Here is a 288,358-nt window from a genome sequence, read left to right as displayed (position 1 = left end):
TTTTCTTTGGAAAAATGAGTGTGAGATAAACCTTATCGTATATACAGAACTTTTTCAGATTTTCTCTTTCATCACACAATTGTTGACTTTTTTCTGTACAGCTGTAGATGTTGGATGAGATCCTTCCTTATTTTCAGTGGAAGTTCGATCAGCGCGGATACCAGCATTACAGAAGCGTTCTCCAATATAATAAACGAAACACCTTCTCTTACAGTATTTTCCCTAAATCCAGCCTACCCCTGTGTACCCATCTGAGTACAGGGTATGCTGGCAAAAAAACCCTGCGCAATGCCGCGCGTGACTTAAAATAAAGAAATAACTTACAGAATAGTTCAAGTCAAACAATGCGCGACGTTTGCTCGAAGAATTTAACATGGATACGCTCTGGAAACTTCCCACCATTTCCCTATATATATTCTATGTACAGCTTTCGCTGTGGGCGTGGCTTTGGCTTCACCGGCAGTACGCGAGGTCCGGTCCGAGTTTTGCATGTTTTTGCCCTGACCCTTTTCTCCGAATTTCTCTCCCTCTCTCTCTCGGACAGTCAGCAGCAAAAGTTTAGCACTTAATTTTTTCTTTTATTTTTTTTTTGTCATTTTCTTTTGTGGCTGGGACTTAGAGAGGAGGGTCGATCTTTGGGTCTCTTTGTTAGGTATTATTATTTTTATTTATGGTCAAACGCATTTCGACTGCATTCTGACTTATTTACGTACCTTCTGCGTCCTGTCGTCCTGTCGTCCTGTCGCTCTGTCGCTCTATCGCCGAGTCCTGGCCGAAAGTGACTGTGAAATCAGCTTGGGTTGGATTCGAGTTGCCAGTGAGATCTGTAATGGAAAAAGGAGGTAATCCGTTAATGATTTGGTTTATTTTTTGTTTTCTTGGAAGGGGACTTAGAGAAGAATATAAAGGTATGCTTTTATTCTTAATATTATGTTAATTTCTAAAAATGAGAAATTTTGACGCTGGTGCTTAGAGTTTTCCAGCCAATATACAAATATATAGAGCACATGACATGTTTGAAATGGAAGACTTCCCCCATTCAAACGTTTCCTTTTGTCAGGTTTACGATCCCGATATTAGTCAATAAATTCGTTAAATAATAGCCATTGGTGCAGTGGGATCTGGAATACATTTTATACCGCAAATATGTACATAATAAATGAATCATGTTTTGATACTGTGCACAGTGTGGCTCCTAACTGTTAATACGAATTAGTGTGTACTCGTGCAGGGCTCTAGTACATATGTATGTATGCTTCGCGCGAGAGCGGCCGTTCTTTCGCCTCTCTATCCACCTTCCTCGTTCTTGCCGTTCCCTCGCGCTCAATTTGTCGTTCGTTCTCGGCTTGGCTGCAGCTTAAACTTCTCAAGCGCTCTCCTTCTTTCGCTCTTTTTTGTACTCTCACTTTTGTCTCACTTTCTTGGCCATCAGAATCCTACAGTCCCACACATACAACATCCATGTAACATATGTACATATGTTACTTAGAGGATAGTGTATTGATATTATTAAATCGTTGTGGTCTGGTGAGCCTAACTTCACGGCTTGATCTCGGCTGATTTCTGCTACTGCTGCTGAAATTTACCTCTGGCTGCTGCGATTCTCTTTTTCCGACTTCTTTTGTTGTTGCTCTTCTTCTGTGCTGTGCTCTACTTTTGCCGCTGCAGCTTAGCTGCTGTTGATCTGCTATTTATGTCGCTCTGCTGTTACTGCTGTTTTTCATCTCTTTGTGTGCTGTTGATCTGCTGTTACTGTTACTGTTCTGCTCGTGCTCTGCTGTTATATGCTCGTTGTCTGCTGATGATTTGCTGTTATTGCTGTTAATGCTGTTTCTCCTCTGTTCGACTGCTGTTGATCTGCTGTTACTGCTCTTGCTCTGCTGTTCCTCCTCTGTTGATCTGCTGTTACTCTTCTGTTACTCTGCTGTTACTCTGCTGTTACTCTGCTGATACTCCGTTGCTGATCTTCTGTTTCTCTTCTGTTTGTCTGTTGTTGCTCTGCTGTTACTGCTACTGCTCAGCTCTTGCTCTGCTCTTTCTCTACTGTTGATCTGCTCTTGCTCTGCTGTTTGTCTGTTTATACCCGATACTCAAAATGAGTATTGGGGTATATTAGATTTGTGGTGAAAGTAGATGTGTGTAACGTCCAAAAGGAATCGTTTCCGACCCCATAAATTATATATATTCTTGATCAGCATCAATAGCCGAGTCGATTGAGCCATGTCTGTCTGTCCGTCTGTCCGTCCGTCCGTCTGTCCGTCTGTCCGTCCGTCCGTCTGTCCGTCTGTCCGTCTGTCCGTCCCCTTCAGCGCCTAATGCTCAAAGACTATAAGAGCCAGAGCAACGATGTTTTGGATCCAGACTTCTGTGATACGTCACTGCTCCAAAAATATTTCAAGACTTTGCCCCGCCCACTTTCGCCCCCACAAAGGGCGAAAATCTGTGGCATCCACAATTTCGACGATACGAGAAAACTAAAAACGCAGAATCGTAGAAGATGACTATATCTTACAGAGTGCAAAATCTGAACCAGATCGTATAATTATTATAGCCAGAATCACGAAAACAATTTCACTCTTTCTCGCTCTGTCTCACTCTAACACACAGGTTTCATGGTCGGTTTTGCCAATTGCAAAATATGAGTTCAAGGATCTCAGAACCCATAAGAGCTAGAGCAACCAAATTTGGTATCCACACTCCTGTGATATCGGACCTTGACCGTTTCGTGTCCAAATTTCTCCACACCCCCTTCCGCCCCCGCAAAGGACGAAAATCTGAGGCAACCACAAATCTCAGAGACTATTAAGGCTAGAGTAACCAAATTTGGTACACACACTCCTTTAAGATGTCACTATAAAACGTATATCTCAAAATTTCGTCCCACCCCCTTCCGCCCCCCAAAGGACGAAAATCTGTTGCATCCACAATATTGCAAATTTGAGAAAACTAAAAACGCAGAATCATAGATAATGACCATATCTATCAGATTGGTGAATCTGGATCAGATCAGATCATTTTTATAGCCAAAAGGAACAAATCAATTTGCAGTGGCTACGCAGCGCCCGACGTCACGCTCAGACTGATTTTCTGTCTCTCTCGCACGCACTCTTTGCCGTGTCGTTTAATATTAGCGGCGTCTGCCGGAGGAGAGCCATACTGACTTAGTATCGGGTATAACCGTAGAGTTGCGGTGTCCGCAGCAACTCACAACGTTCCCCCTCGTTATACCCGATACTCAAAATGAGTATTGGGGTATATTAGATTTGTGGTAAAAGTGGATGTGTGTAACGTCCAGAAGGAATCGTTTCCGACCCTATAAAGTATATATATTCTTGATCAGCATCAATAGCCGAGTCGATTGAGCCCTGTCTGTCTGTCCGTCCGTCCGTCTGTCCGTCTGTCCGTCTGTCCGTCCCCTTCAGCGCCTAATGCTCAAAGACTATAAGAGCTAGAGCAACGATGTTTTGGATCCAGACTTCTGTGATATGTCACTGCTCCAAAAATATTTCAAAACTTTGCCCCGCCCACTTCCGCCCCCACAAAGGGCGAAAATCTGTGGCATCCACAATATCGACGATACGAGAAAACTAAAAACGCAGAATCGTAGAAGATGACTATATCTTCTAGAGTGCAAAATCTGAACCAGATCGAATAATTATTACAGCCAGAATCACGAAAACAATTTCACTCTTTCTCGCTCTGTCTCACTCTAACACACAGGTTTCATGGTCGGTTTTGCCAATTGCAAAATATGAGTTCAAGGATCTCAGAACCTATAAAAGCCAGAGCAACCAAATTTGGTATCCACACTCCTGTGATATCGGACCTTGACCGTTTCCTGTCCAAATTTCGCCACACCCCCTTCCGCCCCCGCAAAGGACGAAAATCTGAGGCAACCACAAATCTCAGAGACTATTAAGGCTAGAGTAACCAAATTTGGTACACACACTCCTTTAAGATGTCACTATAAAACGTATATCTCAGAATTTCGCCCCACCCCCTTTCGCCCCCGCAAAGGATGCAAATCTGGGGATATTCACAAATCTCAGAGACTATTAAGGCTAGAGTAACCAAATTTAGTATCCGCACTCCTGTTAGATCTCACTATAAAACGTATATCTCAAAATTTCGCCCCACCCCCATCCGCCCCCACAAAGGACGAAAATCTGTTGCATCCACAATATTGCAGATTTGAGAAAACTAAAAACGCAGAATCATAGATAATGACCATATCTATTAGATTGGTGAATCTGGATCAGATCAGATCATTTTTATAGCCAAAAGGAACAAATCAATTTGCAGTGGCTACGCAGCGCCCGACGTCACGCTCAGACTGATTTTCTGTCTCTCTCGCACGCACTCTTTGTCGTGTCGTTAAATATTAGCGGCGTCTGCCGGAGGAGAGCCATACTGACTTAGTATCGGGTATAACCGTAGAGTTGCGGTGTCCGCAGCAACTCACAACGTTCCCCCTTGTTTTAATCTGCTGTTAATCTGCTGTTTCTGATGTTGCTCTCCTGTTACTGCTGCTTCTCTTCTGTCTGCCTGCTGTTAATCTGCTGTTACTGCTGTTCGGCATGCAGGAATCCCTCGGTCTACATATAACAACAAACTGTGCCTATTATTTAAACCCGCTCGACTTTTTGCTTAAATCAAACCTCAACAACTAGTGAACTAGCTCATTAGAATTCCACCTTTCATCAACTGAATTCAACCATCCATACTAATAAACATGTTCTACCAATATTCCAAAGTAGTTCCATCGTTGAAACCGTCGCATTGACTTTATACAATTTAAACAATAAATGTTTGCACATTTCTAGACATGTCGAACTAGCAATTATAAATATTTGCCATCATTCATTTCAATAGCCTCAATATTTGCACAAAATTCAATAACTTCAATCTCGCTTTGAATGATATTTTCTCATTTTAATTCATACCTGGACATTTTTCAATATTTCTCAAATATTCCCTTGCCATTTGCACTAATTAATTTACTTATTTTATTTGATTCCAGCTTTGACTGCTCCTTCAATCGTAAATTCGACAACAAATTGCTTAGATAGCTGGATAAATTTGTGGGAAATTTAATTTAAACAAATTTCTGGTTGATACGAGTATAACTTTTGGCTGTGCTGCTGCTATGCTGTTGCATATTTGCATAATATTAATTTGCATAATTATGTTGGCCATAAAGAAATCCTCTGGCCAACAACAATTATGAAAAGCCGCACAAACACAGCACAAATGCATTTACCACACCACATAGCACAGAGCTCACACACACACACACACACACACACACGCTGTCATAACTAACACAAACTTATTTATCCCCAGGGTCCGATTTATATTACTTCCCCGTTAGCCGCCATGAAGGCGTCCGTCGTCCGGCGTCCGACGTCCACCCTGGCCCCCTCCATGCCCTCCATGCATTCTGGAGGAGTACTCCAAGGTCTGCCACTGCCACTGGCACTGCCACTGGCTCTCGTTCTCGTACTCGTTCTAGTTCTGTAAATTTATCAGTGTCAAATATATAATAGCGCGCCCGTTTTCGCTTTTAATAATTTCCCCTGCCGAGGCGAGCATTTGGAGCGGAAATTGCCGAGCAGCTTCGAATGGGTTCTGGGTCTGGATTCTGGGGACTTGAAACAATGGACAGGCTCTCTCTTCAGCTGCACGCGCTGCAGGACAGTGCCTCCGCTATCCTCCATATACCTCCATGTCGAGTGCTCCATCTAAATTATTTCAATTGCAAAAGGTCCAGCGGGGAGACACGCTTTTTTGTTGGTTTCTACATCAAAGGCGTCATTAATTTAATTGAATTTTATTTTTGCAGTTGAGCCTTGGTTTCCTTTCCTTTCGGTATCCTTGCGATTGGACTGGATTGAATTTGTTTGTTTTACATGCACAATTTGCAGGCGGCTCTCTGGCTCTCCGTCCCTCCGCCTCTCCCTCTCTCTGTGTCGTCGCTCTTTGACATTTGGTGAAACAAATTAAATTACCTTTTGCTGGAAAAAAATTATTATTCGCTAATGGAAAAACGAATTGAATTGGATTGGCCGACGTTAATGCCATGTTGAGGGCATTAATTGAACGCTTGACAAAGTGAAGAGATGTTTTTCCGGCGGGCAACTAAAATAGTTTTCCATCCATTAAGATTTCATAACGTGGTCCTGGCAGCGGCAAAAACTTTCGACATAAATTCGGGAGCCTGGCACTCATAAATATTACCCACTTACATCGATAAGGACGGCCGAGGATGGCAGCATAAAATATGCAGCAGGAGCCGAAACTTTTTTGTTTTTCCTCTCCTCTCCACTCTTTTTTTTGTTTTTTTTTTTTTTTTGGTAAGCTATTGACTAAATATTTTGGCAAATTCATAAATTTAAGCACATCGTTGTAGCATAAATATTTAAAAAATGCCGAAAAATATATATAATAACGAAAAATGCTGAAGAGGAAAATTGAGTTGAAAAGTTCTCGTGCCGCATCCTCTATTTGGGGCACGGGGCACGGGGCATGAACTTTATTGGCTTGATTTTTTGAACATCATAAAAGTGAGCCAAAAAGGAAGAGCGGGACATCTGCTTTCTTATTCATGGGGATTGCTCATCAAAGCCTACTTAATGCCCAATATTGGCCATGGCTTAAACAGTTTTGACCATTTCATGAGGCCGGCCTCGAAAACTTTGTCAGGGCAAAAACTTTTAGCCCACTGGCCTGCCTTCTACGTTCTTGGATTTTTATTTTTTTCCTCCTTCGGGGGGGATATTTATAAGGCTGCCACGTGGATATTGATATTGAATAGCGGTGGGCTCTGTGGAAATTCTGGCATTAATATGCGGCGTTGAACCCGCCATCGACTGGGAAAGGTGAGACAATTAGGCAGGGGGAGGAGGCCCTAAATGGGCCATGTCCTGTCTGAGGTGTTGTTTGGCTCCATTATCAGACACACACACACACACCGCCAAAGGAGGAGGAGGAGCATTAGGCTTTAATAAGCCAATAAGTTTGCTCTCCGGTACGCCAGGCAGTGCTCAGGATATCCTCATCCTCCCATCCCGAAGCCAGTGAGTGCATTAATATTTATGTTTTTATAACAGTCGGTGGATCCAGTCGAGTGGTTTTCCTTGGCAGTCTGGCCTGTCTGTCCATGCGTGCGTTATAAATAAAATTAAATGTATCTCTTAAGTTGAATATCCTCTGCTCCCAATCCTCTACTCGTTCGGTGTCGATAATTCGACTTGGTTTTTGGATAATGAGATACTCCTTGAGTGGAGGAGGAGGAGGAGGAGGAGCAGCTTAATGATGCAGTCGTTAGCCCAAGGGTTGCTCCTGGGGATGGCTGGATGAGAAGTAATGTCTTATGACCGTAGCTGTAATTAGGTTCTGGGCATAACTAAGCATAATGCGGGATGCTATCACTTACGTGAGAGACGCGTTATCGCCAGACGACTTTAAAGGGGAATAACCAGAAAAATAAACCCAGGAATGAACACAAGAAATCCCCAGAAAGGGGCTTTACCCAACGCTCTTTTGCTTACCATTCAAATTCCTGCGGTTTAATCCACTCGAAATTCTTACAAGTTTCGTTCCTAAGACTAAAAACTAAATTTGAAGTTTATGTACTTCGACTTTGCTAACTAGCTAAAATAGTTCCCCATGCACACTCTACACACCACAATCTCTACTCCACCCACACTCCTGCCACTTCCAGCCAAGATTATGGCCCTTCTAAGTATGCAACACTTTTGGCGCAAGTTTCCTTCTGCTCTTCTGCTCCTTCTATGATATTCTGGCACCTTATCTATACGAGTGTGTGTGTGTGTGTGTGTGTGTGCTGGGAGCCAACAGCTTTATCAAACATTTTTGTGTTACAGGCACGCGACTGAAATAAAAATAATGATCAACTGAAGCATAGTGTACTCTCGTACGAGAGGGGAAACACCGGGGGCAAGATATTCGGGAATATCCGTGGGAGAACAACAGAGAGAGACAGAGAGAGAGAGAGAGAGAGAGCTATAATAACAAGAGCAACCTCAACAGTTCAAAGAATTAACTCACATGCCTGGCATAATAAACATAACGTCTTTTGCCTTGGCTTTTCCATTTTCTCTTTTGTTTTTTTGCCCCTCTTTTCCCCCATTTCCCCACCATTTGGTGGTGTATTTTTGTTTTTTTTTTGTGTGTTTTCGTCTCTGCTGGCACTGCTGCTGCTTTATGTTTACTTATCCGCCTCTGTAGGCGGCTTTTGTTGCCTTTACTGTTGGCTGTTCTTCTTGGCTGCCTTTCTGCCTTTCATTTGGGGGGGGGCCTGGTTAACACGCCGCGAGCCATGAGCCCTGGGAGCCCCGAGAGCAAACGAGAACAGGCCGGGCAAACATGCTGGAAAATGGCATAAGCTTGTAGCCTTTCGGCCTTGGTAGGTGGCTGCCTCGCATTGCTATCCAAGAGCAATGCACAAACAACATAATTAGTGGAGAGCACCGGCACGGGCACGGGCACGGGGAGGGGAGCAGAATGAGATTTTCTTCAAAGACTTCTGCTAATTGAAGCTGCGAGTCGAACAGCAATTAAATTAATTTATTCCGAATTACTTTCTTCAAGCCGTGTGTGTGTGTGTGTGTGTGTGTGTGTGCTTGTATCCCATCCCGTATCTCGAAAATTATGACTTAATGCATCTGAAGACGTTCGGTGCTCCCAATGCTGCCGCCAGAGCTGGAAAATTAATTTCCCAAGTGCATTATTTAGCGCACGGGGATGAGGCAGGGCGCAGCATTTCCCAGCTGCTGCCACTGCTGCTCCTTCTGCCCCACAGCGCATAAATCGGCGTAATGGCAAATTGTAGCCCAAAAAAAAAAACGAGAAGAAAAAAACAGAAAAACAGAAAAAAGTCGACTATAATGCGAGTTTGATGAAAAATGAAAGCCCGCCCAGAAATGTTGAGCGTTCTACTTTTATGGTTAACGAAAATCAAATCGGGGAAAGCTTTGTGGAGGAGGAGGGGGTAACAAAGCAGGTGGAGGAGGGGGTAATCTTGGGAAAGGGAAAATTAAATTGAAGAATTTAAGGGCACATTACAGACTTTGATTGGGAAAGGAGGATCTTCCCTTCGATTCATTCCCAGCAAAAGTCGGAGCCCCCGCCCTATCATCCATCATATATCGTATATCGTATATAGTATAGTATTTCCCCCCAGCATGCAGTGGAAAAAAGAGTAACTTTAATGCTCATTTAGCTGCAGGCTTTAAAAAAGGTTCTCGAAGTCCCTGACAGCCGCCGGATTGCCCCTCATCTGTCCCGTCTGTCTGTCTATCTGTCGCATTGTTGGCCTTTTTTCCGGCCTCTTTGTATCCGTCTGAATGTGGCAGCCATTATGGCGCACAGAGAGGAGACTCGAGAGTCTAGATGGAGACAGCGACAGCGACAGAGACAGAGACAGAGATACATGCTCCACTTACTCTCGACTCTTGGCAGGCTCATAAAATTTTATGATTTCGATCAACTCGAGTGCGGAAATTATTAAGAGTCGAATCTGTTTCAACATCCTGGCACTCCACTGTCTCTGGTAGGCTCTCTCCTCTCCTCTCCTATATCTGTGGCTATAAATATGAGTGTGTGTGTGTGTGTGTGTGCATGTGGTATACATAATTTCATATGGCAGCTGCCAGAAGGCAAAGTGCAGCCCACAGACAGGGACAACGGGGAGACAGGGAGACAGGGACTCGGGATCTGCGCGTAAAGTGCGCGGCATATAAACTTCATTGCCGCCAAAAGTCCCTCCCACACGTGGAGCGGGGAGCGGGGAGTGGGGAGCGGGGAGCGTGGAGCATGGAGCGTGGAGAGTGCCTGCCATTTTAATTTATATTGTAGCCATGTTAAAGTTCAGCAATAATAAAAGAACACACACAGAAAAAAAAGGTGAAAACCTTGCATGTGTTTTCCTTCAGTTTTCCCACTGTTTCCATCCGCTTTACCCCCCGCCAGCGATTTTCCTGTAAAGTGCGTTTTTATCTGTTTGGCAGCTGGGAAAATGGCAAGTGGGGGAAAACGGGAAACGGGAGTCCAGGTGAAACTTTTTGCCAATTTCTTGGAGATCCTGGCCACATTTTACGGGGTTGGGGGCCGCCTTCGGTATGCCACGTATGTATATATTTTGTACATCTCTTGGAGTTGTTGTTGCTGCTCAAATCAGACAAAACAAATTAGATGCCTCGGCGGTGTGCCTGCTTGACTGGATTTTCACACTGGAAAAATTACTAATAATAAATTGTCAAGCGCGTGAGGCCGAGCGATGCCTGCTCAGGCAGAAAACCAAACAGCTTTCCCACCCTCGTTCCACCACCTTTTATTCAGTATTTTTAACCCTTGTCCCTGTCGGAGAGAGCAACCCCTTTGCAACATTTAGTGGAAATGACCGCAAAAGTTATTTTTAAAATCATTTTCCAGCCAGCAAACACACACACGCTCACGCACACGCACACACGCACGCAGGGAGAAAGTTTTTGGGTGAAAGATAAGCGAAGGAGCAGCTGTAAAAAGCACATAAACATGCGTGTCGGGGCAACGTTGGGGGTTGGATGGGGGGGGGGGGGGGGGGGGGTCCATTCTGGTCTTCTGGGGTTAGGATCGGGTCAGTGGAAACCACAACCATGCCTCCCTCTTCTTCTGCCCCACATTTTGTGTACTTTTCACTTTTACTGAAGCTCTTGTTTCCTTTTTTTTGGGGTACTTTGAAGCTACTTAAGCCGTTTTGAATTTTTTATGAGCCCCTTCCTCTCTGGTCATAATGTTTTTCGTGTATATTGATATAAATGTTCATATACGCTCAGGTGTAAGCGTGCAAACGGTGGACGGGATGTCATGAAGGGGCAGAAAGGATGAAAGGATGTGTGCGGATAAAGCTGGAGACAGTGGGTGACCTCTGCCATCAGGGGATAAGTTTTCAACTCGAAAGGTTCATCAAGGGTTCATCATATTTAAACGACAAAACAATATTTACAATATTCAAACAATATTTATGTGAAAACCCACTTAAATTTTTCAAATGGGCTTTTCTTCTATACTAGATGTATTTTTTGTGGTAATATTTTTAAAAATTAATTTCTAGGAAGATTAAAAGGTTTACACCTTTGAAAATCATTTAAAAACTGTCCCAAATATTATACAATTTCTCTAACACTTTCCCCCATCCCAAAGCCCAACTTTGAGAGATCTAAAGACTCGTCTACTCCTTCGATGATGATTGCTTCAGTTGGGACTATCTTCTGTTCGATTTGGTAAAAGTTTTGCATGCCTTTCATGTTTGATAAATTGAATTGTTTATCGCCGGAGCTGAAAGCTTTTATGCCCCCCCTCACCTGTCAGTCAGTCAGGTGCCTGATATTCCATATATCAAGCCGTACTCGTATGGCTTCATTCTGTATTCATAATGTTTGGTTTACATCTTATGAGTGGAATGGAATGGAATGCATTATTGATTGACTTTGTCGCCAAGAGCACGCACTCGTTGATGCTCCCCAGGGCTCTATGATTTCCATAGTTTTTTCCTGAAATTTCCATACATTTTCTTTGCCAGACATACATCAATGGCTGTTTACACGGTATCCCAGTGTCCTTCCTCTGTAGAAATCTGTGTGTGTTTCTCTATTTTCTTCTGGTTTTTCCAACATTTCATAAATATTTTAATATTTTTGCTATTTATTTTGGACATGTCCTCGTTTCATTTGGCGTTCGTTTTGACTTATGCATTGTTTCGCACATTTGGCGCGTCGATTTATTTACAGCGTCCATAAATTTGCAGGATGTAGGATGCGGGATGGGATGGGTCTTGTGGCAGGACCCTGTCACGTGTTGCATCACCCACACAGAACCGCACAGCAGAGCAGAGCACAGCAGTTGGCATATTATTCATTTTTATTATATTTTGTCGCCTTAACGACCATAAATTGCATTAAAAATGTTGTCATTGAATATGCTTTCGCACCGTACACTCAACCCGTAATGGTCGAGGTGAGGTTCTAGCCACGGCCACTGCCACTGCCACTGCCACTGCCATTGCCGTGTAATTTATAGCCCAAAAGAAATTTAAATGCAAAAAAACATACGAGTACACAGAAGATTGCAAAAACCCATCAGAGAACATCAGCGATGACAGCGAAATATGTTCCGAAATTCATCCGTGAAATATTTAAAATTCATTCTCCCCATTGGGGTTTCGAGTGTCGCGGCATCTTAGGTTTCGATTTTTTATGGCCTGGCGAATGCTAATGGTCGGCCGGAATTGAATAAGGGACACGGCTAAGGATAAGGGAGTTAAGTCAAGGCAATCCCCACATGTCCTTTGAAATGCGTATGCGCCAGACATCACAAATATTTTGCGAATGTTTTTTAAGCTGAAATGCCAAAAAGTTGTTGGCCAACAGCCAGAATGAGGGATGAAGACGCTTGGCGTCTGCTTAGAGGCACCAACAAAAAAATGTGTAACTTAACCCGCATCAGGAATTTGTCACGATTTGTAGTCATCGTCATCGTCCCCCCCCCCCTACCCCTCTCCCACTCCCTCTCTCTATCTCCTGTCCTGTCTCTTTGCCCGCCGCCACCCCATTTGTTTGCCATGAAAAATGACCAAATCCAACGATGCGTATACGTAATGCGCTACGCTTTTTCGCAGGGCGTGGGGGGGGGAAGGCTCTCTCTTCCTTGTGACAATTGTGTGGTTAGATTTTTTCGTGGCCCCCCCTTCATCACTTGACGCTTTCAGCGTCTGAGTCTCTTTCACACATCGTTTGTCACATTGTTCCCGAGGATTTCTTCTTCCTCACTGAGATCTTTGATGCCGCTGCTGCTGCCAGAGTTGCCATCGCCGATGTTGCTATTATTGTTGCCTCTGGCAATGCCATTACTATTTGCTATTGTCACTGTTTTGTTTGTTGTTTGATATTTGTTGTAATTTTTCATCTCCCGTAGCTGCTGCTTTTTGCACATTAGTGCGGGGCGTGTCGTGTGTAATCAATTCTCGAGGAATACAACAGACAGACAGCCAGAGGGACACCTTTCTGTTCGAGGCAGCAGGTGTGCAGAGAGTAAAGAGTTTTGATTGCTAGATTTTTCGGGGCGGGCACTCTTCGGGGTGACTCTTAAAGCTTTTAAAGTTCTCCATTGTGCCGCGGAAAACTTGTCGAAAAACTCATTTATGCACGACTGTGCTCGACAATTTTCTGCTTGGGGAAATTAAAATTTTACAAATTTAATTACAAGCCAAAAACTTTATTCCTGCATTTGTAAGGCGGAAAACGCGCGAATCAGTTTGCATATATTTAACGGCGCACAGTGCGTATGATTGACATTAAAACATTAATTATGCAAAACGCAGTGGAACTTTTGTTGTTGTTGTTGAAGTGTATTTGTTGTTAGGCAGTCTATTCAGAGGCTCTACTCTGCACTCTTTGTTTTTGCAACTTCCTTTCCGCTTTCTACGCAAACTTTAAGCCTTGGCCCACATGTCGTGTGCGCAATGTCAGCAATGCCTGGCAGCGGAGCGGCTCTGGCAACGAAAGTCAAGTTTTTAATTGTTTTCGCGAATTGATTTAAAGCAGCTTGTTGCCCCAGCAACAACTTGTTCAACTCCAGAGCTCCCCCTGAACTTCATTAATATGTCAGTTGTATCCACCCTCCGCCCGTCCCAACCCATCCCTTTGGCAATCCCTTATCCATTGCCTGCTAAATGGCCTCGTCCTGCAATCAACAAGAACTGGCGGAGAGCAGAGCTGGCAGATACGCGACAGCAGCTGATGAAAAGCATGATTGACAAGCAGCCCAGCGCCAGAGACGGAGACGGAAACCTCCAGCCCTCAGGGAGACAGACCGGCAGGGCATTAAGGCACAAACTCTTTGCCGGCTCACTTGGGCATATTTTATTTATGAGCCAAAGAACAAGGACTAAGGGACTAAGGACCTGGCTGAAGGACCAAGCTGATTGCGGCCGCCCTGCTCCTGCGAGTTTCAATTAAATGCACAGATTTTTCAGCCGCTTTCCTGCCAATGCCCGCCCTTGCCGCTCCGCCGCCCTTCCACTCTGTAGCCGTTTTTAATTATATTTTCGGAAAAACCTTGTCTGTCTACCGGGGCCGAGGGCGTAGGCTTCTGTTACATTGGGCGTGGCATTTAATTGTCGACACAAGAGCGAAATAATTTTCATATCAGCTTTCAGTTGTTTGTTTCGCTCTTTGCCCAATCGAGCGGGCGAGTGAGCGCCGCCTCTAGGGCACGGCTGGGCCAGGCTCCAGAATAAGTTTCTTATAAACGAGGGGACAGTAGGACAGTAGTTCTGCCTACCGCTTAATTAGAGGCCAAAGAGAACCGAAATTGATGTGCCCTCGGGCTGGATTTGGTAATGGTTTCTCAGGTGCTCGTTAATGAATACTAAATCTCAGCATTTGAGCTGATTTTCGTATAGCCTTAAGTATAGTTAAGCCCTACTTTTGTGGTCCAGTACTTGCGCTGAGGGAGTATTTATTCTGTAGAAGACCAAGGGGGTAAAGGTCCCAGGCCAGCAGGGGCTGTCGCCGCTGCCATTGAGCTCCTGTGGAGGTGTCCAACAGCCCCTGTGGAAGGGAGACTCTTATAAGTCTGAAAGTTCCATCGGAGCTCGAAGAATATCGGTTCTCGGTTCCGGACTCGACTTTGAATCGGTTTGTTCCGCTTTGATTCCCTTTCCAGAACTAATGAAACTATTCTGTGCACTGCAATTCCTACTACACTTCCTGTTTGAAACCCGAAGGAAACAGTCCACTAATCCGCAACGTGAATGAAGTTAATTTCCATGGTAGGCCTTATCTTGGCCTTGTCTGGGGCTGCTTTGGGCCTAAGACATAGTAAGTTTAACGAGAGAAAGCGTGCCTCGCAGTGTACTACTGATGTATCTTTTCTAGAAATCTGTGGTCAAGAGCCGGCCCACAGCGGCCGTTGCCGTGCCTTAATAGAATCTTATACCTATTATTCCGATACGAACGAGTGTGCATTGTTCGATTACGGCGGATGCGAGGGGAACGAGAATCGTTTCATGAGGAAAGCGGAATGCGAGTCAAAATGCAGAGAATAATTCATTGTTTTTTATTCTTAGTTCATCAAAAGTTGTACGAATAAATGGATATTCAATTGATAAATGGTACAGGCTGTTCTCGGTTCCAGATTCGGTTCAGAACTAATGTAATTATGTTTATTCCTCAGAGATCTACTTCAGACAAGTCGCTCCACATCACCTGAAACACAAAGTCCACTAATCCGCAACGAGTATGAAGTTAATTTCCATCGTAGGCCTTATCTTTGCCTTGTCTGGGGTTGCTATTGGGCTCAAGAATCGTGAGTGAAATGAAATGAACGCAATGAAATATTGATGTATCTGCTTTTGCTGTCCTTTGCAGGGATCTGTGGTCAAAAATCGGCCCACTTCGGTTACTGCAGTGGCTATACGAAAGGATTTACCTACTATCCCGAGACGAACGAGTGCAAAATGTTCGTTTACGGCCGATGTGCTGGGAACAAAAATCGTTTCAAGGATAAAGCGGTCTGCGAGGCAAAGTGCAAGGAATAATAAATATTATGAGTTGTACGAATAAGTGGATATTCAATGGAAAAATGGTACAGGCTGCTGCAGGTGTTAGGCTCTCTTGGTCATGGTTTCTCGGTTCTGGACACGGTCTGATTACCTTTCCAGAGCTAATCAAACCGCAACAGAGTTCTTACTCAGCAAAGGTCTACTTGTTCTTGGGGGACTGGGATCTAGAGAGTGCTCTTTGGGAGTGGTGCAGAGGCAAACCAGTACGGTAATTTCTTGGGTCAAAGCCAGGATGTATCTTTGATGCATATCATAAATTATAGTCCCACAAAAAGTGCAGCAACAGAGTCGAAAGCTCTGATCCTCTGGTCACATTGGTGACTCTATTGCCTCGACTCTCGCTCCGCCCAAGCTCTTTAGAGCTTTTAGAATCTAGTCAGCTTCTCTAGTGAGACTCCGAGTGCTAAACTACCCCATGAACATGACTGGGTTTTCCATCATTTAACCGACATCAATTTCCATCCGACGGCTGTGCTTTTACAAATCTCTTACAATCCCTCAATTAGCTCAATTAAGTTGACAAATTCTCAGCCCCTCACACACTCGCTGGCTCTCGCCCTACCCCCCACCAGCCCCCCTCAGTAAGGGGGCTGTGGATGACAGCTGACCTCAATGTCGTGGAGCAGCAAAAAGTTACTTTTTGGCCTTTTATAGTGGACCCTTTGGCAACGGGCAGGGGCCGCTGGCACTTTTCGATTGGCCGAAAAATGGAAATTGTGTAAGCATTTTGGAGAGCATGAAATATTCATAGGCTGCAAATTAAAATTTCATAAGGTAAATGAAACAAGGGAAAGACATTTAACGTTCTCCATTCAAATTTTAATAAACTCAATTATGCAACAATTCTGTCGCTCCCCTGCCCCTGCCCCTGGCCACGCCCCTGACCAAGGCTTGACAACATTTTGCGGGAAATATATGCACAAAGAGAGAGAGGGGGAAAGTGGAAATCAATTTCTCTTTTCCATGCACTTTGCTGATTTCAATTAAAAAAGCGGACAACTGAAGTTGTTTTCCCTGATCCTGTCCGGCTCCTGTCCTGCTCCTGTCCCGCCTCGGCATCCTGCCAGCCCGCAGTCCAATCAAAGTGTCAAAAAAGTTAATGCCGTCGGCCCTGGCCCCAACCCCTTTGTATGGATCTCGACTCGATGGCCACTTAAGCTGCCACATGAAATATAAAATGAAACAAAAATCAACCGAGCGAGGAATGAGGAATGACTGCGACTGCGACTGCAGCTCCAACTGTCATCAGGCCACTAGATGTCTACTTGTTACAGGTACCCTTCAAACGAGAAAGGGTCCAGCGACTTGCGGAAGATCTTTGCCTTCAAGAGGAGCCTCCTTCTGGCCTACAGAGCTCTGTAGAACTCTTCGAGTTATTCAAGCAGATTCGCCCTGTTTTATAGATTCCCTACTTTGATATATTCCCCAACCTATCTTCTATAGAAGAGATCTCCAGGACTCCCCATCGCAGGCCTTCCTTCTTTGAGCGGCAGCCATTTTGTGATAAATTTTACAAAATTTCCGAGAGTTGTTTCCTGTTTTGCACCACTTCAGTGATTATATGAGTGCTGTGTTGTGACCACCATCCGATTGTCACACACTCCAGCCCCAGCTCCAGCCCCAGCTCCTGCCCCAGCTCCGGCTCTCGACTCGATTCAGACTTTCCAACTTTTGTTTTCGATTTCAACGTGCCAGCCCAGCGCCACGCCCACTCTACGCCTAGCTTTTCCCCTTATTTTGCATAAATTGTTAGATGTCGTCGTCGTCGTCCTTGGCAGCCAGGAATCAAAAAATGAAACAAAAGATGTCGGCCTGACGGGGGAAGGAGGAAGGAAAACCACGTCTCTGTTATTGCTGGAAAAATTTTTATTTATCTTATAATTATGTAAATGAGTGTGGCAGAAAGAGAGGGAGAGATGTGTGTGTGTGTGTGTGTGTTGACAAGCAAAAGTTCTGCTTTCCCACAAAATGTTGTTTTGCATATTTTCACGATGGGTCTCGGGCTTGTGTCAAAAGGGGCGCACACCGAGACACGCCCAGTCTCTGAGTTTGAGGAAATTTTTTTGCTTATGTTTTCGGGAATTTTTCTTCGAACAAAGAGTCAAAGATCGCCGAAGAATCTACAAATCAATCAGGGGAGGACTTTGCCTCTTTTCCAAGAAAACCGAAGAAAAGGCAAAAAGAACAGAGACCATGATTCAATCAGGGATGGCCCCTCAAAGCTCACCCCCCTCTCAGCTACGCCTCTGCTATACGTTTGGGGCTTCTGTTTTGTTGACCCCAAAAGAGAAAAAAAAACCAGAATTCTTTCTGGCTTTTCCGTTGATTTCCTTCAATTAACCGAATTTCAATTACTCCGCCAACAATCCGGAATTGTGGCTCGGTCTCATGCATATGCATTAGCAGATTAATTAGGACGGAAAAAGATGCCTGCTTCCGTCGAATCTGATTAGCCGGCAGGCCGGTCAAGGCTTTTGTCATTCCTCTCTCATTAACGACGAGTCCAGGGCCAGGAGGAAAGTCATTCAAATGGAATTTCAAATGCAAATGCGACAACAACAACAAACAAGAGGCAAAAACCAAAGAAAAACCTATCGAGAAAACAGATACACAGATGCAGAGATACAGAGATACGAAAAATGACAAAGTCATTGGGGAAATCCAGTTTCCATCCCACTTCCAGGATATTTGTTCAATATGTGCAAAAAGTTTGAAATCTCTGTCCTCCCTCCTACGTCCTCTGTTTTTCTGTTTCCCTGTCTAATATTTTGTGAGGTTGAGCTTCCCATTTGCTTGCAATTTTCCTTTTCTTCGACCGATTTTCCCCACTGCGAAAGCTCCTTTTCTACCTCCGCATTTTCTCGGTTTGATTTTTCTTTAAATTAGGAACCAACTCAATCCCCCTCCCCCTCCCTCTCACACACAAAAACTTGTGACATGTCGTGTTTATGGGATTTTGTTACTTTTTTTTTTCGCTTTCTCGGTCCAGTTTCCAGGTTCTTACTCTTTTGGGTCCTCCCCTGCTCGGCTTTCAATTTATTTTGTATTTCCTTGTGAAATAAGATATTTATTTGCTGCTTAGTTTCCTTTCGGGCTTCCTGGCTTTCAGCCTTTCGGTTCGGTTCGGTTCTCTTTTCTGCATTAAAGTCAATTGTTGGTCCGTTGGAGAGCTTAGGCCTAGGCTTCCATTTTTTTTCTTATAAGGGTACTTCCAGTTAGGCAGAGAAGCCCAAGAGGGAAATACTACTTTTTGGGAATTAAAAGGGGAAAAACTGACATGATAAGAGCCCTGCATATGGCTTTTGTTATCAGCAAAAGAAGACTCACAAAAGTAGGTAGATCTTTGGAATACTATAGGGCTTAAGGGGCTGGAGAAAGTAGGTTCTTAAGACGACTGTAGAACTTCCTTCTCTAAGAAATTAAACGATTGATTGCTTAAAGATATAATCATTTAATTTTGAGTCTTGAAGCGACCTGCCGGCCACCGTTCATCCATTGGCAGCCATTCCGTCAAGGCCTTAATTTAAAATTCCCTTTTTTTCGAAGCACAAAAATTGTAAATTAAATCCAATTTTTATTCAGCCAAAAAAGTGCTCCCCCCCTCTCCAACCATTCATGGCATATTTCTTTCATATTTCAGTTGCAGTTTCATTGCTTTTTCATTCAGCGCCAGGCCCTGGCAGGACTCTTGTTACAAATGCAATAATTTCTCGGCTACAATCCGCGTGGCTCCAAATAATTATCGCTTAATGATGTGAAATGGCAATACAGCGACGAGGACTCTACATAAATTGTGATGCATTTTTTTTTGGCACTGCCACTGGGGCTGGCACTGGTTTGGCACTGACTCGTCTGAAATCTCAGTTCAACGAACCCCCCCCCCCCCCCCTCCAGAAACCGAGACCGAAACCGAATTGCATATGGCAATGTTTTAATGTACACCTACTTGTATTTATGGCACTGCCTCTGGCCAAAATGGAATCAAATTGAAATGGTTTTGCACATAAATTAAATTGCTCAAGTCGGGGGAAAGATGATTCCATCAGGGGGGGGGGACCAAAGCAGAGCAGAGCAGAGCAGACAATTGTTTGGCTATAATTGAAATGTGATTTATATGGCATTTATTTAAAGTGCAGTGGACAGTGGGCAGTGGGCGTGGCCGTGGGGCAGTGCGGTTGCAAGAAAAAACCCAATTAGAGCCCTAATTAATTTATTTGCCCAACAAGCCATGTTTGCCCGCAAACTCATTAACTTGTCACATGTAATCAGTGCCGTCCAGTGGCTGCTGCAGTCGCATTCCCCCCCCAAAAAAAACGGAAGGGAGGGAGGGAGCTAGGAGTCCTAAAAACTGCAAAAACTGAAAAACTAAAATTGAAACTAACTGACCAGCAATGCAGCCAGTCGGGAGTGTGGCAGGACATGGAGGGAGCTGGCAGTCGCAGGACAGAGGCCACGGAGGACATGGAACATCGACATGGACATGGACATGGGGACCCTGAGCAAACTTTGCAACGTTGCTGGCTCTCTCAACTTTTAAGTGAGTGACTTATTTTTTGTGCTCCCCTCTGCCCGGCACGCAGTGGGTGACGATGAGTGGGCGGCGGCAGGGAGGGGAGTCCTTAGAGATGCGAAACTTTTAAATCGATGCTCGGGCAAAGTGGCTTCGTCATCGACAACACAAACACCAGGCCTCAAACTCGATTGAGGCCCCCCCATCTCCCACTTTTGAGCAGAAAATTGGAGCAAATTCCTCTTCATTTGGCATTATAATTAAAAATCTGCAAGTTTTCAGTGACGTCGCATAAGTAGTGCCACTGTTAGTGGCAGTGGCAGTGCCTGTGGCCCTAATGCCTCTCTGATGGCAACTGACACGTGTAAGCGGTGGTTCAGAGGCGCAGAGAAGCTCACAGAGAAAAGATTGCCCTGTCATCGACATCGAGAGTTCATCATCATCAGCATCAGGCGCTGCAGCAGGTGGGCAGGTGGCATGTGGCATGGGGCAGGTGGGAGTAGCCGCATCATCGGTGCCCAGCGTCGTATGACCACAAAATTTAACCCCGTCCATGGATAATTTTGTCAAAATGCAACGATTCGATATTGAAAGCGTGCCCGTAGAGGGGGTGGGAGGGCGGCACAGTCGTGTGGCAAGTGCCTGTCTGCCTCTGTGTGCGTTCGTTTGTTTGTGTGCGCTGCATATTGATGGCGTGATTTGCATTTGAATATGCGGCCAGCATGGCGTCGTCCTGTCCTGCATCCTCTCTTTGGTGTCCTCCCTCCGCCTGTCCCTGCCACTGGAGGCATGTCCGTGGTGGTAGTCTTCTTCTGCTTATTGTTGTTGCTGTTGTTGTGGCTGTTGTGCATATTGCGCTTCGCAATTTTCACACGTTGATAAACTTGTTTCAATGCTGAACAGTCCCACCCGCCCACACCCGCTACACCGAAAGAAAGCCCACAAAAATCCACGAGGATTGTGCGATAGCTCCTGGAAATTCCCCCTGAAAATTGCCCATTTTCTTGGAGTGTAACACAAGCAGCAACAAATGTGGCAGCCGCTGTTGTTGTTGCACCTGCTTGCCTCGCTTATTGCTGTCTGTCCGCCACATCATTGGCATACTGCATCCAGCCTCGTCCTTTCGTTGCACGAAATTTGTTTTTTAAGCAAATGCGTTTAATTGCCAGAGAAAAAGTCCTGGCTGGTCGACAGGTAAGTCCTTTGTTGTTCCCATCGAAGTATTGTTGCATAATTTTGGTCCCTTGCTCGTTGGCACCGTGGCAGCTCTGGTTCCGTGTCCGACATCCTGGCTATGGAGCCTCGTCCTCGTCCTGGTCCTGCTTCTGCTGCGCCTAATTGCATTGCTTTGTTGTTGTTTCTGTGCATTATTGGCGCCGCATGCTTATTGCCTTTCCTCTCTCCCCCTCTCCCTCTCCTTCTGTGATGGCGAATTTTTCCATTGGTGGCAAGCGCGGAAGTTGCAGCATTGATTGGTAATTGCCAAAATTGGAAAACGCCGATCGAAACAGCCCGATTATTGCACAAACATCGTTAATGCGTCTAATTGTTGATATTGGAGGCCAAGAGAACGGCAAATACGAGTCCGTTTGTGTCAGCGCTGTTGGTTTTTGGCTCATTATTCAGAACGACAAAATGGGTGGCATTGGGGGAAACTGCATACGACTTAACCAACATTTTCGTATGTTAGAGGTTATTGTTTTTGCTATCAAAAGGCAGCACGAAATACTCTTAATAATGCTTGTCTTTGCAGGTGTGCTTTGAGTCCTGTGTGCCTCTTGGAAAGCCATCATCTCGATCACTATAGTGGTGGCACTTACTCCCAAGAGGGAGGGGGCGAAGAGCCCCTTCTAATGGCGCCTACTGCCTGCATACCTCATGTGTTAATAGATAGATCTATGTATAGGATTCTGAAGGTCGCACCGCTCAAAGCTCTAGGCGTCCTTTCTCTCTAGTGGCCTCCTTCGAGGCCATGAGGTGTTCATGGGGAGACCTGTGGCGGTTTGTTGTCCTCCTTCAAAAGGACTCTATTTTGTTCGTTTGAACCACCGACAAAAGCTTCCTTCTTCATTGAAAATATTCTTTCTTCCACAACAAATTCAGCAAAACAAACCGAAGGACCTCCCTCCCCACCCAATTATGCTGGCAAATCCCTTACTCTTTCCATTGATTGAAAATTTCCTGCCGCTTGGATGTCTTTATTTTTGAGCTAAAGTTTTCCTTTCATTTCAGCTAACGACTTGGCCATTAAGTCATTACGATTCATCAGCTCCCAATCAGAGTTCACAAAAGACTAGCGTACCCGTGCCCAAGCCCACTGCAGACCGGGAGGACCCCTGCTGAGTGCACCATTGTCTGATGGGGACAATTCATCAGGTCGTTTTGGGCCATTTCGGGGTAGCCACCCCGCCGTGCCTTTCTGCGCGGGCCCGCAGGTGTGGTGCTCAATAAACAGCATAATGGCTATCGGTGACCGCAGGGTACGTGGCGCTGGCGGTGGCGCGGGCGAGGGTCAAAGGTCGCCAGGGCGGCCAGCTGGGTGCCATAACTCATGACTCAAGAAATTACGCAGCCGAGGCAATAAAAAAAAGTTTGCTTTTTCGACTGGCAAAAGATGGGCCAAGAACCTCCATTATCATTGGGCATATTAAAACTTTTGATGTTGCTCAAATTATTTCTGGAAATTGATGCCCAAGGATTAACTTTACCCAGAGACACGCCACGGCAGGGCACGACAGGACAGGACAGCGTACAGAAAAAGTTAAAGAAATATATAATAAAGGACATATCCATCCCCGGTCCTGGCCCCCAGCCCGAGGAGCGGCCACATCAAACAACTGTGGAGCACACCGCTGGGACCAGCAGTCCTGGTGGGAGTCCTCCTCCGCAACACCTCTACAACTACGTGCGGCTTCTGCTGCGGCTGATGATGATGATGATGAGCGATGATGATGAATTCCTTTGCCTTCCCGCCACTCGCTGCTCTGCGGTTTGTGTGGTTTTCGGCGATAAATTTACTGCCCAGGAAAACGCTTTTTGCGTTCACTTTCATGTTACCATTTTACGTACTCGCATAGTTCCCGAGTCCCCAGACTACGGCCCGACTGGGGGGTGGCGGAAGACACGCCACTACTCATCAGCTCCAAGCAATTCGCGTAACTTTTTCCCCCGAAAGAAAAGCAAAAAGAAAAAAGGCAACAGAAACGAGAAACGAGAAAGCTGTAAAGAGAAGTTGCCCGGCAAAGGCAGAGGCACAGGCAGAGCCAAAGGCCGAGAGTCATTCACATTACAAAGAAGTTTTCATTTCCCAACGCCGCCGCAGGACATTATTTCTTCAACGTGCCACACCCCCCCCCTGGATACCCTGCCCTCCTCACGCGTCCTCCTACTCTATTTAGGAGAACTCATGGCCTGTCAGGCCTTTGCCATGAATATGTCTCCATCTTTGCTCTGCGTTTTTCTATGCTCCTTTTTTTTTTGCTTTGTGTGGACTTTTCTTTTGCTCGTTTTGTTGCCGTTTCTGTTCCCTTTTAAATGCTTTTTGTTGCAGTTGTCACAAAACTTTGCGATAAACTTGTGATAGAACTTATGACAGGTGTCTGTAGTATCTCTCTGCGGACCCCTGCCATCGCTTTTCTGGAAGCTCTCTTTCTGGAATATGCAATTATTCATTTCAGAGCAACTAATGATGCAATTATATAGGGGCCAATGCAGGGGGTGGGCTGGGGGGAGGAAGTGCTGCCAACTTCTGATCTTCCCAGAAGGAATGCCCAGATAATAGAGCTCATTTGGCTGTCCAGCAAAGGTGCAAATTAAAAGGGTGTCAGAGATGAAGTTTAGTCTGAGAAAAAGCTGAATAATTTAATCTTTGGGATCCCCACACCTCTCTCCCTTCTGCTGCTCTCCCTCATGCCAAATGGCTCTTTCTTTTACGATTATCCCACGACAATTATCAAATCCCTTTGATATCCCTGCGCATATGTTTTCGCATTCGCCTTTTATGGCATTGCTCGGCTCTTAATCTTTTTGCCAGGGCTATCATACTCGTATTCATTCATTTATTCGTTTGTTCATTCGTTCTGGCCGCTTGGCTGCTGGGGCCATTTTTTTATTGCACTTTTTCCTCTCTCATGGCTGCGATTCTTCTTTGGGCTTGTGTGCTCCCTTCCGATCTGTTTTTATGGCGCCCTGCCACGCCCCGCACTTGAGTTGGGGCCCCCGCCCTGGAGTCGGCTCCCTTCGTTACGAGGTGCTAAATCAAGTTAACGTTTAAGTGGCCGTTTAGTGCCTATGCCGGGCTCTCCACTCCACCATTATCAGTGCCTGTATCTGTATCTGTATCTGTATCTGTATCTGTAGCCTTGTTTGATCCTCCGCCTGTTCTCCGCTGCATCCCCCCATCCTTCAGTCCCGTCCCTTCGTCCCTTTATTATTATTTCTGCCTTTTGTCATAAAGAGTTTTTCTTTTAGCGTTTCGCCTTTCGGTGCTTTTTATTGACTGTAAAGTTTATATTTTATTTATTTTATTTTTTTTAATATTTTCTTTATGCCCCTCCCCCCCATCCACCCATCCATCCTTTGGCGTTCTATTACCACCCACTGCTTGTAATTGTTTTTTAAACAAAGTTTATAACTTTTTTCTCTTTCTTTCAGCCTCGTCATCGTCATTGTTGTTGTTGTTGTTGTTGTTGCTGTTTTCTTTTCTTTTTGAGCTTTTCCTTGGTTTGTTTTTCCGTTTTGTGTGCATTTTAATTTGCTTGTCTGCCTTTTAATGGCAGTTGTTATGCAATTTTTGCCGCTAGAACAGACTCCAAAAGGCAAAAGTGCAATTCCTTTTCCCCCCTTTGCCACCCCCTCTACCCGTTTTGTAATATTTCTTGCTACTTTTATTGCGAGCAAAATGGCAAATAACTAATTAAAAATATGTTTCTTGCATGAATGATGGGGGGATAGGGATGGGGGATGCTACTGTCATTAAAGTTCGACCGTACAAAAGGGGGAGGCAGGAATCCTTATAAAGAATATTCCAATAGGCCTATTCTTCCACTAGACCTAAAGATTCGTGCCTCCCCCTAATTATAAACAATATTCCAATAGGTCTCTTTTTCCAGGTCTTTTCCTCATCCAAAATTGGCATCAATTCATTCCAGATTCCCGCACTTTCTGCAGCCTTCCATTGTATTATTTCCCCCTCACACATTCGATGGTTTCCGCCCCCCTCAAGGTCATCTTTTTGGGGACTTTTACAGCTGAAAATCAGGGCAAGTAGATGCCGCAACGACCACGTCCTTCAGGGCTTCAGTCCTTCAGCCATTTGTAATTTTCAATTTCAATTCCAGTGCCTCTCTCGCGTACTTGTATGTACATTTCAATTGCATTTACGTAATCAACGAACACGCACCCCATCTGTGCCGGGGCAGGGGGGAAGTCCCGCTTTTCCAGGCATTCCATTATTGATGCTCTGCCTCGCTCCACGCCCCCTCGCTCCCTTGCTCCCTCGCTCCTTGTCGTCGTCGTTGCTGTGCCACTTGCTTGGGCTTGTGGCTGTTGCTACTGTGTGTTTTTTTTTGTTTGTTTGCCGAGTTGAATGAACATATTTCGCCTTGACATACATTGCATTGTTAGCAAACAAGAGTGTCAGAACAGATGGGGGCCATGCCCAACCCAGGCCCCCCGCCCACTTGAATGTGCAGCCACAGAGATTCCGCCTGCTTCTTCGGTGGGCTTCAGGGGCTCGACATGTGCCCCATGTGGCTGTCCATGGGTGTGCGCGCCTAGTTTTTGTTCAAACAACACGAAGCTTGTACAAGAAAACCAACAGCGGCTACATCACCAGCAACGACAGCAACAATAATGACATTCTGACTGACTGACAGACAGACAGACAGACAAGAGTAACAAGAACACAAGCCCATAAGACAGTTGGACAGAAGCTGTAAGAGATAGAGGGGGGGCTTGAGGAGAAACTTTATTGCCAACAATAGCAACATCAAACAGCAGGAGAAAAGGCGGCCATCTGACCATGATCGAAGCAATAGATACTCTAGAAGATCAATCGTAGATGTGGAGATGGTTCATGAGAGAGAGGGAAGCCATTTTGAACTGAATAGAAGAGAACTGTACCTTATAATGACTTGAATGTGCTGCAGTCTCTGCCTGTAGCCTGCCTGGAGATACCCCTTTTATTAGGGCATTGAAACTTCGATTTCAACATCTAGAACAAGGTTTACTCGTACCAAGCCTTGTTCGCCAACTTTCTGCATTGCTTGTTTGCTTAGGCTTCTGTTCCTTCTGCTCCTTCTGCTCCTTCTGCTCCTTGTGGTCCTTCTGGTCCTTCTGCTGCTCCTGCTGCAGATGCACCGACAACAGACAGCCGACACTGAAGTCTGGTCAACAAATACTTAACATTACAATCCTCAGTATTTACTCGAACTTGTTGCAATTTGTTGTTACTGCAATTAAGATGCCAGGCGAAAATAGTGGAACAAGACAGACAGCCACAGTGATTGTGTGAATCAAGTGGATTGGGGCCTTGGATTGTTATATATTAATCTAAGGATTTCTCCTATCGGAGAGGGAGGAAGTAGCGATTCCTGGGGCTTAACATTGTGGAGAAAAATGCAGAATCTCGCGGTCTATATGGCCATGTCGATCAAAGGAACGCTCGGAAGAGCTACATATATAGACTCAGCGGGGTCTAGTGCTTTGGAGATGATAGAGGCATCACGGGACATGCCTCTAGACTGTCAATCCCTTACAAAATCTTCAGCAGAAGTTGCCGGGACTTCCCCACTTCTTCTGTCATTGCCCAGCCCAGACTTCGGCTTCTTTCCTTAGGGACATTTCAGACCCTTCCAAAATCAAGCCAGGGATCCTGCCCTGACACACCAGGGCTTAGGCAATGAAGTCCCAGGAAGCTGTGGGAAGGATCGTTCCTCTGCCCAAACTATTAATCGACTTCAAAGACGTTTCCACTGGTAGTGGAATCCAAATCAAAATTGAAATTCTTGAGTTGATTTCCCCTTCAATCTACTCGTATTTACACACACAGCCAATGCATCATTAACTGCTTGCAAATTGGCTAGAAATAAAATCTCAAATAAATTTGTTAAGTCTCCCAAAGCAGCCATGGGACTGGGGAAGAGTTTTGCTGCCTAAAAAACACAGACACATCGTATTCGTATTCGTAGGATATATAAAGGATATTGGTGTTACGGTCAATTGCAGAAACCAATCAACTTTGAAGGTTCTTTATGGGCAAAGGGCTTATGCCTGAATGGAGATGCAGTCCACACACACACACACAGAGAGAGAGAGAGAGAGAGAGAGTCTATGTGGTGCCACAGAGAAAGAGAGAGAGAGAGAGAGCGGTTGACTGACAGCTGCACTCATTGAGGCAATTTGCTTAAGTTACAAATTGAAATATTTGCATTTTATCTTAGAAATGCAAATTCCCCCGCACCCCGCACCCCGGCACCCTGCACCGCCCCCACGTACGGGCGGCTGTACGGGTATCTGTGCAAACAATGCCAAACAAATTGGCTATTCAAATCCGCAGACGCCGCACCGAGTCTCCACACGAGTTGGAGGCTCTCTAAGATGTGCCCCGACAGGAGGCACAAGGCGGCAGGGGGGGGCGGCTGGCGGGCGGGCGGGCGTTGCACAGCGGCTGGTTGGGGTTACAATTTATGCGTTTGGCCCCCGGGAACGTTGAATGCATTTTGCAATTTTCATGGCCTGCCTCCTTTTTTCTCCTTTGAGTAGGGTATTCTTCCTTTGATCAGAAGTTGGCGATGCACAAAGGGGAAGAAATTTAGATCGTCAGAGCAGCGTAATCTTGTTAGGAATCCAGTATATGTTGGGATCCACAGAAAGTTTCCCAAAGGACGAGCCTTTTCTTGGTGCCATAGAGTATTCCCTGGTTCGTTCTCAGTTTTTGCTGTGGGTTTTTTGCTGTCTCGGCTGCAACTCACTTGGCAGGTCCTTCTGCAAGTTCCTCCTGCCGCTGCTGCAACAAAAAAGCCATTAAGATTACTTTCTACGGCCAGATTTGGGGGTGGGGACGAGCCCGACGAGCCTCATGCAAACGACAGACGGAAGAGCAGCGTCAGAGGCGGGTCCGAAGCCCTGCTGATGAGATTTTGCCACCCCCAAACGCACCACCCACCTACGCATCGTGCACTCCTAGGAGCCGTGGCAGGATGATGCGGCAAGGATGATAGTGGTGGGGTGGTGGGATATGGGATATACAAAAGGCTTGGGGAAAGCCCAGGCTCCAATAAATGCCAAGCGTTCGCCCATAAAGTAAACGATTGATGAGGTTAGGAATCTGAACAGCACTTCAACACAATGCCACGCCCACTCTACGCCACACCACACACTGGCTTGGAGCACACTTTGTTGCTTCATTTAACTGCAATCGTTGCAAATTTTTTACCAGCAAATTGTTCTTACGAGCTAACTGCACGGAAGGAAGGGATACAGCCTCCGAGGAGGCTGTGGACGAGCACAGCTTAGGGGAATGCATAGCTGATGTAATTAGGTCGGGTTTTAGGATCGTATCTAATGGATTGCTGGAACATATTACAGTCGGATCAGTCGGTATAGCTGGAATGAATGGTCGATTGGCTCTTTGAACACCTGGCTTTCGATCAGTCTTTCGTGATGCATCCTTTCGTGATTGCTGGTCGCCTTTCCACTGGTTTATCCACTGGCTTTAAGCAAAACTAAGGGCAATACAGCCCTGAAATTTCCGTTCACCTTAAAACCAAAAAATGTCAACATAATTCAAGCCGAAAATTCAAAGATGTCTTCACTTATTTTCGTCTATTTGGCCATTTCGCTGGGCTCGGCGTTGGCAGCCGAGTTCAATCCCTTTCTCGATTTGGAATGTGTGGATTGCAAGGAGGCCTGTGGTGTACGCTCGACCGGAAGCAGCTGCCTCTCCCTGGATCGCCAAAGAGCCCTCAGGACTTTTTCTCCGGCAAACTTGACGCGCATGACCTTGGACCATTATCATCATCTGCAAAAGTGCATACCCAAGGACGAGGTCATAAGAGGTGCTATGTCGGGTAGGCTGATTGTTGGGCTAGCAAAGTAATCTTTCGCTTTTCAGAGGAGAAGCCCGATTTCTGCTGTGCCTGGTCGCCGCAGCTGGGCTGCCAATTGATCAAGCGGATCAGTGGCACCCAGAGAACCTGTGATTCCTGCAAGGCCCTGACCCAGGACTCGCCCGAGATCGAGCTTTGTCCCTGCAAGGCAGCCCACGTAAAACTGTGCAGTGCTCTCCTCCTCCTCTTGCTCATGATGGGTATTATCTACCCCTACATTTAGGCATCCACACCTGATTGTTCAACAAAGCAGTCCACACACATTTCTCGCTCGAATTGGTGTCAATAAATCTGTCAAAAGTCATGGAGATTTCCTTTATTTTCATCGTATCTGCTTTACTGATGGGCACATCGGCCTACAATCCGTACGATAATATGATATGTCTGGACTGCGGGGACCTGTGTCCGGTTCGCAGACGAGGAACCAGTTGCCGCACGGCTCCGAAAAACATTGCCGCATGGAAAAGCAGGGAAAGAGGTCTAGCACGGATAAATACCACGCATCTGGTGTGCGTGCCAGACGATCTCAGGCTCGTGGGTAAGTCAGGGCAGTCCACACATTGATCCTCATTGATCTTCCCCTCGCACGGCAGAAGTGGATCCCGCCTTCTGTTGCATTTGGGCCCCGGAATTCGGCTGCCGCCTGGTGCGATCCATCTTGGACGATCACATCCAGTGTAGAAGGTGCTACAATCCGAAAAGGAAACGACGGGGATATACCCTATGCCCCTGTAAAGGATATCAGGGAAAGGCCTGCAATGGACTATTGGCTTTTGTCATTATCCTTCCACAGATGGCGCGACTTTTAAGCTGAATAAAAGGGAAGGTGTGCTCCTGCCTTTGCCCTTTTGTGGGTCTCATTTCTATCAAAATAAGGATACAGATTGAGGGAGGTTTTTGTAAACCACAACGTAGGGCCTCTCTAATGTCTGCTTGCCGATTGATTCCCGGGCAAATAAATTTCCATATCTGAAATTGTCACTTTTGCCTTTCGGTGTTTTCTGGTAATTTCCACAAAATTTCCTTTAATGGCTTTCTTTTTTTTTTTGCAATGGCAAGGCAAGGCATTTTCAATTCAAAAGCAAATTGTCTTTTATTTCAAGCTCATTAGCTTTTAATGCAATTTTATGCGGCCCAATGCCTCTGAATTTCGTCGCCACGTGCCACACACACAATGGCTAGAAAGGGAATCGCTGGCTCTCTGTGGAGCAGGGCAGGGCAGGGCAGGGCAGGTGGAGCGAGAGAGAGAGAGAGAGAGACATCCGCACATCGTTTGCATTACATTTATATCATTTCATATATGGAGATTCCGAGAAACAGAATGTGTGTCTCTCTGTCTCTGTCTCTCTGTCTCCCTGTCTCTGTCACCATATGTTTTGTGGATTTACAAAATTGACTTTTGTCGTCATGAATTAATTTTTCTTCTGTGTGTGTGTGTGTTTCTGTGGCAGGCTCCACTCCCCCCACAAACTGTTTCTGTATCTGTATCTTGTGGCAATGTTCTTTTTGGCATTTCTGCGCCTTGGCCTGGAAGAAGCTTTAACATTTTATGTAAATTTTGTAAAATATTTATGGAAATGTAGCAGATTGTGACTGGCGAGGCGACTGCGTCAAAATGGCAGACAAGTAAATACATTTACATAAGCACACACTCACATGACTTCTCTCTCTAAATTTCTCTGGTTGCGTGTCTCTCTCTCTCTCTCTATCTCTGATATCAGGAGAGCAGACCAGAAGACATCAGCATAAATTTTAAATAACTGCTACACCGAAAAGGGAATATTAAATGTTGTTTTGGGTGATAGACAGCCAGTCCGTGTACTAAATGCCTTGCTTTTCCCAAATATATTTTATTCCAACAAAATCTTTGGGCTCCTCCTCAGCTCCAGTCCCTACCTTTGGGCTCCTTCCGTGAACATGCGACAGATGAAAGGTTAAACCAATTTAAGCATCAGGAGAGAGCCTGGACCTGGCAACAAGAGTTCACTTCACTTGGGCGACCCCACCCGACCCACAGACCGACCCACCGACCGACCTTTTGTTGCTGTCGATGACGTTTGCATTTTCCTTTCAAGAGCTTGCCACGTTGGTTTTTCTCGGCGCTTTTCCAGGTCTAGTCCCGGGCTAGAGCTCAAGTATATATAAATGAATATTTTGCACATTTGAATATAGAGAAGCAAGGACTCGGAGTCCGTAGTCGGAGTCCGTAGTCCGGAGTCTGGCTATCATTTCATTTTACGCTGATGTTGCACTTTTCCTTTTGTGTCCCACAGGGGCAGGGGAGAAACATGTGGCAATATGTAAATGTATTTGCCAAGTGGCAAGGCGACATTTTTATTGAGCTTATCTTGGCTTTCACATTGTCGAAGAGCTCTCTCTCTGTCTGAAAAGCATTTCAGATTCCTCACAAAAAGAGATCGTAAGACAAAGCAGAGATCTCATCGGAAAGTAGTGACACCATTCATGGGTTATTTTTCAAGATTTAAAGGAAAGTTCAAAGGTCTCCCAGAAGGCCATCGAGTGCTGCCACCTTTTGTAAGATTTTTCCTGCCTTTTTTTTGTTTTTGTTTCAGTGCATTTTGAAGCCCGCTGTAGCAGTCGCTCTCCTTTTGCATTGTCCTCCATTATTCTCCGCTTAATTCTATGTATTATTCCGACTGTCTTTCCCTCTCTCTGTCGCGCTGCAGAGTGCTGCCTGACTTCGGGACAACTTCCATTGTCGTGGCTGCATTTAGAATGCATTTTAATTTAGCATCAAACAACTTTGCCATTTCACTGCCTTTCAGAGCTTCATGTCGATTTGCATAGTTGTATTCCTCGTGAACTCCCAAGAGAGCGCACACACACACACACACACACACACACACAGACACACAGCATTCGCATAGATAGGGACACTTTGTTCCATGTTAATATTTCTCACATCTAATAAACTTTTCTCTCGCTCTAGCCCGTTCGTTGTGCCCTCTGCACCTTCCCCCCTCCCCAACCCCTCGTTTATATAATACGCTTAATCAAATGTTTATCTTCACACAGAAGTGGATGGGGGATTGGGGGGGGAGGATCTTGTGATTTTTTCTCATTTATTTTCCTGCGCATAGATTATGTAAATTTTTACTACTTTCACTTCGACATTTTCATTATGTTGGAGCCATAGACAACGGGGCCATCGCCTGTCACTGCTGCCAGCCCCCCACTCCTCCTCTCCTGCTCCTGGCTTGCCTTGAGAGCTGGTGAAAAATTGCGCGCTCATTTTGAAGGAAGAAAAGCAACACGGGAAAAAATGTGCTCAGTGGAACGTATTTAAAATACTTGCACATAATTTATTTTCGCGCGAATACAAATCATTTCATTTTCGTGCAAGTCACGGATGGCGCAAAAGTGTAGCATATCTTACGGCGCCCGAGCCCATTAAAGACAGCTCCCAAGGAGCACCCAGGCAGCCAGGCAGCCAGAAGCAGAGCCTCTGATGATGGTTATATTACATTAACTGCAGGCAGCACCAGCAGCACCACCAGTTCCAACAAATAGTGGCTTCGTGAGCCAAAAGTAAAATGAAAATAAAATGTAGCCTAAAAAAAGGGGCTACAACCTCACACACACACACACACAGGCGCACACAGACCCACAGACTTGAGCGCAATGAATACGTAAAGAGCAGAGAGCGAGAGAAACGGAGGCCTTCGAATGCTCGACCAAGGGAGTGGATTGGAACTTGTACTCTTTTGACATTTTGTTTGATGATAGGTCCCTAAAAACGTGTCATATATTGTACTCGAAGTCGTTTCTCCTTCTCCAAGCCACTCTCCACCGCCCAGTCTGATATTCCCCAGAGCTACCCTCGCTGGAGAGCGTTGAGCGAGTGGCAGGGAATAGGAAACTCCACAGACAGCTGGCAAAACACTTTGTGACGCCTGTAATGGTGTCTGTTTTGGGGCGAGTACACACTCCTCCTGTGTAGGGGCGGGTGGGGGTGGGCCCTGCTCATTAGGATAGTGCAACTCTGCCGGCGAGAGAGTGCAGCAAAAGTTACTCAAATGTCCGGGGCTCACTAAGCGTATGCGTAATTAAATTTCACGTGCGAGGAGCGTAGGAAAAGAAGGCACACAAGGTGTCACAAATGAAACCAGGTTGTCTGCCACATGTAAATACATTCCACGAGCGGGTGTGTGAGGAGCGGGCTATTTGCATTCCATTTAATCCAATCTTAAAGAGCCAGACAGCCGCAGGCCTGTGCAAAAAGTTAAGTGATTGGAAAATCCCATCTCTGGGAGTGTCATGGGTCAGGGTTCACACACCCACACTGTGATATCTGGGCCACAGCTGGTGTGTGTGTGTGTGTGTGTGTGTGTTGGGGGCGCAAACACAAATCAAAGTCACAGGCAATGCCAGTGTTATAATACCCTTATCTGTTATCTTATCAGCCAAAGGACTATCTCTGGCCTGTCCTGTTCTGTCCTGCCCTGCCCTGTCCTGTCCGTTGTTGAGGCTGAACAAGCATCAACAAATGTCTGGCTGTCAGACATCGCCTGTGACACTAATTGCTTGACCTTTTTTCTCTTTTGTTGAGGCACCAGCAGCCGTCCATTGTTGAACTTTGTAGCGCGGCCAGAATTTGCATGCGAACCGCTGACCCGGCGACCAGGCCAGGCACAGCCGTTGACATGGATAAACCACTTCAAGTCAAGTGCACACACAGGGCCAAGTCGTCGTCGTAGCCGCAGCCGCAGCCTCAGCCGCAGCGGCAGTCAGTAACCAGCCAATCAACCGGCTGTCCCCCGATCCCCTATACCCTAGCCTCCTCCTCCTCCTTAAACCTCAGGAAAATCCATTAGAAATTTTCAACAACAAAAAAATATATACTTTTAAGCAGAAAAAGTTCAAGAAGTCATGGGGTAGTCATGGTTGATATAAAGTTGAAATAAATGTTGTTTTTGTTGTTTTAACCGCGTTGACAGTCCTGGCTGAAGAAAAGTTTCTGCGGCAAAAGGCTAACAAGGATTTGCTTTAGGGTTTGAGGGAAAACCAATATTTGAAATAGGAATTAAACAGTTTTCTGCTTTAAGGCGGGGGTGGGGTAGGGTTAAAGTCAGTCCCCTGTTCGTCCACCTGCCACACAGCAGATCTACCCACAACTGTCATTCTAATAAGCCAAGTCCTGTCTACTACACAACCGCCTGCTGCCCGGTCCCTGCTCCTTCGGTGGCAGCTGCTGGCGACAATATGCATGGCACTTATTGCCACTTCAGTTGGCATGCGAACCAGGCTAATAGCCTGGGCCAGGCCATGCCCCCGTATCGCAACACCTCCAGGCTCCAGGCGGCACACCTGCAGCGCTTCAAAAATTTTATTTACTCAAGCTCCAAGCTCCAAGCTCCTTCTCCTCCTCCTGGAAGGAGCATCAACAGGAGCTTCGGTGTCGTACTGGTGACACTTTTTGGTTTTTTATGCTGCACATAGAGCACGGATAGCACTCTAGCCACGTCTCCTGCCGCCTTTCTCTCTGCTGCCACAAGAAATCTCAACTTGCGAGGGCACAAAAAAACAGTGGAAAGAGTTAAGGGGGGTGGAGGGGGACGGGGGAGGGGGAGAAGCCGTTACTTGGCTGCTGCCGCGTGTCCAAAAATCTCTGCAAACAGATACAGTTGCAGTGGCACTTGCACCGTGTTGCACCGTTGCAAGCTGTTTCATTGCCTCCAACTGCAGACTGCATATTAAATCTATGTGGCACGTTGCACGTTGCACGGTGCAGTATGCAGAGTATCATAACCCCTGGAATCTGCTTAAAATTTATGCACTTGTGGGATTTTTATATTGCACTTGCACTAGTCGCTCTCCCTCTCTCTCTCTCTCTCTCCCTGTCTCTTTCTCAGCATTTTCTGTGCTTTTCATTTTGTTTTATATTCAGTTTTTGTTGGTCGCATAAAAATAATGTGGCACCTTGATATATGAATATGTTTGCTCCACTTTTATAAGATTTATTTAAGCCAGGGCCCAAAAAGGTGTGTAAAAAAAAGGAAGAAGAGTGGGTTTTGGGGAGCCAAAGATTTAATGGTTTTATTTAGGATTAAGGAGGCAAGAATATGGATTAAAAATTACACTTTAGTTGAAGGGATTTCCAACGATATAGACATAATTTTGTTGCATTTGTTAAGCACCAGTAGGTGTAGATTTTATCTAAGGAAAAGACACTTCCAGGAGTCTATATTTCACAGCTTCTTCCTTTAATAATTCCTCATGAAAACATTCCCTTCTTTTGTCTTTGCCCAGAGAAAATCCATAACTCAGCGCCGTCGCTGTCCAGAAGCCTCTTTAATAACTTGTGGCCTCTGTGAGGCGATTGCTTGACCCACATGGCACCATAAACAATGAAATGTATTAAAAATACATACATATACACACCCCGACACCCATACATATGTGCAACATATGCGGCACACAAGAGCAAAGGAAAGCAATGTTGCACAAGGAGAAATTCTGTTGAAAATTTAAAGAAATTTTTGCACATTTCCCGTTTGTTTCATTGTTGTTGCACTTGCAGCTTGACACAGTTTTCCCGGTCACACCCATTTATTTACAATGTCAACGAGGGGCGGCCAAATGAAACAGATGAAGAGACTCTGAAAGAGAAAGAGGCTCGCATGAGCCTCCCAGCCATGAAATTTGCATGCAATTTTAACACAGAAAACAGAGAAAGAAAGAGAGGGCGGGAGGGAGTGGGAGAGAGTTGGAGAGAGCGGGAGTTGGGGCCTTAATGAGAGAAGCCTCAGCCAAGGGGTGATTGGGCTCTGGGCCTGTTGACCTTGTCAGGGAACCTTGAACTGCGCCCATTCCCTTTCCCCAAATCAATTCCAGAGCACGCCTCTTTGGTGTCGCTTCTAACCGAGTCATTTCTGTGGCTAATTAGACCGCATTTCTGCGGAGGCAATGCGAATGCCACTGGATGACAGTCGAATCTATTGGCTGGCCATTGAAATGGAGAGCGTCTGAATGGAAATTGTATTAATTTCCACTTTTCTCAAGTCTTAAGTTTCTCTCAAAGTCTTTTCTTTGCTTTTCTTTTTTTTTAGTTTTTTTTGGGGGAGTTTTAAGTTTTATTTGATTTTAATTTCCGTTTTGTGGCTTGCCCCCGCAATTGGTGGGGTCTTCGATTTGCTTTTCATTTTCTTTGGTTTTCCTTTACGTATGTTGGCCTTTTAGTATTTTCGAAAAACCGCAGAGCGTGTGTGTGTGTGAAAATTGAAATGTCACCAGTTCAGAGTCGAGTCGGGGACTGGGTTTCCCTCTGGATAACCTTCTACCAACGTGCTGCCTCCGACTCCGGCTCTGGCTTTGGCGTGTTTCGCTTTTCTGCTTGTCTGCCGTTGACAGTCATTGACAGCGCTGAACGGGCCGCACTACGCAGGGGCTAAAAGGGGAGGCGGAGCGGAGTGGGGAGAGCGTTGCATGGTAGCAATGTTGCATGCCAGTCTGCACTTAATGCTGACTCAACGCAATATAAGTTCTTATTTGCACAGGCGGCCTGGCCCCAGTCTCCCCAGCTGTCGGAGGTTGCGTTTTCTTTGAACATTTTGATACCCTACATGGGCCATAGCAGACTTTTGGCCAAAAACCGAAACTCAAGAAGATCTTTTAAAGGCAAAACGTTGTACATTTATACAGGATTTGCTGTCCATTAATTTAATGCTCTCCACCATTTAAAAGCCTCAAGTAGGGTCCTCCGAATTCGTTGTGGCCGAACCACATATTTAGGATTTTTGTTAAGCAAGCCACTTGCATTAGTCTACCCCTCCAGCCTCCAGCCTCCGGCCCTGCCCCCTGGCGTCCGCTGACTTTCACATTTTCTACTGCTTTTTGGCACAAATCCTTTTATTCTTTTTCTTTGAGAGTTTAAAAGCGTTTTCGTTAGGATTTAGTTGCATGACTTTTTGCTTTTAGCATTTCGACCGACAAACGTCAAAGCCATCCCCCCACCCCCCCACCCTACTGGCCCCTCCTAACTATCCCTGGAAGGGGGGTGGATTTCGTTTGGCAGCTCCTCAATCCTCCCATGGACCAGACACGTACCCCTGTGGCTGGACGTGCACGGCATTTCCAAATACAAATACAAATACTCAACATGGCCGCATTTTTTAACAGCCTCCCCTGCCACCACCCCTCTTTCCGACCACCCCACCCCCAAAATGTAGTTTCTATAAATTGTGTTTTAGTTTCTTGTTTTTTTTTTGTGCCTCGCTGCAGTTCTGCTGTTTTGAAATATTTTGGATTTGTAACAATTTGTTTTGTAGCCCGAAATGGAAACTATTTAGATATTTTGTTTGCCCAATATCTCGGCCAAAGCAAATCCAAATGAAATGTTTGATCTCTTGTTGAAACAATGGAAAGTATTTTGGAAGAGAATATTATAGAATTTCCAGCAAAAAAACCACTAAAGAAATATCTCATCTTTGCTTAAATTTTGCTCTATAAAAACTGTGGCTTTGGGGAAAAGTCATAAGTTTTTGCCTTCACCGCCAGAGTTCGGCTTAGTTCCCAAGACATGTTGACACACTTGCCGCCAAAACCAAAGTAACCTCCACTGGCAGGACCTCCAAGGGCGGAGGACTATCTCCCAACCCATTTGGTGGCCTTTGTTTGCGGTGAAAGTTTTTCTGCTGCAGCTTTTCTGTTAATTCGGTCAATATTTGCCGAAACGAAAACTCGGCGAAAAAAAGAATCTCCTATTTAACCCTTTAATGGTCGTTGGGTTAAAGTTTTCTTTTGGCCCTCACTGTGAAAATAAACTTATTGACTGTTTTGTCAGCGCCAAAGGGGAGCAACAGTTGCAGTCGCCTCCACCTGGACATTGTCCGGTGCATTATTCATGGTGGACGTAGATTTGGTTACGCGTAAAACCCCCCATTCGGAAAATCCCACAAGCCCCACTCTGGACGGACGACTATCTCCATTACTAGAGTTTTTTCTCCCTCGCAGCCGCAGCCGCAATGGCTTCGAGTCTTTATGGAAATAACTGGTGAAAATAAAACAACAAGGCAACAGCCGGGCTAGAGAGGCCGAAACGGTTGATACTCTTAGAGTTCTAGCGGGGATATGGAGCCCAGAGGATATGGATTCAACTGAACAGATCATAAAAGCTATGGAAAATCGCATGAAACTATAGCTGAGGGAGCGTTTACTCTCAAAAACTTGCTTTTCAAAGGTTTAGGGAAGGATCTTTGCAAAGATAAAGCACCTTCCCTCCAGACCCCAATCAAAGACCCCCTCAAAGTCCTCTAACCCTCCGCTAGGGTATGAAAACATACAAAAAAAATACCAGAATACGCAAGAAAAAAGAATCCCCCATCCATTTGGAATGAAACTCTCCCAGGTCCCGGTTCCCAGGCCTTGGTTTCCCCTCCCCCCTCCCCCCCGCAGCTGCCATGTGGCTACCCCTTGAGCGTTAATTGCGATTCGAGTTGTTTATCCAACTTACCTCCTGTTTAGTTTAGCCTCACGCTCTAGTTCCAGTCTCCCCCTCTCGGATTCCTTACGGGTTAAGCCTGAAAGCAACAACAAGAGAAAGTTTTTTGTTGGTTTTTTTTTTGGCGTTAGTTAAATTTGTTGAAAATTATTTGCCTTTCCTGTTGTTGATGATGGTGGTGGTGCAGAGGGATAGGGATTGGGTCTGGGGTGCCGGTCTCTGGTTGGGGAATATTCTTGGAGGAGCCTTAAGTTAATTAGTTGAATTTGTGTTCAAGAGTTTTTTCTGTGTGCTGTGTGTGCTCCGAGCTGTTGGGGAATTTTTCCTAGTTTAATTTAGTGGATGCAAAAGTTCTGTCTGAAGCAGGGGAAAGTGCGAGTACGAGAGGGATTTCGGTTAAACGAGTTAGGAACTTTAAGAAAGAGAGAGAGAATTGCCTTTTGGCTAATAATGGAATTTTCACAGGAATTTGATTCAAGATATTCCGTTGGCAATTTGTTTAGTTTGTGCATATATTTTTTTCACAACCAATTTTTTTGGCTGGTGGGGCGATGGAAAATTTACATAAATCAACTGTGAAGCCAGTTCTGGCTATCTTTTCCGAACTCCGGCTCTCGGTACTCCCTTTACCCTCTTTTTGTTGGCCAATTTTCAATGTTGGCTTCTGGTTTTGGCCTGGCCAGGCCACAACAAACAACACTGACCATAAATAATCAAATCTTATACACAATCTGCAAACAGATTTTGCGTTTCTAATAAATTTCACTTTGCAAGCAACACACACAAAAAATAAAAGAAAAACAACAACAAAAACGAGAAGAAAGACTCCTAAAAAGGCACCAAAAATGCTGGGGGGAGTGCCCGTGCCCGAAAGGCAAACACTTTTTGTGCGTTCCACCAGACAGCCGCAAAAAAAAAAAAATATGTATTAAATTTATATTTATGCGATGGTAGTACAGAAAATATATAGGAGATGTCCTGCATATACTATATGCATATTAAGTACACTGAGCAAAACCACTATTCGATTTAGATATTTCCTATTAGATGCCACCCCGTTTTCGCCCAGTGTACCGCCTTATATATGTACTATTTATCTTTAGTCTGCTTCGAGCTCATATTGGATTGGAAATCTTGATGGTGCAGAAAACTATAGCACGAGAGCGACAACAAATTATGGTTCACTGGGTTTTCTAAACGCTTTTCCACCACTCTCCTCGCTCTCTCTCGCTCTCTCTCTGTCCACCATTTTTGTTCTTTCGGTTCAGTGTGTCCTGTGCCGTCAAGGACGAGTCGAGGCAAGGCAAAGGCCCCCTTTGGCTTCATATTTATTTGGTGTGAAAATGTGGTTAGAAGTCAATAACATAATAAAAACGTTGACGTTGAAGGTCGCCTGAAGAATGGGCCTGAGATAGACACATGCGAGCGACCACAGGACAAAAGATAGAGATACAAACGGGGGGGAGGGGGTCTGACGGGAGGGGGTGTGGGATATAAATTTATGAAAATTGTCTGTGCCTGGAGGCTCTGGTGGGGCTTTTTTCGAAATTGTTATTGAGAAACCGAGACTGAGACCGAGATTATGGTTCAAGGGGGGGAGGTGGGGTGTTTTCCCTCTGGTGGCGAACAATGCGCGTACAAAAACTTTCATTGCATAACAATAGGCGCACTGGCGAACCGCAAGCAGCATTTAAATGTAAATACCTGCAGCCCACAGGCTGAAAACTGAAAACTGAAAACTTTTCTGCGCTTTTTGGCCATGTAATGAAAGTCCAGGCATTCCATGCCATTCCCGGCCTGGTCTCCGGTTTCTGCTGCTTTCTCCTTTCTCCCTTCTGGCATGTGGCTCGTGGTCGTTGGCACGTGAAAGAAAAAGTGCAGGTGGCTCTGGTCTCCCAGTCCCATCTCTCTCTCTCCACAGAACAGAATAAATAAACTTCAACTTTTTGCTGGCCACAATTTCTTTTTTCTTTTTTTTTACTGCGTTCCCTTTTGGCAGAGGAGAAAAATATCTAAAATTGCGGCATTGCGAGAGCGTAAAACAACAATAACGAATCGCACACAGAAATGGGCCAAAGAGAAAGAAAGAGAAATTGAAATAAAAGCCGGGAGAAAAATCTTCGCTTTTTATTCGTTATTCGTTATTTTATATTTGTTTTTATTTTTTATGTACATATATATATATATATATTTGTATTATTTCCAGAAGGCAAGTGGGTGGAAAAATGTTGTTAAGCTTTAAACTGCTGGCGGTCTCAAGATGTGAGAGTAATTGAGAACAAATAAATACAAGTGGGCGGGGCGGGGGCAAATGGGGGTAGGGGGAACAGAGACAGAGTGTCGGTGGAAGATAAAAGAAAGCCGAAGCAGACGAATTCCCAACGAAATGTGTGAAAATGAGGCATGAAATAAAGGAATTAATGAAAGAGAAAACAAAAAACAAGAGAAAAATATATAAAATAAATCAATAAAAAAAATAAAGAAGAAATATTTAAATAAAGACAGGCAAAAAGATTAAAGACAACGAGGGAGAAAATACAGTCCCCTGGAAGAAGGCCTTTAAACCGGTAGTAATAGCAGGTCTCTGGGACCACTGGCAAGGTTTTCATAGACAGGAATAGGTACCGAATAGGTACACAGGCCACGCCTCGAAGGAGGCCCCTTAAGATAAAGGACACCTAGAGCTTTGAGCGGTTCGCCCATAAAAATCATATGCATGGGTCGCGTCGAGCTCAAATCTATTAAGACTTGGGGTATTCTTTCAGCAGGTGTCACTAAAGATACTGCTTGAAAGGCTTTAAAAATAAAACAGTTCGAAATTATGCAGCATCAACAACGATATTTGGTCCTTCAAGACGGTTTCATCATTGATCTGGAGAATAGAAGCTAGCAGGCATTCTTGAATGGAGTAGGATTATTGGGAAAAGACATTTAAGAGTAATTTTAATTGGACGTTGACATGCCATGAATGCATCTTTCAAGAGTCGATACAATTACTGCACCATCAAGTGGCAGTTTGCATCAAGTTTGCAGGTAGAATCCACGAGGAGAAGAGAAGATTCAATCTTCAGCCAGACGTTAGGGTCTGCTTCCACTGGTTATCCTTCAATGCCATTCGGGATGGTATTCTTAAGCTTCTGATTGCCAATCATATGTAAACGTAGCCTGATATAGCTCTCAATCGAGAAGGAGGTTGATGTTCTTTTAGATCTATAGCAATATTTGATATTCAAACATCTTGAAAGATGTATTACTGACTTTAAGTGAGATTTCCTGGTAAAAGATACGACAGTGTCACAGTACTAACGTCTTATTGCTTTTCTTAGTTGCTTTTCCATCGGCCCACATTTGCATGTTCCAAGACTTGCCTTTGGGTTTATCCACTTTGGCTCTGCTTAACACACTCCACTCTACTCCTCGTTTGATGTGCCACTTTCGAGTGATAAGGTTTCACAATTTGCTTCCCATTTGCACGCACACACAAATAGATACAGATACAGAGACAGATACAAGGATGGGCCTGCTGCTCAATTTCATTTTTACGCTCACCAATTTCTGTTCTGTTCTGTTCGTGTTTTCCTTTTTTTTTGTTTGCTGCTTTTCATTTGTGTTTTTCCTGTACATTTGGTGGAAAACATTTGCCAGTTGTTTTTTCGCATTGCTCTTTTGTGTGTGTGTGTATGTGTGTTTTTTTTTATATACTTTCTCTTCGTGTTTATAGTTTGTCTCTCCGCCTCTCCGCCTCTTGTATCTGATGTTTATGCCATCTCTTTCGGAGGATGATGATGCTGACATAAATCTTTGATATATTGCCATGCAGCTGCTGGACTAATAAATCCTGGGCCTCTGTTGTGTGTCCTCTGTCGCCTGTCACTTGGTTTCACTCATTCATTCAGCCCCGAAATCCTTTCGCTTTTTTTAAAGCTCAAAAATCAAATCAAATTCGTGGGCGGCCCCCGTTTTACAAAAGTCATTATAGAACAAGTGTTGGCCGCTCTCCCAGCGGACACTTGAGCATAATTAATGTCCTGCCACGCCCCCCCGCGCCAAACAGGATGTGGCGACCGGAACAGATCGGAACCCCCCCCCCCCCCCCCCCCCCCCCCCAACAACAACCACTCAAATGAGACTCGACGCAATTGTCGCTCCCAAATTAATTTGTATAATTTTACAGTCGCAATTGGATGGCGCTTTGGGAGGGGAGGGAGGAGTCGACACAGCGGTGGCCAGCGAGACTTATTCCCAGGAGGCAGGCGCGAAACCCTGCGGCATTCAAATGAAGTTTCGTTGGCGCCGAAAAGTAGGCAATTATTTTTTAGGCCAACAAATGGACGAGCGAAACAGTGGAAGATGGAAGGTTAAAGAATAAGAAAACCGAAAGGAAGAAAAAAGAAATGTGAAGCGGAAAAACCATGGAAATGAGTTTAAGGTACGGTTGCTAGCCAGGCCAGTGGAGATACACTCGGCGAAAGGCCATTTCAGTAGAAGAAAATATTACCAATATTATAATTGTATTACAATTTTCCCAGTGTAAGAAGATAAACCAAGGAAAAGCGTGGCCTCCAAAGAAGTTTCGCCCCCAACCGCCACCTAATTAGTGGCCTCCATGCCGTCCTCCTACCTTCAGTCCTTCAGCATCCTCTCGCTTGGCCACTTTCAACCTGATTAATATTTAATGGGAAATCCCATGCCGCACCACTCTATCTATCGATTCTGCTATCAATTGCAATCAAGATGTAAATGCAACTACTTTCCAGATGGGGCAGGGGGGCTTCGCATCGATGCTGCAACACTTGATTGACTTTCACAGCACATTTATTTTGAAACCTTCAGGCAGCCGTTGGCCGCAAAGCCAACTTTTCAACGACTTGGCTCAACTTTAAACTGCAGCCAATGGCTACAGAAAGTAATTCGTGGCTTACACAGAGGGGGACACAGAGGGAGAGCTGGTCACAAGAAGATGCAAGAAGTTTTTCCCCTGCAAAAAAAAAGGTACAACTTTCCAAAGACGCGAAGAAAACTCAGAGGCAACCCTGGAGCGGTGGCCTCAAGTTATTTAGTGCCTGCCTGGAAAAGGAGTGCACGGCGACCGTATCTATTGAAAAGCAAGTGTTTCCACCTTCAGAGAGTTTCCGCTCTCCACCGCATGCCAATAAAATGTAATTTCCTGTGATTCCTCTTTTGTGTGGCGAGCGCGGAACTTGCAATTGCAAATTGATAAATACATTTAACAAGGCGCTGCGGCAAATAGTAGATACATCTTCTATATCCCCGTACGATAGGAGAGTGTGCACGTTTCACCCTCATGATTTGGTATGCTTCAGCGATTTGTTTCGCCTTGTGTGGGTGCGGGTTTCCACGCTTTTCCTTGCTTTTCCTTGGCCCGGGCCTGACCCAATTTACGGCACTTTCGATCGCGACACATGTGGCACACACAATACTCCCTTATAGGCAGGTTCCTTTTCCCTGGCCTCCCCTCCCTCACTCCCTCAATTTTTATTGCTGCGGCTTTTGGGGTCGGGCGCCTGGCAGTTGTTTTCCAAGTTTTGCATAGCGTAGTTTTCGGATTTTCCAGCTCGGATTTTCCACTCTCCCCATCTCTTATTCACTCGCTTCTTTGTGGAACTTTTGGGTAGAACATAAATCACCAGAGCATAGTTTTTATTTCAAGTTGTTTTTTGTAGAGGGAAAACCCAACTAATTGTGTGTGCCTGTGTGTGTGTCAGGAGAGTGCCAGTGTGTGTGTGTGTGTGTGTGTGTGTGTGTGCGTGTGGATAATTTGTTGCTCTCACTTCGGTCTGGCTTTAAATTTATTGTTGCTGTCTTGCAGCAAGTGTCAAATGCAGACGACTTCAACAATCGCATGATAAACGAGCAAATGTTGCCACCTTCCGCCACCCACCGCCACCCACCGCCACCCACCTCCCCTCTTCGCCGCACTTGCAGCGCAGCTGCAATTCTTCCTGCCACATCCTCTCCGACTTTTGTTGCACTTTCCCACTAATTATGTCTGCTCATTATTAACCCCGATGTCGAGCCAACAAGGAAACACATTTGACATCAGACAGCAGACAGAGACAGCCAGAAAGCGAGAGAGAGGGAGAGAAAGGAGAGAAAAAATAACCAGCAAAAGGTGAAAATAAATTTCACTCACTTAAGCAAATTTGACAGACAGGTTTTTCCATTAGCAAACATGCTTTTGTCATTTGCGCAAATTAATGCATGACAGATGGCAGGGGCGTTGGTCGGGGGTTAAGTAAGGTCCACGAGGGGTTAACAGTGTGGGAGAGAGAGGGAGATAAAGCACATGCTGCTTATTTTGGCATTCACTTGGCCAGCTCTCAAAGAAGGTCAACACTGTGTGGGCCCTCTGTGGCTTTTCCTTGATATAATTTATTATCTAGAGAAGAGCGAAAGAAGTCGCTGGCCTTCACTCACTTGCATAATTTGTGGCTGAAAGTTATAGGGAAAAGGTAATCTGGGGCTGGCTTAAGCCCTAAGACCTGAAGCCCAAGAACAGGGCAGAAGCAACTACTTAAAGGTTCTATTAAAACGTAATTTTAATCCAAATAATAAAAATCCCCAAGAGTTTACTGTCAATATTATTCTGAAGGCATTGAACCTTTAAAAACAGTCTTTCGCATGGCCATAAGATGGGTTCTATTATATGGTTCTAGGAGGCAACCCCAGGGCCACTCGCTTCCTTCAACGACGACCCAAAACTGGTATCTACTTTGAGGGACAATTCCGATACGATCAACCATTAGATGTACTCCTTGACACCTAACTCTCAGTGTCCTTGCTCACTCTAGAGGAGTGTCCTCAGGGGTAGAAGCCGGACCCAGCCCAGGATCAACTGACGAATGCTTTTGTACTTCCAGCAGAGGGAGCTCAAAATGCTATGATTATTATTTAACAATCACGAAAGTATGAACAAAAATCACGGAATAAACGAAACATTTTGCGGTGCTACTGCTTCAGGGTCTGGTCCACAATGGAGTCCATCAGGGGGCCGCTCAGCTCGGTGCGGAGCGCGACATTCTGGCACCAGCTGCCCTGGTACTTGTTGTGGATGGCCTTCAGCTTGGCCTGCGGTGCATCGCGCACCAGTCTGGCGATCTGTCGAGTGATGGGCCTCAAGTGCGTGGCCGTGTAGCGAGAGTAGTGGGCCAGCGTTGGGGACCAGTGCTGGTCGTCGAGGCCAGTGCCGGCCCGGGGGTTGCCGTTGAGCAGGTGCAGCGACAGAAAGAGCGAGGCTGCAGCAATCTCCGAGGGCTTATAGCTGGCCAAACCGTAGTCCATCGCAGTCAGTTCCACAAAATACTTGGCCATGGTCTGCTGTTCGATCGCTGTTCCAGCGGCCTTTGAGTAGCGCCGCAGGAAGTGAATTGGCAGCGGACGCGAAAGATTGCAATCGATGGTCTTGAAGATCTGCAGCTCCATCAGACGGATGTCACGGGCCGAGTAGGTGTCTTCGGTGAAGTAGACCAAGTCTTTGATGGCGGGCGACAGCTCCTCCTCGTACTTGGCGGCAATCAAGAAGGCCGTCACGCCCACCAGCTGCAGATTGCTGCGCTTCGTATTCTCGACCGCCTGCAGATAGCGATCGATGATGGCCACGGCCAGCTGGAAGGTCTCCTCAACCATATTGAACTCCTGGTGCACCTCGTTGATCCAGTCGATTAGCACGGCTCGCATCTTGTGGGTGATGTCCTTCTGCCCGGCCAGGTGATCCTTGTGAATGGGCAGCTCGATCTCCAGCTGGTACAGATGGTCGTAGATATCGTTGACGTACTCCGAGACCAGCTCGAGGTTCTCCTTGTCGTTGGCATCGATGTCTGCGATGGCAACCCCTGGCTCTGGACCGATGGCTGCCTCCTTGTTGGCCTGCAGTTCAACCAGAACCGCACGCTTTGTGGCTGCCTCACTTGAAGGCACTTTCAACTTCTTCACCTGCAACTGGTCAGTATTCTCCGAGTCGTTCTTCTCCGCAAGCCTTTTCAATTTTGAGCCGACCATTTTGATTGGAGATTTTAGACACACACGTAGCGACGCTTCAACTTGATTTGATAATATAATTATATTCGTTAAATCAGTAGATAGATTTTAAAATCAAAGGTGACTAAGTTTTTGATTTGTTTTCTTTCCAAAGGCAAGCTCTAAGGCTTCTAAATGTTTTTATATTTATTCTTTGCAGATGTCAAAACAATAAACTTTTAAAGGAGTAGATTTTGCTTTGTTTCTGGCATCCTCACTCTCTCCCAGGTTAACAGGAAGCCTGCTATCCATCGTTTGGCCCATCGACGCTGCGGACTCCTCTCGTGGAGTGTTGGAAAACGTTATGCGCATTAAAGTTACGCCAAGAGGTAAACAGTCACAGCCATGGATGTTGTAGAGACGGTTCTGCGGCTACGAATATTTGTACAGCAAACAACTTGTCCTTCGTCTACTCTCTGCCTCCCGTATATCCCGTCTGCGACTTTGATTTCGGTCTCTCTGGCCACATTAGACATGCAATTATCAATGAAGCATAAACCATAATTGAAAGATCAAACGCACAGGCAACGTCTGCCACACTCAGCCACGAGGCTGATGTATCTCTGTGTGTGTGTGTGTGGGTGCCTGTCTGTGTGTGGCCACATTTGTCGCAACTTTCGCTGGCTGGCTGGCAATAATGATAAAAGTGGCAGCGCAAAAAAAAAACACAAACGAAGGCGTAAGCGAAAAATGTTCGAAGCGTAAATAAATTACAACAATAATGACGCCAAACATGATAACAACAAATGGTAAATGGCAGCCAGGGGGGGTGGGTTTTGGTTCAGCAGGGAGGATGTATGGAGGCTGCAGGCGACAGGCGATTGTTATTGATCATCGCAATATTTTGCGCATTAGGCAGCCAAACATATGCAGCATTCCATGGCGGAGGAAAGAGATGATACACTGCCCAACAAACAGGAGGGGTTTTCCCTCCGCTCTGCGAAGGAAATGTATAGCTTTCTCTCAGTGCAGGCTAAGGGCTGGCCATAGACGGCGAGGACTTGTGCCAGATCGTTACGACTTCAGGACTTACATATATGTCATGGCTTTTTATCCATTTGGCTTGTTTACGCAAAATGGAGGCAGCGCACAGCAGACGAGCCAAAGGATAACATTGTCCTACTGCCACACAGAAAGTCCTGTTGTGTCGTGTCGTAAGGGGGCGGTGGCGGGGGCGGGGGCCATACAAAGTCCTGAAAGTCCTAAGCCATTAAAGCATATTAGTTTTCCCCGCTGCCATATTGTGTGTGTGTGTGTGTGTGTGTGTGTGTATCTCTGTATCTGTGTGTGTGTCTCCTACGTATTTATTTTGGGGGCATTTTCGTTTACGCCCGACTGCACAATAAAAGTTTTTAAAAAGGGATTTGACATTGTTGTTCCCAGATATTGTTTCTGTCGTTTGTTGTTGTTGTTCTTCTCTCGTAGTTGACGCCATTTTGGATTTGCATTGCTCTTTGGTGTTTTCGCCTCTCTCTTCTCTGCTCTTCCTTTGTTGCTTTGCTGGCTGATTGCCCAGCAGTTGCTTGGCTTTTTTCCGTTTTTACGACACAAAACCGTTTTGCATGCAACAGTTTTGTTCACGCTAAGCGGCTCACAGCGCGTATACGCAATATTCGGTAGACGGCTTTTTGTACTAAATCAGTTTAAATGGCATGCAAAAGCGAAGCAAGGGGATTGCGGATTGTTGGAGCAGAATTTTAGAGCAGCAAAAGTGTGAAAATGGAAGGAACTACTCAAACGGATAGGAATTTAATTTTTTATGAATTTTTTAGGCCTGCTTTTCGTTTCATTTAAGCTCTAGTACCTCCAACTCTTTCTGCTATGGGTAGATTTATTCTCCAACCCTTCATTATACACCTACCCCTTCCCCCTCCATCAACCCCCTTCACACACATCCTTCTCCCCCCCCTTGACACACACGGGACATTGCCCCCCAGCTAAATAAGCAATCGGTTCGTGCCCCCCAAATATTTCTGAGCCATTGAATCTTAATTAACTAATTAAAATTTGCTTATTTGGCAGGGCTTTTATCCTTTCATCACCCAATTTTAATAAGCAATTAGGGCAGCATCCCACAATTTGACAAAGAAAACACGCAAGAAACAACAAAACAACAAAAGTGCAAAGAGTGTAAAAGGAGAAAACGCCAACGTCGAAAGGAATGCAATTTATTTTGGTAATAAAAATGCATTTTTATTACAAAATCATAGCCAGGAAATCTAGCGCACGAAGCCAGGGGGATTTATGTGGCATTCATTATGCTGCTGCAGGTGGAGGCTCCAGCTTCCGCTCCTCCTCCCCCTCCTCCTCCCCCTCCTCCTCCCCCTCCTCCTCCTCCTCCTGCTCCTCCTCCCCCTCCTCCTCCTCCTGCTCTGCCTTTTTCACAATGCAGATACATATCTTTATACACTGCAAAAGAAAAGGCAAAAGAGTTGCTTCTTCATCCATTTTTCCATTTATCCCAATTTCCCCAATTATTTTGTACAGAAAATTTTCATCAAACCATTGGATGTTTTCTCACTCTTTTTTCCCAGTGTACATCGGGAGGCGCCTTGTTTTGCCAGCCAAAAAATTTGTATTAAGCTATTTGCATTTGGTTTTTACTCGTTTTTCCCCACATTCCCATTGGTTTGTGTGTGTATCTGTATCTGTGTGTGTGTTTGCTCCACAGTATCTGTATCTGTGGCTGTGGCTGTGGCTGCTGGTGCACCTGCAACAACGCATCGCAGCGTGGGCCACCGAAAATTTATGTATAAAATATAGAGCGCCAATAAATGCGATAAACTGACCCGCGGGCGGCTTTACCTTTGCCCTCCTCCTCTTTTTTTCCCCACGTTTTTATCCATGGGCTATAGGCATCCATCTGCAGTTGTTGTTCTTCTTCTTTTTTTTGGGGCCGGTCTGCTGTTTGCATTTAATCCCCATGACCCATAATAATTTGTGCAAATTTATTTGCCAGTGCTTAGTGATGGAACAGTGGAAGGGAGGGGGGGATAGAGGGGGGGCTTCCATCTGGCGTCTGCCAGATATCGTGTAAATAAAACAAATTGCCATAAATAACCCTGCTGGCTGCCATAAATCTCGGTTAAATGGACATTTTTGCATCTTCAAATCGTTGTCGAGTGCCCGGCAAGAGACACACGACACAGGATACAGGATACAGGCCACTGGACACTCGACAGCAAAAGAAAAAGAAAAAAAACAAAGCCAGAAATACGGGTATACTCTCTGCTGGTACTTGAAACAAATCAGCAGAATGATAAAATGCCTCTAGACAGCCCAGGGACATGAATGGGGTGGACTGGCCTCCAGTCTCCAGCCAAGGTCGTATCTTTCAGATACAAAGATACAAAGAGCTGTTTGCATCAGATTTGGGCTAAAGTTTTTCCTCAAGAAGAAGTTCCTTTTTCTGGGGGAAAGTATAGTTTTTTTTTTTTCAAAAGTTGAGTATCTTTAAGGTGTATTTCAACTACCATCTCTAGAGCTCTAATGGGTGTTGCAACGACTTACTTAAGCTTACTTCTACTTGCATTTACGAGCAGTTCTTTCCCCTATCGTACACCCATGTAATCTCCCTAATCTCAAGCGTTTATATTTCGCCATTTAAGCCCCGACTCAGTTCCTGCCATAACATATCGATACGCACATTGAATGCACTTAACAATCAAATTCGAATTCCGAATCATATTTTAAACAAATCGGATTTGGTTAACGTTCTAAACCCCATCACCCCTCACCCCGCCCGCAAGCCGGCTTCCATTGCCGTAACGTTATACGAATTCAATTTGAAAATAATAAAAATATCTATTCAACTCAGTCGCAGTGGCAGTCGAAGACCCTATATTGCTTCTTGCCACACCACCGCCCCCCACCCGAAACACGAAGCCTGTTGACTATGATTCCTGATTATGATTATGACTTCAGCCAACAAGGACCTCACGGAGGGGGTTGGCGGCAGGGGCTGGGGTACGAGACAGCAGCACCTCGTACTGGTTGTGTTTTGATGTCATTACCAGACATTGAACCGCATTAAACTATGCATAAATACACATTGCGACGACGACGACGTTGTCGACACATATGGCCCGGCCCCTTTCCGCAAAAGGAACTCTGTGGCTGCTCCTCGACGACGCTGGGCAAATGCAATTTGATGCAGACATTACGACTACATGACGATTTTATCATCGAGTGTAGTGCACAGACATAAACATATATCTACATATGGCTTACGGAATACGGATACGCGGTACGCCGGCACTCCCCGGCCACTCCACGGGACTCGACTCCTACTCAGCTTTCAGTTCTCTGGCGCATATAGTATAACATTATTGCATACGCAAATACACACGCACTGCTGCACACACACACGCAGGCAGACACACACACACACACAGATACATATGCATCCGTAGATAGTAGAAAGAATCTTGCACTCGCCGCGCTTCGATGATGCTCTTAAATATTTGCATAAAAAACTACGGAATATGGTAAATGGTCTAGAAGTTTTTGTGCCCCGCCCACTCCCCCCTCCTCCCTCGTAAGGCTCCTCCTTGGTACACTCGTACTTCTGCTGCCATTAACCGCAACAGCAGCAGCGATAATAATAACATACACGCTCCATAATCAACACATACTTAACGTCCTGCCGCCGCCAACGATTCTGGCCAGGATTCACTCGTTTTCGCACTCGCACTTTGGGCAACATCTCCCACAGAGATTTTGAGTGCAGTTTTGCCGCTGAGTGCAGTTTTTGGCTAAGGACCAAATGCAAAAAGATAGTTACAGCGAGCACAAGAATCTCTAGAGATGGCTCTTTGGGGAAATGAGACATAAGGACATAAAGAGAGGGGAGCCAGAATGATGTTTCTTCTACTAGAATTTAGATTTCTTGTTTAAAAATGTTCGAATATTGCAGGAGAAAAAGTACTCGTCGTCTCATGAAGTGCGTAAAATTAACATTGAAACCAGAGAGAACGAAAATCAAAGCAATTCTGTTTCCTTAGGAAAATAAATCAAATACCTAAATTTTACTCCCATCGAATCGCATTTTGTATGTTTTATACTTTGAAATAATCTTTAGAAAACATTCAGATCACTCCTTCTCGAAATAATCACTCGAAGAATTACAATCGACTGCTGATCAGATCCCATTGATCGCCCTTTCGACCTGTGGGCCTTTAAGGATTGTTTCCACCCTTGGACCGATAGTAAGCCGATCTCAAGATATACACTCTAGCTATTTTTACTGAAGATTCCACTGACCTACCGAGGTTCATTGTGTATTGGTTTTATTTAGTAAAAATATGCGTTTTATGTACAGTTTTTGATGCCTAAACATGGTTTTGATCACCTTTATTTATAGATATATCCCTCATTTCCACTCTATATATAAGTTCCTCATAGCCCACGATTAGTGTTCATTTGTGAACCACTACCACTTTCTATAGACTCTCCATTGACTAAGAAATTTAATAACACACTCATCGAATAGTATTTGTAATATTTGTGCCACTAAAACAATTGAAATTCAAACTGACAATTGAGTGCCAGAATTTGATTTGTTTTCGAGTGGGAGGGCGAGTGCGAGTGCGAGAGCGAAAGAGCACTTCATTTCAGCAATCAACGCATGCAAATTGGAGGAGAAGCATATTTCATTTCAATAAAGAATAAACAATTTGCAGCAGCCATCATCTACTATAGTAATACAAATACGAGCCATCAATAACGAGAAGCGACTTGACCCGTGCTGCTGCTGCTGCTGCTGGGGACACGACCGAGTGGTCTGAGCAGGGAGCAGGGATCCCGGACCACTCGAGGAGCCAAGGCTAAAACAATTGATTATTGTGTGTCATAAGCACACAATTTCCACTCGGGATAGAATAATACGAGGAGCAGCAGGAGCAGGAGGAGGAGGAGTGGGAGGAGGAGGATGCGGAGGTCTATTCAAGTAGAAATGAGAAGAAAATGTACCATCAAAATGCTGGCCCAAGCCGAAACCCAACTGTCAATTGCATTCGCCTTCTGTCTGCGCGACGCACAAAAGCAAATTTAAATGTTAATCAAATGCCGCAACAGAAAAATCCAACAAAAGTACTGATGGTACTGGTGGAAAAAAAAACCCAGAACCCAGAAAAAGATGAATGGAAATAAAAGAATTGAAGGAAAATTTCGCATGCATGCACATGAAAATGAGTTTGATATGGGATGTGGCATTGGGCAGATGAGGACCTCGATCGGGTTCGGGTTGGGGTTCGGGATCGGGATGGGTTTCGGGGGGGGGCGGTCGTTCACAAATGTAATTGACAGTTCAAGTGACAAGGGGGCGGGGCGGTGCGGTGCGGCTGCGGCGGCGGCGGCAAGGTAAAGGCTAAAGGAAATTCACAATAAAAAATTGAAAGCCCGAGTGGAGAGAATAAACATTTCGCGGCTCACCTTTCAAAATGCAAAATGCTCGCTGCAAACAATTTTTAATTAAAAAATAAAAGAGAGAAAAGCGTGAAAGGTGTGGCAAAAATGGCATCAATTTTTGTTGTTGTTGCTTGTTCGATTGTTGTGTTGCATTTAAAATTAATGTCAGTTTTCAGCAATTTTTCAATAAGTTTTTTTCGTGCTGCTGCCGCCATCTATTCCGCCGGATAGCCACAACCGCCATATGTTTCAGCTTCGTTGAACCTTTGAACACACACAGTATTTGAAGAGTGGTTTTTGTGCGGTTAAATCGTCGTAATAAGAGGCAAAGCGAGTAGCAGCAGCCTTGTGGTGGCTTTGATGGAGGTTGATGGAGGGTGTGGCTGATGGTCAAAGTCCGTAATTGAGAGTAGATCGAAACCCATAGCCCCCAGAGCACTAGAAGGCAGCAAAAGATCTACCTTCTGAGATGGAAGAGGAGTCTCCGAGTCTTCCATTGGGACATATTTAAGAGCTAGACATTCATCCGGATCTTAGGAAGAGTTCACGGAGCACTCTGGTGAGTAAATCACCTTCCATCTGAGATGAAAGAGGAGTCTCCGAGTCTTCCATTGGACCTTAGGAATAGTTTACGGCACACAAAGGTAAGTTTACTCCCTTGCAATGGCAGCCTGGAGTGCCTGGCTCGATTCAGTGCTTCCTTGATGGCGATTGACTATTTGATAGTTCTCAAAGTCATCAAAGGAGTTCCCCCCACAGCTGGTGCCAGACTTTGAGACATCTTTGACGATTGTTTTAGCACAAAGTAATCCTTCAAGTACGCCTTTTTTCATGCCCTGCCACTGGCCTGTTCGAGTCCCACCTAAATCATTGTTAGCTCCATCATTATTTACAGTTTAATTGCAACAATTTCCTGATTTGATGGCCAGCCAAACTCCATCTCATGCGAGGTCATAAAAGCATTCGTGCCGCAGTGGCAGCAACAATGATGGTGCCCCTGCATCCAGAGGGAGAGAGAGAGAGAGAGAGGAGTGGCAATATGATGCCACAGTTTTTATGTGAGCACCGAAAAACAATCCACGGAACATGCAGGATGTGCTCTCCGGCCTCGCGCTTGCCACTTGCCACATGCCCCAGTGGCTAAGGCAGGGAGGACCATCATCATCGCTCAGACCAGTTGCCCGCCAGTCAAATCAATTGGCTGCAAATAAAAAAGCCAACAAACACATAAAGAGACCCGCCACACACATCCACATGGTCATGCACGTTTCCCGCTCCGCCGGAAGAGCGGGAAAGGACTCTACAAATACAAATAAATCGCAGCATTTCCGCAACGGTCATGCTCTCCCGCTTTTATGATTATTATATAAATTTTCCCTTGAAATGTCATAAAAAGCCAAAGCAAATAAAAAGCATCCATCGAGAGATGTGTGGTACACCTCCGGCCCCCTCTGCTGCTCCTTCCCCCTCTAGCAGCTTTGGCTCGGGGTTTTCCGTGTACTCTTCCACAGAGAGAGGGTGTATCCAAGAGGTATCTAATCTGTGAGGAGAGTAATCCTGATGTCGCCAGATCCTCTAGGGTATCTGAGGCTTCGTTTCGGCCACTATTCCGCCGTACATGTTATGTTTTTTCCCCTCCTGTTGATGATGGGAAAATGAAAATGCGCACGTCATTCGCTTTTCGTCAGCGAGGCGGAGTGAAGCACTCCCCCCAAAGAGGGGGAGTAGGTGAAGGGCCAGTGTTAGACACATGTCTCTCTCCCTATCTCTCTCCCTCTCTCTCTGGCCAATATTCAAATGCGGTTGGTTTGTCCGCCTCCTGGCCTCCTGGCCTCCTGGGCAGTGGGCCAACTTATTAAGTTGTTAAAACATGATTTGTGGCCTCTGCAGCCCGCAAAGGGGCGGCCCTGGGGCGGGGTGAAAACTGAAAATCCAAGTGTTGCTGCCCGTGTGCTTAGTAGATTTTTCTTCCAGCAGCTTATGAATTATGAAAGTTTTTCCTTTTTTTTTTTTTTGGTAGAGGGGGGATGTGTGTGTTGGCCACGCGTGTTGGCCATAAACGGCCCGCTTTATGGGCCGCAGAGCCAGGCAAATTGAAAGTGAAAAGTTAAGTTGCGTTGAATGGGGCCTGGGAGTGGGCCAGAAGAGCCCGCCTGAGAGCTGAGAGCGGTCCAGTGCTAAGCCTCATTGGGGCTGCGTTATGAGGCATGAAAACCAGGCCAAAATGCACGCACAGCCACAGGCCGAGAGCGAGTGGAAAGTGGAGTGAAAGTGGCACTGAAAGCCAGCCAATTATCCACTTTTGAAAGTCTACGCTAAATAAATCACTAAAGAAAATATGTGCTTTTCATATTAAATGCATAATCTTTTGTCGCCTGAAAATTGCTGCATGGAAAAACTAGCAGATTGATGAAAGGAAAATGTATAAAAATTTAAAAAAAAGAGAATTATTCTAAGTGGAAATTTATTGAAAAATGAGAAAAAACGGGGTGATAAAATTCTGGTTTAATATTAAAACATAAATCTGGGAATTGCAGCAAAGGAAAATGATAGAAAATAATAAAAAAAGGAGTCGCGGCACAAGGGACTCAACACTAGGATACCAATGATACCAGTGTTGATTAATAGTGTTGGATAGCCAGGTGTTTAAAGAGTCAAGCGACAGGATTGCATTCAAGCTTTAATGATTGTTGATGCGACTTCTATGAAGTCTTCGCCTACGGCTCGAAGGACCAAAAGTCTCTATAGTTCTGCCTTGACAGTGTCCTCGCATTGTGACTGTACTCCATGTACTCTATTTAAGTACACGGTAGCTTTTATTCCTAGAAAATCTCAACTCCTTTTTGTGTGTTTCCTTTGCGACACTCACAATACTAGGACTCTTTCGCTAGCACAGCTTGATTGGGCAATTTGTAAATTACTTTTAAATTTTTTACGCTCTCCGCTTCAGTCCGAGAAAGTCCTTCACTTTGTGGGGCACTTCCAATTCATTAGAGAGCCGCATGGCACCGAGAGAGCTTGGGGAAAATGTTAATGATTTCCGTAAACATGGCCAAACAAATAACGAGGCGACGGAAAGAGCGTTGATTTTTGTTTTTTATGGCTCACTTAAAACGAAACGGAAATAGTGAAGGAGTGGGGGTGTGGGGCTGTGAGTGTGGGAAGAAAGGCCACGAATGGCAGCAAAGTAAAAGGAGAGCCGGACCCGGACCCGGACCAGAACCAGAACCAGGACCAGGCGGACAGCCAGTTTTTAACGTGTTAATGCCAAGGCGGCGGCTAACAAGTAGACAAACAAAGCGGCAAAAAAAGGAGAAAGTAACACAGAAAAAGTGTCGGAAAATTGTATAGCAGGGGGTGTTACAGGGAAAGCAAGAAAGATGGAGGGAGAGAGAGTGAGAGTGGGAGATGACTCCGATGAAAAATGAAACGAAATGAAATCAACGCCAGTATTATTTGTCGTGTCTCTCTCTCCTAAGAGACAATCTCTCTCCTTGGACTTCCCTTTTTTTCTCTCCCTCAGAAAATTGCTTCTTGCTTTTTGCCTGCGGCATCTGCATCTGTATCTGTATCAGTGAGCATCTGTGTGTGTGTGTGTGTGTGTCTTTCCACAAATGAAATTTAATTGCAAAAATAATAAAAACAAAGATAGAACAATAACAACCAGAAGAACAACTTCATTTGCATTTGGGGGAACACGGAACACGAAAAAGTAAAATAAATATAAATATAAATGGGAATGGGGAGCAGTTTCTTTTCCCCGGTTTGCGGGATGCTCATAATGCGGCAGTGATTGGAATGTTCTTAGGGAGTGCGGGGGGAGGGTGGCTCTGATCAAAGAGAAAGGTCCTACCAATGAAACATATTTTTGAAGGATGGAAACATAGTGTGGAGGGCGGATCGAGAGTAGGAACATGGGTATGAGTCGAAAATCACCGCCGAAAGAAGAAAAGCAGGTGGTGTCTATATAAATATATATGTGTCCTGTACTCCCATCTGGTATTCCGGCTGAAACGGAGGTGAGAACGTAACTAGCATTGTGTGGATTCTCGCTTACAAGCTAAAGCCCTCCGAGAGCCGTGTGGATCGTGTGGATCGTGATAACAGCGCGAGGACGCTCTCAGAGCACTGTTAGAGCCCGCAGTAACAGGCTGTTAACTGAGAGTGTTAGCCGATAGCCATAACAGGCTGTTAACCTGGGGTGTTAACAGCGCTGTTCCAGCTGTTCCCCGGAACACTTAGGAAGAGGTCTTTGATGGTTTTTTTGGCGTTTATTGATTAATGAAAGGCTCAAGGAATGGTTTCTTACTCTTGGCATTGAGGTCTTCCCCGAAAACTACTTTAGACAAATAATTTTATTGTAATTGGAATGTGTTGTTAACATCGAAATAGCGTAGTAATAGTAATCCCCTCAAAGCATTGGCATGCTGTTAAAAAACTCATCATTTTGGGATGCCTTGAACCTCCAGAAGTTTGATCGGATAGGGATCTTGGGCACTTATGTCGTTGAATATCTCCCTATCTCCTATCTCCCTCCCTCCTCCTTGAACCAATCACTAAACGGTTTCATACGTTAGAGAAAAGCTTTGTTAAGACAAGTTTTGATTATAATTCAATCAAATTATAAATCTTTCGAATCCTCTGGTATTTTTCCGACATTTTGTAGTATCAATTGAGTAGACCTTTGTAAATTCTCCCTAACTGAAAGTCAAAGTGTGCTTGAAAATTCTCTATATTCAGGTGTTTTCCTACTTTTTCCAGCTCCAAAAACTTAAATCCGACGCAGTTGAAACTCTAACAGACTCCCTGAAAACCCCCAAAAACATGCACCTCAAATCGATGCCGTGCACATCCTTTATTGGCCATATCCTCAAACACCTAAGCCCCTCCACCCACCACCCCTCGCTTTTCATCGATCTGACCCACATCAAAATCCAATTCAATTAGAGTACTGATTAAATTTTAATTGGAAGGCCATTTAACATGGAAACCCAATGCACAAATATTGGAAAAATGCCCGATGGCATTTTTGGCATGTTCAGATTGTGGGCGTGGCGGGTGTCGGGGGGTGGGGTGGCGCAGCCAACACTCAACACTGAACACCGAACAACGAACACCCACGAACATTACGCATACGCCCGGTTAGCCAGCGAGTAATTTGGCTAAAGGCCAAAAAGTGCCCAAAACCGGCAAACGTAAAACATATTTTGAAAACAGTTTGGTAATAGCGGCCGTCGGTGGGGGGTGGGCTTGTGGGTGGCTCCGACTCTGGCCAGGTTCCTAACAAACGCAAACAATTTTCAAATTAGTAGATCGACCGCTCGAGCAGTCCCTGCCCCTGCCCCTGCCCCCCCGCCGCCGCCCGCGAACCGCAAAAATGCAATGCGTTTATAGACATTTATGGAATTTTTGTGCAAACAAATAGAGAGCGAAAAAGAGCGAGCGAGAGAGAGAGTGTGAGAGTGTGGAAAGCAGAATTGTGGAAAATTGCCAAGGAAAAAGTTTTCTAGTTTTTTTTGGTATATTTTTTTTTCGCTGAGTGAAAATAAAATGCTGGTTATAAAATTTGATGTCGATTGAAACGTTCGAAACGAAAAGCATATTTCCTTTATGGCTTTATTTTATTTACCTACTCTGTTGGATTCGGTTGCTCCTTCCTGGGGCCTGGATACTAGGTCCTAGGTCCTAGATCCTTGGATTTGCTGCACTTCCGCATTGCGCTCCAAGGGCATTATTCATTGTCTCTTGGAGGTCCTGCCTCGCTCGCGCTCTCTCTCTCTCCCTCTCTCACTCGCTCTTTGGGGGCCACTTGAGAGTGCAAGAGCAGATAATAATTCTTACATGTCGCTGGGAACTGCAATTCTTGGTTCTTGTCCTGCTGCACATCCTGCTCCACCCCCCATCCCCTTCCTCGTCCTGCCAGCCAGTCCTGGTCTTTTTGTGTGTGTGTATTTCTTGTGCTTTTGTCTTTTGTACTTGGCCGTCTTTTGTCTTTCACTTATGCATGTGCGTTGCCGTCTTCCGCTTTTCCACGATGTTTTCTCTGTCTCTGTCTCGGTCTGTCGGTGGGTGGGTGTTTTGGGTGGGATTTTATGACGCGTCAACCGAGCCTGTCCCAGCCATATGAGTCCCCAAGGCATTTGGCAAGCAGGACATCGGTGTGGGGCGTGGGGCGGGGGGCGGCGGGTTGGAAAGTTGCGCCAAGTTGGAGCACAGTCAAAGCTCAAGATGAAGCTGAAACAGCAACTGAAACTGAATCTGAATCCGAGGCTCCTCCAGACTTCAGGCTCCAGACTCGAGAGCTCGTTCTACGCTCTTCTAATACTTTGATAATCCCTGGCTCCAGTCGAACACAGAGTCACAGACGTGGAGGGGGGGTGGGGGGGGTGGCTGCCACAATAACTTTTGATATGGCACACCCAAAGACCCCCCTCTGCCATGGAGACAGCCATTCAACTTTGTTACTCGAGCTTTATCGTATGCTCGCTTGTGTGGGGGTCTCTCTGTGTCTCCATGTCCCCCTGTTTGTGTGTGTGTGTATAGCAAATTATATAAGCATGATAATATTGTATAACACATATTCTACTACGCACTAGCACCACCTCCCTTTGGTGTATTCGCCCTACACTTTGTCTAGTTTCAATTTCAATTTGATTTCTTGGCACTCGTGCCATCATTTTGATTTGCTTATTTGTCCAACTCTGACTCTGACTCCGACTCCGGCCTTTGGTTCTGCCTCCACCCCACCCCTGAAGGGGCAATCTCTTTGGGAAAGTTTTCAAATTGATCACAAAATGTTGGCTCTGTGTCTCTCGTTATCTGGCCACCGGGGATCGGATTGGAGCAATTGCTTGCTGTGCTCTAAGCATTGTTCTTGTTGGTTGCGCTTTAAATTTATGGGCATTTGGGTGCTTAAAGGTGGTCTGATGGCTGGTAGTCGACGGGGGAGCATACCCTGGAAACTGGGCAAGGGCTTCCCCTAAGGAGGATTACTCCTTATAGCTTCCCATTTTCCAGCTTGAAATAAAGAAAAGTCTTCTCTGCTAGTTGCCACCTCTGCCTGGCAGACCCCTCTCCCACACAGGGCATCCCTTCATTCCTGTTGCTGCTGCTGCTGTTGCAATTCAACCGCGCTGCGGCAGAGTGGGTGGAAAAACCGCAACAGGCGCTGCCAACCGCAAACGCTTTTTGTGCCTGGCCAACACTTTCAGCCTGCCACAGCAGCAGCAGCAGGACGTGCCACCAAAGGGAAAGGGAAAGAGAGACGGAAAAACGAGGCAGAAAAACGAGTCAGAAAGGAGGCGGCACAGCATAGGGCCAAAAGCCCAGCAGCAGTGGCACATAATTACAAATTGATAACAATTTCCACGTTAATCAGTTATGCCAGATATATATCTGTGTGTGTGTGTGTGTGCAGGACACGCAGGACTCCACACATGACCCCACAGCAGGCACTGTCCCGCTGTCCGGAAATGCACAATTTGTGCTTTATTTGTTAGAATCAATGGGCCCTAGATGAGCAAAATATATATATAAATGCAAATTCGTTGGAGATAAAATGTCTAAATGGCGACTGGCGGGGGACAAGGGGGGCCTGCAGAGAATGAACTGCGAAAGGGCGGATCAAATATTCATGGACTTGCCGGATTAAAATGAAATATTGGACAGAAAAGACCGAGTTTTTCGGTGGGGAGTATCCTGATAAAGAAACTACCAAAAACCCTCCTTAAGGGATAAAAACTATACATTTTCTACATTCAAATCGAATCTCCAATAGGAGCTACATTTTCTCCGCTGTATATGGGCACATTATTGGTATTTCTAGAATTTTATAGAATATATTTCCCTCGAAAATATATCTGCAAAGCCCTGCGATCCACTAAATCCTTTGTATTACATCTTACCCCCCGAAAACTAAGCTTTTACCGAGGTATCCCCAAGGAAAACAACTAAATCCTTGACCTACCAAAGCATATGAGCAGATCAAGAGCATCTAGGAGGGATATATATCACCCCAAAGAGTACAAATCGTATCTATAAACCCTGTCACACCTCCGTCCAAATCGCAAAGGTGTTATATCTACAATTTGGAAGCGTTTAAACAGCGATTAAATTTACAATATTTTTGAATCCAATTCAAACACACACACACACGTGCGTGTGCTCTATAGAGAGAGCGTTAGGTAGCCTCATTAGACAGGGCCCATAAATTTAATTGATAATACCGTTGACAGGCGTGCGGAGTGGTCGATATGATTAGTTCTGGACCCGTGGCCAGTAGACGGACCAAAGCCAAAGCCGAGCATCAATATTTGTTCATTTGCGGAGCTGCATATATTTATGCTTCCATTGAAAATGTTTGCCCATTAAACATTTGCCTTTGGACTTATAAATATTTTATCGCACTGCAGTTGGTAAATTTATGTTTAATGCGCTTGACTCATCCCCCTCCGCCCCCAACCCCCTTCAAGGGAGGGGTGGGCATATGCATATGAATGCCCCACTAGAAGCCCACTCAAATTATGCACAACGCAAGGAGAGAGCTGCTGCTCCTCCTCGTCCACCCAGAGGGAGATGTCGGTGGCTGTTGTATAACTTTACATGGACAATTATTTACAAGAGCGCAGTTAGAGAAACCAAACGGAAATACTTGCAAGGCCTACCTTTCAGCGGTATACCCTATGAGAAAGGAGTTGCCCTGCCAGAGTGCTCCAAATCATCATAGCCCCTCTTCGAAGGTAGCTTCCATCTCGGCGCCTAAGTGACACTAACAACTCGGGGTGGGTGAAGGAGCCCATGCCATGCCACAGAATCCCGGCTCCCTGCCTCAAGTTGGTGTTATGTTTTGGCTGCTGCCACTGCCTCTGCCTCAACTCCTGCTGAAGAGCAACTCAATCTAAATGCGGTACAATGACATCTAAAGTGTTTTTGGGCTAGCTTTTTTCCATGATGCCAACTTGTCAAGCCAGAAACCCCTCCCCCCCCCCCTCTTTCGCCCCCTCCTCAGTGTCTCTCCTTCTGACACTAGTTTTGCTTTCTTAGAAATGTGTCACGTAATTTCAATGTGGATGCTGGGATGCTGGGATGTCGGATGGGGGTAGAGTGTGTGTGTGTGTCCTAGACGATTGTATATGGCTGGCATTTAACTTAAATGTATGTGGAACATTTTGGCATTACGCAGAGGGCACTCCCCGTGTGTCTCTACCACTGGCACTTCCTCTCTTTCTCTTCTTCAGGCACTGGCTCTACCTCTGCGTCTCCTCCACTGGCTCTCACTCTGTGTCTCCTCCACTGGCTCTTCCTCTGTGTCTCCTCACATCAGAACACAACCCAGCACAAAATGTGTGTCAGTTGACATTCAAAGATCGTTAACACTCTCCACAAGGTGCTGAACGGAACACAGAACTAGGAGATGCTTGGCTATAGCCCCCAAGGATAACTTGTAACCCTTTGGCTTCCCCGCTCTGGGCACTGCTTAATGATTATTCTCTGCATGAAATAACTCAACAACAATCCCCATGTAAATGTTAAATACGACCCGCGCTGATTAAACCAATCGACCGCATTTGAGTCGAGCAGCAACGCGTGTGGCCAACAAATCAGCACTTTACGTTAATTACGATTTTTTACGCTGATATGGCATTTAAAATGTTTTACTTCTTGTATGAACGAGGGAGGTACGGCAGGGATTAATGAAATGCACGTCCGTTCGTTGTGCGGCGAGTAAAACTTTTGTTGCCACCGAACCACAGAGAGGACTGCATTCAGAGACGAACTTTCCTCTAAACGGATATCCCCCTTTGGCTATAAAAAAATGTCGTTCCAATTTGCTGTTTCATATGCAAATTAGTACAGTCAAAAAATAGAGTCCTTAGTGGTCCCTGGCATTAGTTTTTGCTTAACTAAAAAGCTCCCCTAAGCAGGGGGGCAACAACAGCTCCAGCATTAATTCCTGAAGGAAATAGAACTTTAGTCAAACCAAAAAAGCGATTGAAATACATGCGTGGCCCTTGTTAAAAGGTTAATCCTTGGCTTTTGGGTGGAAGTTTTCAATACAATTTGTTCCAACAAAAGATACACTTGAAAACGAAGATAGATACACCGATTAATGTATGTTCTATGGATACATTAATCTATAAAGATACTTTTCCAGCCTTAAGGACTCTTTTCTCTATAGATAATAGTCATCATATATTCGAAAGGGTATCCCAAGTTTCGTTCGCGTTTTCTTTCATTTCTTTGTTGGTTTTCGCACAGTTTACTTTTGCTATTTGTTACATTTCCAGTTTACATCAAAACTGCTGTTTAGGCCTGGCCTTCCCCTTCCCCTACCCCTACCCCCACCCCTACCCCTCTGTGTTCGTGTGTTTTCTCTTGGTTCCGCCTCTGGGCCGCCCACTCATCATTACATTTCATTAAGCCTGGCCGTACAGCTCCAGTCACAGTCGAGACTCACTCTCGGGCCTAGGCTGTGTCTCTATCTCCATCTGTATCTGTATCTGTGTCTCTATCTGTATCTGTGAGTGTGTCTGTGTCTAGTGGTGTTTCTGTTTCTGTTCCTGGTGCTTCTTTTGTGTTTATTAAACGCTTTTCGGGGCGCGTGTTCATTCAATTTGTTTCTCCTCGTTGCCGAATGTTATGTCTACAAACACAAAAGCAACAACTGTCGGCGAGTGGGGTTTTTTCGACTCAGAGAAAGAGAGAGAGAGAGAGAGCGAGAGAGTGTGCTTGGGAAAATCGTTTTTAATTGTTCTGTTTAAATAACAGATGGAGATGGAGAATGGAGAATGGAGCCAGGAGCTTGCCTCTCGTGGGCGTATACTTAATATGACGCATACGCCGCGTGTCCTGGGTGCTTTTGATGTCGTGTGACCGCGCCAGATGAAAGCCAAACTAGTTCGTCGTCAGCTCTTTTCAGAAATACTAAAAGGTGCGGCTCACTCAAATGAATATGAGAGGCGGGAATTCAATTGGAAATTGCTTTTAAATTTCACAGGACATATATTTATGGCATCCTTAATTGTATGGGTCTATACTTTTCAAACAAATAATGGTATTCCCTTTGCAATGGAATAGAAATTTCTTGGAAAGGATTTCCCGTTTTGACTTTGAGTTTAAAATATTTTTTAAAAACTAAATCTTTTTCTTGAAAATTCTGAAATATTTATTTGCAGACAATCGCCTCGAATCGCCTCCAATCTTTTGACCTTTTCTTGAGGCGAAGGCCAAGTTTTTCAGGCGTTTTATGAATTCCGTTGGCATAGGAAAAATTTATTGAAAATGCCTGCTGGCAGGACACGTAGCAAACGAAAACTGCCTGCAAACGCATTTTCTTCTGCCATTTTTGGTACGTGAGCTTACTGGGAAAAAAACTGTGTAATTAAAAAGAGAGAGAGAGCCAAAAGGGGGGTGCGGGGGGATCCTCGTGTGGATAAATTTAGACAGCTTCTGCCATTTGATATGATAAATCTACTTAATCCAATAAACAAACAGCGGGGGAGCGTTCCAAGGGCGATGCTGAGGCGATGCGTGCGTGCGCGCAGAGACCGAGGAAAAGTGCCAAGTTTTAATTGTGAAAGTTTAGCCAGGGAAAAGCTAGGATAGCAGTAGGATGTGCCCCTCCCCCCTACCAAGGCCCCGCCACACACATATAGAGACTCGAGCACACAGCAGGTGCGGCAAATTGCTGCCCGCACTGGGACATCGAAGGCCCGCATCCGACAAGCGACAACCGACAACCGACAAGCTTTGAATTCAAGTTGTTTCTCCCGGACTCCCTCTCTCTCTCTCTCTCTCTGTGCTCCAAGGATCCTTTTGCGCGTCCTGTTAGTCCTGCCTGCTGACTGTGCTGTCATTCTGCGTTACTTGTCATCAACTTCATGCGTTTTGACATTTTTATTAGTTGAATACTCCTTAGCAGCACGCTCCATTGCCTCGGGTCCCTATCCATCTATCGTGACGAGAACTGAGCCTGGCCTCCTGCCTGCTGCCTCCTGCCTCTTGCCTCTTGCCTGTGACATCTAATAAGTGTTTACTGCGTCATGAAGCTGCGGCACTGCTTTAAAGGCTGCTCTTTCTCACCCACTCTCTCTGTCTCTCCCGTCAAGTGCTTCCCAGGGTGTCCTTTTACAATTGTACCCCAGACAGCCAGGGCTAGTCGCTTGGCAGTCAATAAACATTGAAAGCGATTTGCTTTAAAATTCATCTTTGATTAATTGTTGATGGGGGGAAAACAGGGGCCAAAGCGGCTATGGCTTTGCTTTTCCCTGAGAGGGATTCCCATGATTTTGCTTTTCATTTACTTCAAAAACCCTTTACTCGATAATAAAACATAAACTAGGGAAAATATTGCCAAAGTTTAATTCAAAATGGAATCAAAAACATTTCTCAACCAAAATAAACCGATTAGTTATGGGTTCAAGGATTTCACAGAGCAGATGAAGGTGTTTGGAATTTCTGGCAGAAGGACAAAGAGATCAAGGACCATCTTTGAAAGAGAAGGCAAATCAAAAACATCGAAAATCAAATAAAGAAAAACAAATTGAATTTTTGGGGAGTCCCTTAAAATTTAATACAATTTTCGTTGGTGAATATAACACCAAAAAATTAAATTATTTTAATACAATTATTTGGAATTTGTTTTCTATTTAAACGCCTAAAAAAATTCTAGATATATTTACTCAACTTTCGATGTGAAACAAATACACAGGTAGGGGTGAAGAGAGGGGGAGGGAGGATTTAATTTATACAATTAAGCAATTTAATTAGTTAAGCAGCAAAAACGAACAATAAATACAACAGATGTTGAATATATATTCGCATTTAATGCAGCCGAGTGGCAAAACAAGTGCCACAGTGGAGGAAAAACAGGGTTTAACAATCAGCTAAAATATTTACTGTTTATTTGGCAGAAACCGAAAAACCAATTACGGAAACCGGCAAACAGAAGGGCTGCCAAAAAAGAGCAATGCAATAAACAATTTTGGACCAGATACATCACTTAAATATCTCGGAAATTCTCTACAATTCCCTATTCTTGCCCCGGAAGTGCAAATCATTCTACTGATGGCCTGAATAAATTCCAGAAATTATAACCAGCCAAAGAGCAAGCATATTTTCGCTTTAGCTTGAGGCAAAAACTTTGATCTGCGGCCCCGCACAATTTGTGACATCCTTTCAGAGCGAAATTCCACAACTTCAAAGAAGGGACATATTCAAAAGTGTCCGCAACAGCAACAGCAGCAGGCAAATGACTAGCCCGAAGGACCTGGACCTGGACCTGTACCTGGCTAATGCTAATAGAGTGTCACCAGAGAGGAAGGCCTTCAGTCATTCAGGATGGTCTGAAATTGCCAGCGATATTTATGACGGGAAAAATACCCAAAGTCATACAACAACCTCAATGTCCATTTGCTAAAGTTGCCATAAAAGAAAGTCCTGTCGTCCTGCCATCCTGCAGCCTCCTCTTGTTGCTGTTGATCCAGGAGAAAGTTTTAAGCATCTGGCGAGGGTCCAAATGGAGAAGCACAAGACAGCGGGACAGCGGGAAGGCGGGACGGCGATGCGAAACTTTTAAATGAAATTTTTGTGTTCAAGTTTTGTCAGGTAAGGCCACAGGTAGAGGCAGCCACGCAATGCGACAACAGCAGAGCCGGCTTAGGGTCAGTCGAGTCGAGCTACCAAAACCAAGGACCTGCCGCCGCCGCCGCCACCGCCACCACAACGGCGGTCACACCGCAGTCACACGCCAAGGCTGGGCCAACGCCGAGGCAAGGCTGAATGAAACGAGACAAAGTTGCAGCTGTATTGTCACGTAAAATGGTGACAGATTCCACCAACGCACCAACAGACGATGGCCCTGTCAGACCACCAGATCCAGGCAAATAACATTAAAACAACGAACAACAATGGAGAGCAGGAGGCAGCAGGAGGCAGCAGGAGGCAGGCATCATCACCATTACGGCTACTGCAGGTGGGAGTCGGAGTCAGAGTCGGAGTCAGAGTCAGAGTCAAAGCAGATCCTTGGGTTCCTTTTGGTCCTTTTTGTGCCTGGCCTGGACGTGAAGCAAAGTTTCATTCTGTGACTCTCCGACTTAATGGCAAGCAGCAATTGCTTCACACCCACAATTTTCCACCCATGGAGCTGCCATGGAATGAAATTAGCAACACATGCCGGACCCCAGGACCGCCAGGACCCCCAGGACGCCCAGGATGCCGACCCAAAATGAATGGCATTACGAGAGCGTGCCACCATTCTCTGAAATGTAAGCCCCTGCGTATGCCTTTAAAGTGATTATAAGAATTTCCTCTGCCCGTGCATATGAGAAATGTTCTTTGGGCGACCCTAATGCCTCGGTTGGAATTATGGCAGTCGGCGGCTGCTGCTGCTGCTGAAAGGATGCTGTTTCCCCTTTTGGGGGACTAAGAGCTAATGCGTTTTTAAATATGCTGCAGCGGATACGCGCCTCGGCGGGCATTAATTAACAGCCAAAAACTGCAGAGCATAGCATTTGCTGGTGGATATGTGCTTAAGGGTTTTCCCTTCCCCCCTCCTCCGCCCCACCAAATGACTTGCAGATTGCGGCAAAATTTCGGCTAAAGCGTGTGTTTTAAATGGTTAGATTCTCCAAGTTTTATGTTTATTTTAATGCGAAAAAGCCGGCCATTAAACCATGGAGACCATTTCGATGAAGCCCCTAGGAACGCAGGTCACTTGAGTTCGAGCGTGATTCCACTAGTGTTTTCCTGGAATGTGCTGAGCACTACTTAAAAATAAGGTACTTAAATGGTCTTTTATTGGGAAATTCCAACGAAAATATCAACTTTTATTCAAATCTGAGGAACTTAGAGAACATTAGGGGATTTTCAAGCATTCGCTTGTCATATTTATTCGGTTTATATTTCTTTGAAGTTCAGAAGAACAAAACCTTAAAGTAATCAATTGAATAAAATTTAAAAACTAATAAAAAAAAATACTATATTTTTTTAATATTTTTTTTACTAAGTTTCCCCTGCTTTTTCTATGTTTTTTTTTTGTACAAAAATTAAAATTTTACTAAAACTGAAATAAAATAATATTTCATGAATCTAAAAAAAGCCTAAGTCAAGCTATAGCAATTAATTTACTGATATTTAAAAGCTTGCAAAATTATTTCGTCTAAATTTATATATTTCATAGATTTATTTATAATCACATTTCAGATTTTACTGCTGACAAACCAACCAAAGACTGATTAAACTCAATGTAGCTCATTAAAAATAAATAAAATAAATTTAAATATATTGTACATGGAGGCAGAAAATTTGTTCACATTAAAGTTTAATTTCCAAGAACCACAAATACAAAAAAAAAATCACACATTTGTGGTGTCGAATGCCATTAAAATTCATACGAAAATTTGTCAAATCGCAAAAATACCTCAAAGAGCGAACAATGAAATATTTGCCAGTATTTTCATAATTTTCCTCACCAGGAAAAACCGCAAAACATCTAATAGAATTTTGGGGTCATAAATTAAGAGAAAATCTGGTGCACACATACCTGTTGCTCCACGAAAGTCCACGAGGCGTATGCTCAATATTTGCCTCGAATACACAGGAACAGGACACTATATAGATTAAACACACACACGGAGACAACACACGCGACACTTAATTCCTCTTTTAATTTCAATTTCTTGCACGCTTTCTTTCATGTATGTATTTTGTGTGTTTGCATTAGATACGTATATTTTCCCTTGTACGAGGCAGTAATCATGTAATAAGCCGCACTTGTAGCACACACACACACAGGCACACACACACAGGCACACAAAGCACTGCCACAAAATGGCTGTGGTTGTTGTAGGGTCAGATTTCCACTTGCTTTGGGTCCAAGAAAGGCAACAGCTTGAAATGCTATTAAAATATAATCTTCTGATAATCTGCACTTAATTTCATGCTTTGGCCGAAAGGACGAAAATAAAGCAGAGTATCCTGTCCACTCCTGGCCGTCAGCTGGTCCTTGTGTTGCGGTCTTTAGTGCTTCTTTCTTCGGCACTACAAAAATTATTGTTCTCTCACTTTGTTTCACCTTTTGTATGGGTTTTTTGTTCTTTACGTGTTTTTTGCTAGCTTTTGTGGAAAGTTTTACGCTTCGCTGATTTCGATTTTTAATGTTTTCCAAAGGAAAGCTCGCTCATGTGCGTGCGTGTTGATTTCCTTTTCTGCCGCTACCTTTTCATAGACTCTCGCTCAAATTTTTTCCTTTCTCTCGCTCTTCTCTGGGTTCGCCTTTCGTTTTAATCAAATTTCCACTTGATTGGAGTGACGACAATTTAGTTGATTTCCGGTCGCTGGAAAAAAAAGAAGACGAAAAAAGCCAAATAAATATATATCTATTGATGAAAAGATTGGGCTGAGGAATTTTCTTTGTAAAAAGCTAAAGTTTGCCCCAAAAAATATTTATATTGAACTTTCATTTGTTGTTGGTGGAAGAAGAGTTTTTTTTTTTGTGGCGCAAAGTTGTTGCAGTTTTTTCAAAAGCTTTTATTTTCTGGTTGGCGAAAAATCTAGTAAATGAGGACGGTTTTCCCCCCGCCCCGCCTCCATTTCCAGCTGATGGGCATTTCATTTCCTTTTTAATTTAATTCCCAGTTTTTTTTTTCTTTCGTTTCTTCCGCTTTTCGCATTTTACTTAATTTTCCTGCTTCCGCATTACGGTTATGGCTATGCCCACACACACATATTCTCTCTCTCTCTTTTCTCACTTGTGTCACATTTCGCTCTCTGGCGCGGCCTGGTCTGCTGATCCTCTTAACATCGAGTCCTTTCCACTTCTCATATTTTTCCCTTCATAAAATGCAACACTGCCGCATTAACGCACACACACACACACACACACACCCACACACACACACACACACGCTGCAAAAAGGAAAATGTTTTCCCATTTTCGTTGATTTCATTCCAAGTATTTTTCATCCTGCTGTCGCCTGTATGAAATTATAATTGTGTTCTCATCTCAAACCGCAGACAGTAAAACATTTAATTTCCTCTTTTTCGCCAGATAAAAGCCCAGAAAGAGAGGCAAAATGGTCGAGAGAGGGCGACAGAGAGAGCGAGGCTTGCTATAATTCCTTCCGGTTATTTTTGCCACCAAATGGCGTTTCGTGTTTCTAATGCCCCCCGCCCCTCCCCCGCAAAAGCCTATTTGCCAGCCATCCCCCCCCCCCCCCCATGTCGTTTTGGAAAAAAGAAGAAAATTATACAAAAATTAAATCACTTTTCACCCTCCTTTTCCTTGGCTTTTTTTTACATTTATGCTTCATTTATATTTGATGGTTTTTCCAGCAGCACAAAATGTTTAAGGAAAATGGTTTATTTGGGAAAATTATGACATGCACTTGTGCCTCTTTATGGCCTGGCATAACGTCCACGTAATGGGGGATTAAAGGCAATACTTTGTCAATTCGGGAAATTCCTAGACTTTCCCTGAAGTGCCTTTGAGTTTTCAAGACTATTTGATTGATGATTGGACTAAATGGAAATCAAAGACAAGCTTGGAATTCTTTGGAAAAACTGTTGCAATTAAATCCTAATTCTTTGCATTTAAAATCCTCCGCAAACCCCGTCTCCGTGCCCCCTAATCAGTGTTTAAACAGATAGTCCCTCTATTAGTCCCCCCATCAGCCCCACGCCCCCCCTCCACCACCCTCCATATCGCTAATTAGTTTCCCATGCTGGCCCATAATTCATTAGCTTTTTCAGAATCGCTGACATATTTCCGAGTGCCAAAGCGAGTGGGCTAATTAATTTAATTATATTAAAATACCTGAGAGCCATGCGGGTCACAGAGCACAGGGGGCTTACGGTGGGCTGGGCTGACAGGGGGGGGGAAGGGATGGATCGTAATGATAATAAAAATTCATCAACTGCCGTTTTTATGATTTCATTTTAAAGCCCAAAAACGTCCGCGAAGCCGAGGCCCGAGAGCTGCACAAACACAAAAATGTTCACAGTCTGCGGTTCTCATTTTCGAACGCATTTTAATGAGGTTTTCCACTGGGGGAGGGGGGAGGGACGAAAGGGGTGCCGCGACACAGACTGTATTAATTAAAAAAGGGTTTTCCATGAACTCTACTCCGCGGCTAAAATGTCAACCAAGCGTTGACCCAGAAAAGAAAAAAGAGGGCAAGCCAAAGCCGCGTTTAAGGCTTGCTTTAAAGGTCCTTCGAAGCGGCTGGAAATGTTACACGTATCCCTTTTCGGTGGCCCCAAGGCCTCAATTTCAATTTGTGCAGTGTGAGGGGAAAACGCTGGGGGCTTTAGGCTTTTCTTTGCTTTAATTTCCGCTTGAATGCAAAGCAAAAAAGGTCCGTTCTGCCTTCGCATGTTGACTTGTTCCTTGAGTCAGGACCAGAGCCAGGACCTATAACAATAACCGAAAACAAAAGGCAGAGTCCACAGACCCACACAGACACCCGCCATAACCTGGGGCCCCAATCTTTTGTGGCATCTTCGCCGCCAGACCAGAGAGAGGAAACCTTTTCAACTTGATTAATTTCCCACAATTTAAGTTGATGAGCGGCGTACGAAAATTTTCAACCGAAAACAAACAGAAACCCAGGCACAAGACTGTGGACCTTGGACCTTGGGCACAGGATATCCCGTCCAGATGGCTTTGTGTCGAGGGGCGGACGCTATCATCGATTTGATTTATATCTGGAGTTGGTTCCCCTGGGACTCGGCTGGCCAAACATCCAATTGGAAATGCAAAAGAAAGTCATTTCAAACTTCGATTCAAATCGATTTGCAAGTCCACAATTTTCGGCCATCAAAATATCTGACAAATTTCCTTGCCAGAGCACACAAAAATTATTCATCTCCGGAGCTGGAATCGACAACACATTGCTCATACGTCAGGTTGTCCAACAAACACATTGCTCATACGTCAGGTTGTCCAACAATATTCCAAACTAATTCCTCCGGCAATCTCCTTGCCTTCCCCCCGAAAGCCCAGTGGAAAAATACTGCCGGCCAGCCTGTTAAAGTTTCGTCTTCCTCACAAGCTTCCCCCTCAATGATTTATTGGCCAAAATGTTGCTTTTGCTTGGGCCCATCGGGTCTGTTTGTTTGTTTGTTTGTTTGTTTGTTTCGGCCACCAGCACTGGGCCAAAGGTAAAAGAACTTTGCCGAAATTTGAAATGTTGCCAATATGTTTTTCGACCGGGGAGACGGCATTTAGAGCAAAAACTATGCCAACTATTTGGCTACTGGAGACTGCGAACAGTGTGTGTTTTGTTCTACAAATTGTTCACAATTTATCAATAACTATTTTCGGATAAAGTTTTCATTTAAAATTTATTCAGGAAATTCCAAACAAACAAGAAATTGATCCATTAATTTCTCTCTGCCACTCGGCGTCGATTTTTGTCCAGCAAAAAACTTTAGAATATTGAAAACTTTTCTCAATATCACTTGTTATGGGATTTTCCCAACCTGGCTTAAACAGTTTTTTTGTTGAGCAATTACTTGGCTTTGGCATATTTTTGGTATGCAAAACTGGCCAGAATTTTTCATCAATTTTCAGGGGAAAAATTGATGGGTTTTCCCAAAGAATTTCCATTTCGGACTTAATAGAGTTTATGTTGGATTTTTCACACAGTTTTCTAGGCGTATTTTCTTCTGTGGAGCTTACTTTTCGGGCTCTGCACTTTTTTCCACTCTGCACTTCCGTGTGGCGACCGCGGCCGTGGCCGTGTGTTTATTCAATCCGTTAGCGTAACCGTAAACGAAACCGTGACCGACCCTTCTTTTGCTGTCTTAAAGTTGCCACCGGTTAAGGGCCACACGCACACACGGGCACACACACATACACAGACACACCTATGGCCCAAAGGATGGAAGACCGCCGTTGAGGACGCGGCTGACGCTCGTTCGTCGTGGAGCTGTACGGAGAGCGCGTGTTGTGAAGTGCTCCTCAGTGAACGGATGCTGGAGCTTGACTGAAACGCCGTTTCACTGGCCAACAGCCATCGAAGTCGGCCAGAACCTACTACAACATGAGACGAGCCGAGGCAGTGGCAGCAGTGGCACGAACGAAGCTCCAAACGTCAGCCACGAGGATGCTGGGCCACAGAAGCGAACTGCTTCACATTACAGCATCCCTGTGGAAGCTTTTCGAGGGGAAGCTTTTAGCTTAAGAGAACGCTTGGCCGCGGAAGAGTAACGTCCTGGAGCTTAGAGTCCACATTCAGCGCGGCTGAAAGGAGAGCGTAGGGGAAAGAGCTTTCCGGCAAGCTTTCGTCTAGACTTGGATTGGGAGCAGAAGGGGGGAGGGGGTGGTGGGGGGGTGTATTGTTTGTGTTACAACATTTGAAATGTCTGGGCTATTATTTATTTTGTTAAAAGCTATTCTTTGTCTTTGTCCCTGTCTCTGGCTCTCTCTTTCTCTTTTCAGCATTTTCCCCTTTAATCTGCAGCAACGGAGAGCCTTTTCACATAACAGGTGGGTGGTGGTGGGTGTTGGTGGGTGGTGGTAATCCCTCCATATCGAAGGACACGAAATACCTAATCGCTTGCACACCTTTGAGCGCCAATCAATGAACCATGACCCAAAACAGAGCCAGAGCCAGAGACAGGGACCTCCACCTGGATCCTGTGACAAATGAAAAGCTCGGCTAAATGCTCAACGGTGGCCAATGTACGAAATTTGTCCACATGGTTGACTGGCGGACGGGCAGACGGGCAGCGCTAATTAAACCACACGAATACCCGCACCGGGGGAAGGGAAGGGAAGGGCAGCAGCGAAGGCAGTGGCCAAAAGCCAGGACATTAAAACTGATATAAAGCCCCGAAAAATCAGGGTAGCCCACACACGTCCTCCCTGCCTGCCTGCCTGCCCGCCTGCCCATCCTGCTGCCAGTTGTTTCAACTTGCAAGCCATTAACTGCTTTGTTTGCCAGGCCAACACGAGGGGGGCGGGGGGGGCGGGGGGTCGCGATGGAACACTGATTCTATAATGGAAGGACGTTGCTGCTGCCTAAATGCAGGCCAGCCCCTGTAGAGGTCCTGTAGGTCCTGTAAGTGACACGTAGAGACAATCGAATTGTGATTTGTCAGAAAGAGAGTCCCTCTCCCGTGTTGCCCCTGGTCCATGGCCAGCCGGCACTCTGTCAGAGTGGCTGGGAGCATCCGTAGCGCCACTTCCTTCAACTGTTTTTGGCCATTAAGTGGCGCCGAGTCGCAACGCACACCGCACACAGGTGTCTTTGACCTACACGGCGAGAAGACAGGGATGAATGATTCGGGCCTTGCTTTAAGAGTCTCAGGAAAAAGGAAACTTATTCCCTCTGATTGCCAAAAGTTCTTAGTAGTTTGTCCGTTAATTCTGTATCTCGGGTGCCATAAAAAGCGAGAGAGATTTGTAGCAAAAACCTATCCAACAACTGTGACAATCTACATAAAAGCTGGAAGCGATGGGAGACGTTGCTCAACTTTCCTTCCCCTCTCTCTCTCGCTCACTCGTTATATCATCATCATTGCCCTGCCTTCTGCTAGACGACTTTGTACCCTTCCAGAGGGCATTACGACTGGGCTAAAGTGTTTGTAACGAAGATAAAGGATACCCTCCAAGTATATCATCGGTATCTTCAGCATAACGCCACCATATCTATCCCATCAACCCATTAAACGCTCGTAAAGTACGTAAGATACATCTCCCAGTCGATTCATATGGTAATCGCATGATCTATGGCATCTTTAAGGGTATCTCTGGACTCGTACCCTCTTCCCAACTGTTTTTTTTGGTCGCTTTCAAAACTTTTTTTGTGCTCGAAATAAAAGCAAAAGTTAGAAGAAACGAAATCCTTCGGCTGTCCTGACAACTCTCCCTCTCTCTCTCTCTCTCTCTCTGTCATATGTGTGTGTGTGTGCTCCCCCTTCCCTGCCCCACCGCTCATTGTTGTTTTTGTGGTCATCTTCTGTGTCTTTTCCTCTGGGGGGGAGTGTTTGCTTTTGCTTTTCTTTATTTTTTATTCCTACGGTTCGTCTCTTATCCAGTAATAAACTTAAATTGTTATTTTACCTTGAAAGCGCTACAAAAAGATTTACGGTCGTCTTGGCACCTCGCCACTCCACACCCCCCTGCCCCCACTGCCCCATACTCCCCCACCCCCCAAACAATAACCCACTTGCTTCTTTATTCCCAGACTCCCATTTCGTGGGTTCTGCTAGCATTTTTATGCTCATTACATCGCATTTGTGCTGCCTTCTCACTCTCCCTCTCTCTGTCTCTCTCTCTCTCTGGTAAAAGCTTAAAGTTCTCCTCCTTCCTTTCACTTTTCCCCAAAAAAAAAGTTTATTTTGATTTTCGTTTGTTTGTTTTTTTGTTGGTATATTTATTATGGCCCCTATATTATGATGTCTAGAAAATGTCCAGACAATTTATGCCCTGGCCATAAGTAAAGAAAGAGACAGACAGATGAATGGAGAAGGGACAAGACAGAGATGGGGAGAGAGTGGTCAGCAAGGAGAGGATTTAGGCCTTAAGATATGGTGTGTTCTATTGGGGTAGGCCGCCAAACGATACGGCATTAAGTGTGTAATTTCGGAGGGGAAAAAGCGGCCACTTTTTATAGAGAATGTTGTAGAAATTTGACTTTGAAATCAAAAAGGAGTTGGATATTCACTCCACCATCAAATTTCACTTAAATGATTCATTTTTATTTGGCTAGTGCATGGTAAATATTTGCAAAAACCTCCAAAAGAAACACTGGGATCTAAAGAGGAAGAATGGGTAGATTACCTATGGATCAGCCCTCCAAATACGGTGATGATGTCTAGAAAAGCCTCAAAAGTCAAAGGTTGTTGCGTTATTTTGTCTATTCCTTAGGGTTTCTGGCTGGAAGGTCCTCTGAGTTCCCGCTGCTTGACAGGAAATACCCCTGTTGTGGTAAACAAATTTTAGTGCCTCCATTTATTAATAATTTCCTCGGATATTCGTGTATGAAAAACATTGAACAGATATACGTTCAATGGGAAACAAACAAAAAATTTCAATCAAAGGCCTTGGCAAATCATTGGCTTGGAAACAGATGAATGTGGTGGGGGTCTTCTCCAACCCTTTTCCTAAGTTTTTCGAGGGCATAGGGTATTATTTGATACAAATTCCTGCCCAGTATTCCCCTCTCCCTGATTTTCGATCAGAGTATCAAAGCTGTCGTTGTAGCGGCACACCTGAGCCTGGGCCAGGGCCTGTGCCTGGGCCTGGGCCGAGGCATCGTTGCGGTTGTCATCCCTAAGGCCGTTCAACACCATCAGCGGACGGCGTTGCATAGACTCTTTAACGGGGTCGCTGATACCCATGCCGTTGCCAATGCGCGGAGCCATCGTTAGGCAGAAGCTGGGCAAGAACTGGGGCACCTTGGCGGCCTTCAGGAAGTTGCAGTTCAGCAGCTGACCGATGGCCGGGCGGCGCTCGGGGTCCAGCTGGAGCATGGAGACCAGCATATCCGCAGCGGATATTGTCAGCCAGCTGGGCACGCTGTACTGGCCCTTCTTGATATTCGAAAAGATCCCCTCGCGGGTTTTGTGGTGGAATGGTGGCCGGCCCGCCAGCAGCGTGTACATGACGCAGCCGATCGACCAAATGTCCGCCTCGAACGAGTGCCCCTTCTTGGTGAGGATCTCGGGGGCAATGTAGTTGGGGCTGCCGCACACAGAGTACCGGCGGTCGCCCTCGAACTCGATGCGTGTGGCAAGGCCAAAGTCGCCGATCTTCACGTGCAGCATGTCGTTCAGGAAGAGGTTGGCCAGCTTCAAGTCGCGATGGATAATGCGGTTGTTGTGCAGGTACTGGACTCCCTCAATGATCTGGGTAATGTAGTAGCGGCACTCGAACTCCGTGATGATCTTGCGGCGCCTCTGCAGCTCCGACATCGACCGCTTGCGGCACAGCTCCAGGACAATGTAGGTGTTGTCGATGTCATCGAAACAGCTAAAGAACTTCACAATGCTGCGATGATTCAGGCCACGATGAATGCTAATCTCCACAGCGATCTCCTCCGGTTCGGCAGTCTCCTCCTCCTGTCTGGGCTTCATCATCAGCTTCTTCGACACGATTTTGCAGGCGAACACATCGTCGGTGTGCACATCGATGATTTCGTAGCAGCGGGCAAAGCCGCCCTTGCCAAAGAAGCGCCCACGCTTGTACGTTCGGCCTCGATGGGGGTCGAAGAGACTATCGGGTACCACATATGTGGTTTTATTCTCCGGTGCTGCGGTCATTTTGCTCTGATGTGTCTCTGACAAAAAACTTCCTTGTGGAATCAAACAGGATATAATTCTGTTTTATGGAAACCACACGGCCTTCTAGCTCGACTTTATATGGCAGCTCTGTATAGGCCCTGGAGATGGTGTGGCAAGTGACACTTGGGCTGTTCAAGTGTTGGAAAGCGCTGCTCAAAATCAAAGACTGTGGGCCATGGTGAAATTTCTTGATCGCCTTCGCCACAGCTGCTCTCTTTCGAGGACCATCCGTTGGTCAAACGTCGTCGAAAGGGGTTTTGTGGGGCAAGATTTCTTCAATGTCTGCTTCTTCATTGTCTAAGAATAAACTCGTAACAGCTGAAACAATTAAAAGCGAAGAGTGCAGAAGGGTTTTTTCAGAGCAAGAGAGCGTGTTGATAAAGTGGATGGTCCTCACCCCAGCGGACTGCAACCAGCATGCTTTAAACTATTAAATTCGTGATACGAGAGGGTTTTTGATGTGTATCATAACGAAATTTAACTCATGTAAGTCTATGTTTAAGGTTCTTCCAATTATGATTCTTAAAGCCGTCGGACATGCTCCATAGGACCTTCCTTGCGATACTTCTGCGTCAATACTGCCACTTTCCAGCTCATTATTATCGCATTACAGGCAAACAGCCAGCCGTAGTGCCACAAACTTTCCAACTTCAATGATACTTTCGCGGACCAGCCTGTCAACACGAGCTCCGGCGCCCACTCCCTAGAGCGCACTATTAATTAAATGCAAAATGTTTACACTAATAATTTCAGCATGAATTTTCCCATTCTGCTGGCCCCAAAAGATCGCGGGCGCATCTTAACTGCGTGGAAGAGCGGCTGTGGAGCGGCCGTGGAGCACAGGGCCAATGGGAAACGGAAGGAGCCATAAATTTCGCCTTTGGCTGCAGCCAGAGAGATGCCACAGAGAGAGAGAGAGACAGAGAGAGAGAAACGCGCACGCAGCGGCCACAAATTGTGAGTTATCTTCAGGCCCAGGGCACAGGACCCAACATCCTCCTTGGCTGTTAACGTTGTTGCCGCCGCCGCTGCTGCCGCTGCTGCTGGATGCAAATACATTAAATTAAATTATTGTCACTGGGCGACTGGGCGACTGCATCTGCATCCTTGTTTGCTTGTTTCCTTGTCCTTGTCGCTGTCGTTATTGTCCGCGCCTTAGTTCGGGCTTGTCGCCATGTTTGCCCTTGTTCTTGGAGTGGCGGGGCATGGCATGGCACGGCGTGGATGGTGCGGTTTGTGCTCCTGGGAGGATGCTAAATGTGCGCTAAATAGCTGCCTTCTCAATGGGGGCGGCGGGAGGGGGGAGGGGCAAAACTACTTTTGTCGCACGACAAAGTATTTTACACAGTTTTGAAGCTTTTTGGGCCATGGCACGTTTCATTAGGCATTAGACAGGCATTGAAAGGCTTGATGGATGGTTCATGGGCGACAAAAGACTTTGCAGCAGCGATGCAGGGATTTCCAGCACTAAAAGAGCGCCAGAGTCACTGCCAACACTATTTTCAGGGTCTCCTTGAGCGTTTTCCCACACTATTCATGACTTTCAGCGGCCAACGCCAATGAAAGGCTTGATGGAAGCTCGTGGGCGACTTTAAGGCACATTTAAAGGACTTTGAGGAAGCACGACAGGGCTTTCAAACACTAAAAGAGCGCCAGATCCACTTCCAACACTATATTCAGCGGACAATGGCAATGAAAGGCTTGATGGATAGCTCGTGGGCGACTTTTAGGCACATTTAAAGGCTCAAAGTCCTTTCCAACACTAAAAGTCACTGCCAACACTATTTGCAGGGTCTACTTGAGCGTTTGCAGCACTGCTCCAGCCATCATAGCTGTCAGGCGTCCAAACAATTCTCATTAATTGTGCAAGTAAACATTAGAAAAGAAAACTTGGAAAAAGTAAAGAAAAGTTTCTTCCAAAAATAAAATCTAATAGAATTATTCTTGAATTAATATTTTCGAGTGTGAAACGCAGCAATAGAATAAGTTTTGTTCATTGAAAACTATCCTGTAAGTGAAAATCCTGTTCGATATTCTGTCGAAATTTTAAAGCTTAACCTTTGACCAAGATTTTTCCAGTGCATCCCGAAATTGCGCCATGGATCGTCCGCCCAAGCCACACATGGGGTTTCGTCCGAAAAGCTCGATTCCAACGCCCATTTTGGTGCCCAAAGAAGAAGCCCCAAAGCCCCCAGAGGCCCACAAGATACTGTTTGCCAAGAATACCAAGAAAAGTGGCGTTTCTGTGATGATGAGCCGCTGGAAGCCCATCGACGACTTGGCTCTGATGATTGGCATCGAGCAGACCAACGACCTGCGCACTGTCCACAGTGCCACGAAGTTCTCGTGCAACTTCACGCTGCAGGAGGTGCAGCAGCGCTGGTGTGCCCTGATGTACGCCCCGTCGCAGTCCCGTTTGGCCCGAGAGGCCATCGGGAATCTCCACCCGGAGACGGTGGAGTCCGTGCACAAGAAGGCGATCTTCAGCGAGGGGGAGGAGGCCCTGCTGGCCACCTTCAAGTGCACCGAGAGCCCCGAGCTGGAGCAGTTCCAGGAGCTGCTCGACAAGAACGGCTGCACCTTCTGGCGCTCGCGCACCGCCAAGGACCTGCAGGACTACTGGCTGCTCATGAAGAAGTACTTCCTGTTGCCCGACCAGGTGATACCGCTCGACGGACCGGACCCCCATCCGCCGAGCTTCTCCGACATCGAGGAGGACATCTGCGACGTGGATCTGGATCAGCCGCTCGACGAGGCCCTGGAAAAGGAGCTGGAGCTGCAGAACCGGCGCAACAAGCGCTCCGTTCGCTTGCTGGAGAACGAGATGTCGCGCCTGTCCGTCCTGGTGGACTCTTCTTTGGGACCGAATGCCGCCACCCAGGAGCTGGACAGCGACACCCTGGCCTGCCTGTGCGGCCAGCAGGTGCGCTACATGATGCAGCACCAGGAGATCACCTTCGGACGCGACGCCAACGAGTTCTCGGTGGATGTGGACCTCTCGCTGGAGGGGCACGCGGCCAAGATCTCGCGCCACCAGGGCACCATTAAGCTGCAGAGCAACGGGGACTTCTTCATCTCCAACGAGGGCAAGCGGCCCATCTTTGTGGGCGGCAAGCCCGTGCTCCAGGGCCACAGGACGCGCCTGGCCCACAACAATCTGGTGGAGATCTGTGGCCTGCGCCTGAATTTTCTGGTCAACAGCAATGCTGTCAATGCCATACGCCTGGCGGCAAGCTTCCACACCGAGCAGCCCCTGAAGTAGACCCAAGGATCGGCCCAAAACGAAACAAGTTACCAAAATATTCAACATATCAATTATACAAAAACACCACACCGAATGAGAGTCGAACCTAGGGTTTTTTTTGGTAAATTGTTTCGTTTATAAATAATATATTATGTGGCACTTGCACTGCTACCAGGCGATCATTAGGCCCCTGCTATTTCCATGGGGTTTTGGGCTTTAGACTTTTGGGTATCTATCCGATAATGGCAGCATCTATGGGGTATGGAATGTACTCTGTTTAGATGGGATTTACATCTAGAGGTACCAAAAACTGTGGCTATTGCACCACGAATCGGTGGAGGGATAAGTTCTGGTAAGAAAGATGTGCCTTCTCTCAGGAAATTGCAATCGACTTCCTCTACCAAATACCCTCCCAGGGTATCCCCAACTTCGACTCTCAACTCCACACTTTATCGCCTCTACCTTTTTTCCTCATTTTTTTCAAACTTTTAACAGAAATTTTCACTTAGCCGCGAGTCAAGTTTTTTGCATGCTCATTATCTGTGGCTGACACAACATTCGACCAATTTTTAATAGCCCCTAAATGGAAAAGAGTTAACAAAGACACACACACACACACAGATAGCACACAGACAGGCGGCAGGACATGGAAATTGTAATTTGGTTGGAGCTCAGTCTTGCGCTTCGCTGGTCGCTTTGGTCACTTCAAGTCCTTGGAGTCCTTGGAGTCCTTGGCTTTGTAGCCGAAGGAGTTGGGGTTTTGGAGGGGCAAGTGCCAGCTTTGACAGTGCAACGCATTAGCCATCCCTCATACACTTTTACCGCCTTCTTTTCATGCGTTTCCAAGGCGTGGCGGCGGGGGGGGCGGTGGGGGAGGACACCATTAGCAGCAGCTTGGCTTCAGCTTTGGCCAAAGTCAGAAGCATTTTAATGAGCCACCAGTTGAGGCTTTCCCCCTCCACCCCCGTCTCGTGCCCAACAGCCATTTCTGCGGGGAAGGAATGCAAATTTTTGTGACCGAAACGGAAGTTGCATATTCATGGCGGCAAAATGTGTGTGTGTGTGTGTGTGTGTGTGTGTGTGTATTGGCCGCAAATGCATTTGCGTGCATCTCCTTTGCATATTTTGCGATTACCAGTCGACTCGAGTCGAGTCGTAAAGCAAAAAAAATGCGAAACATAAATTCACTCAACATTCAACATAGAAAGGCACTTTCCCCCCCTCCAAAAGAGGGGAACGTGTGAAGAAAGAGCGAGAGGGAGATCTCCGGGAAAACTAAACAAAAACTTTGGCCAATTGGCTGAAGGACCTTCGTCCTGTAAGCAACTTCCAAGCAAAGAAAAAGTATGAAAAAAATTAAAATGAAACATTTGGGGGCTGCAATGCTGCGAAAGTGGGTTAATTTGCCAAAGGATTCTTTGTGCCACATGCCACATGTGTGCAGTGCCTCTGTGTCTGTGTGTGTCTGTGTGTGTGTGTGCAAAAGTTTCATTGTTATGAGCAAAGCCCAAAGTTGTCCCTTCAAAGAGAGACAGAGAGAGCGAAAAGTGAGAGAGAAACGAGAGCTTTTAAGGGGTTCTGCTCGGCAGCGTCTTGTTTTGCCACTAGGGGCTAATACTAGGAGTCTTAGGAAATACCTACTTGGGGACAAAGCCAAACTGAAGAAAAAGTAAGCCAGAATGCACTGCTAGAAGGTCATAGGTCACACATGGGCAGTGCTATATTCCTTTATTAAATATATTAACCTTTGAACATATCTCCCTAGTTTTTTGGGGGGGACCTCTAGGGCAACCATCTCTGAAAAACACTTTTAAATGCCAAAAGCCTTGTACTTTTCAGCTGCCATTTGCCAGCTTATTCAAGACCTTTATACCCTTCCAGAGCCTCAAACTTTGTGCCAGCCTTGAAGGCCGGCGTTCCCTTCAATGTGTGGCCTGTCACTGGCAGAGGCAATCGCCTTGAACGTTCGCCCAGCAAGCTAATTAGTAATTTATTTTTAGCATTTGCCGCATATTAAATTTTTGCACAAAACTCAATTCATGTCAGCCCAGGGCCAGTGCCAGTGCCAGCGCCCACTGAGGCATCGCCAGTGCTGTAAATGGCCTCCAACATGCAATTAATTGTGTCATTGTAGCCATTAACCAGACAGTTGAGCAGTAACCCAATTTGTTCGCTTGATTGTCGGTCCCACCACCAGATGGGAGACGGCAGAGAGCGAGCCACTTGACCGCCGCTCCTAATGGCCCTTCAATGGAAGCCCCACCCACCATCAAAGGCCCTGCCAAGGATCCGAAATGTGTTCATTGTGTGCCAGTTTGCAATTAAAATGCCCCTAAAATAAAAGAATATATTTGTGTGTGCGATGGAGGACCCCACCATCCCCCCTACAGGGAGGGAGAGAGCGACTCCCGGCATATGTCTTGATATGTCAGATGTCATGCATAATGTAGACGGTGCCCTGCCCTCTTGAACCCTCCTTTCCCTATATTATTCTTGCATTCTTGATGGGCTTCCTTTTCGAGATGAAAGATTAAAGAACACAACGTGAACTTTTGCGATGAAATGGAATCTTATATGAGGAAATTCCAAACCTAATAAGAGCATAATTTGGTGAATTATTTGCTGGATTTCCTGTGCCTGTATTCCTCTCTAATCCTAAGCCCAGTGTAAGCGTAATTTCCTGTCGATTTGCTGGTTCTATTGTTCCCCAAGACCCCCGAATGACGCAACTCCTGATGCATCGGAGATGCGGCGTAATCCAATTCCACATGCCACATGCCACATTTGACACACCAGCAAAGTGATTGCACAACAAAGACAATTTTGCAGGTTGTCGGATGCCATTTGCCATGAAACGCTAATGAGCAAGGAGCTCTGACGATGACGACGACGCTGATGTGGTCGACCACATCATAAAGGCGATTGTTTGTCAGCGAAGCGGGAATGCCCTCAATCTTGGGGGGTTAGGGGTGTTCCAGAGACCTCAATCGGTTGTACGTCTCTCTCTCTCCGTACAAAATCCGTTGGTAATCGTATTTATTGAAACGATTTTAATAACCTTTCAGCCTGATAGCCATTTTCCTTTTGTGTAAGGGAAATGCCAAGGGAAATGCATGTGAAAAGCTTTACATTTTATGCATATTTTGAATGCAATCTCCCACAGAGCCGCAGAGCCACAGAGAGAGAGGCAGAGAGAGAGAGGGCGCCTCAGGTACTTAATCTAACATCGTTGCATGCCCCATCATTGCTGTTGCTGTTGCTGTTGTCCTCATCATCATCATCATCTCCATTCAGGTCTCGTGCTGCGGCATAAACCAAATATATTCCATATTCAAATGCTTATTGCCACCCCCCCACCCTCTCCGCCCCCTGTTTGGCCTTTTGTGCACCCCTCTGTGGCACACAGACACAACTCCTCCTGTGCTTATGGCTCTCTCTCTCGTATCTGCATCTCTCTGTGGGGAATATTGAATATTATTTGTTTGACTTTTCCATTAATATTTTGTCAATTGACGCCCGGCAAACATATATCATATGGGTTTTTGTTTATTGAGGTTTCCAATTTGCGAATATTTGTGCTCTAATCTGTTAATGCTTGAGGTAAACTCTGGCTCCATCTCTGGCTGTGGCACTGCCTCCTGCTCCTCCTGCTGCTGCCACTCAAAAATGTATTGAAATCAACTTTAAGGAAACACTTTAAGAGCATTTTTGCAGTGCCTTTTCGCAGGAGGAAGGACACGGAGCTGCCCCTCATTAAGCATCGAAGGAGATTTCAGGACGACGACAGCTGGCGCCATGACAGCGCGGATTACATCTGACGAAAGAGCCGACTTCTCGAGGAGGAGTCCAGCCTTTGGGCCCCAGCCTTTTTCTTGTACAGCGCCCGGCCATAATTTGATCGTTAAAAAGGCCAACGCCGCCATTCGCCGCCTTTGCATCGTTTGCCTCGTTTGCCTCGTTTGCCGGGCTGCAATTAAATGTCCTTTTTTTACGATTGTGCAGCATTTGCAGTCCGTGTAATGAAATTAACAGCAATGCCAATGGGCCGGGCCGCCCCGCACCATGCCACATCCTCTGTGGCACTGATAAACGATCGCATTCTCATGCCCCGAATCCCATGTCCCAGCCAGGCTTTAAAACGCCACTTAAGTGTAAAGTAAAACTGCCATTGAAGTGCCGGGCAGCACGCATTAAATTGCCAAGAAATGTACGAGTATTCGAGTGTGTGCGAGAGTGTTTTTTTCGGGGTACGATTCCATGTGTGGCAGGGGGGATCTGGGGATGACAGCGAGTGCCAGGGTGTGGCTGTCAGCCATAATTGCAGGCCAACGCAGGACACTTTTTATGATACTCTACGCCGAAAGTGTTTTCCCTTTTGCCAGGAAAAAGGAAGCTCTCTTTCTCTTGCTCTCTAGACCCCTAGCTCTCTCTCTCTCTCTCTCTCTCTGTGATTCTCGAAGAGAGAAAGGAGTTGAGCGCTTCGTTTTCTGTCCCTCTTCCTCTTCCAGTGTTGCTAGGCAATGGAGGATGAGTATGGAGATGATCGTGTTCCTCCAAAGAAAGCATTACGACTGGCAATGAGCCTATGAAACGTTGGTAGCCTTGACCATAAACCTTTATAGCTGTCCGATGAAGCTGTAATGCATTAGCTGCCAATCAATCCATTGTTGTTAAGGAACTCCCAAAGATATTTAAGGGTAAAAAACTTCTAGATCTAAGGGAAAAAAGGTTTTTTCAAATGCTTTCTATATTCTATACACGTTCCAATAATATTTCTATATCCAAAACAGAAGCAATCAGAGAGAACCTCTAATTCCAGAGAGAACTACTTTTCTCTGCTCTATGACCTTGAGCATTACCATGATTTTGGATGTGTTTCTTGGACTGCAACCCATGAGAACCATAGTAGCTAGATAAATATCTATCTAGCATATCATTTTTGCTTATTTTGTTCATATTTAATGCCCTATCCTAAAAGCAGCCACACCCAGAAATAAACTCTCTTCTAAAAAATTTTAAAGGCCATTAGAGGACCTGTTTCTACAGATACCCCAATAAAACTAGGCAATCGGTGGTATTACACATTTATAAACATTTCAACCAAATTTCAACAGAATCGCATAACTTTTAAGGGGAAAAACCCCACGTTGCAGGGCACTCCCCGCTTCGGTTCTCACGGCAGGACCTTCCTCTTTGTGACATTATCACTTGGACACACACACACACACACACACACACATGCAGCGACACCTGCCTCGTTGAAGCACTTGGCTGGCCACAGGTGGCGCTTTAATTTGCACCTTTTACTGGCGCCTGGGAGTCCTGTCAGCGCTGGTGGTGGCGCAATGGCGCGATGGCGCGATGCCCCACCCAAAAGTCCGTGCCGCAGTCGGAGTCGAGTCGGACAGAGTCGGAGAATAGCAGCTCGAAGCGAAGGCTAAGTGAGCCACTATGTCAGTAAGCCCCCCAGGAGGAAGTAGGGGTGCAGCCGGAGAGGGGGTGGAGGGTGCGTCGCTGGGGAGTAATTAACACTGCGTCGAAGCTGGAGCTGGAGCTGGCGCTGGCGATGGCGATGGCGCTGGGTAAACAATGGGTACCGGGAACCGCCGCAGTCGTTAATTACGCCAACAATGCTGCATGCAACACACGACGGGCGCTGCCCCAGAAGTGTGGGGCGGGGGGGGCCCAGTCAGGGGCCAAGGAGCAAAAGGTAAATGGAAGAAAACGGAAGTGTAAATTGCTGTTAGAAGGAGCCACCGCCGCCGCCGCCACACAATCAACGGGCCAAACGGGAAGCCAAGGAAGCCAAGGAAACAGATAAAAGCTGCAAAGATTAGTCCAAAGAAACCGGAATGAATCCCTAGAACCATTTAAGACACGGAGAGATAAAAGCTTCAACGATTAGTTAAAGATTCAGTGGGGCAGCCAATCAAGGGCAGTTGCACTTTTCCTTTCACTAAGGAAAAGGATAGCGCCTTTAAGGCCAAGATACAGGGATATATCTCCAGTTTGGGTATCCTAATACCTTCAAGGAGAGCCCTAAGATCGCTTACCTTACGGCAGAAACCCCTATCACTCTTTCAGGCCTCCTTCTTTCAAACTATCCACCAATTCCCAGTGCAATTTCCTTTAACCAAAAACCTTTTCTTTATTCAAACAAAAATCTTGAAAAAACTTGACTTTTAAAAGCGACGCCAGAGCTTGTAGAGCGCTCCATTGGTGCTGAAAATGCTGCGCACCATGAAGACCTGCAGCAGGCCGACGAAGATCATGGCCAGGAACTGGGCCCAGGACCAGTTGTTGACCATCTCGTAGTTGGATTCGGCCAGCCGGCGGTCGCGGGCCTCGTGGGCCCGTATGTAGTCCTGGGTCTGGCGGGAGCGCATCAGATTCACCTGCAGCTTGTTGATGTAGTCGCTGAGATCCGTGTAGACCGTCTCGAAGTGGTAGTCGGTGAGCATCTCCTTGCGCAGCTCGCGCACCTCCTGGGCCTCGTAGTCGGCAGGCGACACCTCCAGCGAGAAGGAGACGATCTTCTGGCTGAAGGTGCTGATGGTGTTGTCGAAGCACAGCTTGTAGATGCCCGTCTCCTCGGCCGCGTGCTCGAGGCTGCCCTTGTCCTTCTTCTCATCGGCGGCCAGCAGCTTGCGATGTGGATCCATCAGCGTGAAGCTGATGTCGGTGTCCCCATGGCCGCCGGCAATCACCTGGTAGTCCATCTTGATGATCTCTGTGGCGGCCACGGGCTGGTGGAAGCACTCCATGCGTCCCGGATCCGCGTATATGGTCAAACGTTGGTTGAACGGCTCCGCCGTGATGGCCAGCACGAGTCCCAGGCAAAAGTAACAGACGATTTGGTACATTTTAGGCTGTTTTTGACTGTGATTTGTCCGTTTCGAATCGGTTGTTGGTTTGGGTTCGGGTTCTCTCTCTCGGTTTGGCAAAACCTTGTGTGTGTGTTTTTGTGGAAGTGAATCCAAAGGCCTACTGTGTTACTGCCAGAAGGTGAAACGTAGATACACAGATACAGAGGCAGATACAGAGGCAGAGATATACAGATGCAGAGATAGAGATAGAGAGAGAGATACAACTGCTAAATGCAGCTTTTAATAGCCAGCGGCGATTGCTGCGGCATTACAGCTGTGCAACAGCAGCAACAAAGTGCATAAAGGGTCTCCCATATATCCTTTCCAGCCCATGACCCCCCCCCCCCCCTATAGACCATAGAGAAGCCCTCCTACACACCGCTCCTCCCTCTCGCTGGTCGCTGGTTGGCGTTTTCCTGGGAAAACTAAAAGCAACAGCATCAAAAGGAATATGAATTGAGGTCGATGTGTAAATATTTGTCAACGGTAATGGAAATTTATGCTACCGTTGCTGCCACACGGCTGCAGCCACTGCTACTGCCTCTGCTACTGCCTCTGCCAATTCTGTGGCATGGGCGGCCAGGGCGTGGCTTGCAGTTTTTTTAAACTGTTGGCGACGCCAGAGCCATAGAACAAAAAAAAGAGCGAGAGAGAGAAGAGTAAGTAATATCGATGTGAATGTGGGGGCAACACTGATACCCTTTAGGTCCGTGATGGGGAGGGATCTCCACCTGGAGGGGGGCTGTATTTGAAGGCGGATATTTAGAAGAGTCTCAAGGGGTGATGGTTTGATGGACAAATGTAAATATATTCCGATAAACTTCTATAAAACTTTGAATTCTTTGAATCTTCTTAAATATTTCCCAAGTATTCTCGAAATATTACAGGGTGTGCTCCAAAGTTCTGTTTTATTTTGATAATAATTTAATTTAACAATATTCTCTGGGATTCCTTCAGGGATTACCTTCCTAAGAGCTGATTTTCTGCCCTGCTTCACATGCGAAAAGGTCCTTCCCTTTCCAACGAAGGAAGGCAGGCAGTATCCTCTCCGGAAAGGGTATGCCAAAAAAGCCACTCCTGCCCAAAAGAAACCAAAAATACAGGAAAAGGGCGAGCGCAAAAAAAAAGGAGTGAAAGCAGCAAATGCTTGCGTTTGGGCAAAGAAACTTTACAAATAGATGCACACACCCACACACACACCCACACACACCCACACACACGTACATACCGCTACTCATATGTATTTTACACCCACACATGTCCAGGCACACCCACCCATACAGGCGCTCGCTGGCACCTATTCTCTCTCATGTTTAGTTGCATTTGTTTGCACACTGCAACGCGTTTTTTTGCCCCCTCTTTCGCTACCTTTTGATACCCTTTTTTGGAGAGGGGTATTACGGCTTTTGGGGGGAGATTGGCCGTGGCGGAAATGGCAGAAAGGAAGGAAGAAATACCCATGATCCTCATCAAGAAGTCGAGGGAAAAGTCATATCTATCGGGCCATGCTGGATCCGTGCCAATGAGGAAACCCTTCAATGATTCTGCTTCCGTTTCGAATTTTGTTAATTTTACTCTTGTTTGAATTTGAGCGCTTGACAATAGCGATATTCTTTGGCCATAGCTCCAATCAGCACTTTCGGATGAGCGGCAATATCTGAGAGACGTAGAAACAAAGCGAATGTAAATGCTGTTTCCGAATATTTTTGCTGTCGCTCAATGGCCGACAGGCTGATTCACGCACTTGCGACATGCTCACACGCACATTCCCATTATCTTTTTGGATTCCTTTGACTATTCTTTCTGCTCTAACATTGCCATTGAAAATCACACCTATCAATTTGCAATACACCTGTTTTTTAGACCCTACCCTTTCGAAGATACCCTTCTTTTTAAGGGCATTCAAAGCAGCCTTCTTTTCCTGTTCCTTTCTGCTTTTTTTTTTTTGGTTGTGCATAAAAATTTCAACGGCCGGTCTGCACTTCAGTTTTTGGTTATTTACTTTACAAAAAAAAAAAAAGCGTCGTCGTCGTGCAATGAACACCCAGGCGACCCCAGCTACTAACCCTTGCCCCCGCCCCCCATCCAGAGGAGCATCCCCTCCCCCCACCCCCTCGTTCTAGAAAGAGCAAAAAATTGCATTCGCGACGTCGCTGAAATGCCGGCGGCTGGAATACGCAGTCGAAGCATGAAAGCTGCAAATAGGACGCATAAAAAATGTGTTTCCCGGGGTCGTCTGCAGGTGATGGCAGCTCCAGCGAGGGCGGGGCGGAACGGGGCGAGGCACAGGCAGCGTGGAGGTGCCACACAGTAGCAGCAGGGGGGAGGGGGAGGGGGAGGGGGAGGCTGGGTGTGTGGGTGGGCATGTGTCTTACAGCGTGAAATGTTGAAGGCGTTGGCAGCTGCAAAGTAGCCGACACGGGAGTCCTGCCGGCTCTGGGACTTTGACTCATTCGAGCGTGTTCTCCCTGCCCCTGCCCCTCCTTCTCTCTCTCTCTCTCTCTCTGTGTGTGTGCGTGTGCGTGTGCTTGTTGCTTTAGTTGATTGTTTGCTGGAGGCGCTTCAGGTGTTAGAGCGTTTACCATTAGAAGGGGGCTCGCCAGGGTAGGGTGCGGCTGAGTGTGTCCTGGCGGATCCAGCTTCCACAGAAGCCAATTTAATTTGATGAAATTAAGAGATGGCCCAGGCAGAGCAAGAGGGTGAGAGAGATAGCTGGAAAGAAGCGAAAAAGAGCGACCCAAGAGGCACTGGCGAAAGATGAGAAGCCAAACGTGCAGACAGCCTTAATTTAATAGCAAAATTGGCAGACTTTTGCTTTGGTAATCCCTCTTTAAACTCAATATTTTCCACCAGCCCCCGCCAATCGGATCACGGGGGAAATCTATCGTTTGGCTGTTGGAACACCTGGCTTTCGGGTACTATCGAGGCCCTTAATATTGGGTAGTACTTGAGCCTCTGGTTCATAATCCTATCCCTAGGAAATGTATTGTATATTTCCCAGGAAAAAGCCTCTAAATATTCTCCCCCTTTCTCCCAAGGTCTTAGATATTTCCTTGATTGTTCTCTCAGTCTCATCCCCAGCTCCTATCAATCCTTGGCCTTTGTCCTCGTCTTCAAATCAAAGTCTCAGCCTTTGACAAATGCAATACCCTCCCCCTTTTTCTGTCTGTCACAACAGACTGGACTTTTGGTTGGGGTTTTTGGCTGACAGATGGCCTTGGGGGGGGGAGGCGGGGCCTTGCTTAAATTGACCCCAAAAACTGTGAAGGTCAGCCACAAGAATGAGCTCATGAATTATTAAAGACGGCAGCAAAATGTGACCCTAATCCTGGTTCGAATGATTGCCAAATGTTTAGTCAAATGGAACTAAAAAACAAACCTCAAAATTCCCCCAGAAAGATGTTTTAAAGAAGGTTTTTCTTTGGGGTCTGGGGTGGTAACATTCCTTGACCAAAAGCCAAGGCCCATCTGGCCGAAGGACTCCGCCAGGACCTCGGTCTTCGATGTCCTACTGCAAAAGTAGCACTTTAAATTAATGAACTGAGATTAAGCAAGACAAATTGTTGTTGCCGAGGCTTCGAGGGGGAGGGGGGGAGGGGGGTCTGGGCAAATTGTTTTTCGTTGGAAAATATATTAATTTGTATTTTGTGTGTTTGCATCTTCGTGAACCCCCCTACCCCCTCCCCACCCCTCGCACAGCCACAATAAATATACAATTTATTGTTATTGATATTTGTGTAAACATTTTCGTTTTCTCTCTGTTTTCCATTTTCCTTCGACTGCAATTAAGAATTTAAGAGCCGAAACGTGGCGCTTGTCGTTGGGACATTGGGAAAATTGAATGAATTTTCCCTGGGACAAGCAGTTGACAAGTATGGAAAATTTATAGCAACTGCAGGACATGCAAAATACATTCAGACAATGGAAGATGCACTTGGAGAAAAATTAGGAAACATTTTCGAGTATCAAAAGTCATCGAAAAAGCACACTTTCTCTCAGTGTGAAACACTTTCACTGGTCAGCGAGCCAGCAACTAAATCTCATGGGGAAAATGCAGTTTCTTTTTCGTGTTTTTTTGTCTTTCCGCAGAAGAAAATATTCATTGAATTTTGTAGTAACAAACGACAGAGTTGTCTGTCAGGGAAACCAAAGCAATTTTCATGGAAATTTATTGCCCCCCAGTGACCAGAGAAGAACCCCGCAGGACCTGTTCATCAGGTTGAGAGAGAGAGACGCTGGACATTATGCCATTAGATGTTTGAACTTTTCGCCACGCGAACAATCCCAAAATAAATAAGCAATTTCCGAGGACAACTTGGAATGAGGATAAAATGCAATGGACCAACAATTTCCAATCGGAAGGAAGGGCCAGAGAGACGACTCTCTCCCTCTCCGACTGTGACTTTTCTGTGGCAGGAATGGCATTTGTGCAGCTTTGGCCAAAGCTCTTCAAAGTGCTTCTTAACTAAGCTTAAGAGCAGAGCAACAGCCAACAGCCACCAGCCACAACTTCGATTTGGTGTGGAAATTGCAGTTTCCACACTCCAGCCCCGCATTTTCCTGGCTTTTCCTTGACAACTTTTCAGCTGCTATTTGTTCTTATAGTTGTTCTTGGGCTCTTACTTGTTCCCTTTCGGATCATTGAAGTGTGACAAAGTCGCTGCATCGCAGCGGCTATTAGTTGGGTCGCCAAGGTGGCCTCAAAGGACAGCGGGAGGGGGAGAGGGGGTTTATGCCGTCTTCAAGGAGGGATTTCTTCTGGTGTAGCCGTAGGCTAGTCACTGCTTTCACTCATTTTAATCCCCGCGGTAAGCACTTTCCGCTAATTCAATAAGAACCGAAAACATTTGGCCAAAACCGAAAGAGCAAGCAGCCAGGGGAGTGCCACGCTTAAGCCGGGGACTCACCGCATAAACGGCGTAGAACCGGGGACATCAGCTAAGCTCATTTGTGGCCGCCACTCGAGGGGGCAAGTGGCAGGTCCCGGCGGAATCGCTGAAATCCTTGGGCAGCCAGGCGTGGCTCCGTGGCCCTTCCACCTGCCCTGCCCTGTGGCTGCCACTTCGATGAGTGCCTTTGGTGGGTTGCCTTCATTTGTGGTTAATTTTGGGTCCTTCGGCTGCTGCCTTATCCTTTCGCTGCGGTGCTCCCGCGTCCCGCTTAGACAGGAGACACTTTTGGGAAGTGCAGTCCTTGGATTCGTTGCCAAGGAGCTGCTTATGGTGGGTGCAGCGTTGTCCTTGGTCCTTGGTCCTCTTTATACGCCTAATTTCCGTCGCTCCTTCAGCACTGATCCTTCCTGAGCACTAATTGGGGACACCGAATATCTATAAACAGCCCCATTCCTCTCCACCCCCGCCTGTCTCCTTATCGCTGTCCTTGTACTTGGTTTTGTGTCCCGTTTAATGTGCGTCCTTAAGCACAATAAATCTGTTTATCTCTGGCAAATGTCCTGCCATCCAGCCGTAGTCCTTGTGGTTCGGTGGTCTGCTTAAAAGTTAACCTGAACAGCGATAAAAAAAGTTTCCCTTTGCTGGCGCCTCTCCTTCTTTGTGTTCTCTGGTTTTTTGTGGCTGCGTCTGTTGTCCTGTTGGCAGGCGCAAAATTTGTTAGCTATTTGCGGTGGATAATCCTCGTAGAAGGGACCAACAGCAGAGCAGAAGCCCCCACATGGTAGTCTCCACATCAATCATCAGCGGGGAAATTAAATTGCACTTCGGCTTACCTCAGGCTGAGACGGAAACCAGCCACCAGCCACCACCCACCGGCCACCGACCACCACCGACCACCGACCACCGGTAGGGAACCCAAACAAACAACAAAAAAGAGGGGCTTCTACTTGATCGAAGGGGGTGATACCCTCAAAAGATGCAAGGCAAGAGTCGATGGAAAAAGCAATCCTGTTCAGAGCTGCACTCGTGGGATATTTTCATGGATTCTAAGTCTAAAAAATCAAGGAATAAGTCGATGGAAGGAGAAATTCTAGCTATGGATACACTCGTAGGATATTTTGATGGATTTAAAGTCTAAGAAATCATAGAATGAGTCAATGGAAGAAGGAATTCTATCCATAGCTGCACTCGCATGATATTTTGATGGATAATGAATAATATTTATGAGGATTATATGTCCAAGAGATCGTTGAAATCCAACCTAAATCGAGAACTCCTTCATTCCGTCATCCGATGATCTGTTCTGTTTATAAGAAATCATACAAATGATGGCATAAGTTTAAGGATCTAATGTCTACCATCCTTCCTCTCCCTTCTTCAATCTTGAATATTTTTCAAGGGCTTTTTAAAGATAAGTCTTGGAAAAGATCACAGCTATCTCTTTAAAGAGTGGTGGAGTCATAAAAGTATCTAAATATATTTATTTAAGTGATATATTACATGAATAACGAACGAATACTTTTCATTTCTATCTACTACGATTTCCTAGGGAAGGCATAAGCTTCCTCTCCCTTCTTCAATCCTCTTTAAAGAGTGGTGGAGCTATAAAATGATCGAATTTAATCTTTTAATGGACTTTTACATGAGAAACGCATACTTTTTTCCACTATTTCCTATGGAAACCCTTTCCCATAAAGACTATCATAAAATTCACAATATATATGATCAAAACTTAAGCTAAACTTTAGATCTATGACCATTAAATTCTATAAAAACGATACGTCACAGCACACCCTTCAGATACTTCCATTTTCAAACCCTTCTCTACTTCTTCCACTTCGGATTCTTCCACTTTCTCCACTATCCATTCAAAATTAGACCCCTTTTGAGCTTCCACCCCTATTCCTTCTCTCCCGTAGCAAACCCTTTTACAAATCGAAAACCCCCCTCTCTGCAGGGTACTCAAAGGACTGAGGCAATAGCAATGACAGAATCTAACAAAAGAGAATACCCCGGAAGAGGCCCAAGCCGAAAACCCAAACTCAGACACGAAACGACGGACAGACAGACACGTACCCAGATCCAGGACGAAAGCCAAAGAAATGACTTGGCCATTGGCCATTTTCTATGGGTTTACTTTTTGGCCACGATACAGGCACTGGCACTGGCACTGGCACTGGCACTGGCCGACACGGGTCTTTGTAGGCTTTAAGACTGCGACGGGTGCTGCCTCAGTCCTCAGTCCTGCCACCTTTTGTTGCGCTTCGGTCATTTGTGGCAGCCCCGTCCACCACCTGCGCCGCCATCAATTGCAACCACAAAATGGCAAAACAATCAACAAGCAACGCGACGGGTGTTGCAAGATTCCAGGCAACCAGGCTCCCGGTGTGGCTCCTAACTCTGCCACCCCACACCCCCTCTGGTCAGCCGCAACGTGTTGAACGAGTGAGGTAAGCGAAATTGTTTGCCCCCGAAAACTGAAAGACAAAGGAACAGGACAAGGGGCAGGGGGTGTGGGGCAGGCAGCAGTTGGATTCCGAGAAACCCCCGGGAGTAGGGAATGTTGAGGGTTTGGGGGGCTGGGGGGTTGGGGGGTTGCCTGGCAATTGCTTAGATTGCTGCCAGCCCGAAATTGGATAGTTAGTCAAGTGAAATATGAGAGACTATCCAACGGTGGGGGAAGCCGAAGAGCCATCAATATAACAGGGAAGCGCACTTTAAGGTTTTTCCAGTGTTTAGGGAAATTTAGAGTTTACTTTTCCTTACCGTTTCCGGGGTAGAAGGTGCTTCTCGAGGCATCAAAGTAGTCCCTAAAACGCAAAAATAAACGAAAATGGAGTCCCAAGGCCTGAATGGTTACCAAATCTGTAATATTCCCAAACAAAGAGGTGTCCCTCAAGCCAAGGTCCACGGCTACTGCCTTCTAGAATCATGAGGAACAACATTTAGAAGATATTCCCCTAAATATTCCGTATAAATCTCTCTTTAAACACTCTCCTTCTTTGTATCCTTCTTGTAGCGTCTTTTATGTGAGGAATGCAATGGAAACTCCTTTAATATCTATTATTGTTGCTCTTTCTTTGGAGTTTTACCCAATTTTAGTTGCCAAAACTAGTCAAAAGATATCTGATAATTTGAGTCTTTCCACTTTCCTTTATATCCCTCATTATTCGGCCATTTTCAGCAGCTTAAAATCCCCAAACCAAAAACCCATTTGTACACGGCAATCTAAGCAAATCGTTTTGTCGAGCTTAATTTCTAGTTTCTAACCTGTTTGGAAGTCCCTCTCCTCCCCCTCCCCCCTCCCTACCGACTCTCTCGCTGAATGGCTAATCCCAACAGACTTTGGTGGAAAAGTTGGCTGCTTTTACGGCTTCACACTGGCGGATAGAGGAAGGCGGATAGCGGAAGGCGCCGCAAGGAAATTCGGTCAAAGGGAGTTTTCGGATGCGCTGATGATGACGATGATGATGATGATGATGATGAAGTTCTGTGGCCCAGGAGTTGTCCCTGGGAGTTTCGGTGGTAGGATTCACACCCTCGGCCGGAAGTAGTCTCAATTGTTGTTGTCTGCATTGTGAAGGAATTCCATTCTGCTGGCAACTCTGGCAATTGACAATAGTTTCGCCTCAGAGTTTTGTTGCCCAAAAGGCCAGCAGTTGCACTTGACTGGCAATGAATGAGTGTGGACTGTACATATAATCCCAAAAAGGAAAACCCAAGTCGGAAAACAGCGTTAGGGCAGGGCAGGGCAGTGCAGGGCAGGGCAGTGCAGGGCAGGGCAGGGACTTCGGTAATTGTAGATTCCCGGCTTTACCGACTTTTGCTTTTTGTTTTTGGCAATTACTTCCCTCGACCTCGGGGGAGGAGGAGGAGGGGGAGTAGGGCTAGGGGGAGTTAGAAGTTTCATAATGAGCGAACACATTCAATTCTCATTTAGATTTTCGACAATGAAATTGCCTTCGAATAGGGCCATTCGCAGTGGGAGTATTGGACGATTGCACTCTGCCCTCCATCAATTTATGGAAATTTAATAACGCTAAAAGTACACTCGGAGAAAATAACAATAAAATAAATTATAATTAACTCTTAGATCTAAGAAAATATAAACCAATAGAATAGATAGATCGATGTACACTGCGCGTCATAGTTTAAACGCCACAAATTCATTTTTTTCCCTTTTTCTAATAAATTGTGATAAAAGTGATAGCATGCTTTCCACATGAAAATATTTGAATTAAATAAATTTCATATTTCATATTTTGATTAAATAAATTTCATATTTTAATTAAGTAAATTTCCCAAAAATTAAATAATTTTTTATTCCTTAAAAATTGTATTTTATCTAGATTTATTAAAAAGACAGAGATTAAATATTAAATATTTTTTTATTCAATAAAAAGTGTCTTATATTTATTTTTGTTTATTTTTATGTTATAATTGATTTCTTAAAATTAAAAACCAAATATTCAAATTAAATATGTCCACTTTTTCGCCGAGTGTAGTTATGGGTGACCTTTTGTTAAGGTTTTTTTCTTTTATTGAAACGATATTGTAATGCATTCACTGCACAGAGCAAAAGTTTAGTTTCAGTAGCAAAAACTAATAAACGACACGAAAAAAAAGGAGTTCCGCGAGTTACCATCGCGGGGGGTCGGTATGTATAGGTGGGGGGGGGCTTTATGGTGGGTACAGTTCATAGACAGGGGGTGGAGGGGTGGAGGGTTACGAGGGGTGGCACAATGGCTGCAATGGCAGCTGTTGCCGCGCTAAAACTTCGAGCATCAAGTGGAAAACAAGTGGACAGGCAGCTGATGTTGACACGGACTTTTTGCATGCCCCACAGCGGACGGTGGGGCGGTGCTTGGACAGTTTTAGTGTCAAGCCCTGTAACGGTAAATTGCATACGAAAAAAAAAACAATAAAGAATAGAAAAAGTCACCGCTCGAGGGCGACACCGTACAGGCAATCAAACTCTGGCAGGAACACCAGCTGGAGCCGACTATGGAGGCAGGGGGGAAGCAGGGGGGGTAGCAGGGGGGGAAGCCGAGGTCTTTTTCCTGCTGCAAGTTTTTCCTGCAATAATCCGGGGCACTGGGAAATATGAATAGAGCCACTCGTGAGTAAGTGAGTCGCAGGGAGTCATGAATATATTTTGGGCGGGTGGTGGCGCAGAGAGCGGTCAAATGGTCCAAAGGTGAGGATGATTGAAGCGCTGTGGCATGATACTTTGACGTAAGTGACTCCTGGAAGAGGATAAGAACAATGCCAGCGAAGGGAGGACGATATATGGGTCATATTTTGACCGCAGATTAGCCAGGAGAAAGCCCTTAGAAGTCTGAGTGGTATATTGGATAGTTTAATGGGTGGTCTTACCCAGGGCTATACCCATATATACTTAATAGTTTCCTTTAGTTTTTGAAAGTTAGAAGAAGGAAGGACTTGCAGAGATCTAGAGTTTATATATAGATACCTCGCTACTTACTTCTCGATTTCTGACTCGACAAAATGGTTAGAAAAAGATGTTCATGGGCTTAAAACTCAAATAATTTTCAGGTTTTTTCTGTGATGTGTAGCCCAATAATTCGTAGATGGATTGTTCGCCATGGAACTCCCTACATTTCACAACACATTTTCATATAAAAAGCTTCCATTTGAGGCACATTCCATAAATCTTAATAGCTGTATAACATTAGACCTTGAAACTAGACGATTTTATAAACAATTAATGTGGAATGTTAAAGATTTTACCTAGAAAAGGTAGAATTCCATCGATAAAGCAGCGATTTAGCCTCGATTATAGCTCAAATCTGCGCCAAAATTCAGTTGGAATCCATAAAAACAACCTATAAGCAACTGCTCTGATATCGATACGTTGTATATCGATAAATAAGCGTTCATATATACGCTTTTCGGTGCGTTCCACAATCGTACTCTTCTCCAATGGGTTTCCAATGATTCCCCAATGGTTTCTTAATGGTTTCCATAGCAATATGCTGCTTTGGTACCTCCTATTTCCCTTTCGCAAACTTTGACACCCGATACCTATCGATAAGGCCTCCCTGCCGTCCTAGCAACTCTTTTTTCCAACCCAATCGCATCAAGCCATTCTTTAAACGTCAAAAATGCCATCGTATTGTAACACACACGAACAATTCCGTTGTGGTTTGTCTATTTAGTCAGTTGATAATTTTTTTTGTAGTACAAAATTAAAACACACGAAACCCCAAGTACTCCCGAAATTATTCTGTCTTCAACGCGGACCAACGCGCGAGGTTCGACCAAAGGATCCAAGGCCCCAATAAGAAGTACCCAAATTGGAGGTTGCAGATTCTGGAGGTGCTGCGATCGAACCCCCAGAAGAACAGCTTGTAGAATAGTAGAGCAAAATTTGTGTCTGTCCCGTCCGGAAGCCGTGTGGTCCTGTAAATGGGTTGTGCAGATGTTTACCAAATTAATGATTGATCAAATGGACAGAAAGGTCCAGCAGCAGCAGCAGCATCAGCAGCGCCAGCTGCAGCACACAAAGGCGCCGTTCCCGGCATGGAAGGAAACGCCATCCGCCATGGTGGCCACGGGGAAGAGTGGTTCGCTGACGAAAGCCTCCGGAGCCACGACCTCGACATCGGGCGCGAAGAGTAAGCAGAGGAAGAAGTGCGTGCGACCCTGCCCCAATCCCAATCCCAATCAGAGTCCCAAGGAGGAGGGCAAGCGCATCGGGGAATCGGACGACCTGCCCGATGCCAATACGGGCCGGATGAACCGGTACTACGGCGGCAAGAGCCCGACGGGGGCCGGGGCCGGGGCCGGGCCCGACCTCACCCTCGTGTCGCACAATCTGGAGGACAAGGTGTCGAAGATAGCGCGCAGGAATGCGCTCAAGGAGCTGGCCGCCATGCAGACGCGGCACGAGCAGTCGACGGACAAGAACGAGGACGCCCTGCGGGAGCTGCAGAAGAGCATACCGGAGATCAGCAAGATCTTCGACGTGCACTGCCGCATCGGCAGCGGCACCTTCAGCAGCGTCCTGCTGGGCACCCTGCAGCGGGAGCGCTGCCTCGGCGAGACCAGTCGCCGGCGGTTCGCCATCAAGCACCACAACCCCACCAACCATCCGGAGCGCATCCTGCGCGAGCTGGAGTGCATGTTCCGCATCGGGGGCGTCGACAACTGCATCGGCATCAACTGCGTGGTGCGCTACAACGACAACGTGGCCTTTGTGATGCCCTACATGAACCACGACCGCTTCCACGACATCTACCGCAGCATGGGCCTGCAGGAGGTGCGCAACTACATGCGCAACCTGCTGATCGCCCTGCGGCACGTGCACAAGTTCAGCGTGATCCACCGGGACGTGAAGCCCAGCAACATCCTGTACAACCGGCGCACCGGCAAGTTCCTGCTCTGCGACTTTGGGCTGGCCCAGAAGATCGACGCCGACGGCAACATTGTGCAGGCCAACGAACTGAGCAACGCCGCCACGTTGGCACTCATGCGGGACATGGAGGCGGCCCGCAATCTGATGATGCAGGACGGGAACAGTGCCCAGGACGAGGTGCAGGAGTATCTCGCCTGCAAGCACGAGCAGGAGGTCTCGCTGCGCCGCGTTCGAGCCCTGGGCGGTGGTGTCGGCGTCGATTATTCGCTGATCAATCAGAGTCCCTTTGACGCTCAAGTCGCCGCCTTGGCCAAGAAGGACGTGGCCGCCCAGCGGGCGGACACCCAGCGGCTGATCAATCGCCTGCGCTTCGTCAATCCGAACGCAGATCCCAACCACTACGTGTCGCCGACGAACACCAACAAGAAGGAGGTGCATGCCTCAAGGGCGGGCACTCCGGGCTATCGGCCGCCCGAGGTCCTGCTGCGGTGTCCTGTGCAGACCACGGCCGTGGATGTCTGGGCGGCGGGGGTCATCATGCTGGCCACCCTCTCCTCGCTGCATCCGTTCTTCAGGGCGCCCAACGACTGTGCCGCCCTCTCGGAGATCATCAACGTCTTCGGCGACATTGAGGTGCGCAAGACCGCCTTCATGATGGACCGCCTGGTGCTGCTCACCCAGAAGATGACCGCCCTGGATCTGCGACGTCTGTGCATGCGCTTCCGCCTGGCGGACCACTTCCTCTCGCCGGCGGTGCAGCGTCGCCATCGCCGCGCCGATGGCACTGTGGAGGCGTGCAAGAGCTGCGAGCAGGCCACCTACAACTGCATCTGTCGCCACAGCAGCCACAAGATCGAGACGTACGAAGGTCTGGACATCTATCCGGCCCATGCCTACGATCTGATGTCCCGCCTGCTGGAACTGAATCCCCAGAAGCGCATCTCCGCCGACGAGGCGCTCAAGCATCCCTTCTTCAACGACCAGCATCGCATCGTGTCGGGCATCTCGCTGCAACAGCAGCACCAGCAGCGTCTGCTGCAGCAACAACAACAACAGCAACAGCAGCCGGGACCTTTTCGTGTGAGGGAGACCCTGCCATCGGCCGCTGCCCGCACCCTCAAGCCGTACATCTGTCAAACGCTGGGCGGCATCCAAGCCAAAGTGGAGGTCCTTGCCAAATCGGGAACGGCTCCTGATGCTCCTGCCTAGAGAAAAGACCATTCGAATCCAAAAACACAACACAATGAAACACATGAAAATGTCCTCCAAAATTTTCATCGCAAATATATAGTATTTTTCATATTATTCCTTGTTTCATTTCACCAGCTTTTTGGGTCACAGCCACATCATATCTACATATTTCTATCTCTATTTCTATTCTGCTTCCTGCACTTTCTTTTTCAATTATTTTCATTAAATTCATTGTTCTTATTGTTTACAAAAACACCTTCTACACCTTTCACCCATAACCATTCATTCATTTTGTGGTTTTGGGGTTTGCTTTGACAAGCATTTTTTTGATACCCTCTTAAAAAAAAGCCGAAGAAAAGCCTTTTCGGCCAGAACATATTCCATAACGCGCTCAAAAGCATGCTACCTCTTAATACGACCCTTCATCTTGCGCTCAAAAGCATGCTACAAGTTCCTACATCGCTTAATAATGCGCTCAAAAGCATGCTACATATTTCCACATCACTTAATACTGCGCTTAAAAGCATGCTACAAATTCGTACCTCACTTTTATCCACCAAAAATTTTCATTGCCTACTTTTGAGCGGCAAGAACAATAAGACTGGAATCTTCTTCGACCGCTTTGAAAGGGTATGCCAAAGTTCCTTTAATATTCCATCTAAGAGCAATTTTCCCAATTGATTTTTTTGGTTGCTGCCGCTCCCCGTCTCTCCCCTGCCCTGGGATTTCTTATCAATTTGCATTATTGACGGTTACAACTTTTGTTTGTTCTTGCAACCAGAAAAACCAACAAACAGACACGACATGCCCATCGAGACAGAGACAGAGAAAAAGGTTATGAGAATTTTTGCTTTCAGCTGAATGGAGATTTCTCTTCTTTTTATTTTTTGGACATTTTGTTTTTGTCTGCTGCCAAGAAATTCATGGCTCAATGCGAATTATGTTGACAATTTCATTCTGTGAACAGCACAAAAAAAGAAGAAGAAGCAGAAAATCAGATAAGCAAGGGGTACATACAAACATATATCTGCATATATAGAGAGGTAAAGGATTCTGGCAAGTAACCAACAGAAAAAAAAAAGCAAAAACTTCCCTCCATCTGTCGACGCTGCAAAATAGTTTATTAAAAAGTTTTCTTTCGACTTATTTTCTTCAATTTCTTTGGCTGAGTGAAAATTTGGCGCTCAAAAGTATGCTGCATAAAAAGCTTCGTTCCGGGCGAAGTCGAACAAATTTCATTGCATACTTTCGAGATGCAAGAGAGAATTGAAGACAGATCCGAGAACTAAACAACTTTTAATGGCATCTGATAGATTCCATCCCCTTATAACTGGTACTCCTGTTTCAGTGCCGTTTTAGCAGCTGTCTAGCATCTTCCTTACATCAGTTTACACAGCGTACCGTTCTGCATCCTTTGGACAGACACAAAAGGCTTTTAGGCGCTTCGTTGGGGATCAGTGCAGCCACCTCGTTTAGCCAATAACAACTGTGCCGCACAGACACACACACACAGAACGGCTCCCCGGAGAGCCATAAACATGACTCTGGCTGGATGTGGATGAGGATGCCAGGCTGCCTCCTCCACGACCACAAAAGCCGCGTGCGCAACTCGCCGGACACAGTGCGGCTTATCAACGCTGGCAAACACACACAAAAAAAGAATGGAGGAAAACCCCTGGAAAAGTAAGGGAATAAGAACTAAAGAGGGACCGACACCGACCTGCTGCTGCTGCTGCTGCTGCAGACCGGCTGCAGCTCCTGTGTTTGGAGGAGTGAAGTCCTCTTCCGCTGCGTCCCGTTTGGCGCTTTATGGCACATGATAGATTAGTCCCGGCCGCAGGTGTAACCAGTTGTGGCTTTTTCGGTGGCTTTGTCCGGTGTAAAAGGGCTCTTTCTGCCCACCCAAACCATCCGCTGAGATACTCGACGTCCACGTAATTAAGTAATTAGAGGAGGCAACACTTTAAGCCTTGAAGGTACGGGTACGGGTACGGGTACGGGTACAGGTCTACGTCTGAGTCCTGGGTTGATGTGTTGGCCTTAAATCTGCATTCGCTCAAAGGGCGGATGGTTGGATAACCATTTTGCCAGCCACAAAGCTGGTTCCTGGATCCTGCACTTTAAAGAGGGCAAAAATTGAAAGCAAATACCGCAGGGTGCAATGTCCTGGAACCGCAAACTCCATTTGACTGTTGACTCCTGGTATATGTATGTGCCGTGATGGTAGCTTCCTTCCAGCTCCAGCTCCTGCTCCGGCTCCTGCTCCGGCTCCTGGTGCTGCTTCTGGTGCCTCCCGTTCTTTCCTGCTTCGGTTCCTGCCCCTCGCCCCCCCTGGCAGCCACCATTCATCTGTCTCGGTGGCGCATTTCTGCTGTCAGTTGGTTGTTTGTTTGTCCGCCTGTCGCGCTTTGTTTGCTTTCCGCATGCGTTGCATGCATCCACCTAGCCGTCATCTATGCCACACACACAAACACACACCTCCATCACCCTATATGACACACACACCCCTCTCTATTAAAGGCAATGCTCATCATGAGCTGCCACATCGATGCTGATGATGATTCTGGCGCTAAAGCTAGCAGCAGCTGCTGACATCATTCGCTCCGTGTCGGGGTCACCAAATGAAGAATGATGGACACCCGCAGACACACTGCAGCATCAGAAAGGGACAGCAAAGCTATCAGAGGGACAGAGAAGGGATTCCTCGGAATATTTTGTCATCTTCAATAGTCCTGCAAATGGATTTTCATGCATCCCATTGCCGGAGGTGCCACTTCATGCATTTGAACCACGACCTGCATTCTTTTTCAAGTTTAAAGTTAATTGGAAATTTTTAGCAATTTCCCTAGCTTTCCACCTATGATTTTTCTCGTCCATCCATCGCTCCCATTGCCTTTTTGTAGTTGTTGGCCAATCGTGAAATTTGCTTTGGAAAATATGGATTTATGTCAGCAGCAGCAGCAGAGGAACCCAGCAGCCCGACAATGTGTCCACACTGCAATCACTTTTTGGCGCCCTTCTAGGCATGCACTGAAGAAAAATGAGGGTATGTGGCTTAGGGTATGGGGGAAAAGCATTAGTAGAACACGCCACAAAGAATACTTAGTGAAATAGGCTCCTGGGAAAAATTCTTGAAGTTGGTTGCCGTCCGCTGTGGTGAGGACCATCCAATGCTCTCCCTAGAAAGAGATGGCCAACGTTTAACGTTCTGCCTTCCTCGTTTCTTATTGCTTTAGCTGTCACGTGTTTATTCGTCAGCATTGAAGAAGAAGGCAATGAGAAATCGTGCGCTATAAAACCCCTTTCGACGACGTTTGACAAGCGGATGGTCCTCGAAAGAGAGCAGATATGGGGAAGGCGCCACCTAGTAAGAAATTTCCCCATAGCCTCGCTCTTTGAACACCTGGCTTGCGAGCAGAGCAGCGCGCTTTCTAGTGCCTACTTTTAGGAGACGAAGCAATGATTTGATTTCTTAGATAATCCATAGAAATCCAACATTTATTTCCAGTGTGTGGTACGCCCCTCTTCTCACTGTCACCTCTCCATCCCAACCACCCCCCCAGCTAGTCTCTCCCTCTCTTCTGGCATGAGTATCCTCTCTCTTCACGGGTTGTCAGCTGCTGGCTGCTGGCTGCTGGCTGTTGGGCTGTTGGCAATGCATCACTGATTATGAAAAGCTTGGCTAAAAGCTGGACTCATGATATATTGCTTTTGTTGTTGCACCATAATAGTGTTGTTGTTGTTGTTGTTGTTCTAGTTGCAGGTGTTGTTGCTGCTGCTGTTCGTGCTGCTGCTGGTGTTGCTATTTTGCGGTATCATTCCCGCTGATGCGACTGCCAGATGTTAACGGCATTCTATTGCCATCATCGTATCGCACGTAAGCGACACGACAGACAATAATGAAGTTTTATGCTTTGCCACCTGCAGCATACATATAGCAGAGGGAGAGACACAGAGAGAGGGAGAGAGAGAGAGTGAAGAACAACAGCCAGCGGCTGCAGCAGCCACAACGGCGCAATCAACTGAAAAACGCTGGCGATTTCTTTTTGTGACTTTTATGTGGAAAGATAAGTATGTGCCACACGGTGTTCCGCCGTCTGTGGAAAAGCTGAGCTGTCTGGGAGTTCGTTAAGGGAAACCTCATCAATAATGCTCGCAAACTGGTCAGAGATTGTGCAGAGGCAGTGCAGTGGAGGAGGCTGGGGGGGCTGTAGGGGGTGTCGGGGTGGAACGAATGAAGGACAGAGAGATATATTTCCAGATAATGAGAAATAATCATCCGTGGGTGAGTGCGAGTGTGAGTGTCTGTGAGAACTATGAGACTATGACAGTTTAAAGAATCTCTTTACGTTCTATGACAATGAGGTTTTTATGGGAATCGAAAGACATGGGCATAAAGAGTGAAAAAGACACTCGATTGAAGCTTCGAATAAAGATTTGTTTGTACTTGAAAACTGAAAAACATACATAAAAGTCAAACCTCAAGATTTCTTTAATATATTCCAAAGTATTTTCCATGATAATGAATAAATAATTGTGACTTATAAATATTAAATCAATTAAATGTAAATTGATTATATTTATTGCTTATTGCTGGTTTCAATATAGAAAGAGTTTCACTATTTGATGCATATTTTAATACAATTTTAAAGCAATAAAGTTCTAAAAAAATACTCACTAAATGTAGAAGTCATTTGTTTAGTTGTTGAGCTATGAAGGATCTATCCCTTAGATATGTTTGAGCCATCTATAAAGAATCAGAAAGGAGGATTAAATGGAATAAAATATCATTAACTTTTTCAATTTGTTCTTTAAATTATTTGAGTAGTTATATTAAAGTTTTTATAGGTGTCTTTTATTCAAATTCCTAATCTTTTAAGTAAAAGTCGATGACTCTTTTATAAGCACTCAGATAGAGGTTTTCATCTAAGCTACTAGCTTTAAATAATATAGGGTAATAAAGCAACCCTTTATTAATAAATTAATTAATTCTTTATTTCCTATAAATCTTTTGCTCCACTTCCAGTGAGGATTAAAGACCAAATACACCCCACAGACCTCCTAATTAAATCAATGAATAAATTCCTTCGACTCCTGCCCTGGTGCAGCCCCTCATCGATAAATCCATAGTTTGGTGTACTTTTAACATCATATAATTACCATATAATCATGTAATTACAAGCACATTCCACAATTGCCTGTAGAACTGCCTTTTCCTGTGACAGACCCATCATTAAGGTCACTTGCGAGTTCATTTTTCAACCATTATTAACAGAATTAAGCCACACACACAACCTCTTTGGCGGAGAGAGCCCTTCCCATGGAGGAGACTGAGCCCAGCTCAGCCCAGCCCCTCCCAGAAACAAAGGTGCGAGCCATGACATGACGTCAGCTGGGAGGGAGGGGGATGGGGGGAGATGGGCTACCAAACCAGGAGCTAAGCCAAAAACTTCTGGTGACAACTGACAAGATTAATTAACTGCCGCCAACAGACACGGAAAAAAAACGAAGAGCGGAAAGAAGAGAGAGGGAGCGGGAGAGGGAGAGGGAGAGAGCATAACCAAACATGACCATGAAACAGTTGTGAAATCACAAAACTGTCCAAAGACACACATATTTCCAGGGATACTACACCTGACAGCCAGTTGCCACGTCAGCTGTCACAGTCATGGGGCAGGCGGCAGGCAGGACCTGGACTTGGACTCGTGGCAGGGATAGTGGAGTGGGTGGAGGGGATAGTGGAGTGGGGGGGGGGGAGTTACTTGCCATCAGACAGACAATCCCAGCGCCTAAATGACAATGGCAAATGCCGCCTCTTCCCGGTTTCGTTTTCCTAATTTTAATTAGCCGCCACAGGAGACCACAAAAGCCGAAAAAAGGACATTCGATGTGGGGAAAGCCGAAGCAGGGGATACTCTTGGTGGGTGGACAAATGGCTATAGAAGGGCTTCAATTCACTCTATGGAAGATCCACTCAATCTATATAGAATTTCCTTTTTATGTTGCCTTTAAAAAGGAAGAACCATTGAGGTTCTCAAGGGGGTCTCTCCGAACCAGGGTTTACCTTATCGATAATGTCTTACTCAGGAATAGGGAGTTTCGATTCTCAATAGGGAATACCTGAATTAGATGGATAAGATCTTGATGTCCTTCTAAGCATAATGTCCTCTTAAAACGAATTACATTTAATCGATTTAAATTATGTTTTTTACTCAATACAGAGCTTTCAGGCTTTCGTTTTGCAAATGGGGAGAAGGACTGCTGTGTGCTAGTTTTATAAGAAAACTATCTGATACTCCCAGTTCTATTTGTATGCCTTCTTATCCCCAAATAAGCTCTAAAAATGTTGGATTAATACTTATAGAATAGTTTTAATATTTAAAAGAATTCACAGACATATAAACAAAGGCATAGTCCATCTATTGATATACTGAAAGGTGCCAAAAACCCAAAATTCGCCAGAGATAAATAGAGACTTGGAAGACCAAGAGATCTCAGTAGATGTTAACCAGTTTTCTCTATACAAATTAGCAGATGATTCCCATATTTTAAAATATAACCAAATATAACCGATTCCCTATAGGAAATACCCGAATTAGCTCCCCTTTGAGATCCTCTTCCAGGCCACTCCATGCCTGCCAAAAATTTCGTGATGGCCCGTTTTTTTGGAGTGTATAATAATAGAATTTGTCCCCGCATTTGTTGCCACGTAGTTGCGCGATGCCAGAGAAGGAGAGAGAGGGAGAGAGAGGGAGACAGGGAAGGAGATAGAGGTGTTTGTGTGTGTAAGAGTAAGTAAGAGTGGGAGTAAGAGTGCGAGTGTCGTGGCAGGGGCAGTGGCAGGGGCAGTGGCAGTGGCAGTGGCAGTGGCAGGGACTGGCAGCAGGCTGCAGGTGCGTGTAGCATTTATGAACTCGTTACACGTAATTAGGGTCAGTGTGTCTCTCCAGTTACGCGGTGGCGTCTCCCCCCCCCCCCCCGAGAGGGGGTGTGTGTGTGCGTGTGTGGAGTGACAATTAATTACGGAAATGCAGTCGGCGGGATGAACCGAGCGACAGAGCGACCGAGCGACAGAGGAGCTGCCCAGAACGGGGGGTCAGACAGAGCGGTACAGAGGCCTATTGAAATATAAAACCATTGGGTTTTGGGCCTGGCCCGAACCAAAATAGCGGCCAAAGTCATAAAGCTTCTTTCGGGAACGGCGACTGCCGCTTTAATTAGCGGCTGGCAGGGCCCCCCCCCCCCCCCCCCCGCATGTAAATTAGCGAGAGAGAGAGGCAGGACTACAGGTGCCACGCCCTCGAATGAACTATTTATTATGAAAGGGAGTTGCATGCATGTGGGAGAGGGGAATGGGGGGGGGGTGTTATAGCCACATTAATTGGCAGTGGCCGGCACTGGAGCTCCGTTTTAATTAGTTTTCGCAACGCTTGAAGCCTGCACCCATGTCCCTGTTCTACACATCCTGTTTTCTACGTTCCATGCGTGAATTATTATGCCCAGCGTAATATATTTTACAACAACAAAAAAACCCTTGACTCCTGGCATACCCTCCTCCTCCTCCTCCTCCTCGTTGTACTGGCGTCTGGCAAATTATGCAACAGCGCCGCCGCCGCCGCTGTCGGTGCCGCCAAACTTAATTGAGTTGCATGTGGCAGCCGGCTCCTGCCTCCGCGTCATGGGCTTTGCCTCTAGATTTGCTGGACGGATCCTGTCTGATAGCCCCACAGCCCCAGCGGTTCGTTCAGCTGTTAATAAAACGAAAGACCTCGTGGCGTTGCTCTCAATTTGTCAATGTTCTAGGCGACGCGGCTTTGGCTCTCTAATTACACGGCCACCAGTGGTCTCTGGCCGAGCCACGGATTTGCATTGCACTCGACAAATAAATGCCAAAACGGTGAATATTTCGGTGTTTTTGGGGCAGAGAAAACAGGGAGGGGGAGATGGGAAATGGTGGCTCAAAAGGCGGGTAAATGTGGAAAACTGAGTTTAATTTCCTCACAAGTGGGGCCAAAGCAGAAGTTTATTGATTCTTTTGTGAATTTTTTATCAGAAATACTCAATCATTTCAGGATGCTTCCATTCAGAGATTCATTCAAGGGCTCTCTTCTTAGAGAAACCACTGAAGGCACATCCCATGCATACGCTATTGGCCAAAGGAGTCTTTGGTTTAATCAAAGGATGGTCTATTGAGTTTACTGCCTCTTATGCCACGAAACTACTTTAAGAGTCTCTCTTCCGGCCCATCTTGGAATATGGTTCCTGCGTCTGGTCTCCTCATTACCAAAAATAGTATTATATGCTCCAGTCCTTTTCTTCGCCTTAATTGGACTTAATTCGGACTTAATTGGGACCCTTTTAGACATATTTATTTTTACGAGAGTAAGTTGTAGGTGGAATCCACTGGCCTCATTAGTCCTTTTAGTACTGCTCTCACGACTGGGCATTACCTTCCTCTCTATCTTCGACTCTGTCTTCTTAACCACTCTGATCGGAGAAATTGCCAACGCCTGCTTTTAGAGTCATCTAAAGAACATCTATACTATCTATGAGAATGACTCTAAAACACCTTAAAAGGGGATCTGTTTCACAATGTAATTAAATACATATATCATGCTAGAAATAATGCCAACCTTTGAGTATTTCAATGAGTAATCATATTTATTGGTACTGTCTTAAACAAAGACCTTCCACATATTTTATAACTACTCTTATATTATACTGTATTCCATGGAATTTTTCGGTAAATTTCTTAATATTTTTCAGTACTCGTATTAATCAGGTTTGCTTATTTTTTAATCCAAGAATACATTTTTAAGCCTTTTTTGAAGACCTTTTCCTGCACAGGTTTTCTTAGTTTTTATTCCATAATTTATAAAATTTACAGATTTATTTTTAATTATAATTTTACTAAGGGATTCATTTATTTCATACCTTATTTCATTCTATTGTTAATTTCCTCCTCCTTTTCTTAAGTGTCATGTGTAGAAATAAACCCCATAAAAACTTCCCACATTTGACCTTCAATTCCAGCTCCAAAATAGTTTTCCTTAGCTCTTGAATTCCCAACCAAAAACCCAACAAATATTTGCCATATTTAAATGTCACAAAAGGTTACCGTCTCTCTTGACCCCCGCCTTGATTAAAGTTCAAAGTTTATGCCAAATCAGCTTCCGCCCCCCAAAAAAAAAACACATTCCAACAATCAATTATTTGAAGCAACAAATAGTTTTCCAGGGACATTGGGAGCCCTGGAGCCCAAAAGTGAAAGAAGCAAAATCATGAAATTTAATGAAATTATTTTCAACTGCAGTCAGACGGAAGCTAGAACCAGAAGAAAGACTTTCTTTCTGCCCAGAGAGCGAGAGACGCACCTCACTTTGGCTGTGCATTCAATTAGAAATATATCCAGGAGGGAGGCAGGGGCAAAGGGAGAGGCAGAGGGAGGGACAGAGGCAGATGCTGTCACAAATGATGTGGGAAAATAAAATATACATTTTACAAACAAATCAAAGGAGAGCCTTTTCCATGAAGTCTTGGTCTGGGTCTGGGTCTGGGTCTGGGTCTTGGTCTTATTTTAATATGGAAATTGATATGCGGGGAACACTTTACATTGGCTTTGGGTCTGAGCTGGTTCTTTGAGCTTACTTATGCATGAAGATGACTCTACATACGAGTACGTATATGTACGATTCCCATTCCCATTCCCATTCCCTGGCTCTGGCAACACTTTTACGGTTGTCCGTTTGCTCATCTCTTCGGTCACGGGCCAACACACACCGAGAGAGAGAGAGAGAGCGAGAGAAGGACAAGAAATACACATATATTTATTTGACTACCTTGAAAAGAAAAAGACAGAAAACAGAGCAGCCCAGCACTGGCAGCCCCTTCGGTATCTGTATCTGTATCTGTATCTTTGGCAGTGCAGACGAGCAGCGTCTTGACCTTTTTTTGTGGTCAAAGTGCACACAAGCATGAATCCAGAAGAGGTCTACCTGGAAATGGTTTCTCTGTCTTTGTTTGCCTTTGCCTTTGCACTTGGCTCTGGCATTGGCTCATATAACAGGTTCTCTAGTGTTCTTTTCGGGTCTCTCTCCTGATAGATCGCTTGTCTGCCATAAATATTGATTAATAATATGGCTTTACATTCCCTGGAATGCACCAGCAGCTGTCAGGGCCTTCGGGCCCAGGGGCCCATCATCATCAAAACAACTTCATTGTGCAATTGACTCTCACTCAAAGCCATATCCTTGGCTAAGTAGACGTCTTAGACCTTAGATCCTAGGGGGGGTTCCATTTCGGGGGTTGTTTCCCCATTCATTTACAGGTGTTGTTCGCACTTCACACGGTCGGGGCCCGCTCTTGAGGGTCTTCTGTGGGTCGACAACTTTATTAGACTTCCCTTTTTTTCGGTTCGGTTGTCTATTTATTTATCGTTTCGGTTTGTGGCCAAATAATTGGATCTAGTCTTTGTGGTCGCGACGGTTCGGGGCTTCTTAGGAGGCTTCTTCGGGGAAGATACAATTTGGTAAGGTATCTAGTTTTTGGGTCAAAGTAATCTTCTTTCCTCCCAGCTGATGGATTTCATTAAGGAATTTTGTTAAATGAACTCTGGAAATGGTTTTTGGGCTGAAACGGAAAATGTTTCACATTAGAAATGTTGCTTCTCATCGAAGCAGAGGTTTCTGTATTTAATGATGATTTTCTTTGTTAAATTAAATTATAATTTCTTTATTTACAAAAGATTAGCCAAGGAGATCGAAGATTTTTTGAGGATATTGAGGAAAAGATTTATCAGAATTTTTGAAGTCGACTTTTAAGAAGTGGGATCTGTGTTTAACTTGAATTCTTTTGGTATCGGTTTGAAATGAGTTTGGAGAATGACATTAAAAAAAATTAAAATTTAAATATTTTATATTTTTTTATATATTTAAAAAATGTATACCATTATATTTTCTCCTAGAGTGAAAATTAAGGAAATTAAATTAAATTAAAAGTAAAACAAAATTGACTTTGTCTTAAATTTTTAGATTAATAAAAGAATTTTTAATTAAAATATTTTTTTTATTCAATGATTAATATTTCATATTTAAATTAAATATATTTCCTACAAATTTAATATTTTAGAAAGAGTCCTTTTAATACATTTAAAACCGAATTTTTCTCCGAGTGTATATTGAAATTGAATTAATCAAAGAATTTTTAATTTAAATATATTTTATTATAATGAAATAAATTTAATAATTATTAAATTATTATTATAATTTCATATTCAAATTTAATATATTTCCTACAAATTTAATATATTACATTTCTTGTAAAATGTTTTATATTTAGTTAAAATTTGGGCCGCATTAGAAAAACTTTTTAAAACCGATTTGTTTTCCGAGTGTATATTGAAATTGAACTCCAAAAGATTAGCTTTCAGATATATATATTATAGATCCCTTCCATATTGCAAAACGACAGCTTCGGCCACCCACGAACAGTGGGTGCAAAAGTGCTGCTTATTAAAAACCAATAATAATGCATCATAAAATCGCCATAAAAGTCGTGCCCTCCGAGTGTCCGGCAAAAGTTCTGCTCAGCAAAGTTGTAATGTCCTTTGGCGAAGGATAATAAAAAGTTTTTTTATAGTTCCGCTGGAAAATCCTGCCCAGAAGCAGGACCCAAAGGAGGCACATAATTATTCAAGATTTGATTTTGATTTGATTCAATTCCGACGAAAACTAAAGTTGAATGTAAACAAAACTTTGATTGCTATTCAAATCTGTTAAATGCGGAGGATCACTTTGAAATTCATGTGTCGGAAAGCCGGACGGGAGCAGCAGCAGCAGCTGCCCCACTCTGTGGCATCAACTCCGACTAGTACTTGTAGCACGCAACAATTTATGTGCATTTCTAATTCAAAGGGAAAGCTGGCAAAAAAAGAAACAAAGGGGAAAACTCCTAAGAGGAAAAGGAGAAAGGGGCAGAAGGGGCAGAGAGGGGCAGAAGGGGCAGCAAGAGGTCATCCACTCTGTCGTCCAGACAGCAGGCGACAAAAACACAAAACACAAATTGAATTGGCTAAAAAGTTTTAATTAATTTATTGTTACTTCAGCCAGTCAGTTCTTTACGTCCTGTCCTGTACAGGAATGGGTCGGTTGGTGTCCTTCCTTCCGCCTGCTCTGCCTTCCGCCTACCCGCACCAAAAGTCAGCTCATTTAAATTGTTGTCCTTCTGTTAATGCATGGCTGCTGCAAAAGTTGTCTAATTGTTTCAATGCGGTCCGAGGGGAGGGCCACAGGACCTGCGACCAGCGACCAGCGACCAGCTCAATTGGGGTGTCGACACTTGCACCAAAAGGTTGCAAAATGGTTTAAGCATCTATCGAGGGGGTTGCCTGGGGCTTATCTGCGAGCTTAAGGATGGGTAATGGCCAACAATGAGTCAGAGCCCTTGTGGCAGGCAGACAGCGCGATAATCATGGCAATTGCAGGAGCCTCTGAATGTATCTGTGCGGAGGCTTGGAGAGTGGCACTTTCAATGCTGATGGATGCTCATTTATTCCGGGCAAGTTTTGAGTTAGAAAAACAAATTTAAAGCCACTTCCTTCTATGTGAGATGGTACCACTTTTCGTGGCATTCTTTTGCCTCATTTATTAGGGAATATATTCTGCTTTTGATGCTTGCTTTCATCTACTTTTGGAAAGTCCATTCGTACACCTTTATTTGCTTCGGTTAAAGACCCTTTTTCTCAAGTAATTTCCTACACATTCTCATAAATAGCGGCAAGGCCCGCGGCTCTACTTTTATGCCAGGCAAGCAGGCAGTAAATATGAATATGATTGATATAATAGTAAAAGTGACGAATTGATTTGGTGGTTAAGGCAAGTATTATCCTTTTTTCTCTTTAATATATTCCAATAAAAAAAAAACTACATAAAAGAACGTCATGCCCACGACATACATTTGGTTGTTGCTTTCTCGGAGCCAATCTCCGGTCTGGTCTTTATTTTGTCATTGAATTCTTGAACCTGGAAAAAAATCACCATAGTATTTTTCTGCATTTGTTTTTGGATTCTCTGGCAATCTCTTGGGATCTTTTCGCTGGGTGTCGAAGGTCCCTTCCCATAAATCCCACCTTCAAACATCGCAAGACCATATGATATTGAAATCATTCCGTCGATCAATATACAGTGTTTCTACCGCTTCCACTTCCATCAAAAAATATTCACATTCCATCATTTTCTTTATGGAAGAAATCGCACAGCCCGCAAGTAGAGAAACAACCAGCCCTGGAAATGTATACCTATATTTATTGGCTATATTCTACTATTATTTCTCATCTCTGATCCATCTCAAAACTATCCTCACCCTTTAATAGTTCCCCAATGCAAACCCTCAACCCTTTTTCTGCCCACAAAAGGATATACGTAGATATATTCCAAAGATATATCCAAAATATGCCGCACTCTAAATCAAAATGCAATTGTCTGGACACACACAGCACTCCACAGACCCGAAGAAAAAGGGTCAAAATCGGTTGGAAAATGTTTGTATTGCTGTGACATTTTTATTGAATTTTAATTTATGCCCCTTCAAGTGGTACACACAAAACACATCAAGTATTTATTGTCTCGAGGGCCTCCCTCGGGGCAGGCCTTAAGAAAAATCTAGTCAAAAGAAAAATCAAAGGAAAAGTCAATAACCTGTGTCTTGGGCTGATGCTGCCCCTGCCCCTGCCCCTGCCCCAGGGGCTGCCCCTGCAACAGAAAAATAAACCAATTCCGACTCTTGAAGCGTGACATCAAATGACAACGAAAAACGAGAGAATTTCCATTGGACACAGAATCCAGATTCAATTTTTACCTGAATGACATCTCCAGGGGTCATTCCACTCTCGGGCGACGCTGCCTGCCCCTCGCTGCTGTTAGAGATACGCAGATACGTAGATAGGGAAATTTATACATACTTTTGGTCGGCACTTTAGCCATAGATTCGATAAGGAATGATGTGTCTTTTCATTTGTTGGGTAATTATGTAAATATCCCCCCCAATCGGAGGTAGAGAGGGGCATAAAGTGCACTGAGAAAAAGGGGCTTTACTTTGAGGGAAAACACATACAATTTTGTGCGAGTGTGTGGCAACTGTGGCATGTGGCATTCGGCTAATAACATAAGCAGTCGAGTAAACAAGTGGCAAAACCCTCAACTATGTCCAATGCACTTTGGCTCAAACCGAAAACCCGAAAACCCGTCACCCGTAACCCTGATCCTGTTGATGCTGTTGCTGACAGGAAGGACGAGGGACGCAGGACGAGGCAGAGATAGCAGCCAGCAGACAGCTCTCGTACGAGAAAACTAATAAAGACAAGTGGCAAGTCAGCAGCACCAGCAGCAGCAGGAGCAACAGCAGGACCATCCTGCAACACACACTCTGTGGCCAGAGCCTTTGAGCAAACACATGACTCCTTCTGGCCGATGGAGCTGCTCCTTCCCCCATTAGTGCCATGGCGCTAATCGCCATTGTCCACCCTTGTCAAAATGGGAGCCATGGATGGACATGGACTCTTACTCGCTTCCCATCACTCCCCCTCTCTCTTGTTGGGTTTTTGCCTTCTTGCCACAATTTGTGTCACAAAAATCGCTGCTTCACCCCCAAAAGAAAAATCAAGCAGGCGAGATTTGTTGTTGTTGAAGATTAAGACTAGGGGTTTACCCATAGATTTTTTAAAAGGGATTTAAAACGAAGCTGGAAATTGGTGAAAAGTAAATTCGAAATATAAAGAAAAAGCTGTAAATATTGTCAGAAGGCATAGGTATAGATATATTATAAGATATGCCTTAATATATATCAATTCGGCTGCCACTTTCTCTTACTTATAGCCATTCTATCCTTGAAAATGCTCGATTTTTAGCTGGATAGAAACGATTTATCCAAGTCCAACCAATATTATCTTTATATCTTTCAATCTATGGATAGCACACACTTTTTAATGACCATTCGGCAGCAAAAGGATCTTAAAACAAGCCTGATTGGCATGGAGGAATGTATAAGGTCTATAAAATCTGGAGTCTTAGTGTCTCCTACAGATCAGGCAGCTAGAAGGTTCCCAATAGTTCTCGTAGTTACGCGATCTAGAAGATTTTCGTCATTTAGCTAGATAAAAGTGGTTCCTCCAAATCCCACAAATATCAGCTTCATATCTTCTAAACTTTAGGCTCCACCTCCTTTCAAAGGTATTCCTCGCGATCCCAAGCAACCATGGAAAACCCTAGAGTGATGGAATCATTTAATGCGTTCCCCTAGCTCTCATAATTTGTATCGATCCAGCAGATGGAAACCCTCTCCCACATCTCCTTCAATACATTACACGCCTTCCCTGTTTTTCCACCTGCCATGGAGCCCAACATACCCCTCTCTACCCCTCCAACTAATGGGCAACAGCAGGGTAGGAAAAAAAAGCAAGAGATGTGTGGAAAATTTATCTCAGTTTGCGGCTAAAGCTAAAAGCGCAAATAAATAATCAGCAACAGTTGCCAAATAGATCAGAAGTTTTTCCAGCCCTTGGGGTGTGATATGGGGATATAAAGGGGCGTGGCTGGGGAGCCACTTACTTACTTACTTACCCGCACGACTAGTCCGTCCGTCCGTCCGTCCATCGGTCCATCCGTCCGGGTGGTTTGTCACCATCTAATCCGTGTTGCCCCAAGACATTATCCAACACGATTCCGAGTCCCCCCACAGCCACTCTTTTTTTTTGATACAATAAATTGCCAAAGATTATTGTCAGCAAGTTGCAAGCATGACAGGCAGGCAGGCAGGACGGACGGACGGAGAGGGAACAACCCTCGCATTTGTCACGCGGAGCGTAATCTCTGCATTGCATGCACATTGAATGATCGCTGGATATTGCCGGATATTTGCGCTCATAACTAAACACACAATACATTGAAATTTATTGAAACAGATGTAAATCGTCGATAGCTCAAGGAGTGGAAGCAATTAAGGGAAGCCAATGGCCTATGGAGTGTCGCTGGCCATCGGGGGGCTATCGGTGGCAGGACCACCACAATCTCCAATGTTCTATGGCTTTGCTAATTGTCCCAAGGGGCGCAGCCCCCCAGTGCCCGCCCACAAGCCAATCCAAGGGATGCCCATAATTGAATCAATCGATGAATCTGTGAATGTTTTCACGCCAATAGATATTTCGTGAGAAATTACACCGAGAAGGAATTTTCCTAAAGAGATTAGGGTTTGGGCAAGAACATTCTGAGATTGTTTTGGGAAAGGGAATAAATATGAAGAAAATACATTAATAATGTGGAAAAAATCTTGAAAATATTACATCGGAAATCTGAATTATTTATTGGATTTTTGTGGGAGGTCTTGGGATTGAAAATTTTTGGGAATCGAAGACGAAAACAGTAGGTTTTGTAATAAAATGAAATATAATAATAATAAAAAAATATATAAAAAAAATATATAAAATAATTATAATATAAAAAAAATATAATACAAATAATATATTATTAAAAAAAATATATATATATATACATATAATACAAAAACTCCAAAAATATTCATATTTTCCATATTATTATTATAATAAGGTACCACAATTATTTAAAAAATTGTATTAAAAAAGAAAACCTTCAATCTATATTTATGAAGCCTTTTGGATTATTCAGGAATTTTTTCTAGAAATATTTATGGGACATTTACATTCCTGTAAAGCTGGGATAGAGCGAGTAGGAAAAACAGTAAAACAAATGTTTCAGCGGTTAAATTTATGAGAGCTATAAAAAATATACCAACAAGTACGATCTGGCTGTTTCAAACGAGTGAAAAACAGACCTGAAACTAGAAAACCCTCTTGCAGATTTTATTTAAGCCCAAAAACAAAGGAAACTTCGTACCAAAACGCATCCAATGACTCTCTTAGAAATGTTCTGAGAGAGCACATCCCTGCATTAGAATTTGTTTAGTGTCTGGACATTTGGCATTATCTAATCATGTTTTTCTTCTCCATGTAGCCCGTCATGAAAGATACATATTTCCAAGATACAAAGAACTTTCAAACCCCCTTCCCTTCCTCATGTTGCTGATCCACATTTGCCGCCTGGAAACAATGTTGCCTGGCTGCCTGGTTGCGTTCGCTGCACATGTTGCTGTCAACATGTGGCGCATAGGCCCATATCATATCATAGTGTCTTGTCTGTTCATTTATCGTGCGCTGCTTTTTCCACCGAATCCGAGATAATTGAAACAGCCAACAGCAGCCGCCAAACCCCCCAGCCACGAGACCTCCCCCAGCCCCCAGCCCCCAGCCCCGTGATGAAGCTGATGCCTGAAACCCGGCAAGTTGTCATGTTGCCATTGCCATTTACCATTTGCCGGGTCGGAGCTCTGGAGCTCTGGAGCTCTGGAGCCCCCGTCCTGGTACGTGTATCGTATGGTCTTCTGGCTTGGATTGGCTTTTGTTTCTGGTTCTCTCTCTCTCTCTCTCGCTCTCTCTCTTGCCACTCTGTTGACAACGTCATTACTGTTCTCAATTTCACATATCGCATGGCCGACTAGCAGCTCCGCCGCCAGTCAACAGCAGTTCCTTGTTGTTCTTTTTTCCAAGACGAAAGCTGCCTCCGCTACCTGGTATATCCATGGCTCCCCCTTCGCCCCCCGCTTTGCTGCCAGTCTCCCGTCTCCCCGTTAATGTGTCGAAAATGTTACGAGCAGCAAAACATGTGGCTTGTAAGCTTCGCTCTGCTCAAAAACAGGCAACACGGAACCACAGAACTTTGGCAACCTCTGCTGCTCGGCTCTGGGGTGCAGCAGCAGCAGCACTCTTTTCTGGCAACTTTTGATGTTCTGCAGACATAATTCCAAGAATTTTTGACACTTTTGACATTTAGTAGTTTTGTCTACGGGCGGGGCGGGGCACGACACGGCAGAGGGAAAGTTTAAGTTTTACTGCCTCCTGCCCTCTCTCTTCGCTTTAGCTATTGTCTTGTCCAGGATGCCCCCCTGCGCTGGCAGCTAATCCTTGGGACCAATTAAAAGTTGCAAAAGCCAAAAAGGAAGAGTCAAGGCTGGGTCTCTGGCTCTGGCTGTAACATCCCTTCATTGGTCAGCTCCAGGGAGCTCTATGATCTGGAGGCAATACATTAGCCAGCCAGTTTTGTAGGTAAAACGAAAGTTCGCCCCAAAGTTTGCTTTTGATATTCAAGGGGCACACAAAACTTTGGCGGTGCAACATCATTTTTTAGACAGCAGATGGAAGGTAAAGGCCAGCGATTTATAGATATTTTCCTCGGCAGTACAAAAAAAGTTTTGTACATTATTTTGATTGTTTTAATTTCTTATTCTGGCAGGCTCTTTGGCAACATTTTCCGCTTATCTAGAGTTGTTTTATGCAACATTTTGTTGCCGGTTGCCATTTTTTATGCAGCAACATGTACGCCCTGCCACAGATGAGTGGAGAGGTGGGTGGAGAGGTGGCTGTGGGTGTGGGTGGATGATATCTTCGGTGGTCGCCCAATAATTTCTGTAACATTTTGTAAATGCGCCCATAAACGCCACAGGCAACACCGAAATGAGACACCGAAACGAGGAGGGGCGCGGAGAGGGGGAGGGAACGGGGAACGGGGCACACAAAACCGGACAGTCTGTGGCAAGGTGGGGGGTGGGGGGGTATGGGCCAGAAAAAGTTGCAGGCAACACACCGTAACCCAAGGCATTGAAAGCGAAGCTTTAAAAAGCAGCGGGAGAGCGGGGACCCCCAGAGAGCGAGAGAGAGAGAATGGAGAGGGGCGGGGGGCAGGGGGTAGAGTGGAAAGAAAGATGAGTCCAAGATGGTGCTGCAAGAGAGCACGGGTTGGGTGTGTGTGTGTGTGTGTGTGCCAGAGACTTGCAACAGTAGACGACTTTGGTTGCCACCACTACCAAAACATGCCACATGCAACGGAGGTGGTGGTGGCGGCGGCGGCGTCGGCAAACCTGTTCCACAGTCCCCCAAAGACCCTCCGGGGGGACACACAGATACAGATACAGATACAGCAGGAGGAGGACAAAAAAAAAAGAGTTTTTAGTGACGACACAAACCGGCTTGCCTCAGGGGGGAATCAAGGGGGGGCTGGGGGGGATCTGGGTCTGGGTCCAAAGTAAACTTCACACTGCCTTTGCCCGTGCCTTTGGCCGTGCCTTTGCCTTCTTATTGTTATGTTTTATAATATTTTTTAGAGCCAGAAAAGACAAAAGACAGGCGCAGAGACCTTTGGAGGTGGTGCCTGGTCCGAGTCCATCTTTGGGCCAGGGAGTCCCGTCTTGGAGCTGCTGCTTGGGGGGGTTGGGGGGCCTGCCACGGAGGCGACACTTTAGTTATTTTCCACTTCTTGCTGCACTCCACTTCACTTTTCAAAGGCCGCATTAAAATGCATGATAAAAACGAGTTGCATTGCATGATGATGGGCATGGCCGGTGCCTGATGATTCTCCAAGCGGATAAAACAGGAGGATGATGCTCTCTGGAGTACGTCTCCCACACGAGCAACACAATGATGAGGATGATGCACGCTGCTGCTGCCGCCGCCGACAAGATAAACATTCTGCCTGATGATGATGATGAGACCGGCCCCAAGGCCTGGCTAGGAAGACTGCAACTGGTTGTTGCAGGCCCAGGCCTTGTCAGAATTGTGGGTGCGGTATGGATGGATACATTTTACATGTGATGGCCCTACTCCTCGTGCTCTGGGCACCCACTCTCTCTCCCTCTCTCCCTCTCTCTCTCTGAATAAAGCCTGGCTACATGGAGAGAAAAGAGAGGTTTCTTTTGATGGAAGTTCCCGGAATGAAGTCGGTTTAAATATGGAATGATAGAGGCGGAAGCTGAGTTCTGATCGGTCTTTAATATGATCGCTTTATGGATCTCTAAGATTAAAATCTTTCAGATCTATCAGCCTTCTGTTTATTCTTACAATAGATAGATATATTTGCCTTGAAAACTTTATCCAGAATCATCCCTGGTATGCTTAAAAATATTCCTTAAAATCCCACAATTTCCAATCTTCAATCAAAGATCTTTCTTTTATCATGACTACTTTTCTCAGTGTTCTTCTCATTTGCCTGTGGAACTTCTTCTTCTATTTTCTCAGTTTTGGTTGAAAGTCTATGTGGGCGTGTCGCCCCTGCAGAGAGTGGGAGAGGAGGAGAAGCAGGCCTTAACCCTGGCGTTGGCGGGCTAATGTCAGTGTCTGTCTGGGCCTGGCTCTGACTCTATTTCTGGGTCTGAGTCCGAGAGTCTGCAGCTCTCGGGTCCCTGACTCCTATCTGGCCGTCACATCTCTGCCTCTGGAGTTCTCTCTGCTTGCTCTAAAGGTTAAGTATCTTCCTCTCTACGTAGGAGTATCTTTGTATCTCTCTAACTCTGCCCTTAGCCTTGAATCAACAGTGCAGACTCTTCCACGAAGGACTAGGACTCAAGTTTTCTGCTGTTTTTATTTCTATATAATTATTAGATTGCATTTAATAGAGATGAGAGAAGCGGAGAGGAGAGGAGAGTGTGGAGTGCGTAATAGCCAAAGGGTTTGACCTTTTGTTAGAGCGCAAACATGCCACAGAACATTGAATTTTAGTTGTTCGTATCTGTATCTTTCTATCTGCATCTAATCCAACACAAAGATACAGATACAGATACGCACAGCTCTTGCTGTTGAAAAGGAGAGTAAACTGGAAGTAAAACGTTGAATAAATAACAGACCAAAGTCACATTCTTCTTCATCTCTGGCTCCCCCTCTCTTTCTTGCTCTTCCCGTCTCTCTCTCTAGTTTTTTTGTAAGGAAACAAAGAGATGACCGTTTGCTGGCTTTTTTTGAGGTGAGGCAAGAGGTAGCTGCAGCAGCAATGCAAACAAACAAACAAAAGATACAGATACAAAGATACAAAATAAAACCCAAGATACAAACACACACACACACACACACACACGCACACACACATGCACATGACATGGCAAAAGCGCGCGCAAAGAGCATTCAAAAAAAGCCAAGCAACGGCAATCACAAAAGCAACAACTACAACAACAACAATTTGAACCGTCGTGACGGACAGACAACAGGTACAACAAAAAGGTACAGTCACAAATGACGCTGACTGCGGCAGCGACTGCGAAGTTAGCTTGGCCAAAAGCAGCGAGAGAGAGAGGGAGAGAGCGAGCACGAACTTAGTGCCCATAAAAGGGTACTAACAGCGGACGAGCTTAACAGGTGAGATAACAGCGCTCTAACAGTATAGATCTCTAGCTGTGGGTGCGACAGAAAGGGATGGAGAGCATGCGAGAATGAAATGGAAATGAAACACTGAGACAGTTCCAGCTACAGAGAGAGAGAGAGATTGGTAACAGAGCATTAACAGAAGCTCTGTTTGGCGGTGTTAGAGGGCGGGAGAGCTTAACAGAATGAAATGGAAATGAAACTGTAGCAGCACTGGAAAATACTATGGCTTCCAACCACCAAGATCTTCAGTTGTAGTGGAGTTTAACAGAGCAGCAGAGAGCAATGTTAATGAAGAGCAGCAGAGAGAGCAGCGCGCTCTCACAGTAAATGGAAACAAAACAGATCAGCAACATGTTGACAGAGATCATGGAGTTGCGTGAGAGAGAGAGAGATTTGTAATTTTTGTTGCAGAGAGAGCAGCGACTGCAACACTCCGAAACGACTTGCCAGCCGCCAGCAGCAAATGTTGCTAGCAACAAAGGCGGCCAGGCGGCAGCAACAAATGTAGCCAAGCACTTGCTTTGAACAGTTTTTTGGGAGTTTTATGATATTATGATTCCTTTCAGAGCACACCCCTTCGTTGAATACATTCTAATTGAAAATGACACTCATTTAGTCCACTTTCATTCGGGTATTGTGCCAAGGATGCACTTTATTCATTCAATTAGCCCTGCCGCACGAAATTCATTTGTATCTTTGAGTGGAGTAAAGAAAAGTACTTGTGCTCCCTTAACCCTTCAACGAAAAGTTTGTCATCCGTGCCCCATGCCACACGCTCTTCGAGCTAATGTTGCACTGGCGGTGGAGAGGCGACAACTTGGCAAACTTTTTTAACCACAGCTGGAAACTGTTAGCCCATTGCCAGTTGCCATTTCCCATTTTCCCCATTTTCCCAGACGGTCACCAGGCCACACATCCACAGGGAGAGGGAGAGGGAGAGGGAAGGACTCTCCCCTCTCTCCTCTCTCCTTCGCTGTGAGACAATTGGCTGAGGTTCTGTGTGCAACTTTTGCACAGACACACACATAAATCTCAATTTGTTGCAACACTGAGAGTGCGAATAGTTTGCAGTTGCCGCACTCGAAGGCAGTGTGCCCCAAGGGGAGGCAAGGACAACTCATAAGCTCTCTCTCTCTCTCTCGGACCCTGGACAGGGGGAGGGGGCTAGGGGGGGGGCTGAACAATTTAATTTATGCTCTCACTTGAATCCCAATTGGAGCCAGCCAACCGCAACATGTTGCACGCACACGACTCGGCAAAAGTTTTCCCCTCTCCCTCCCCCCTCCCCCCCTTCAATACTTTAAAAATATATTTCCTTCAATTCCCGAATCACAGCTCCGCCGAAACCCACCTTCTGCTGACTTGCAACCAAAATGCTGAGGTGGCATACAACAAAAAGTGACTTTAATGCGAATTGCCAGTGCCTCCACCCACTCACACGTGTGTCCCTCCTTCAGCAACATCATCATCAGCCTCATCAGAACTGAAGAACTGAAAAACCAAAGAAAGAGAGAGAGAGAGAACAGAATTTCTCATTACAAGCGCAGTTTAATCTGCAGTCAACGTCAGGGCCCCGGGGCGTCAAAGGGAAGGGATGCCCAAGAGGGTGGGGGGAGGTACAAACGAGGGGGCTGTCTGGGAGGGGGCGGGGAGGAGGTGGCAATAGTTGGTTAAAGCGAGGAACGACTGAAAGCAAGTCAAAAATGTGTTAAGCTGCTGCCTTCCCTCTGACTGACTGACTGACCGACGGCCCCCCGCCTCCGCCCCTCCCTTCGATCCACCAACATCGTTGCGTAGTGCTTCACTCTGCCACTGCACTCCAACTGCAGTAGACACCCCCTACGATGGACCTACCCGTTCTCTCTCCCGCCCCCACCCTCATTTCCCTTGTAAAAGTAGGAATAAAACAAGAAATTAAATATGGTTTTTGCTACCGAAGGTTGGAATGCCCTTCTGGAGATCTATTTCTTCTTGGAAATCTATTATTCTTAAGGGTATATCCCTTGAAAAACAATAAAGGCCTATCCCATGTTTGAGATACAATTTTGCAGCTATTTATTGGTACTCTTTAAGATCATTTGCTAAAATTGTTACCGAATGAAGAGGGATACATCTATTGATGATGAAGCACCTGATCCTCTGATTCCTCTTCTGTAGTACGTGGTCATATCGTAGGAATTCTATTCTCCACAGAACCAAATTAGAGATCCTCCAAAATCTATCCCCAACAGGATTTTTGGTTGATCTTCTGCTGAAATTTTCATAAAAATTATACGATTTTTCTACGATCAATCGATTTTTAAAAACTTTTGCTTTAGGTTTTGTGAAAGTACAAGAAATAAAACAGCAATATACAAATTTTAGATTTTATGATACCGTATCTGGGGGTTTTTTTCTCTCCAAGATCTGTGTTTTTTTTAGTAAAAAATTAGATGATATTTCAAAATGTTTAGCTCTCCAAAAACCAAACAATTTGGATCTATATAACCATCTCTATATTACCCTAATTTTATAGAATTTTACAGCATAATCTCCAAGATTGAAGGACATCTTTTCCACCCAAAAAACAGACAGTCTTATACGATCTTGTCACTCCCTTCAAAGGAAATCCTTCCTTGTTTATTTATAGGCATTCCAGGTTCCAGGTTCCTAAGTTCTGTACAAAATTACAATACCCTAGGCCGGCAAGGGCATACAAAAAAAAAGTGAAACAATAGAGAGGAAAAACGAATATAAATTCATTGTTTCGCACAATATGAACATCGGGTGGGGGGGTCCAGTGGGTCTAACACATCGCCAGTCCCTCTCCCAGGCACTCCTTTCTCCCCCCCCCCCCCCCCCCCCTGCACTCCCTTTTGCCGTAACAATAATGGCTACAACAAAAAGCAGAAAACTGAAATGTAACTCAATTGTAATGCAAGGTCTTACCCGCTCATCCGTGCTCTCTGGGCTCTCCCACTCTCTGCAGCACCCTCTCTCCCTCTCCCTCACCCTCTCCCTCCCCCTACTCTCTGCCGTTCCCTCCAACCTTCCACCTGCTGCTTAATTTACATGTTTTTTCGGGTTACTTTATATAGGAAAAGCTCCCCCTGGCTCTTTGGCTCTTCACATACTTTGCATATCAGCACCCCCCACACATCCCCCCCTCCTAAAACAATCCTCCCTCTCACACTCCAGAGAATCTGTGGACTTCTATGCGATTTTCGTTTCATTAAGTTCCTTTGCTCGCTTTTGGTTTTGTTTTTGTTTTTCTCTGTTTGTTTCTGGCTTTCATTTTGGGCTAAAAATGTCAGGGAAATGACTTGCAATGATATTATAATGAGTTTAACTGGCGGTTTGACATCGTGGGAGTACAAAACGGGTCCAGTATATATGAAGTTTAAGCAGGGGAAGGGCTTTCATACCCATTTCAAACGAGTTCAATCGGTGTAGAGCCAGAAGCCTCTTGGCAGACAGTTGTCTTCCATAGAACATCATAGTTTTTGTTGATGAAATGGCAGAATCTATTTAAGAAACGTGGGTGTTCTTTGGGATCCATAGATTTACCTATTTCCAACACTTTTTGAGGGACATAACACTCAAAGGCACTCGAAATAGATGGTATTTCCCTTAGAATCCAAGACTCTTTTAAGGTAATACGATGGCCAAACAAGTTCTGGAATCTTTAGAAGATTCCTTAGTAGAACATCTCTCTCCAAACCCTAGAACGAACCCAGTGAAAGCCTTGTCATTCTCTATTTTGATTCCCCTGAAGGACTCCCCTTTGAAATATTGCCCCTTGAAGCCCTTTGGGGGAAAATTTAAGAACTGCAAAATACGAAATGCGAAATGCAAGCCGAAAAATTGAAAGGAAACCGCAAAATTGTCTTAGTTTGTTGCCTGCCCTGCTGTGTGTGGATGCAATGCTGTTGATGCTGCTGTTAACACATATGGAAAATGGAGTTGCAAGAAGAAAAGCTGCTGCTGCTGCTGAGAGGAGTGGCAGGAATATGGCAAAAACCAAGGAGATGTGCCAGTGCCAGTGGCAGTGGCAGGCGACAGGGGAGTGAGAGGCAGGAGGCAAAGAGGCACGAGGCAGGAGGCAGGCAGTCAGACGCCTGTTTGTTTTTGCCGTCTGCTTGGATGCTATTCCGGCTGCTTTTCCGGGGCTTTACACGCCGTACTCTCTGGGTCCGGAGAACTACATCCTGCCGCCCTCATGGCCCCCCTCCCCCACCCCCGCTCTGACCATTACACATTACGTGTAATCATCATTTTGTGCTGGCAATAAACACATGCTGTCTGCGCTCTCACCAACTGCGGGAGTACCAAGGAGTACTGCCAGGACCCCCCCCCCCCCCAATCATGCCACCCTCCCCCCCCCCACCCATTGGTCACACATACTACAATAAAACATGAAATTTACAATTTCCACAGCGTTGCGCACTGAACACACACACTTTATTGCATGCGATATTTTTATTGCATGCAAAATGCACAGCTTAAGGAAAAGAAGGGGCGAAAAAAACACGGAAAATTGAAGGAAAAAATTGGCAAAGGAAGGCAGGACTAAGAGTAAATGTCGAATGACTAAGGAAATGCCCTGAAGAAAACTTCGAAAAGGTGTTGCACAAAAGAAAAGCTGCGTGCACTCCAGATGGTCTTTGAATGCCTCACTGAACGAAAAAGTGAATCATTTGTGCCCAAGGAAAACCCCAATAGACCAAATATGTATTCGGATTTACCAGTGGGCACCGCTATTACGGTCACGTCAGTACAAAACTATTCAAAACAACAGAAAAAAGCCACTGATTAAACGATAAAGAAAAACATTTGTTGATAAAAATAACACCTTAACCATTCATGTTTTTTCAGAAAGAAACGTTTTGTTCTTAGGCAGGTTTTGTGTTGAAAAACAGATTTTTGTGCAGCCTTCGGAGAACATATTTTTAAAAGATTAAAATATCCACGGCTTGGAATTTTTTTATTTTTATTAATATTATTTTTTTTTTATAAATTTTGTAATTTATATTATTGGATTGAAAAATTATTAACTTAACCAAATAAAAAAAACTATATTTGTTGATAAATATTTTAGATAAAAAATGGAATTTTTTAGTAAGGGAAAATAGCATGAAATTTTCATATTAAAAAATTAAATATTTTAAAAATGTACCAGAGCATGGAAATGATCAAAATTAACGTTTTATCAGCTAGAATTTAAAAAGAAAAAATAAATATTATATTGAAAAATATTTCATAGTTTAAATAAATATATTTAAATATATGGGACGTGTAAAAAAAATACTTTTTAATAAATAAATAAAGCAAAAATTTAAATACAAGTAAATTATATTTATTTTCTTTAGTTTTGTATTTAAAATCCGAATATTTAATGTAAATTGATTGTTTTTACTTTTCAAAATACTCTTTCATATTTCCTTTCAATCTTTTCTACTATTAAACTCTGTTCAAACCTTTTCCAAAAGTCCCGAAGACCCATTTTTGCCAATTGGATAGAGTATTTATGCTTTATTTCTATGCGTTGTGCCCAGCCTCGCACCTGCTGCTCTCCCTACGAGTGGCGTACACAACATTTTGGCCCAAAGCCTATTGAATGTGTGCTTTGATTAAATTTAAAATGTTTGATAATACTATTTGCTGCTGGAACACAGACGAAAGGGGAGGAGGGTAGGGTATAGGGTGGGCATAGGGGGTGGTCTGCAGTGGGTAATAGTGCAGAAGTAAATACATTAAAGGCCAATGAATAGTAGCTGGATCGAGTGGCTCCTGTATGCCCTTAAAGGCCCCCCTGGGGACAGTGCTACAATGATGCAGAAGAAGTGGTGTCCTTGGAAGGGTAATGCAAGGGGGTACAATGGAAGCTACCCTAGAAATTCACGAAGAGAACTATTAGTAGCTAGAGATATAGATAGACGTTTGTCTATGGCATGGAATCTTTGAAAGTTCTTGAAAAATTACCCACTCTACATACAAGACTCTTATGAGTACAAAGACTCCCTTTGGAGCCGAGAATTCCCAGAGTTTTTCTTGAAAAATCCACCAAAGATCGTTAAACGGGAGTCCTATATCTGTGACTTCCTCCTTCAGTCCGCCACAGCTGCCTAGTCCTCCAAAAAGGATGATAATACCCCAAAAACCCGTGATCTGAATCGCGTCAAATCTGCTCCCCTTTTTTGGGTCCAAGGACCCTAGTCCATTGCCTCCAGAGACTGGGGGCAATAGATTCAATCAATAGACATTTCATACATAAATATCGAGCATCCAATTTCCTCGTTTTCGAGCCACTGCAAACCACTGTATTGTTTTTCGACATAAATCGATTCGATTCGTTTCGTTACGATTGTGGACATTAAATTTACATCATTCTAATCATTGTGGGTCAGGTGGTGCCTCCTGTCCGCTGTCCTCTCTGTCTCTCCGTCTCTCTGTCGCTCTATTCAGATCTGGGACAATGGCAAACAGCGGGCGGGCGGCTTTCAATATTTGCGGCTAGCAAAACCCCGGATTCAGCCAGCAGAACGAGGAGCCACTGTGCCAAAGATTTTCTCCGCTCCTCCTCTGACACCCCCCCGCCCTGACTGCTCTGTGTGCCCGTTGCATACAGCAGCATACAGCAGGCAAACAAAAGGCACAAGGCAGAACGAGATGGGGAGAGATTATCAAACGACAAATAGACAGAAATCCGGCAGCAGGCAGCAGGGCAGAGGCAGCGGCCGAGCCAGCTTTGGCGACAGGCCGAAAGCAAACTTGGCCAAAACGACAGGCAACAACAATAATGGGAACAACAACAAGAACAACACAAACAACAAACATCTGCAATACACCAGAGACCAACAAATTCAAATCAAACTTACAGGCAGAGCAACAACAAAACACAAGAGCAAATCAAGAACGGAACGGAATGACCCTCTAATACGAGTAGGGGATTATACGACTATGGGAATACCCCCTAGATGTGTCCCCTGAACACTCGGACAATTGGAATTCAAGGAATAGAAGGGGTAACCTCCTTGGAAAGCTGCAAAAATCCACATTCGAAATGGAAAACAATGTTCTTCGAGGCCAGAATATTTGGTGTATTTTTAGAGACAAAAATTAAATTTCACGACTATAAATATTGAAATTTTACTTAAAATTTATTTCCTAATATTTTTTATGTATTTTATATTTTTTAATAAAATTTCCAGTTTCCAAAATTGTTTACACCACAAATATATCAATTTCCCCCCCATAATTTGCAAAAACCCACTTTGTTTTCTCCCCCTATCATAGATCCCGTGATTAACTCCCCGAAAACCCCCACCAAACCCCCTCCAAATTACAGGGTATCCCGAAAAGACTTTCCTAAGCACATCAATCGCTTGGCAACATTTCCCACTCCTACCGCGCGCAACATCTCCCCAGAGCTACACCAAAATGTTGCTAGCTTAGTGCGCATGTTGCCAAGCGGCCGGCCAAATGTTGCCACTGCAGCGCAGTCGGCGTCGCGGCGACTGCATATGTAAAAACGCATACAGGCAGCCCTGCTGTTCGCACCCGATGTTGCTACACATTCGTGCCGCCGTGTGTGTGTGTGCAGCTGGGGCTGTGTGTGTAAGCCGGGGCTGCCGTGGCCCGTCGTTTGGCAACTTCATTCTGAGGCAGCGTCACATTCAACGGTTAACTGTTGCATTCAACGTATCGTTCGCCTCGGCTCTTCGACATTTTCCCACCCGTACCGAACATTTACGCGCCTCTCTCTGGTCGTCTCGTGCCGTTCGGTTCGCGTCGTGTTTCGTACGTACGCCCTCGCCTCGCCTCGCCTCGTCTCGCCACGCTTGGAGCTTCGTGTTTCGCAAGATACGAGCGTATTGTAATATCATCATCATCGTCGTCGCTGTGCACGCGTGTGTGTGCGTGCGTGTGTGTGTGTGCCGAAGGCGTTTTCGTCGTCATCAAATCCATAACGTCATTTCGTTTGTTGCCGCTCAAACGGTGAGTGGAGGCGTCCGTGAGTCGATTCGAGCCACCAAGTCGTGTGCGTGTACTTCTGTCCATCACTGTAGCCATCTCGAGCGCGTGCAAAAGGTGTGTGTCTGTGTGTGTGTTAACGTCTTTGAATCACTGTTAAGGTGTTTAACTTCTGGCGGGGTGTGTGCGTGTGCTATTGCCCCTCACTGTGACTACTCTCCCGCACTTTTATTGTACTTCTGTCGCTGGCCATCAGTTTACTGTACTATTTCGACCCTTAAAAAGCATCAAAGACCCCCTTTGGCTTCCTGCGATCCATTCAGCGTGGGTGTGTGTACTTTTGAACCTCAGTGTGTGTGTGTGTGTGTGTGTGTGTTTTGTGCCAAAAACCCATAAAAAACCGCCTCCAAAATATGTGAAGTGAAATCATTTTCCCTAGCTTCTGTGTTGACAGTGCGCGCTAAAAGTATATTTACACACACGCACACACGCACACACACATACATAAAAAATCCATATAGTACAGAGCCTCAGCGGCCGTAAAGTGCCAGCGAGAGGGAAGTACACTCCTCAAAGCCCCAAAAGTACGCCTCCACCCCCCGCCCTGCCGCCCCCCTCAAAACGACACATTTTATGCATGAAAAAAGCTTAACCAAATGCAGTAACAACAACAACCAACCAACCAAAAAAATCTCTCCCTTTCTCTCCCAAAAAAAAAAAACAAAAAGCCCTTTCCGTAACGGAACCTCGAAAGCAAACGTCAAGAGAAAATAAAACCTGGGATTACAGCGCAAATAAGAAAGGAAGGAAGGAAGGAAGGAAGGAAGCCCAACAAACATCATGTCACGGATCGTTTTTGTATTATTCGCGGCCATCTTAACAGGTAAGAAATACTCGAAATAATAGCGGAACAGAGAAAAACACGCTAAGACCCGCTCATCAGATGATATCACGCGCCCGTTTAAGACCGGGGCCTGGGGAGTGTGTGAATAAACTTGTTCTCACCTTAAGCCCCGGCCAGACCAGGGGCTAAAAGAGTGCTAAACAAATACCTATGCACATATCGTATCGGGCTTGATTGATGAGACATCCATCAGTGCTGCAGGAGAAAGTGTTTCATCCATGAAATATCCATGATATTCGCCGGCTTGACCCATTTTGAAGCGACTGCGCATGCTCAGAGTCTCGGCGATGTTGCCTCCTAGTGTGACCTTTATTTTCGGTACAGCCACAGCCAGTGGCCTTTTTGGCATGCGCCGGCGAAAAAGGTCAAACGATTCGTTTCGAAAGGAGTCGAACAAGTCTGGTGTTCGAACAGATCTTCAAGAGACTTCTTGTAACCATTTTAATGGGCTTACAAAACGAATTTGATTGGTTTTCCACGAGCATGAAACGATGGGAGGCATGGGGAGGCAATATATATATACAAGAGGCATTCTTTTGTGCCGTCTTGAATGTGAATGGCGGGTGCTTATGACATTATGCATCCTTGAAATTAAGACCCAAGGCAACAATCATCCACTTCGAGCTCTTACTTTCATCTCTCCCTCTCTCACTCTGCCTCCTCTGTCTCTCCCTCTCCCTCTCTCTCTCTCTCTCTGTCTCCCTCTGTCTCTCTCTGTCTCTCTCTGTCTCCTCTGTCTCTGGAAATTCTATGACACGCTTTCAGAGCGTATGAGAAGCCCTGGCAGCCTATTTAATTAAAATCCTTCAATGTTTCATGCCTCTACTTATTATTTTTGTAACCCGCTGCTGCTGTTGCCGTTGCTGCTCCTCTTATTACGCCACAGAAACTCCAAGAGGGGGGGGGGGGGAGGGAGGGAGTCTGGGCTCTGGGAAAACTGAGACAGATTTCTCATTAGCCTGAAAAGAAGATGCTGGTTTATGCTAAAGCCTAACAACATTAACAGCACAACACAACACACGCGGCAGGGGCGGGGACAGCCCCCATCCCCCTCCCCCCCCCACCCACACCATGTGACTTTAAGACACAGAGAAACATTTCATTCAGCAGTCGCTAAGCCTCTCAGAACTCCAACTCGAACTCGAACTCTCTCGGCAGCGACCTTTCAAAAGGTTTTCGGTAAAAATGCAAATGCAAAAAAACTGCACAAAAAACCAAAAAAAAAAGAGGGGAAGAAGGCAGCCTCCCCATTCGGTGGGGGGCGGGGCGGGGTGGGGCACTTCACACTGAATACTTTTACATTTTTATGGGCCCTGACGCATCGCCATCGACTGTCTGTCTGGATGTCTGCCTGTCTGTCTGTTGTCTTGCAATTATAAATTTTTAATGCGCCAACTGGTTGAGATTCAGTGTTGGGAAAGGTTCCGGCCAGAATTTGAGGGATTTTTGTACAGTAGAAAAATCACAGATCGGGTTTAAAGGGGAAGGATACATATATCGAGGGCTTGCCAAAGTAGTTTCCCTTCCCTACCATCCTTAGCCACAATTCTTAACAAAACCGAAGCCCCACTTGCTTTTAGATGCCATCCATTCAATGGCCATAATACTCTGCCACATGCCGCATGTGCAGCATGTAAATAAGGCAGGCAACGCATCCCAAAAAAAAAAAAAAAAAAAACCATTCACAGTAATTCAAATGGAAGCCAAAAGGAGCTCCGCTGCGAATGCGAATGGGAATGCGAATGGGAATGCAAGTCCTGAAGTATTTAGCCATGACTGCAGCATCATCTTCTCGGAGGACAACGAGGACAAAAACGGTTCCACATTTATGCATTTTAATGGCCACCAATTGAGGCATGTTCTGGGGAACGAGAGTCAAGCATTGAATTAAATACGTGCTGTGTTTGCCTGCCCCCGGCCCTGCCCCATGCCCCCTGCCCCTACCCACCGACTGTAACTGCAATTGTGACTGTATCTGTATCTACTTTTTGGCAATCCCTCCCCCGCCACCCCCCCGCCACTCGTACACCCATGACATATATAATTTTCAACTCTTTTTTGTACCTATGGTATGGCGCATGGGGAGGGGGGGGAGTGGCATACAGAAAAGAGTAGCATGTAGGGAGCAGCACCCACTGTCCTCTCATTCTCATTCATATTCATAACATCGTTTCATTTTGGCTTTTTGCTTCGCTACCTTTTTGGTCAGCGCAAAAAAAAACTAAAGAGAGAGAGTCAGAAGAGCGCAGTTTGGTCATCAAAAAAGGACACAGAGGGAGGGAGGGGGAGTAGTGCATTTTGGTCATTAAAAAAGGGAGAAATAGTAGAACATTTTGGTCATCAAAGAAATGAGAAAGAGTAGCGTCTTTTGGTCATACAAAAATTGTAGAAAAAGAAGCATCTTTTGGTGATACAAAATATAGAAAAAAGAAGCGCCTTTTGGAGATAAAAAATATAGAAAAAAGAAGCGCGATTTGTATTCAAAAATAAGAGAAAGATTAGCACCTTTTGGTCAACGAAAATGTAGAAAAAGAAGCGGCTTTTGGTGATCAAAAATAAAGAAAAAAGAAGCGCCTTTTGGTGATCAAAAATGTAGAAAAAAGAAGCGCCTTTTGGAGATCAAAAATGTAGAAAACGAAGGACCTTTTGGCCATCAAAAAAAGGAGAAAGAGTAGCGTCTTCTGGTCAACAAAAATGTAGAAAAAGGACCGCCTTCTGGTGATCAAAAATATAGAAAAAAGGCGCCTTTTGGAGATCACAAATGTAGAAAAAGGAGCGTCTTTTGGGATCAAAAAGTAAAAGAAAGAGTAACGCCTTTTGGTGGAAAGAGTAACACCTTTTGGCGGAAAGAGTAGTGCCTTTTGGCCATCAAAAACAAGAGAAAGAGTAGCGCGTATTGGCCATCAAAATTGAAGCAATAGCCCACCACTTGATGCTGTAACTGAAACAGGAACATGAGATGGCCAAAGGACACAAAAGCTGTGGGGGGGGGGGGGGGAGGGAAATAATTCCAAAAATGAAGACCAGCTTTCGAGTATCGCCCCCAAAAACTAACGAAGGAGCAGCAGCAGCGGGAGTGGGAGTGGGGTGTGGGGAGCCATTTCCTTCCTCTTTCCTTAGTTTTCCTTCTTAGTTTTCCTTTGTCTTCCGCTTCCTAATTGTTTGCTGAAATATTGGGGCCCCTCCTCCTCCGCCACACTCCTCTTGCCTGCTCTGGCCATTGCTTCCTTAATTTATTGATTATTTGTGTGTTTGAAATTAGTTTGTTTTTTTTTTGCTTTTTCGCTTTTCATTTAAGTTTTTGGCATTTTTGGAATTTTTTTCGTACATTTTCTTTATTGATGATGGCTTCATTAATTAGTTGGCCATAATTATGAGGCAAAACAGAAAGCCTTTGATGGATATACTAGTGTATTTTGGAGAGATATCGGGGGCATCCAAAGCTTCTAAAACTGTGAAATTCTATAGGATGCTTAACATTAATTGACATTAATCACAGTCTCTATATGGCTTTTATTTATATACAATTTTGCTTAAATTTACTTCAAATCATGCAAAATCCTCCACCGCTGCTAAGCCACACTGCGATAGAGAGATATGGCGTTAGAGCGCATTGCAATCAAGTAAAAATCCTTCCTCCCTAACCATTTCTCCCTCCCTCTGGTCCCTCCCCGCAGAGCCTTCACTGTAAATAATATGCAGACTCGCTTTATAATATATATAGTTTTTGGTGCGACAAATAGAAATGCACAATTTCATGACTAATTTGCTGAAAAATGACTGAACAATGTCAACAAAACACACAACTTTTGCATGCATCCTTTTGCATCCTTTGGATCGTCCTGTGGGTCTGCCAGGTCGGTGGCTGTTTGTCTGAATATGTTGTTGGGCGTGCACAGGAAGTTGGCAACGCTTTGGGGCATGTTGGAATTTTCGGGTATCCAAAGAGAGACAGAGGGAGAGTGGCGGCTGGGGGGGTAGTGCGATATTGACAAAGCGTATGCCAGGCAAATTAAATATAATGGGGATCTACCCTATTTATACTGCCCCTCTGCCGCTGGCTCTCCGCTGCCCCTCTTTTTGGAAAACCCGCTGAAAAGTAGCTCACAGAAACAGAGAGAGAGAGGGAGCCGAAAACAGTTGAAAAGACAATAAAAGAAATGAAAAGGAAAAAGTTGCAGCTTATGGAAAAGTTGCTCGTGTTTCCCCACTTGTTGTTGTGTTGTTTTGTTGCTTTTTTTCGGGTGGTGGGGGGAAGGGGGGCTGCCCCGTCGCACAATGGGGGCTAAAGCACAACTTTTTTGATCGATTCGAAGGCACTGAATTGTCTTTATAAGCACGTACGTACGTACCCATCGATTCCAGGAAGCGTGTGCGTGTGCAGACTTTGGTCCGAAGAGGCTTTCGAGGGAGCGGCAGGACAGGTACAGTCTCAAGAGTGCACAAATAGAGTACAAGCCCCGGCATAGGGGCTTAGTGAAAGGAAAACATATGTTTTGTGACACACAAAACGATTTCAAGTGGAAAAACTAACTATTTTTCAACTATTTGGAAATTTAAAAAATTAGGAATACATTTTGAAGCTGTGAGTTTTCTAGGGAAACGCTTTTTGTTCTAAGAAATATATTTTATTGTGGGCACAGAGTCCCCAGGGCGAAGTGCCAGCCCACCGATGGGCGCTGCTGCATGACGCATGCTTAGAAATGGAATTTCGCTTAGAGCTTTAGAGCAAGGAATGAATCATCTTTGAATATCTATCTATATCTATGACTTTGTATCTACAATTCTTTTCAATCAATAACATCTACTGTTTCCATCTTATCATCTATCTCTTAAATCTGTCATCTTTCTTCTCATCTACAAACCCAGTCATCATTCATGCAAGTTCTATACAAAATAAGGTAGAACCTGCCTACAAAAAAGTTTTCTATACAACGCATCCATTTCCAGATCTTTTTCCTATAAAATCCCCTTGAGATCCGATAGATATCTTTTTTTCATATACAAAAATGTGGCCTTTTATGGCTACTGATTCATGAAACCTTCAATCACAGCTCCACGCTTTGTTTCATCCATAAACCACATATTTATTTATATCCTAGCTATATTTTCCGCCCACTCTTAAAGCTGTCTTTCCCCTTTCTCTATAAGAAAAACAGACCTCTAGCTTAGAGCCAATGAAATTCGTGTAGCGCAGATAATTGCAATTATTATTGTTCTATTTTGTTTTGTTCTCTCAATAAATATAAATTACTTATTCCGTATAGAAACCAGTTGTTGCCTGCCAAAACGATGATTCAGAATCTATGTATCTGTCGCGGGGGCCTCTGTGGCAGTCGGCAGTCGGTAGTTACTCATGCAGCTGTTTACTTGACCAGAGACGACACACACATGCCCGGGCTCGTAGTCGTAGTCGTAAAAAGAGAGAATAAATAGTAATCGACTAATTCGTAGAGCAGTTCTTCGCTTGATTGACTCTCGAATGCGCTCTGGCTGGCTGGCTCTGGCTTTGGCTTTCTTTGGGAATTGTGTCAGGTTTTAGTCTAGATTCTAGATAGTTTTTGTGTTGCTGCATTTACTTGCGCTCATTGCAGTTTGGGGTCTTTGATTTGGGTCACGATTCGGCCAGAGATAAGACCTCCATATAAACAGAGAGACACCTGCTATTGCTCTGTCTCTGGCTCTCTGTTTGGGGCAATGTGTGTGTGTGTGGGCGATTAGATAAGGTTTATGTTGCTGTCAGGTTGCTCGGGGGACAATGACAGAGAGTCCCTTATCAGCAGAGGAGCACACACACACACACGCACACACGCAATCGTTGATAGTGGTCGCCGGGAGAGTCTTAGTGGGTCACGATTGTTGGGGGGGGGGGGGGGGGGGGGGGATAGAGGAACGAATGTGCAGCGAATGCAATTCGATGCGAGACAAGTGCCATACGGTTGGACATTAGCTAATTGGATATGTAAAATAAGAGCCACACAGCCACAGAGCCACAATCGGGCTCCGATCTTTTGGCCATAAATTCAATTAAAATTTCATCAAAACATCAACATATATCATCGGTTTATCCATCTAAAAAGTATATTGTATCTGCTCTATCATTTATCATTTTCATGGCGTGCACTAATCAATGATTTTTCTAGTGCCACGAAGTGAGTGATTGAGAAATGGATGAAATTATAATCAGTGGGATAATGAGTGGCGCGTGGGGGCGTGGGGGCTTTGCTGATGGCCCTGGGGCGTGGCATTCCGTTGCAGTTTTCCCCTAATTAAATGTGCAGTTTTAATTAAATTTACATGACTGACTAAAGCACACAAATTGACACACGGACAGAGGGACGGACAAGGACTGAGGGACGGACAAGGACTGACAGACAGACAGATGGATGAATAGATGGACACTCGCTGAATAGCTTATTGGCTTTGGGTTTTTGGGAGCGGGTTTTGGGGCCCCAAAAAAATAATTGAAAATAATGTTTTTGCGCGTGGCGGCATTATAATTATTAATTATATCAAATCATAATGTATTTTGTAGACAGATAATGAATCCCTGCACACAAAATCTACCCATAAATCCATCCACACATCACACACGACAAAAAAAAACAGAAAGAAAAGAAAAACCAGTTGTTAAATAATAATAATTCAATAATTCAATGCTTTAAATACTGCAATCAAGATGTATTCACATTTGTGAATACATGAATAGATAGTCAGGGGCGGAAATGGCAAAACACGGGGAAAATTGTAGGAAAAAGAAAGCAGAAAAAGAAGTAAAACAAAGACAAAGATTTTAATGAATAAAAACATTGCCTAATGAATGAAATAATTGGATTTATTTTTGAAATAATAATGATTTCAAAACAAAATGATTTAATTGGAAAAAAAATTAATAAAAAGAAAACTAAAACATTTAATAAATATACAAATTTTTTAAAAATAATTAAAGAAATAATATAATAATAATAAAAATAATAATAAATAAATAATTTAATGAAATAATAAAAAATAAAATAATAATAATACAATATTATTATATAATGATTAGAAAAATAATAATCAAATTAATAAAATATTATAAATATTTTTTTCTTCGTTAAATCACTAAGAAATAATTTTGACAAAATTTTAATGCAAATTGAAAGAATCGACTGGCCAGATATATTTTTCTTTCAATAAATCAAACCCCATTAATACTTCAATCAGTAATACCCTCTCCCAGCCCCGCCATGAGCCTATTCTTTTCTTCTTTCTATAAAAAATCACAAATAAAACCGTAATTAAATCATAAAATTAGAAAAAAACCCAATATAAAAACCAATTTGAGCCGCACAAAAATAAACCGATTGATCATCTTCTCCCTCCCTTCTTCCAAGAACCTTTTTCATCTCCCAAACCTCTGGCGAAGCCTAGTCAAAGATCTAAAGATCTCCAGCAAAGTTCAGAGACCAGACTCACCTCAACAGACCCCTTCCATGCCATTCATTGGCCTTATAACATTTTCTTGGTATTAAACACGAACCCTGTCCCCGTCCCCGTCCCTGTTGCTGCCCCTGCAGAGTCTTTCGGCTATCTCTTTCCATATATCTAAAATGCTAAAGTTTTTCTTCTCTTTTCTGATTTTTTAATTTTTGTATCTCACGGATACAACACAGCGCCAAAGCTGTTTTGTTGTTTGTTGGCCAGAGAGCTCCATGGCCTGGCCTGGCCTGGCATGGCTCACAAACCGGTTTCAATTCTGTTTTACTTATTTGTGCTTCTCTGCTTCTCCGCTTCTCGTTTTCCTGCTCTGCCTCCGACTCTGTTCCAACTAGTTTCCATTTTTGTTCATTATTACTTACTGTTTTATTTTTTTTATTTTTATTTCTCAACATTTCTACAAGTATTTCTTTTGAGCATACCCCTTGATAATTGCTCAGGGGTGGGGTATGCTGAGTGCTTTGAGGGCTTGGAGGGGAATAGAGTTTATCCTTCGATATCTAAAATAGGAAATATATATACCAGCTACAACCCAGCATTAACTTCATTTGATGGGCATACTTTTATGACCCATTTTATCGACTTTTCGTATAATTATACCACATAAAAAAGACTGTGGTGTCTTGATTTTTATAGATATTAAGCTCTGCTTGGGTTCGATTAGAGATGAACCTAGTATCTATTTGTCCAACAAAATTCCAAACGATTCTTTGAATTTCAAAGCCAAGATCAAGAAAAAATGCTTCCATTTTTCAAGCTCTATAGATATAAAGCTCTGCTTTGCTTCGATTAGAGATAAACCTAGTATCTACTTGTCCAACAAAATTCCTAACGATCGTTTGAATTTCCAACCCAAGATCAAGAAAAAATGCTCGAAATTATCAAGATCTAGCTCTAAAAATACTTAAAAACAATCTCTTTGGATACAAAAAAAAGTTTCCAGTGCTGCAATAGGTTTTAGAGCCACTTTAAAGAAGAGATCTCCCAGGCAGATACCCTGGAATCCACTTATAGATCCCCAGAAAGAGGTATCTTCATGGTCTAAACATTATTCCTCGTTTTTTCCACTGATTTGCCACAAATGTTCTCTCTCTCTCTCTTGCTCTGCTTTTTGGGTCTCTTTCAAGCGTAAAAACCAAAGCACGCACACATGCGCAATGTGCCCCCAGTATCTCTCTCTCTATGTGTGTGTGTGTGTGTGTGTGTGTGTTAATATTTTTAACTGTTATTATGCTTTTTGTTGCTGCTGCTATTTGTGGCTCTCTGTTCTACATTATTGCCTTCCATTTTGTGGCCCGTCTCTCTTCTGCCGTTTGTTGCTCTTTTCTCCTCCTCCTCCTCGTCGTTTCTTTTTTGTTGGATTGTTTATACAATGGGGTGTTGGTCGACTGCTGGCAGAGACTGTAGCCAGCAGAGACGTCCGTGTGTGTGTGTGTGTGTGTGTGTGTGAGGGAGAGCGAATTGTTAAAGTTAATTATTTTATATTTGTATTTCCAGCACGTTGTATTTGCTCAACTTTTTTTTCTTTTTTCTTTTTTTTGGTATTTTCCGTGTGGTTCGCTTCTTGCTGTTTGACTTTTGATGAAAAGAAAAACGAAAAAAGATATGTGAAAAAAAGTCTTTTGGTAGGGAGGCTATTGGCCCGCTGGCTGGGTAATTGACAGTTTCGTTTCAGGTTCCCAGAGGCTATGACCCATTTTACGGTACCTATTTTTTAGAGCCCCAGAACCTTGGGCGTGGCATGGCAGAGCAGAGATCGTCGTGAGAGTCCAATATTTGCACGCACTTGTGCCCGTGTATCGTATAATTAAGAGACCCTTGCAGCAGGGCAGCGGGTGCTAATGAACCACACCCAGGGCCACACGGTGGGCACAGTGTTGTGTGTACAGTGTACACCATAAATGTATGTCTAAATTTGTTTGTTGCTGAGCCAATTATAGAGCCTGGACGGGGGACAGGGGACACAGAGAGATGACATGACACGAGAAGGCTCGTTATACGTGCATTGTTGGTTTTACCAGGGGAGGACCACCTACAAAAATAGACAATTTAGCACTTACAGGGGGCCCTGGGTCCAGTGTCCTGGGTTCCCGGGTTCCTGGGTGTTTCTACACCTTCGACAAACGCAAACATTTGCCTTGTTCCTGTTGCAGTTCCAATCTCTGCCATCTCACTGAAAACTGTTTAATTTGATAAATGTCCCCAGCCTGTTCGTGCAACAAAACAGTTGTCGGGCCAAGCCACATGGCATTCCCCTCCCCCCACGCCCCTTTTTGTGGCTCTCTTTCTACCGCCCTGTGTGTCGTTTACTCATTTATTGGCCAACAGACAATGGCTTGGGGTTTCTGGCCATTGTCAATCTCTTGTTCATTAGGCGGACAACCAACAAGATTGAGTGACTCGCCTCGACTCGACTCGCCTCGAATCGGACTCGACTCGACCGAGATTAGGATTGATGTTAGCATATTAACATGTCAATTTGAATGCTATTCGAAAATTATGACAGCCAGCGTGGGGGGAGACAGTCCTTCCTCGATGCTAATTCGTTGTGATTGGATCTAGAGTGTTGGCCATTACGAAGGGGTTGCGATAGTTCTTCGAACAGTTTGAAGGGAAGGAAGGGGGGAATGATTTGGTGGGGCATTACGTCTAAGGTTTGACTGGTGATTGGTTAAGTTTTTCTACGAAAACACTTAAAATCAGCAAAAATAATAGGGTTTTATTGGAAAAAGTCCTCGATCTACCATATATGGTATATAAAAACCTAAATAGGGAGATTTTGAAGTGAAAAAATCCTTAAATCTGAATGATTTTTGGTAAATATATGGATAAACACTTTAGTTTTCTTTGCAAGAAATTTATTTGGAAAATTGTGTGCTCCAGAAGGTTAGATATATACGAGTAGGTGGAAAAATCACTAAAACTTGATAAATCTTAGCAAATAGGTAGATACAACCTCTATCTTTATATTCAGGAAAGATAAGCTTCATAGCTTCAAAATTGTAGGCACCACCATAAAAGGCGCAATTTTAAATTTTAAAACCCAAAAAAATAACCCCTAAAAAGAATAAAATATCTTAAACTATATTTTCCAGCCTCAAATAATTTAGGAAATACAAGAAATCGTCTAACCTCTAGGGTCTTCCCTTAACCCACCCCAAATACCCTGTAAAACGGGCTATAAAAAGCCCTAAAAGCCTAGGAAAACGGCCTATTTATACGTCGTGCGTGACTAAACCAATAGACCCGAGACCCCCCCTTTCATTAGAGCCAAAAAGTGAAAAGCTTTGGCCATTAAACTGCCTGGCCTGGCCAAGGCGGGAAAAAAGGTACAAAAAGTACATAGAATTAAAATTAAATTTAAATAAATTTCACAACTCACGCACTTCTCTGGGGAGTTTCCCCACCCCCCAGCCCCCATTCTCTCACTCTCACTCTTTCTCTGCCTAGCCCTGCCTTTCTCTGTGAGTATTTCTGTATTTTTTTTAGGCTATATTTTTGTGTTTTATACGTAATTACTTTCTAAGTGAGCGTGAGCGAGTGCGTGAGTCAGACGGCAAAAGTTTTTCACTTTATGGCATTTAATTTTGCAGAAAAATAAACCTGCACAAAAAAGGGCTTGCCAAGACAGAGAGAGAGAGAGAGAAGAGTGGAGTAGAGTGAGAAAGTTGTTTGTACTAAATGCCCCTGCCAGATCCCCCCTCCACCCCCCCTTTGGGGTCTTAGTCACGCCTGTTAACTTATCGCTGAAAATGAATATATTTCCTACGCCGCTGGCGACTTTATTCGCGTCTAGTCTAGGCCCAAACACCCCGCCACTGATAGTGCCACTGAAAGTGGAGGGGGGATGGGGATGGGGGGGCGACTGGTGTTTTCTGCGGGATTTATCAGTCAGCGACTTGGCTTTTGTATAAATTCCATTCTTTTTTTATTTGCCACTTGGCCACTTTTTTGGCCTGGCAACGCAACTAAATGAAAAACTTCTGCCTCGGGGCCACAAACACAAACAGAAAACAGAAAAAAAAAATAACAACAGAAGAAACAGAAGAAGAAAAAGTTCAAGTTTGTCGTTTAAGGAGGAAAATCCAAGTGAAAACTTTTCACTGATGGATGGAACAGAAGAGCATTATACGACTCCACTAGTTGTGGCCAAGAAAACAGTTTAGGGGCCAAAGAGCTCTACAGGCAATTAAATATTATGGCCTAGTTATCTCCCCCTTTTTTTGGGCAGAGGCCTGTGCTTTGGGGTGTCATAATATTGATAAGAATTGGTGTATTTATAGCCAGTAATTTCAAGATTAAAAGCGTCTAAGATGCCCCGGGGAAATGTTATGAAATTTAGGTAGAAATTCTTTCCAAATAATAATTTTTGATTTATAAATTAAAAGATTAATTTTATTGATCCAATGCAAAATGAATAATCCTAGATATTCCCTAGAAACTGACACAAAAACCCTTTTTGAAATGCATGAAAAATCATTAAAATTCTACACTCTCCCTCTCTCTCTCTCCCTTTCTCCCTCTGACATTAATGTCATAATTGCCCAAAGGGCTGCATAGACCCCTCCAGCCCATATTTATCCTTCTCATTGATGCTTCAATTAAGCACAAAATCCATAAACATATTTATGTGATATTTTTCCGGGACATTTTTCATTATTATCATTGCCATAATTTAGTAACAATTGTGGCGAAAAATCTAATTATTAAGGTAAATCTAGAATGATTTTTGTGTGGAATTTGCCACTCCATAGATGCACAATAATTTCCGCACTTAATTTAATTATGAAAATCCCATTTTTCACTTAAATATACATTATTCATGAGGGAGGGGTGGGGCGAGGGGGCGGGGCATTAAATTACAAGCCTAAAATATAAATAATAATAATAATAATAAAAATGATTACAGCAATCAAATTAGCCCAGGACTTTTCGAACAAATGATATTCATAATCAATTCCAAAAACAGCCCCCCCCCCCCCCCCTCACACCCCCTTTGGAGGAGTTTGCTTGCATAGCACTTTATTTTCATTTTCCTTTTATTTAGTTTTGCAAACATTTTAATTACTCTCATTTCTATGGCTGGTAAAAGTTTGTTTTAAATTTGTGCTTTAAAAAATGTTGTTTTGATCGTGAAAACTTTTTGCTGACACTGTAGTAAAAAAAAAGAATAAACACACTCTGTTTCTGTGTGTTTCTGGTGAAAGTTGTTTCTGCTTTTGTCTCTATTTTTTTTTGTTGGGTGTTTAATTATCGCCTTTTTCCACTCTTGACTTTTTAATTACTAAATTAAATGCGGAAATTAGAAAGATGAAAAGCCAGAAATATGAGAACATTTCATTTCATTTGCTGTGGTTTTTCATATTCTCGGGTGAAAGTCTCTCTCTCTATCTCTCTTTCTCGCCGTCTGCTTCCGGCAAACTTTTTGAAGGGCGTTGAAAATGGAAATTTGTCATGTTTGTGGTTTAAAGTGTGAGAACTGGAGACACGGGTAGAAAGAGATCTAATTTGGGGCAAGTTTTTGTAGGAAATGGTCAGACATTTTATCATCGCTCATTAGACGATGGAAGGGGGCAAAGAAATTCCATAAAATGTACAATAAAATATTAATAAATCAATGTTCGTTACTCGATGAAGAAAAGCCATTTCTTTGTCCCATTTTCCATGCTTTATAATAGACCCAAGGGACTTATGGCATCGAAAATCCAATATAGGGGGTACACATATTGAAAATCCTCCCATTTCCTCTGCTCATTGCCTCTAGCCTCTATATATGTATTTTCTATACAATTTTGTTGCATGTTTCTTTGAGAAAACTTATCAAATCCAAAACTATATTATTTTCAGCCAAAAACAAGCAGCAAATTTGTGCATAAATCAATTTCATTTAAAGTTTGGCTGCTTTTTGATTCCCAAGTGCCTAAGAAATCTAGTTTAGGCCCTCCTCCAAGTCCCTCCCCAACCAAAGCCCCCCACTTGACTTAATTACAGACTTGTGCTGCAGCCTCGAAGCCTTTCAGCCTCCAAGCCTCCAAGCCTCCAAGCCTCTCATTTCAAGGTTGATCACAAACTGTTGCCCAAGCCCCTGCCCCTGTCCCTCCCCCTACAATATGCTCTTAAGCAATCTCGTTTCTCGTTTGGCTTAACTGCATTTCAATCTGTGTTCTGTGCTCTGTGTTCTCGGCTTTCCTCCGTGCTTTGTGCTGCACTCCACAAGTTGTCTTCGGCGGAACAGATGACTCCGTAAATGGTTTACAACTTTGTCGCCTAACTAACTTAAAGCCGGATAAAGTGAAAGGCCAAGTGGAACTGGTAACAACTGACCCTGCGCTGCCGCTGCTGTAAAGTGTCTAAATTGAATTTCGTGTTGCACTTAGGCGCTCATCCAGGGGGCAGGCACTGCAGTAATCGCACTGAAAGTGACAAAAGCAACAGTGCGGGGGAGGGCAGGGGGCATGGGGCAGGGGGCAGGCTCCGGGACTGCTACTTGAAGGCAACACCAGAAGCTGCTGCACAAATAACAACAATAACAATTCGCGTAGAAGAACAACTTGGAAATGCAGAAAAACCCAAAGATTTTTTTGGGCTATCGAAGTGGTGGATACTCTCCAGATCTTTGAAGGGGCAAAGAAACTATCCAGATCGTTGATGAGGCAAGAACTATCATGATCTTGGGGTGGGCTATGGGATATAATCATACAATTCTTTCCTTTCTTACGTTTCCATGGACTATCTCTAGATTGAGATGTTTTTCCACACATTTCTGGATGATTTGGGGATCCAATCTTCGGTTTTTCAACGTCTATGAAGCTTGCAGGTCCCAGATTCCCAACTGAGGGACAATTTTGCATTGAAATGTCCTCCTTTCTCCTCCTTCCCTTCCCAATCCCATCGAAAAAACGCTATACCTTTGCTTTTCCGCCCAAAAGAGTATCGTAAAACCCCTGGAAACTGCAGCTGTAAATCGTTTTTTTTTGCCACAAGAACAGCTTCAACGACTACAAAACACTCGTACACTCGTTGTGGTGCTCACGAATCGACCCACTTTTGTGTGCCGGCTACGACGACGACGACTGGGTCAAGCGACTGGCAGGGCAGGCCTTTTGTGTCAGCGATAAACAGCAACAACAACTGCAACCGATACCGAGTCGAGTCCAATTTAGGCCCAGAAGTGGTTCTGTATATTCCACAACTGCCTTTCCTTTCCTTTCCCGTCTGACACGCCCATAAAAATACACAGGCAACAAAAATAAGTCCATGAATAAAAAATGCGGTCGTTAGGCAAATTAGCGGTTTTCGGTGTTGGGGATTCGTGCAATAATTACAATATTGTGCCCGCAGCTGTGGCGTAATATCAAAAAAAAAAACCAAAACAAAAAAAAACCAAAACAAAAGCCTCCAAAATATGACATAAGACCAACGGATCGCCCTGTGACGTGCCTAAGTGCAAAATAATTGCAATTCTGTGGAAATGAGTGTTCGTCTGACATTGAATACCCTTTACGCTTTTTATGAATGGGGAATCGTGGCGGCGGCTGCTGTGGCGTGAGTCACTTCTAATACGAGTATCCGCCCCTCTCCCCCCCACCCCCCGATTCACGCTAATTGAAAATGATTCACCGAAGAGTAGGCCCCAGCCCCCCAGCCCCCTGCCCCCGTGCCTGTCCCCCTCTCTAATCAAACTGCCGCTCTCGGGCTTCGATTTTCACCAGATTTTCCTCCTGGCCGCTGTGTGGATTTAGGCTGGTGGCTCTGCAAGTCCTGTCTGCATGTGAGGATGGTTTTTCCCCCGTTTTTGTCTATGAAAATCGACAGAGCCTGGCGGAATTGAAAATTTCTAGGCGGAATCGCCTGGGACTATCTGATGGATTAGTGACAGACACTTAAAGTGAAACAAATTGAAGTGGAAATCATGTGCCGACACGTGGAGAGGAATGAATGGAGGTTGGGGTAGGGGAAGTGGAAGAAATGGGGTTTTGTTGGTTAAAAAATTCACATTTTTTCTATACAAATTTTTAAAAGATTTTACTCAATTTCTTGCGTTGCCAAAATCCAACCAAAAATTCCTCTAATTCCCCTTTAAATTCCTCAAACTAATTCCCATATTTTTTCCTTCTTTTTCTTCCAGGTAAGCCCTCAACAAAATGATCCACATTCCATGCCCTCCAATGAACGATCTCACTTGAGTTCCCAACCGAAAATCGATGCGTATCTGAAGCGAAAGTTCTGGGGGCATTTTGAATGCCAGACACGTCACCGAAAAACGCACGGTAGCCAGCGATAAATGTCACTTGTTCGGGCTGCCGGAAAAACTATTAAAAAAGAATTATCACCTTCTTGAAAATGTCATCGTCGGACCACGAACCATGAAGCGCAAACAAACCGACAATCGACATTCGACAAAAAAGAAAGTCGCTGTCACAATTTGTAAATAGAAAACAAAAAAAACTAAAAGCAGGCCTCGAAAAAAAAAAAGCGGAAGCAGAGTGTAAACAAAAGCGTGGAAAACGTTTTTCTTTCGTTTACAACTCTTCTTTTCTTTTCTTTTGTTTTCTTTTGTTTTCTTTTGTTTTCTGTCGTTTTTTGTTGCTTTTATTTTTGTCTATTTTCATATTTAATTTCAAAGATTGTTTAGGCGTTGACAGCCTCTCAAATGAACGCCTGTTGACAGCTGTTGCAGCTCTCCGAAAACGGAACGTTTGGCATTGAAACAGAGCGGATGGAACGCAGGAAAGGGCTTTGCTCGCGACTTCTGTAAGTTTTTGGGGAGGGTTTAATGGCCAGGAGAGTTCCAGTTTATTTCCTGAATCTCAAGAGTTCATCTGTTGACACTCCAATTGGAATCCCTGGCAATGAAACACAACTTTTGTTTACCTCTGGCAATGCCAAAGACCCAGAAGAGTGTGAAATCTAAACAAACCGAAACTCTCCCTCATTTTCGAGAGAATAGTTCTAGAATTCCTGGGGTGTCGGGCCGTGTGCGTGGCGTGTGTGAGGACTAGGCCTGCCTGCCGGTAGACAGTCATAAAAATCGTATGGTTTTTCCAGTGATTTTCATTAACACGAAAACGAAAAGGCCAGGCGATGGCGAAGGCGGAGGCTAGGCTGAGGTGCAATTAACACCTCCCCCCCGCAGGCAGGAAGAAACCTCCACACAATCGAATGTGTGGTGCATGAAACCACTCCCCTCCTCCCCCCTCCCCTACAGAGCACGTGTTCTGGAAACAAGTGCCTAGGAGAGGGGAGGGGGGAGCGGCCTGCCAATTGCAATCCGATTACGTTTCACGAATCAACCTGCAATCAAGTAAAAACTACACCAAATGTCATTGGCCTCGCATGAACTTCATGAATTCCCACCCCCCCTCAGGCCTTTTTGCTAGCCATAGTTTTCCCGGCAATTTGCCCCGCCCCCCGACCGCCTACCCCTACCGCCACGCTCCACTGTTTCCCTGGTGCGCTTTCATCAAATTGTTTTCCGGCTTTTGTTTTCGTTTTTTTCTTTACGTTTCATTTCGTTTTTGCGCTGCGGTTTTTTGTACCTTTAAGTACCTTTTTCTGGGGGCGTGGCAGCTAAAACTTTAACCGAAAATATTGTGCAATTTCATTGTTATTTGGGTGAACGGAAGGGGGAAGGGGAAAGGGCTTTTGCCCTGTCCAAAATTCAATTAAAGTTCTAACAATGCCAGAATATATCCCATCGTAACGTAACGCAACGCAACGCAACGCTACGTAACGGGCCACAGACTAAAGTCAAACTAATTGAATTTCGAATGTATAGCAATTGTGGTTATAGATTGGGGTTAAGAGGTGGTTTTCCTGTGGGTGGCAGGACGGTGGGGTGGCCTCTGCTCCTGATTTGTGGGCATGGGCTTTGGTCATGACAAATCAATTGACTTGCAACCAAATGGAATCAAATGTTTTGCGGCTCCAAAACCAAAATCCGCAAATGTTTTTTTTTGTCGGTGTCGTCGTGTGACACCCCCCCCCTTTCCAGGGGGGGGAAAAACAAATCCACAAAATACGAGTATATTCGCCATAGAGAGAGATTTAGAATCGCAGTTGATTTTGGTGGGGGTTCGGTGCCACAATCTGTTGCACACATGATTTCATTTTTATTTCCTATTAAAAACACATAAAAATACACACAAAACACACACACACACATTCCAGAGACCAAACAACACACAGGAAAACATAGAAATAAATATCAGAAATTCCGTCTATATCGGATATCGGAGTAACAAAACGTCGTGCGGCAGGAAAGGGAATTTTTGGGGATTATTTGGTTTTAATTTTTATTGGGTTAGTGGTCACACGGGTCATGGGTCATCGCGAATGGGAATATGTAGAGATTTTTCCATTTAAATGGGTTTATTACGGGGGAATTTTCAATTTTGTCCGAGGTCTTAAAGTCAATGAAAGTTTAAATGGAGTTTAAATGGGGCTGAAAAGGTTTATTGGGTATGCAAATTAGTGGAAAAATGTTTACATTTTGAGTAAAAGTTTGAGAGTAATTTATAATTATTTTTGTAATAGAGAAAAAGAGAAAGACAACAGCAGAAACAGCCACCAAGCAGAGCCCTTAATTAACTAGCTGCTAAAACCGCGCCAAAAAATGTACATCACAGTTGCTAAAAGCGCGTGAAAAAGTTTACCATGCGTTTTTTAACGAATAAAATGTGCACAAAGCGTTTTTAAACGTCTCAAATGTGGAAATTTGTTCCTAAACGGAGGCAGAAAGAAGGAAGGAAACAGAGAAACAGTGGCAGCGGATGGCTGCTAATACCGTTTTTAAACGTCCCAAAACAAAGCTGCTAAAAACACCTTCAAATGAAGACCAAGCGGTTTTAGATGCCTCAGAACCTAGCGGCTAAAAACGCCTCCAAATGAATACCAAGCAATTTTAAACGTCAAGAAATAAAGCTGCTAAAAACGCCTCCATATGAGGTCCCTACGATTATAAATGCCTAAAAATAACGTTGCTAAAAACGCCTTCAAATGAAGACCAAGCGGTTTTAAATGCCTCAAAAGAAAGCTGCTAAAAACGCCCCCCAATTGAAAACCAAGCGGTTTTAAACGCCTTTTGTTTATCCCAGCTACTAAAAACGCGCGTATATGAGTAAAATTCCCTCAAAAGCTCTTGAATGATCCAAGATATATTGTATTTTGTTACTAGATGATAGCTTGAGCTTTTCCAAGGAATTTATAAAGGAAAAACCTGTCCCAAAATTGAAAACGGCAGCGATCTCGGCTCCAATCAGGGATCCAATGCTTTTCTGTATGGACTATCAATTATTACTTCTCTAAATATTCATTAAACTCTCCATAAGTATCTTTCATCAGTGGCCCAGAGATAGCAGCCCTCCGCCCTGCAGTCGTCTCATCTGCAATCATTTTTCATGATTGATCCCAACACTTTTCCAATGATAATCTCTGCAGCGTGTAGCCGTCCCATTGCGCCCTATAAATAGCACAAAAAAACAAAAACAAAAACATCGAGAATCGAAGTATTCCAAATGCCAGACGGTTTTTCCCCCCACTTATCCGTGGGGAAACTTAAGCTCTCCTTCTTTTCTCTTTATAGATCTCTGCTTATAGATCTGTAGTTTCGATTCTGTAAACACTTTGGAGGCAGACAGTTCCCATCTTGCAGTCTTTTGTGTGCAGGCGGTTCCCCTTTTGTGCCTCTGGCCCTTTCATTATGCTTGTATTTTGATCGGGGAAACAATATTTATAGGGCAAAAATGGAATACCATCGAAAACAAAGCTTCTGCTGCCGAAGGAGAAGAAGTGCTCTTGAGGAATGCCAATTGCCGGTTGTACATCTGTGGCGCTGCCACTTCAGCATCTCAGACAAGTGGGGCAGCTTTAGAGAGAGGGCGGGGGAGGGGGAGGGGTTTGTATCTGTCAGATACATCTGTGGCAGCAGCAGCAATACATGGCTTTACTAATTAGTCATCTACTAGGCTCTTCTTTTTAAGGGGCGTTGCATAAATCTCTAATGCGGGGCGTGGCAATTGTGACAATTGTATCTGTATCTGTGAGATATCCACGCCCCCCACCCGTCTATCTTATCGCTGCAACTCTTTCTGATGGTTCCTCCGGATACAGGGCCTCCTCCAACTGTTCGACATTCTCCAATCGTTCTGTGTGCCACATCTCTTCCCCCCCCGCCGCCTCTGCCCTGATTTTGTGGCATGTTTCATTTGGCATGTGTGGCATACAGCAGCAGCGGCAGCAGCGGCACACAAGTGCCTTTCTCTCTCAAGTGGCACGGCAGTGTGGCAGGCACGGCAGTGTGGCAGGCACGGCAGTGTGGCAGGCACGGCAGTGTGCAGTTTGTTTGTTCTTTTTGTTTATGTGCGCATCTTTGTCGCTGTGGCAGTCCCAGTCCCTGTCCCTCGGCTTCTGGTTTTGCATTCCATTCCCTTGCCTTTTGTTTATCCATCAATGACGACTGACAAGAAACATGCAACATGCAACAACAACAACCAGTATTATATGTAGGTGCCACACAATGGAACTTCCTTCAATTCTTATGGCATCTGCGGTTTGTCTCCACTTTAGTATCCATTCTCTATCCTCCTCCTTTCTCCTCACGCCGTTTGTTTATTCGATTTCGCTTTTGGTTCTCTCTCTTTCTCTTTCTCTTTCGTTTTCGTAATGAAAATGTTTATAAAATATTTCCGTTTTGATTTGACAAGGCGTTGATTGAAATGGGTTAAGGCATTTCATTCATTAGCCTTGAATAAAGGCAGTGAATGGTACAAAAGATTGCTAGATGGAATGGAAAAAGGCGGTTGATGAGTGATGGTGGAGTAAAAGATGTATCTTAGGCCTCAAATGTGCCACCAGGAGATTTTCTTCTTTCTTTTCTTCTTATAAAACCCCTCCCAAAGCCCATGGGTTAATTAACAAACGTGATATGTGGCTTCTGGGCCCACCGTTAGGGTTCTCTGAAAGATCTCCTCAATGACACAGGGCTTCCCATGGCAAGGCCTCATCAAATCTAAAACCCACACCCAAAATATTGCCCTCTCATCTCCGAAAACATTGGAAATTTTTGTTAAAGAATAACAACAACAATTGACCGAACTGCAAATGTTTTTCCAAACTCGAAAATTTCCCACAGAAACCACATTTCAGTATTTTTTGGTTTTTTTTTTTCGGTCAATCATTTAAATATTCCCCCTTTTATTTTTTGGATCCACTTCTTAACCCTCAACGAAAAAAAGAGCTCATGCAAATTAAGTTTATATTTTTCTCAACTTTTTCTGGAAGCTGCACCGAAAAAGTTAATTGTTTTAAGGGGAAACGGAAACAGCCAGGAAAAAACCATACAAATTTCTGTATAATAATTATGTGAAAAACGGAAGGAAAACACACAAAAACACAAAAACCGAAACTGAATTAATTATTAGGAAAAATACACAGAAACGTGAGGCTCCAACGAAAAGAAAAGAAAAGAAAGGGAAAAAAGGAGAACCCATTGGGGCAAAGGTCGCTGGAACTAACCATGATGAAAGGTTTTTCCACTTTTCCCATTGCTTTTTGGCAATGAAAATTGAGTTAAAGGTTGAGAAATGGAAGACATAAAATATAAAAAAATAAATTACTATTTTCCAGTGAGTCGGAATGGTTTTTGAAGGTCAATTTCTAAGGTTCAAAACTAATAAAACATTATTCCAAGCATTGCTCTTGGCTCTCTACCGTTTGGAGCCCCTTCCGACACTCTCTTTCTCCTCCAGAACCCCCAATTACTGCCTCCGATCTGTCTTTGGATCTGTCGTCTCTCTTGACACTTTTTCTGTACATTTTAATTGACATAAATTAAATTGTTTGACTTGAATTATTTGCGAGTAGGCGGCTCTGTGTATTTTTCAAGCAATTAAATCGGTATTCAAGGTGGAACCAAAATGCTTAGAGAGTTACCCAAAAACCAAAAAAAAAAGAAAAAACCCGACAATTTCCTGCAATTTTCAAGCTCTTTTTCTCTCTATTTATTTTTCTTGTATTTTTCCAGTAATTTGTACGTGTGTTCGTGTTTGCGTATCTTTTGCTTCAATGAAGTTTTGTTGTGCAAAAAAAAAAAAACAAAACAAAGAAGAAACAATTACACATAGAGTGAGGGAGAGAGAGAGAGAGAGAGAGAGGGGGAGAGAATGGATCTCCTTCTACATGTGTGTGCCGTGCTTTGTTTTTTTTTGTTTTTTTTGCAACTTTTTCCCAGTTTTCCATCGCTGTTTCGCTTTGCTTTAATGTTGCTTTTGTAATTGCAACATAATTCGCTATTACATGCTACTTTTTGTTGCTGCTTTTGTTGAGAGTTTTGTGGGTCTCTGGGTCTCGCAGCTGTTGCCCCGCTGTTTGGGGCAAGTGTACTCCGTAGAGACAATTACCAGCAATTAGAAACGAATTGCTCGAACACAAAACGAAAAAAGAACAACAAAATTATTCGCATAACAGGAAATACTAGATACAGCAGCAACAACAACAACAACAACAGATACAAGATACAAAAGCTCTTGGCAAAAGTTCATTGGAAAAGTTTTGAAGAGCAGCCCCAGACACGAGTCTTAATCAATTTTTGAAGAGAATTTCTTGATGAGTTTTCACACACTTTTCCGCACTTTCCGGGGGGTGGGGAGGGGAGGGGAGGCACTCATTAAAGGAAATTTTGTACATTTTCCATGTCAATGATTTATTCATAGAAATAACCTCAAAAAGGATACCTTTTCGGGCATCACAAGGGGGGAGCCTTACATAAATTTTGCCTCTGAAAAACTATCTTCGAAAGAAAAGATATTTTCGATTCGCAGAGCAAACCTTAATTAGTTACAAATTTTAGGCTGGACCTCCGTAACTGCATTTGTATCTCTGACACTCTCCAGAGAGCGGCCATAGATACAGATACAGCTACAGGATGTTCATGGAGTTGCCAGTTAAATGGCAATTCGTGTTTTGCGGCACAGACCTACACATGTGCCCCTCCGAACGAACAACAAGTGAAACATTGTTCCCTCAGTTTTAGTACAAATTTATTTTCTTTTTTTCATTCCTGTTGCATTTTTAACATTTTGCTGCTGGACGTGTGTGCACAGGCTTTTTGCACAGACTGTTGTTCGTAAAGGGCTGCTGTTTCCCTCCGCCCCTGCCCCCCTGTGCTGCTCCTGTGGCAGGTTGCTCTTGTAGCAGTTGTTGCTGCTGCTTTTGTTGTGTATGAAAACGTAATTAACAACATTTTCCTGTAATTTTTTGCAACTTTTCCAGAGAGGGCTAACTGCCAACGCAAAATGGCATAACTTATGGCCTCGTTTGTGCACTAAAGTTTTTTTTATACAGGGTAGAGAAGGGCATATGCGACAGGCAGAGGGTGGTCACAAATCTACACAAGAATGTGGCCTCTAATCCACGTAATGGTTCCAAAAGTGCCCTTCTTTAGAGGCTCTTAAATAGTTCTATAAACAAACCACTATTTCCCTCAAAGAATTTGCCCCTTCGAATGATTCTAGCCATCAGAATGGAGCACACAACTTCCCATTAGCGAAATTCCTCTCTCCCAGTGGGTCTTAGCCCAACAGAAAGTGTTTTCCAAACCATAAACACCTGCCACAAGCACATTTTCCCAGCCTTCAGCAGCAATCCTGCCTAAAGGGTACCTCCTAGTCCCATACTCTAGTCCAGCCTTCGCTCTCTGGTTTTTTCTGCTATGCGTGGCCCCTGACGACTCGACAATTAACTCACTTAAAATACTTTTACCCTAGAGTTGCATTTAATGATTAATTTTGCATATACTCGTGCCCCATCGTCTTTTTTTTACGATGCCTCACCAAACAAGGGACCGTCGGCTTTGATTACCCCAAAAATAGAAGGAATTAATAAAATTAATACATGGAATGGCCCATCAAAGTCAATTATTGCTGGGGCTCCTCCCCCGCCCCCCGCCCATACAAATTGAGGAGCCCCCAACTATTTCCATGCTCAATTGATGGGTTCATGCCCCGCGGAAAAGAAAAGGGAACTTGCCACTTGAACTTTTTACCAGAAGCAGCAGGCAGCAGGCAGCAGGCGGGGGGTGGGGCAGGGGGGGCTCTGCGGTTTACAAATTTAAATGAATACGGAGACTCAGAGCAGAGCAGACCAGACCAGAGGCCGGACAGCATCAAGAATAAATACTTCTCAAGTGACTCAGGCTCTGTCCGTCGTTCTGTCGGGGATTATTGGGGGGGCTTATGCAAGGCCTCAAAAATTTGAGCAAATTCTCAACAGTATTTCCATTGAAAGAGCAAAGGATTTGCTTACGAGCTGTGGGGGGGGGGGGGGGGCGGCGGGCGGCCTTTTACCTTCTATTAATTGGCATAGAAAAATGTATTATTTGCAAAGAGAATCGAAAAGTGAGTGGCAAAACGGTTGGTATTTACACAAAATATTATGTAAAACGGCCACACTGGGAGAGAGATTTTTCGGGGAATTTGTTTGCCTGTTTGTTTCGTTTTTTTAGATTTTTCTGGCTGAAAAACAAAAGTCTTTTAGGGACGGCAAAGCAGATTGTTTCGTTTATAAATTTTCCAAAATATAATACCTATACAAAATTATACAATTTTATGTAAATCAAAGCTCTATCCATGAGCTATTTCTGTGGAAAGATATGTTGCCTCTTTGCCACTTTTTCCCTGAATCGGAGGCCCTTTCATGGCCATCTTTGTATCTCCCAAATTCCCATTGGAGTTCTAATTCTTTGCCTGGTGGCTGGTTCTTGGTGGTTCCTCCTGTTCCTCCTTTGCATAGCAAATCTGCTCTGTGCGCCCCTGCTTTCGTATGCAAGACCATAATTATGCCGGTTTCCCATGTAATCCGCATATGTTTAAAATCTACATAATATATATGTATTTTTTAATGCCACTTGAAATACAAATTGCCTAGATCTCTGTCTGAATGGGGCACGGCACGCTTTAGGCTACAGCAGGGGGGAGGGCGTGGGGGTGGGCGTGGGGGCATATGCGTAATTGTCTCAATTATTCACCAAAATGAGCCGCCATGCAGCCGCCCACCCCTCCATGGCTCTGTGTCTGTGTGTGTGTTTGCTACTGATTTCATATGCGCCTTGCCCCCCCCCCCCTCTCTGCCCCCTCTTTGCCCTCCAATGTTTGCATGAGGAATCCGCGCGCTCGTCTGCAAATTACATTTGTATGCGTTTTGTGCACGCATTGCAATCGCTTGCATATAAATTGCGCCGCAAATGCAAAGCCACAACACAATTGTTGCCTTGCCTCCATGCGAGGCATGCACCACTGCACCACCACCACCCTGCCCCCGCCCCCGCCCGCGCCGCTGTGGCCCTCCCTTTAGGCAGTCATTAATGCGCTCGCCATGATGATGACTATCTTATGCTTATGCATGTTGACTTCAGCTTTGGCTTTGGCTTGGGCTTTGGCTTTGCTCGGGCTTGCCTACGTTTCCCCCCCATTTAAGGGGGCGCCAAGCGGTGGCAGGTTGTTGGCTGGGGGGCAAGCAGTTGCTAGACGGCGCCTGGCCCACATTTTGGCCTACACTCGGCCAAAGTTTGGGCACATTTCAGGGAAGAAAAGTATCTCGAAAGTCTCCCTTAAGGCCCCCAAGTTTTCCTCTCAGTGCATGACTCTGAGACGCCCGTCGGAATGCTGTTTGCCTGATGACTTGATGTTTGACTCTCGATTTATTTGCCAGGCGGCGATTTACATGAAACATTTGCCCCCCCTCCCCCGTGTCGCTGGCCCCCCCAACCTATCTACGGGCACAATTAACTCGAGTTTTCCTTTCATTTGATGGCAATTTTCCATGACTGGCCACTGGCCGAGGACCGGCCACTGGCCGCGGACTGGCTACGGGCCAAGTGGCTTTTGGCGGGTACTCTCTTTCGGGCCTAACTTGGATTCCATGTAATTAGTGCAGGCGTAGCCCTCCCCTCCCCTCCCCTGGCTGATTTTTGGCTGTTGATTGCCCTCCCCAGCGGCCACTGCACTGCGGTTTGCTGTCAGATAATGACTTTTTGGTCTCGAAATTTATGAATTTTAGGCAATATCCGGTTTTGAATTTGTTTCTGTTTTAAATTGCACACAATTGCCGGTAATTGAGGGAAACAGAGGCAGGGGCAGGCGCTTGATTGTGGTGTCGGATGATAATTTAAGAAAACTCTGGGATTAGGCAACTTTTAGATGGTTTAGAGGGGGGGAGGGGAAGGAAGATATGTGTGTTTTATTGCAGCCTCTCTCTTACAGAGTGGCTTAGCTAGCTCTATGCTAGTGAATCCTGCGACTGAATGAATAAAGAACTTAAGATTTCACCAGAAAATTGTTTAAAAATAGTTATTTAAAGCATTTTAGAGACCAAAATAATTTCGATAAATATTTTTGATTATTTTGGATACATTTTCCATATTTCTCAGCTGTGTTTCAGGTCTCACCAGCAGATATTTCCCCTGAAACGAGGCGGGTAGGAGGGGGGCAGAAAATATGTAGTTAAAGTCCATCCGTCAGTCCATTGCTTTTTAATTAATTGAATCCGCAATAAAAAAAAAAATAATATAAAAAAATACTGCCAAATGCCACAAATAGCAAACATTTTCATTGCCGTCGCCGCCGTCGCTGGGGGGCAAAAAACAACAACAACAGATATTTCCGATGACAGTTGAAAATTATTAATAAACAATTAAATGCCAATTAAAAGCAACCGACAAACGCAGTGCAAAACTTGTCAACGACTTTCACCTTCCACCTGCCACAGATACAGATACAGATACAAAAAAAAGAAAACCAAAAAAAATAATACAAATAAATTTTGTGAATTTTATTTCTATGGAAAGGGTAGATTTTGAGGTCTGAAGTGTTAGATACCCTGTAAACATAAAAGATGTGGTTGAATCCTGATGAAATTCGTCATTTGGGTGTTGAAAGGTGGTTAAAACTAGGGTATAAAAGTTGGTTGGAATATCTGGAAGAACCAAGGACTTATTGGGATTACAAATTGCGGGAGCTGATATAAGTTTTGCCCAAAAGTAGCCAGAAGAGGCGCATAGGTTTCTAATTGAGGGAATATTCTACAGAGAAAGGGTATAAACGTGCTGTATCCAATACAAATAGAGGTCTGAAGAGTTTGACACCCTGTAAACATAGAAGATGTGGTTGAATCCTGATGAAATTCGTCATTTAGGTGCCAAAAACTGTCCAAAATCATTCTTTGAAAGTTCGTTGACATACCCTAAAGAACCAAGGAGTTATAGACACCCAAAGATAGCAATTCTGACAGAAAAAAACCCATAAATTGTGTACTCAAAAGTGCTACCCTTTTCTTTGGTTTTAATAAAAAAAAACTTGTCAACTGAAAAGCGCAAAATACTTTCGCCAGATGAATTAATCACTGCCATGCCGCATGCCCCGCCAGCGCAGAGAGGGGGGAGGAGGCGTCTCTCTGGTGAGCATGCAATTTGCATGTAGCCACCGCCAGGTGGTGCCGCAATCAATCTAATTACTGTCAATTTGTGGAAAACAGCGCAGAGATGATGGACACCCCGTGGAGTGGAGCGAAAAACTCGCGGGTTCGCACTTCAATTAGGACTGACCAGCAGCACACTCCATGGACCCCATGGATCCCCCCCTCTCAGTGGGAGTGCAACGCACTTTGGGAGCTTGGAAAACTGGAAAACTCGAAAGGCTGAAAAAGGCTGTCAACTAAAATGGAAAGCTAACATCAATTATGCAGCGAGACGTAGTCGCGGCAGAGTCCACTCTTGGACACTCGACTCTCCAGCTGGCAATTAATTTATGAGCTCACTGAGCATCGGATGAGAGCCTGTCTGTGGCTGTGGCTCAAAGCCGGGCTTAGCTTTCACATCTGGCCGTAGATAAGACCTGAGCCAGAAGTCCTCCTCTCTCTATCGCACTAATCCCATGGCCTGTCATGGGCTTGGGCCTTATCTTGGCGTCAGTTTTATGGCATTTAGCTGTTGCTTTTTATGATATTGCCATAGCCACAGCCATCATGGCCCCTGCAACTGCAACTGCATCAGTAAGTGGCACTAATCCTGTCCAGCCGTTTGGCAGCAGTGACTGGACGGGACCGAACCGGAGAGCGAAGAGCTTCAGAGAGACTGCTGCCATATCAAAGTGAAAGGGTTTTTGGTTTTGGAACCGCATTTTGGCCATTGGCCACGACAGACATGCAAACACCACTGGCCTGCCATTTTCGGGGTCACTTTGTATTCGTTTTGTTGGCTTTTACTATTAGGAAAAACACACGCTCCCTCTCTCTCTCTCTCTCACTCTCAGACTCTCTCCCTCATATCTCTCGCAATGTTTGGCCATGGCACAGGCTAATCCGCGTTCCATTTTTGGCCAACAAACAAAAGCATAAACAGCGACCATTAAAACAGCGACTAAGCGAAGAGTCGACTGCCAGATGACCTGGCATGGAGAGGAATCGCCTGTTTGAGGTGTGGCTAAAGTATCTTTGGGGCTGCATGGATCTAAGTAGATTTTAGGGGGCAAAAATGGGCTAGAAATCCATTAGATTCGGTGCTTAAAAAAATGGCAACCTGGAAAAGAGGTGGTAAATATATTAGAAAGTGCTGGAAAGGGGTTTAAAAATCTATAAAAAAATTAAAAGTATTTTTTCTATAGGTTTTTAAATTATAAAATTATTTTTAAAAAATATCTGAGGTGTTTTTAATATATATATAATATATCTAAATACATTTACTGGATATATCCATGGAAGATGTGGAGATGAAGATATGGCATGAAAATACTGCTGAATATTCCTCAAAAATTCTGTAACTTCATCGATTCCTTAAACGTAGGATTGTCCTAAGTCTAGATACATTTGGAAGCCTATAAATGGTTCATTATTCAGATATATCCTTCCCTGCAAAAGCTGACATATCTTCTCGTTTGGGTCGTTGGATCCCCTGTAGATTTCCCATTTCCCAACTTTCCTTTCAATCAGATCCTGCACGCTGCTGTGTCCAGGTCCCCTGCTCTGCTCTTTAATCCACTCCCCACCACCTGTCCTCTCCCCTCTCTCTGCCCCGCAGATGATCATCCTCATGGCAACAAAAAGTGTCTCATTCTCTCTCTCTCTCTCTTTTTGATTTCCTACCAACATTTACTGCACTCCATTGCTGCCCCGCCCCCGCCCCCGCCCCCGCCCCCCTTCGACCCACAAGTGTTTTTGGGGCTGGGGCGTGGCATCAGGTGGAAATGATTTGCTTTTGTTTTCCCATTTAGAGACATGCAATGCTGCACTTTTTCCCTTCCTCCCCACCTCCCCACCTTTTCACCATTTTGGTGTTGCTTTCAATTTTGTTGCTACCTTTTTGGGGGGTGAGAGGGGAGAGGGGGTAGGGGAACCCCTGTCTTTGTTTGGCATTGCCATTCGTTGTTTGCAGCCGAGTTTTTGCCATTTCCGTGGCGCTCATGCGTATAATTTTGCTTGAGGCTGTCGCTGAAGTACGAAACAATAAGGCATGGCATTCCCTTGCACCCGCCCCCCACCCCCCTCCAGCAAGGTCCCCTCAAATATCTGAAGTAGTGCCAAAAAGCTGTGGATGGATGGATGGGGCCTACGTGACGTATGCGCAATGTGACAAACGAAACAGAGGAAAAAGCCCACAGGAAAAACCCCAGAAAGAAAAACTGAAAATATTGAACAGACTGTAAAATGCAGTTTCCCAAGGAGGAGCCACATTTGCTTCTCTTTTAATTTGAATGCACAAAAAAAAGTTGAAGTTTTTCGGAAAAAAAAATATATTTTTTGCTGTTTCTGGAAAAGTCGCTTGATTACATTTTACTCACAGAAAGGGAGTGAAAGAGAGAGAGAGAGAATGTCCAGTGTCCCCTCTGCCTGGCCGTTGTCCTGTCTTCCTGTCGCCGCAGCGTTAAAGCCTTAAATTATGGTCTCACATTGACAATTGTCACATGGCTGGGCACAACAATCTCCTTCTCATTGTGTGCACAGAGAGAGAGAGAGAGGGGAGAGGAGGGAGAGCAGAGGGGCAGGAACAAGAGGTGCTGCAGCAGCAGCAGCAGGAGCCAGTCCACGCTTCAATGCCTCATTTCATTGGAGCCAGTGGAACGCCTGCTGCCGGCTGGCTGCCGTCTGGACAATGGAGGAGTTAAAGAATCCAAAACGGATTTCAATACACTTTCCCCAGAACGGGGTACTACGATCCAAGCATTTTGGAAAGCTTTCATGGAACAAATTTCACGGAAAAGAGGGCTTTTCCTTTCCTTCTTCTTCCCCCTCGAAAATTCCCCACAAAATCCCCTTGAATATCCTTCATCTCTCATCGCTCCCATCCAGGGCTGCCTTAAGAGTATCTACCGCTTCTGCGGGCCACAATATTTCTTGGTTTTGTTGGCATTACTCGGCTTTTGTTCGAACCGAACAACGTGTTAAAACCCTGCACAAAAATGTGCTTTTCATCCGTGGGGAGGGGGGGAGGAGTCGGGGAAGCGACATGGCTTTAAAAAAAAATGTTTGCCCGCTTTTTTTGTCCATCCCATTTTTTGGTTGCCTGAAGTTGAAGTTTATTTATCTAAGTTTAAGATCAACACGAAGGCAACCCCTTGAGAAAGTCCATACACACCACATAATCCGCCCTCCAAGCCCCCCCCCTTCCTCCTGTACTCTCCTCCCCCGTTCGTGCCATCGTCTATGCAACATGCAATCAAGAGCCACATGCACCACCTGCTGCTGCTGCTGTCGTTGCATGCACCGCCAGCAAGTGGCAATGCCTTCATCGCCATCGTCATCGCCATCGTCGGGAGTCTGAGTCTCCATCGTCGTCGTCATAAATGGCCAGTGCGCTCACCAGGGCTCACGTTCTCCTCGTTACGCGGTTCTGGCTTGCTTTTCCTTCATTCTTTAGGGTCCCATATGCCGGAGAGTCGTTGCTTCTGGTTAAAGGTTTCTCCGCTCTCCGCACTCCGCACTTTTGCGGCCTGGAATTGCCTGTCAGCCCCAAAGACCTCCCCTCCTTGCCTCCTGCATTGCCCCTGCTGAGGCATTAGGCAATTTCTTGCAGGCACATTACACGATTTACTTTTCCATTTCGAATTCGAATTTCAAGCCATGCAAATTGCCCTGCGGCGCACTCTCCAACAGGAGGGGGGGGGGAGGAAGGGCCCTCAGGGCCGGAAAATGAAAGAAACAAATAAGAATTTGCGGCTACCACAAAATACAGCAACGGCAGCGTCGGCGACGGCCAATAATGCATGCACAGTGGTTGGAAAGTGCACGAAAGAGTGGATTTTGGGGATAAACGCAGGCACGTTTGTGGTTTGGGATGGGCCAAAGGAAAAGTAGGGAAAACTTTCTTGGGAAAAAGATGGAAAATTTCATCGCAAAGGCGGAGAAACACAGAGACAGGTTTGAATGAAATTTGGATACCATTTTCATGCGTGGAACAAAGGCAAATAGTCGAAAAGATCATTAGATTATTTCTTAGCCAAAGAAAGGGACACCCAAGGACACAGAACATAGCTTAAAGCACTTTGAATACCCTTTCTTAAATTTATTTGACTAAAACATTCCATAAATTACATCAAAATATAATCTTCTCCCTCCATCAACCCCTGGTCTTTGCCTCCCGCTTGACACCTTTTTCCCACACCCTTCTCCCTCTTTAAAACACTTTTCCACACCTTTTTCGCCCAGTGCCACACCACTGTGCCACAAAGAACGCACAAAGACAGGTCACAGAGTGAGAATACATTGACTTGGGGTCTTGGGGATGGTCTGGCGCTGGGTCTGGGGCTGGGTCTGGGGCTGGGGCTGAGGCTGGCTTCCCTTACGCTGCACTTAATGCACACGCTTGAGGGAGTTTATTGAAAACCCTCTGCCTGTCGTGCCAAAGGCATTTCCTTTCCGACCTGCACACACACAAAAAAAAAGGAAGCGAACAAAAGACAGGTAATATGTACGTCGAGCAGATTTGGCCGCTCTGTCGCTGGGTTGGCTGGCAGTGTCTTGGCGGCATTGTTGCCGCTCCGATGCTGCTGGGTGGGGGGCGGGGAGTGGAGACAACGAACACGCCTCACGTAAGTAGCTCTGCGATTTGGCTATAGCTTTCGATTCCAGAGATCTTATGAATGCCAAGCATGCCGATAAGCCTCCCCAGATCCCCAGATCCCCAGATCCCCCCTTTCCTGCTGCCAGCCCGCACTTGATGCGCGAGACGTGTTCAGGACACGTTATGGCAGCGACAGTAGCTGAGGCAGAAAGGGAATGTCCATGGCAACGATGATGATGGCGATTATGAAGATGCAGATAGAGATAGAGATAGAGACGCTATGCTCCCAGCGGATAATACGCCCGCACTCCCGGTGCACTCCTGCTTCCTGCTGCAGGATTTCTTTCCTTCACTTGGTTTTCCTTGGCATTCTTTTTTTTTGTGTTATTGATTTAGTCGAAAGTTTTCCCGCACTCGCATCTGCAGTCTCGTCTTTGTTCGACTTGGCCCTTTGTTCGGCGACTGACTGAAGTGATTGGCTGCGTATGGGAATTGAACGCGAAAATAGCTTCATTATTTAAAGTAGATTCCCAATGCAGGACCAGCATGTGGAAGGATGTGAAAACGGGCTGCGGAGGGCTGCCAACGGATGTGTATAACTTCACAATTGAGCTGCGCATCGGGGACACACACACGCTCTCTCCCAGGCCGAGAGTCGTAGTCGGGAAATTGCCTAAATAATTTGTATGCTTCGGGGACCCGCAAATTGAGCGAATCTTCTCCGAGAAAATGCAAAGCTATGGGGAAAAGCGGCATAAGTGAATCAATAGGGAAAGTGGTAGAAAAGTTGAAAAATGTTAAACGGATTCGAGTGGATTTCATGGCTTCATTGGAAGTCCCTTTTGGGGGGGTGTCACCCCTGAGGGAGACACTTATATCACGGATAACTGATGGATCTCTAGTTAACATTTAGTATTTTTTAGTATTATCTAGTAATTGTTGGGAATGTTTGGTATTTTTCTTATTATTTGAGTTATGTTTATTTTGTATAAATATTCATCATTCTCAGCATTATTTAGTACTTGTAGTATAATTCAGTATTTTTTGATTATTTGGTATTTTGTGTACTATTTTGAATTTCTAGTAATATTTTTTTGGTATAACTATTCATCATTTATGGTATTATTTAGTACTTTTAGTATAATTTAGTATTTTTTGATTATTTGGTATATTTCGTACCATTCTGAACTTTTAGTAATATTTATTTGGTATTACTATTCACCATTTAAAGTATTATTTAGTATTTTTTGACTATTTGGTATTTTTGTACTATTTTTAATTTTTAGTAATTTTTATTTGGTTTAACTATTCATCACTTTTAATATTATTTAGTATTTTTAGTACAATTTAGTATTTTCGTATTATTTTTATTTGCTATTTAATTTGCTATTTTTAGTATTATATCATATTTTTAATATTTTTTTATTTTAGTATTATAATACTATTAAATTACAATTAAAAATTCATTAAGCTTTGGACACACATATTCCATCAATACATTTCATTTTTCGAATAAATACTTAAAACTTCTCACATTTATCGACCAATTGCTATATCCGTTCTCATCCCTTAATCAGCTGATCATCAAAAATCATTTCATTACGCAATTAATTGCATCTTTCTGTCCGATTTTATCAATGCCAATCCCTCGGCCAAAGCCAACTTTGTCAACATTTAATATTAATAATTCCGCGGCATCAGCACAGTTCTTAATTAAGCCCACATCCCACTGCTAAATTCCCATAAATGCGCATACGCTACCTCCGCGAAAAAAATACATGTAAAAACCAGATTCCTGTCGAAAAAGGAGTCTGTGGGGGGGTGGCCGTGGAAACGGCAAAGTTCAACTGCCAATTCTGAAATCCCTGCTCATTCAAAGCTAACAAAAAAAGAGAGCAGAACAGAAAATGCAAAAAAATACTTGGCTGGATGGCACACACAAATTTGTCATCGCTACAGGAAGCCGGAAACTAGCAACAGTTGCGCCGATGTTGGGATGTTCGGATGTTGGGATGTTTGGATGTTTGGATGTTGTTGCCATGCCTGCTGCCAAAGAACTTTGTTTGTTTTTGCATGTTACCGTATAGTACATATAGTATGTAGCCCCGGCCAAACACCACACCTATACCCCAATGCCGCTATGCCCCAGCAAATCCCCTACGGTGGCAACACCCTTTTCAGCTTCTGGTTTTTGTGGTGCGCCCCCGCTCTTTTTTTTGCGATACCCTTTTTTATAGGGTATTTTGATTGCTCGGAGAGGCTTGGAGGATGAACTTCAAGTTTATAGAGTATTCGAATATTTACTTTAAATGTCCATAAGCGACTGGTGGAGTTATTATTATTACTTTTAGTATTTTTTAGAAATTTAGAAATTTATTCAGTTTTATCTAGCATTTTTGAATAGCTTTAGCATACAGTATTTTTGGCCTATAGTTTTTTTTTATGTTTTATATTTTGTGTAAGTAATTTAGTGCTATCTAGTATTTTTTGGTATTTTTAGTATGATTCAGTATTTTTAGTATTTAGTTTTTTTTAATAATTTGTATTTTTTACAAATATTTTGTAAATATGTTTTTATATATTACTTTTGGTATATCGAATTATTAAGTATTTTTTGGTATTATTCAGTATTTTTGGGGTACAGTTCTTTTTAAATAATTTGCAATAGTCGAATTATTTGGATTTATTCAGTATTTTTAGTACATAGAATGTTTTAGTATATTTTAGTATTATTCAGTATTTTTGGTGTATATTCTTTTTTTTAATAATTTGCATTTCTCGAAACCAGTGATCGTAAGGATTATAATTCTTATATTAAAAATAATGAATTCCAAAAAAAATACTGAAACAGGCGAAAAATCAGAAATGACTATTACCCCATGACCATATCGAAATATCTCATATACACCTATGTATCTGGCAGAACATATGTATCTACAATCGTACTCTCAGAGTATTCAAGCCCCCAAGCACCCTCAGATGTATCTTTTTTTCCATCACACATTTTTCCGCCCTGTCTAGAGTCTGCAATCATTGTAGGTTCAATGTACCTGAGAGATACGGATGCGATGCGAGAACATGCATAATGTATGTAAATTATGGCATAACAAACGGCAAAAGCGGGAGCTCGAATCGTTTTTGGGTGGCATGTGGCATGCGGCATGGGGCGTGGGGCGTGGGGCAGGGCTGCGAATGCATATGACGCTAAGTGTGAAAGTTGCCATATTAACCACCTGTGGCAGCGCGCTTTATTTTTCCCCGTGATGCTGTTCTTTGCTTCGCGGAAAAGCCATGGCACAATGTGTTTATTGTGTGTGCACTGTTTTGAGAGTTGTCTAATGGGGCGTATGTGTGATATACACAATATTAAGTAAATAAATGCTCTCCGGGGAGAGCCGGAGAGTGCCTCCACCTCCTCCTCCTCCCCGCAGCCGCCAGCATTTTTGCATAGAAAAATAACTTGCTTTGACATGAGCAAAGTTGTTGTTTTTGCCTTTACTCCGCGTTGCCCCCATGGCAGCAGAGCAGAGAGCATGTTTTTTCTTCTTATTTATTTATTCATGGGATGGCAGGCGGAGAGTGCGAGTGGGTGGAGCCTGGGAGCTGTGGGGAGGGCTCCATTCCGAATGAATAACACATGAAACTAAAGAAATTGCTTTAAGCTTGTGGCATGGGGATAAATGGAAGATGGAAGATGAAAGATTGAAGATGGTTGATGGTGGATGGCGTAATAGCAATCGTAATTGTTATTGTAATTTTAATAGTCAGGGTTATTTGATTTTAATTAAAATCCATGTAATTATGATGTGGGATAAATGCAGAAATAAATGAGGTAGAAAAACTTTTTGTTTTGATTGTGGCATTCCTTTTTGCCCGAGGAATTTGAATGGGAAATTTTCTAATTTTTCTTAAATGAAAGACAGGGAAATCCAAACAATAATTGAATAATAACTTAAAGAATGTCTTTCATACTTTTAGCCTTTTCCACAATATTTATTCTACTTTAAATCGTTGATTTTCATCAAAAACCCCATCAAAATGTATCTCTAAACTAAAAAATTCTTTTTCTTTTATTTACAGGTATGTTTTATCCAGTTTCCCTTCAAAAACCAAGCCCCGAAACACTTGTAAGTTCAAGAATTTTCCATTCAATTACGAAAACTGTCAATGCGATAATCCACGCACTAAAACTCAAACATTTGCTCGCCGCAAACTCCCGAAAGCCGAACCAATGTTTGGCGGAATTCAGAAATTCACAGCTCAAGGAAAAAAGCAGGAAAAAAGGTGGCAAAAGCCGAGGAAAAAGAAACTGCAACAGAAGGAGGGGGAAATACAGGAGGAGCAGAAGGAAGGGGCGACGAAATTTCAGGAGCAGCACAGGGGAAGGGAGGAGCAAAGATCAGGAGCAGCCGAAGAGAGTAGTGGACGAAATTTGAGGAGCAGCAGAGGGAAGGAAGGGGGGATGAAATTTCAGGAGCAGCACATGGAAGGAAGGGGGGATGAAAAGCAGTAACACAATTTTCACCGCCATGCCCCGTCCCGCCAGAGTAAAAGTGAAAAGGCGAAAAACAAAGAAAAATCTTCGCGCGCCGACAATTAAACAGAAAGCGAAAAAAAAGCAAAGAAGGAGAGAAACCCAAAAGGAGCAGAGACGAAACGGAACTTCCAGAGCAGAAGAGCAGTGGAGCAGCTCCCCTGGGAGTCCCCTTGCACTCGGTAGTCCCGGAGTCCCGGACTCCTGCACTTGAAGCCATTTCTGGACAATTGGGTCAACAAGGGGCCATAACGGTGGCAGCACCTAGCGGCGTTAAGCGAATTACTACCAAAAGGCCGTGAAGAGGGGAGACAGAGGAGTGGCGGAGTGGCCCAAGAGGGGACGGGAGGGGAGGGGAGAGCCGCCCAAAGCTCCAAAGTGGCATAAAAATAGAAAAACCATTCTCTCAGACGACGACGACGACGACGACGCGATGGACTTGCATTCAGAAGTGCAATCTGTGGAGTGTCTCTCTCCATCAGCATCCCCCCCCCCTCACCTTTCTCCCCCTCTCCTCTCTCTTTCTCGCTGTCTTTTTGTGGGCCGCCCTGTCTGTGTTTGCAATTAAAATGAGGCCAAGAATGGCCTTAGTATGGCCATAAAAATGGTAACCAGAAACTAAGTTCTTCAGTTCTGCTGCAACCAAATGAAATTAGAAACAGGAAAAACCATTGAGATACTGGCAAGTCGAAGATACAGATACCCTGGAGATACAGAACTTGCCTCAAGCTTCAATTTTCTCCCTTTTTTGATGGAATATATTCTTCAATCTTCTGTATTTTATATCAGAGATTTTTCCTTCCAACGAATATCTGGAATATCTCAAATATTATATATAGTACTCCTATGTGGGGGGTACTTCCTCTTTATTCCAAAGTGATTCCAGATGTTATTCCCATCATAAGCATAATATCTATCAAATATCTATCGTATCCTAGCCAGAAGTTGTAGAAATATCCACCAGAATCTCAGACTTTTATCTAATTTCTTCGTTCTAGATGGGCGGCCTTCTCTCCTCCAACAAACCCTTATGCCCCCCTTCAAATGATACCCTACAAAGTCTATATTTTCCTGTCTACCTCCTGTCGTTTCTTCATCTGTCTTTTGGTCATGCCTGACCGTAAAAATGGCGCATACGAGGCTTCATATGGGACTGCGTTTTGCCAATGTCTGACACAGAAACGTGCCAACTGCTCTGACACGCATTCTCGGATCTCAGAGAGCGAGAGCGAGAGCGAGAGCTCTTCCTCCTCTCGAGTTCTGTTACCAACTTCAGGCTGCAGTTGCAGCTCCAACAACTTTGGCCATGATTGTGTGGCTCGAATGCTGATGATGACGATGGCTTTCACATTCCATGACAGCAGCAGCGGTGGCAGCAGCAGCGGCGGTGGCAGCTCTTCACTTGACCAAGTTAACTGCCGTCCGCTGACAGCCATGTTTTTTTACGTAGTCTCTTTCGGTTCTAGGTCTCGACTGACCACTTAGCCAGGAACCTGCGCTCTCGGGCCACTTTCCCACTCTAGAGAGTGGGTGGCATCTCCATTTGCAGCATGCCCCACTCCACCCACTCCACCCACACTCTTGAACTCTTACACACAATTGCAGTTTATTGGATTCCATTCCGGGGGCTCTCTCTGTCGCCTGTCGCCTGAGCGCCTGTCGCTGGCTCCAATTTTTGTATTTTCTAAACATTTTTACATTCCCTTTTTTGGCTGCTCCATCTAGATCTCTGCTCTGCTCCTTCCCTTTGTTCGAATCAAGTTTAGCGGAAGCGGCAGTGGCAGTCGCAGTGGCAGTTAGCTCTATGCATGCCACAAAACGCGGCAGGGCATGGAAGTGGTCGCGGCCGCAAGCAAACACTCGTTTAACGCAATTAAAGGTTCGACGAGGTCCGAGCAAATCCTAAAAACACACGAGATTGTCTTTTATGGTGGGTTTTTTTGGGGAAATGTTAATTGCTGATTGAATTGCTGATGGCAGAGGCCTTAAGGAGGGACTGTTAAGATATTTGGGATGGCTATGGAGGATTTTGCAGGAGAAATATGGGTTTATGTTCGATTCCTGTCCTTCAAAGCTAAAAAAGAGCCTGTAAGATCATTCTATTTGAGGCATAAATCGACGATCTATACCGGGAAATGATATAAGACTCGAGCCTTTCCCATTGATTGAAAATTCAGAGTAAAATTTGGCTGTCAGGATGTCTGCCCACCACACTATTTGGTCCTTCGTGCCGCCTAAGACGCAAAAATGTGAATTTAATGCTAAAATTCATCAAAAATTCCCTACAAAAATTGAAAAAAAATTCCTAAAAATTGCTCCAAAAATGCAGAAATTCTGAAAAATTGTAGAAAGTCCACAAAAATTCTCTAAAAAATTGCTAAAAAAAAGTTTAACAAAATTAAAAAATATAAGACTCTACATATAAAAACAAAACAAAAATCAAACACATAAAAATTTTAAAATGTTCCGAAATGGTCTTTAAAAATACCTTCAAATTACAAAAATTATAAATCTTTAAAATGCCTTACAAATTTTAAGATTTCCTATAAAAACCTAGAAAAAGAATTCACTAAAAAATTGTATAACCAGTTTCGCTTTACTTCATGCACCCAAAAAAAACTCTATAAAAAAACTGTCTTGCCCGTAAAGCCCATAAAAAGGTTAAGCAATGATAAATTACCCAACAAAAAAAATGATAGAAAAAAAAAACTTCAGAAAAAAGCCAAAGAAAAACAAAAATTAAATTAATTAAACACTTGGCTCAAAGCCGCCCCGCCCCGCACCGAGCCGCCTTTGCACTAGTCATTAATTAAAGTTGCTTTTGGCCGAGACACGCAGTTAAATAAACAGCAACAAAATAATAACAATAAAAGCCAAGAAAAGAAAGAAAAATCTACAAGAAAAATGTGTGGTCATAAATTAAGCTCCAAAATGCGGAGAGCTACGGAAATATTAGAAGAAATCAAAAAGCCAAAAAGGAAACAAAAGGAAAAACAAAAAGAAAAACAAGCTCCAAACAAATTGACTTTCACTTTAATGATGTCTTTAGCAATAGAGCTCGTAAATTAATAAAAATAAAAAAGAAAGACAAAAATCGAATGGGAAAAAACAAGAAAGAAAGAAAGAGAGAAAGAGGCATCGAGGCTGCATTCAGCGTTTGACTGGCACTCAAGTGGCGTTTATAATTTATATGCATTTATTTGTCCGGGGGTTAAAACTTTCAAATTTAAATGTGCAATAAAAATGAAAATCACGGCTGCGCTTTGTATCTTTTGTGGATACTGGAAATACACTAACTTTGAAATCCTTCCATTGAACTTTTACATTTTCTTCTTTTACTTCTCCTAAAAGTAAATGCAGACAGTTCCAATCCATTGCAGGCCATGACTTTGCTCGGGGGCCATTGTGTTGCATGCAAATGTCTGCTGCCATTCCATGCCACATGGCCATAACCATAACCCCTCTCCTTCTGCGCCTCTGCCTCCCCCCAAAGGCAGGCGTCATAAATGTCTTGTCCATCAAAAGCGTACAATTTGGGTCACCAAGTCTCTCCCTGCTCCCAGTCTCCTCCCCCTCTCTGGACGCTCCTTCCTTTCTGTCGCTGCCTTGGCTGTCAGGCATTGATACTGCGCGAACAATGAAAGGCTTTTCCCAGGCTTTGATTTTGTTCTATTCACAAAAAGAGAATTACGGACAGGCCACGGGTCCCACCCCTTTTTCGGGGAGGGGGCTCGGTGTCGGTGTCGGGGTCACCAATTGAGTTATTAATGCCTTATTTCCAACTGACTTTTGGGGGCCATATTTCGTACAGATTTATGGCACTAATTAGTTAAATATTTCCCTCTCTCTCTCTCTCTCTTTTTTGTTTTTGTGGCTCGCCAACATGCAATCCCTAGATCGGGGTTTGATTTATGGCCCCAGCCCCAGCCCCCATCCCCCGACCCCCAAAAATAAAGGAACACACATGTTGAGTGGGTTAAGTGGGAGGGGCTCGGATCGGATCGGTCAACTGTTCTGCGCTGTGGGACTGCCATGATGGCCCCGAAAAAATCGTCTTAATTGCATGGCGGAAAACCATCCAACGATATACAATAACACTTTTAAATAATAGTCATGGAAAACGCACACACAGTGGAAAAACTACCGACACTTATTGCAGTCATTATCAAATAGTCAATGGGAAATGGGAAACGTTTTTCGGGGTCATGAAACGTCATGAAAATGAAGAGGATTTTTCATGAATTTGGTAAGCAATCAAATCGCCAGGGAATACCCTGGAAAAAGGCAAAAGATAGAGGGTTATATGTGCACATTTTACGGGTAATATTTCTATGTAAAAATATAACAAAACTGTTGAGAACTTACATGGTTTTCATCTGCTGTTTATTCTGTAATAAATGAAAGAAATTATTATAAAAAATACCCAAAATATTTATATCTTTTAAAAGAAATACATTGAGAGCTCTTGTGGCTGGAAGATCACAATTTAAGGCTGAGAAAAATATTTCCCTAGAAAGGAGAGACCCCTCTTCGACCCAAAAAAGATATTTTTAGACAGAGAGGAACCCATAGCGTCCTTCTAATTGTCAGATAGAGGCTTCAGAGAGATCTTTGAGCTCTTAGAACGGATATTTATATATTAGATTAGATGCCTGGAATCCCTAAAAGAGATTTCCTTTCCATTTAATCCATAGTCTATCTCCATAGGCTATCCTATATCCCTATAACTTAGGGTCTATGGAAGTGCCTAGTGCCTTTATGATTTCCCCATCGAGATATTTAGACGATTCTCAAAAGATTTCCACATAAATCTTGCTATAGATCTTGGCTCAATCATAGATCCTTTCCATCCATCTCTTTCCCAAGCAAAACTCCTGCATTTAATCCTTCTAAAAACCCTCAAACCTTCACAGCTTTACAGAGTATTTCCCCTCCCCAAAACCTCCCCGTGCCACTGCTGTGGCAACCATCGTTTGATGTCGCTTTTCCGGGAAGCATTTCCAGCACATTCTCAGTTTGTATAGGATGCACTCGGGGGACTGTATCTACGAGTATATGCCATGTCTCTGGCGCTGTCCGTTGCTGGTATTATTATTATTAAATTTTCCTTTGGCTTTTCCATGACTTTTGCCGGTCACGGGCATATCTTACGGCCATTTGTTGGACATCAAATGTTGGTTGCTGCCCCCATACAGCCCTTGCCACTGCCACTGCCGCTGCTGCCGGTTACCATTATCATTTGTTGCCTGACTGCACTTTAAATAATCGTTGGCTCTCTTCAGAAATTTGTTTTGTGTCTCGTCTTTTCTTCTCTTTTTACCTTTTCCCCCCGCCCCCCCCTTTCCCTGTGTCTGTAATTTTTATCAAATTTCTTTGGCTTGTTGCAGCAGCGGCAGCAGCAGCACATTGTGCAACATTTTGTTTGACGCTGGAGCCAGCGACAACGTTGTAGGAAGATGACGTTGATGAGCTTTTTATGGCCAGTCCATTAGGGGGCGTGGCAGCATTGTCTTTCTCCCCCATCACCCATTCCCCGTCTGCTGCAGATGTTGCCTCTGCCTCTGCCTCTGCTGTTGCATGCAGCGCAACATTAGCGTCATCGTTGTGGCTTGTCATCTTGATGTAGTATCTCCCATTGCAGAAGAGACCCTTCGCCTCGTTTTTGGCTGGCAAACCCGTTTCGGGCGTGCCGGCAATTTGCTTGAACGTTTAACGATCTGTTTATGGGGTTTGGCCCCCTCCTAAACAGCGGAATACCTCTCGTATCTCTCGTACCTCTCGTATCTCTCGTATCTCTCGTATCTCTCGTACTTTCGTACCTCTTTTAATTCCAGTTCTATCGCACAATCTGCAATGAGAAATCTTCTCATAAATTCATGAATTCAAACCAAAAAAAAACATCCCAACAATTGTTGTGGTTCTTCTTTCTCGTTTTTCTATGCATAGAGGGTTTTCTTTTTGGGACAAAGCATTCCATCTCTCTATCTCCATCGGTGATCTCTTTGTATCTGTATCTCTGCATCCGTAGACCTCAACAGACATGAATTTCTGGTTAAGCTTGAGGTGTAGTTTTTTTCTTTTTTTTTCCTTCCTTCGATTTCCAGCAACACTTGTGCCAGGGCTCTAGCCCAGTGTTATCCGAGTCAATAATTCTACAAAAGAAATCGCCTTGCAGTTACACTTGCCTCTCCCCCCCGCCCCTCCCCTCCCAGCCTCTAGGGGGGGGCACCCACATCTTCTAACACGCTCGATTAAAGCTGAAAATGTCTCTCTCTCTGCTCTCCCTCTCTCTCTCTGCTCTTCTCTCCCTCTCTCTCTGTGTTCTGTGATTTCCATTCATCTTTCATTTTCATGCACTTGGGCTTTTTCTCCCCCTTTTTTCCCCTTTTGTTGGATTCGAATCCAGCCAGGCCTTTCTCCTTTCTCCCTTTGCCACTTTCTACTCCCTCGCTTTCCTTTTTTTTTTTTTGTTGCTGCCGCATTCAAATGCTCTTTCAATGCCATTGCTTTTTTTTTTTGCATTCCATTCCTGGAGCTCCTAGAAATGCCTGCAGTCGGACTTGTCGGCTTAGGGCCCCACCCTTCGCCCCTCCCCCACCCCTGGGCCTGGCGGAGTTTATTCCGTACGGCACTTCTTATTCCTAACACACACCCCCGCCCCCCCGCCCCCTCCCCTACTGGGCCTCACATGCTCTTCATTTCAAATGCCTTTCCATTTGGAGTCCCTGCCACAGCCCCAGCCCCCCCTGCCCCTTCCCATTCCATGTCTTGTAAAGTTATGGACCTGCATTCATGCAAGTCCTGGAGCCCGTAGTACTTCCTTCCTTCCTTCGGCTTAAGGGAGCCGTGGGGGGGTGCATTCCTCAGTCAATCATTTGGCTTTCTTTCTGGGCTCCCCCTCGGCTCCTCGGGAAGCGTTTAACTCTGCTGATTGATTGCCGTCAACAATTGTTTGTTCTTTATGCAACATTTATTTCCCATTGGCTTGTGGGCGGACTCCTCCGGAGTTTTCTTTTACAGTTTTCCTTGTGGTTATGCTAATGCCTCGGCCGGCCTTCTGTTGTTATCTTTAATTGGCTTTCGAGTCGTTTTATTGGCTCTTTGTTGGGCCCGAAGGCGAAGGCGCATAGATCAAACACTTGCAACATGCAACACAAATAAAATTGACAGGAAAAATCGCCCACAGACACAGACACACACACACACGCACACACACACAAAAATGTCTAATTGCTTGAGAGACAATCTTTTCCTAACCCCCTTCCTCCTCTCTCCCTGGCATTGATTTATGGCAAAGATTTTGATTTTAGAGAAAATCTTTTTTGGTTTTTCATTCGATGGAAAACAAGGAAATATACGAAATATAAACATATATTAAATGTCAATTATTTTTGGGAAATACAGAAAGAAATTAACAAATTTAAAAATTTAAAAAAAAAAGCAAATATATTTTTGGGTCCCTAAAATGCCATCTTTCTGGCCTTCTTGGCTGGCATTTCCCCTTTTCAAAAGAACCCAAACACTTTCTTACTTTCTCCCTAAAAACACTGCCCCTTTGAGGCACTGACCTTTCCCATTAGCCACCATTTAGGCCATCAATCGTTGGCCAATCCATTGATACGATTACGAGTAGTGTTTTGCAGGCGATAAAAGAAATCCCCAATGACTCGAACAATCAAAGAGTTTAGTGATCCGATTAACAGGGACCCACAGCCCCCCGCCCCCCGCCAGCGCCCCTGCTAAATATTCATCCAATAAAGCGTTCCCTTCGATTAAATTGAAGTTTTAATTAAATCCCCGCTTCAAATGCAGCAGCACCAGCATCGTTCCATAATTAAAAGGTGAATAGTGGAAAAAAAGGGAAGAAAAAAGGGGGAAAAAGGGGGGAAAAAGGAGAATAAAGTGCATATAAAATACTCTAAAGGGGGGGTGTCCATGGGCTCCCTTTTTAGTTACGGAAATTGATTGACATAATAAAATAATCCTTGAGAGTTAATTGAAACGAGACGACACGAGGCGGGGCCGACCCCGGGCGAGGGAGTGCCCCGTGTGACAGACAGACAGACAGCTGGATCATGGCCACAGAGACAGGTGGCACAAAAAAAAAAGGGGCACCATGGAAAAGGCACAAAAGAAATGGAAAATAAATGAAATTAATGTGACTTTTATTGAAATGAAATTTGCCATAAAAACAAAAGAAAAACAACAAGGGCCGGCAAACGAAATGCTCAATTGGCCAATAAAGGTAGGGAAACAGGGTGAGGGGGGGGGAAAAGAAAAGTGCAAAGGTGGAAAAAGTACTCGTTAAATCGATTAGTTTTATTCAATTAAAAGGCCCTGCGAAACAAAGTAATCTTTAAAGCCGTGAAAGCCCCCCTCCCCCTCCTCCCCCCGCCTGGAATTTCCATTTAAAAAAGGATTGGCGTGGCGGTGGCGTCCCTACTTATTTACCATCAATCAGCGGGGCAAACAAAGCCAATAGCCGAAAGTTCTCTCGCAAGAAAACTTGGCTATAATCTGGCCCGAGGCTTACACCCAGGCACGCAGCGCACAGCACGGAAAATTTTAATTATGCCCCGGCTTAATGCTGGGCACAAAACTTTTCCTGCCACGGTCAGTACTTGCCCCGCCCCCTCCCTCCCTCCCACAGAGACAGAGACAGAGAGAGAGAGAGAGAAGCATTCCTTTCCCCTTGACAACAACACAACTCAAATAGCAAAACTTTTGGCAAACATTTTATTTATTTGCTAAAATGAAAAACAAGTAAGAAAATTCTACAATTGAAGGCGAGGCATTTGATGCCCTAAATAAATTTTAATGGAAGAACGGAACCTTTTCGTTGCTTAATTTGTGCTTAAGATATTTATTTGTAATTAATTGTTAATTTATTTGCCATCGTAGCTGCTCCAAAGGCTCATAAGCTGTGTTTTCTCTTTCCCAGTGTGGCTTAGCCCAACAGAAAACTGCTGCTTTCTCGGAAACCTCGGTCCTCCGATCTCTTTGCTCCTAAAAGCTACTAAAATTTCGTCTTATTTCCCAGAAAAACCCACAGAAAATGTACGAAAATCTCTTGTGAAAACCCCCATACCCATCTTTAAAGTGTAACCAATAAAGTATTACCCAATATACGGTCTACAAGCAGCAGGGAAAGTTTAATTTAGGCAAAGCAGTGAACCCTTTTATTTTTTTTTTTTTTGTGTGTTTTTTGCGGGGGCCCAAAGCCCTCTAGAGAGATCCCACCCGAATGTCCAAAGGGCAACTGTGGAAAACTGTCAAGCAATTTTAATTGACTCTCAATCCCACCCCCTACCCCCCCTCGACACAACAAAATGGTGAATGGAAGAACAGCTTAAATGAGACAAAAATCGAAATACGCATTTGGTTTTCATTCAATTTTAATTGGCCCAAAACCCCAACAGAAGCCCAAAAGAAGCCCAAAAGAACCGTCTTCGAATGGCAGGGCTGGGGGAAATTTATATCCCACTCTGGTATGTCCGCTCTGGCATGAAATGAAGGCAGACCCTATGTCTTTGTTATTCCTTATTTCCGGCTCAATTGCTGCACTAAATACTTTGCACAAACATTCCCTGTGAGCCGAGAGCCCACAGCCGTCGAGGGTCGGAAGCGAAGCGAAAGGGAACCAGTTTTTTGCAGGCACAAAATCGCGTGTCCCAGCGTTAGACATATGTTAATTTGTAACCCCCCTAGTACTATCTCATGTCTTCCTGCTGCCCTTTGTTTAATTAGCAAAATATATGCTTATTCGCATCGCATTATCAACGCTTGAGTGAGATAAAACCGTGGCTAAATCAACATTTGATGGGCATTTGGGCAAGTTAACAAGCAGCTGTCGAAAAGGTTGGAAAACTGCTGCATGGAGGGAGGTTTTCGGTATCTATTTAGAAGTTAATCATCCAATGGGTAGAGAGAGACAACTCCATAAGGGATAGTCTTTTGTTCAATCTTTTGAGGGATAAATCAATTAACCTTGACTTTAGTTAGTAGAGCAAACTCTACTCTGACGATCAATTGAGGTGTTTTAGGCGTTACACAACACTAATGGCCTGCGACAACACTGTCTAGATTTTGTTGGTCTGCTCAACGCTTCTTACGCTCGTAACAGCTTAAAAAGTGACTATTCTATGTTAAATCCACACAAATCTTTGGCATTACCCAACACTAGTCAACAATACACTTTATTATCTACACTTTTAACTCTATTCAGCACTTTTTTAAGCTTTGAAGTCGATCTTCTGTAGCATAGTCCAACATTAGTCAAATTTCGAAGTTAACCAACACTGGTTAAACTTTTTATGGTACAATTCCAGACTTTATACACTTTTAAATACGTCAAATTAAGGAAATTTAGGAGCCCTGAAAGGGATAATCCATCTTGATCTCACATAAATTTATGGCATTCCCCAACACTTGTCAACATTGCACGTTGAACACTCCTGGTAGTTACACCAATACATTCTCAAATATTATTCAAAATTCGAGGTTAACCAACACTGGTTTGACTTCTTTTTGGCATAATTCTTAAGACTTTTACACTTTTAAATACCTAAAATTAAGAATATCCATCTTGCTCCCTCATGAATCCATAGCCTTCCCAACACTAGTTAACCAACACTGTTTCCACATTTGATAGTGCTTTTAAAACCCTTTTTCCTGCATTAAAACCTTCCCCAGTCAAAAGTTAAGTCAACAAATGCAAAATTGACTTTATAACATTTCATTTTTTTCCCACACGCCAAACTGCATTAATCAACACTGTCTGAGGGCTAGGGCTGATGAACTCTCGCTCTCTGTCCCACTCTCTGTGGAACCTTTCATATAGTGTGGAATAAAAAGCCCCCGAAACTTTTCGCTGGTAAAAAACATTAATTAAATTGAAAGCATTCGACGATGGCCAACAACTTTACAACTTTTCCGGGGTAAAAAAAGATATACAATATATTGATTAATATACTCGCAAAATGTGAGAGAAACAAAAAACTCGCCATGAAATAAATGAATATGAAAATGAATATGAATATGAATATTCGGTAGCATTAAGCGTCGCAAACGAATGAAAAAAAAGAGCCGACACTCGACAATATTCGGGGGGAAAATGTGAGAAAATGGGGGAATGGCGGGAAAAACTACCATTTGAATGACAAAAGTCGGCAATTGCAATCAGTTATTGTTGTGGGAGGAGAGAGAGGTCTCTGATGTCTTAAAGAGATTGCCTGTCGGGCGTTTGTCTATTGTGATTATGCGACGGCATCCACTGACAGCAGACCCGAGGGGTTTTGGGCCAGGCCAAGACGGCAGCCGCACGGAAGCAGGCAGGCAACACAAAGACTGCCGTTTCATTTACAAAGAGTCTGGCCAAAAACAGATCCGACCGCAAATGGCAAGGAAAGCAAAAGCCAGGGAGTGAAAGAAAGAAAAAGTGCAGTCTTTTTTGCTTTTCGTTGCCTTTTTGCTCTTCATCTTTTGGTGCGGCGGCAGATACAATTTTCCAAATTGCTGGGGACTTGCTTTCTCACTTGGTCTCTCACGGCTCCCATGGCTCCCATGGCTCCCATGGCTGCCAGGCCGCATGCCGCATGCCGCATTCAGGTGGCAATTGCACAGTTATGCAACAGTTTTTCCCCCAACATCTTTCATCGCTCTGCGGTTATGCAAGACTTTCACACTTTGGCCTGAACCTTGACATAGTTTTTCCCTCAAGTTTTCGCTTAATTAAGTGGCAGGAACCCTTTTAATGAGCCCCCATCTTGATTAATTCCCGACATTCATTCAATTAAGCATCGAAACAGAGTCCTTGCTCGCTCCTCGCTGACATTTATTAGCCTGCAATTGTTGATTGCCAGCCAGCCAGCCAGCTCTTTTCTTTTGTGTCCTTTTTGGGTAGAAAAAAGGTTTATGGTTATGGTTTGCAGAGATGCGGGCCTTGCGGTCGAGTCACTTCGGTAGTTCGAGTGGATAATGCGGTTAGCCGCAGCCCTCCAGGGGGTGAGACACACGACATCCCCTCGTGAGGGTTAAGCATCGAAGGAAAACAGCGAGAATCCATTCAGATACTTAATTACAAAATTTCAAAGATACGAATCTGGGATGCAATTCATAGAAATATTTTCGGAATTTTTAGACGCAAAATATTTATATTTTATTACCAGAAAATGGTGAAAAATTTCCTGTGGCAGATTCTTGCGCTATCACTCTCTCTCACGGAGTAGCTTAGCAGCAAAAAAAATACCATTTTGAATGTTCTGGTTGGGCCTGTATTGAAAAATAGAAGTATTTTGGGCTCAGAAACGTTTCTTACGATCGATTTCGGCATCTACTTCCTTGATTAATTTTCAAAAATTTTTCTTGAAAATCTTTCCTTATTTTTGTGGATTTCTTTCCTCTAAATCTTTTCTCTTTATCCCCCTTAAGGAATAACTAAGGAAATCTTTCCTTAGACCTTCTGTCAACATTTTCTCTCAGTGTAGATACTTTTCAAACTGCTGTCTGCTCCGTTTATCCCCACCAATTTGCAATCTCAACTATTTTTGAAATCGATTCGCATCGCTTACCTTACAGATTGCACCACACATCCTGTCCCATATATAATTACACCAGAATCCCCCCATCCCTCCCGCCACCCTCCTCGCCCATACTTTTTTTCTACTAAATAGTTGCGTTGACAGTTTATCTCCGGTTTGGTCCTTGCCTCATTCTCTCCCCGCTGTCTGTAATCTCCTAGAACCGACGCCAGGAACTCCTGCTGAGCCAGCAGCAGCATTTTTTCCTGACGTTGCTACCACTTGAGAGCGGCAGGGAGCCCCGTTAACATGTTGCAACATTGCACACACCCTCCATACTCCACCCCTCCACCCCTCGGCACCCTCTGCACAGTTTTGCAAACCATTTGCTGTCCACTGAGGCTGCTTTTACTTCCACTTCCACTGCTGCTGCTCCTTCCACTGCTGCTCCTTCCACTGCTGCTCCTTCCACTGCCTCTGCTTCCACTGCTGCTGCTGTTGTCAGTGTCATCTGTCAATATTGATTTAAAATCAATTCATCTCCCGTTGCGCCAATGTCTGATTTTGTCCGGTCTAAGCGAACGGGAGAGTCGAGGTTTTCATTAGCCAGGGAAACTTCATCGATGGCCAGTGGAAGACCCTCCCTCCTCGTTCGAGAGGGCGGGGGGGAGGCAGAGTGCTAGAAAAGTTAGTCGAATTTTTCACAAATTTCTCCCGAGTTTCGCTCTGAATTTCTAAAGTCTTCGATTACATTTCAAACAGCAGTGGCAGTGGTACGGGCTCTGGCACTGGCTCTGGCCTGGCCCTGCCTCTTGTCGCTGGGTGTACGTACGTACACCTCTTGAATTAATCAAATTTAGTGCATGACGCACCTAAAAAAATAAAGAAGAATGAGGGGAGTCGAATAACGAAGTGTTAGATACCCTTTTTGGGAGGAAAACTAGGGGATTTCGGGCTGAAAATTGTTTAGGCGATTGACTAGCGATTTTAGAGTTTTTAGAGGTCTTAAAAATTATATACCAATGGGATTTTGATTGAATTTGATAGAATTTTATTTATTAAAAATTATTCTTAAGAAATAATAAAGTTTTTCATAGATTTTTGCTTAAAATATGATATATTTCCCCTCTGGCATACCAAAAGGGCTTCTTTTTTCATAGAATATATATGGAAAAACCTCTCTAAGGGTATTGGAATATTTTCTGTCCATTACTAAGCCACGTTGGAAGAGTTAAAGCCAGAGTAAGGCAGGCTCTAGGGTCAGCCAGGGTCTAGGGTCTGTAAAAAATCGATTCTGAATAGGAATATACCAGCTTTGTGGCATCCAAAACGCTACTTTCTGGCTTACAAGAGTCTTATAGACCCCTTATAGACTCAAAGAGTGTGGCATTGGGAGGGAAAAAGTATAAATATGGTTGGCTATAGAGGAGTGTGTTTTGTGATATGCCTTGGCCAATCCCTCGTTCTAGCTGTTCATGACACTTGTCCATCAGTTGGGCAAACAAAACGAATGAAACGAATGTCATTTGAGACGTGTTCGCTCCACCCACGGACCAGAGACAGGCCCAGAGTGCCCCACAGACGCACCACAGCGGCGAATGACGATGACGATTACATGGAAGAGAAAACTACCCACACAATAAACCAGGAGGCAGCCCAGGCAGCCAGGCAGCCAGGCACCCATTCCATGACGAGTTCAATGCTCCACAATATGCAAATTCCGACTCTGAACTCTTTTTGTGGCACGCACAGCAGCAGCATCAAAAAACACGAGGCTTAAAGTCGTTTCGGTGGAGGCGACAGGCCTCTTGTTATTTAAGAATTAACTTGGGGACTTACACGAGACTACGGGATCCAGGATGCTCCTCTCTCTCCCCCCCGCAGGATGGTGTGTAATCCCAAACAAACAAGAGGCTGGCGTTGAATCCTCATTTGGAATCGCATTCTGAACGAGTGCTCAACATTTTTCCAGCATACAGATATCAATAAATTTCCACACAGCGAAGAACAAAAGAACAAACGGGCAAGCGGCTTTTCACTCTTTTTTCAGAGACCCCCCCCAGCCCCCAGCCCAGAATTTCGCGGGGGCGGGGCCAGAGCCAGAGCATGGAAAATATTTTATTAAATGCGTTGCCGCTGCCATTTCCATTTCCAAACACCAAAACCAGTAAATGAAAATGTGAACAGCCACAGACACGTACAAAGAAAATGCAATGGAAAATTACAACGCAGTATTAAATGAAGGCGAAAAATAATTCCTTTCTTTGTGCCATTTTTCTCTTCAATTTTTGTTGGTGTGCGGTTGAAATTTTATTCATAATTGGTTTTTGATTTAACAAATTTATCATTCGATTGGTTCATGTTTTTTTCCCATTATTTTTCAATAGAAAAAGGCTCAAGGATATTTAAGGGGAATTCAATGTAAATTTATAAAAATAAAATAATTTTAAAATATATAGAAAAATAGAACAACATTCTCCATAAAGAGAGCGAATCCTAGGCACTCCAAAAATTTCGATGGGTGCACTTTTAGAATTTATTTGTTATTTTAAATTGCTAAAAAATTTAAATTGCATTAAAAAAGACTCTCAAATAATTTCCATAATTTAAAAGCAAAACGAGGGGGAACGTTGTGAGTTGCTGCGGACACCGCAACTCTACGGTTATACCCGATACTAAGTCAGTATGGCTCTCCTCCGGCAGACGCCGCTAATATTTAACGACACGACAAAGAGTGCGTGCGAGAGAGACAGAAAATCAGTATGAGCGTGACGTCGGGCGCTGCGTAGCCACTGCAAATTGATTTGTTCCTTTTGGCTATAAAAATGATCTGATCTGATCCAGATTCAGCAACCGGATAGATATGGTCATTATCTATGATTCTGCGTTTTTAGTTTTCTCAAATCTGCAATATTGTGGATGCAACAGATTTTCGTCCTTTGTGGGGGCGGATGGGGGTGGGGCGAAATTCTGAGATATACGTTTTATAGTGACATCTTAAAGGAGTGTGTGTACCAAATTTGGTTACTCTAGCCTTAATAGTCTCTGAGATTTGTGGTTGCCTCAGATTTTCGTCCTTTGCGGGGGCGGAAGGGGGTGTGGCGAAATTTGGACAGGAAACGGTCAAGGTCCGATATCACAGGAGTGTGGATACCAAATTTGGTTGCTCTAGCTCTTATGGGTTCTCAGATCCTTGAACTCATATTTTGCAATTGGCAAAACCGACCATGAAACCTGTGTGTTAGAGGGAGACAGAGCGAGAAAGAGTGAAATTGTTTTCGTGATTCTGGCTATAATAATTATACGATCTGGTTCAGATTTTGCACTCTGTAAGATATAGTCATCTTCTACGATTCTGCGTTTTTAGTTTTCTCGTATCTTTAAAATTGTGGATGCCACAGATTTTCGCCCTTTGTGGGGGCGGAAGAGGGCGGGGCAAAGTTTTTAAATATTTTTGTAGCAGTGACATATCACAGAAGTCTGGATCCAAAACATCGTTGCTCTAGCTCTTATAGTCTTTGAGCATTAGGCGCTGAAGGGGACGGACAGACGGACAGACGGACAGACGGACGGACGGACAGACGGACAGACGGACGGACGGACAGACAGACAGGGCTCAATCGACTCGGCTATTGATGCTGATCAAGAATATATATACTTTATAGGGTCGGAAACGATTCCTTCTGGACGTTACACACATCCACTTTCACCACAAATCTAATATACCCCAATACTCATTTTGAGTATCGGGTATAAAAAGAAACGCCGGCCCCCAAAGGCTATCAAACTTTAATCAATTTAGAAAAAATGTGACCAAAATGAATTATAAAATCAAATTTTTGATCAATTAAAATCAATTTTGTGATAGAATTTCATTTGCCGTAGACTTTAGCTGGCCGAACCTTTTGGGCCACAATTTTGTCTGCATTTGATGGACATTTTCTGTATAATTTCGTGTAGCCTTTGTCACATCAGAATCTTTTAAATACATGTGTAATCATTTTATATAATAATTCTGGGCTTTGTTTGTGCGGCAAATAATTGTATGAAATATTCAACAAATTTAACTACGAAACAGTACAGTTTTCACTCCGTCTGACAATAACAGAATATAATGACGGAATTATATGGCAAATTGTGGGATTTTGTGGGCAAAAGTAAATGAAATTAGTCGACTGCCTTATAGCCCTAATTCGAATGCAGAACGAAACGTAACGGCCTACATCCCCCCACCCCCCCCCCCCTTGATATTTGCATAAACTACATGTAAGAATACCACTTCCCTTTCCCCTTCCCTTTCCTGCCCCCCGAAATGATAAGTTTCCACTTCCCCCCACGCCCAAAAATGTAATCAAAATTCGCAAAATGTTCGCAAGAGAATTTAAATTTTGTGTTTTAATTAAATCAAAGCATAAATCTCCCACAAAACAAATGGAGTTTCGGCATTCGAGTGCGGGGTGGAGGGGGGAAACATGGCCTAAAGGCGAATGATAGGCACGTGTGGCTCTGGCAAATGAGTTACGTTTTCTGTTTTCCATTTCCATTAACCAAAAGCCAGACCAACACAATTGAAAATGTTTGTTTAATGTCTTTATGATAATTGTCGGTGCGTGATTGCTGACAACTTGATTACCCTTTTACCTGTGGCAGGCAGGGGAATACCCTTAATAAATGTTTGTTAATTGTTGTGGGAGTTTTAAGGGGGGGAAAGCCCCATAAATAAAAGACTTGGCTAAGCTGGAAAGATAATTTTAAGTAGATTATTCGAGGTCTTGGCCTCTAGATGCGTGTCACGTTTCAATCGGTGCTGCCAAGCCACGCTGGGAGAGAGAGAGATGCCTGCTTTTCTGGCCCCTTTTCCCTTCGATAATCTCCAATAAAAGCGTATTACAAATTCCCCTTTATTCAATCTTAAAGCCTGGCTGGAAAGCCCATTTCCTTTTTGTAATTTTAGTTAATTTCTTGTCAAGTTTTACAATAAATAAATAGGAAAATAAGTGCCCCAGGTACAGAGCTTTCCAGGTGCAGTTTTTGCAGGTGTTTCTGCCTCTGCCTCTGACCCTTAAGCCGTTTTCTAACACCAAAGTTTGCTGGCATCTTAATTCACTTAAGAGAGAAAACTGCCAGAGAGAGAGGGAGGGAGGGAGAGGGGGAGGGGAAGACAGAGACATGAAGGAAAACTTGCAAAAATATTTCCTCTGCAAAATGTCAGTAAACTAATTTCCAGTTGAGTGAAAGAGGAGGGAAATGTTGCAAGTTGCAAGTTGCAACACACCCGATACACGTACGTTTTAGCCAATTTTTCGAAGAGGGGGGGGGGGGGGGGTTTAAAGTTTTCACCTATAATTAAATTAAGCATGGTGGCCGGCCCTCTCCCCCCCCTAACAAGCAAAAAAGTTTTAGAAGCACTAAGCTGTCGGCTGGCCCTTGTCCCTCCTGCCTCCCTCCTGGAGGACACTTTCATCACCTGCTTTTGGGGGCTCGGGGATCCAGAAATGGAGTTACTTTCAGACATTTGAATAATTACAAAAGTTGTCTAGTGGGCCAAAAAAATAAAAAAAAAACAGACCAAGATAGAGATTTATGTGTGTCCCCAGTGTTGGAATTTGCACAAATTGTACACTGCGAGAAAACGGGGAGAGAAAAGGAGTATACAACAAAATGTAGCATGCATTTAGAGACTTATATTCCTGAGTATGCGGGTTTTTTTCAGAATTTAAACCATTTTATAACTATAATTTTCTCTCAGTGTTCCTCTCCCTAAATGCATATCCTTCTCTTCATTTTTTTGTTCTTGTTTATTGCCTTGAGGCCTTGGCTTGGCATTATTTTCGTTTTTTTGGCATCGGCCGTAGGGAAGACGCGTGTGAATTTATTTGCAACAAAATTAAATTGAAAACTTTGCGCCAAAGTTGCTGGGCAGCAAAAAAACATTGTTGGGCAACAGGATTTCAGCCTTCAAAGTTGCAGCAACATATGAGCAACATGTCTCGCAAGGCAACATAGTTGTGGCAACATATCCCTATCAGCAAGCTGTAGCAACATATCCTCCAGCAGAAGTTGAAGCAGCATTTGTTCCTACCAAAAGTTGCAGCAGCATAGAAAAGTGTCTGAAACATTGCCCTTCCGGCAGCCAGCAGCCCACAGCCCACAGCCCACAGCCAATGGGTGGAAATGCTGCCGATTCTGTTGATGATGATGATTGCGCGTATAGCCAGCCTCCTGATAAGATGATGATGTTTAGATAACGTCAGATTCCAACCCCAAAGCCGCAGATGCAGCCCAGCAGCCCCCCCCTTTGCCGAACAAAAATGGTAAATGCAATTTGGTAAGCGCAAATTTCATTAGAGCTGCTGGCGAAATTTAATAAACCGATAGCGACGACATCCCCATATCCCTTGGATGGGCGCGCATCAACCCCGATGTTTAGCTGCGATTAGGATGTGCCCGCCACACCTTTATCCGCCTTTCCCGTGCCCGGCCCAACCACCATTTTGAATGGGTAAAAAATGGTAGGAAATGCAAAGGAAATGCTTTAAGAAGAAGGGTGGGGGGAGTGGGGGGGGAGGGTTGTTCAGACACAGCATTTTTCATGTTAAATGTTTGGCATTTTTTTGTGTAACATTCGCTTTGGTTGCGGGTCATAGGTCATACCTTTGCAGACGGCCATTTTTGATTTATGCCGACACACACACACACACACACACACACACATACACACACACCGCTCGGCAAATGGAAATTTATTGGTTGCACCACACCGCAGCAAACCATTTTCCATTTTCCATTTGCCACACGTAAAAGTAAATCCCAAACAAAAGAAGGTATTCCGGAGAGTGCTTTAGGGCGGGGGGGGGGGGAGGGACTGGAGGGGGGCACATCATAATCTGGGCTTTGCAACAGCTTATGTGGGCTCTAGGGCGTCCATTAGGTGTGGCAATTAGGTTTTCTTTTGCGTCTTAAAATGATTTTATTCGAAGCAATCGAAAAAGGGAATACTTGAAATATTCAAATAAATATGGATTTATGTTTTTTGGGGAATTTAATTGCATTTAGGGGCACTAAATTTGTGTCCCAACCAAAAATGGATCCATCAATTGCATTCGCTCAACAGTTTAGCGCTCCACGAAAAACATAGGCACCCCCCCCGGCCCCCGGGACACAACATGTCACCTCCATGCCACACACACAGGCTCCTAGCCGCCCCACCTCCCCCCTCTAACCAGGCTGTCAACAGCCAGTCAACAGCTATTTAAAAATCTATTCCAACATTTCGGTGGAGCCTCCCCCCCCACACCCCCCAACAGCCAACCAAAACGATTTTCAATTGACATGAAATCGGTTCGCCCTGGAAAAATAGAGAGCGAGAAAATATAGAGAAAGCCAAAGATAATGGCTAGATCCTTGGCTAAAAAAACTAGGACTTAATTAACTCTTTATTCAACTAAAAACACAACCAAAAAAATTTAATGAAAATTGAAAAAATAGTGAAAAATATTTACCGCCTAGTGGTATTTATTATGGTGGCTCTGCTTTTTGGCTTAAATGTTAAATAAACGTAATTTGTAATGAAAATCAACCCAGGGACAAGAGGACGGACGCGGGGCAGACGCGGCGCGGCAGACATGAATAGTTGACTGTGCCGCACAGCCATTTGTGCAACGCGTCGGTGGCATTGTTGGAATTCCCCGTTTGCTGTGAGTGGATATGCATTCGCAGCGCCTGCTTGTGTTTCGTTTCAATATTTGCAGGCAGTTATGGCAGGGTATAATGGCTTTGTGGAGAGATATGAACCTTCTCTTAGCGAAGACCTAAAGATCTAGAGGAATAATACTATTTTGGAACAATTTTCATTTGGCTTAGTCTCAGATTCTCTGTTTTTACTTGAGGAAATTCTGACAAATACATGTATGAGTTTTATCCATCATTTTTGAAGATATAAACCAGATATATCATAAATATATCAACATATAACATCACACAAAAATATATATATAGTAATAATATTCCCCAATATTTCGGGCTAAACTTTTCTCACCTCTGATTCGAAATATATTACTTGTGAATTTTTATTTAAATTTTAATGAAATTAATTTGATATTGGATCATTTCTTATACATATAATTGTACATAATTTGGAAAATATAGAGATCATATTTTATAGAGAAATATTGTCAATCTGTTCACTCAAAAAGATCACGATTGGAAATTAATTGGAGACTCTTCTGATTCTCTGAATAATTTCAAATAAAATATATCCAATATCCAGGGTATTGTCCACGTATATACCCAAAATTATCACGATCTGCAATGCATTGGAGACTATTCTGTTTCACTGAATAATTTCAATCCAAATTTATCCAATATATACCCAAAATGCTCACGATCGTATGATTATAGCACTCTATAAGTATTCGTCGTTGGAGACTCTTCCAGACCGTTTTCACCACTATTTTCTTCTGATTTCAATTCAAATATATCCTTTAAATAGGGGATTGTCACGTTCGTATGACTTTAACACTCTATAAGTAGTTTATAATAAACCAAAATCACTAAAGACTCTTCTAGACAATTTTCACGTCTCTTTTCCTTTGATTCCCTACAAAATTTTCACTAAAACAAATCCCATATCCAGGGTATCTCTTAGCCGCATTCCCATAAAATTCCCTATCGCTCCTATTTGTTGTTGTTGTTATTTTTTTGTACATGAAATATTTCATGATGGCACTTTAAACCCTTTTCGGTATGGGTATTCCCTCTCTCCCTCTCCCTCTCTCCCTCTCCCTCTCTCTCTGACAGCAGCAGCGGAAGGGCAATAAAAATTCCGCAATGGCGTTAGCTTTGCATATATACACCGCACACTGTATACTGTACTACAGTGCTCCCTCCCTGCCAGTCCGTTCCGTTTCGCCAAAGAATGTCGCGCACTCGCCCGCAGAGTTTTATTTTATATGTAAATAAAATACCTACAAAAAAATAAAGCAACAAAAAATTAAGAGCATAGAATATTTTTGCACTATTTACTCTGCGCTGTTTATGCATAAGCCATGAGGATCTCTCGCGGCAGTAACTCGGCAAAAATTGTATTACGGCACGCGATGCGCGATGCGCGATGCGATGCCCGGATTCCCATGGAAGCCATTAACCGTAACGTGGCTCGTATCTCTATCTCTGGTATCCTGTAGCACATCCCCCCCCCCCCTGGTTCCCCGCCAAAAAAAAGTTTTTCGGCGTTGCAGTGCCTCTACCACCCCCTCCCCCTCCCCACACACATAGTAATTAGTGTAATAAGCCTCAATGTATGACCCCTGGGGGGATAAGGGGGGGCGGCCTGAAACCAAAGTCTAGACAGGCGTTTTTTCTTTCAACACTCGAGTTCTTAGACGAAAAATATATCGCAAACAAATATTTCCTTCACTCAGGTATCCATGGGGGCACAATCAACGAGTAACATAGACGTATAAAGGTCATAGGTTAGGTTAGGTTAACCCTCAGAAGGGGAAGGCCCTTAGACCCTTAGGGCTCTCGAGAAACGAGTTATTTTTAGCAAACGCCAAGTTGATCCCCTGCCCTCCCCTTGGAGGCATCCCACAGCCTCTTTCGGGTATCGTCTCTTTCCCCAAAGAGAGGGCAGGTCTTGTCTTGTGGCATTCCTTTTAATATTCATATATTTTCCCAAATATTTCGCCCTCCAAATACAACTCCAACTAACATTTTTCCATGTCTTTTTTGCTTCCAGGTAATTACACACTTTTAAAAATCAATGACTCGTGCAGGAGGCGGGGGCCAAAGTTCAAAGAAGTTCTGTTTTCTGTGAGTACACGCCCACAAATTACACAAACAAAACAAAAAAAGAGTATTGAGGACACTTCAAAAGGCCAAAACAACAAACAACAAACAGGCAAACAACAGGCCAGAAGAGAAATGTCAAGTCAAGTCAGCAAAGGGGAGGCAAAGGGGAGGCAAAGGGGAGGCAGAGCCGAGCAGAGGCGACCTCTCGTAATGAATTTGTTCAATTAATAAGCAATCAGTAAGTGCCCTTTGGAGACCCACTCCTTGGGACTCTTTCGGGGGCACAAAGGGCTACTCTTGTGGTGGTCGAAAAAAAAACGTTGCTTGAAAATGCAAATACAATTTGCCACTTAAAAATCTACATAAATTGTGGACTGTGGACTGCACGGAGGAGGCATTCGAGTGCCACTTGAAACAGTTTACAATAAACCAGAGCAGAGAGCAGAAGAGTAGAGAGTAGAGAGCAGAGTAGAGCTCTCGAGTGTCTTTTGACTTGGTTTTCATGTGGAAAAAAGAGGGAAAATCAATGAACAAGATAAACGTTTACTAAAAAATAAGAGACTTCCCACTTGAAGGGGTTTCGCCACACAAATGTGTGCCAGCTATGAGGGAAAGCACGGGAAGAAAGTCCCCAAAATTAAATGGGAGACTTCAGGAAAAAATATGGTAAAAAGACAGCAGAAAAGAAGGAAATTTCTGAAAGCCATAGTTGAAACTGATCTTGAATACAGTCCAAAGATGGGGAAAGAACGAGATCCTATATTTTTAGGAGCACGTCTCACTGGGAGAGTGCCATCGCTGGAGATTGAGAGAGAGAAATGGTAATGATGCCATATTTTTGAGTAAATTCTGTCAATGAAAACTCACCCTTAAGTGCTAAGCCACACTGTGTGATAGAGGAAGAGAAAGAGAGACAGAACAGAGCGCTGGGAAACATATTTTCTTTATTCAAGATCCGATTGCCATCAGATTTTATATTTCAATGGATTCCAAATTGAGTTTCTTCCGAGATTATTATACTCAAAAAAGATCTTTAAAAATCCCAAAAAATCATCTTTCCTGCCTACCAAATATTACCTTTTAATAGGAGATTTATTTCATGCTCTCCAATCTATAATTATCCATTATTTTCCTAACTTTCTTTGCAACAAGTACTCCCCTTTACTGCAGATAATCCTCCGCCAAGCTTCCCCTAATCTCTGCCGCTCTACAATCATCATACCTTAACCTTTCAATTATTTTATTCAGCCAGCTGTTTGGCTAGAGCAGAAATCGCATAATTAACCAGGACACAAACGCAGAATCGCAATCATAGGCTATAATATAATTCATGACAGACATGACGGGGCCCTTCCCCGTGGAATTCCCTTTCTCTCTCTCTCTCTCTGCTCCTCCTCCCTTTGATAAATGCTACGACACGCCAGGGCACATTTCACGCATAAACAGGCCGCTTCCAGAGCGCACTTCCCAGTGGCACTTCCTCAATGGCACATCCGGACCCTGCTTCAAGGGCTCTTTTCCTAGAGATCCAGAGATCCAGAGAGAGAGAGGGAGAGAGAGGGTTATTTGCGGAACCCTTTTTCGGGTAATTGCAAAAACTATTAAGCCAAATTATGGGTATTATGGGCCCCTTTCCTGCCCGCCTTCCCGCCTGCCTGCCTGCCACTTGAGAATTAGAAGTGCCGTGAAAATCAAGAGCACGCGAAATTATTATATAGATTTAACCCCCGACGCGACGAGTGCAACCCCTCCCCCCCTCCCACTCTTTTGATTGCAAAATATTTGCAGCGCAGGAGGCATAAAAAAAAGGTTCATATTTGTTTGCAACGCCTCCATTCGCACGGCACACGAATAATCCCCTCCCCCCCCCCCTGCCACCCCCCACAATGGCCGACGGCATTCCCATGGCGCTCTTTAAATGGCCCATAAAAAATTGCCAAAAACCAAACAGAAAACAGAAGAAAAAAAATATTGTGGCGCCATTTGATGCCACAACAAAACGGGGCGGCAACAGAAAACAGGCAGGAGAAATTATGGATTCAGAGAACGAAGCTGGGGATACTCTTTGCGGAGAGCGAGGAAGATATGCGAACAAGAGGCAGGTTTTTATTTAGGGAAAAAAGTGGGCAAAATTTTAATTTTCAATTCTTTAAATTAACATTATTTAAATTTAGCAGAAAAGAAACAGTTTTGCCACAAAAAGTAGTTTTCTTATATTAAAAATAATTTTAGTTGGGTAAGCCACACTGGGAGAGAGCGAGAGATATGCGAGCAAGAGACGGAGCAAAGCTTTAATTTTGTTTTTCAAATATTTATTATTATTTAAATTATTTCAATTGAAAAAAAGGAAAGAGTTTTCCCACAAAAAAGAGCTTTTTTTATATTCAAAATAATTATATTTTGATAAGCCATACTGGGAGAGAGAGATATGCGAGCAAGAGGCGGTGCAAAGCTTTAATTTTTTTTATTTTAATTTATTATTATTTATTTATATTTTTTATTAATTAAATTATTTAAATAAAAAAAAAAAGAGTTTGCCACAAAAATTAATATTTTCAAAAAGATCCCATATATTTCCGAAATAAATTCTTTTAATATTTTAATATTTATTAAATAATAAATAGTAATCCAATCCTAGGGTATTTACCATTTATCTGCCATCAGAAATCTCCCCCTCTCCCCCACACCTCCCCCAAAACCATAATACCCCCTCAAAAAAAAGAGAGTACAAATAGCACTCCCACCAAAATACCCACCAAAATACCCACCAAAATACCCACGAAAAGTGCCTCGATATGTGAAAATGTGAAAATGTGTATGAAAAGCAGAGGCGGGGGGGAAAAAAAAATGAAAAGTCATTTTCACATATTTGTGGCGCTAACGAAACATTTTTCACTTTTGGGTCTAGTTTTGGGGTTTTATTTTGTATTTTTTGTTTGTTTGTTTTTGTTGGGTTTTTGGGGGGCTATGCATTCGATTCGAGCTCATCGATTGATGCATAATTTAAGCGGTGGTCGTATTTAAGGGGAATTATTGCCTGTGGTATTATTTGAGCCGAGAGCTCAGGAGCTCAGGTGCGGAGTCAATGGTGTGGCAACTGTTCTCGTGCCACAGAAAAAGGCGGGATGGGGTTTTCAATAAACTCCAAAACTGGTATTTAAATGCAGTTCCAATCCGCTGCCATTTGGAACGCTTGAAGGGGTTTTTTTTGGAAAAGTTTGATGTTTGAAAGGGGAAAAAGTGATTAGGGGAAAGGGGTTTCAGATGGGAAAGTACTGTTACGAGGAGAAGTAATGTTTATTTTGGTTGATTTTTAAAGGAACCTTTGAGGATTACCAATCAAAGATATTTTGTATAGATTTTGCTAAAGAGTGGAGTATTTTTCCACAAGATTCTAGGACTATTTGAAGCCAATATAAACCCCTTAAAAACTAAAGAAAGTTAAACAAGTCTAAGATCTCCTTTACTCCTTTTTACACATTTAAATACATTTTTTTTTTTATGGAATTCATTTTTTAAAGTGATTTTCAATGATTCAATCAATGATTCAGTATCCAAAAGCCATTCTTAAAGAAGCCTTTGATTACTTCCTAAAGATATTCTGTAGATCTTGGTTCCGATTTCGCTGATCCTCAGTTTTCATAGGTTGCTAAGTGATCCCCAGATGAGTAATTTTTAGCTCTTCTCTTAATCAAAAATCTACGAATATTTGATAAACTATTTGATAAAATATTTCCTTAACTCAAGAAACGCTCTCCCTTTCTTCTTCCTTCTCGATTTACTCCCCTATTCACCCTTTATTAATTTAAGCGAAAAATTCTGTCCCTGCGCAAAAAGATAAATTGCATTGCACTTGGCCATAAATTAAAATAAAATAAAAAAAAATATTGTAATATCTCTAAAATAAATCAAAATCAAGCCAAAACCTACACACATGAACGCCTCTCAAGTATTTCCCAAAATCAAAATCAAAAATTCCTTGCTATAAAAAAAAAAAAAAGGGTCCTGTTCCTTCCGTTCCGCCGCGCATTCTATGGTTTCTATGGCTGTTCACTGAAATTTTAATAACTCAATTACGCACACATTTGAATTCATTAGCGGAACAGCAGAGGGGCACAACAGGGTGGGGCGGGGAGGGGAGGGACTACCCGCCAAGGGTAGCGGCATCGACCCGAAAGCAAATATAAAATAATAAAATGTATATAAATCAAATGTTGGCTGAAAAGGGAAAATGTGCAAAAAGGAGGCAGGCGGTTGTTCCCCCCGTCCACCCCTCCCCCCGCTCCCCTGCTGTTTCCCCGCAGGGGTGCATATATATACGAAATTTTAGGAAATTATTACCTCTGCAACAACAAGAGCAACACACAAAAAAAAAAGAAGAAAACTAATAACCATGTAAGGATTTAATAATAAATCAGCTACGCAGTGGAGAAAGAGAGCGCGCCAGAGAGGGAGAGGGGGGAGAAAGGGAGAGGGGGAGAGTGCCAGAGGAAGCAGGAAACACTGCAATCGGGTGGATATATGGCACCTTTTCCTGTCCCAAAATCCGCCTGGCAAATAGACAAATGAAACGTCGGACAATGGTTCTACTTTTTGGGTATTCATAGGTACGAATATTCACGAATAAATTCATTATACCGATTGCACAATGGCGTGTCCTGGCAGTTACATATGTTACATTTTGCGGAACAAATCCAGAGATCATTCCGTCCTCTGGTCATTCAGGTACTAGCTCTAGTTCTCCGGTAATCCTCTCTCTTTATGGAGGGGGTTGGAGGGGATTAGCAGCAATCACAGCTTGACTGTTTCATTCACCATTCACCATTCAGTGTTCAATGAATGAATGAATGTTTGGCTGACAGCAATTGGCAGTTGTTCAAGGCGATAATTGACAGGCTTCGCTCGAGGGTTGCTTTGGCTCGGGATTAGGCTTATGAGGTCACTTGAGGGTCAGTCAAGAGGCTTAAAGTGCTGGATAGGCACTGAGATCGGTAAAATCTAGGGGATAAACCTTTGCACGACGTGAAAAAGGTTCTAAATTGCTAAAAATTTTGATTGATGATCCTCAGAACTTTAGGGGAAATAAGAATGAGGATTATGATGATGATTGATGATGGAAGAGCCAAGGATCTATACCAAATAGAAACGAGTTTATGCACAGAAAGTAATCAAATGATGGAAATACCCTTAATGATGAATATATAATGAATATTTTGCAAGAAGATTGATGGTTTGAAGGGGTAGAAGATGCAACAAAGCCTGGTACTAGCTCAGGTTTCTGTAAAATAAAAGAAGTTGAGCCCACACGTGGCTCGACATCAAGATACAATAGCTATAAAAGAGCATAGGGAATCAGAGAACAAGAAAAATATAAAACACAATCGGGCCGTTCTATAGTTCCACATAGGCCATGGGCACGGCCTTCATTGCCCCACAGGTGGACCAGTAGTCCTCCTCCTTGATAGCGCCAAAGCCCATGGCCAGATCCAGACATGATCAAGGCCATATCCACATCATTCTGGCACTCAAATAGAGGCTGAAAGTCGTCTTTGGTGAGGCATCAAAGGCCATCGAGAGAGGGATTCGTTCCTCTATTCGTTGGAGGATCGTTGGAGGAGACATTCACAAAGTTCTTGATGGCATTCCTGCACCTTAAACCCCCTTCTAATCAGTTCTGCTTTGATCAAAAATTCCCAATAAATCCCCCCTCAAGTAAATTATTAAAAAACTAACTTTTAAATACAATATTTTACTCCTTCTCCTCCTTTACGCCTTCATTTATTGCCCCACAAATCCCAAAGATACAAATGTATCTACCAGGAGAGACAGAGATGGCGATAGAGAGTGCCCGCTTGACGTCTAATCTCATTAACACTTCACTTAATTTCGCTTTTCCATTGTCAGCTTATTTTAATGGGAAACCAAATCAACCAGCACTCCCCTCCCCCTCTCCCTTCCCCTCTCCTCCCCCATTGCACTGCCACTCCCTGGTACTTAATCAAATTTTCAATTTTCACACTGCTGCAAAATGAGGGAAAGATTTTCAGCAAATGTTCCAATTTTCAGTGCGGTGCGGGCTACTGTTACAGATACACAGATACACAGATACAGATACGAAAAGAGGGTGCTAGTATGAGGCTTAAAACCAGTTAAAGTCATTATCTGTCATTGTCGACAGGCACAGCAGAGCCCAGAGCCCAGAGCCCAGACATTAGCCGAAAATGCAATTTCCAATGCAAGAGAACAACACAAAAATTAAGCAAAAACAACTTACACTGTACAAAATATTTCAAAAGAATTTATTTCGGTTTAAACCTAAAGAATGTGATCTTCAAAGATAGTGGATTGTGTCTAAAATTTAAAAAAAATCCCATAAAAAAATATACCCTAAAAAAGGAAAGTATAAAAAATCAATCGAAGGCAGCAGTTAAGGAAATAGTGGTCAAAAAGGGTTTAAAAAGAGAATTTTCAGGCCTTTTCTAAGATATTTGCTTTGTATCCATAGACCATAGGACATATATGAATTTATAGCGATTCAAACCTAAAAATGTTGCACAATTGTGGTTCCATTTTCAGATTTTAGCTCTTTAATGGCATTCATTTTTAACCCATAAAAGTTAATAATCATTGATTTAAGTTAAAGAAATTCCACCAAGACCTTGGCGTGGAACCCAGGCGTTGATCTGGTGGCAGGATAAATTCTGCAGGGGATATGCGGATAGAATGAGATCCCAACCGAACAGAGAAGGACGACCCATATGTGCCTCGAAGGCCAACAAGGCCTCTGTATTCCTGGCCAAACAGAAGTGGAAGCGGGTCCAGGCCAGCTTCCACATATACAGAAATTAAGGATACAGTATCGCAGCTTCTACGCCAGCCCTAGGATCTGCTGAGCACCCCAGGCTTCCGTCAGCTCCCACCCAATACATTCTTGCCCTCCAAAAAGCCTGCCCTTCATTGGGCCGCACTCTTTTTTTGCTCAGTGTACGCTGCCAGCCCAAACACCTGTTTGCTTTTCGTAGACTGGCAACAGCTGACGCTTTTCCGCAGGCCACACTTTTGCCTCAGTGGAAAAAAGGAAAACCTTATTCCATTCATTGTTTTGTGGGCCGCAAATCCGACCCGAAAGTAGCTGCCCCCCCCTCCCCCCGCGGCTGTCTTGACATCTCAATTTCCAAATGACTAAAAAAAAAGGTTGCCAGGAGTTTCCATTTTTCCATTGCCATTTCCATTTCTGATGACATAATTCGTTGAACACTCAAATTTCAGCCCTTGCCCCTTCCCCTGCCACTGCCACTCCCCCTGCCCTTGCCCCTACCCCTGCCACTGCCACTTTCCCAAGACTTTTGTGCAGATCCTGACATAATTAGGGTGGAATTATCCCCTGGAATCCTTGAACCCAACCCCCTGCTGGGCCCTGCATTGCTTCAATCAGAGAGGGACACACCCCGTACCCCGCACCCCGTACCCCGCACCCTCCCCGCGCCAGGGCGACAGCCGACACTTGTGTGCACAGCTGGCGACAGACTTTTGCCCGAAAGAAAAGCAATTGTTCAATTTAAAACCCGCTTCGTTTCTAGTTTAATAAGAAATTATGCAAATTTTTTGGGAATTTGTGAATGCATTTTCATGGTTTAGCAGGGGAGGGGGAGGGGGAAAACCCCAGCAAAGGTCGGAGAGAACTTTGCTTCTTCTTTAATCCAGGGGAAAAAAGACCCCCCCATCTTCACCTCAACGAAAGGAGCCAAAGGTTAAGTGAAAATCCAACAAGAAGTGACATTTATTATCCCCGCAGGAAGTGGCGAAGAAATGCAAGCCAGCGAGCTCCGAGCTTAGGGAAATCCTCGAAGAGCAGAGATTTCTGCTTTTCCGGTGGCCATGAAATATGCAAAAGAATAAACAATGCCCCTGCCCCTGCCCCTGATCTGATTAGCTAATCGAAGCAATAAAATCGGTTCCTGGTATTCCCCTGGCTAACCCCAATCCCTGGGCGAAGGAGGGGGGCAGTGCTTTTAGCAGATTACTGGCTTCGAGGTGACTTTTCAATTGTGTCGTCGTCGTCGTCGACAAGTGGTGGGGCCGTGGTTAAATGCTAATCACCAAATTGCCATTTGATTGATAACACCCAGGACCCCCCCCCCCCCCCCCCACACAAAACACCAAAAGGAAAGGCCACAAAGTCCTCCTCGTGGCACCCAAAACCATAATTAAATATTGCCAACGAGTTTGAATCCAAGTCCGATTCCGATTCCGATTTAGAGACCGATTTGGGAGGAGGAGGGGAAAGAGCAGTGCTGGGGGGGTCGTATAATTACTGAAACTTGGCACGGACAAGACCACAATTGGGATTGGGACTTGGGACTTGGGATTTGGGATTGAGCGGGTCCCAGACCCAGGGACAGAGGCTCATCATCATTAACACCCCATCCAGCGTCCAAGGCAATGCTCTGGCTTGTTGTCAGGGGAGACGGAGACGGAGGCGACTCCTCCCTTGGAGTTCTGCTGGTTTCTGTAGCTGCTGCTGCCAGCATAATAATGTGTGTGACCAAAGAGAGAGAGAATCGATGACAACGTAAATCAATGCTGTAGCATTACAGAATTACAGCCATTCGACTGATGCTCGAAACAATCATTAATTAATGTCAATCGAAGGGCGGAATGAAATGAAATTTGGCGACAAACGTTTTCCGCTCGGAATCAACGTAAATGAGCAAAACTCTCTCCGGCAGGAGCTGCCGGCAGGTGCCATCCATCGACTCCATCGACTCCTCCTTCGACCTTAATGGCATTTCGGTTCGAAATATCTGTAATTCTGCCAGGAAACTTTTCATTTAAACGTGTTCGTGCTGCCTTCAGATGAACGGAAACGGAAATGGAAATGGAAGCGGGACAGCGACAGGGAAGGGAAAGGGGAAGGGGGGGGGGGGGGGGGGGGGGGGGGGGACATGACAAAAACGTACATCAACAAATGTCCTGCAATTAATTATTAGCCAAATGTTGACACAAAGGCAGCAGGGCAGAGGAGGCGGGGAGGCGGGGAGGGGGAGCTAAGAGGGAGATGCATATGACGTGGAAATAGAGACAAAAAGTGGCAGAAAGTAGTGCAAGATTATGGCAAAAAGAGCAGAGGAAATGTGGGTTTGGGAGCCACTGGGAGACCAAACTTTTCTTGGCTTTTAAATTATGTTTTTTTCGCCTGTCGAAAAAAAGGCAAACTTTCATAAAATGTGATAACGAGCTCTCATTCTTTCTCTCTCTCCCAGTGCGGCTTAGCACGCAACCATGGTTACTCTTTCCCACTGGGGCTTAGCACAGAAGGGTAGTGTTCTCTTTTGGCTTATGGCTTTCTCTTTACCAGTGCGGCTTAGCAGTTGGGAATGGGCTCTTTTTTCGACATTTTCTCAACGAGAGAACAGAAACTCTCTTTCACAGTGTGGCTTAGCAGTAAAGGGTGGCTTTAAGAACGATTTCTCTCTACATCTATAAGATGTGAGACGATTTTGCCACTTAAACTTTGAAAAATATCAAAAATCTCTCTTCCAGTGTGGCTTAGGGTGGCCTTAACACCTCTTACTCTCTGCTTGCTCTCTCCCAGTGAGACCTGAGACTATTTTTCCACTTAAAACAATACAAAATTCTTTTAAAAATCAAAAATCTCTCTCCCAGTGTGGCTTAGCAGCTTAGCTCCACCCCTCCGCCGCTTGCTCTCTCCCAAAGCGACTATTTTTCTCCTTTAAGCCAAAAATCCACCTAAAAATATTGAGAAAAATCAATGAATTTCCTTTCAAAAATTCACTAAAATCCACAGAAGGAAAAACATCAAAAATTCAAAAATTATCAAAAGTTTTCTTAAATTTCCTCAAATTTTCAGTGCCTACAAAACCCCTCCCCCTTTGATATTTCCCATCGAAAAATCAATTAAATTTTCCTGTGGCATAAAACTTCCCTTCAAAGGGAATTGAAAGGCACACAGAAATCTCCCTAGAAACCACGGCTCTTGCCTTATTTTCGAACACTAAAGAACAACAAATATATAACCAATATTGGAAATGCATTTTTAATGCACTTTTGCAGTTTGTGGCGTGCCACACCCACTGCCCGCCCCCCGCGCACTCTTTTATGAGTTGACTTTTTTTTAATTGAAAGAGAAAACAACAACAAAAACAAAAAAAAAGGGAAACACGTTCGGGAAAAACCGTTTATAAGAGCAAACAGCAGAGTCCCCCGCAGCAGTGGCGGTCATTTATCAGTATGGGAATTCTCGGAAAATGTATTGTCTCTGCCACTGCCACTGCCACTGCCACTTGCAACTGTGCAACATAATTGCAATTTAATGCACTTTTATTGGCATTCAATGGGCTGCAAACAGAGGAAGCAGCAGCATCACCATCAGCGTCCATTAATTAAAAACACTTTGCCTCAGTGGAGCCTCTCGCAGCAAATGGAGATGCAGGAAAAGTTAAGCCCACCCCCCCCCCTTCCCAATCCCCCTGCCCTGCCAATCCGCCAACTATTTTCCAGTGACAAAAAAACGAAAAACAGGAAGCGAAGCGCCAAAGGCCTTCAAGGCTTGTCAAACAAAATCATAAAATGTATTAAAACTGTTCGCCAAAGCGTTGGAGCTTTTAATTAGAGGAGAAAACACACCGCACCCCCCTCCCTGTGCCCCCTGTGCCCCCCTTTGCTGGGGCAGAAAGTTATTCCATCATAATAAATCTTTTGGCTTGTGCATAATTAGCCAGAAGGAACACGGAACTCGCCCACACGCACCTCAGAGTCCCTTGGTCCCCCCCCCCCCCCCCCCCCCCCCCTTAAGCGCAGCCAGGGTTGTCATAATTATGCAAAAAAGTGTGAAATCCAAAGAAGAGAAAGAAGGCAGGTATACGACGCCTCTGACTCCGACTCCGACTCCTACTCTGTCTCTGGGCTCGACTTTCACAACATAATTCGTTATTTATGACTTCAATTATGTTTGCCTGTGGACACACCGCACCCACAGATGCCCCCCCACCCCCCTCCCCCTCCCTGGCCGCCACACAGAGACGACAGCACACAAAGGTTAAATGGGCGCAACGAGGCTTAAACTTAACCCCCCACTGGCTCCACGGTGTCTCTCTCTCCCTCCCTCTCTCTCTCTCTCTCTCTGTGGCCTTTTGGCATCTAAAAACACATTTGTCGTCGCTTCAAGAATTAGGCAATGCCTGACCCCTGACCCCCACCAGAGAGACAAAGAGAGAGGGAGGCGTTTGTCAGATTGAGAGTAAAAGTGAGAAGCAGAGATAACCTTTTAATTACAGCCTTTAAAGGTGAAAGCTCTTCCCCCCTCTCTCCACACCTCTGAGACCCATTGTTATGATAAATTATCCAGGTAAAATTATTTCAAAGTTTCATCCAGAAAGAGAGAGACGGAGATAAAGAGACAGAGAGACAAAGACGAGGACTTGAAAGGCTTCTTGAAGGCAGAGACAGAGACAGTGTTCTGGAAGGGAATTTCTACACGGAAAACTCTCCTTTTTAAAGGAATTATTTATTTATTTATTTACAAAATTACTACAAATTTTAACGCTTTCAACGGCATAACTATTTGGGCATCGACTCGTAAAAGAATTTGAGGTATATTTTGAAGACATTTTTCTTTAGAATATTTTAGTTTTGGGTCATTTTTCTATGGTGGATAATTTTCAGGGGAGAATCTTTTTTTTCTTCCTTTAGGATATTCATCTTTGATGGATTTTTCCCCTTTAGAAAATTACCGATTAACAAAAAATACCCAAAGAAAAATGTTATCATACTTAAGCAATAAATTTAAATATGATCTCATTTTTCTTTGCGGATTTTTCTGCTCTTTTTATCTATACAGTGCCCGACTAAAGTCTTGGCACAGCAATATTTTTGCATTTTAATGCTGTTTTCTGCTGCTTATCCATCGCAATTTTCTTTTTACCCAAACATTTTATGAATTTTCTATAAGATTGGCACATATTTTATGACCAATTTTATTGCCTTATATAATTTTTTTAGTCGTCAAATTTGTCCATAATTTGTCATTCCATAAATTCAGTATTTCCTTTAAATATTGATACCATTAAATACCAAAAAAAAAAGACCTGCAGAATTCAGAAATAATACAAAGTAATAAATTAACAATAAATTGTAATAAATTCATCGAAATTCCCCGCATTGAAAGCGATATCCCTTTCCAGAACACCCCACAAGTATTTCTACCCAAAATTTCTGGTTGGATGCGAAATTCTCCTTTTATTATTTATTTATTTATTTGGGTATTTGGTTAGAGATACTGTCAACACACGCACACACACACCCACACACACACACGCACACAGTCTATGAATAAATAAAATGTGCCCCCGTGGCTTGTAATTCATGCCCAGAGACCGGTCTGTCAATCTGTCAGTCTGTCAAATCGTATTAATAACAAAATAGAAAGAAGAAAAAAACCCAAAAAAAAAACTGCATTAAATATATATTGGTTTTTTTATAATATATTTACACAGTTAATATAAAAGTATTTTTAATAAACTTGAATTACCAGAGAAATGATTTTGCGGCTTGTTATTTAAATATTTATGGTATTATCAGGGGGCTGAACAAACAAAAAAAGAACAAAAAAAAACACATATTCCGATAATTTACAAAATGAGGTTCAGCGGTGGAAAAGATTGTGCAAAAATTAAAGCAACGGCTTGCAGTTAATCCGAGTGTTTAAGCGATTGTTAATGACCAAACCCACCCACAGAAAAATACAGAAAAAAAATACAGAAATAATACAGGAAAAATACAGAAAAAATACAGTAGAAATCATGGGAACTTCTGGCTGGCCTTGTGGCTGGAAAGACAGGTTGTTTCTCAGACCAACTGGACCAACTGCATCTCAGCCTTGAGGCCGGGGCTTTGTCTATTGGAAAAACACGTTTTCCACGTTGCAACACACACACACACACACACACACAGACACAAGACATTTGCATGTCAGGGACAGAGCGGCAGCAACTCGTTTCTTGACGAAACAAAATGTTGCATTCAGTTTTTTTTTGTTTTTAGTTTTTTGTGTATTGTTTGTATAAAAGCGCTTAATTGCCTAAAAATCTATTCAATGCTTTTTCAACTGTAAAGCAAACTCGAAATGCAAACAAAGCACAAAATTCAATTAACAAACAAAAACCGAAAGTCAAGCAAAAGATGCAAGAAATAAAGAAAGATCTATCCGAATGTTTGGTTGGGCTTGAAGATACTCTTTCCAAGAAAGAAAATACCATCACTGGCATCGAAATGCAGAGACGTACATGCTTTTATCATCTGTTTAGGCTGCTGCGGAACTCAAAACCTAGAAAATTATGAAAGAAGGGGTCGGTTTTTGGCCTTTAGATACTTGGGCTTTGGCTACTCTTTAAGATATATTATTTCTATTGCACTTTGAAGATATTTCCCATCAAAAAGTTGAAAGAAAGACCTGCTTTGAAGTGGCAAAGACTTGGATAACCTTTGAGCTACTTTTCCTCTGATCTTAAGTGGTTTCTTAAGCAATACTGGAAGAATACACTTTATTGAATCATTTATTCTCTGGATGTGACTCTTAAAATTAAAGATCTATGGTCCCTAGGATCTTTCCATCAAACCATACCCATATACCATCTGTTTAGCTCTCCTTAGACCATACATACCCATCTTTACAGGCCCCACAAACCCCTCATTCGTGGCATTATACCCTCTGAAATCTGGAAAATCTCCTCTAAATTCTTCAAGTCCAAAGTTTAGTTGAAAGTTTTTCCCTTTTTTGTTGTGCGAAAGTTTCTTTTTCAAGAAGCAAATATTTTGTGCAATTGTCAGCACACAGCACACAGTATTTTATGCTTAAATTAGCAAAGCATTTCAAATGTGCCAAACACGTTGGCCAAGACAGACAAGAGAGTGAGAGAGAGCGATAGAGAGAGACAGAGAGAGACGGAGAGACAATTAGCAGTGGAAATAATGGATTCCAAAGAACGTTGCTGTCTCGCACAAACATTTTTGTGGGTCAGCAACAAGTCGCTGCTGAGTCAGAGGCGGAGACCCCTCCCCCCTCTCGAAAAAAACTTTAAACAGAGTTCAAAGACACGCAGAACCGTTAGCACAAAACCGTTAACAGAACGAGAGTACTTAACGGATGACACATTGCCTGCAAAAAGTTAACGAATTGCAAATAAAAAATTAAAATATAAAATTATAAAAAAAAGAAACATATTTAGCATACAAATTAGTTTTCGCATATTAATTATGCAATAAAAACAGGGGGGCCCGTTCGGCATATGGGGTATTCATGGCAGAATGTCGCATTGCATTCTGGCAGCGTTAATTGTGCGGTTCATCGAAGCGGAAGAGGATTCGCAATCGAATCCCCGATTAAAGGGGCGTGGGGCGGGGGCGGGGGCGGGGGCGGGGGCGGGGGCGGGGTTGGGAGGCGGGGGCAGCCGATAGAGCATTCAATTAATTTGCAAATGAATTGATGAACGAATTACGATTAATATGTTGCAAATATTTTGATTGGGGAAATGGATATGTGCGGGGCAGGTATTACGGGTAGAAAAATTACTGCAAATTCCATATGGATTTAAATATATTTACATATGTGTCAGTTATGTTCTTAACTTAATGCTAGTTAACACCGATTTCGAGCCACGTCAATGGATCCTCATTTTACACGTAAAAAAAATTAAATAAATAAAAATAATAAACAAGTTGGGTTTCAAAGATATTGGTGTGCTTTCATATATTCCATTAATAAACAAAAAATTTTTTAATGTAACTATCTTTGTTTTTCTATTGGTAAAATTTTAATAAATTATATATATAAAATATAAAATAAATTTAAAAAGTAAATAAAAAACTATATAAAATAAATATATACAAAAAATATATATAAAATAAATAAACAAAAATATAAATATAAAAAAATATATAAATCAATTTCAATAAAATTTTCAAATTAAAATTAATTAAATTTTGAAACAACCCTCTATAGAATATTTGTAATTCCGATCACTCCGACCGATAGCTCCGGTCGATCTTGATAAATACATCGTAAAGAAAGCTTTAATTTTTTGATTTTAGAATAAAAACTGGATTATATTTTTACCGATTTTATTTATTGGTTTAATTAAAGTCTGATTTATAGCAATTAAAAAAAGGTCTTAGATAGCATAATCTGTTCAAAAATATAGAATTTATAAGAATTTTAGTAAAAACCCAGAAATTCGATTTTTAGACATTTTTAACAAATTTAACTAATAATTATTAGAAGAAATATCAAACAAATCTCCAAAGAAATACACATTTAATATTCCTTTTATTTTCCTCATACATTTCGAGTCCAATTTCAATTCGCTTTTCCCATTTCCCTGCGACTTTAAGCACTTGGCTGCAATTAAAGTCTCTTCTTAAATACAAGCGACAGGCGGCCCCCACCACCCCCTCCCCCAGGGTGGGATGTCAACACCAATAGGTATCAATAGTCTGCTGCCCACCCGGTCCCCCAACACATATATATATTTTCTCGTATTTTCCTCTGTGGCACAACAAAAACAACAACAATAATAATTAATTGATTCTGTTGGCGGAGCAACAACACACATATTTTAATGTCAATTTCGTTAACATTTACAAGGACGCATGAGAGGGAGAGAGAGAGAGAGTGGGGGGAGGGGGGGGACAGAGTGGTCGCCATTTTGTGATTTCCCAGCCATTTGTCAAATTTTCTCCGAGACATAGAACTCCCCCCGAAAATAGCCCATAAATTATGAGAAAACCAAAACCACAGATCAATTTATTTTGTGTCTCTCTCCCGTGCCACATCCTGGGGCAGGCATCCTGTCAACGCGAAAGATGAAGTAGAAAAAACAATTAAAACCCCATTCTCAGACATCTTTTTTAATGCGAAACGGCGTCTGGCAGCCCCCCTCAACCCCCCACTACCCCCCATTTCCCTCCATCCACAGGCCTTGACTTTTATCCACCTTTCGGGCTGGTTGCTGGTTGCTGCTTGCTGATTTCTGATTCTGTTTCTGATTCTGCAGGTCTGTCTGCATAATTTTTTGTGCCTTGCCGTCGCCTTGATGATAAATGTTTTTGCAAATCGCTGGCGACACTTGGCGGCCATCCAGGCTGAACGCCCGAAAGCCCGAAAGTGGGAGCCTCCCTGCTCCCCCTTGCCTCCTTGGCTTTCCCCCGTTTCCTTCAGACCAGACACATTTTCTCCTGTATATTAATAACTGTCATTCGTGTGGGCCGTCGCCGCCGCCGCTCCCCCAAAACAAAGCTAAGCCACACTGCCAGAGAGTAAGAGAGTTCTTTGATATTTTCCTTCACTTTAGTCTTAAGTCTTTAGTCTCTAGAAATTCATATGTCTTTGGACCCGTCGGATCCTTCGGCTAGGTCTAGGTGTGGCCCCAAACAGGCGCGTGTGCCGCACGCGTGGCGCGTGTATATGAAAATTATGTTAATTTATACTCCTCTGGCGGTGTGGCACGAGTCGCAGGCCGAGGCAGCCCCCCGCAGAGTGTCTGTTTGGGTTAACTTAATGGTCCAAGAGGTGTTTAGAGGGTATGCTCGACGGGCCCAGTCCCCGCCCAGTCTGTGAAAAGATTCAATATAGAATTTGGGCGCAGAATTTTGAGTATTTATTCTTCTAAATGGAAGTCAATCCTTTAAGGAGATAAACCATGAAATATTCTACTGTTTTCAAGCAAAAGTCTCCGAGGGAGAGAGCTAAGGGGGATAATAGGGAGATAGTGCTGTGCTAAGCCACACTGGGAAAGGGAGAAGCCTGTTTTCTTTAGTCTGGCTATAAAAATCATACAATTGCCAAGGAAAAGATCTTGGGAAAGATCTAAAGCCAGGGATCCTAAAAGAGCATACAGATCTTCCCCTGAAAATATTAACTACATATTTTTCAGAGAATATCCCACAATATTCCTAGGAATTATAAAAGTCTCTCCATATTTCACTTTCGAATTTTCAGAATTTCCTCCTCTTACTTAGTCCAGGGTATCCCTTTAGTCGTGGCATCTCTTAGCCTCTCATGAACTTATTTTTTCCACGTCTGTTGCTCAGATTTTGAGCTTGCGTGTGCGTTTCTTTATATGCATTAAATTAGAAGGCAGGAAAGGGAACCTCCTTGCCGTCTGGAATATGTTATTCCTTTTTGCCCGAGACATTGCCTGTCATCGTCACACAATTTGTATAAGCTTCTTAAAGGGTTAAGGGACACACAGAAGAGAGAGATAGAGCGAAAGAGAGCGAAAGAGAGGCCACAAATTAATTTCAAGGCAGAAAACATGTTGCACTGGCCAGGGCCAGGGATATATATTTAATAAATTGCCCAGAGTGGAGTGGCAGTGGCAGAGGCTGTATGAGAAATATGGAACCGCAATATTTATCACATGTCCAGGACCCACTTTGAAGCTGCATATATTCGGAAACCCCAGAGAGAGAGAGAGGGAGGGAGAGGGAGAACGAGTCCTAGAAGGAGTCTTGGGTCTGTTCGAATGCTCTGCGGTCTGGGCTTTCAGGGCATTAATTATGATAATATTTCTTGGACTTTAATAAGCCCCATGCTCTGGCCCAGAGAGGGGAGGGTGGAGGCTCTCGGGAGTATGCAAACTGTTTGCACTCTTGCCCCCCCCCCACGTCTGCACTCGAGTGCATTGTCAGGTAATTACAATAAGACGCTTATAAGCGCTCTCATCGCAAAAGTAAAGTGCCAAATGCAAGTACTCGCCGAGCACAGAGAGGTTCCAAGTAGAGACTTGGTCTTTGTCTCCGTTTTTGGCCAATAATTAACTGACAGAATGGAGAATCTGTTTGCCTGTTTGCCTGTGTCTGTTGCCTGTGTCTGCTGTCTGTTGTTTGTTGTTTGTTGTCCTTTGCATTAATCTGTCTGTCGGTTAAATAGCTCGACGGCATTTATTTGTCCTGCGAAAGGAGCCCAAATATTGCCTAGAATTTACACATGTTAATAATTGTAAGGAGACAGCACTTAGTAGCAGTGATTAAGTGCCGAACTTAAGCTGAGGCGAAAGGAATTCCAGAGATCTGGGCAAGGATGGAAACTGATGAGGAATTTCAATGGTTTTTCGAAGGAAGAGAGAAAGAAAGGTTTGGAGTTTTTAGGGAAAAAATCTAAATAAATCCCAGCAATCTCTGACAGAGTTTTCCCATAGAAAAAGGTTAGTTTTTGCCTACGAAAATGTGGCTTTCGCATCTCCTATTATTGCTCCCGCCTTTGGGTTCCCTCTGTGGCGATATGCCAGATCTCTCGTTCAACCATTTGGCCGCGTATCTGGTCTCCCTGCGATCCTACGATTACGTGCAACAGCCTGGCGATAATCACTTCTGTTCGGGGGCCATCATCTCAGAGCGGCATGTCCTCACGTCGGGCCACTGCATCACCAAGTGAGGATGGGAGATCCCTTTTCCCCAGTCCAATATCCTCTTTGTTCCCCAGCAAAAGAGGCCTCCTGATGAATGCCCGACGCTTTAAGCTGGCCTTCTGCTCCCCCCTGGCCGATGCCCGCGACAAGCGCGAACAGTTGGTCCGCATCCACTCCATGGTGGTGTATCCGCTGTACGAAAGGAACAAACAGGACGACTTGGGGGTCATCAAGCTAAGGCGCAACATTTGGTTCCGGGGTCACCATTTGGTGAGCGTCGGCATTGGCTCGGACCAACTGGACGTGGGCAAAGATTGCTTTGGCATCGGCTGGACCCAAAGGGAGACTGTATGTTTGTGTATCTCAAAGATATATCTTGTATCTAAGTGGGAATCTGTACTCTAGCGACGCAAAATGAAGGCCCATCCCTTGCTGGTGACCAATGTGGAGATCCGTCCCTTCGAGGAGTGCCTCAAGCCGCAGGCGAAGGATCTGCCAAGGAATGCCCATGCCGAGGGCGACTTTTTGATGTGCCTGAACAACACTGATCCCCACATCTGCATGTCCGACATCGGTGGCCCCATCTTCTGCAATAATCGTCTGTACGGCCTGGCTCTGGGCTTCGTCGATTGCTCCGATCACGATCCCGTGTTCTTCAGCTATGTGCCGTACTATAATTCATGGTTGGAGCGCATTATATCCCAGGGAGTGCTGCTGCACCACAGACTGCCGCTCCAGTGGCTCGTTGCCTGGGCCCTCCTCCTCCGCCTCCTACGCCACAACTTTCTCTCGGGGCAAATGCATGGCTGAAAACCTCTCATTTTGCCTCCTCCTTGAAGTGCGATTAAAGTGCTGCCAGCCATAGATGGAGAGCCCTTGCCGCGGGGAAAAAACTTTCGCCAGCACTGCACCTGTCTGTCTGTCCCTCTCCCCTCCCCCCTCCCCCCTCTCTCTGTTTGTGCCACGTGTGGCAAATGTCACGTTCACTTTTTACACTGTTTCCAACCGCATTGAACTTTCCTTTCGTGTTTCTGTTACCCAAAAAAAACTGCCAAAAAACTTAATAAATTTCTGTACATAAAACATGATTCATTAAGGCGCTTCCCCCCCATAAATAATAGAAAATAGCCCCTCATTGCTTGGTCAAAAGTAAAAGGCCAATCATTATTAATAGCCACGAAAATCGAGCCAACAAAAAGGTACACAAAAAGACCCGCAGATACTGTCCAAAAGTTAACAAAAAAAATGAGGAAAAAATACAAACAAAATCGGGTTTTTTTTCCGTCATAAATCAGTAATAATTATCGCTCTCCAATTGCTCCCTGGCCCCCCTCCCCCACCGAAAAAAAAGAAACGAAAAGCCGATAAATCGATGCTGATAAAATGAAAATTACCCAAGAAAATGGCATACAATCCATATTGAGACCTCGCACACACATGTGGCGTCTGTGCGGCGTCTGTGCGGCGTCTGTGCGGTGTGTTGTGTGCTTTTTGTGTGATTTTCCTTTTCATTTTCAGCTGAAATTGCATACCGATTGGCGGCAGACAGCAGCAGCAGCAGCGCAGCAGCAGCACCCAGACATCAGACGTCGGACATGTGCTGTGTGTGCCTTTCTCTCGGCTGGCCCTCTATTCATTCGAGGCATTCGAGAGGTAGGACCTTTTGGCAGGGACTATGGAAAGATTTTAGACAAGTGCATATGAAAAATTTAACAAAAATTGGAGCCAAAAGGCTGCTTGATATAGGGATCTTAGAGACTAGTACTGATAGAAAACATACTCCCTTAAAAAATAAAATACTGAAATAATTATTCTAGCTTTGACAAAGAGAAAGAAGAAAGCAATGATTAAAAAAAAAAGGATTTATCGATTTGTGTTTGCAATGGAATTTGATTTATCGGCCATTGATAGTCATCGATAATTTATATAAATTTGTTTCTTCGATAGCTAAAACTTATCTACGTTTAAGTGGATTTATCGATTTTCGATACTGATTTGAAGTTATCGATAATTTTCATACATTTGATTATTCCATACACGAAAGTATGTTAAATCGAATTATCAATAGTTATCGATTATAATAACGATAATTGTAGGAATATGTGAAAATGGATTTATTTAAAAACCCAATCACAGACTTCAAAATACCAAAAGTCCTCTAACAAACCAAATCAAAGTTTTTATGGAATTATCGATAATTATCGAAATGGAGAAACATACGATTTTCTGCTTTTATAGACCTCGAAATAATTTTAAAACCCAAATTCACATTTAAATGCATTTTTTCTTAATTTGAAAGTTAAAAAAAAATATATTAAAATTATGGTAAATTATTTAATGTAATAATTACGGCTCCCATCGCATAGATCCCTTGAGCTTTCCACCGATTTCTCCAATTTGTAGCCCCTAGTCCCCGTCGTTTATCCCACTGTCGGTGACCCAAAGGACGCACTCGAAAAACCAGAATCTCCCATTGAAAAATCAAAATACTCGAAAAACACACACACCAAAAAAATGTTAAGTAAAAATCACGTACCACCTAAAAGACGCTAACGTGGCTAAAATGGAAACAATAGCCACAAAGAGGGAAAGGGGCGTGTCCAGATTGTTAGATATTTACTCGATGGCAAAGCAAAGTTGATTTTTATTGAAGGGTTTTCTCGCAAAAAGGAAGGCATTAAATTAAATCTATTTGTACAATTTATAGAGGGGCAAAAAAAAAAAACTCAAGTGAAATGATTTCTATGGCCACACACGAGCAGCAGCAACAAAAACACTTTAGGTTTTTGTCCAGGGGGTGTGGGGTAGGGGCGTGGGGGGTGCGGGGCAACGTTTCCGCTGAGGCATGACCACTGAACTGGACAACAGTTCATGCCCACAAGGCGAAAGCTGCAAAACTGCAGACATGGCATCAAATAAAGCACTGGACAGGGCACTGGGCGAGGGGGTGGGGGGGATGTATATCCAGTCGAGAATCCAGCAAACAACAACAACAACAGCAACAGCAGCAGAGCTCCCCGAGAGGACGACCGAATATTTTTCGCTTGCAAGAAAACGAAAACGAAACGGGAAAAAAAAAAGAAAAAACAAAGCTAAATAAATAAATATCCCAGGCAGCGAAAGAGGGACATGGGACATGGATAAAAAATAGATTTGCTCTGAATATGCACCACAGGAGGGGGCAGTGCGGGGGGGGTGGGGGAGGATCGCTGCTGGAACGTATGTCGACACAACGTCTCGAATGCCACCATCGGTTCCAGTGTTTGTTTTCATTTTTCTGTTGTGTGTGTGTGTGTGTGTGTGTGTGTGTGTGTGTGTTTGTGTATCTGAATCTGTGACATTGTCCAGCTACAAACTCGACTTTTTTCCCTCTTTTTTTTTGCATCCGCGCGCCACAGTTTGTTGCCCCTTGCCGCCCCCGCCGCACCTCGGACTTCTTTTACTCTGCGACACTTTTCGATTTTAATACCCCTTCCATAGGGTGGGTTAGGTTAGGGCTCCACAGGGTATATCTTATTCCTGGAGATACTTTCCTGAAAAACCTTTAGCTACAAGCATTTTTTACCATATTTTTTGTAAGTATTCGAATAAGATGTGGCAGAGCTGCTCCTCTGCCGAAAATCATCCAAATTGCATAAAGTATAGAAGAAGAAAAACCTGTGGTAACCCCAATTTTAAAGATAGGAGCACCATATTTGCTGGAAATATATACAAAGCTAATGGGCACGTATTTACCAAGTTTCATCAAAATCGGATAAAGAAAGAATCGATTAGAAAAGGAAACCTTTCCCGGAGCCCCAGTTTTAAAGATCATAATCTGGGGCAACTATAAAAGAGATCATTATTCACCCATCCCTCGAAAATCCACCCAATCCAACTAATCTTTCCAAGCGCAAATAATACAGGGTATCCCCTTTGTCTGGACATCTGGGAAAGCCTTCCCCCTCTGGTTTATTTCCCTCGGTTTTTGTGTTGAGGGTGTGAAAACGATTTTCTGCTGACTCTTGAAATTCCAAGCTGCAGCAAAACTTCTTCATTCTCTCTCTCTCTCTCTCTGCTGGCGAGCGGCATGCCGCAAGGGATTTAGTTTATGCGGTGGTCCGCGTCCTCTAGCTTTTTGCTGTGGCTGTGGCTGTGGCTGTTGCCACGTCTCTAAGTGGTTTCATTGCGCTACAAATTCGAGTGTGAATGCAACAAAAAAAATAACAGAGTGAAACTGAAATCTCTCACAACTCAATTGTCAAAAGTTAAGGCGACATTTCAGGGGCGGCTACGCTTAAAAAACAAAAACAAACCAAAGAAAAAAATAGAAAAAAAAAGAGTTTCAGATTACAACAGCAGCTGCATGACCCGCTTTTTAAAGATCGAAAAAAAACTGAGCAAAAAAAACTGAAAAGAGAAGCGAATGCAAATAACCGAAAAGACGTCGGGTCGGATTGGCAATGGATTGGCAGGCAGGCAGGCCAGCAGGCAGCCCTGCCATCTTATGGCTGTTGATTTTCGTACCGTTTCCGGCTGACCAAACAAAACTTCACTCAGCCATTCGAACCGGGCCGTCAAAAGGCACAAAAAAGAAACAGAAATCAATTCGCTTTTGCGTGCAGGCTGCAGCTGCAGTCGGCCACCGCCCGCTACTCCTTTCCGGACGGACTCCTTTGCCCCAATGAGTGCTGCAGCTGCCCCCAAGTTGCATGCCGCCCCATGCCATGTTTATGCCAGATTTTGCGGCTTTCATTTACAGAAAATTAGTTCGATGGGAAATCCATTGGGAAATGTGAGCAATTTGCCAAAGTGTCTGTTGTCTGGCCCCCAAAAGCCGCTAAAGAACAACAAATCAAACGATCCATCGGCCAGGCCTTTGGCCAAATATTATTACAAATTGTTAAAAGCAATTCAGGGAAAAGGCAAGGAAAATCTGTGGTCTTGAAGCAAGAGAGACCTCAAGAGTACTTCATTTTAGATGGGAATTCCAGGAGGAAACCTCCTGAAGGGGGGGGTGGGTCGGGGGCCTTTAATTAGGTGCAATTTTGAATGAAAACTATCAGCTTTTATGGCATATCAAAATTTCATTGGAAAAAGTACAACCCCTAGGCAGAATATTCCCAGAAATGTATAGAAAACTCCCAAGGGAAAAGCTCAAGCCCACAAAAATCCCCAAAAAACTAAAGAGAAATTCATTTAAGAAATCACTAAAACATTTGAATTCTGAATCCGAAAATCCGTAAAGCCGAAAGGAGAAAGCCGAAATCCAAAAGCCAACTCAATATTGCATTATTAATGAAAGGCTCCCCACCCCACCCCGAGCCACAGAGCCCCCAGAACCCCCAGACAAACAGAAGAGAAACTTCTGTTCTCTAAACGTTTAATACTTGGAAAATTACTCAAATGTCTTAATTGGCAAATAGAAAATGCTTGGAACATGCGACTCCCGACTCTTGACTCTCCCTCTCTCTCTCCCTCTCTGTCTCTCTCGCTCTGCATCTTGCAGTTTGAGGAACTTTTTGCAAATGCCATTCCATTGGTGCTGGAAAAGTTTTTGCCACCGCCGACGCCGCCGCAATGAGAGCTGGGAAAAAATGTCCAACAGCAAAAAGAATGTAGGAATATCTTAATTGAAACTTAATGAGAAAATGCAGCCGCATTGTTGGCAATGGCATGACGTGATGCGTATCTTAAAGATGCAAAAACGTGCAGGTGCCTCGGCTGCTAAATGCCAGAGTCATTTCGGTTGATTGCCAAGACATTAGCCAAGAGACCGCCGACTGTGGGGGGAACGTGCCGTCACCGAGACACGAGTTATGCGATAGCCCATCCATAGAGATACATCTACAAAACGTCGTCGAGATACATCTGAGTCTCTTCTCGTTTACCCGCCACCAGATACTTTTATGCATTACACAATAATAATCTCATATTTTCCGCCTTTGTTTTTGTTTGTATCTCACAGATGCGCTCACCGCCGGCCAAGTGAATGTGGAGCCCAACACCGCACTGCTGAACGAGGGCGATCGCACAGAGCTGCTCTGCCGCTACGGACGGACCATCAACTACTGCCGCATCGAGATACCCGGCGAACAGAAGGTGCTCAATCTCTCGCCGGAATGGAGCAAGACCCCGGGATTCACCTACTACGGCGCTGGCCTGCAGGCCGGCCAGTGCGGTGTCACCATCGAGAGGGTCAAGGCCAGCAACAACGGCCAGGTCAAGTGCAGTCTGGGCGTCGAGGGGGAGGAGCTGTCGGGCACCATTGATCTGGTGGTGGCATGTAAGTATCTCAAGCTTGTTCGATTGATATCCGATAGATACTCGTCACGCGATATGCAGCAGTGCCCCTCAGTCGCTGAAAGAAGGTTTTGATAGGGTTTTAATATATGTTACGCGTCATGTAGCAGTTCTCCTCGGTCTGGAATTGTATCTTTTGGTATTTATAGAGTATTTTATAATCTAAATTTCGCTATGGAACTGTTTATACCTCTCACGCGTCATGCAGCATGTCTCCTCGGTAGCTTTTACATCTAACGCGTGATGCAGCAGTTCCCCTCGGTCTGGAATTGTATCTTTTGGCATTTACAGAGTATTTTATAAGCTTAAATGTCGCTACCGAACTGTTTATACCTCTCACGCGTCATCCAGCATGTCTCCTCGGTTGCTAGCGGTTCTTTTATAGATCTTACCGGTCATGCAGCACCTTTCATCGGTCTGAAAGTGTATCCAAAGCCATTACGTACACCTCACGCGTCACTTAGAAGCTCCCCTCGGTCGCTGGCACCCGTTCCGACGCTCTTTCTTCCCATTCTAATCGAAGACTTCTCCCCTTTTCAGTGCGTCCCCAGCAGCCCATAATCGAACTGCTCTCTAAACCGAATCGCGAGGGCTACTTTCCCGAGGGAACCCAGTTCAGTGCCCGTTGCAGCGTCCGCGACGGTCGCCCGCCCGCAAACATCTCGTGGTACATTGACAACATGCCGGCCAACAAGCGGACGAGCCAGCTGGAGATCATCTCGACGCCGACCAACGACAATGTGGAGCTGTCCACCTCCGTGCAGGAGATCCAATGGCACTTGTCGCCCGAGGATAGCAACAGGAAGCTCGTCTGCCGTTCGCATCATCAGACAGATCGCGAGACAGTGCCACCGCAGGAGGCGGCCTACATCATCAATGTGCGATGTGAGTAGAGGGGAAGCCCGCTTGCCGCTATCCCTTTCCTTATTTAAACAATCTCTACATCTGTATCTTGTATCTCCTAGATGCACCCGTTCATCAGCCAGAGGCCTCTGTGTATGGATTGTATTTGGATCACACTGCCATTGTTAACATCACAATCCGGGCCAGTCCCTTGCCAAGGATTGAGTGGACCATCGAGGGATTGGTGGTGTCGCAGGGCCGCACCGAGGGCCGCTACTCGGCGTACGAGCCACAGTATCTGGGCAACGATGAGTACAATGTAACGCTGGCCATCGCCGGACTGACGCTGGAGGATACGACCAAAATCTACAATCTGCGTGCCACCAACGAGCTCGGTCTGACGGACTACCAAGTGCGCATCAGTTCCTCGAGCAAGCCGCCCAGCAATAGCCTGGACGTGGCCGCCATTGTGGGCATCGTTGTGGCCGTCGCTGTACTGGTTCTGGTCGTACTCCTCCTCCTGTTTGCCCGTGCCACAGGCAGATGGTGCTTTGGCGGTAAGTAGAGAGGGGGGCGGCTCTCCATTCACTCATTCCCCGTTCTGTTTTTTTGTTTCTGCTTTTATCGTGTGGGTGCAACATGCAACATCATCATTGGCCTTCAGCAATCATCATCAGCATCATTATTATTTGCCTCATCATCTGCTATGCTAACAATAATTTCTGGCTTTAGGCTCTGGCCACCCCCCATCCACCATTTATTCATTCATTCATTCATTCATCCACTCGTTCTGCAATCCATCTCCCACATGTGTGTGCGTGTGTGTGTGTGTGGGGCATGCCACAAGCCGCTTGGCTGTTTACTTTCGACACATTGTGCGGCTTTTAAATTTTAATTAGCGTTAACCCACCACCAGAAGGAGCTGCAAGGAGCCGCTGCAAGGAGCTGCTGCAAGGAGCTGGCAGGCAGCCCTAAAAACTCATCTAATTAAAAAAATTTCACTTGACTTTTCCCTTCCACCCCTCCGTCCCCCATAACGGGGGGAAGTTTTCCGTTGAAAAAGATGGCAGGAAAAACTACTTAGAGCAAGACGTTGAATGGGGGGGGGGGGAATACTATGTGATGGAATATGTGAAAATGAGGGGAGAAACTAAATTCCAAACTACAAAAAACTGTCTGAAAAATATTATTTGCTGGGAAAAATAAAATAGCAGATGAGCAGAGGAGCAGGGGAGGGATTTAGGGGGTAAGCGGGGGATATATTTAACAGGGAAAGATCAGAGCAATACAGAAAAGGAAATAAATGTGCAATACATATGGCGGCATATATTATAAAGAAAATATTGTATGTGCAGAAAAATAACATAGAAATGTTTAAGAAAAAAAAAACAAAAATTCTTGACAACCAAAAATTAAAAAATAAATAGGGTAATAACGAATATTAACATTTAAAAACAGAAAAAAAAATTAATATTTAAAAATATATATATTTTTTTAGACAAAATATTAAAAAAAAAAATAGGTCAAGAACGAATTAATTAGGAAAAAAAAAACAAAAAACAAAACGCAAGCAAAAAGCAGAATTTTAACATTTAAAAACTAAAAATCAAACAAAAAATAAAAAGCAAAAATACAAAATCAGAAAATTAAATGAATACTCAAGACTATTATATAAAATAAAGTACAAATGAATTTATCGAAGAACAATAACCTCAGACCTCTAGAATTTGTATAACAACAAATTTATTCCCATTAACGTCTCGAATCAATTTTTAATAAATTTAGAAATGAATAAATTTGTTAACGAACTACAAATCTTTTGACATGGAAACAAATCCATACAATCGCCAAAGGAAATAAAAGTGAAAAATAGTGAAAATAAGTTAAAAATAACCCCAAAAAAGACCGCCCATAAATATAATATAAGTACCCGTATATCTCTACACACAAATTGTAAAACTCTCCAAATAAAAAGAGTCTACAAAATGGCAACAACAAAAAGAGCTAACATCAAAAACGAAAAATTGGTTTCAAAAATCTACCAAAAAATGTACCAAAAATTACAAAAACAAAACAAAATTGTATTTAAAAATTTGTTATTTGCTTTTCGGTGTTTATAAATCTCTAAAAAAATCTATCTTTAATCTCTCTGTATTTTCCGCTTTTCTTTTGGTAAATGGACTAACATCAAAAAAACTGAAAAAAAACCTGAAAAATCTGTGGAAATTTGGCTTCTTCTTCGAGCGACAACCTCTCTCTCGCGCTCGCTCGCTCTCTCTTTGTCCGCTCTTTCACTCTCTCACACTCGAAGCTAAATGTTAGTTCTTGTTGTTGTTGCTCTTTGCAGGCGCCACCCTCAATACGGACATCGGTCCCGACTCGGAGGCCCAGATCCATCCGGCATTCAACGACGAGGAGGAGCTCGATGGCCAGGATAATGGCGACGAGCACATCGATACCACGCAGCAGTCGGAGGAGGCCACGCCCCCGGTAACGGACAAGCTGGAGGCCCAGAAGAAGGCCGATCTGAAGAAAACAGCAGCGGCCACTGCGGCGGCCGTGATAGCCGCCGGAAACGGCAGCCAGACGCATTTAAATGGCGCCGGCGGTGTGGAGGCACCCCCGAAGCCCCCAAATACATCTGTCTAGGACTGGGACTCCTCCTTCGGGACGCCCCCATTTTGGCCAGTTAGCCCCTTAGACCCCCCACCCCCCTTAGCTCTAAGCCAATGGGATATGAAAACCAGAAACAAAATAAAACACTTTTTGCTCTCAAATATAAACAAAATAATACAAATCTCAAAAAAGGAACACAAAAATTGAATAAAAGAAAAACCTTACCTTGGGCCAAGTATTTTTTAAGTGAATCTCAAATTTCCACTACCGTCTCGAATATCTAAAAAATAAACAAACAAAAACAAAAATATATATACAAAATTAATTAATTTTTGTAAAATATTGTATTTTTCGAATATTGATTTTTTGTCCTTGTATTTATTTAAGCTCTGAACCTGCCAGCATTTTGCATTTTTTTTTTTTTAACTTGGCTTGTAGAAAATATTCGATTTATTTTAATTTTAATTTTTGAATTTTCTTCTGCTGTTCTTTTTGTAATTTTAGTAATTTGTAAAGAGAAAAACAAAAACGAAAACAAAAATAAAAACAAAAATATATGTATTTTTAAAGTTAAAAAATTAAAACAATTTTATGTGATTTTGGGGCTCCAATAGCTGATGATAATGATGATGTTGCCTTTCCACACACACACCCACATGCTCTCCCTTCAATCATCTTTTATTAATCATCTAGAAAAATATATAAACTTTCTTTAAAAAAAAAACTTGTATTAAAAATAAATATTTTTCTTGTATTCCCTTTTTTCACAGGTAAATCAATCAAGACGCCCACAAACGAAACGTAAGTACAGTAAACCCTCCATTTAGCTAACAAAAAAAAAACATGCATACATATGTCAAAATACAAAGTGCAAAGTTCAAAGTTCAAAGTGCAAGAAACGGGGTCCAGGCCATACATTGATCCACAACTAATCCCCCAAAGACGGTATCTGCTGGTATTTGCTTTCTATGTTAATTTTCGATACCCATTATCTCTACTATATAACCATTAATCAATCAATCAACCAACCAATCAATCAATCAATCAAATATGTATCTTGTATCTTGCGTAGTTCGGATGTGTGTTTGTTTGTCTATTTGCATGCGTCTCTCGAGTGGCTTTAATTTTCAAGTATTTACCGTAACCAAAAGCAATCATCAATCATCCATCATCTCCATAGAGAAGCAGCTCTCTCTCATGTATCCATCAAATAGTACATCTCTTAGGTTAGTTCATAGATCTTTTAGTAACAAAAATCTTAACCTAAGTACTTGCATACATACACACACATACAATCACACACACACCCACAAAAGCACACAAAACATTGGAAAAGTCTCTCGAAAACTGCAGAAAATTGTACAAAAAAATTCAAAGAAAATTATTTATCTAGAGAATATGGTTTTAAAAATTTAGTTAGTCATTTTTTCTTATCAAAGAACTGCATTGAGCATCACCAAAAAGCCGGCTTGGGCCTGAATCGGTCTTTTTTGGTCCTTAGAATCCAATAACAAAATTCACAGTACACCGAGGCTCTGTGCCAAGAAACAAAAAACCAAACCAAATACATGGCGTGTGCATGACACAAACTCAAAGCCAGCGGAGACGAACAAAAGGCAAATGGAAGCCCAGGAAATGATCGGAAATTCCTCGGAAAAGGGATAACTCGTTTCAGTTCTCGCTATTAACAAAGAAAATTGAAAAAAACTTAAAAATAAATTGCCACCCCACCCACACACACGCATATTTGGTACAGTTTCGAAGTCATGTCATGTTTGGTCTTTGAAAAATCCCAGAAATGACCAGAAATCCCCTTTTTCACGCTGCCACATGCCTACACCCACAATCACACACACACACACACACACACACACCCACATTCACTCGCTCGTCCTGTGCTGTCACACGCTCTCGTATGCTCGCTCGCTCTCGCTCATGACTCGCTCGTTCGTTCGTTTGCCTCCACTCGCTAGTTAGCCAAAACACAAACAAACTCGTTCGTTCGCTCTCCCTCTATATATCTCTGTCTCGCCCACTCGCTCTGTCTGTCTCTCTGTCTTCCCCCGCCCACTGTCTAAACCTCATATAAACCTGTCTCTGTCTCTGTCTCACTCATTCACTAAACCAAAAATGTCAAAAATGTCTCGCTGCTGTACCACTCGTCATTCAACCAAAGCAAAAAAAACATAGAGTTTTAGAGTCACTTTGCTAATGCATCATCTCAAAAAAACCAACCGAAAAAAAAACTTTTTGTTATGTTTTGTCTTCTTCTTTTATACTACTTTCATATGGACAACAAACAACAACAACAACAACGAAACTGTCAAACAAACATTCCACCAAAAAATATATATATATAAATCCCCACTGTGTCCCGCGACATTTGTGAAACTTTCGTTGCCGCACAACACAGCGACGGGCAGAACGACAAGCAGCTCGAGCTGGGAGGTGGCCAAAACCATGGCCAGAATGTGGCCCTCCTAGAGACACCCAACGGCATCACCCTGCTGGGGGCCAGCAAGCTCAAAGAAGCCAACGGCAATGGGAATGGGAATGGGAATGGCATTCCCCTGGAGCGTATGTCCGTGGAGAGGCGCCACACGAATGATGAGGATGATTCCTTCGAGTATGCCACCGATCGCGAGAGCAGCGTCTATAATCCCACAACCCGACCACTGCGCAGTGTCCTGATGAGCCAGGCAGGCGGCCGCAATTCCCGCAGCTCGGCCAGCTCCGAGACAGAGCCACTGGCCACCGAAAACTCCGATCTACTGCAGAAGGCCAACCAATTGGGCATTCCCGAGTCGCGATTCGCTCGCTGGCTGCCAAAGGATAAGCGAGAGCTGCTCGAAAAGCAGGCTATGCTGCTGTCGGGACACGGCAAGGCAACGGCGATGGCGCCACCAGCCACACCACCAAAGCCACAAAAGAAAGTGCCTGCAACAGCAACACCAACAGAGACGGCAACGACGACAATGGCGACGCCAAAGCTGCCACAGGAAACGGAAATCTGAGAATGCAACGATTGTGTGCGTGTGTGTGCGTGTGTGTGCGTCATTGTGTGTCATATTTATTTATTTGCTCCTGCTTTGAGGCACAGGAAATTCGGTTGCAGGATTAGGGACTGGACCAGTTTTGTAGCAGTGTCAGCAGGGATGCCCCTCAGAGACCAACCCAAAAACCCCTACGAAATCCTGAATTTGATAGATCAAAGATCAGAGCTCTGTCTATCTTTGGCTGCTATGAAATACCTAGAAATCTGCTCTAAAGATACTACAAAATGTATCTTTCTTATGATGTGGGGTTTCAGTAACCAATATATTCCTTCCTTTCATAGAAACGACTCGGTAAACCTCAAGATTCATTGAAAAACGATAAGTTTTAAGTTCATTTTAGTGCCTTAAACATTAACCAACTCCCAGGAAACAACAAGGAGTGTTCGAGTGCCTTAGATATACTCCTCAGACCTCATTCTCCCGCGCTTTCCTTCTACGATTTCCCTTGATTTTCCGCTACAAAACTGTCTCCAAATGTAGGCTTTAAGCTTCAGAACTCAAGACTCATGACAGCCCTGCTTTTCACACAAAATAAAGATACAGCTACAGATACAGATACAGATTCATACGGCATGAAAATTTTGTTGTAGGCATGAAATTAAGTTATTATCGAATAATAATCGTATCCAAAACCGATTGCATGACAAAAACAAAAACAAAAAACATCGAAAAAAAAAAGAACTCTGTCTCCACACACAAGTATTTACGTTAGTGACTCGTACTAGTAGTTAGTACTGTACTGGCAGTAGTGAAAGTCATGTGCAGAGTGTTCGCTGTACTTTCGTGTCCCTAAGAGCAAAAAAATTAAATTTATATTTTTAGTTTTTTTTGGTCAAAAAAAAAAATATTTTTTATTTTTAATTTCCTTAAAAAATAAAAGCTAAGCTGTAGAATGTAGGAACTTTTGATAAAAGTTAATTTTCCTTTTTTTATACCATATATATTTAATAAATTAACAACAATAAAAAAAAAACAATTGTTAAAATCTGAGACAAAAATTGGATTTTTCTATGGTTTTTGCGAGTGTGTGTGTGTGTGCGTGTGTGCATTGTCCTGGAATGAATGTAAAGCCTATTTTGGCGAAAAATGGGGAAATTCTAGCCTAAACGAGGAAATTCTCTCGCTCTCTTCTAACAATTTTGCATTTTCCATAACAATAATACCCCACCCACCCGTCCATCCTTCCATCCATCCTTCAATCCATCCATTGAATGGCATGGAAACACACACACACATTCATAAGCGTATTGAGAGAGAACTAACACACAGATACACGAAACAAATACACACACACACACAGATGCACAAAAGTATCTCACAGATACACACCAAGCAGTACTTGTTGAGCCGCCCAGACAGCAGGCAGACATTCAAATGAGGCAAAAATATTTATAGAATATAAATGAAAAACCATTCCAGCGAAATGAAAGCAATTTATGCGCTCAATTTAACAGAGAGAGAGAGAGGGAGAGAGAGAGCGTTAAGTGGGGGGGGGATTGGTAGGGTAAAGAGACGTCAGATGTTAGGCTTAGGTTTATGCAATTTGAAGGTCAAATTCGGGCCCAGAGCCCTTTCAAATATTCCGGGAAAAACCTCCCGATGAAAGCTGCTTTCAAGATAGAAAGATACAAAGATACACAGCTAAACTTTATGTTAGTTAAAGCTGATTTTAGGGGCCAAACAATAAAGAAAACCTTCTCGCTTTTGCCGCTAACACAATTATTTGGTTCTAAGGGATAAACATTTATTTTGTAGATTTAACAATTACCCAAAAAAAAAAACACACACCAGTTCTTATGCCACTAACTACCAGAAAAGAGAGACCTTTAACCCACACACACACACACACACACGACTAACGACTAACCCGAAACACACACACAGACACACGTTTTTGGGCCACTTTTGGGCGGGAGTTTTCTCCCCCATTCGAAAATTGCAACTAAAACCCGACTGCACAGCAAAAATGACATATTTTTATACATAAATAAAGCTGCTGTTACACGATACGTTTTTCACCGACACTTTTTGGGCGGGAAACCCAAGGGCCCTGAAAAAATATCCCTAAAGATTTTCCACAGTGCACCTGAGGCAGAAAATATTCAAGAATTGGTAATCTCCCATCGATTTCTCCCAGCGAAATGCTAAAGCCATTCACATGTTAACGTAAAAAGCATAATTTCATTCTTGAGAACATATTGCCATTCACATGTTAGCGCGAAAAAGTACAAATCTGAATTGGAAACTCTTAAAAAATTTATTTTTCCATCAGTAAAATACAAAATTCGCGTGTAGCCGTCAAAATCGTAATTTTTTTTACATTTCTCCACATTTTAACGTAAAAACTTAATTTTTTCTTGTAATTTTGAGAGCTTTTCTCCACATGTTAACGTAAAAACTGAATTTCTTCTTTAGGAAAATATTGCCAATCACATGTTAGCGTGAAAAAATCTATTTTTTAAGCCGAAAAATATAACCATTCACGTGTAAACGTAAAATCCCGTTTCCATCTGTATGAAGATAGCCATTCACATGTACACGCAATAAAAAATAAACTCTCTAGTGCCTTAGTATAATTTGCTTTTGAGATATTCGCATCTTTTTATACCCGATACTCAAAATGAGTATTGGGGTATATTAGATTTGTGGTAAAAGTGGATGTGTGTAACGTCCAGAAGGAATCGTTTCCGACCCTATAAAGTATATATATTCTTGATCAGCATCAATAGCCGAGTCGATTGAGCCATGTCTGTCTGTCCGTCTGTCCGTCCGTCCGTCTGTCCGTCTGTCCGTCCGTCCGTCTGTCCGTCTGTCCGTCTGTCCGTCTGTCCGTCCCCTTCAGCGCCTAATGCTCAAAGACTATAAGAGCTAGAGCAACGATGTTTTGGATCCAGACTTCTGTGATATGTCACTGCTACAAAAATATTTCAAAACTTTGCCCCGCCCACTTCCGCCCCCACAAAGGGCGAAAATCTGTGGCATCCACAATTTTAAAGATACGAGAAAACTAAAAACGCAGAATCGTAGAAGATGACTATATCTTACAGAGCGCCAAATCTGAACCAGATCGTATAATTATTATAGCTAGAATCACGAAAACAATTTCACTCTTTCTCGCTCTGTCTCACTCTAACACACAGGTTTCATGGTCGGTTTTGCCAATTGCAAAATATGAGTTCAAGGATCTGAGAACCCATAAGAGCTAGAGCAACCAAATTTGGTATCCACACTCCTGTGATATCGGACCTTGACCGTTTCATGTCCAAATTTCACCACACCCCCTTCCGCCCCCGCAAAGGACGAAAATCTGAGGCAACCACAAATCTCAGAGACTATTAAGGCTAGAGTAACCAAATTTGGTACACACACTCCTTTAAGATGCCACTATAAAACGTATATCTCAGAATTTCGCCCCACCCCCATCCGCCCCCACAAAGGACGAAAATCTGTTGCATCCACAATATTGCAGATTTGAGAAAACTAAAAACGCAGAATCATAGATAATGACCATATCTATTAGATTGCTGAATCTGGATCAGATCAGATCATTTTTATAGCCAAAAGGAACAAATCAATTTGCAGTGGCTACGCAGCGCCCGACGTCACGCTCAGACTGATTTTCTGTCTCTCTCGCACGCACTCTTTGTCGTGTCGTTTAATATCAGCGGCGTCTGCCGGAGGAGGGCCATACTGACTTAGTATCGGGTATAACCGTAGAGTTGCGGTGTCCGCAGCAACTCACAACGTTCCCCCTCGTTTTAATTAGAGATAATTTTTAATGAAAAAGTGTGAATGGCATATAAAAAGACCTTAAAAAGTCCTTCAGTGGAAGCCCTGTCGTATAACAGCAGCTTAAGTAGCTAAAGAAAACAAAAACACTCTCATGTCACCAACGAAATCATGCAACCATCCTTCAAAACCACCAAAAAAAAACACAAACAAAAAAATACAAACAGCAGCGACACCGAAAGCGCCGACATTAAGGCCACCTCAACCGCCACGGCCACAACGGCAGCCACCACAACAATGGGCGGCAGCGGGTTGGGCGTGTCGGCCACAGAGGAGTCATCGGCCAACAACAGCAATGAGCAGGAAGCCCAGGAGCAACAGCCCCAACAGCAGCAGCAGAAGAAGGCCAAGAGTCTGCCAGCCTTTGCGGCGGCCATATTAAAGCGTTTCCACGAGAAGGATGCCAGGAAAGGCAAGGACAAGGATGTGGAGACCACGGCAGAGGCGGCCCTGACCCTGGCCAACGAACAGGACACACCGGAGAGCAATGCCATCGATGGCAATGACAATGAACCAAAGGTACAACCAACCCAAGAGCAAAAAAGTCTCAGATTCTTCGATTTTCCCCACAAACCTCTCCTCTCCTCTCCCCTCTCTCTTTCCGAATCCCTCTTCTTATACTCCCCTCTCTTTCACTTTCTAATGTGTGCCTGTGTGTGTGAGCGAGATGTATCTATAGCTTCAATAGCAAAAATTGCGCTTTTGGCTGCGAAAAAATTAATTTTGTACTTAATTTACTTTTTTGCTATTTTTATGCTCACCAAAAACAAAAAAACAACATTTTCTTTGCTACTTTTTTTCGCTCTCTACGCATGCATAAACTATATATATTGTAAAAACTATATATTCGTGCAACGTTTTTGTATATACATATATTGTATGCAAAATAAAGGCTATAGTTTGGCAGAGCACATCACCAGTGTGGACCTTTAAGTAAAGGCCAAAAAAGATTCATAAAAGGTATTGCAATGAAAACCCCACAAAAACGATTCCAAAATATACATATTTCTGCTTCAAATATATATATTAATATTCAATAACTGGAAACTAATCTTTGCTTTTTTTTGTGTTGCAAAAACCTATCCCCAGCAAGACAAACAACTCGTCTATGCTGAACTTGTACTAAAGCCAGCGAATGAGACGGCAACAACAGCAACGCCTGCAGCAGCCGCAGCAGCATCTCAAGGACCTGCCGTCGCCACAACAACACCTGGCCTCGAAGGATCTGGTAAAAATTCAACGGAATACGCAGAAATAGTCTATGTGCAAAAGCCCACAGCCGCAGCCGCAGCCGCAGCCACAGCCACAGCCGATGGCAAAAAGTAATCTCTAGCCCTAAAAATCTTGCCCCTGGGAGGCTGAAAACAAAAAAAAACAACAAAAACAGAAAACTTAAAGCACAAAATGCAGCAGCAACAAATTACACACAAAAACAGAACCCAATGCAACACGTAAACATACAACATACAACATAAACCACTTTAAAAATTAGAAAGAAAACAAAAACACAAAAAAAATATATATTAAAAATAAAAAATTATAAATAAATTATAAAGTGGTTTTTCAAAAACTTCTTCGAATGTGTATGTGTACTAAATAAATCTAAAGAAATGTAAAACTAAAAAAAACACACAAAAAAACCATTAAAAAAATTAATGAATCTCTGCACAGAAAATCTTGACACTAGACACGCCCTCCTACCCCCCCTTTCACAATATATGATTCCACCCTGCCCACAAATAAATTAAATCAAATTTACAACAACAAAAAATAACATTTGCAAAAGAAAAAGAAAAAACAAAAAATAAATATAAATAAAATTTACATAAAAATAAAAGCAAAAGCGAAAAAAAAAATGATAAAATAGGCAAGAGAAAAGCATTTTGAAAAATCTCAATTATTTACATAAATGTCTCGCAACTAAGCTAAAAAAAAAAAAGAAATAAATTTAAGGCAAAAAAAATAAGAAACATAAAAATTAAAGCAAAGAAAATTAAGGAAAACCCCTAAAGAGACCCCAAATGATTTGTATGCCCCTTTTTTGGAATTCAAAATTAACAGCCAGAGCAAAGCATTTAAGATAAAAAATAGTACACTTTTCGAATGAAAAAATATTAAGAAAAAAAAACTGCTACAAAAGTATTTTCATGGATTTCTTTGAGTCGATTTGGCATTCATTTTCCATTCAACGCAACACCCAAACTGGCGATTAATGTTATTATTATTTAATGCAATTCACGCAATTATAATTATATGTGTATTAATGGATAATTGATTAAGTTAAGTGCATGAATTAATTATGTATTTTCATGATGATGATTGATTTTCGTACTCGAGTATTCTGTAAGTTATCATTTGTACTATATTGTAAAGTTAAGCGCGAACCATGAACACTTTTTTGAATAAAATTCTTTACCAATACGTAGAGGGTGTTTTGTTCTTTGTTCAAGGAGGAATGGGGCAGCATTTGGGGGCCGCAGCAGGAAGCATAAGAGTACTCTCAGTGGTTCCCCTTCGGATGGAAGGACATCGAAAGGTTCAAGGTCTTCTTTTCCTCATCAAAAATATACCAAAAAATATTCAGCGTAAGCAAAAGGTCCACAGTAATTGGTAAGATGAATTTTCGTAGTAAAACCCTTGGAAAATATTCCCAGAAAACCATTTTCATTCCAAGTGAAATTTAAAGCAGCCTTTTTTCACACCTTTGACCATTGAAAGAAAGTTAGTCACTTTTCAATATTCAAGAATATCAATTGCCATGCTCTGAGGGAAGCTCTGTATTTCCTGTGCCACAAATTGGGGAAATACCATTTCCTTCTATCAATTATCAAAGGAAACGCCTGCCACATTTGGTGGCTTTTATTTCTGTTTCAGCACAAAAAGGCTCCTGACAGTTGCCTCGTAGGCGTATACTTAATTTCAAACAATCAACAGCACCAGCACCCCAATGGCAATGTCAATGCAACATGTGTCTGCCACAGCACACACACACACCCACACACACAGCTATCCCACATTCGTGTTTGTTCGGATAATAACTCTTGAGATGAACATCCACTCGCACGACGAGTATACAGAATTTTATTTGTTTAATTACCAATATTGCCGAGCATTGTGTTGTTGTGCCTTGGAGCCTTGCATTCTGAATGTTTAATGAAATGTCAAATTTACGACAATTGAAATTGCAATTGCAATTGTTTGTGGCAGGCATCTTTATTAGCCCTTTGACTGGGCTGGAAGACTCCAAGACCCCTCCCTGGACAATGCCAATGGACAGCAGGGCTCTTAAATTTAAGCGGCATTTATTTGGGCATTTATTTACACTTTTTTCCGCTGAGCGTCCACAAGAAAGTTCCTTGTGTTTTTTTGGGTCCTTCTTTTATTCGGGGAAAAGCTGAAGTGCACTTTTTTTCTGTCAACGAAATTCGCTATAAATGAAATCAAATTTCGTACACACCTGAATGGCTCCAAGAGTGTTTTACCAAAGGGAAAATTCGATGCAATAGCAAGGGTTATATTGCCACAGATACAATATCGTTACTTGAGAGGAGCTTCCAATGGATGTGCACAAGGAGATTTTGTCTGTATTTTTGTGGACTTTTTTTTATAGGAAAATTCAGCGAAATATTTACGAGATTATGTAGATTCTACATGTACCGTCTATAAAGATCCCTTTGACATTTTCAACTAAACTAAATTATCTACTAAATTATAGCCAATTATAGTCTGTAGCTGAGCCAAACAAATCCCGTCTAAAGCCAACATTTAAGGACCTCTAACAACAGCCATAATCATGTCTTATTATTCACAGAAGGAATGCAATTTATATATTTAATATATATTTAATGCCCCAAAAGGAAAAACGGAAGGCAAACAACGGGATTTTGCAGTTGACTTGCCGTTTCTGTCTGACTGTGAAACCAGAGCTGGAACTGGAACAGGAGCTGAAGCTGGAGCTGGAGCTGCAGCTCGAGGAGTATCTGGCTGTGGCTGCTTGTCAGTCCGTCAGTCAGTCAGTCAGTCAGGACTGGAGGACTCCCCCTCCCTCTCCCTCCCTCTCCCTCTCTCAACTTTTTCTGACATTTCAATTTATAAAGCTCAAAATCTGCGCGTTACCCGAAGCGTCCCATTTTTACATTAGACACAAAAAACACAGACCGAAGAATCGTTCGTCTTTTTTTAGGAACAGTAGTTATATATTGTTTTTTTTTTTATGCGCAGACTGTTTAAAAGTAAAATACAATTTTGCAGATTTTTTGCTGTTGTTGTTTGCCAAAGGCTGTACATTGAAACCGACTTGGTGGCAAAAAATGGAAAATGGAAAAGGCGGGAATGTAATAAAACATTTGCGAGCGAATGTTACTTGAAATAAAAGCGTGGGGTAATTTTTTTTTGGTCAGGGGAGAATTATAGTATATTATACAATATATTTGGTGTTGAGGGGTTACTATAAGTAAATTAATATATTTGCTATGATGTCACGTGGTCGTTGGTAAAAAATGGGAGCACTTAAAGAAAAAATAAATTGATTTTTGGGTAAACAAATTATTTTTTTAAATTTATGTGACACTATTAAAAAAAGTGACACCATAGAGAATATTACTAAAAAAGTTGTCTATTAATTTACAAGAGATTCGGTTGAGTGGTTTCTATTAAAACTTGTATGTAAATTGCTCTAAAAGTTTAGGTTTAAAAAAAAAGCATAAAAAACATAAATTAATATGTATAAAAAAAAAAAATTAATATATAAAAAAAAATTTATAAATATAAAATAAATAAATTAATAAAAAACAAATAAATATAAAATAAATAAATACAAAATTAGTAAATAGAAAACAAATAAATACAAAATATAAAATTAATAAATATTACATAAATAAATACAAATTAAAAAAATACAAAATAAATAATAAAAAAATTAATAAATACAAAATAAGTAAATACAACATAAATAAATTCGAAATAAATAAATTCCTTCTGAGGCACTCCCTGCATAAAATAATCATAAGAATATAAGATACGAAATTAAGGATGTAATAAATTACAGGTTGGCGTAACACCTCAAGAGCAAGCTGAAGCCTTAAATATTTTTTAATAGTAAAATTGGATCTTTATTTGAATTTTGAAAGTTGATATTTAAACATGTTTAATCACTTTTGACCAGGCCGAAGGGTAAAGCCCAAGGCGAGAGCCAGAATCGGCTCTAGATCAAGAGATCTCTCAGGGAAAGCAGGCCAAGATATTGTACGAAATAATAGGCCAAAGCCCTGATAGGCCCTTAAGCATAACGAATGCAATACGGATCGCTCTCAGCCATCAAGGCATCGAAGGAAACGAGGCATTGGACGTCGTCTCAGCAATGGCCCAAGAAGCCCAAGGATATCTAAGTTATATGTAAATCCCTTCCTCTACATGCAGTGCATATACAGGCCCCTCACGAATGGAGTGCCGACTTTTAGTAGCCCAAGAAGCCCAAGGAGATCTAAGTTCTATTTACATACCTTCCCCTACATGCTGTGCCTCTATATGTGGCTATTTCCAATTTCCAATTAATCTGCATTCAATGCATCTCATTCACGCTTTCCATTCAAAATTCGAATTCGAACTAAATTCAATATTCAATTAAATCTTGAATCTTTCAGTTGCTTCTCTATTCTATAACTACGCATTCATTAGGTTTTCAATCACAGCTTCCATTCAAGCCACCTCCTGCTGTAGAGCCCCCTCCATTATGCTCCTGGAATCGTTCACCTGGAATCTGTATACAGCGACAGCCAGCCAGCCAGCCACAAGGCATTTTGTTAATTATGTAATCCGGCTTAGAACGGGCCCGTGCCGCGCTTCGCATTAATTTCGGTTAATTAGTTTGCCATTTACAATCGGCCAACTATGAGGATTCCGTATCCGTGTATCCGTATATCCGTGCGCTCGTATTCGTGTAAATCAGTTCAAAATTCAGCTCAGGTTTCCCTCTGGTTGTCCCCTCTAATTGGATATTAATAAACAATGTCCCAGTCATTGATTCAATTACAAAATCCAACGTCTGCATCTCCATGACGATTTAGGCCACCAACTAGACCCCAAAAAGCACACATAACTCCTTGCAGGACTCCCCCAGCAGAAGCTGCCTGCCGAAACTCCTCTGGAAACTCCTTTCATTCCATAAAACTCGTTTATTCCATATCTGACTTTGGCAAATTGTAGTTTTCCCTCAATCTGCATACATTTTCCCACCCCCCAGGACTACGACAACAACGGCAGCCAGTCGCAAAAAGTTTTCACATTTCTTGGAACAATATTAACACCAAAGGAAGGGGCATCTTTCGGGTGGTGCAACGAAGCAGCCGATACCCTTCTAAATCGATTGAGATTGGAGGGAGAAAGAGGGACATTCTAGCTTCTTTTTTCTATATTTTTGTGGATTTTTCCACACTTCCCCTGGAAGCTCCAAGTTTATTCCTTTCCTGGTTGGGTGCCCAACACTTCCTATGGTATAACCCTTCACGTCGAGGGTATTCCCTCGTAAGAACAGCTTGTAAAACCACAACAACAGTCATTAGATAAACACACAAGGTGCCTGGAAGGAGGAATGGGCGTGGAGCACGTGGAAAAGCAGCACAAAACTCAAATAGAAATCAAACAAAAATCCAAAATCAAGAGTCATGCAAACAGGGAGAGAAAATCTGCAATCAAGAGAGACTGCAAGAGAGAGAGAGAGAGAGAGCTCTTTCTTGGAGGTGGAAATAAACAAATATCCTGAAAAATATACAACACAAAAGTTGCTTCGTGCAACATCGCTTGTAGTTTTTCTTGTAGCAGATGTTTCCTCAAGTGAAAGGAGCAACAATTGAAAAGGATTGAAAAGGAAAAAGTAAATCGAAAAAAGGGTAAAGAAATCTATGTTTAAAAGTGGAAATACAGCAAAAGGAATATCGGTAGAAGGCTGTAAAAATGTACAAATTAGCTAAAGGGAATCTCTTTTCTTATTGTGTTTTAATTCAATTTGGAATAGGGAATGGTTCAGTGACTCTAAAACGCGTAGAAATGGAATGAGAAATGGAACAGCCAGTGCGGAGGAAGACAAATTCAACTAAAAGTCGGAAGGAAGACACTTTACTAGAACTGGAACTGAAACGATCTAGTGTCTCTCATAGGAAACATCGTTTGGAAGCAATAATTTGTGGGAAAATGCTATGAGTTTTCATGGTTATAGTAGAATTTTGTTCTTTGTGGTAGAAACACAACATCTTCACTGTATAAGATTTTTCACCTTTCTTTTCTACCAGAATAAAGGCAGAATTAATACCAAAAGTACTAGACCCACTCATAAGAATACTAGATTAATACTAGAAAAATAACATAAAATATAGCACACTATGTCGTATAATATTTTTGGTTTTTATCCCACTATGTACTCGAAAACATACCTCATGGAGAAAAGCAGTCACTGCCTGAAGTTTCAGACGAGATACTCGTTTGGATTTCAGAATCACACACAGACGAGCACTACCCACCCACCCACAACACACTACACATCTAGTTTAACATTTTACCTCTCCCTCTAACGAAGGACCTGCCTTCAAGCGGGGGCACGTGATCGAGGACCTCACCCTAGACGATGGCAATGCTTGTCCCATCTACAACGACATGATCCTGGGGCGCGATCGTGGGCTGAACGAGAAACTGGATGCTCAAAACGTTTTGAATGTAAGTATCTTTAGTCCGGCAAATCATCCTCTAAAGTATCTGCCCCTTGGGGACCTGCAGGCCGGCTTGGAGTGGAGGAGAATCCGTGGGTGCTTCGGTTATCCGCAGGCCAGCCTCTGGCGCGGACGTGTTCAACAGCTCTGCGAGCGAGTGTGTGCCATCCGACTGATTTGTTGCCGCAAATGACCAGACTATTGTGTAGTTTATATATTTTATAAAGAAATACAAAACAAGAAAAGTTTATTGGGTGAAAAAGAGTTGATTTCGTGGAAGTGATGATGGAATCGTATAACTTGTTGAATCGTTGCTCGCAGAGGCAAATCCCAACCAAATTATCCTGGCACTGCCCTGAAAATCGTACCTTCAATCAACTTTAAGCCCACTAGTACCTTCAAGGTGTCTCTAAACCCCTTAAATGATTTGTAAACCATTAAATATTTACTACAAAAGATATTTTATGCATTTCATGCCCTTTATTCAATTTTGAAATTATTCTACATCAAAATGTATCCAATTATGGAAACAAATTTCTGCTCTACAAAGCAATGAAATGAAAACCGTTTTGCCCACTTAAATCAATCTGCCACTTGAAAATAATTCCGCCCACCCACCGTTCGTGTTCAAAATGTAAAAGCTCTCCCTTGAAACAAACAGCTGTTCCTTAGCCCAAGAGCTTTACCATCCACAAAGCTTTGGCTCTTTGCTGAATGAAGGGGCAGCATTAAGAGAGCGAAAGCCTTGAGCAAAGAGTAGCCTTGGGGTGTGGAGCTTTTAAGAGAACTGAAAATGGTTTAAATTTTAAAGGCTTCAATCGAGAAAACACTCCAAATATTCCATCCAGATCTAAACAAAAACTAAAATATTTTGCCAACAGAAATAAACTCTTAAGGCTTTTGGCTCCTTAAGAGAATTGTGTGGCAAGTAGGAACTGTGCCACAGCAAGCTTTTTTCCCTGCATGTCCTTTATAATGTGCCACTCTGAGGTGCCTCCTATGTGTGTGTGGCAGTGTGTGTGTGTGTGTGTTCTACTTATTTGCCAGACGTTTTGTAAGTAGCAACAGGTCCTGCCTGCCTGCCTGCCTGTCCGATTTTAAAATAGCAAAAGAGATAAAAAACGCCAAGCAAAACCAGATAAAAAATTAAAAACAAAAGAAAACTCAAGGAAAACCCCTGTCCTGCCGCCACATCCATTCCATGCAAATTAGCCAAAGTTTTCCTGTTCTCTTCCGTCCAGCGAGGGCACATTTTTCAAGCGAATAAATAACCAGAAAAACCAGAGAAACCAGAGAAACCCCACTGCTGCTGCAATTACGCTTGATTGCCACGAAAATGCGTAAATTAAAACTTGAAAATAAAACAAAATACAACGGAAAAAACAACAAAAGCAAAGCGGCAAAGAGAACAACAACAAAAAAATGTTGAGGGGAAAGTGTGTAAGCAACCAAAAAACAACAAACTTTTGGGCGTTCGAGTGGGCGTTCGGTGGCGACGCTGCCTCAAAGGGCAACAGGACGCATACTTAATTATATCTCAGAGTTTGCTCCTCCTCCCGGTTCTCCCTTGAAGATATTTTTGTGGTTGGACAAAAAAATATATATACATTTATGGCAGAGACACAATTAATTAAGGTTTTGGCAGGGAAAAATCACACGCAAGTCCTTGGCTACAACTGTGCAACAAGTCGAAAGTTTCTTCAGCAGGAGAGAGAGAGAGGGGGGAGAGGGAGATAGAGAGAGAAAGAGTAAAAGAGTGAAAGGGAAACAACAGAATTATTTCGGGTGGGGCAGAAAGTATCAAATAAACTTTTGGCATTTGGGTTTTAGCACCTGTTCCATCGGCCAGTCAGTCAGTCAGTCATTCATTCAGTTAGAGAGAGAGAGAGAGAGAGAGGTATAAAGAGAGTGAGTGTGAAATGAATGATGTATTTCCAGACTTTTTCGAGTATTCAATGATGGAAATATCCCAAGTTTAGAGCAACTTTAAGCGTGAGCCCTTAAATATTCCCTAAATATTCGAGATATTCATTCATACACCCTTAAATATTCTCTAAATATTCAAGATATTCATTCATACATCCCTAAATATTCCCAAAATATTCCAGATATTTGTGGCCTTTCGAATGGCATTTTTTTCGTATTTATTTTGACAAAACTCCTCTGTCTTCCCTTCTGGAATGTTCTCTGCCGCACATTTCATGACACATTAAATATTTATCCACCAAAAATATATTTCACTCACCGCATATTTGTGGTATTTTCACTCATTTCCGAGCTATTTTTGCCAGTGTATTTGAATGTGCGAAAGCAGCGAAAATTATTGACATTTTTGAGTTGGGAAATATTTTTAATGAACTGCATTTGAGAGATACTTTGACCCATGAACTGCAGCTGTGCTAAACCTGAATTTGGGAGTGGATAAATCTAGATCAACCGATTGTGGGCAGAAAACTAAGGAAATATTTATATATTCTGTAGATTAAATTTACAGTACTTTTTATGGAATAATAATATAATTATATATTTTTATTATTAATTACGCAAATATTTATGAAGTTAAATTTAAATTGTTTTGATCAAAATTATCGTATGTATGTACATATTTTTTAGATTTATTTATAGTACAATGGAATAATAATAAAAATATTATAAATTATAATTATTTATATTTATAATAAATTTTTAAAAAATTATTTAAAGTTTTATTTAGAATGTTTTGATCAAAATAATATTTCACGTTTTATGGCTATCGACATGTAACGTTATCGTCTGCATGTTAATCGAAATATATCGTAGTATCCATAATTATTCTCTCAGTGCATTCAGCGGCTCGAAGTCTAAGCTTTTAGGATGTTTTTGGGGTCTGTGGCCATGTCCACGCCGAGTGACATTCAATTTTCAATTGCCACACTTTACTCTCTCTCTCTCTCCCCCTCTCTCTTTCCTGCTCTCTCTCTTTCTCCCATTGCGGCTTTGAGGCGGAAATTGAAAACGTTAAGAAAGTCTCAATGTCTGGCATCTCTGGGAAATGTTGCGTTGAAATGTGCCACGATATTGGCCGTTGCACGTTGGGGCTAACCATTTTGCTGTTTGTCCCCCATTTAGTTGTTTGTTTGTTGATTTCCCTGTCGCTCCTGTCCGCTGCTGCTGCTGCTGTTGCCATTATAATTAGGCTCAAATTGCTGCACTTTGCTTTGCATTTTAATTACTCGACGAAGAGGCAAAGGCAAAGGCAAAGGCAAAGGCAGGCGGCGGCATCTTTGCATCTCGGAAATGTTGCACAATTTAAACGAAAAGCGAAATGCGAAAGGGAAAAGCGAAAACGAGGCAACAACAGCCAAAGGGCGGGCAGGGGGGGGTGGGGTGTTGCGGGGGGGGAGCATCGCTAACAAGTTGCTGCCTCGCTGCCTGTCAGGGCCCGTCTTCCGTCTGTCAGTCGCCCAGCCCCCCCCCCCCTGCCCCTCAGCTCCTGCTACTGTCCCTGCCTCTGCTCCTGCCCCTGCTCCTGCCCCTCCCCCTGCTCCATTCCGTCAGCGTGTAGCATTTCAAGCAAAGTATTTAATTTCCACATCATACACACGGCCGCCCAGGCAAACAATGACGGCGGAGTGGGCCGAGAGAGATGTGTTCCACAAAATGTGTGCCAAGGCGAAGGCTGCCGCTTCAACGCGAGGTGGCAGGGGCACGGGCACGGGCACGGGCGGGGGCAGGTGTATCTGGAGCATTACGGTGTGCCACGAAAAGAAAAGCGAAAGGTAGCCGGAATGCTGCCACGCAGAAAACTATGCTACACTTATTGTACAGCTGCCTGCCTGCCTGCCTGCCGCCTGCCTCACTGCCTCCCTGCCCACTGTGGCTCCTTCTCTTCTGCGGGGTATGTGGCATTTCTCAAGGGATTTGCAGTCTGGAAAAGTCGACTTTTCTTTGCATCTAAAGTCATACAAATTATTGTCAAAATATAAATTCTTTTCATTATAAATTACTGGCCAAATCAAAGGCTATCATTCGGGGGCGCCTAGCTGATGGAAATGGGGTCTTCGGTGAGGGCAGAGGCTACTGAAACGCATCCTCGGTTGATCCTTGATGATGGCCATCGCGCAGTCCTACGACTTCACGGATCACAAGCTTTGTGGAGCTGCACGCTGGCCCTGGGCCAAACCATCTTCAAGATATTCAAGAAAATTGTACCGGTAAATATTAGCCTTCCTTCCAGTCACTGCAACACACAGCCATTGACCATTCTACAGCCTCAGCCGCGAATCAGACGGGGGAGCGGGGCCTATTGGGGCGCCTCCGAATGTGGCACAGGGAGATGCTTCGTTTAAAATTTGGAATAAAGATCGGAATTGTTTTTGAAATATATCTAGTTTTTGGGACTTATTTCTATTCGTTGACTGAGTGACTAAATAGAATGAAAACCTATATTAAGTGCTAAGCCACGCTGTGAGAGGGAGCTGGTTTTCTTCTTTCTCTTCAAAGGGTATCCCTACTTTTCCCTTACTTTTTCTCACTCCCAAATTCCCTTCCCCGCCTGCAATTATTCCCTGATTTTCCCCATCGTTTTCCCCTTAGTTTTCTTCGACTTCGCTTTTCTTTTTTCCCCCGGATTCCTTTTGCTTGTATTTCATCCATTTTATTGGTTTAATTTTGTCACGTTTCGAGCGGAGCAAGGGTGAAGGAAAGTGTCGCCAAAGAGGAACAGAGGGCGAAACGGACGGATGGAGAAACGAAAGGTTGTTGCAAATCATTTCCATTTCGCTTTCTTTCTTTGTAGCTCTCTTTTTTATTGTTGCTTTGCGGGGGGAGAGAGAGAGAGAGGCCCAAAAATATAAATAGCAAAATTTACCATTTTGTGCAGTGACTTTTTGGAAAGTTTTACATTTTTATAGGCACTTCAAGCAGTAGTTCCTTAAAGCGGCAGAAACAAGGCTGAAAACAAACTGCAGTTGGCATAAGCACAAAATTCCACAGAAATACCAGAAAAATACTAAAAATATACCAGAAAATACCAGAAAAAATATAAACATTTTAAAACCCAAAACAATAATAGAAATGATACCAGAAGAAAGGTAGAAAAAATACCAAAATTACTAGACACGCTCATAAGAATACTAGATTAATACTAGAAAAATCACATAAAATATAGCCCACTATGTCGTATAATATTTTTGGTTTTTATCCCACTATGTACTCGAAAACATATCTCATGGGGAAAAGCAGTCACTGCCTGAAGTGCCAGACGAGATACTCGTTTGGATTTCACAATCACACACAGACGAGCACTACCCACTACCCACAACACACTACACATCTAGTTTAACATTTTACCTCTCCCTCTAACGAAGGACCTGCCTTCAAGCGGGGGCACGTGATCGAGGACCTCACCCTAGACGATGGCAATGCTTGTCCCATCTACAACGACATGATCCTGGGGCGCGATCGTGGGCTGAACGAGAAACTGGATGCTCAAAACGTTTTGAATGTATGTATCTTTAGTCCGGCAAATCATCCTCTAAAGTATCTGCCCCTTGGGGACCTGCAGGCCAGCTTGGAGTGGAGGAGAATCCGTGGGAGTTTCGGTTATCCGCAGGCCAGCCTCTGGCGCGGACGTGTTCAACAGCTCGGCGAGCGAGTGTGTGCCATCCGACTGATTTGTTGCCACCAATGACCAGACTATTGTGTAGTTTATATATTTTATAAGGAAATACAAGATAAAACGAGTGCATTGATTGAAACAGGGGAAGCCTCTTAGACCTTCAATGCCTTAAAGCATTCGCAAACCCTTAGATCTTCCGATTATCCCCTTTAAAGGTTTCCTTCTTGGCCACTAAATCAGTTATAATGTTCTTCCTCTCAAGGGAGAGAGAGGGGGGGAGTGGGTGTGGGAGGGGCATGTGGTTATACCTGGCATTACACGGGGGTTCAAATGTCGCCGTTGACCCGCTGCCAAGTCAATAAATTCTCATTGCCTAAGCCATAAATCAGCATCATGGTGTCGCTAAGTGTCATTTTTTGTGTGACGTTCTGGATGGCTTTTTACCTGGCCAAAAACAACAGGGGCGTGTTCCTCTCTATATAGAGGGGGCGTGGCAGTTGGGGATCTGCTACTGGCAGCAGGGCGTTATAATTTACACCTGGTGAAAGGGATGGAAAGTGGGAGGGATGGAAGGAAGGAAGCAAGGACAAAGTGCCTGCCTGAACCTCAAACTACAACTACAACTGTCATTTGACCTTAAAAGAAAAGCAAGGGCTAGCAAAGGGGTGGAGGGAGGGGGGAGTGTCAGAGGGGGGGAGGTGAAATATCTTTGTTGAGGCTGCGGTTCGTTGGGTTTGACGCTTGATATAGTGCCATGGATATATATTTTACTCAAAAGCGAAATTGCTTGATTTGAAAATTGGCAGCGCGATGGCTCAATGACGAAAAGGGAATGAGAGAGAGAGAGAGAGAGAGAGCGCCAATGGATGGATGGATTGGTTGACAGCTAGAGAGGGATGGTAATATGCCCCCACAGGGGGATGGGCGGCATTGCATTCTCCGTTTGATTGATGGACACCTGGTAAGGCGGGAAACCTCAAACAATTGGCATGTGGCACAAAAGGGGCAGTGGGGGGCACAAATTGGTTGTACATATGTATGGGTGTGTGTGTGTGTGTGTGTGTGTGTGGGGATAAGGATCAGCAGGGCAAACAATGGGTTACGGATCCAACAAATACCGCTATAATGCAGGCATATGCCACTGCAGGCTTCCGATCAGCAGGCATCCGAAACGGTGGTATGCAATAAGATGTCTGTATGAAATTAGCTGGGTGTGGAGGTGTATGAATTTGGCTGTGTATATGTGCAGAGGTGTATTTACCTAGCAAACCAACAAACATGCCTTTTGCGAGAGTTCCGCAAAAGGCTCGCAAAAGGCTCATAAAAGCCTGGAAAAAGCCTCGCAAAAGGCTCGCAAATGATATCGAAAAGTCTCGCAAACGATTCCTTTGCGAGCTTTCATAATTGATACTTTCACTGCCACAAACCGAACGACACAAGTATCGTATTTCTATCATATGCGGGTCCGAGTGCGAGCGTTTTGTCCGGTTAAGTCTCGCATTTGACTCGTATGTGACTCGTTGCTGGGTATTCATTTCAATCCTTTTTATCTGCACGAAATAAGCTGTGCTTTGCCCCTGGCTGTACGTAATAAGCTCTTCATAATAAATTTTTCAGCAATTTCCACGATTAAAACACCTTCGAAAAATGCATAAATAAAATATTGCTGCCCATAAGATTTGCGGGTTTAAAATCTCCCCCCCCCCCCCCCCCCCCCCTTAGTCCTTTTTGATATTCCTCCTTCTCAGAGGGGGGGGTGAGAGTGCCCCCCTGAATCTATGGACTAATAAAATGTTCCAATTAAATGCAATCCGATCAATAAAGGACACACAGAGAGAGGCGCAGAGTCAATTTAAAGCTCTTTTCGCACCGCCACCCTCCACCCTCCACCCTTCTCCTCCTCCTCCTCCTCCCCCTCCCACCTTATTGAAAGCCCATCTACTATCTGGGGGGGCTGGCTGCTTCTCGTCCTTCTCGTCCTCCTGGCAGCTGCGTTGATTGCCGTAACAGCTTTTGAAATTAAGTCGCTGCAAGTCGCTGCCGCGTCGTTGCTAAGGAGGTGGCAGGAACGAGCCATGTGGCAAGATGGAGGGAGGAACACACACACACACACACACACACACACACACACACACACACAATTGACGCAATTGCAAGGATACTTTGATTTTATTTCATTTGCTGGCAACATCTGAGAGAGTATGTGTCGTGGGGGGTGGGGGAGGGAGGTAGGAGAAAACTGTGGCAAAAACTGGGTGCTGCAGGCACCCCCACAAGGGGGAGAGGGAGAGGGGCGTTTCAGCGAAACAGTTGCCAATAAAAATTGCATTGAAAACGCTTAACCAAGCAGCGTGCATCAAATTGATTTCATGCTCCTCCAACGTTGACTGTAGTTTTACAACGTGCATCATCCGCACAGACACAGACAGAGGCACAGACACAGACAGAGGCACAGACACCGACACCGACAGGACGCAGGACACAGGACACAGGATGCGCGCGAGTAGAGAGCCCCAAAAAAATATGCTACCCCCACCCCCACACCCCCCCCTTGTAGTCGCACAAAAATATTGTCTGTCAATATTCGAATACCGCACATCCCAATCCCAATCCACACCCGCACTTGCACCCAGGGAAACCCCACCCCCCACCCGGAAAAACCATCGAGAGAACCAAACGGTAACGAAATGTAATTTTTGTTTTCCAATAAAAAGAAAAACACGCCAGAAAATAAACAAAGAATACAAAAATACTGCAGTGGCAAAAAAAAGTAAACTACGAATAGTGTTTGCTCTGGTCAGGGGCCGGGGAGTCAGTTGCTTGGAAAACCCCCACCTGAAAAGCGAGAAGAAGGAAAATAAATTGTAGAAAATTCGAGAAACTCAAGAGACATTCATATACTGAAACATTTCCCCCAGAAAACTCTGCTTTTGCGAAGAGAATCGCCTCTGAATGCGGCTAAATGTTCAACAAATGAGTCGAAAACGAGGCACACGGGCCTCGACACCATGATATACCATCCAAGGTGGGCTGGTAGGAGGGACTACGAGGAAGAGCTGGCGGGTTAAGATATATGTAATGCCTTCTACCTTCTTCTTCAATATATCTCGAAAATTCTACAAATAATCAAAATAAAAATTATTATAATTATTTCTGGAAGAAAATGCAGTAGAAAAGATGAATTCCAATTAGTTTTCAGATTTTGTAGTCCCTGTATTTTTTCTTGAAATGTTTCTAATGGGTTTTTTTTTCTGTAGAACTATTTCCTATCACAAATAGTAGCCTTAGTTCCCTTCTAAATGGAAATCCCACTTCAAGGCCTTAAAGTTCTGCGTTCCATGCGTTTCCATGGCCTGCAAAAACTAATCTCCAATTGTAGGGATTCCCCTCTGTTGGAATGATTTTCCTTTGATATGATGGGTAATCTCTTCAGATATGTGCCACATGAATGCTTAAAAGCAGAGCATCGTTTGGGGCACACACCGAAAAGGAGAGAGTATTAAAAAGAGGGGCTGGGTGGCTGGGGGGGGTTGGGGGGGAAAAGCAAAATTGGCATGCGTGAAAAACGTGAAAATTGCCGCCGATGTTTTCGATTTTTACGCTCAATCCCTCAATCAGCGCCACCCAGCAGTGTCTCCCTCTCTCCGTTTCTCCATTGAGGCAGGAGGAGGGCAGCCATACAGGGACTCGGATATCCTTGCATGAGGATATGGCGCATGCCTTTAAACTTGTTATTTCAAGGATATGCACAGACAGACAGCCCGCGAGAGCCCCCAGAACTGACAATCGCGCATTCGGCTTTGGCAACAGAATTTTTCGTGAGGGGTGGAGGGTCTGTGGAATGCCCGCTGCCAGATTTCTTTATCTGCCATAAGCATCGAAAACTACATACAAATTCATGTCGACTCTCATATCTATTCAATTTGCGACTCTCAGCAATTGTTTGGCATGTTTAGCGGCTCACTGAACAATTTCCAATGCGTACCGAACAGAATCATCCTTTCTGGCCATCCAAGCCTCAGAGCCAGAGCCAGAGACAGAGCCAAAGACAGAGCCAGAGACAGAGCCAAAGACAGAGCCAAAACAGTTGCCAATTGCCTTGTGAAAACTGTGCCATCGTGCCTCTGATCCCAAAACAATAACAAAGGATCCACTGTGGATGGCGGCACTTAAATATTTATAGAAATATATTTAATATCTTCAATAAGCCGCTGGTTTTCATTGACTTTTCCTTTGGCTTTTATTATATTTACACAACTGTTTTTGAACGACAGCAGCAGCGGGGAACACACACGTTTTTTTCTGCTCATAAAATTTTATGAATACGACAGAAAATAATACATACGCGGTAGTACTTTCGGTGCATCGTAATACGTATAAGAGTGCGAATACGAGTACCAGAACGAGTGCAGCACAGCTGGAGATAAAATGCAGTTGGCTTTGGCCGCCCCTCCCTCTTTGTTGGTTGTTTTTAGTAATGGTTTACCAAGGAAACAAAACATTGTGACTAAGAGTGCAACAAGAACTGAAGGTCTCTGGAATGATCATCCTACATACGATTAAGGGAGAGTTTGAATACCTGGGCGGATGACAAGAGGTTTGTACTATCAGATCTTTGTTTTTCGGACACCACTAGAGAAGAATCTCTCGGTACGCCCTTTGGAATGATCGAAATTCGATTATTATTATACAGTTGGGTTTATGTATAGGCTGATAGGGGTTATCCTACCACACATAGTGCATCCCAAAAGAAAATGTGACTTTTTTTATGAATATTATGCTTCAACAGATTCATTTAAATATAGACAGAATATACCAAAGTTTCATCAAATTTAATTCTTATTAGCAGAATTTTTTAATTTATACTTTTCCCGTTTGGTGGCTTTAATCGCAGAATCTTGAATAATAATAGTAGAGGAGTACGAGTAGAAGATTACTATAGGAGTACGTATAAGAGTAAGTATGAGAGTAAGTATAAGATGAAGTATACAATGGAGTATAAGTTCTAGTATAAGACAAAGTATAAAATGAAGTATAAAATTAAGTATAAAAGTAAGGATAAGAGTAAGTATAAGATGAAGTATGCGAGTAAGTATAAGATAAAGTATACGATGAAGTATACGATGAAGTATAAGAGGAAGTATACGATGAAGTATAAGATGAAGTATAAAACTAAGTATACGATGACGTATAATATGAAGTATGCAAGTAGACGAGTAAGTATAAGATAAATTATACGAGTAAGTATACGATTAAGTATAAGATAAGTATTAGATGAAGTATAAGATTAGTATATGTAATTAATTATTATACGAGTAGTATAAGTAGTATACATATATGCTTATATGCTATAAGAATAGTAGTGGCAAACGAAATTGTATAAAAGTAGTATAAGAGTAGTAGAATTAGGTGCAATTGGTATACGAGCATTATAAGATGAGTATAAATGTAGTATAAGTAGAAGATAGGAGTGGTATAAGTTACGTGATAAGTGTAGTATACGATCGGTATAAGAAAAGTAGTAGTAGTAAAAGCAAGGTATAAGAGTATCACAAATGTTATATACAAGTGGTATAAGATAAGTATATATATAGCATAGGAGTATTATAATATATTAGTAGTATAAGATCAGTAAAGAATTATTAGCAAAGTCCTATAGTGGCAAAAGAAAAGTAGTAGAAGTAGTAGTATAAGAGCATCGTCAATATAATTTCTCTAATTATTTCAGATTTCAATGATTGATTTCCCTGTGAGGGAAAGGCATCTCCCTTTTCCCTGTAAAACATTTGCCGCACTGCAAAAAGCTGCCTATCAAAAATATATAGAAACTGCAGCAAAAATGTAAAGTGCGTCTAGTGTCAGGGGTCGTGGGTCGTGGATGGTGGATGGTGGGTCGAGAGGTAACGAGAATTGAATAATATATGCTATAATAATAAAAACTAACACCAGGAGCAGAGGAGCAGCAGCAGATGGGCAGAGGAGGAGCAGAGGAGCGGCAGAGGCGGCAGCAGAGGCACACCAGTAGCCATGGCTGTGGCTATAGCTGTGTGGCAGTTGCAACACGATTGTGGGTGCAGTGCAACAAAAAACAAGGAGGAGGGAAAATACACGCAACATAAATAAAATGCAACAGAAAATGGAGAAAATAGAAAGAGGGCACAGATATGTGTGTGTATGGGATATGGGATATGGGATATATAGGATATACTCGTAGTATAGTCGTATTTACAATGTTTATTGTTGTGCTTCGTGGAGCGCAAATACTCGTACATTTCGTATGCAAATATCAAATGTGATTCCGCATGCAGCAGGCGGCAGGCAGCAGGCGGCAGGCGGCAGTGGCATGCATTGAAAATAGTAGTGAAAGTGTGGCAAAGGTCCAAGAAAGCAACAAAATGGAAAATATAGAATTTAAAGTGCAAATCAAAAGTGGGGGAAATGGGAATGGCAAATGGGACAACTTTTACTGCGGTTCTTTGGGTCTGGTTTTGGGTCTGTTTCGGTCTCTGGCTAATTGCTGCCATTCAGGGGCAGGCCCCCCCCCCTCCCGGTGTCCTGCAGCCAAACTTCGATCCATGGCTTCCTTTGGCTGTGTGTTAATTCCGTGCACGTGTTGAGCTCATCCTCTGGTCTGAGCTCTAGTCATAACCCGACCGAGAAATGGAGACCCTGGATGGCAACACCCTTGCCTCCAGTCACAAGTTGTTAAAAACTAATCAATCTTTCAAACTTGACTAAAGGTTTTGCCTCCTGCTTTGACTGACTTTGACGGGAGTACCACGCCCCACACCCCACGCCCCATGCCCCTCCGCCCACTCCTCCATTGCCCCACATCCGTGTGTTTTGGTCGCGTTTTTTTTGTGTGTTTTTATCCACTAGTTTGGCCTTAAATCAAATTCTCATAGAGCGTCATAGAGAGAGAGAGACCTATTCCATGCCAGTGCTTTATGAAATGCTGCTGCTTCTGCTGTGGCTGTGGCTGTTGCTGTTGTTGTTGTTGTTGGCATTGACACTTCAGCACAGGACTCTCCATGCACACAGGGCAGACAGGACACAGGCGTGGAGGCATCCTTCGATTAGCCATCGATTGCCAGAACCAATTTGTGGTTGATTTCTCTAAAGGTTAGCACTGGCTCTGCCTCTGGCTATGGCTCTGGATTGTGCTCTTGGCCTGCGGCTGCTGGTGCTCCTATGTGGCTTGATTGATGAGCGAGTGATAGGTGTGTGTGTGTGTGTGTGTGTGTGTGTGTTGCACCTGTCAATGCCAAATGTGATTCCATTCCGCTCAGAGCTTAAGCCAGTAATTGTTGAATAATTTTTTAAGTTATTTTTAAATGGTTTGGGCACAAATTTTCACTAAAGGTAAATGGAAATAAAGGCGGCAGACTTTTTCAGACTTTTCACATTTTTTTTATATTTTGTTTTTAATTTTTGTATATATTTAAACCCCCACCAGAAGGCATTGCATATAAAAGAGATCTATGTCAGCTGTATGAAACAAATATTCCTTATTTCCTTCCTCTTTTTTTCATATTTTTTTAATGTAATTTAAACAAAAAAAGTATTTTTGACCGAAAATTTGTATAATTAATATTATAACAAATTGCTAATTAAATTAAATTTAAAAACAAAAATTATATATATTATAATAATTATAAATTTTATTATATATAAGTACAAATTATTATTAAAATAAGTTTTTCTTTGATAAAAATAAAAATTGTATCTGATATTAATAATAAAAATTAAATCACTATTTTTTCAAGATTTCTTAAGACTTAAGCTCAAACTTTCAGATTAAAGAGCTCCATCCCGCAACGAAAGTCCGTCCCAATCGCCCATTTAGTTGATTCAACTAATTTGGTTAAGTTTGCATTAACTTCACTTGCAACAGAGTGGCAGCAACACCCAACAAGCAGCACGTGGCACCCAAGTAATTGAAAAAAAAAGAAGGAAAGACCAAGAGGTACAGAGATCCAGCTGATAGCCATGGCAGAGTTCCAGTCCAGTCCAGTCCAGAAGCAGATTCTAATTAAATTCGCGCTCTCGCACTTTCATTTAAGCAAATTTACAATGTGGGAGGCGCGGCTTGCCACCCAGAGAGGCAGAGAGAGAGAGAAAGAGAGCGGCAGATGGGGGCCAAAGTTGAAGGCAACATTAATTGCAAATCCACAGAGGGAAAAAGAGAGGAGGGGAGATGGAGTCTAGGCCTTGTCAACGAGGTGGTCCTTGGCTAGGCGCATCCTTGACCCGTTTCTGTCTGTGGGCCGCAATGCCGCAATATTAAAATGACTTTTCCTTACTTCATTTCATTGCATTTCATGAACAATTTAAGCCAATTGTGCGGCACACAGAGACAAGAGACCTCGAGACCCGAGACCCAGGACCCTCTCAACTCTCGACTCGAGTGTCCTTGCATATACAGGACCTTATAAATTAATTTGGATAAAAACGGTTTACTGCTGGCAGAAACAAAAACAGCCAAAGCCGAAGCCGAAGCGAAAAGTTTGCTTGTCTTGCAGTTGGCTCTAAAATTAAATAAATAACTTTAAGTGGCTTTCACATGCAAATGGAATCATCATCAAGAGGGCCCTGAAAGGGCGATGAAAAGAGCAAAGGAACAAAAGCAGAAACTTGTATTCAATTCAATTGATTTTAATTAAGTTATAATCGTTATTGAATCATATTTGGGTACTGGTTGGGGTTCGGGTTCGGGTTCCCATGTGTCTGGCATACATATTGATACCCTGTTCATTCTCAAAGGATTAGGGGTATTTAGGAGCCTGTGTAACGGCAGAAGAAACACTCTTGTGGGGGAAATACTTCAGTAAAGGCACATATAAATGACTAGTGGGAGTCCAGAAAAGATTCAAAACGTAAAGCCAACAAAATCGAATGAAAAGAAAGAGAAAGTAGGCTCGAGACCATTTTTGGATGGCTGTATTAAAGATTTGCAGATCTGGTATACGGCCCATATTCAATCGAAATATAAAATACTTTAAAATAAATATAATATTTAAAATTTGAGGGAAATATATTAAAATTAAGTATGAAAATATTTGATTTAAATATGAAATATATATAAATAATTTAATCAATTTAATTTAAATACAAAATATATTTAAATAAATTTAAATAATTTAAACAACTAAATTTAAATAGGAAATATATTTAAATCAATTTCATTTCAATATGAAATATATTTAAACAATTTAATGAATTCAATTTTAATATAAAAAAATATTTAAAACAATTTAAATAATTTAATCAATGTAAATAATTTAATTAATTTATATAATTTAATTAATTTAATCAATTTAAATAATTTAGTCAATTTAAATTAAATATTTTCATATATTTATGTCAAATATTTTCATAAATATTAATGGCACTTTCTTGAATATCTTGTAAATTTTTAAATGCAAGTGTAAATATTCAAATTTCAAGCCTTTTTTCTCTAAAAGCCTTTTGCACACATTTTTGTGTTTTAAAAAAAGTCTCCAAATTGCAATAAAACCCAAAATCCTGTTTACATTTTGCAACAGCTTTTCTCTCCTTTTCTAAACAAAATTTTAAAGCGAATAAAATTAGGAAACATTTCCCATTCCAATTGAAATGTTAATGCTAATTTCCCCAATACAATTTTTTTTTTAAATCATATAATTTCCTCTCATTCTGGGATTGCAAAAAATCCGAAAGAATAAATCCGATTATCAGGTATGCCATAGTCTCCATAACGAATATCTATTTGCATAACAGTGTCTCCCTGCCACACACACACACACACACACATTCGAATGAACACACACCCACACTCTTCGGTGGGGGCACATACACATTTTTAATTAAATTTGAGGCAGGCAGCAAGCAAGCAGCATCTTTCGTGCAACTTAACACGAAATCTTATTTACACGCCAACCGCAATTTAATGTAGCATACATTCGGGCGCTCCGAGGCGGCAGCGACGACGGCAGCGACGACGGCAGCGACAGCGGCAGCGGCGGCAACCTTTTTTTATTTACGACTTCAATAACATGAAACGCAAAGCGCGCGCCTACGCATGGGCTAGGGGCGTGGCCGCAGCACACATACACAAGTATATTTGTTAGAAGAGAGCGCGTCAAAAAGTTATTAAAATGTGCCCCAGCCCTGTCCCGCCCAGTACTGCCTCTCTCTTCACTTCCCTCTCCCCCTGCCGCGTGTCTGGGACTTATTTATTGGGGTTCCATTCGCGACAGGTGGTTGCCACACACACACACACCGCCACAGACTCACTTGCCACATGCCGTAAGTGCTTGAGGTGCTGCGGCGCGGCTGGTGGCAACCACAGTGGCAGATTGCAGCCAGAGCGTAGCCTTGAGTGTTGATTTTTGGTTCTAAACAAATTATGAGTACTCATACGAGTGTATTCATGATATTCATGCATGAATATTGCATGCACGAGTGTTTTAAGCCAAACTTCAAAATAAAAAAATGTAAATAAAAAGCAAAGGCCTGTAAAGTTAGACTTTGAAATGGGAAAACATTTTAAAAATATAATAAAAATAAATATAAAAATATATTCAATTATGGTTGGACTTCCCTTCGTACTTTTGAGGCGTCTCTAAGCCGCATAAAGCAGTCGAAAGCGCCTACATACTCCGATTATCCCGTTCCAAGGCCCAACAAAAAAATTGTCTAAATTTCAGGAATTTCTTTTCCATACAAAAATCCAATATTTTGCAAAAACTTTTTGCTCGATTTTATTTGCAACTAAATAAAGTAATTTAATACATTTTTGAATTAAAAAAATTCTTGCATTTTTCTGTATAATTTCTACCGAATTCCAATCAGAAAATCAACTAGATGCTCGCCCTGCCCAAAGACATTCGCAAACATTTTCCAGCAATTTCAAACATGATTAAGTGTCTGCAAAACTCGGACGAAAATCTGCCCGAAAAATAAATGCACCTGCAACTACGATTTGTTGCACTCTCTGTTGACCTCAACCCTGGCTTCCTGGCTTCCTGGCTTCCTGGCCCCTGAGCCACAGACGTGACACACAAAAAGATATTTGCCCAGCACTTGCAGCTAACACAAAAATAACACACACACACACACACACACACACAGAGGGAGGGAGAGGGAGAGATTCTTCGTATGGGAATGCCATTGGAGTTGGCTTTTCAATTGCCAAGAAAAACTTTGTGCCAGAAGTTCGTCCGTTTCCATTGTTGACTATTTTTATATAATAATTTTGTATTTCAAGCAGACCAGAAAGAGAGAAAGAGTGCGAGAATTAAAATAAACATCGCCTGTAAAATATATATAAAGTTTATAAGAAACTCAGAGTCCTGCTGGCGATGCTGCTGCTGCTGCTCCTGCATTTTCCCAAAGAAGAATTTGAATATTTATAAAGATTTTTTGCATTTTGGCAGAGAGCTGAAAAGAATTTCCCTCATTGAAAAATTGTTTATTTGGCCCGAAAGTCGAAGCCAGAGGGAGAGCCAGAGATCGTTCGAGAACAACAGTGGAGTTCCGGGGCATCAAGGGGGGGAGGGGGTGTCTAACAAAAACTTTTCCCTAAGTCATGCAAATGCAACTTTCGAGTTGTATTAAAAACTTCAACCTCTCTCTCTCTCCTACCTCTGTGCGAGTGTGTGTGTGTGTGTGTGTGTGTGTTCCTACAAAAAAGTTGGAGGCCAACATTATGCGTCCAAGCGTTGCAAGTCTATTAAAAATTACTTGTACATTTTTCCACCAAAAGAGTTTGAATAAACATCAAAGTTTTTGCAGTCACTCGACAGTTTTTAATGTTTTGAGCTTTTAAGAGGCGTTTTAGAGCCATTGAAAGGACACAACTGTTGCCCCCGCCTCCGCCTCCGCCTGCATCTGTCTCTGGCTTCCATCAATGTTTGAGCGGTGGTAAAAGTTTGATGGGCAACTGCAAGAGGGAAATACAATATCAAATCTCTTCTGTTGTTATCTACAGGGTGGAAAATGGTCTCAAATTCCATTTCTTATACCTACGCAGGTTGCAAAGCCACTGATAATAGCCAGAGTGCACTTTGGGGTCACAATAAGAAACTGAAAAGGTTTTGGTGCCCCTTAGTAAGCCGTCGCCGATAGCGACTACGATGCCTGAGCATTGATTGGAAATTCAAAACAAATAGAATGCCAATTTCTTCGTATTTTCAGGCGGTGTCTCCTTTATTCAAGCCTTTACCTAGTTTTAAAATTTTCATTTAATTTTCATACATATTTTTATTTTTCATTTTTCAATTTTGCATATAGTTTTTCTTTTTTCCAACATGGATTTTCTTGTAAAAGTAAAGGATTTCACTACCATTTAGGTTGAGAAGCCACCGCAAGCCACTACCGAAAAGTGTGGCCTACTTTTGGGCTGAAAAAGCAATTCCTGAGAAACCAAATCCCTAGCAAATGTTGCCTACTTTTGGGGCTGGAAGTACAAAAATCCACACGAGTAAACCTTATTTGAGCCATGCTGAATCAAATCAATCACCAAAGCAGGAGGAGGGATATCCGTTTCATGTAAATATTGTGAAATTTCGTAAATCTACAGCAAAATAAATGTAACAATTTTCCGAGGAAAATGCATGGAAACTAACTAGCAAATACATGTAGCATGAAACGTACGACACTTTCAATTAAAATACATGCATCCTCCCCGCCCCCCTTTCCACACTCCTTTGCTTTACTTTTATGCTACATGCTGCAAATAAACAAACAACAAACAAAGCGCGTCAAAAAGCAACAAATGCGTTTAATCAAACATGCAACACGAAAGACCTGCCAACAGAAAAATAGGTTGGGGGTGGCATCAAACAGCAGAGAGGGGAGGGGGGACTTGGGGGCGTGTCAATGCAAGGTAAGGAAAACAAAAGGTGGCATAAAACTACAGGTGGTAGAGCCACTGCAATCGATATTATATTATTAAATTGCCACGAATTTATGAGCAAAACAGTTTGAGAGGCCCGGCAATCAGTAGCCCAAAAAATACAGCATACTTTTGGGCAGCCGACGCACCAGAGGCGGGCCACTAGAAGTTTCAAAGAGTGTTGCATACCTTTAGGCTGGGCGAATATTTATAGCATTTTCAGAGTTTGGCGAGTGGAAAAATCCCCATAAATCCTCACGGAGGCAGCCACCTAACCTTCTTTTCCACACACCTTGGCATCAAACGTAGTTGCCCCAGAGGCCGGAGCGAAGAGTCTCCTGCTCCAAATAGTCCAACTGGGGGCCACATAAAATGCAGAAAAATCGAAAAACCAACAAACCAACAAAACGGGCCCCGGACCCATAGCCGTGCAAATATTTGTCAACTGTAATGAACATTTCTCATATTTTCACCTGCATTTCTCTTAGAATTCTTGCACCGCCAACCCCCCCCCCCTCGCTCAGTGCTTTTCATAGACCATTTTCTTTTCACATTCTAAAATTGGAGTCGAAGGAGAGTGTCCTCTCTCTCCTCTCACGTCATAAATGGAAATGTAATACAACACATGTTGCTGCCCCGCAGGCATGAGTCTGTGCGTGTCTGGTGGTGCCTTGTGCTCTGTGCCACGTGTAGACATCCCAGCCATCCATCCATCCATCCATCCGTCTATGGAGTCCCTGTTATCACTTAACAACACAAATCGGTGCGAAATACGTAGCCAGATTCTAATTTATTTTCAATTTAAAAAAGGTAAATGTGCCGACAAGCAGCAAAGAGGAGGAGGAGGAGGAGGAGGAGGAGCAGCATCCACAATCGGAGGAGCATCCAACCAACAAGCAATTGCCCTGAGGCAAACTATTTGCAGCAGCAGCTGGAGAGGGAGGAGAGGAGAGGCTGGAGAGAGGAGAGGCTGGAGAGAGAAAAAACTGTGACACAAAGCAAATGTTTGTGTGAAAAGCAGAGGCCTTCAAGCAAATATCAGCCAAAGGCCGAAAGGAACGAGCACAAAAATGGGAGCAGACATTGGGATCATCCATGCAGGAGAGCTCTGCAAATTGTTTCGCAAAATTAAAAGCACTTTTCGACACAATTTAGCCAAGACAGAGGGAGAGCCATTCAATCTGTAACTTTCGAGGAGGGTCCCAGCAGCAGAGGGGGAGACTCGAGATGCCTTTACCCAGTGCTCTGAGATATTTCATTTGCAGGCGACCTGCAATGGTGCACAGGTGAATATTTGGTTGGGGGGGGGGGGAGATATGCATCTATCGGATACTCGCAGTTCGAGCCGAAACTCCGAAACTTCAAGCATTCGATGCAGAATTCCTGTTTAAGTAGCAGAAGGCCTTTGCATCTACGAGTTCTTGGACTTTGGGGTTTACTCCAGGCTTTAACTAAGCCACACTGTAAGAGAGAAAGGAAGAGAAAGTGACAGAAGAGTTTTCCGCATTTTGTAGATACGTTTATGGGCTTAAACCAAAGCTTCTCTTCTGGGAGAAAAGGTAGAGAAAAGCCCCTTGCAATCCTTAACTACAGGAGATCCAAAAAATATATAATTCAGTTTAAAAAGAAGATAATTCAAAGAATTTTCGGTAAGTCAATGTCTCTACAGGAAATACTTTCCACTGCCATCGGAAGGGGTGGCGGGGGGGAAAGTATCTCTGCCTCTGTGTTTCACCAGAAATGTACGTACATTAAGATACAAAGCAATCTTTTTGCCTGAATTATAATCCATTTGGCAAAGTGAAAAGGCAAAAGAGTGTCGCAACATTTCATCGGCTTCCACACACGTCTACGTCTTTCACCTGCCTGCCACAGCCAGCGTTTGCCAGCGTTTTGCCTCCCGAAAACTGTTTTTGAAGCGGAAGAGGGGGGAAGACGGGACGACAGAAACAGCAGCAGCAGCGCAGCAGCAGCAGCACAACATTGAACCAGCAGCGACCTCAACAAGCGGCGCGGCTTTCTGCTTATCAGAGCAACAACAGCTGCGACCAACAAGCACACACACACACACACACAACAGGTACACACACAGGTACAGCCCTGCTGCTGTTACATTTTCTATTGCATAAGCAAAAGGCGCGAGCAAACACGCCCCCCCCACAGCCAAACACCCAACAGCCAAACACCCCACACCCAACAGCCATTTTATTATTATGTGCAAAGTTTTTCAAGCGCAACGCAACACAACGCAAAAGGCGGAAATACCTCGAGTGTTTGGGATACCCTGAAAGATCGGGGAAACGGAGAAATTTGTCCGCTTTTATAGGCTTACAGGGCTTTATGGGCAGCCAATACGGCAACCCTTTTGTGTAATAATGATCCCTAAAGGTAGTACCAAATATACCGTATGGAGATGGACGCTCGATCGTTCCAAGAGTCGTTTTCGAAGAAAGAAATATATATAAAAGTACTTTGAAATAATATTCCCATTGCAGGCACTGTTTCCATCGCCAGATATCTTTAAGGGTCTCTTATTCGATCAAAAACAATTGAATACGATTGAAAGCAAAGCATCAATCTGGTTGCCTGTCGAAGGGAACAAATGACAGAAGTCTTGGGAAGGGAATGAGAGATCTATTTGTATGAGAAGCATCCTCTATGTGCTCTTTAATATAATGTGTCCCAAAAACAAATGCATTTTTCACACATTAATTGATATTTTCTTCGAAAAAATTCTATATTTTCATAAATTTGTAAGAAATTACAGAGATGAATAATTTTGAAGCCCTTCAACTGGCAGTTGATTTGGTTCTTCTGCGATATAGCTATGCTATCCTCTCTCTCACAGTGTGGCTTAGCTGTTGAGTGGGTATCAGGATGTTAAACCCACTTGTGTCTCTACATATCCCTTGGTATGTTTTGAAACCTAATTCAGAAAGATAATGCGGGAAAATTCTGCAAAATTAAACAAAAATGATATAAAAATCTTAGTTTCAGTTTTTTTAATGATCCCAATGAAAAAACACAAAAAAAAACCCCTTTTTGGTTCCAACTTGTGCTGAAAATCCTAATACTCTGCACATATTTTCCTTTTAAGAAAAAATAACAACAAAAAATAAAAAAAAAATTCTGTGAAAACTGAAAATACGAGAGAGGAAAAAGCATTGGCTCATTTATAACAGTGGGCGGGGGGGGGGGGGGGGGAAGCGGTAAAGCTACATAGAATGAAATACTGACAGAGAGAGAGGGGGAGGGGGGAGGGGGGAGAGGGCGACGGAGTGACAACGACACTTGATGCATGATGACAGCAGCAGGGTAATAATGACAACGACAACGAAGAGCACGACAACGACGACGACGACGACTGCAATGAAGGCGACAACGCACATCTCTGGGATCCCGCCCCGCCCCCTCCCCCCAGGCAGGTGCCCTCCGCCCGAAAGATGGAGTATTCCGTGGAAAAGGTGCACATTTTCAAGATGCATTTCGCATGCAAATGTTTTTGCAATGCCAAATGCCAGACGGAAATGACTTTCACAGAGAGAGAAAGAGTGAGAAAGACCCAAGCCCGCATTGACCTCCATCCGGAGACGTGGCCGTAGCCGTAGCCGTAGACGTAGCCTCCAAATGACAATCAATTGAGCTACAAAGAAAAACTTGTCCAGAAGTTAATTTTCCTTTTTAGCAATTGGCGAAAAGATATGGAAAACTTGACAAAGGAAAACTTTCCTCACGAAAACTTCATTAAAAACAAAAGAAAAGATTTTTACACTGGGAAAAGACAAAATTGAAGGTTAGCAATCCATCAGAAGCTCTTGCCAGTCTTCGCTTTGTCTCTCCCAGTGTGGCTTAGCAGCTAATGGTTATATTCGGCTGTCCTCGAAAAAAGACATTCCCCCTGGCTTTGGTTACTATTTAATATCTATTAAAAGAGCTTTTCTCTTCCAGTGTGGCTTAGAGGTTGTCTTACAGCCTAGAAGTACCTCTGGCACCCGCTCTGGCTCCTGCTTATACAATGTTCTTCTATTGTTTCTTTCAGTGTAGACTACTTTACAGCCAAAAGAAAAAGGCTCTGCAATTTTAATATTCAACAAAAATTAAAAAATGCATACTAATAGATTTTCTTTGAGAGTGGAAATAGTAAAAAGAAAGAGTTTTCACTTGCATTTTGAAATTAATTTAAAAATATTTCCATTTAATATGTAAATTAAATATTCCAATATTTAAATGAAATATTACAATATTTAAAATAAATATTTTAATATTTAAATTCACACATTTAGCATTTTTAATATTTTTGTTGTATACTTTTTAATATTATTATTATTAAATTTATCTTTTTTTTATAATTATATTTTATTCATTATATAAATATTCTAGAATATTTAATTGAATACTTGTATTATATTTATTTTATATTTTGTTTTGTATTAAAATCAATCCATTTATGTTTAATTCAAATTAAATACTATTAAATTTTCCTATGTTTTTATTATAAAACAGGAATATTTAATTCCTTTTCCTTTGCCACTTTTCTCCGAGTGTATTGTAGACACTCTCCGCATTGATGGATGGTTATGTGTGCATCTCAGGCCCGACTTCTGCCTTAGTTTCGACACAACTATTAGATGGAAGTTTTAAGCAAATTTAGATTGATCTTGGATCCAAGAAGACAAGACAAGAACTTGGCTTATTAATTTGCAGGCAGCTACAGCGGCAGCGACAGCAAGGCAGCAGCATCTGTTGGCCAAAGTTTAAATGGCATTGAAATCGGTGGACCAACTTTTTGTCAGCTAAAATATTTTGCACCTTGTCTGGTGCAGGGGGGAAGCGCAGGCTAAAATGTTGCAGACAGCAGGAGGAAGAGAGATGGGGGGAGGCACGGGGCACTTCAATCACTTTAATTGAAACACGAAGTCTACGCATTTATCTACATCAGCTGCAAATATTACGTTCTCTGAGGAGCCCGAAAAGCCTCATTGAGGATAATGATGAAGCCCCCTCCTCCTCCTCTTCCTCCTCCCCCCCGATGGCCCCCGATTCAACCGCTCTACGTGAGTGTTGGGTTGCGTGAAAAGACTTCAATTAGGCGAATTCTGTGGAGCCAGGAGCCAGTAGCAGGACCAGACACCCAAAAAAAAAATATATTCATCTCTCAAACAGGAAATTGACACAATTTTTTCGCTCCCTCTCGCTCTCTTCCGCCACGCCGCCACACAAAAAGGTTGCAGATTCAACAAGTCCTGTCATATGCGAGTTCCAGGTAGGAAATTAAGGAAATCGAGTGATATCTAGAGAGAGTTGTGGGGGGGGGGGGGGGGGAGCGTTTGACACATACTATATTTCGAGCAATTATCCAGCATAATATTCCATAGTTTTGTGGCCACAATCCTAGCCATTCTCTCTGCCATTCATCCATAACCTTCCACTAATTGGATTCCTTAAATGGTTTTATAACCTAAACCAATTATACCATAAATGGGGCGGAGTTACCTGCCTTTTTTTGATCCATTTATAGCCGTCATTATGCCACATTCATTCCCCATACAGGGTAAGCCATTGACATTGAATGGAGAATCGATTGACTTTCGTAGACTTTCAGTTAAGTGAAACTCTAATCCTGGATCGCTTTAGACCAAAACAAAGCGCTGAAGTCCTTACGCTGTGCTTGGCAAATAGTCCTTCAGTTTTGTTAAATCAAACGAAAGTTCCCTGGAAATGGAAATATTGATTGGATCTACAGATTTGACGCCTCCGGGCATCTTTTTGCGGGATTTTTTTTACGGCAAATAGGCAAAAATATATTCGCGCCGATCTCATCGCTTTACCGCCCCCCGAGATGTGCGAAAAACTGATGGAAAACGCCGCAAAAAGGGTAAATTTTAAGGTGTGCTATAAAGCAGGCCACTTGATGGTTATTTTGCCTAAAAAATAAAGCCGAATAAATACCAAAAATCGCTTCATTTGTCTATGTTTCCATGGCGCACCCTGTACGTACAATCGAAGCGTAATCGTGGATACCCCCGCGTATCCGCTGCCCCTGCCATTTATAATATCACATAATTTTCGTAATTTATATTTGCATTCGAGAGTTTTTATAATTCGATTTATATTTGCATACTCGCACATGTCATTACACTGACTTTTCTATCCGCAATTATTATTCGAATTAACCATTCGTGTGCGTCTGTTTTTTCTATAGTTATTTTTATTTGTGGCCAAATTGGTTTTCTTTTATTTTGCTTTGGCTTTGGCTGTCACTGGTTTTTTTTTTTGGTTTTTTGTTTTTTGTTTTTTCTGTTTTGAATTTAATTAAATTCACATTTAAATTCGTGTGTTTCTGGCTTAGCAATGGACTTGTATCTAATGCAGCGCGAATGCATATTAAACACCAATTTATATGGAAATAATGAAGTGGACATCAGGGGGAGGGAGTTGCCTCTGAATCTGAATCGAGTGGCATTTCGGTGGAACATTGAGGGGGGCCTCCCTTCCCTTCCCCTTCCGTTTAAATTTGAGCAGTATTTATGGAATGTGCTATCAATCTATCAAGCCATCAAACCATCAATTACAATACCTTTCAATGTGTCAATCCATCAATCTATCAATATATCAATCCATCAATCCATCAATCTATCAGTCCATCAATCTAACTGTCCAGCAATCTATAAATCTATCTTCTTCAGGATTGAAGGATTCTTCAATCTATCTATCCATCTATCCATCTATCTATCTATCTATCTATCTATCCATCTATCTATCTATCTATCTATCTATCTATCTATCCATCTATCTATCCATCTTTTAGTCTCTCCACCTATAGCTACCTACCCGTCCTGCACTCCTTTGAATAAACTCTTTTGGATGCATTTTTATCGGATTTGTTCTAAATTTCCTTCCATCTAAGCGCTGAATAATAAAAATGAGGGGGACCCCCTGTCACCTTGGATTTCCACCCAAATTCTACCTGCATTAAAACGGAATTAAATTTCCCCACAAAGTAGCTTCAACCGAAGGAATCCCCCAACAAACCTTGAAGAGCCCAAGGGCAAACGGGAATGGTTTAGGGTTTAAGGGGGGGAAACCCTTTGGAATGGAAGGGAAAACAATGGTTTAAGAAGTGTGGAAAGGACACTGGTGTTGCCCTGTGGCCTGGCCTTAATGATTTGGCCATAAATTCACGTTCTTAGAGACTCCACTCTCAACAGATTTTTCAAAAAATGTTGCACATCTCGATCTCTCGATCTCTGGATCTCTGGATTCTGATTTAAAATGTCAATAAATTTTCATGGATTTTTCTGGCCAAGCGGCAATCGTTTTCGGCCATTAGAGCAGCTGCTGAGTCATCAGACGACATCTGCCGGACTCCTCTGACCCTCGTTGTACCCCCAGACGCTGCCTCATTTGTCCTTGCAACCTGCCTTCGCTCTCCCGTCCTCCTGTCGTGCCTCCACGCTTCGCCTGCAGCCTGGCGACTATTTTTATCACTAATAGACGCCACTTTGTTGCGGGGGAGCGGAGACTATGGCCAAAAGAATCACAAGTTTCGTTGGCCAAATTGTTGACAAATTTCAAGGCGCACCTGGAAGACAAATTATCAAAAAAGCAAGAGGCCAGAAGGAAGCAGAGGCAGCAACTTTCTGCTTGGTAATGAAATGATGACAAAGCGGCCAAGACGATGATAGCCACCACCAAAGTGGTGGAACGGGCGAGGACGAAGGGCCCACAGCAGAAGGTGTTTCAACGTCTCAAGGAAACCCAAAAGAAAAGAAATATCTGCCCTTTGTTTTGTTGACTCTGCTGTGGGATGTAAATTTTGCCTGCTTTTCCTTCATTTTCCCCTCGTACTCGTAGTTTTTTCCACCATTAATTATATGCTTCCTGGGGGGCAGAGGGAGGCTAAGATGCCTTCGAGTCCTGTCGTATTTGCTGTCTGGTCGCCCCCTCCGTCCACTTATTAGCCATGTATTCAGCCATCGTAAAAGCCAAATGCCTGTCATTTAGTTGATTACAAACACAATTAGCCAAAGGTTTATTTGATTTTCAAGATGCTATGCAAAGAATCTCCTCGCAGATTGGATTGCCCAGGGACGCACTCTGGACACGCTGAAGGACACTCGATGTCTGCCACCCAGCCTGGTGTGGCAGAGTGGCAGAGTGGAGCGGAGTGTGGCATGTCTTTGCAGGTAACAAATGTCGATCAATCATTTTGGGGGGAGGCGCCGGGGCACTGCTTGGGGCAAAACTGTGTCGACACTCGCATTGGGCGAAAATCAATGAAGGACATTTGTGCCCTCTGCCTCCTGCCTCCTGTCTCCTGCCTCCCGACTTAATGTTTATTTAAATTTCGAAATGGCAGAGCAAGCGAAAGCTGATGAAATTGTAATTGAAATTATTTTCAAATTAATTATGAAAGGAATTCACGAAAGTGAAAGGCAATTTCTTAGACAGTTTTGGAAATGGAAAAATCACTCTTTTACAACATATTTTATTAGTTTTTAATTCCATAATTCCTTCTTCCCTTACCTTCTTCCCTTCCCTTCTTCCCTTCCTTCCCTTCCTTTCCATCCCCACCGCTCATTTCTTGGTCCCAAATCGAAGCAATTTCCTGAAAAAACCTTATGTAAATCTTTGCCTAATTATCCAGCATTCCAATAACCAACCAAAAACCCCATCAATCAGTCAATCAATCCTATTTCCTTGGGCCCTGGCAGAGACCAATCAATAAACAAAACAAAACGCAGTAAACATTTTCAATTCAAGTGCAATCTATCAATCGATGCAAAATCTACGCCTCTTAAGCTCTCTCTCTCTCTCGCTCTCTCTCTTTATATATATTCCGTAATCCCTCGTCCCCATTCCAATCACCAACCCCCCAACGAATGGACAGCATAACCAATATCAATTTCAGGCATTGGAACAAGTGTTGCCCCCTGGGGCAGAGCGGGGGGTGGGGGGTCGCTCATTTTTAATGCGCGACGACAGAGCGCCGTGCCGCCTGCATAATTATGCATGATCCTGAGGCAAGTCCAGTATTTTCTCTGTCCCATGGACTCCCCCAATCATTTAAGCCACCAATCAGCGTCAGAAGCAGCAGCGGGGCAGCGGCAGAATCGTTTCAGTTTCCTGGCTAATGCCAACACGGATGGCGCCTGTTTTGAATTTTCAAAAAGTACGTGAAGGACTGGCACTGCCCCCCTCCCGCCCCTAGAGAGAGAGAGAGAGAGAGCCACCTCCTCATAGCCGCCGCCACCACCACCACTGGACTGCATTGCTTTTGGTCCAAACTGCACCAAAGTATGGCAATCATTTTTGCTTTAAGGCAGACTCCACGCTTGAGCTCCGTGGACCTCGGGGCCTCTGCCTCTGCCTCCAGGAATGACCAACATTTTCAATTACAACAAAGGAATGCCGGTCATTATTTATTATGCCGACCGCATGGCCTCCAGACTCCATCGCAGACTTCTATCCCCCAACGCCCGAGCCATGGAATTCTCCATTCGTCCAACCGTCCGTCCATCCCGTCGTCCCGCCGTCCCGCACAACCTGCTTCCCTCCATCGCTTGGCGTGGCTCATTTTAACTTAAGCCTTCCACAACTGTCCTTTGGCCTTACGCCCCCTAGCCCGCCCCCCGCCCCCGCCCCGCCCCTTACCACGCCCTAATTTTCCCACCATCGTCAGATGATATTCATGAAGAAAATTCACTGCCTTTTAGTAGATATACATTTTGCAGTCACTGTCTGTGCTTCGTCATTTCTCACAAACAGCCCACCCCTTGGGCGGGAAAGCGGCTTTTCATAATTTTTCACCGACTAGAAGACGTGCGAAATGCAATTGCAGTTGGCCCTTCTTTTTTGACCCTATATTTACTGTGCACTGCGGCGAAAATTGGGGGTAGTTATCAAAAGGTGCTAAGCCACACTGGAAGAGAGAAGTCTCTCTACTCTGTCTCTCTCATAGACACGGTCTATGTTCTATGGATCTTCCCATGAATCCAGCTCTGGCTTTTCCATCTCCCTTCTCTTTTAAGCCTCACTGGAAGAGAGAAACCAAGCATGTCTTTGCTTCTCTTGACACACTTTTTCCCTCAGTGTAAACAACGCTGGCCATCCAACCCTTTTTCGCAGAAATCCTGTCAGTTTTATGTGTTTATGAAATTTTTACGCTGCATATTTCCTTCTCTGGTGTGTATTTCTTTCCGTTTCGTCTGTGTAGATTTTTACATAATTTTCGCAGAGCCCACTGGGGGGGGGAAAACTCTCATAAATCATCAGCAGGCCGGGCTTCTGGCTCTTCGGCTGCTCATGAAGTAGTTTTCTGTTCGGTTCTGTTTCTGCCAAATATTCTGCCAAAGTTCATTGGCTTCCCGGCGAACAGAAGACGAGAAGGAGGGTTGGCCGAACATTTTAATTGCATTCCGAAAGCCAAGTCTTCAATTGCACACACACCACAAAATATACAGCCGTCTGGCGGGAGAGACAAAAGGTCGGAAGACACTACGAGTCGAATATTCATGAGGTTGAATCTTGTCTTGAATGAATGGGTCATTCATAAATAACGAATAATGGAAACAAAAGGTTGATTCTGGCACTGAAAACTAGGAAATTTCATCGATGATTCGAGGAGGGCCTTCGGGCTCGACAAAAGCCTTTTAGAAGTGACCCAAAAACGTCTCTGGCCTTGTGCTTCTTTTTTGAAAGAATTTCGTAAGAGTTTTCGTTTGGCAAATCACAGATTTTTCCCCATTCTTTTCATTGTTTTCTTGCTGTTTTCGTAAAATCCAACAAGTAGGTCGATTAAGGGAGAATGCATCACAAATTATGATTCGACAAAAAGAAAAACAAAGGCCCAAACAAAGCGTGAAATAGGAACAGAAGAAAATGCTGCGGTGCTCCATCCTCAAGCAGACGCTGGGAATACCTTTACACGGTACTAAGCCACACTGGGAGAGAGAGAGATCAAAATAACAGACTACTGAAGAAAATAAATTTTCTTAATTTCTGGCGCTATTTTTTATGGAGCACTGTGTATAAATAGGGTACTTTCCTTCCAGGATAATTCTCAAAAATAAATTAATTAAAATAAAACAAAACAAAATAAATAGAACTAATGATAAAATAACTAAAAATAAACCATAAGTGAATAAAAATAAATAAATAATTAAAAATTATGAATAAAAACTAAAAATAATAATTAATATAGGAATAAATTTTGTAATGTAAAAATAAAAATATTTAAAAACATTTATACATGTATTTTTTTTTTAATTGTTAAAATTTGTTTTTTTTATTAGAACATCCCGAAAATAATTTTTCTGCTATGACTTGTACCCAAAAAAATCGAAAAAAAAGTTAAATTTAAAAGAAAAATAATAAAGTTTTAATAAAAAACAAAATACAAGAATAATTTCCAATTCCAAGTCCTTTGAATCTCCTCTCATTGCCAAAATACCTATTCCTTGAGAGCACAACTCAAAAGCCCTGCTGCAGTCATCTATTATTAGTAGTGTCCTGGTTTGGTTTGCTTTTCTTTTTTTCAGTGAACGGAAAATTAAGTTGTAACCCCGAAAGGCAAATGAAAACAATGATGAGGCTGCGAGAGAGACTCCGAGAGAGGCTGATGATGATGATGACAGACCAAGAAGAAAATGCTGCTAATTTGCTCGTTTTGTATTCATGTTGATATTTTCCCAGTAGCCACGAGCCAGGGGAGGCGGCCCAGGCCCAGGCCCAGGCCATTCCATGCCACCTAATTGTTGTCCAGCCCTGACACAGATACCCCAATAAAACGGGACACAGAAACAACAAGAACTAGGGGTACGGGCCATGCGGGGGTGGGGGGCCCCTTTAGTGGGTGGGGGACAAACAAAAGTAAAAAATAAAACCCTTTTTTGCTGGTAAAAGCCAAACAAATGAGTTTCGGTCACAGGGAGAGCAGCGGTGGCGTATGCGTAATATTATTTGCTACTATTCTCGCTCGCTCTCGCTGTCGTTCTGCTCTCAATTTGATTAGGTAACAAATAAGCCGCACAAGTGGCGGACCCCCCCTAAAACCAGCCGCAAATAAAACAACCAGAAACAAGAGAAAACATGGAGCAATATGGCAGATACATCGGTTTGAGTGGCCGAAGGTTTTAATACCCTTACAGGTCGATTATTTCTGGGGAAGATCCCAGGGAGTGACTTTGAAAATATCCCCTCAAATGATAGCTTTAAGCCTTTACCAATATCTTTAATAAATTACTCTTTTTTCCCTTTAATTTTAATATTTTTATTCCATTTTAAGCAGATAATTATTAATCAAATAAATAAATAAAAAATCTGTCTTTCTGGCTGACAAACACCGCTCAAAAATAATACGCCCCCTGCCTCATAGAGTAGCCCCAAAAATGCTATATATAAAACATATTTTTGATTTATTTGAGCGTGTAAAAAAGGGACACAAGGACCCAGGGACACAGAAACACAGGAAACGAAGCCAAACAACAGAAGCGCCAAAAAGTTTCTCTTCTGGCGATTGTCGAGGACACAATTGTTGGGGCCTCCTGGCTGTCTGCTGCCTGCTCCTGCCTGCTCCACCTACGATAATCCTGTTAAAATTTGTTTGTTTCAATCGTGGGCGAAAAAAGTTTTCAACACGACAAAGAGACAACTTTGGCAGGTTAACCAAACTCAAATCGATTTGGGAACACTAGTCACGGGTTAAGGAAAAGGAAATTGATTTCGTATGCCAGGAGACCGTCACGTATTCCGCTCCTCGGCTTCTCCCCTGAGGTGGGGGGCAATAAAAGCGCACAAGAAAATTCACAGCGAAAATGTTTCTTTGATTTGAAGCCAAAGCAAGCGATGGGCAAATTAGCTGCGCTCCAAAGTTGCAGTTTTCCCAGCTTTTCCAGCTCCCTCTTTCATCGTACTCTGCTCCCTCTCTCTGCTCTCTTTCTCTCTCGCTTTTTATGGCTGACCATAAAATGTTTTCGCGCGAATTTTGTTAATTTTACTGAAGGGATGGATGGATGGATGGAATGGAATGGAATGGATCCCCTCTCTACACATAAATTTTCCTTACTACCGCGGGGTGTTTGCGTTTCCATTGTTTTTTGGGTGTTTTGCTGTAACTCATTTGAGCGTAAAGCATTGCAGATTTTTTCCCCCTCGAATTTTCCTTCTTTTTTTACGAGCAGTACATATAGATTACAAGGGGTACACGGTAGATATTCGAGGAAATATTCGACGGTTTATATTTTAAAAATATTTTAACACTCTAGCACTTCTAGAAAGATTTTTATTTACTTGAAAAATGAACAAGAAGGGCTTTAATCCCCAATAAACGATCTTTTCTCTTTTCTTCCCCTCGAAAATCGAAAAACTTATTTCGGGATATAATATTTCACTATAAAGTAACTCCCCATCGAATAACTTTTTCGCATATTTTCTCCCATATTTTTTTGTTTGGATAAAATGTTCTCGCCCCCAAGTGTTGCACACATGGCGTGTTGCACACTTGTAAATGCAATCGATGTGATTCAATTTGTTCGGACATTAGATTCGATTTATTAATTAATTTCGTTAGTGCCACAAACTCGCACACTCGTAAAGCGAGGGAGAGTTTTCCCTCTCCCCTCCTCTCCCCACTCCCCTCTCTGCGTGTTTTTTTGGGGGAAAAAACTTTACCCGAATTTCCCGAAACTAAATGGGGAAAACTGGGCCAGCGAGATGTGGCAAAAATAAAATTACATTTTCGGCTTCGCATTCGAATTCAATGAAGAGTTCATAAAAACAATTATTTTCCAAGCCTCTAATTCAGATAATACCAAGGAGATAACTAGAGTTAATTATAAAACATACAATCTACATAATTGGCTCAATAGCTGTCGAATATTTGCAAAATTATGTGAATTATGGGAAATTACTGAAAATTTATTGCGGGTTTAAAGTATTTAATTGGATTTTTGGGGGGGTTGCAAAAATAGATACAAAAATGGTATAAGAATTCTTTTAAAATGTGGAATAAACATTTCAATTCATTTATTTGTTTAATTAATTTTTTTAGTTGTTGGAAAACTTTTCCCAATGCGAAATATGAAACTAAGCCTAACTAAGAGGGCAATATACAGATGAAACTAAGCCACAGTGGGAGAGAGAGACTCATTCAGGTGGTGCACATATGTGGAAAAACTTATGTTCTTCTGTATTCTGGCCATAATAATTACATCGTATCCCACACAAGTGTCCAATGGAAAGTAAAAAGAAGGAAGCACTACAGACCTACTTAATGGGCAACTTGAAGACAGAACTTAATAACTGGGCCACAACTGAGAGACCCTACTTGGGTCTACGGGCAAGGACTGGGACTGGGACTGGGACTGGGACTGGGGCAAGGACTGGGGCTGGGGCAAGGACTGGGACTGGTACTGGGACCCTGGTGTTTATTAAATATCTTCCTGGCCATCATTAGAGGGGGGAAATTGCTTGTAACACATTTAACCAACAGACGGACAGAGGGAGACAGAGGGACACAGAGAGAGGGAGAGAGAGAGACACAAAGGGAAGCCGTGCAACAAATGTTGGTCTCGCACTCGAAAGTCATTAAGCTGTGCCGTGACTGCCTCTCGAGTTCAAACAATTATCTCTGGAGATGAATGATGAAACGTTCTCGTTTAGGGGAACTATTTTCTATTTTCCTTGTTATTAAAAACAAATTATTCAACTATTTCGCAGGCACTCCACACACACACAAACAATTTATGTAAATGATGGAAATGGTGGGAAATTACAGAGAAATTACAGAAACGCCATCATTCACAGGAAGGGAGAAAACTTTCCGCTAAAGTGCGGAAAAACTAATCAATCTTAATGCTCGCAAAACGAACAAACAAGCAACACACATTTGATGTCATTAGAAAATGTTGCAGGTAAATGGAAGAATGCCACCGATCCCCCCATCCCCTTCCCCAACAGAAAAAGAAAGAAAAATCGAGAGAAAATTCTACCAAAACTTTAAGAAAAGGCGTGGCAGTGGCAGTGGCTGTGGCAGCGACAAGGGCGGGGGGGGAGTGGAATTTGACATTCGCGTTGCAAGTATTTTTGGGACGCTGCTTTCGTGATTGATGTCTCATCATTCAACTGGCAACAAAAAGAGAAAAAGAAAGAAAATTCCGTATTTCTTTTCCTTTTTTTTTTTGCTGAGTAAAAGTTCTCCCCTCCCTCCTTCCCCCTCATAAAGCTGTTTTTACAAATGTTTACAATGTTGCGTGATTTGCAATTGAATGGAAAAACGAAGGAAAAGCGGTGAGGGGAAAATGGGGTAAATCTGCTGAAAGAAAAATTTGCTAAAATGGATCCTTAAAAGGTGAGACGTTTCCCCCCGTTCGGGGGGTGCTCTAAAAATATCTTCAAATATTTATAAATAAAAAGAAAGGAGTTTTTCGTGAAATTCCGTTGAATTAAAACCGAAATTCGTTTTCCTTGAAATGACTTCCATTTGTTTTCCCTCGAACCCCCCTACCCCTCTCCTACCCCTTCTCTGAGACTGATTTCGCCCCTTAACCCACATATATTTTACAATTTCCCATCGATTACGTGTCATTTGGGCGGGGAAAATGTTTTGTAATCCAGTCAGATATTCTCTCCAAATTGTAACCTTGAAAGGACACACCTTGCCAGAGAGAGAGGGAGAGCGAGAGAGAGCTGCCTTCCCGCCTTAAATTCTCTTTCTCTCTAACGTTATTTTTATTTATTCGTGATTTTTTTTGTTGTCCATATTTTCTTTGTTGGAAACGAGAAAACAAACCGAAAATTTCACACGCAAATCCCATAAATACAAGCAGCAGCTACCGTCGATGGCGTTGCCAAAATAAATTATCTGAAAGCGGTAGCACTGCCACCCACCCGTCGACACCCATCGACACCCCCACCCCGCGTGGTATCCATAGATTCCACGGCTCTTCTGCTCATACAATTCCCGCAAACAAAACAAATACATGCTTCAACAAAAATTGGCATGCAACATCCGGTGGCGTCTGCGCTTAGAATTGCATCAACAGAAGGAAACGACAGCTCCATGGAGTCGCAGCATTGGATGCCCTTTAAAGGGAATCCTTCTCAAAGATTTGTAACTTTTTTTGAACCTTTTTATCCTTTGAAATAAAGAGGGATTTCTCTCCCTCTCTCAGAGTGGCTTAGCAGGTGATTTGTAGTAATTTTGAAATAATTATTTGTATTATTTTGGTCCTTTTGCTTCCTCTTTAATAATACAATACCCTCTGAGAGCGTATATCAAGTGCAAATGCAGGACCATCCCGAAAACAAATGTCGAATCGAATGTCAGAATATTGTTTTGCCTTTTTGGATCAGAGAGGAGGAAGCACAAGAGCAGGAGCAGCAGGTTTGGAGTGGAACAGAACAGGACAGGACAGGATCCTAGCCGGCTTTTGTCTGTAAGCCAAAATGCATGTCAATGAAGAATATTTTTGGCGGGCAATATGCAAACATGAAACAAAAATGAATTTTCTATAAATAAAAGACCAAGGGACAAGCCAGACAGAGAGAGAGAGAGAGAGAGATGTTCAATGTGAAAGGCAGAGCTAGATTTGCGAGGGAAAGAGAGAGATTTTCGAGGGAAAAGAAACTTCCAAAATAGAGGAAAAGCCAGTGAGGATTTTTGACAATTTTTATGCATTTGTCATGAGTTTTTTTTTGTATTTATATTGTTTTTTTGGGCGTTGAATGCAATTAGTAGGTGTGGCCCATCAGTCTGGACAGGAGATGGAATAGTTTTTGGAAGGCTAAATGATTTAGAAGTTGTGTGCATAACGCAGCAGCGAATAAACAATCAAAGATTCACAGAAAAACACATTTGCATTTCCCTCCCCGCCCCAAACAAAGTTTTTGAGTCTAGAAGTCACATAAAATACATTTTAAACACACATTTTGTATCACATTTAATTACAATATCAAAAGCAGCCACTAGAAAACCCCATTCAGAGGAGTCCGAGCGAGAGGAGGAGCAGCAGATGGGGAAAAAATACAACAGGACCAGCTATTTTTTTGACATTTTGAGCAGTTTTTAGATACAAAACAGAGACTGAAAAGAAATGTGGGGGGAGGGGAGGGATAGGGGAGGGGGAATTTTTGTGGCAAACAAAGCAAAATACGAGGACTCACATTTGTGACCTGATTTCTGGCCTTATCAATGCAATGCTTTTTCTTGTTTGTGGTTTCTGCTGTTGTGGCAGTCACATGACAGGACGGGACAGAACGGGACAGAACGGGACAGAACGGGACAGAGCGGGACAGAACAGGGACAGGACCTGGCTCCTTTGGTTGCAATCTGCAACACAATCTCTGCTCAACAACGGAAAAATGAAGTTATTGGAAATGACTGTCAAGCAAAACGGCCATACACACAATCACAGGTCGCAGGACCTCTCTCTCTCTCTCTCTCTCTCCTTTTCTGCCCAGCCATACAAAATGTTTGGCATCTTTGGATTTCCTTTCTTCCTTTCGCCAGGCGCCATTCTTGGGATTGCCACAGCCACAGCCACATGGCAGCAGGACTTTTTACTCCGTCTCGGTTCCGGGAGAAGGAGGATGTGGTGCAGGGGGAGTAGCGTGTCGATAATCAGACGTCAGCCATATAAAATTCAGAGCTTTACTATTCCTGGCAGCTCTTCTGCTTGTCGTTGGACACTTCCCAGGATATGGACCAGGCATCGGCATCGGCATCGGCATCGGTAGGGCGTTTTGTTTGTGTTTCTGGGACTTGGAATTGAATTTGTGGGAATTGAGTTTTGGTTAGAGAATGAATGGGGCTTTGAGTAGCTGCCATATGATGTGAGAATTTTGTATTAGGTGCTCGAAAAGGTGACTAAAAGGGTTCCCTGCAATGTTTAATGGTGGAACTTCCAAGGTGGATCGGTGTTCCGATCCTATCAAAAATATCTTCAGAAATCCACTCAATTGAAATTGCTTTCATTTCCATTCTATTTCTCGTTAATCCTTTCATATTACTTTCACTCATTGTCCATTAAATCCCCATTAACAGCCGCAATTATATTACGAGTATCCTGTCGTGCCCTTTGTACCCGTTTTGGCCCCATCATCTTTAATAATGTTTAATTGATTTTGATCAATGAAAATAGCCGTTTACATCGATTCAAACAAATTGCGAAACGGGGAACAAGGCCTGAAATAATATTTAATTAATTAATAACATATTGACAATGAATGAAGCAATTAACACACAGCTTTGATTATGGCGACAGCTCTATTGATTATTACGAGAAATCGAGATAAGCCTTTCCCACTATGAATATTGAGTGTATTGAATATCGAGTGTCTATTGTTTATTCATTTATTATTTCATTTCATTTCATTTCGTATTCGATTCGTTGTTTTTTTTTTATTCCGCCATTTATTCGCGCATTCGGTGCATTAATGGGCAATTAATTTTTTATTTGTCAAACCAAATGCCAATTGAAGCGTAAACATTTCAATGGATTCCCATTCCCCCCGCCCTACCCTACACTTATACACACATACGCATACACACCCCCGTCGCCCTACCCTTCACTCATACACACATACGCATACACACCCCCGCCGTACCCATCACTCATACACACATACACACAACACACAGGTGGAGCCGAGCCGCATTTTGTCGAACGAGCATCATGCAAAATTATAACCGTAAGCAATTCCTACATACAAAATGATGGACAGTATAGGATTTATAGATACCCTTGATTTCCAGTCAAAAGACTCTTTCATATCCTTTAAATACCTATCCGCATAAAGCAAATTAAGTTCAAAAAGTATAAAAAGTAAACAACATCATTTCTCTCGTCTCTTTGCTCACTTACCCAATTCTTTCTGTTCTTTTCTCATATTCTCGATTCTGATGAAGAGAGACACCGCACGACGACTTCGAAGTTACGACAAAACCGAACCGAACCGAAACTGCAGACGAAACGCACAAAACGATTTCCCATAAACGCACACATTTTAGGCATATTAATTTAAGGTGAGGCTCTAGGGGGCGGAAGTTCGTGTGAACACACTGAGCAAGAGAGAGTCAGATCAGCACTATTGCGAATGCCTCACCCTATCACGAACTTCACTTGAAACGAGAGCACTCGTTCCTTTTTGATTCTCTTCTTCCCTGCCTCCCACTACTACTCACGAGTAATAGGAGTGGGAAAGGGACAAAACTTGACGAATTTTCAAGCACGCGTACACACACATAGCTGGAGCTCACGTGATCAAACGAAAAAAAAGAGACATGGGATAAACATATTTTAAATTTTTACACCAGAAAAAAAAGCATTTATGCCAAATAATATGTTTTTCTACATTTATATCAAAAGTATGAAACACATATACACATATCACACTTTGCTGCACTTTTCTTTCGTAGATCTGCATTTTTGCGGCCATTCTGCCTTTATTGCGCCCCCGCCCTTTTTATCCCGTTGGCCTTTTACAATTTTCCCGATTTTCACAGATAGAAACGCGGAGCTGACTTACGAACGCGCGCTTTGCCGACGGTAAAATGAAAGTGAGAGCGCTGCCAATGCGTTTATTCTTTGATCTCCTGCTCCTCTTCCTAATTGCTCTCTCTCTCCCGCTACATACTTTTGCGAAAACGAAACGAACAAACGGACAACAAAACCTTTTTGATTTTCCACATGAAAAAAAAAATAATTTTTGCAAAAAAAAATGTATGTACATACTGTCCACATATATATTTCACATAATTAAAGTTTATGCACATATATCAGAAATCGCTGCACTTTTCCTTCGTTGAGCTGCATTTTTGTCGCCATTTTGCCATTTTCTTCGCCTTCGCCCTTGATCAAACACTTTTTTTGCCTCAAAACACATTTATTTTGTACATTTATGAACGAGCACTGCACTGAACCTCATTTCACACACCTGCGCGACATTTTACCCGATGGATTTCCACCATTTTCCGAATTTTCTCGAATTTAAACGCGGAGCTGACTTACAAACGCGCGCTTTGCCGACGGTTAAATGAAAGTGAGAGCGCTGCCAATGCGTTTATTCGTTGATCTTCTGCTCCTCTTCCTATTTGCTCTCTCTCGCACTCGCTCTCCAGCTTCTTTTGCGAAAACGAAACGAAAAAGGGAAATAACGGAACGACAGCAAATTTTTTGCCTTTACACATGAAAAAAATTAATTTATGCCAAATAATATGTTTTCTCCATATGCATATATAAAATATATGAAACACAAATACATATATTACACATTGCTGCACTTTTCTTCGTGGATCTGCATTTTTGCCGCCATTTTGCCTCCTCTGTGCCCCCGGCTTTGAAAAAACACATTTTCTTGCATTAAAACACTTTTTCTTGCATTTATATTTAATCATAGCACTAAACTTCACTGCACACACCTTCGCGACATTTTTCCCTTTCGATTTTTCACCATTTTCCGGATTTTCACGGATTAAAACACGGAGCTGATTTGCGAACGCACGCTTTGACCGGCTGAAAAAATGAAAGTGAACGCAATGCGTTCATTCTTTGATCTTCTGCTCCTCTTCCTCTGTGCTCGCTCTCCCACGCGACGAAATTATGCAAGGTGGCCGTCTAACTCTTTTTCCCCTCTTATGTTACGCTCAGCACTACTGAGAACGTTTGACGTTTGCACTGAGAAAGGTAAGACATGCAGAGAGAGCGTGCGGCTCTCGCACTCTTGGACCACCTTGTATAATAACTTCATGCTCCTTGTCTTCTTCCTCTGCTACTGCAAAAGAGATCAAAGTTTGGGAGTGGGAGTGCGATGGTGAGACTGGTGGGAGAGTTACAGTGAGCGTTGTAGGTGCAGCGCACGGTGAAATTAAGATCTCTTTGCATTAGCAGAGGATGGAGATGAGCAGTAGAGAAAAGCGTTAGCAACTGAGTGGGGGAGATGGCAATTAGGGAGGGTAGCAGGAGAGCATAGAATGAGCGCATTTGCATCGAACGTATGTTGCTGTGGCCACCTGTTGGTGTGAGTGGGATGGAGAGGATGTGAAGCGGATTTATTGATAGAGAAGGGGTCAAAGTCAAAGTCAAACTGCATGTACATAGAATGTAATGTAGAAGTAGAATTCCATGTAGAAAACATAGAAAATGCAATATTTTCATAGAATATTAACAAAATTCAATGATAGGTTAATAGTTAATAATCGAGAAAAAATATTCGAAAATTCCCAAAACGGATATAAAACCCCATTAAAGTACAAAAATTCTCTTTCAAAAGTTAACCTTCAACCAAAATTCAATGTACCGCAATAAAGGAGAATATAAAAAAAAAACAGTCATTAAATAATTATACAACAATACAAAAATAAAGCCCTGCAGCACCTGGCCTCGTCTGAAGTGCTAAATTGCATTACATTTTTGCTTAATCAAATGTCAGAATGTGGAATGGGGGAATGGGCGGCGGTTCGGGGGGAATCGCATTTAAAAGTGCATCAATATGCAGTCAGATGGGTTTTTACATACATACATACATATGTATGCAACAATATTTAAATTAATAATGCACACCGGGACACACCGGATCGAATCAGGTAATCTACATATGCATATAGCATGCCCGCCCCCCCACGCCCCGCCCACCCACACGCTTATCGGATGATGTATTTTATAAAACAAGATATATTTTACATGTATATATTATAGATTTTCCCCGAGCCTGATTTCACTTCCGTTTGGTTTTCCACTGCCGTGTGTCCAACATTTTCTCCCTTGCTGGTATTTTTTTTTTTGCCGATTTTCTGTTCATTAATGAATTAATTGTTCCACCGGATATTTCAAACATTTTAGATTTGTGGTTTTTAATTTCCTGCAAAATAAACGGCCAATGATTTCATATAACCTACACTACTGCCCTCGCACATCCCGTTACAACCGCCACACGCTTTCTGCTCGTTTCGTTTTGGGCGAAAATCAAATGAAATTTCATATAAATGTTAACATTTTGTGGTAATTTTGGTTTTTCCAGCCTGACTTTATGGACAGAGAGCGACAGGGGGAGAGCAGGGCGTGGACTCTGCAGAAATGTTGTGACAATGGTTGGCCAGGGTTGCCAAATGACTGACAGAATGTGTGTCTGTGTGTGTGTGTGTTTGTTTAGTGGTTAAATTAGACTAAGTGCAGTCAGCAAATGTCAGTTTTTCGGGCTGCATTTTTACGATCTGTCGGGGGGCAAAACTTTTTGCACTAATAGAAATTATAAATTCGTGCATATGCTAAAAGTGGTTCTCTCTCTTTTTTGAGATACTAGCAGGTCTATGCCAAATGGAAAAGCCCAAATGGAGATGAAACAACAAAGAAACGTGGATACCCTGGGATTCTTGGGGATTTTTGATGGTAGGGAACTAGAAAGTAACTTGAGAGCTCTTAGGGTTATATTTTCTATAAATTCGACCCTTTACAAAGGCTTTTGTAACGTCTCTTCACACCTCTAGCTCTCTCCCAGTGAGACTCGTATCCCTTTTACTTCCGTTCCTCCCAGCACACCTTGGATCGGGTTTCCCACTGGGTTTTAGATATGTTTATTTCTGATTTTGGCCTTCTATGAACTCTGAAAAATTGTTAGCGAAAATACGTTAAAGAAGGAAAAAATTCGTACATTTATACGCTTTAACTGATCGTTGATTAGTCAATCTGTGGGACAAAACAGATGAGTATTTATAAACTTAATGGATTCCATCAAAAATCTTGAATTTTTCTGTAAAACACAGACCAGAGTAAGCTTTTAGGAATCGGTGAGGGATCTACTAGGGATTTAACCCTTAAACGAATTTAAATCCTCATTAAACATTCGGAGAGTTCTTCATTCAATCCGTTGTAAAACTTTCGATTGCCAGTTATTTTCATTTCATTTAATGGCAACGTTTTTAAAGTTTCAATCTGGGTTGCTGGAGCGGACAACCCTTTTATTCGCCTTGATTTCTCCGTTGATTTACCTTCTTCAGGTCAAATGATTTCGTTAAGCCGCTCACAGCCCGCCCAACTAGTTGGCAATTCCTTAAAGATTTTCAAGGAAACTTGGCAGGCAGACCGCACTCCGCCTCCCCCCTCCATGGGGCGGGGGGGCCATTGCGGGCATCCCGAAGTTGTTTGTTTGCCATGTGCAGCGGGCCCACAAAACATATTTCCGTTTCATTTACTGGCCAACAAAAATAAAGCGAAACCAGAGACTGGAAACTGGAGTCTGGAAAAAGGCGAGAGGGGAAAATCGCTGGCCAAAAAATACCAGAAGAAAACACAACTCCATAAACTGGTCTCGACCCCGGCTCGGCGGAGAGTACGAGAGCAGAAATTGCTTGTAACCTATTTGGCAGCAAAATTTCATCATCGAAGCCCAAAAATTTGCTCGACCACAAAAATGTGCGCTCCGAACTTTCTTTTTAGTCCTGTTTTGTGTCCTTCGTGCTGTCACAGAACGTTTGCCCGTCGTCCTGCCTGGGTCCTGGAGCCGCCTGTTGGCTGGCTACTTCATTTTCTGGTCGCTCTCTGGCCAGGGCCAGGGCAGGGCCAGGGCAGGGCAGGGTGTCGTTAGCAAGCGCCAACAAACCTAAAAGGGCCGCTATCCTGCAGAATTCTTGGCACCCGGCATCCCTACTATCCCCACCACTATCACCCTCACAGGCTCTAGCGGCGTCGCATTCATGGGCCCGACAAGATAAACAGCATTTTAGGCAAAGGTCTTGCAGTGTTCAGAGTCCTGCCCAGGACTATTTCTAGGGCTCTTTTTTTTGTTTGTCTTTTTCTTGGAATACTCTTACAGAGGGTATAATGAAGCCCGAACCAGGCCCTGGCTGGTCAAATATCGATTCATTTATACATCGGTATCGATATCACATACGATTTTTGCGAGGGAAATGTTACTGCTTTGAAACTATTTCTCCACCGAATGGCAAAATGGCAATCACGCGTCAGACCCGAATGCCGTGATACTGGAATGCTGCTCACCAAGATTGATATCGATATCGAAACGATAAGTCGATAAGAAAAACGATAATTATGATGACTATAATGACAAATAAAATGTTCTGTATAGCTTACACAAGATCTATAACGAAAAGTAATGTTCAATCGATAACGACTATAATCGATAACGACTATAATCGATAACCGCTATATCGATTTTTATATATTACAAATAAATCAGATTTTCTAAATGGCTCCCACCATATCGATATGATAACAATATATCGATAACGATAAATATAAATAACTGAATTCTAAAAAGGAAGGTTTCCAATAGTCATGCAAAATCGATATCCGTATAGCAACAATAATTCGATAACAAAAACGATAACGTCCATGCTCTCCATAGCTTCTGAAAGATCAATATCGATAAACGATAAATCTGCAAGAGTATCTAAACCTACAACACCAAAATCCACGACACTTAACCTTACTTATTTTCTGCTGGCTTTTGTCGCGATAACTGCCATGACTTTTGTGTTTTTTTGTGTTTTCCTTGTTCCTGCCTGGTACCGAATGTTGTTCAGTTTGTGCCCCATACTCGTAGACTCGTATGTGTTCGTTGACCGCATTTTAGCTAACTTTTTTTCAGCATTTTCTTTTATTTTTACCACCCACTGCCTCCCCTCCAGCAACCAAGCGAAGCGAGCCATTGAAAGTGCATATATCCACATCCTCGTTCATGGAGGGGCAGTTTCACATTGATTTTGAGTTTTCCATAAAGTTCAATGGGTTTCTGGTACAAAACGGAAACTTTTTGGCCAGCCAAGAATCGAGTTTAATGAATGAAATCACAAATATATATTGTGGACTATGGAGAACATTGTCAATATCCTGATAAACTGTTATGGGGGGAAAGTATTTTTGGCTTTGTGCAAAAGTAAGACATCAGACTTCATTTTGTTGGAATCTCTATAGGAGTATAGGCGGAAAGGATTTACCATTAAGGGATAAAGCCTCCACCTCTATATCTAGCAAGGGAATATTGCGGTAGTTACACAGGCTTGAGCTGGTGCATCTTCTGGGAACATCCTTCGGCTGGCTTAGGGTCTGGTTTCCAATGGAAACTTTCGAAGGGATGGAAGGTTTGGTAGTGGCTTTGGAATACATCCAAGTCTCGATCTATTTGCTTGTAATAATACCTAATATATTATAATGAATACCAACTAATAGCTTAAGTTCTAATGAAGTTCTTTCATGTTTTCGATTACTTCTTCTATGGACCAATCGATTCTGTGCCGTCTCTGGCCTACTGGTTCGCGTTGCTTCCAACATTCTGGACCATCTTGGCGCCTATCCGCCAGTTTCTCTAAAGTAAAACGAACAAATCTATTGCTAAGGACAAGCAATATGTGGATATTTGAGTATAATGGTTTTGTAAGGACTAGAGAACCACGAGAACGAAATACCATATATATTTTGTGTAATAATGGCTAATATTATAAATTTAATGTGACTTATAATAGAATTATACATTTATACATGGCAAAGGGTTGTAATATATGTGAGATCGTTCAAATCCAGGTTAAACTCCCAGCAATTATGTTACCGGGTGCTCCGTAGTGGTGCACTTACGCCAAGAAGAAGTCCCTCTGCTTTAACTTTAATGTTTTATAACACAAAATATTTTATATAAAAATAATGGCGTTCTTCAAATGCAGGTCCCCGGAGGGCTCTCGTTTCTTATGGTGCAAAGTGGTAGCCTCTGTTGGCATTTGCCATCTTCTAGGGATTCCCCGGAGGAGGTCATTGTACTATAGATGTTTTATAAGCTTTCCAATGCCTGCAGATCTCAAAGAGCACGCGCGTGTCCCTTTAGAAGAAATTTGTCAACTGTCAACCAATAGACTTAACAAAATAATCTCTTATATTAAATCTTGCAGTCCACCCATAAATATATTCGCAAATGTAGCCAAAAATTCCCACAATTCAACTATATCCAAATGTCAACAAAATAGATAGTTTTATGATTTAACTGCAGATTAATGAACTTGGGCGAAAAACACACACACAGAGAGACCACACAGTGGCATGTGGCAAGTGGAGCCATTAAGATGCCATTTAAACCCGAAATAACCGAAAAGCCATGAAAAGACAATAAATAATTCGAAAATTTGACCGCAAGGCAGAAGGCCAGCCTATTCGAAAGTGATAGGGTGGAGCAGTGGAGCGATGGAGCTTCTTAAGAGATTTTCCCCCAAGTGTTAATAGCTCATAAATATTTGAAAATGTTTTGCATTTTCTTTGCCATTCCGTTGAAGGCGGCGCCTGGGCAGGGGGCCGTGTGTCGTGTGTGTCTTGTGCGGTCGTCATAAATGGAGGATCCACAGAACGTCCCTTAAGTGTGACATAATATCTGAAATATTCTGTGCAAAGTTACACAAAGGATGGAGAATGGAGGATGGAGGATGGAGGAGCACATGTGCTTGCCTTGCATGGCCATTTAATTTTGCAAAATGTTTGTTTGATGTCCTTAATAGGCTTAGAGACGCTTGCTACCTTGCAACCGAAAAATGATGAAATATTCAAAAGTTTGTGGAGCCCCCAACCCCCGACCGAGTAGGGCCAAGAAAGCTGCAAGTCAAACACACAAGTTTCACCATTTTTCTGCTGCTTTTCCTTGGCTTTTCCTTTCCCTGGCACATATTTCACTTGATAATGCCACGACAAGACCAAGTCCACCTTCAGGTTCACTTAGATATCCTTTTAGCCTCAGAGCCTTATCCCCGCCCCAGCTTTTGAATTGCATTTGCCTTTCCACACACACACACACACACAGACACACATATGTCTGAGTGTTCTCTCCCTCTCTGCTGTGTCCCCCTGGCTGTGCAGTGGCGCGCTTCCTTGAGAAATGTCGCCATCATCGTAGGTAGGTGGTCTCCGGTCTTGGGTCTCCTGGGTCTTGAGGGGCCAGGCCCAACTTTGGGCCATTGAGGTTGTCGAAAGTTTGTCTATTCATTAACCCAAATATACTCGTATTCGTCCTCGTCCTCGTCCCCGTGTCTGTCTGTCTGTGTGTGGGGAGGGGGACTGGGAATAACACAAAAGAGTAGGCCAGGTTTAAGCCTAAAGTTTCACAAGCTAATTTGCATTTTTGAGTGACTGCACACAGGACTCTCGTGACTTAAAAAATACCCCCTTCCCCCATCTCTTCGCCATGCCAGATGACAGCGATAGGTCTGGCAGTTCTCAGACTAGAGACTAAACGGGGCTAATCGCATTCGGTTGGGCTGCAGGTGACATCAAAGGCCACAGGGCATGTCCTTTAATTCAATTAGGATGATGTGTATTCGAATACACTTTCCCCACTTGACTTCTATATTATAATGTGAAGAAAACAACCCACTAGCTTTCCGAAAAGCAATACATTTGAGATCTTGAGAATGGGGCATGAGAAGCACGTGTTTTTGGAACTACAAACTATGGGAATAACCAGAGCTAGAAGTGCTTCAGTCAACGGTTCCAGAATCAAGCATCGAACGCTGGAAGAATACCTAGGCCTCATCCTCAATCTGCGACTGACTTGATGGCTGCCATATTTATGGAATAAAATCATCATAACCATTGTTTTCGACTTATCAAAGCTGCTGCTTCTAAACTTAGGCAAGAACAGCCGCAAACTGCATCGCGGGTATCGGGCTTCGGATTTTCGGATCTATTTTCTTTGGGACACGTCACAAGACCCAAGCTTCATGTCAATCTTTCTCTTTCAAACCCCCATACACTATCGCAGAGGCACACCAAAGGTGAAATATGTAAACGTAGTCCGCTGTGGTGAGGACCATCCACGCTCTCATGGCTCTCAGACAGGCAAGCGCTGGAAAGAGATAGCAAACGTTTTACGCTCTGCACGTTTGCATGCATACTGACCAACGGATGGTCCTTGAAAGAGAACAGATGTGCTGATGACACCACCTAACAAGTGGTGACCCTTTTGATCCTCTCTGAGCCTTCGCACTCTCTCACTAACACAAACACTTACTCTCTCGTAAAGAGGGCAACGAAAGCTCACACTGAGAATAATCTTGTTGTCAATTCTTGGACATAAAACAGACACACATATATTTGGGTGTGATAGTGTTAGTGTTTTAATACAAACTCACATGGCTGATCCAATACGCTGCTTATAATTCTAATATATAACAGTTTCAGATGATGTGGAGCGACTTGTCTCATTTCGAATGGCAAGTAGATCCGTGATTATACCTTGCATTTCATCTCGCAGAGCTCTTTCTGCCCCCAAAGATTTTCGTTGCCACCACATCCGCTGTAAACGAACATTTCGCACTCGTTCGTCTTGGGATCATAGGTAAAACTATCAAACGTGTAATGGCAAAATCTGCTGCTGGTCGCTGGTAGACCACAGATCGCTGCAAGGTAGAATGAGATACTTGCAGATACAGATACATCGTCATACTGTCGCTCAGCTCACGGTTCTTTAGGCGAAGAGCAGCCCCAGACCAGACCCAGGCAAAGATAATGCCTACGATGAAAACTAATATCATTCTCGTTGCGGATTAGTGGGCTTTATGTTCCAGCTGATGTGGAGCGACTTGTCTGGTTTCTACGACGAAGTAGACCTATGAAGAATAACAATAATTTAATTAGTTCTGGAACAATTAGTTCCAGAGCCGAGAACCGATATTCTTTGAACCAAAAGATCCTAATATCAGCCATAGTCTGTAACATTTTTCAATTGAATATCTATTTATTCGTACAACTTATGATGTACAATGAATTATTCTTTGCATTTTGCCTCGCAGTCCTCTTTCAGGGAGAAACGATTTTTGTTTCCGTCACATCCGCCATAATTGAACTCTGTGCACTCGTTCTTATCGGGATGATAACTAAAAGATGGAAAAAGGCCACGGCAACGGCCACTAAAATCTGGTGGTTGACCACAGACCGCTGCAAAAGACAGTGAGAAAAGATACAATCAGTGTTACAATGCGATGCACCCTTTCTCTCGTTAAACTTACCATCCCTTAGGCCAAGAGCAGCCCCAGACAAGGCAAAGATAAAGCCTACGATAAGAATTAACTTCATTCTCGTTTGCGGATCAGTGGACTGTTTACTTCTGGTTTCTAACGGGAAGTGTATTTATAGGGAGTAAGAACTGTGTTACACCATTCAGTTTAATTAGTTCTGGAAAGGGAATCAAAGCGGAACAAACCGATTCAAAGTCGAGTCCAGAAGTTTCCTCTATATGTGATGGGCTCTGATGATGGGAGCTCAGTGGCAGCAACGACAGTCTCTCGGATGAGACCAACAGTGGCACCATGCTCTACTATGTCGCCCCTGCTGTCCTGGGACATAACCCCCTTAGTCTTATACAGAATATATACTCCCTCAACGAATGTTTCCCTTTGCTAATACCGATTGGACCACAAAAGTAGGCTTACCAATACGAAAAGCAGCTCAAATGATTCATTTGGCAGGCCAAACGCAGAGATTAAGTACTCTTCAACGGGCACCTGAGAAACCAGGTGAGGACTGAAAAATTTAAGAAAACAATTTTGTAATATGTTCAATGTTTCATATGTTCTAAGCAAGGAACTTAAACGAGAGCCAAAAGATGGGCTACATCTACAGCCTAAAAGCAACCTTATAGAGGCAGACTATCGATCTATGCATCCATGGCATCGTCTTATACTGAACAAGGATTGAAACCATTTGAAAGGCGAAGAAAGAGTGAAAGAAGCTCATTAAGGACGAAGTCCATTGAGCGAAATCTGGGTCATTTGGGTATCAAAGAAGTCATCGCCATGCCAGAATCATCCCATAGCTTCAATGCCGATACCCCATAGTCCAGCGAGGACTAAACAGATTGCAAAGTATGCAAAGATACTGATTCAGAGCCTCCACATTAAGTTGAATAACATATTCAGAGACTATACTATACTTTAAGGACAGTCTGCACTTGGCCGGATCAAACATCTTCGCCAGGCACCCTTTTGGTAGCATATTGCAAGACATAGAACGACGTAAGCGATGTCTTCTTCCGACTGGTGTTCCCCCCACAGAGTAAGGATGTCCAAACCAATGATTTCCATATCATGGAGGCACTTCTAGTGCCATTCGATTTGTGAAAGGAATGTGTGCGTGTGAATATTATGTTCCTCCAGCGCGCAGGATCTTCCTTCATTGGTTGGGGCCACACGTGTTACCTTATTCCAACCAGTCAATCTAATCAACAGCTTTTATCTGCCATCACACATGATGATTGCTGCTGGCTTTTATGACAGTCCGCCGGGGGAGGCCGCAAATCATGTACGCCCAATTAGACACTGCCTATTTTTAATCCCGACAAAGTCTTTGCCTTTCGTAATTATTTTTCAACAAAGTGAACAGAGGGGCGGCACTCCGCTCCGCTCATAGAAAGTTGAGATAGATTTGTGTGAAATCAGCGCCAACCAATTTCAAATCAATTACCCCAAAAAAGAAGAAGGAAAAAACCCCAGCTAGAAAGAGCCAACGAATCGGAGGACCTAATCGAGCGTAATGATTGCGTTGGCCTCAACAAATACTCGTCGAAGATCAGGGAGCAAAAAAAACGTGCAGAAAAGTTTCTGGTTTCCATTTCTGGTCCTGAATTTGCGCCAAATTAAGCGCTCATTATTTTAAGTGTGCTGCCGAAAGGAATCCATAGAAAATTCTATCTAATGGCAGGCCGGCGAAACTTTAAGGCCACGTTGAAGGGCATTTAAAGTTGTTCGGGTCTTAATGAACACGTGTTTGCATAGCATTAAAACTGAATGCTGTCGCTCATTAAAATTTTAAACATTTAAACGAAAACAAGAAACAAGCATTTCGGGGGGCAGGAGAGGGGACGGGGACTGCTGCTTGACATACTCGTAGTTGGAAAGGTTGCCGGTTGCCGGTTGCCCCTGCGGGCGGCATGCATCATATCACAATAATAACGAAGCATTTAACATTAAATGTCAGAAAAGGGTTTCGGTTTTGGGTTCCGGGTCCCATCAACAGGAGCTGGAATGCCTGCCCGGGGCCCTCCCTCAAAGTGTTTGGTCACTCATTTGGAGCGATTCGATTCGATGCGATGAGTGGGAGGGGGGCGGCCTGTGACCTCCAGGCGGTGGGGGGGAACAACATATTGCTAAAGAGAAAGGATCCCGACGTCGACACGGGCGGCTCTTCCCGCTGATTGACCGACTGACGGGGACATGGGACATGGAACATGGACACAAGTTCAATTCAATTTTTCGGCCATGTTTTTGTCATTTCCATATATGCAAATGAATGTGTGGAAACCCCGGAAAATCAAGCAGACATCGTGGAAGGGGGGGTATTCGGTTGCTAGGCCCTCGGCTCGCTGTGGGTTCTGTTTTCATTAAAGTGAAGGAAGGCAAATGGCATGCGTGTGTCCGAAACTTGGATAAATGATCCATAAACATTGACAGCTCTCTTGGTAGATTGATTCCTGGTGCGGTAAGTACATTTCCTATGCCTCATTCATATTTCTTCCCTGAAACCGAGGGAAATATCATCTTACAGTAGAAAATAGTGTACAAATTACATTCAATAAAGAAAACTCCACAATGGTATGGAAAATCTTTTAGTATATATAAACAATGTATCTTTTCCAGAAGATTAGAAGACAAACCATGGAAAAACAAAGCATTTTTCGTTGAATAAATGCTAAAAAATTGTTCAAAGAAGATGGATGATAAGTACTTATCGATATACTCTTAAAACACCCAATTTTCTGTACTTAAAAACATTTTTAATTCATATGTTCCTTAAAAAACCTTTACAAATCATTTAAGAGCTAATTTTATGGTAAAATTGATCCAAATTTAAAGCTATTCTACAATTCTCTGGCATAGAAAAACCTGCCTCTCCAAAAACGAACAAATGCTGGACATGGAATGAACGAAATATCTCATAAATAATGACAGCGGAATGGAGTGGTGGGTGGTGTTATAGGAAACACTTTGCCAAAGGGCTTTTGAGAGCGTTTGCGAGGGGTTTCTGGCCTTTGGGGCAACATTTAATGCTGGCAAATGATTTGCAGCTGACGAAAGGCTAAACCGAATGCAGGCAACAGTTGTTGGGCAGGAAATAGAGAGAGAAAGGGATAGAGCAAGGTCTAATAACTGGCAGGTCTGGCAGGTCAGGGGAGAGGGCCCTATTTGTTGCGTTCCAGGGAGCTGCACTGCCCAACCTTCTATTAAATGCACCTTTTTCCGAGAGCGACAGCGAGAGCAAGAGCATGGTAAAGTGAGTCCAATAGATAGATAGATAGATGGTTAGATACAGGACAAATAAAAAATACAAATGAACATACGCAATGCGGCAATCAAAAGCCAACGGGCGGCATAAAGAGAGAGGGTGTTGGAAGAGGGAAAGAGGAAAAAGGAACAAAGTACAGCGCAGAGAGTAACAGGGTACTTTAGGTGATAGCAGGGTATATCAGAGTGTAGCTGGGGGTATGATGGCACAATGAAGGGGCCGGAAACAGAGGTATACGAGTATACGTGTGCATAGAAGGACATCCGGTCTTTGGCAGCTGGCAAATGTCATCAAGCAGTCCAAATAATAATAAAATATACACTTAAGCCTCGCTTTGTCCATGTGTGTATCCCCCACACCCCCCTTTCTATTCCCCCCTAAAACCTCCACCTCCATTCTAACCACTCTCCCTGCCCAGACCCGGGCTCTGGCTCTGGCTGTGGCTCCGACTGTGCGTGGATTTAAATAAAACGGAAATTTATTTCGACAAATGGCATTTACTTGCAACGGATGTGCCGCCATTACAATGACACGGAAAGGCTACAGACGCACACACACAGGACATATAGGACTCCACAGGATCTGTGGCACTCTCTCTCTCTCTCTCTCCCTTTGCTCAACTCGTGCGCAATCCCAAAACGAGAGTCAGAGTCGAGCAAAACCCAGCAGGATGGCAGACGACTGACTCACTGACTGACTGAATGACTGACTGAATGCCTTCAATGTGCATAAGTGGGATAATGGGTCAGGCTAAGCCACAAGATATCCAAGTGGCATCATCATCATCATCATCATCATGATTCCGATGATGAAGATGCTGATGATAATGATGACTATAATGTCTCGTACCGGAACACCCCGCACGCAGAGGGAGAGACAGGGGGAGGAATGGAGCCTGGGAACACGCACAACTCAGTTCTGCCGTATGATAAATTGTAGAAGATATCACGGCGGACTCGTTTGCATATGTACATTGTACTTTATAGTTGTACACTGAAAAGAAGGAATGGGTATTACAAAAGACAGTTTTTGTAGATATTTTAGGGAGTGGCCAGGAGTTCAGAAAGTGCTTTGAGCAGTGTTGGTAACTTTTGTCAAATATTTCCCTATACATAATACAAAAGCTTTCATCTGAAAGAATCATTTTAATGGCGGCTTCTTTCGAATTCTCATGAGTTCTGGCAATTCAGTGTTGGTCGCTTATGCTGGTAAACAGTGTTGGCAAGCAATAACACTGCTGGGCAGACAGGAACAGTGTTGGTAACTTCCCTAAAATATTTCCTAATAAATAATAGAAAAGCCTTCATTTGAAGAATCATCTGAAAGGTGGCTTCTTTCGAATTCTAAAGTGTTCTGGAAATTCAGTGTTGGTTAGCTCAAAAAAGTGTTGGAAAACATCAAAAAGTATCTCTTAGAAAAAAATAAAGGTAACTTAGAAGAAATTCAACTGCAGACCCTTTAAAATTAACATCAGTTTCTTCTACACCCAAAAACAGTGTTGGATAGGTGCAGGAACTTCTTTGGGGTATAGAACAATGGGCGTATCCTCTGTAGACTCTAAGTGGATGCTAGAAATGTCTTCCTATTGGTGGAGGCACATATTTTTTTTTAACCGCCCCGCACTTCTCTCAGTGCATGCCATTACTTGAGGCACAAAGGGCTTCTTGCCACAATGTTCCCCCATATCATATTTATCCCCACAGTCTCTCTCTCTCTCGCTCTCTCTTGGGGCATTTAGCATTCATGAGATAATAATAACAGAAAAAACAGAAACCAAGTGGACAGCAATAAATGATTTCGAGGCCGGGGCCCGAAACATGTCATGATTTCTACTCTGAACAAAATTTTCTAACACAACATTGCGTATACGCAATCGTAAGTGAAAGTCGCTCTTTTTTTTTTGGCCACGGGCTATGGATAATTTGGGTTAAGCTCAGGCACACACACACACACATGGCACACCCACACACATACCCTTCCGATATATAATATGTTCCTGGGAGTTTTTACTTTGATCCATTTACTCTTTTTTTTCTCTGTTTGTTTGGCTTTTTATTAAAAACAAAATGTTTTATTTGACTAACTTGTTTATGTTTCGGCCTTAAAGTTCGGGCCCTCTCGAAAAGGGTCCTTTACAACAACAACAGCAGAAAAAGGGTTTCCGATTGTGCGTATCAATTTTTATGACTGGCGGGCGAGAGAAGCCTAGGAGGAGGCCTAAGCGGTGGCTGGACGCGTGTGAATCGCATAGGAAATGAAATTCTTATCTGGCCATTTGGGGATTTCCCCTATTTAGTGGGGGTGGGGGCAAACGAGTTACTTAAGTGATGGGAAATTATATTAAATGAAATTTATTTAAGATAAATGGCTAACAGATTTATGGTGGATTTTTTCAAGCCATCAAAGTGTTTGGAGTAGAGGCACACGTGGCTGGACATTACGATATCCGGTACTCACTTTTGGGATATGTTTCTCTTGCCATTTACCCAAACCCTTTTTACAACTTTTGAACCTCATTTGAACTCAAAAAGTTGCAAATTTCTCAATTAACAACATATTGATGCCCCAGTGCCGGCCCGACCCCAACAACACTTTCACCTTTAAGAGCCGTAAACCGGTAAGAACCCGTAAAACCCCCGTCCGTAACCGTTGCCATAACCACATTGTGCCCCCGTTTACGCACGCCCCTTGATAATTGAATTATGAAACATCATTTCGCGTTGTCTGCGTTAACCATAAACGCATTAAGTTCGCGTTAATGAAGAATTATGCAGATGATGTACCGAGCAGGTCCAGACCTCAGACTAGACTTCAATAAAGGAGGCAAAAGGCAAAAGGGAAAATAAAGAGAAAGCCTTGGCCATTAGCAAGTCTGCTTGGGGAAAGTCCTTTGCAGTCCATTAAAAGTGCACGGGACACAGGACACGGGACACGGGATACAGAGGGGCTGCTGCTGCTGCAGCTGGAAAAACTTCTGCAGTGAATTTGCTGAATTATTAATTAACCTCAAACAATTATTTTTTTAAAAATTTTGTGCGCATAATTAAGCAAAGAAAAAGGACCCGCTGGCAGGGAAGAGAAACATTTAAAAAAATCCTATTAAATCGCCAAGAGATTCTGGGATAAGAGTAAGGAAAGAATGGGCCGATAAACAATGTAGATTGTAATTAACCTGAAGACCAGCCGGCAATTCAGGTGGAACGCCTCCTCCTGCTCCTCCACTTCTCATACAGGTGGCTGAACAGAGGGAGGGGCTGGCTTAATTGCATGCAGGACTGTCCCGAAGGACTCTGCCAACTGAATGACATTCATTTTCGTTTCTTGCTGCACTTCCGCTTGCCACACACACACACACACACACACATATCCAGAGCGGAAAGGATAAAGGCAGATCCTAGAGGAGTCACAGAGAAGGTGGAAACGGCCTCCTCCTGAACGTTGAGCAATTGGGTCGCTGGCGAATTTCATAAAGCATTCTCTCATTGAAAATAATTAAAATGCGTCAAGCGTTCAAAATCAAGCAGCCTGGAAATTTAATTGTATTGAAACGAATGGTGGAAAGGTCCTGCCTCCGCCAGAGAATGAATTGGGTTCCATTTGGCAAGTGGGGCAACAAATGAGTTCATTCTCTTCTGTTATTTTCCTTCCTCTTTTTTCAGGTGATGGATAAATATGGAACAAGTTGGAGTGCTATAAACGCCATTGATCAAAGGATGTGCGAAAGGAGGAGGATAACGATCAAACAATCCACTGATTAAATGGATTAATGATGCGAGAAGTATCTACTTACTGTTTAAGCGTGAAAAGATATACATTAATTGCATAAAGCATCCATTGGAAATGCTCATAACCCAATATTTGACAGTTATACCACACTGTTGGACTGAAATCAACCCTTTTTGGTGGAACCCTTTAAGTAGCTAAGAAAGCAATAAAATTAATCAAGAAAATATTATTATACAAAGACTAGCTTTATTTTCCTATCACTTTTGTACATTTCACAACACTGTTGACGCGATCTATGCTACTTTTGACACTTTTAAGCTGTCAATTGGGCAACTTTTGACAGTTTTAAGCTGTCAAATATGCAAGCAGCTCAAGCAGTGCATTCCCCTGAGAATAAGGATCTTTGGTAATAAGTAAAAGCGTAGCCCAATAACAACTGTCTATCATGGCCTGCCCCACGCTTTTTAGCCCCATCTTTGACCAAGGGATGGTGAGTACATCCATCCATCATCATTTAAGTACCTTGATGGCCATTCAAGTGTATTCCTTTCCTTTCAATAAACTTCAGCCTAGTGTCATTCAAGTCCCCCCCGACTCCCCCCAGTACCTACCACCTCCCCCACCACTTTCCCATTCAATTATAAATAAAGGCTTAATTTTCATATGCATATAAAAATATTTCTTTTGCTGTTATTCTTTCCATTCCATTCCGCAGATAGCGGGACACATGCCACATTTCCCATCGTCAAACGCGAATCGGGAAAAGGACCCAAGGCCACAAGTACACTGCGAAAAAGGTGACGGGGAAGGACAAATGAAAATGAAAATGAGAGCAAAAAAAAACCCACAGCTGTCATTGACAATAAAAATAATAACACCCATCGACTGTTCAAAAGTCCCCACCCTCCCATTCCTGCCTCTCTTCCTTCCGACTCTTTTTTTTTATCAATCACAAAATAAACACTCAACTGTAGGAGTGGCAGGTCGCGGATATATATATAGATATAGTGTATGTTTATGCACACAATTTTTATGGGTATTACATGTGCACGTGTGTGTGCCCCCAGGAAGCGTACAAGCGTCATATCACTTTGATATTCTGCCACAGCCACCAAAAAAAAAAGAAAATACATAAAAAATTGTTTAATTTTCCCCCGTTTTTCTCCAATTCTCATTCCCATTATTGAAATACAAGAAAATGCCATTTGATGATTTCTATATAAATAAAAATAATTTCACATTTTTACGATTTGTTTGACAAGGAATCAGGCTACAAGAAACAAGATGTAGGACCGACCGACCGTCTGTCTGCCCCTCCCCCTCTCTGGCTGAATGATTTTTCATTTCCCCCCCGCAAAACAGAAGTAGAGGAAAAAAGTAGGTAAATATATGGCAGACCCATAAATAGGAGACCGAAATCAATTGACAATTTATTGTTGGAAACATAAAAAATGAGCAAGCACCAGTCGTGCAGGAGGCGTGATTCGGGTGGCAAAAATCTATATTAAATTACGAGGCAGCTAACAAAAAGCTCAAATAATGATAATAAAACAAAACAGAAACCGAAAGAAGAATGACAGAATGAGAACAAAAAGATTGGGGACTTATACATATCTTGTATGGAGAGCAGGGATACCCTGTTAAAAGATCAGTAAATATTTATAGAATTTAATCATAGTTTTTTCAAGGGTAT

At 43.3% G+C, this 288,358-nt stretch overlaps 12 protein-coding genes and 1 long non-coding RNA gene across 24 annotated transcripts; 7 read left to right on the top strand and 6 right to left on the bottom strand.

Moving 5' to 3' along the window:
• Positions 1–742: 742 nt before the first annotated feature.
• LOC117184015 (uncharacterized) lies at positions 743–73,003 on the bottom strand. The gene is made up of 4 exons (XR_004469144.1): positions 72,829–73,003; positions 68,692–69,484; positions 38,718–38,784; positions 743–824 (listed from the first exon to the last, which is right to left on the bottom strand). It is a non-coding gene; the product is annotated as an uncharacterized lncRNA (long non-coding RNA).
• On the top strand, positions 15,221–15,638 carry LOC26534025 (chymotrypsin inhibitor SCI-III-like). The gene is made up of 2 exons (XM_033379923.1): positions 15,221–15,369; positions 15,432–15,638. The coding sequence occupies exons 1-2, from the start codon at positions 15,303–15,305 to the stop codon at positions 15,599–15,601; spliced, it is 237 nt and encodes a 78-aa protein (XP_033235814.1). The 5' UTR covers positions 15,221–15,302; the 3' UTR covers positions 15,602–15,638.
• On the top strand, positions 28,856–30,226 carry LOC6902948 (uncharacterized). Of its 2 annotated transcripts, XM_015180587.2 has the most exons (3): positions 28,856–29,194; positions 29,251–29,783; positions 29,839–30,226. In XM_015180587.2, the coding sequence occupies exons 2-3, from the start codon at positions 29,549–29,551 to the stop codon at positions 30,057–30,059; spliced, it is 456 nt and encodes a 151-aa protein (XP_015036073.2). In that variant the 5' UTR covers positions 28,856–29,194; positions 29,251–29,548; the 3' UTR covers positions 30,060–30,226. The 2 variants fall into 2 exon arrangements, with proteins under 2 accessions (XP_015036073.2, XP_002132674.2); XM_002132638.3 differs by lacking the exon at positions 29,839–30,226 and having other exon boundaries at positions 28,871–29,194; positions 29,251–29,553.
• Positions 45,636–46,812, bottom strand: LOC6902947 (G2/mitotic-specific cyclin-B-like). Its single transcript, XM_002132637.3, has one exon. It carries the CDS (start codon positions 46,722–46,724, stop codon positions 45,675–45,677), a length of 1,050 nt encoding a protein of 349 aa, XP_002132673.2. The 5' UTR covers positions 46,725–46,812; the 3' UTR covers positions 45,636–45,674.
• Positions 73,004–76,078: 3,075 nt separating the features above from the next.
• On the bottom strand, positions 76,079–77,517 carry LOC6902946 (serine/threonine-protein kinase polo-like). Its single transcript, XM_002132636.3, has one exon. The coding sequence runs from the start codon at positions 77,415–77,417 to the stop codon at positions 76,260–76,262; it is 1,158 nt and encodes a 385-aa protein (XP_002132672.2). The 5' UTR covers positions 77,418–77,517; the 3' UTR covers positions 76,079–76,259.
• A 1,990-nt stretch (positions 77,518–79,507) lies between these two features.
• Positions 79,508–80,861, top strand: LOC6902945 (microspherule protein 1-like). Its single transcript, XM_033379922.1, has one exon. The coding sequence runs from the start codon at positions 79,537–79,539 to the stop codon at positions 80,698–80,700; it is 1,164 nt and encodes a 387-aa protein (XP_033235813.1). The 5' UTR covers positions 79,508–79,536; the 3' UTR covers positions 80,701–80,861.
• A 5,944-nt stretch (positions 80,862–86,805) lies between these two features.
• On the bottom strand, positions 86,806–87,662 carry LOC4816826 (transmembrane emp24 domain-containing protein 1). Its single transcript, XM_001356617.4, has one exon. It carries the CDS (start codon positions 87,543–87,545, stop codon positions 86,865–86,867), a length of 681 nt encoding a protein of 226 aa, XP_001356653.2. The 5' UTR covers positions 87,546–87,662; the 3' UTR covers positions 86,806–86,864.
• Positions 87,663–98,572: 10,910 nt separating this feature from the next.
• Positions 98,573–101,118, top strand: LOC4816970 (cell division cycle 7-related protein kinase). The gene has a single exon (XM_001356616.4). It carries the CDS (start codon positions 98,883–98,885, stop codon positions 101,025–101,027), a length of 2,145 nt encoding a protein of 714 aa, XP_001356652.4. The 5' UTR covers positions 98,573–98,882; the 3' UTR covers positions 101,028–101,118.
• Positions 101,119–130,943: 29,825 nt separating this feature from the next.
• Positions 130,944–226,921, top strand: Fas3 (fasciclin 3). Of its 6 annotated transcripts, none has more exons than XM_033379404.1 (7): positions 130,944–131,098; positions 213,861–214,178; positions 214,736–215,080; positions 215,161–215,595; positions 218,425–218,455; positions 224,670–225,018; positions 225,589–226,921. In XM_033379404.1, the coding sequence occupies exons 1-7, from the start codon at positions 131,056–131,058 to the stop codon at positions 225,823–225,825; spliced, it is 1,758 nt and encodes a 585-aa protein (XP_033235295.1). In that variant the 5' UTR covers positions 130,944–131,055; the 3' UTR covers positions 225,826–226,921. The 6 variants fall into 6 exon arrangements, with proteins under 6 accessions (XP_033235295.1, XP_033235294.1, XP_033235296.1 ...); XM_033379403.1 differs by having other exon boundaries at positions 224,667–225,018; XM_033379405.1 differs by lacking the exon at positions 225,589–226,921 and adding an exon at positions 225,392–225,451 and having other exon boundaries at positions 224,667–225,018.
• On the top strand, positions 207,382–209,001 carry LOC26533104 (chymotrypsin B). The gene is made up of 3 exons (XM_015180585.2): positions 207,382–207,935; positions 207,988–208,261; positions 208,319–209,001. Exons 1-3 carry the CDS (start codon positions 207,730–207,732, stop codon positions 208,721–208,723), a joined length of 885 nt encoding a protein of 294 aa, XP_015036071.2. The 5' UTR covers positions 207,382–207,729; the 3' UTR covers positions 208,724–209,001.
• A 5,075-nt stretch (positions 226,922–231,996) lies between the features above and the next one.
• Positions 231,997–237,937, top strand: LOC6902943 (uncharacterized). Of its 6 annotated transcripts, XM_033380518.1 has the most exons (4): positions 231,999–232,206; positions 236,200–236,392; positions 237,548–237,684; positions 237,745–237,927. In XM_033380518.1, the coding sequence occupies exons 2-4, from the start codon at positions 236,286–236,288 to the stop codon at positions 237,900–237,902; spliced, it is 402 nt and encodes a 133-aa protein (XP_033236409.1). In that variant the 5' UTR covers positions 231,999–232,206; positions 236,200–236,285; the 3' UTR covers positions 237,903–237,927. The 6 variants fall into 6 exon arrangements, 5 of the variants coding, with proteins under 5 accessions (XP_033236410.1, XP_033236412.1, XP_033236409.1 ...); XR_004469380.1 differs by lacking the exon at positions 236,200–236,392 and having other exon boundaries at positions 232,001–232,206; positions 237,423–237,684; positions 237,745–237,925; XM_033380519.1 differs by lacking the exons at positions 236,200–236,392; positions 237,548–237,684; positions 237,745–237,927 and adding an exon at positions 232,243–232,449 and having other exon boundaries at positions 231,997–232,206.
• A 40,860-nt stretch (positions 237,938–278,797) lies between these two features.
• LOC26534158 (male accessory gland serine protease inhibitor-like) lies at positions 278,798–279,257 on the bottom strand. Its single transcript, XM_015180578.2, has 2 exons — positions 279,122–279,257; positions 278,798–279,059 (listed from the first exon to the last, which is right to left on the bottom strand). The coding sequence occupies exons 1-2, from the start codon at positions 279,192–279,194 to the stop codon at positions 278,890–278,892; spliced, it is 243 nt and encodes an 80-aa protein (XP_015036064.2). The 5' UTR covers positions 279,195–279,257; the 3' UTR covers positions 278,798–278,889.
• A 115-nt stretch (positions 279,258–279,372) lies between these two features.
• Positions 279,373–279,804, bottom strand: LOC6902942 (male accessory gland serine protease inhibitor-like). Its single transcript, XM_002132632.3, has 2 exons — positions 279,669–279,804; positions 279,373–279,597 (listed from the first exon to the last, which is right to left on the bottom strand). Exons 1-2 carry the CDS (start codon positions 279,733–279,735, stop codon positions 279,428–279,430), a joined length of 237 nt encoding a protein of 78 aa, XP_002132668.2. The 5' UTR covers positions 279,736–279,804; the 3' UTR covers positions 279,373–279,427.
• Between the last annotated feature and the right edge of the window lie 8,554 nt (positions 279,805–288,358).

The sequence above is a fragment of the Drosophila pseudoobscura genome, chromosome 4 (assembly GCF_009870125.1).
Source record: "Drosophila pseudoobscura strain MV-25-SWS-2005 chromosome 4, UCI_Dpse_MV25, whole genome shotgun sequence".
Lineage (NCBI taxonomy): Eukaryota > Metazoa > Arthropoda > Insecta > Diptera > Drosophilidae > Drosophila > Drosophila pseudoobscura.
The sequence above is the reverse complement of the archived record's forward strand: the minus strand, read 5'-3'. Positions and strand labels throughout refer to the sequence as shown.

What these genes read in the sequence shown, in the direction of transcription:
- LOC6902948 (XM_002132638.3), top strand. Translation starts at nt 28,942, where the DNA reads ATGTCTTCACTTATTTTCGTCTATTTGGCCATTTCGCTGGGCTCGGCG. An exon ending in CAAGGACGAGGTCATAAGAG is followed by an intron (nt 29,195 to 29,250) that starts GTGCTATGTCGG and finishes TTCGCTTTTCAG; the next exon opens with AGGAGAAGCCCGATTTCTGC.
- LOC6902942 (XM_002132632.3), bottom strand. Translation starts at nt 279,735, where the DNA reads ATGAAGTTAATTCTTATCGTAGGCTTTATCTTTGCCTTGTCTGGGGCT. An exon ending in TGCTCTTGGCCTAAGGGATG is followed by an intron (nt 279,598 to 279,668) that starts GTAAGTTTAACG and finishes TGTCTTTTGCAG; the next exon opens with CGGTCTGTGGTCAACCACCA.
- LOC26534158 (XM_015180578.2), bottom strand. Translation starts at nt 279,194, where the DNA reads ATGATATTAGTTTTCATCGTAGGCATTATCTTTGCCTGGGTCTGGTCT. An exon ending in TGCTCTTCGCCTAAAGAACC is followed by an intron (nt 279,060 to 279,121) that starts GTGAGCTGAGCG and finishes TCTACCTTGCAG; the next exon opens with CGATCTGTGGTCTACCAGCG.
- LOC4816970 (XM_001356616.4), top strand. Translation starts at nt 98,883, where the DNA reads ATGTTTACCAAATTAATGATTGATCAAATGGACAGAAAGGTCCAGCAG.
- LOC26533104 (XM_015180585.2), top strand. Translation starts at nt 207,730, where the DNA reads ATGTGGCTTTCGCATCTCCTATTATTGCTCCCGCCTTTGGGTTCCCTC. An exon ending in TCGGGCCACTGCATCACCAA is followed by an intron (nt 207,936 to 207,987) that starts GTGAGGATGGGA and finishes TTTGTTCCCCAG; the next exon opens with CAAAAGAGGCCTCCTGATGA. An exon ending in GCTGGACCCAAAGGGAGACT is followed by an intron (nt 208,262 to 208,318) that starts GTATGTTTGTGT and finishes TCTGTACTCTAG; the next exon opens with CGACGCAAAATGAAGGCCCA.
- LOC6902946 (XM_002132636.3), bottom strand. Translation starts at nt 77,417, where the DNA reads ATGACCGCAGCACCGGAGAATAAAACCACATATGTGGTACCCGATAGT.
- LOC6902943 (XM_033380518.1), top strand. Translation starts at nt 236,286, where the DNA reads ATGATGGCCATCGCGCAGTCCTACGACTTCACGGATCACAAGCTTTGT. An exon ending in TATTCAAGAAAATTGTACCG is followed by an intron (nt 236,393 to 237,547) that starts GTAAATATTAGC and finishes CCTCTAACGAAG; the next exon opens with GACCTGCCTTCAAGCGGGGG. An exon ending in ATGCTCAAAACGTTTTGAAT is followed by an intron (nt 237,685 to 237,744) that starts GTATGTATCTTT and finishes GGGGACCTGCAG; the next exon opens with GCCAGCTTGGAGTGGAGGAG.
- LOC6902945 (XM_033379922.1), top strand. Translation starts at nt 79,537, where the DNA reads ATGGATCGTCCGCCCAAGCCACACATGGGGTTTCGTCCGAAAAGCTCG.
- LOC6902947 (XM_002132637.3), bottom strand. Translation starts at nt 46,724, where the DNA reads ATGGTCGGCTCAAAATTGAAAAGGCTTGCGGAGAAGAACGACTCGGAG.
- Fas3 (XM_033379402.1), top strand. Translation starts at nt 131,056, where the DNA reads ATGTCACGGATCGTTTTTGTATTATTCGCGGCCATCTTAACAG. An exon ending in CATTGATCTGGTGGTGGCAT is followed by an intron (nt 214,179 to 214,735) that starts GTAAGTATCTCA and finishes TCCCCTTTTCAG; the next exon opens with TGCGTCCCCAGCAGCCCATA. An exon ending in CTACATCATCAATGTGCGAT is followed by an intron (nt 215,081 to 215,160) that starts GTGAGTAGAGGG and finishes TGTATCTCCTAG; the next exon opens with ATGCACCCGTTCATCAGCCA.
- LOC26534025 (XM_033379923.1), top strand. Translation starts at nt 15,303, where the DNA reads ATGAAGTTAATTTCCATCGTAGGCCTTATCTTTGCCTTGTCTGGGGTT. An exon ending in TGCTATTGGGCTCAAGAATC is followed by an intron (nt 15,370 to 15,431) that starts GTGAGTGAAATG and finishes TGTCCTTTGCAG; the next exon opens with GGATCTGTGGTCAAAAATCG.
- LOC4816826 (XM_001356617.4), bottom strand. Translation starts at nt 87,545, where the DNA reads ATGTACCAAATCGTCTGTTACTTTTGCCTGGGACTCGTGCTGGCCATC.